The sequence below is a fragment of the Pristis pectinata genome, chromosome 22, assembly GCF_009764475.1.
Source record: "Pristis pectinata isolate sPriPec2 chromosome 22, sPriPec2.1.pri, whole genome shotgun sequence".
NCBI lineage: Eukaryota > Metazoa > Chordata > Chondrichthyes > Rhinopristiformes > Pristidae > Pristis > Pristis pectinata.
Window position 1 is genome coordinate 9,349,636 of NC_067426.1, and position 288,358 is coordinate 9,637,993.

A 288,358-nucleotide genomic window follows, 5' to 3' on the forward strand; every position below is an offset into this window, starting at 1 on the left:
TTATCTTGATGTATCTATTTTTTTCCCTGAGTCTGGTGATGTTACCTCATTGGGCAGCCAGCACATCTGGGACTGTTTATATTTGTCAATACACCATCAGGGAAGAATGCAATAAAAATTTAGCCTTGTGACCCACACCATGTTTCTTCACATGAATCATATAAATACTACCTACAAGATCCCCTAAACAGCTAAGAGCATTGTCAACCCATTAAAATTCTCAACATAGTTTAATGTTAAATTGGACAGAAACTAAAAACAACTACAATATTTTTGCTTGCTTCTGCTAGGCCCTGCATACTATCAGTAGGGCAGCAGAATATTTATATTCGCTATGCAGGTGCGTTAAGTGCTGTGGTCAAATCAATCAATTTGTAGTTTGTTCTTTCTCTTTTCCAAAAATCCCATTGTTGTTGTTTTTGTGTATATATTTGGCAAAACTTGTACCATTTACAAAAAAGGGAGAATTTCAACATAGACACGCCAATTGTGCGATTTGATGACTGTCTAATCTGTTAGTGTCTCTGTATGGATCCGTGTTGCCAAACCTCTCAAGATAAAACCAACATTAAATGGGCCAGGTGGCTGTATTGTTAAGATGGTTCTTCGAACTTCACACAAAAAGAGGAACAATCTTCATATACCAGCATCCCATGAGGAACCAAGGGGGTTTTAAATTGACTTTTAAAATTAGCCAGCAAGTCAAAGGAACCTCCTCCAGCATTTTAAAATTTTATTTTAAAATTCAATTTAAACACCCCTTGGTTTCTCATGGCATGCTGGTATATGAAGATTGTTCCTCTTTTTGTGTGAAGGCCAAAGAACCATCTTAACAATACAGCCACCTGGCCTATTTAATGTTGGTTTTATCTTGAGGTTTAGTGACACGGATCCAAGGGAGTTTAAGGATTTAACCCCCTTTAAACAAGGGGGTTTAAGGATTTGGGTTTAATCCTAGATTTATGGTAGGTTGTTAATCTTAGGGAATTATAATTGACCTTTTGTATGGTCAGATTTGGAGAATTTAAAATTTACCAACCGTACTACTTTCCAAACATTATTCTGTAAGCCATGCTGGAAATTGGAGGAATGGATTTGTTGGTTCAATACAGAATTGATTGCATTGTCTACTACCACTGAACAAATTTTCAAACTTCAAGTTCCCCTCCAAATTACAACATTCTGACGTGGAAATACAATTCCTGTATCCAGGAACACTTTCACCACAGACTCCAGCAATTCAAGGAGTTTTGGATAGGAAATAAATGTTGGCCTTGTTGGCACTGCTCATGTCTACGCGGGGGTGGGGGGGGTGGAATAGATGCCCCAGGTATCACAAAATAAAGATTACTGCTTCTTCAGGTTTGTGGAACCATTTACCATTAGCAACTTAGTGTTTTCATGAAAGAGAAACTAGAATATTTGTTTCTAGAGTCGTACAAAAAAGAAACAGCCCCTTCAGCCCACCAGGCCTGTGCTGGCCTTACGTGGCTATTTGTTCTCATCCAGTTTTCAAACACTTGGCCCTTAGCCTTCCATGCCAAGGTGTTTCAGTTGTTCATCTGAATACTAAAATGTTGTGAGTGTCCTTGCCCCCACCCCACTGAGGCAATGCAGTCCAAAATTCAACCAGGCTCTGGATAGAAAAATTCTTCCCTATATCTTCTCTAAACCTTGTACCAATTTCTTTTAAGCCTATGGCACCTAGATAACTCTGCATCAGGGAAGAGTTTCTCACTATCTACCCCATCTATGCACCTAATAATTTTGTTTACCTCAATTGGGGGTCTCATCATTCTCTGCTCCAAGGAAAACAAACCCAGCCTATCCAGTCTCTTCCTGTAGCTGAAATGCTCTCTACCAGGCAAGGCCTGGTGAATCTTCTCTGTACCCTCCAATGCAATCTTGTCCTTCCTATAGTGCAATGACCAGAAGCATACACAGTACTCCAGATGTGGTCTATCTAATGTTTTACATAAGTGACATAGACTCTCCACCCTCTCCTTGTACCCCATTTATTCATCTTCCTTCCTTGAATGTGAGCAAGTGCTGACCTTGACTTGTCCACACATTCAACTTTAGCAAAGCTTGTTTGATAGACAGGAGAGAAGAGCCCTCAGCACCAATCAAGAGTTGAGCTTGGGACCTTCCTGTTCTGTATGATTCATACACTCGTTGGGGTATCCTATCACATTCCTGCCTTGGAGCCTGTGATGGAGAGTCATTGAGGGGTTTGGAACTGAGCTGATATGTAGTTTTGAATACACTGACTCAGCTTGTAGTTGTAATAGTGATCTGCTCTAATTATTTGTTGTCAGTGATGCCCTCTAAGGTGATATTGGATAATTTGGGATTGGTAGAGTCAGTGAAAATAAAGAGAACCTGGTTGTGTTTTTTTAAAATATATTTTGGAGATGATTGTTACCCAAGTCTTGATCTGAATGCTGTCTGCTCCAGTATCTATTAGACTTTTTAATTCATATCATTGTGTTTCAGATCCATTTTGATGGCTGGAGTCATGAATGTGACTTGTGGATAGACATGGATAGCCCAGGTATTCACCCTGTTTCCTTGTGTGCTAAAACTGGACATTCATTAGCGATGCCTCTTCGTAAGGTGAAATCTTATTTGTTTATTCTGTAGTAATCATTAGGCCTGTTTGTTGGAATTTATCCTCCTTTCACTGCAGTGGGGAAACAGAGTTAATAATTATGTTAATTTTCATGATTTTGTTAATAGCCTGGCCTGTGTTAACAGTGAAAGTCAATTTTTTCTCACTTAATGCCAACACTCTTAGTAGCTATTTGACGGGAAACATGGGCATCTTTTTTTTAGCATATTTCATATCATTAGTATATCCTAATGTTATTTGCAGCCAACTATTTACCATTTTGATAAATATGGTTGGTATTTTAGACCTGTTTATATATAGTAAGATCCAGCTGTTAGTATTAGACCAGGGCTGACTGGGACAAGAAATAGAACATTACAGCACAATACATGCCCTTTGGCCCACAATGTTGTGCCGACCTTTATATCTCACCTAAGACTATCTAACCCCTTCCTCCCACATATCCCTCTATTTTAAATTCCTCCATATGCCTGTTACTAGATAGGCCGATCTAGTAATCGCTTGAATTTGACCAATGTACCTGCCTTCACCACCGCCCCAGGCAGCGCATTCCATGCCCAAACCATTCTCTAGGTAAAAAACCTTCCTCTGATATCTCCCTTGAACTTCCCACCCATTACTTTAAAGCCTCTTGTATTCAGCATTGGTGCCCTGGGAAAGAGGTGCTGGCTGTTCACTCTATCTATTCCTCTTAATATTTTGTACACTTCTATCATGTCTCCTCTCATCCTCCTCCTCTCCAAAGAGTAAAGCCCTAGCTCCCTTAGTCTCTCCTCATTATGCATACTTTCTAAACCAGGCAGCATCCTGGTAAATCTCCTCTGCACCCTTTCCAACACTTCCACATCCTTCCTAAAATGAGGCGACCAGAACTGGACACAGTACTCCAAGTGTGGTCTAACCAGAGTTTTGTAGAGCTGCATCATTACCTCGGTTTATGAAAGCTAACACTCTGTAAGCTTTCTTAACTACCCTGTCCACCTGTGAAACAACTTTCAGGGATCTGTGGATATGGACCCCCAGATCCCTCTGCTCCTCCACACTACCAAGAATCCTGCCATTAACTTTGTACTCTGCCTTGGAGTTTGTCCTTCCAAAGGGTACCACCTCACACTTCTCTGGATTGAACTCTATCTGCCACTTCTCAGCCCAGCTCTGCATCCTATCAATGTCCATCTGCAATCTTTGACAATCCTCTACACTATCCACACCACCACCAACCTTTGTCGTCTGCAAACTTGCTAACCCACCCTTCTACCCCCTCATCCAAGTCATTAATAAAACTCACGAAAAGCAGAGGTCACAGAACCGATCCTTGTGGGACACTGCTAGTCACAGCCCTCCAATCTGAATGCACTCTCTCCACCACAACCCTCTGCTTTCTACAGGCAAGCCAATTCTGAATCCACACGGCCAAGCTTCCCTGGATCCCATGCCCTCTGACCTTCTGAAGAAGCCTACCATGTGGAACCTTGTCAAATACCTTACTAAAATCCATGTAGACCACATCTACTGCACTGCCCTCATCAATCTTCCTGGTCACCTCCTCAAAGAATCCTATCAGGCTTGTGAGACATGATCTACCCTTCACAAAGCCATGCTGGCTGTCCCTGATCAGACCATGATTCTCTAAATGCCCATAGATCCTATCTCTAAGGATCCTTTCCAACAGCTTGCCCACCACAGATAAGGTTCACTGGTCTATAATTCCCTGGACTATCCCTACTACATTTTTTTTGAATAAGGGGACAACATTTGCCACTCTCCAATCCTCCAGTACCATTCCCGTGGACAACGAGGACTCAGAGATCCTAGCCCAAGGCTCAGCAATCTTCTCCCTCACCTTACGGAGCAGCCTGCGGAATATTCCGTCATGCTCTGGGAACTAATCTGTCCTAATATTTTCTAACAGCTCTAACGCATTCTCTCTTGATATTAACATGTTCTAGAACATTAACCTTACCAACACTGTCCTCAGCGTCATTAAGGCCCCTCTCCTTGGTGAATACTGAAGAGAAGTATTCATTGAGGACCTCACCCACTTCCACAGCTTCCAGGCACATCTTCCCACCTTTATCCCGAATTGGTCCTACCTTACTCCCGTCATCCTTCTGCTCTTCACATGTGTGAATGAAGCCTTGGGGTTTTCCTTACCCCTACTCACCAAAGCCTTTTCATGTCCCCTTCTTGCTCTCCTCAGTTCCTTCCTTGCTGCCCTATATTCCTCAAGAGACCTATCTGATCCATGCTGCCTAAACCTTATGTATGCTGCCTTCTTCCTCCTAACTGGATGTTCCACCTCTCGTCAACCATGGTTCCTTCCCCTTGCCATTCTTTCTCTGCCTCACTGGGGCAAATTTATCCCTAACATTCTGCAAGAGATCCCTGAACCATGAGCACATCTCCATAGTACATTTCCCTTCAAAAATGTCATCCCACTTCACACTCAAGTTCTAGCCTCATAATTTGCCCTTCCCCAATTAAATATCTTCCTGTCCTCTTTGCTCCTATCCTTGTCCATGACAATGCTAAATGTTTGGGAGCGGTGGTCACTGTCCCCCAAATGCTCGCCCACTGAGATCTGTCACCTGACCCAGTTCATTACCTAATACTAGATCTAATATGGCATTCCCTCTGGTCGGCCTGTCAACATACTGTGACAGGAATCCGTCCTGGACACACTTAACAAACTCTGCCCCATCTAAACCTTTGGTACTAAGCAGGTGCCAATCAATATTTGGGAAGTTGAAGTCTCCCATGATAACAACCCTGTTATTTTTGCACCTTTCCAAAATCTGTCTCCTGATCTGCTCCTAAGTATCCTTGCTGCTACCAGGGGGCCTATTAGAATACTCCTAGTAGAGTAACTGCTCCTTTCTTGTTCCTAACTTCCACCCATACTGACTCTAGAGAGGACCCTGCTACATTATCCACCCTTTCTGCAGCTGTAATAGTATCCCTGACCAGTAACGCCACTCCTCCTCCTTTTCTTCCCCCCTTCCCTATCCCTTTTAAAACACTGAAATCCAGCAATAGTCAGTCTCCATTCCTGCCCTGGTGACAGCCAAGTCTCTGCAAGAGCCACAATATCATAGTTCCACGTATCTATCCAAGCTCTCAGTTCATCACCGTTATTCCTGATACTTCTTGCATTTAAGTAAATGCACTTTAGCCCATCTATCTTTCTACTTTTATACTCTATACTCTCCTGAGGCACAGCATCCACATAGCTCTCTCCCTCCCTGATGCTTCGCAGTGTTTGGTGAATGGTGTCACCAACCCTGTGACTAATGGTAAGTGAAAGTTAGTGGTTTACTTTAAATATCTTGCTGTTTTTAAAAATGTCTTAACATGATAACATAATTAAATAGATGTAATTGCATTTAATTTTGTGTACTAATTATTTGAAATGCTTTTCAATGTCCTTATCACAGAATTAGTGTGGCTGGTTCTCTCTGCACATAGGTAGATTAATGGTTAGTGCTGTTTGAATGGATGGCTGGGTCCAGGGCAGTCTAAGCCCATTCTACTTTAATGTTAGCTGAGGATGAATATTGGCCAAGAAAGCAGGGGGAAAAGAATCCTGATTCAGACAAACTGCTTTGGTTTAATACCACATGTGAAAGTTGGTCCTTCTATCATTTGGTATTCCATACTGTTCCAGTTTTGGGGATAGTTACTCTGTTTTCTGCAGCCCACTGGTCTGAATACTGATTTTAATAATGATGTGCCTTTTATTTTAACTATGGAGAGTGGTCTGTTGACATACAATTTGTGAGGAAGAAAATTGATGTTTTGGATGAAGTCCCTTCAGAATACAGTTCTGGGAGGGAAATGGTCTGTTTTTAATGTTCCCCTGAAAATTAATTGCAAGCTTCTGGCATTTTCCATTTTCATTGCAGACCTCCTTCCATCCATTAATAGTCTCTGTGATTGGGATGTTTCTTAACCACACAATGCGGTTTTATTTTCTCAGCTGTAATATTTCTCAGTTTCAATTGTTAGCTTTGATTTTTGTTTATAGATGCTTATGATTATATATTTATTTTGTTTTTGGGGAGATTGCCAGATACATGTAATGAGGGCTTGGCTTCAGTTGTCTTGGGATGGTCATCCTTGCTGCCTGGTTTCTGCTAGTGGGTAGGTTTTAAAATCTCAACCAGCTGTGCTTCTTTTGGTTGTTGACGATCAATTGAGTATTTCCTGAAGGGAGAAAAAGAGCTACAATGAGCTACTATGCTGTAAGAATTTGAATTCTAAAAGTGAAATATGTTATAAAATAAATGCAGAGCTGGCTTTTAAAATTACTTTGAGCTTCTGAATTAGAGATTTTTAAACTCTCTTTTGCAGTTAAAGATATTGCTGATTCATCTTTGTTGAGAAGATCTGACCCATGATGTAAAATTATTCATGCTTTAATTTAAATTTAGAATTCTATTACCAACTTTTTTCTGCTCTTGATGAAAGAAGTGCTAATATTCCCGATGAAACTAGAAATAACCAAGTTGACCCAAATTTTTGGTAGTGGTTTACATTGCCGTACAAGTTTCCTGGTACTATGATTTATTTACTCCTCGTACTGAGTGTACAACTACACAAGGCATTGGGGTAATAATATATTTAAATGCTACCTCTTCTATTAGAAATTGATAAAACTTGAAAAGTAGCAGTCAGTTTGCTGGGTGTGATCAGTTGTTAACAATTCCTTGCTAGCAATACAACTACCAGGCTGTTAGATTTTCATAAATCGATGCAATACTAATCTCAGTGAAATATGGGTGGTACTTGTGAATAGTTTGAGAATAAAGTATGATCGAAAATTAGAATAATCATAGAAATTAAAATCAGTAAAATTTGAGCCAAGTTGCCAATAGAAAATGGACAATTCAAATTATGATTGTTAGTAATTAGATTATATTAGTTTATTGTCATATTTAACGGGGTGCAATGAAATTCCTTGTTCGTATGAAGCTCTGAGAGTACACTGTATACATAGAACACTACAGCACAGTACAGGCCCTTTGGCCCACAATGTTGTGCCAACATTTTATCCTGCTCTAAGATCTATCTAACCCTTTCCTCCTACATGGGCCCCTATTTTTCTATCATTCATGTGTCTATCTAAGAGCCTCTTAAAGGTCCCTAATGTATCTGCCCCCACCACCTCTGCAGGCAGTGCATTCCACGCACCCACCACTCTGTGTTTAAAAAAAAAACAACTTACCCCTGACATCCCCTTTATACCTTCCTCCAATCACCTTAAAATTATGTCCCCTCGTGTTAGCCATTGTTGCCCTGGGGAAAAGTCTCTGACTGCCCACTTGATCTATGCCTCTTATCATCTTGTACACCTCTATCAAGTCCCCTCTCATCTTCCTTCTTGCCAAAGAGAAAAGCCCTAGCTCGCTCAACCTATCCTCAAGACATGCTCTCCAATCCAGGCAACATCCTGGTAAATCTCCTCTGCACCCTCTAAAGCCTCCACATCCTTTCTATAATGAGGTGACCAGAACTGTACACAATACTCCAAGTGTGGTCTGACCAGAGTTCTATAGAGCTGCAACATCACCTCACAGCTCTTGAACTCAATACCCCGACTAATGAAGGCCAACATTCCATACGCCTTCTTAACAACCCTATCGACCTGCACGGCAACCTTGAGGGATCTATGGACCTGGACCCCAAGATCCCTCTGTTCCTCCACACTGTTAAGAATCCTGCCATTAACCTTGTATTCTGCCTTCAAATTTGATCTCCTGAAGTGTATCACTTCACATTTTTCTGGGTTGAACTCCATCTGCCACTTCTCAGCCCAGCTCTACATTCTATCAATGTCCTGTTGAATCTACAGCAACCTTCTACACGATCCACAACACCACCAACCTTTGTATCATCAGCAAACTTACCAACCCACCCTTCCACATTCTCATCCAAGTCATTTATAAAAATCACAAAGAGCAGGCATCCCAGAACAGATCCCTGTGGAACACCACTGGTCACTGACCTCCAGGCAGAATATGCTCCATTTACCACCATCCTCTGTCTTCTATGGGTGAGCCAATTCTGAATCCACACAGCCAAGTTTCCCTGGATCCCATGCCTCCCCACTTTCTGAATAAGCCTTCCATGAGGAACTTTATCAAATGCCTTACTAAAATCCATGTACACCACATCCACTGCTCTACCTTCATCAATGTGCTTTATCATATCCTCAGTTCAATCAGGCTCGTGATGCACGACCTGCCCCTCATAAAGCCATGCTGACTATCCCTAATCAGATGATGCTTCTCCAAATGCCCATGAATCCTGTCTCTAAGAATCTTCTCCAGTAATTTGCCCACCACTGAAGTAAGACTCACTGGTCTGTAATTCCCAGTGTTATCCCTACTCCCTTTCTTAAACAAAGGAACAACATTTGCCACCCTCCAATCATCTGGCACTACTCCTGCGTCCAATGAGGACGCAAAGATTGTTGCCAAAGGCGCAGCAATCTCTTTCCTAGCTTCCCATAATAACCTTGGATATATCCCATCTGGCCCCAGTGACATATCTATCCTAATGTTTTTCAATAGTTCCAGCACATCGTCTTTCCTCACATCGACATGCCTTAGCATACGCTATCCTCACAAACGTCAAGGTCTCTCTCTCTGGTGAATACTGAAGCAAAGTATTCATTAAGGACCTCCGCTAGCTCTTCTGATTCCAGGCACATGTTTCCTCTTTTATCCCTGATTGGTCCTACCCTCACTCTAGTCATCCTCTTATTCTTCACATACGTGTAGAACACCTTGGGGATTTCCTTTATCATACTTGCCAAGGCCTTATGCCCCCCTTTCCTCTCTCCCAAGTCCATTCTTAAGCTCCCTCCTGGCTATCTTGCAACTCTCCAGAGCCCTGTTTGATCCATGCTTTCTAAACTTTGGGTAAGCTTCTTTCTTCCTCTTGACATCTCATGTCAACCACTGTTCCTTCACTCTACCATCCTTACCCTGCCTCAATGGGACAGACCTATCCAGGGCCCCATGCAAGTGTTCCTTAGACAACCTCCACACTTCCACTGTGCCGTTCCCCAAGGACATCTGTTCCCAATTTATGCTCCCAAGTTCCTGCCTAATGGCATCATAATTCCCCCTCCCCCAGTTAAATGCTTTCTCATATCGTCTGCTCCTATCCATCTCCAAGGTTATGGTAAGGGTCAAGGAGTTATGGTCACTATCTCCAAAATGCTCTCCTACTGACAAATCTGAAACCTGATCAGGCTCATTGCCTAATACCAGGTCCACAATGGCCTCTCCTCTAGTCGGCCTGTCCACATACTGTGTCAGGAATCCTTCCTGTACACTGAACAAACTCTGTCCCGTCTATCCCCTTTACACTAAGGAGGTGCCAATAAATATTAGGGAAGTTGAAATCACGCATGACAACAAGTCTGTTATTTTTTTGTATCTCTCCAAAAATCTGCCTCCCGATCAGCTCCTCGGTGTGTCTGCTGCTACTGGGGGAGGTCTGTAGAATACTCCCAATAGAGTGATCACTCCCTTCCTGTTTCTGACTTCTACATACACTGACTCAGCGGACAATTCCTCCAGGACATCCTCCCTTTCTACAACTGTGACACTCTCCCTGATCAGCAAAGCCTCTCCCCCACCTCTTTCACCTCCGCCCCTGTCCCTTTTGAAACACCTAAACCCCGGAATATCCAGCAGCCATTCCTGCCCTTGCGACAGCCAAGTCTCTGTAATGGCCACTACATCATAGTTCCACGTACTTACCTGCACTAAGTTCATCAGCCATGTTCCTGACACTTCTCACATTAAAGTAGACACACTTCAGCCCATCCAACTGACTGCAATTTTGCCCTTTCTACTGCCTGTCTTTCTATGCTTGTACACTAAATGAACCAACATCTACTTGTACACTAAATGAACCAACCTCTGACCTATCACTCTGGTTCCCATCCCCCTGCCAAACTAGTTTAAACCCTCTCCAACAGTTCCAGCAAACCTGCCTGCAAGAATATTGGTCCCCCCTCCAGTTCAGGTGTAACCTGTCCCTTTTGTACAGGTCGTACCTTCCCCAGAAGGGATCCCAATTATCAACAAATGTGAAACCGTGCCCCCTGCACCAATTTCTCAGCCACTAATTCATCTGCCAAATCATCCTATTCTTACCCTCACCAGCACGTGGCACAGGCAGCAATCCAGAGATTACTACCCTTGAGGTCCTGCTTTTCAGCTTCCTACCTAACTCCCTATATTCTGTCTTCAGGACCTCATCTCTTTTTCTACTTATGTCATTGGTACCAATATGTACCACAACCTCTGGCTGTTCACCCTCACCCTTCAGAATGCTGTGGACCGGATCCGAGCTGTCCCTGACCCTGGCACCCGGGAGGCAACATACCATCCGGGAGTCTCTTTCACGTCCACAGAATCTCCTGTCTGCCCCCCTTACAATGGAATCCCCTATCACCACCACTCTCCTCTTCTTTCCCCCCCTTCCCTTCTGCACCACACGACCAGGCTCAGTGCCAGAGACCTGTTGTAATAATAAATACAACAATGAATACAACAACATAAAGCAGCAGAATGGTGCAAAGATTGTAGTGCAATCTGAAGCAGTACAACAAAAAAGTTACTAAAGTGACAATAGCGGAATAACTGAGAGAGGTAGAGATAAGAATATGAAAACTCGGCAGCAGGAAGGGGGTGTAAAAAGTGATTTGGTTCAGGAGTCTGATAGCAGTGGGGAAGAAGCTGTTTTTGTCTGGATATCCAGGCTTTCAACCTCCTGTATCTTCTCCCAGAAGGTTGAAGAGAGAAAAGGTAATGAGCAGATGGCAGGCATCCTCGACTATACCCCTAGCCTTCCTGAAGCAACACACAGTGAAGATTGACTAGGTAGAAGGAAGTGACAAGTCTGTGATGGACTAGGCTATGTTTACCACTCTCTGCAGGTTCAGATGGTCAAGAGCAGAGCAGTTGCCATACCAGCCTGACGTGCGACTTGTCAGAATACTTTTTATATTGCATCTGTAGGTGTTTTAGAGAATCCTCGTGGACGTGTCATCCTGGAGTTCTGTTGATTTTCATATACCCGACCCCAACTTGCTTGGGTATGTATTTATTGATATAAATATTTCAGAACTAAATTACCATGAAGGAAATTTTCCAGTTGAGCAACAGCCTTTACTAATTATGTAACGTTTAACTTTTGAATGAGACCAGGTTGGAATGGTAAAGGGCAATTATCGGTGCTTGGAATAATAATTAATGTTAACTCCTTCAGGTTAGTATTGTTTGGTTTCAGAAATTTGCGTTCACATGTTATTACACAAGTATCATGCAGACTGGATTTGGCAGTGAGGCAACTTCTTGTCTGGTAATTCCAGCCTTTTGTGTAAAGCTCTGCTTTTCTTCTTGTGTATTCAATAAAGGTTCTTGATCTTAAAAGCTCTTTTCTCTTAAATTCTCTTCTGTTTGCCCAGATCGCCACCACCTCCATTCTTTACATAACCACCATCCCCTTGCCAGAAGAATGCTCTTCACAGTATGGTGAGGCAATCAAATTGAAACAAGGTGGCTGACAGAACATCCTATCTTGAAAAATGGGCAGTCAGAAGGAGTTAGAAAAGAATGTAGTGAAGAGCTTCCAGCCAAAAAGCACCAAGTCTGAGCTGATGGAAAGTTTAGAAAAAAGAAATTAATGATACACAACTTCTTGATTTTATTTTTAAAATTTAGTTCTCTGTTTCTCCTTTTGGGCTAATTTGTCCATTGTGTGAAGGGTTGGACATCCTCCACAAACTTAAATTTCAAATATTTTGAAGCAAGGAGAGGAAGAAACTCATGACAATTTCCCAGGGCGACATTGGTTAATGTGAGGGGACATAATTTTAAGGGGATTGGAGGAAGATATAAGGGGGATGTCAGGGGTAAGTTTTTTTTTACACAGAGTGGTGGGTATGTGGAATGCACTGCTGGCAGAGGTTGTGGGGGCAGATACATAAGGGACATTTAAGAGACTCTTATACACATGAATGATAGAGAAATGGGGGGCCATGTGGGAGGAAAGGGTTGGATAGATCTTAGAGCAGGATAAAATGTCAGTACAACATTGTGGGTCAAAGGGCCTGTACTGTGCTGTAGTGTTCTATAATCTAAAAGAAATGCCAGATCAATGTTCATCAGATGTTAGTCTTCAGATTAAGTGATATTATTGCAAACAATGAGCTTATAGACTGCAAGTGTAAATTTCACAAAAAGAAAATGCTGGAAACACCAAGTCAGAGTAAGAGTTAACATTTCAGGTTGTTTTTGAAAGAATTTCAGTCTAAGATGTCATTTTCTATAGTTGCTGCCTCACCTGTTAAGTACTTCCAACATTTTCTGTTTATTTTTCAGATTTCCATTATCTACAGTTTAAAAATTTCACTTAGTGTAAATCCCATGCTGGTTCTGTGAAGGGAATGGGGATATGGCAGGAGAGTGGAGGTAGATCTGCAACTATGGGCTCCAATCCTTAGTGGAGCATGGCTGTACAATCTTCCAAGTCAGGAGGCACGAACGTGTCATCAGCTGAGCTGAACTGATTCTGTTTATCAAAAGTAATGTGGACATGTTAAAAAGCAACAACTAATAGTTTGAGACACGAGACTGCAGATGCTGGAATCTGGAGCAACAAACAATCTGCTGGAGGAACTCAGCAGGTCGAGCAGCATCTGTGGGAGGAAAGGAATCGTTAACATTTCAGAGCAAAACCCTGCATCAGGACTGAGAGGGGAGAAGGGAAGTGTTGAGAAAGGACTGAGTGATTGGTGGAATGAGCAGGGATGTAAGAAGACTGGCAGGTTGTGCCAGGTAAGAGAGAGAAGCAGGAGTGGATTTGGGAGACGGTGGCAGGTGATTGATAGATGGAGGCAGAGAGAGAGAGAGAAAAAAGAAAACTGAGAGGCAAATGGAGCAAGGTGGGGGGAGGGGAGTGTGAAGGTTGGAGACAGCTGCTGGAGGGGGGGGGAACACAAAGGGCTACCAGAGCTGGACTCTGATAAGTAAAAGAGGTGGTAATAGAAACCATTGGGGGAGAGGTGAATGGCAGATGGAACCAGATAGTGGAGAGGAGGAAGTGGGGGAATCCTGTGGGTGAACTTTGTGTGTAGTGGGTGGATGGAACCAGGAAGGGGGGGGGGGGGCGGTGGAGAAATCAAAGATGTGTGATGTGGTGGGGGGGAGCTCGGGGTTGAAGGAGAGGGTCCAAAAATGGGAGGACTGGAGGAAGAGCAGAAGACCAGAGGGGAAAAGGGAGAAATAATCCACCAGAGGGGAGGGTTACCTAAAATTGGAAAACAATGTTCATGCCATTGAGTTGTAGACTATGCAGGCGCAGTATGAAGTGTTGTTCCTCTCGTTCATGTTGGGCCTCACCCTGGAGTGGAGAAGGCAGAGGATGGACAGGTCATTGTGGGAAGGGGAATTGAAGTGATGTGCAACTGGGAGCTCAGGGTGGCCATTGCAGACCAAGCGTAGGCGCTCTGTGAAATGGTCGCTTAGTCTGTACTTGGAGGAGGTGCACGTGAATCTTTGCCTTTCCTGGAAGGGCTGTTTAGGTCTCTGGATGGCAGTGAGGGAGGAGGCATAAGGACAAGTGTTGCACCTTCTGCAACTGCAGGGGAAAGTGCCATGGGTCAAGGATGGGGGGTGGGGAGGAATGAGCAGACCAGGGATCTGTTATAACTAACAATTTGAACTCCTGCAGAAAAACACAGTCACAGGAGGTACAAACTTGTTTTGAACATGACGGTCCTTTATTGAAATGAATTGCATCATCCTCGAGAATTTTACATGTGTGATAATCACCTATTGTATGTCTGCAGAGTTCTAATAGGAGATTCAGTGTTTAATGTGAGCACTTAGACTTCATTTTTATTTAGATTCAACCACATTATCATAAGAGATTTAATGTGTTTTGATGGAGTAAATAGGGGAAACTTTTTTTCTTTAGACAGAGGCATCAATATCCAGGTGATGCAGATTTGAGACAACGGGAATGGAGTGTGGTGGCACTGGGGGAAAAGAGGTGAGTTTACTGTGAGGAAACAAAAGATTATGAGCTGCAATGCATTGCTTGAAAGGGTGATAGATGCAAATAATACCATCTAAGTAACTTGTAGCACAGAAGGACACTATTTTCCAGGTAGTGAGAGCCATGACTTGGAGTGAGAAGCGGGACTCTTGGTGTGAGAAGTGGGAGCCATGTAAAGAGGTGAGTGTCAGGACCCAGTTCTTTTCCAGGTGGTGAGGGGTGTGACTTGGAGCGAGAAGTGGGACTCTTGGTCTCTAGTGCCTAGCTAAAGTAGTGACAATGGATCCAGGGTCTGTAGTGTGTTCTTCTTGCCAGATGTGGGAGATCTCAAGTCTTCCTGATAGCTACATCTGCAGGAGGTGCATCCAGCTGCAGCTCTTTACAGTCCATTTTAGGGAACTGGAGCTGCAGCCGGATGACCTTTGGCTCATACAGGAGAATGAGGAGGTGATGGATAAAATCTACAAGAAGGTAGCCACACCTAAGTTGCTGGAGGCAGGTAGCTGGGTGACTGTCAGGAGAGGGGAAGGGAATAGGCAGGTAGTGTGGAGTACCCCTATACCCTCAATAACAGGTATATTGTTTTGGATATTGTTGGGGGTGGGTACCTACCGGGGAAAGCTGCAGTGATCAGGTCGCTGGCACTGAGTCTGGCTCTGTGGCTCAGAAGGGAAGGGGGGAGAAGAGGAGAGCAATAGTGACAGGGGACTTTATATTTAGGGGAGCAGGTAGGAGATTCTGTGGACGTGAAAGAGACTCCCGGATGGTATGTTGCCTCCCAGGTGCCAGGATCAAGGATGTCTCAGATCGGGTCCACAGCATTCTGAAGAGGGAGGGTGAGCAGCCAGAAGTCATGGTACAACAACATAGGTAGGAAAAAGGATGAGGTCCTGAAGAGTGAATGTGGTGAACTAGGTAGGAAGCTGAAAAGCCGGACCTCAAGGGTAGTAATCTCTGGATTGCTGCCTGTGCCATGAGCCAGTGAGGGTAAGAATAGGTTGATTTGGCAGATGAATGTGTGGCTGAGAAATTGGTGCCGGGAGCAGGGATTCAGACTTGTGGATCATTGGGATCTCTTCTAGGGAAGGTATGGCCTGTACAAAAGGGATGGGTTACACCTGAACTGGAGGGAGACCAATATCCTAGCAGGCAGGTTTGCTAGAGCTGTTGCAGAGGGTTTAAACTAGTTTGGCAGGGGGATGGGAACCTGAGTGATAGGTCAGAGGATGGGGCAGTTGGTGTACAGATTGATGCAGTGTGTAGAGAGACTGTGAGGAAAGATAGGCATTTGATTGGGCAAAATTGCAGTCAGTTGGATGGATTGAAGTGTGTCTATTTTAATGCAAGAAGTATCAGGAACAAGGCTGAAGAACTTAGAGCATGGGTCAGTACATGGAACTATGATGTTGTGGCCATTATAGAGACTTCGCCATCACAAGGGCAGGAATGGCTGCTGCATGTTCTAGGGTTGAGGTGTTTCAAAAGGTACAGGGAGAGAGGTAAAAGAGATGAGGGAGTGGCATTGCTAATCAGGGATAGTATCACAGCTGCAGAAAGGGAGTGTGGGTGCAGGTCAGAAACAAGAAGGGAGCAATCACTGTTGGGAGTATTCTACAGATCCCCCAGTAGCAACAGAGACACTGAGGAAAAGATCGAGAGGCAGGTTTTGGAAAAGTGCAAAAATAACAGGGTTGTTGGACTGACTTCTGTTTCTCTGCCATATTTCAAATCTAAGCACTTTGCCAAAATTGAGAGTTTTTTTTTGATCCTTTGGAGAGTTCTTAATGGTAGTTCCTACATTTAAATGAAAATTATTTATAAAATAACCATAAGAAGCAGGGGTGCAAAATATTCCTTTTAGAATTTTGCATCTGCTTCCTGCCTCCACATGGAGGTTACTGTTGACCTTTCCTTTTATTGTTCTCTCCTCTTCAGTTATAAACCAGACTATAATTTTCTATAGTTTCACCAGCTGCACATCCACTTTGCCTTTATAATTCTCCTGCACCTTTAGTGCTCCCTGAATTGGAAATGTTCTCAGCAGGAAAATGTCATAAGACTGTGGTAAAAGCAAGTTAATGGGACCAATTGAATGGCTCTTTCAGTGAGCTCATTGGAGACTATGTACCCCTAATGAGCTCTTGCACTTCTGAAAGAATTTTTATTTGTATCATTTTATTTCCCTCAGCATGGAATTTTGTAAGAGTCTTGTAAGTGCTAAATACTGAAAGAAATATTTGAGAATTGAGAGGGAATAAATGAAAGAAATAGAACTTAGTATTGCTGTGTATAACATGTATTGTTAAGGTGATAAAAGGTTCTGCCTTTACAATTGTCAGTATAAAGTAAAAAATCTTGACCTTGATGTATTCCCCACACTCTCATTCAAACCTTTTTATTCTCAGGTCTTGCTTAACTAACACAATGAAGTAAATTCTTGTTTAAGAAAGTAGCTGTGAGCCAATAAATGAGGAGGCCTTTCCTTGTAAATAGAACATCAAACAGTATAGCACAGGAACAGGCCCTTTGGCCTATGATGTCTGTGCTGAACATGATGCCAAATTAAACTAAATCACTTCTGCCTGTACATGATCCATATCCCTCCATTCCCTGCATATTTGTGTGTCTGTCTAATAGCCACTTGAATTGTACCTGCTTCCACCACTACCCCTGGCATCCCATTCCTGCCACCCACCACACTGTGTATAATAAGAAAAAACTTACTCCACTGTATTGTGGAGGGTCATAGCTGTCATGTGACAGCACTGCCCCTACCTGGTTGGAAGATACCACTGCCAATCAAGGTTTGGCCCCGCCCCACCCATGAGTGCACACCTGACTATTGGCCTTTGTAAATTACCTGGGCTGGACCCCCCCAGCCCTCCAGCAGTATAAAGAGTACCACATGTGCTCGGCTCGGTCTCTTTTGTCTCCGAGGGACCACCCTGCTTCGCTCCAGGCTGAGAACTGTGAAACTGCGCTGGAGAAATCATTGGTGAGATGTGCGCTGTTTAAAAGGGGTGGGAGCATCTTAGTTAGTGTCCCTAGTAGCATAGAGCCATGCCTGCACTGAGTCAAGGGGTGGTGGGTATTGTATTGTCCTTTCCTTGATTGTATGTACCTAGTTTGTTGTGTGTGTATTTTACCCCTGTTGTAATCTTCCCACGCTCGCTATAAACTGTACGCATGTGTGTTATCCCCATTACCATTTTCCCTTGTTTGTCTTTTGTAAATAAAATCCTTTCCTGACCTGACTGTGTTCAGGGTCCTTTACTTTTGAGACCCTGAACCTGTTACCTCACTCACAACATTTGGCACTGCGAGCAGGGTCTCAAAGGTCTTGACTGAACACGGATGTGGGGAGGGATGTTCTGGAACAGGGGTAAGAAAGCCAATGCAAGCACAGAGGATAGGATTACTGGGTGGACCGACGAGAGGGAGGGATTTGGGAGCTTGGCCAGCATGCTGGCAGACCACAGTAAACCAGTGGACTGGGCCAAGCAGTTAGACCCATGCGGTGAGAAACTGGGGCACCACGTGGTTGCCCTTCTCCAGAGGTCGGGGTTCCCCAAGGCTAAGGGGAGTCAAAGGGGTGCCTTCTGGCTGTTTGTATCCCTCCTGAGATGCCAGGTCAGGATTATGGGCCAGATACAAGATATGTGTCACCAAAAAGATAAAGGTGCTCCAGCACCGCTGCTGTGTGCTGCAGGAGGCAGTCCAGGCTGCCCAGACCCGAGTCAGTGACCTCGAGGCCGGAGGTACTGAGGTCGCCTGCAGGCTGATCCACATGGCCATCGGGAACCAACCTCCTTGACCTGTAACAGTTTTGATAGCAGACTCGCCTGAGTGCATCCTAGGGATCAATGTCTTAAAGGGACAGTCCCTTCATACTAACTGGGGCAAGTTTATGTTTGGGGTTGCATGGGCTACAGTCATAGTTGGGGCAGCCAAATGGGAACCAGTTGTTGTTCCTCCTCCCTCCAAGGTTGTCTGTATCCGATAGTACAGAGTGCTGGGGGACACAGAAATATCACTGAGGCTGTCTGAGTCCTACTGCGGGAGGGTGTCGTTAGACCTGCAGCCTCCCCCTTCAACAGTCCCGTCTGCAAAAAGAATGGGATGTGGCGCATGATGGTGGACTACAGACATCTCAACAAGTCCCATTCGAGGAGGGTAGGGTACCGGACCCTCACTGCAGTCACTACCCGATCCCACAAGGTAGTGTTGTTCCCAGCACCTCTGAGTGGTGCCCACAGGGCATTGTTACCGCTCTGTTGGTCAGACAAGCTCCCCAGGGCGCTTGCTTCCTGGTGAGAGAGACTCACATTGGGGGGCCCCCTCATCTCACAGAGCAGCCATGCGGCCAGGTGTTCGCCCAGCCGCCGGCGGTACTGGTCCACCAGCTGGGTCAGCTCCTTGGCTGAGAAATCCTGGGTCTCCGTAGTCTCAGAGGGACCATGGGCACTTCCCCTGTGGGAGCCTCATCCTGACTCTCCTCCCCTCTGTGGCAGACCTGGGACTGCATGGTGACGGGTCGAGCATGCAGGGGTTCGGGTGCATAAGGGGAGGGTAGGTGTGATGGGGCCCCGGCTCCTCAGGCACCCCCTCCTCATCAGTATCCATCCATATATCCCCATCCCTCAGACATGCGTCCAGCTTGTCGCTGTGCCAGACCAGGGCTTGAATTTTTAATGGGTCTGGCTACCAGTGCCTGCTGTAGTTGAATCAGCCTGCAGGCGACCTCGGTACCTCTGGCCTCGAGGTTGTTGGTTCGGGTCTGGGCAGTCTGAATTGTCTCCTGCAGTGTGCAGCACTGCTGCTGGAGCATCTCTATCTCCCTATCTTTCTGGAGACATGTATTCTGCATCTGGCTAGTAATCCCAGCCTGGTGTCTCAGGAGGGACGCAAGCAGCCTGAAGGCACCCCTTTGACCCTGGGGAACCCTGACTTCTGGAGGAGGGCGACCATGTGGTGCCCCAGTTTCTCACCACAGGGGTCTAACTGCTCAGCCCAGTCCACTGGCTTACCGTGGTCTGCCAGCATGCTGGCCAAGCCCCCAAATCCCTCACTCTCATCGGTCCACCCAGGAATCCTATCCTCAGTGCCTGCACTGGCCTTCTTCCCCCTGTTCTAAAACATCCTTTGCTGTGTCTGCATCCAGCCAAGACCTTCGAGACCCTGCTCGCAGCGCTAAATGTTGTAAGACAAGTTCGTAAGGTCTCAAAGGGTAAGGACTCTGGACACAGTCTTTGGAGTTAAAATGATTTTATTTACAAAGACAAACACGGAAAAAGATAATGGGGGCAATACACACACACACACGCACATGGGTGATCACGAATGTGGTGGGGGGGAAATTGCAACAAGGGTGAGATGCGCGCACACACACACAAAACAAACTGGGTACCAACGAATCAAGGAAGAAACGATACGCTGCCTGCTACCCCTTGACTCAGTGCAAGCATCGGCTCTGTGGTCCCAGGGATCCCTAACTAATTTCTATTTAGCAGTGCACAGCTTACCTCAGCGTCCCCTGGGGACAAAAGAGGAAGAACCAAGCACATACAGCACTCTTTATAGTGCTGGAGGGCTGGGGGTGGTCCAGTCCAGGTAGTTCAGAAGGGCCAATGGTCAAGTGTGCCAGGAACAAAGGTGCTCAAAGATCCAATAATTGGGTGTGCACTAATGGGTGGGGGTGGAGCCAAACCTTGATTGACAGTGGTGTGTCTTCCGACCAGGTAGGTGCAGTCCTGTCATCCGACCAGATGGGGTCAGTGTTGTCACTGTCATGTGACAGCCACGACCCTCCACAATACACCACCGTGCCTACCCGTGGCTCCCCGTGAGCTGGTACGGTTGCTGCTTTCCAGCACTTGTGGTGCCCTATATCCATGCCCTAGATGACCTTGGGGAGCACCCGGCATACAGCGGCCACTGGGACAAGAGGGCCATTACGGAGTTGGAGAGGTTTTGGATGATAGCCTTTCCCACGTATGGCACGCCCCGATTGTCCCGTGAGGTCATCCAGGTGACCAGCGTGCTTGAGATGCTGGCCAACGAAACGGCAGTGGCACTGCAACACACCGAAGATGCCCTGACGTGGACAGCAGTAGAGCTGACAGCTGTCAGGATGGTCGCCCTGCAGAATCGAATGACCCTGGATTACCTACTCGCTGCAGATGATGGTACCTGTGCAGTGATTGGTAAGGAGTGCTGCACATTTATCCCTGATGAGTCAAGGAACATCACCTACTTGCCTGCTCACATTCAGGACTCTGTGGCTAAAATTCAAAAAGTGAGGGACCAGCTCCTGCATCATGACACCTCATGGGAAAACTGGTGGCCATTTGGGTCTCTGGGGGGATGGTGGGCAACTATTATCCACTGGGCGACTGCTCTCGTTCTTGTTATTATTGCTGTCTGTATATTACGTTGTGCTTTCCAGGTTATCAAGAGCATGTCTGCCTTTCACTAGTACTGTATACTGACATATAGTTTTAGGCTTAGAAATAGTTATTACCATGATTGGCGAGTGGTGGGACTTCTGAGCGGTGGATTGTAATTTGGAGGGTCGTGGCTGTCACGTGACAGCACTGCCCCTACCTGGTTGGAAGACACACCGCTGCCAATCAAGGTTTGGCCCCGCCCCACCCATGAGTGCACACCTGACTATTGGCCTTTGTAAATTACCTGGGCTGGATCCCCCAGCCCTCCAGCAGTATAAAGAGTACCACATGTGCTCGGCTCTGTCTCTTTCGCCTCCAAGGGACCACCCTGCTTCACTCCAGGCCGAGCACTGTGAACCGGCACTGGAGAAATCATTGGTGAGGTGTGCATTGTTTAAAAGGGGTGGGAGCATCTTAATTAGTGTCCCTAGTAGCATAGAGCCATGCCTGCACTGAGTCAAGGGATGGCGGGTATTGTGTTGTCTATTCCTTGATTGTATGTACCCAGTTTGTTGTGTGTGTGTATTTTACCCACTGCGATTTTCCCACGCTTGCTATAAACTGTACACGTGTGTGTTATCCCCGTTACCATTTTCCCTTGTTTGTCTTTTGTAAATAAAATCCTTTCCTGCCCAACTGTGTTCAGGGTTCTTTACTTTTGAGACCCCAAACCTGTTTCCTCACTCACAACACCCACATATCTCCTTTTTAAAATGTACCCCTCTCCCTTTAAATGCATGTCCTCTAGTATTTGATATTTCTACCCTGGGAGAAAGATCCTATCTACCTATCCATGCCTCTCATAATTTTATAAACTTCTATCAGGTATCCCTGCAGCCTCTGACACTCCAGGGAAAATAACCCAAGTTTATCCAACCTCTCCTTTTAGCTCATACTCTCTATCCAAGCTGCACGCTTTCCCAAAGCCTTCGCATCCTTCCTGTAATAGAGCGACCAGAAATGCACACAATACTCCAAGTATGGCCTAACCAAATTTTTATAGCTACAACATAACTTCCTTACTCTTATATTCAGTGCCCTGGCCAATGAAGGCAAGCATGCCAATGCTTTCTTTACTACCCTATCTACTTTGGTCGCCACTTTCAGGGTCCTATGGACCTGGACCACAAAATCTCTCTGTACATCAATGCTGTTAAGGGTCCTGCCATTAACTGTATACTCTTTCCTTGCATCTGACCTCCCAAAGTGCAACATTTCACACTTGCCTGGATTAAACTCCATCTGCCATTTCTCTGCCCCATATCTGTAACTGATGGGACTAGCTTGCTGGGCAACACCGTTGGCATGGATGAGTTGGGCCAAAGGGCCTGTTTCCATGCTGTATGACTCTGACTCTGTGATCGATATCCTGTTGTCTACTCTGACAATCTTCTTCACTGTCCACAATTCTACCAATCTTTGTGTCGTCTGAAAAATTACTACCACACCCATCTACATTTTCATCCAAGTCATATCACAAACAGCAGAGGTCCCAGCACTGATTCCTGCGGAACACCTCCAGTCATGGATCTCCAGCCAGAATAAAAGCTTCCACCGCTACCCTCTCTTCTATTGGCAAGCCAATTCTGAATACAAACTACCCAGTCACTGTGGATTGCATGCATCTTAATCATCTGGAACAGCCTACCATGAGGGACCTTGTCAAGTGCTTTACTAACGTCTATGCAGACAACATTCTCTGCCCTACCCTCATCAATCACCTTAGTCAACATTAGCTATGGGAGCAGTTTAGTTGCTTTAATTGGCACTGCCCTTGAATCCTAGAGGAGAAATATTCCTCCCAATCATTATCTGCTTGATTTTGCTGGCAAATGTTTAGGTTTGTGCAAAAACACCAGGTGAAGAGAGATCAGTTTCGGCTGCATCACCTCTAATATTTATGCAAGCTTTCCTACAATCAGAGTGTGAAGTGGGGCACTGGGATGAAAGACACCCTGCACTTCTGAAAGATCAGACAACAGCTTGAGTTGGTTCTTGAATAAGAGAAACAAATCTACTTTTAAAAAAAGCTCTGATTAATCATTTTTGCTTTTTTATTTCTTGCTTGGATCACAAATAAACGGAGAGACCTTTCTGTTACTGACCAGCAGATGTCAGAAATATGAGCATCAAAGTGAGACCTGTTCTGAAGATGTACATCTTCAATCCAAATATTCAAAAATACAGAAGAAAATAAATCTCAGATTGTTCTTTTACTCACTTGTGAAAGGAATTATAGAGTCATAGAGCAATATAGCACGGACACAGGCCATTCGGCCCAACCAGTCCATGCCAACCACAGTGCCCACCCAACTAGTCCCAATTTCCTGCCTTCGGCCCATATCCCTCCAAGCCCTGCCCCTCCATGTACCTATCCAAGTGCTTCCTAAATGATACTATTTTACCTGCCTCAACCACTTCCTCTGACAACTCATTCCATATACTCACCACCCTCTGCATGAAAAAGTTGCCCCTCAGGTCCCTTTTAAATCTTTCCTCTCTCATCCCAAACCTATGATCCCGAGTTTTGGACCCCCCTACCCTGGGGAAAAGACTGTTACCATCCACCTTATCTATGCCCCTCATAATTTTTAAACGCTTCTATAAGATCGCCCCTCATTCTCCTGCATTCCAAGGAATAAAGACCTAGCCTGGCTAACCTCTCCCTAGAACTCAGGCCCTCTAATCCTGGCAACATCCTCGTAAATGTTTTCTGCACTCCTTCCAGTTTAACCACATCTTTGCTATAACAGGGTGACCAAAACTGTACACAGTACTCCAAGTGCGGCCTCACCAATGACTTATACAACTACAATATAATGTCCCAAATCCAATTTTGAGGAATGTTGGAGTGCAATAGTTGACCGGTTATTGAGATGTACAGACAATTATTTAACCAGTCATATGCTGCCTAATATTTAATTTTGAGTAGATTTTAAAATATGAGATTTCAATAAGAGTTCTGGTTGATTTTTTTAAAAAATCTATTTTGTTTTTCATCTCTACACATTTCATTTGAAACGTAATTATTGCATTGAACCATGAAGGGTAAAAGCATATTTTAAATTACTGTAAGTTACCAGTGGCGTAATATGGCCACCAATTTGAGAAGAGTTAGCTGAAATACGCTGAAAGTGATGGCGTGAAGTTGTTTCCAAACCTGTCAGAGTTCTCATTTAACCAAGGTCAGCCGGACTGGGTATCAGCAATGCCTTCAATATCTGAAGAGCAGTATTGATAGATTTTAATTTTATCCAGGCATGGATTTCCTGAGCTTCCTGAAACTTGCTCGTGAGGTTAAGGGAACAGTGACATTGGATGATGTTGCAAAATAGATAAGCAAATTGGTCACTGAGTTCTGTAGCTTCAAGTTCTAAGGTGGCTAATGAGGTCTACGTGGGGACTGCAGACTTTTCCCACAGATGAGGCAGGTGGGGACTGATGGGACAGGTAGGTGTGTAGTTTTAACTGATTATGCACCAACACGTAGTATAATGTATACTTAAAAAAAATCAGCATTTAAGTGGTTACATACCACATTAATGATGGAAGTCGAAACAATATACTGCATTTGAATGAAATGGATCTAGTGGTTTACTGTTTGGCTATCATTTGCGACCATACATTTATCTTCCTTTCTGCTGCTAACTTGGAGGCTTTCTTCACTGAACCCAAATGATTCCTGGAAATCTTTGGGCAACGTTTATGGTAATTGCTCTTCATTTTCCAGTCTCCAGCACTAACTCCATGTCATCTCTAATTACTAGCTTTCAGCTTTCGATGTACATAAGGAGGACCTCTGATGTTTTTCACAAACCATTTCTGTCAAAGTTTGAGGTTCCCTTATTAGCCACCTCAGAACCCATTAAAACCAGAGAGGAAGCAAGTTGTTCTTAATTCTGGAGGAATGCCTAAGAGAAAAAAGTAGGTAAGTGGGTGACAAAATATTTTAACCTTTTCAGAGTACAATGTTGTGTCATAGATCAGCAGCACCATTGCTATAAGTTTTCATATGAAACGTTACTCCTCAAAAAGATGATTTCCCAAGTCCAGTACAGCTATGTAGTTCTGAATAACCTATCTATCTGAAGAACATGTCCTTTAATCAATCCATTTTCTTCTGGCTTGAGCAAGATTGAAGGTGATAGTGGAAAGGAAATTGAGAATTTAAAAAAAAACAGCTTTGCAAAGTTTTTATGTATAGAAGAAAAATCAGAAATACTATTGAAACCTCTGCACATGTTATTTGTTTGCCCAAAACAACTAGATTTTCTGTGATGCTGTGTGATCCACTGAGTTCCTCCAGCTTTTTGTGTATTGCTCCAGATTTTCAGCATCTGCAGTCTCTTGTGTCTATATTTTCTGTGAGCAATGTTTACTTTGCAAGGATTTATGAAGACCACTTCTTCATGCAGGAATAAATGTAGTATGCTTGAAGAACCAGCTTTACTAAATGAAGGTAAATAAGATGAGCAGCAAAGTGAATACCCACCAGATCCCCCGAGATTGTGTGGTGGGAGAGTGGGTTTTGCTGGGTGATGGGGATAATGAGGAGATGGGAAGAATGTTAATTCCAATTAAAAACTTGAGAGGCAACAACTCACTTATGAGAATGCAGAGCTGGGCTGAGAAGTGGCAGATGGAGTTCAACCTGGATAAGTGTGAAGTGATACACTTCGGGAGATCGAATTCGAAGGCAGAGTACAAGGTTAATGGCAGGACTCTTAGCAGTGTGGAGGAACAGGGGGATCTTGGGGTCCACGCTCATAGATCCCTCAAGGTTGCCACGCAGGTCGATAGGGTTGTTAAGAAGGTGTATGGAGTATTGGCCTTCGTTAGTCGGGATATTGAGTTCAAGAGCTGTGAGGTGATGTTGCAGCTCTATAGAACTCTGGACCACACTTGGAGTATTGTGTTCAGTTCTGGTCGCCTCAGTATAGAAAGGATGTGGAAGCTTTAGAGAGGGTGCAGAGGAGATTTACCAGGATGTTGCCTGGATTGGAGAGCATGTCTTATGAGCTTTGAGCGAGCTATGGCTTTTCTCTTTGGAGAGGAGGAGGATGAGAGGGGACTTGATAGAGGTGTACAAGATGATAAGAGGCAAAGATCGAGTGGACAGTGAGAGACTTTTTCCCAGGGTGACAATGGCTAACACGAGGGGATATAATTTTAAGGTGATTGGAGGAAGGTATAAGGGGGATGTCAGGGGTACTGTGCTGTAGTGTTCTATGTTCTGTTATTTTGTATATTGGAAGAAAACTAAGGCAAATACTTTCAATAGTGACAGACAAATTATCATCGAAGTATCACTAAACTATACTGTTTCAACAAATAAATATTCAAAGCAATTGTCAAGTCGAGTATATTGTCATTTGCACAAGTACGGAGAGGTACATGAAAAAACTTGCTTGCAGCAGCATCATAAGCATGTAGGTACAGACAGCATACAGAATATCTATTGTAAATAATTGAGCTTCAGCTTAAATTAATGCAGAAAGTGTACGGTGCCATTGTTTAAGGTTTCCTTGCTCCTGTCTAATCTTTTAAAACCCTGCTGAGTTGTGACATTGTTTATACAAGACCAAAGTATGGCTCAGCTGGAGTCGTACATATATCACACGAAAGGTGACATTTTGCAGTTCTCAGTTCATTGTTGATACGCTTTTAATACTATTTGCAGATTCATAATTATCATACAATATCAATCATTTATCTTTTTTGATTGACTTGTTCAGGAATGGGCTGATTATAGTTCCATATACAATGTTGGTGTTAACAAATAAGTGATCCTGTCCAAACTTCTGGCCAAGTGCTCAAATATCATATGACTTGAGATTGATTTTATTGAATAATGCCCTGGTGAACCACCTTGATGCTTTTTTTTTCTCTGTTACAGTTGTTAGATTAATCAAAGTTGTTATTACTTTGAGAAGATTAGACATTACATTCTGGATCTTTAATTCAGAAAAATAGTTGTCCTATAGAACCAGTAACTGGAGTAAAACTTGTAATTTAAATGTTCGTTTATTGAGCCACTGGGTTTGGGTTTTAAATACACAAAATTAAGGATTTGGCCACTATTCTGCTCCTGAAAGTCTGGTTATATCTTTATTCAGCAGTAGAGTTAACCTGGTTAATTTTGTTGCTACTTGATAGTCTTTAGATGGTAAATTGATAAACTTTTAAAATATTTTTGGATAGTGCATTTGAGGTTTTGTTTGAAGTGGCCTTGGAGCTTTTTTCCATTGCCTTCAGTAAGAACCAGATAAAATGGGGTTGGGGGATAAAAAGCAATGTTGGTACACAACTCCTATTCATTACCCCTCCATGGTGGGGGTAAAACTTTTTGCAGTTATATTTCATTTGAATTACTCACACTGGTGCTTGGCTCTGGAGTTCTGCACATTTGAGTCGCATGGAGTCTTTCAGATGGTCTTGGGGCCAACAGAGGACTTTGGAATATTGAGAATTTCTCTTAAGCAGAAGTATCTTTATGGTGCATCTGTGCTGGACTCTTACAAAATATCCTTTCTGCAGGTTGTGCCCAGAAATGAATGTAAGATGCCGGACTCTATGCAAAAAAGCATCAATTCATAGAACATACAACTGTACAGTGCAGGCACAAGCCCTTTGGCACATGATGTTGTGCCGAACTAATTAAGCTAATGACGCCTAGTTACACTAATCCCTTCTGCCTGCATGTGTCCATATCCCTCCATTCTCTGTATATTCAGGTGCCTATCTAAGAGCCCCTGAAACGCCTCGATCGTACCTGCCTCCACCACCGCCCCTGCCAGCACATTCCAGGCACCCACCACTCCATGGGGGGGTGGGGTGGGGGAAGAAAAGCTTGCCCATGCATCTCCTTTGAACTTTGCCCCCCTCATCTTGAATGCATGTCCTCTAGTATTTGACATTTTGATCCTGGGAGAAATATTCCAGCTGTCTATGCCCCTCATAATTTTATAAACTTCTATCCGGTCTCCCATCAGCCTCAGCAGCTCCAGAGAAAACAACCCTAGTTTGTCCAGCCTCTTCTTACAGCACATGCCCTCTAGTCCAGGCAGCATCCTGGTAAACCTCTTCTGCACCCTCTCCAAAGCCTCGACGTCCTTCCTTTAATGGGGTGATAAGAAATGAATGCAGTACTCCAGATGTGGCCTAACCAGAGTTTTATAAAGCTGCAACATCTGAACTCAATGCCTTGACTAATAAAGGCAAGCATACGATACATCCTCTTTACCACCCTATCAACTTGTGCAACAACTTTCGGATTGAATCCAATCAGCTTGGGCCCCAAGATCCTTCTGTACATCAACACTATTAAGGGTCCTGCCATTAACTGCGTACTTTCCCTTTACATTTGATCTCCCAAGGCGCAACGCCTCACACTTAGTCAGATTAAACTCCATCTGTCGTTTCTCTGCCCATATTTGGAACTGATTTACATCCCACTGTATCCTTTGGCAGTCTTCAACTCCACAACGCCACCAACCTTTGTGTCATCTGCAAACTTATTCACCCACCCATCCATTTTTTCTTCTGAGTCATTTATATATATCACAAACAGCAGAGGTCCAGTATGGGTCCCTATGGAACACCACTAGTCATGGACCTTCAGCCAGAATAAGACACATTGACCACTACCCTCTGTCTTCTATGGGTGAGCCAATTCTGAATCCAAACAGACAAGTCACCATGGATGCCATGCATCTTAATATCCTGGATGAGCCTACCATGAGGGACCTTGTCAAATGCCTTACTAAAACCCATGTAGACAACAAGCACTGCTCTACCTTCATTGATCAGCTTCGTCACCTCCTTGGAAAATCTCAATCAAATTAGTAAGATGTGACCTGCCTCATACAAATCCATGCTGATTGTCCCTAATTCAGGCATGCTTTTCCAAATGCTCATAAATCCTATCCCCAAGAATCCTCTCCAGTGGCTTCCCCACCACTGACGTGAGACTCACCGGTCTATAGTTTTCAGGATTATCCCTATTTCCCTTGAACATAGGAACGCCATTAGTTATTCGCCAGTCCTCCAAGACCTCACTTGTGGCTAGAGAGAACGCAAAGATCTTGGTCAAGGCTCTCTCAATAACCTGGGGTCTATCCCATCAGGCCCTGGGGACTTATCCACCTTAATGTTCTTCAAGAGACCCAACACTACCTCTTTCTTTATCTCAAAATGCCTGAGTATATTATCGTGCTCCACACTGATCTCACTAACCTTCATGTCCTTCTCCTTGGCGAATACCAATGCAAAGTATTCATTTAGGACCTCGTCCACATCCTCCGCTTCTAAGCACATGCCCTCTCCTTTATCATTGAGTGGTCCTACCCTCTCCTTAGTTATCCTCTTGCTCTAGATGTACGTATGGAATGCCTTGGGATTCTTTTTAATCCTTCTTGCCGAGGACTTTTCATGGCCCCTCCTGGCTCTCCTCATTCCCTTGAGTTCTTTTCTGGCTTCTTCATAATCCTCAAGGGCCCTGTTCGATTTGGCGTCCTCAGCCTGACATATTCTTCCTTTTCCGTCTTGACTAGATTCACAACCTCTTTCACCATCCAAGGTCCCCTTACCTTGCCATCCTTGTCCTTCCTTCTTGCAGGAATATACTGGTCCTGTACTCTATGCAGTTGTTCTTTAAACAGCCTCCACATGTCAGATGTGGACTTGCTCAAATACAGCATTCCCAGTTAACTCTCCCTAGCTCCTGCCTAATATTCTCGTAATTTGCCCTCCCCTAATTTAATATTTTCCCTCGAGGTCCATTCTTATCCTTATTCATAGCTATCTTAAAACTTGAGTTGTGATCACTGTACTTTGTACTAATTCACTTTGTATTCCAGTCCATAAGAGAGACTGGCTAACATTGCATTAGCCTTTCTGCTTGCCTTATGGATTTGTCTAACAACAAAAAGTTCTCCAGCTGAATAGTACCTTCCCTCAGCTGGTTCCACTCTGAATTGCACAATGGTAACCTAGGACCTACCTGCTCCCTTGCCTTTACTTCTGGAGCTCCTCCAGTGAATTACCTCGCTTTGATCACATTTATGTGGCTGCTCTCTGGCAACATCAGCCAAAGATATGCTCGATTCCATGGGAATGTTGATATAACGATCCATAAGAACACTGAAGAGGTAATTTAATCATGTGATTATGCAAACCAGAGATGTAACAATAGTCTGCCTCAGCAACCTCAGCTTCCTTTTTTCACACTAATGCAATTTCAATTTCTCTTTAGTTGACTTAAGCAAGCACTCTGTAGGATAATGTCAGAGATGTGTTTTTGTCACAGCATTTGATAGCAACAGTTACATTCACATATTTCAATCAGTACAATTTTCTATCATTACATAATCATGCCATGCCTTCCAACATCACCAGTGACAAGTGTAAAATAACAGCTAACAATTTTGTCAGCTTCCTACCCAGTAATATTTGCTCATCTTTGCAGTGTCAATCTGTTTTCCTTTGTTTATAGTCAGAAAGGGATATAATTTACTGTATGGTAACATTGGGTGAGAGTTGTCTATACTCAATGTTCCTGTTCTGTACAAATGTCTCCACGTCAATCTTTTGACATCTTTCTTTTCCTCACTTACTTGTACACTTCCCTAGCCTCCAATTACATGGAACCAAAAACATAATAGGCATGAAAAGATTTGTGATTACTGACAACCCAACTAGTTATTATGGGGACACCAATAGTGGTATTTCAGTATTTGATCAACCTATTTTCTCAGATCATTTGTTTAAAGATTGACTACAGATTTGGGACTTCAACAAAAAAACAAATCATTTTTAAAAATCTGGCTATTTCTGTACTCCAGGTAATTAAGTTTAGTGCTAGATGTGCTTTTGGAATTTAGTTTATTACACTTAATTAGAGAAATAAAAGTGCATCACTATCAAAATTAATCCACTAAGTGATTCTTTGTAGGAGTTTGTCAAACTAATGAAAGTCTGGCTGACACATTAATGATGCTTAAAACATTTCAAAATTCATAAAATATATAGTTGCAATATAAACAGACAAGTTACTCAGATAAGCAATTAACATCTTGCAAGGTTGTGTGTGACAGTGCCACAACCAAGTTCTGTGCCAGCCAGTGCTAGGTTGTGGGTGTGTATCCATAATGGTCTAGATGCTATTTTCTTCAACCATGCTTTTCATGGGGACCATGCATATGGAATGAAAATTTAAAAAAATTGCAGATGCTGAAAATCTGAAATAAAAAAAAACAAAAATGCTGGAAATACTTGGTAGTCTGCAACTTAAACTACCTTTTTATTATTTTCTTTCCCAGTTCTTTGAAGGTCTTTGACCTGAAATGTTAACTGTTTCTCTTCCCACAGATGCTGCCTGACCTGAGTGTTTCCAGCATTTTCTATTTTTATTTATGGTAGATTAAAGAGAAGTTAGAGAGAACACAACCAAAAGAACATGTAAAAATTGTGAAATGTGTGTCAGACAGTGCTAGTGCAGAGAGTAATACTGAGTCGATATTGCAGATTGATGACCTAAAGTCAAACTGCTCAGTTCTGATACAAACAAGGGGTTAATACATAAAAGGGGTTAAGTTCAAAGGAGGTGTGTGGGGCAATTTTTTACAGAGTTGTGGGTGCCTGGAATGTGCTGCCAGGGGTGGTGGTCGAGGCAGATACGATAGAGACATTTAAGAGGCTCTTAGATAGGCACCTGACTGTGCAGAGAATGAACATTGTGTAGGCAGAAGGGATTAGTTTAGTTAAGCATTTACTAGTTTAATTAGTTTGGCATAACATTTTGGGCCAAAGGGCCTGTTCCGGTGCTGTACTGTTCTATGTGCTAAACAGAAAACAAGTTACCTGCAGTTGATGGATTTGATATTGAATCCAGAAGGCTTCAACATGGTCAATCAGGAGATGCAGTGCTATTTCTCAAACATATATTGGGCCTTGTTCTAACAATGTAGGAGATCATATACAGAGGTCGGAGTGGGGTGGAGAATTAAACTGGCAGGCAATAGGAAGCCCAGGGTCACTCCTGCTGACTGACTATAGGTCAATGCAGTCATCTAATCTGCTTTTGGTCTCTTCAGGCAGAGGAGACCACGTTGTGAGCATCGTAAGAGAGACATTAGATTGGAAGAAGTAGAATCTCTGTTGGTCACTAATGTTTTAGTTACTTGATAGTAGGAAAGAGGTAATCTCTTCCATCTCCTGTAGTTACATGGGAAAGTGCTATAAGGAGGTGTGATTGGTGGAGATAACTTGTGTTAATTTAAGTTTATGTTAATTTGTGTTTATCGTCATCTTGTAATGCACTGTGCTGCTGCTGCAAAAAGCTAATTTTCAGGGCATTTATACCCTGTATATGTATGCCTATGACAATAATAAACTTGAACTTGAAAATGGATCAGGATGTTGCAAAGGAACAGTGGCTTCAGAATGCTGAAAAGTGAGGGAGAGATGTATCCGGTGGTGGAAACCTGTTAAAAGATGATCCATTGAATGCAAGGACTGGTAGGATAGGAAGTGAAGACAAGAGGGACTCTATCCTTGCTCAACTGGAGAGGAGAGGGGGTGAGAGCAGAATTGCGGGGAATGAATGTAGTACATTAGAGGGGTCTCTCAGCTATGGTAGAGAGAAAGCCATGGTTCAGGAAGAAGATGTGTGTGGAAAGTCATCTTCGAAGCAGTTGTGATAGTAGAGGAGCTGGGGGAATGGAGTCCTTGCAGGAGGATGTTTGGGAGAAAGTTTTATCAAGTCATACAGCCCAGAAACAAGCCATTTGGCCCATGTCCATGCTGGTCATTTGCACCTATTGAACTGTAGCCCTCTGTGCCATGGCATTTTGTCGAGATGGCTATAGGAGTTTGCAGGCTTGTAATGGAGCTATACCCTGAGATGGAGACAAAGACTTGGAGAAGTTGTGTAACTCCATGAAGGGAGGAAATAAACTTGGATTTTAAGGCTCTTGGTTTATATACATCAGCGAGGTCATTGTTCCTAGAATCAATCCTCCAGCAGAACAGTACTTGAGGTTTTGACAATAACTCAGGGAAGGAGGAAACCAGGTAAAGTTCCTACTCCACAACCCGTCAAGCACTCCCAACACTTTTTTAGGTTTTTACTTCAGATTTCTAGCATCTGCAGCATTTTGATCTTCAAATTTCTTTGGAAATGCCAAAAGCGATGGCTGGGTGGAGCTGGGTTCAGATTCCTTGTTCAAGCTCTTGCTCTGAGTCTACCTAGCAGTCATCAATGCCACCTTACAATGAATTTGGAATATGTGCACTGATGGCAGGACCAGTGACTTTGCCCATTTCTAATAGGTCTGCACGAGGTCGTGGTGAATCACAACATATTCACAATGGTAATGAAATGAAATGTTTCTGAAATGTGATGGTGAAACTGAAAACAAACTAGGGAAGCAGAGAAAATAAAATCCAACAATGCAAACGAATAACCATGAAAAATGGGCAATAGTGTATGTGTTAGTTTTCCATCAAACTGCAGACAGCTTTATCATATGGCGAATGTACTCTTGCAGTGCTTTTGGATGAGAAGTTCCAAGATTTAATCCTGAAGTGTTGACCCATAAATATCAAAGTCTGGATGGTATTTGTGGCAGAAAGTGCTGGTGTTCCCATCTGCCTGCTCCCCTTGACTTTCTAATTGCAGTGACGTTACTATTAGGGAGCAGCCAGTTAGTGCCAGATTCAAATACTTCCAGGTCCACTCCAACAATAGCAGCTGCAAAACAAAGTTTTTGTTCTTCCCTCCATACACCCTAGACATACTTTCTTTAGAGTTGTATCTGGGAAACATACAATGGGGAAGTATGTATCAATCACTGATGACTGGTGGCAACTTAGAATGGTTTTCTGCTTTAAGGTTATGTTTGGTTGGGGATTAGTATTTCATAAAGGATCCATAGCTGGCAGAGAAAGAAACCTTTCAAATTGTTTGTCTGCAGCTATTCTCATACCTAGAAACTCAATAAATTTCCACTGTTAATAGAATCATTGGATGACAACACAAGAGGAGCCATTTAACTGATGGAGTAAGTTGGTTCAAATAAAAACAGAACATGCTGGGAAAAACTCAGCAAGTCAGGCAGCGACAGCTTTTCTCTCCTCAGTGTTATGTTTCAAGTTAATGAGCTTTCATCTGAATTCATTATCACTGGAGATCTTAGTTCTGATAAAGAATCATCAGCTTGAACTCTCTCTTGAGAGATGCTGCTCAAGTTGCTGAATGTTTACAGCAGCTTTTTTTGCTTTTATCTACGATTTCTAGCATCTTTTCTTGCTTTTCCAGTATGCTGGGTTGATTGGGGAGTGATTGAGTCAGGTTGACTTCCTGTACCCTATGCTTAGACTATAATCCTACGTTTTGTTTTTGAAAAACTGTTTCAACCATCTATCTAGTGCCCTTTTGCAAGTCAATCTATTCAGAACCTTGGTGTCATTTTTGATCCTCAGATGAAATATTCTGATCTTTTTTATAAACTTTACAATGTTTTAATGGGATTAATTCAAATTTTATAGCTAATTCTTAAATTATCCAAATGTTTATCATCAATATATTCAGTGGTCCTAAAATTAACTGCAAATTGAATGGGTAAAATGAACCCTTTTCTCCAATTAATTGTAATATATCAATCTTTTAAAGAGTTCTTTTATTGTCACTACTTTCTATACCGTAAACTTTTGTATTAATAACAGCACTATTTTCTAATAAGTGATTACGTAGTTCATTGTGGACAGTGTCTTGGGAAATTAGCTAATCTATAACATTATATTTTTGCATTTATCACGTGTCTCTCACAGGCCACAACAAAGTTTTATGAATAGACTCTTGCATTTCTGTAGCATTTTCCAGATCCACAGGCAACCCCAAAGTGATTGACAGCTAGCAGTCCTAGCGATCTTACCAATATATCAGAGGGTTCTGGGTTTAAATCACAGAGACCTGCAGGCTAGTACAGTATTGAGAGAGTCTCTACAGTTGGAGGTTCTCTCGTTTGGTTGAGACATTAAACTGTGGCCCAGGCTGCTCTCAGTCGTTTAAAAGAACTCGTGGTTCTATTTTGAAGAAGAGGAGGCGAGTTGACTCCAGTGCCCTGGCCAAACTTTATTCCTCAACTGACACTTCTAAAGGGAGAAAGTTAGCAATTTGCAGCTTGTGGGCGCATAAATTGGCCATTGGATTTCCTACATTACAACGGCGAGGGCGCATCAAAATTAAAGTACTTTGGGACACCTTAAAATCCACATGAAAATGCACTCAGAATCATTTTTGCAGATTCGCTTTACAAGATGGTCTATTTTTTTGTGATCTGTGGATATGAATTATGCAAATACTGGATACTTTATACATCCTGCGAGTTTTTTAAACAACTTTTTTTTTAAACACAAGAACTCCACGATTTATGTTCTCATTGAATCTTCCGATGATGGGCACTTGTGTCGATGCTTCGTGGAACACACCCTAAACTTCCTATTAAAGCAGAAAATGGTAGATACACTCCACGGGTCAGGAAGCATTCGTGGAAAGAGAAACAGATAATGTTTCGGGTCGAAGCCACTTCACCAGACATATGACTCGAAACGTTAACTGTTTCTCCTAGCAGATCAGACAGCATCTTTGGTGAGTGTTTCCAGCTTTTTCTGACTTTATTTCGGATTTCCAGCATCCGCAGATTTTGATTTTCAGATACCGAATTTCCAATTGTCTGCCGCTCTCTTTCCTCTCCGATCTCGCTGTTTTCGGCTCTTTCGTTGTTCCAATGAAACTTAAAGCGCGGATCCTGGAGCTTTCATTATCTTCTGATTAGGCACACCACGCCTTCAGGGCCTAACACTGAGTTCAACAGTTTCCGATATTCAGTATTTTCGGATTTCCAGAATTCCTTACCAATTTAATTCAATTATTTTGCATTTACCTCCTCTGTTCGCCCCACCTGTCATTAATCACTTCTACTTCCCACTCTTCCATAAATCTTTTCTTCTGTTCTCCCATTTCTTGCATTATGAAACGGTTTTATCTCTGACTATTGCAGTTCTAATGAACGATTACCGACCCAAGATGTTAACCCCCGTTTCTTTGCATTGATGCTGCCCGCTCTGAATATCTCCCATTATTTACTCTTTTTATTTCACATTTTCAGCATTCAGGGTGATGTGGTTTTTCGAAATGCCAAGTCGTTGTTTCAGTGAATTACGTTTTTGCCGGCAACACAGCAATTTATTTTCACAAAGTTCGCTGAGACAAGATGCAAATCAAACCTTTTTTTAATTAAAGATAATTATGTGAATCATTTCAATCTGTAGCCTGAAATGCACTAGTAATTTACTGAACTGTAATTGACCCGAGGAATTTATAAGAAGCTGCAACAACTCCCAGGGTTCCTGCAGGATGCACGCGAGTCAGAAATCTTAAAGAGACAGAGCCGGTTAAACGTGCAACTTTTCTCCAGAACGAGAAGCACCATCGCAAATTCATCGGCCCTAAAAAGAAACGCTGCAAAGATCAATTTATAACGTTCCTTTCCAAATGCAAGGAGGCAAAAAGTTGGAGGCGGTGTACAATAGCAGGAGACGTGCTCGACAATCTCAAAAGAGGGTGGTCACCAGCGACTTCAATTGTGAAAGGCTCCGATACTGCAAGAACAAAAAGAACAGCGAAGAGAAAAGGATGAAACACTCACGCATAATTAGCGGTGTATTATTTACAAGCGCTGAGAACTTGGTTTGGGTTGACGCCCAGCTGTGAGATTTAACAGCGTGCATGTGGAAGGCAGGAAGCGAATACGGACTCCGCGGCCCCCACGACCCTTCATTGTCCTTGCCTCGTTGTTGCGTCCACTTTGTGTTCGACTCTTAACCGTCTGGTCAGTCTGCCTCTCACTTTTGATTAGGAACGTTCAGACAATATTACTTGAAGCCTTTGAAACAGGCAGATAAACGCGAGAAGTAATTTATAAATGTCACCCACCGCGACGCGGCGAGGATATCCTAAGTAAGGAGTTAGAAGTCTTGGGAAAAACGAAAGGATAAATTCTTCAAGAGAAGGTGAGAGTTCCTGATCCTATTCCGCTGTCTGGATAAAATGATATCTTGACTCTAAGGAAGGTTTCCAGCCCTGGACCTCTGGGAAATACAACGAGTAGGCTTTTTGTCGCTCTTCAGTGTTGCGAAAGAAACTTTAAGATTGGTTATTCCTTAGTATCACAATTTAGATTCGAGTATGGAAGCCATTATCTTAAACTGTAACAGTAGAGTAATTTCGACTTGTATTTAATTGCAGCTTTCACTTCGTGCACATTCATCTCGAAAATGAATGAAAAATGTTAATTGTTCTCCGTTGAAGCTAAACCTTTCTTTTACCTCCTTAAAGTGCTACTTAATGCAAGCATTTTATTGCTTTGCCTCCTGGAGGATTTATGTGTGGCCTGTGCTCCCATCTCAAGCCACCATACTCATTTTATTCCTAATCTTGTTCTAATTTTATAAGTTTGATTGTGAAAAGCAAGGTTTGAATTCCCACCTTTTTTAAAAAAAATGTTCCATATGTACTCTCACCTCTCAAATCCTCTGCAGAAATAACTCCGTGGAATTCTATCAGTCTTCCTTTGGGTCTCTGGCGTATAACTTGTAACATTGGAATCATCTCTTCTCTGTTTGCAATTTGCCCCATCTACTTTATGCTCTGATCCGCTTTGAGACTGTCCTTTTTAAACAGATAAATACTATATGTAAGTACAGAGAGGGCCCAAAATGTGAGCCCAATAAACTAACCATGGTGCAAAGGAACTTGAAAATAAGTCACAGGGAGGAACTTTGTGGATTTAATAGAACTTTTGAAAAGGTACTGGTGGAAATATTGAGACTTGATGATAGACAAATCCACTGGTCATGATGGTTTCCACCACAGGACTTTGAAAGAAATGAGAACATTGCAAGTGCATCAAAGTCAGCAATTTGGCCTTCTTGGATTTTTAAAAAAAAGTGTCACGAACCAGCAACAAAAGAAACACACTGAGCATGATTCAGTGTTAAAAACTATTTTATTAATCACTACTTATGATCATACGTAAAATAAAAGTAAAAATGTTAGTATGTTAGAATTCAAAAATGTTAAACCTTGAACGTTAACCCCAAAACTAAACTCTTCGTGTGTGTGTGTGTGTGTGTGTGTGTGACAAAGTCCCAAACTCCAAGTTCAGGAATGGTTCTTAAAGTTCAGTTCCGCAAGCCATAAGGTGAAACGTGAGCAAGGGCTTCTTCAACAACCACCGTTGTCTGAAGATAAGACGTAGATGTAGAGAACATAGGGAGAGTAAATACGAAATCCAAATGTTCCACGATGGAACCCCAGCGACACTTCAGTGTTTACTCGGTAGTGACTTCCTCACCCCGAAAAGCATCCGAATCGTGGTCGTCCACACAAATACCTGTTTCCTTCTACAGGTCAGCAACAAAGTGAACTCCACCGGATTACTTCCAACTTCCATACATGGATTTCAGTGGCAGACACAGTTATTGTTTCTCATCCATCGATAGAGAAAACTAGCAGGCTGGTCTCTCTCTCTGTCTCTCTGTCTCTCCTCCTTCTTCTAACTTCTTCAACAACGTCATTACATCCTTTATCTTCTATTGACGTAAGCACTCCACACACACAAATACACACACACTCTATCTAAAAGGGACATTCACTGAGTCCGTAACAAAAGTGCCATTCTGTTATTGGGAAGGGATGGAAGGAGAAACCCGGTAACCACAGACCTTGGGGATAGTTGGGAGTAAACAGCTGATTGAAAATTTCAAGGCTAAGATAGATTTTTAAAATAAAAACAGAAAATGCTGGAGATACTCGGCAAGTCATGCAGTGTCACTGAAGAAAGAAACAGAGCTAACATTTCTGATCAATAATCTTTCATCAAAATTAAATTTTATTTAAAAGAATTTTTTGCCCCTCATATTTATTGATGCTCTTGGTGTCCAAAGGTCTATTCATCTCCTCCTCCAATGTTCTCCAAGCGACCAGCCACAACACACTGGGGTAGAACATTTTAAACCATCCAGATGAACAACTTTTTCTTCATTTAAGTCGCAGAAAGCTGTCTCCATAACTGAGACCTGGCTGACTCCTGGTTTCAGACTCTCCAAACAAGGGAAATTGACTTTCAGCAAATTTCTTCTTGTGTGCCAAACAATTTTGTTTCAACGAGATTAAGAATCCTCTTTTAAAATCTATGCCCAATCTACTTTCTCTCCTTCCTTTAAGACAACATTCTCATTCTAGGACCTCTTGCTGTGTATAATTTTGCTCAGCTTGGTCTTCTGCACAATTCATGATCTGAATATAATCCATAATGAAAAGTGAAACGGCACAACCTTCAAGTGAAGCTGGCATACATTGTTACCAGCACAAAATGGGTAATAATCTGTGTGGAATGAGATCATGCTTTGTATGGACTACAGTGTAATTGAAACCAAAGACAATCTCTATTAATGTAAAATATAAGTATCTCCTTGCCTGTAAGGCTTTACTTCAGAGCTTTAGATTTAACATTCCATTTGGGGCTTTGTTAACATGGTATTATTGTTATGGTGGTTCTCAGCTAATCCTACTTTTAAGATTGGCATAGAGCAAAAACATAGGACATAGAACACTACAGCCCTTCGGCCCATAATGTTGTGCCGACATTTTATCCTGCTCTAAGATCTATCTAACCCTTCCCTCCCACATAGCTCCCCATTTCTCTATCATTCATTACAAAAATGTAATTTTTAGTCAGCCCCTTGGGGTCAAAAATAACTTGCTTTTACTGCAGTTCTGTGGGTTCTGATGTTACTAATGAGGCATCTGTACAGTTTCCCACAGGTAAGGTTGATGAAACTTGACAAGATGGCATCTGTGGAATGTGAAACAGTTAATGTTTCAGACTTGGAAGACTCTGATAAAGGGTCCGTGAGCTGAAACATTAACTTTGCTTGCTATTTCTACTGATGATGTCTGACTAGCATTTTTAGCGTTTCCAGCTGTTTCCAACATTTTCTATATTTTATTTTAAATTCCCTGATACTGCAGTTTTTTTTGAGTTTCTTCAACAGGGTGAGTTCTTTGGATTGTTGTAGGCTCCTCCTCTGTTGTGTTTGGCCTCCATGCACTCCTCTTGGGGAAAACATGGTGCCTTTCACATGCTTCTTGGCCAGATTGAATGGTTTTGGGTCAGGGATTCCCATGATTTGGTGAGGGGATTACAAATTCTCAAGGGGGCTTTAGGGAAGCTCTTGTAGCATTTCTTCTGTCCTCCTGAAATCTCTTGCTGCAACAGAACATGGAGTAAAGTTTCAGGTGAGAAGCACGTGGACCATGTGGCCTGCACAGTTTAGAATTGGTTTAATGTAACCAAACTATTGAAGATGAAGAGGTTAGCCTGGGAGACAATACTGATGTTGGTTTGCTTATTATACCAGTTGTTTTGGATGGTTTTGCGGAGGTAGGATTGGTGGTACTGCATGTTTTGAGGTGCCTCCTGTTCATCTCTGTGATGCATACAGGAGAGAGGGAATCACTGTTTTTGATAAACCATGAGCATGGAGCTGGACTTGAGGTCTTGGTCTTCAAACGTTCTACCTTGGGTGGCTGAAAGTACACTGGAGGCACTGGTGAATTTTATCATTGATGTCTGCTGCGCAGAAGGTTTGAACTTGCCCTCAAGTTGTGTTAATCTAGAATTTCTTTCAATAATCCTATATTCTCTTCCCACCACTGGCAAACTAAATAGAATCAAATTAATTTTTATCATAAATTTGGACAATGTTGAGTTGAGTGATCTTGTGTTTAATGTAAGACGGCTTCGTTCAGAATGAATCCCACTTTGTGATAGTGATCATTCCACCTTTAAGAATTGTCTCGAATGGCTTTAACTTGGGTCACAAGGTTATGCGTTTTTGTTTCTTTTCTCTCAGCCTCTTCGCTCTATTGCAAGTGGAACTTGGGTCAAGAAAGAGTGGTGAGATTTTTAATGTGAGTGGAGGAGATGGGGTTATTTTTGGTTAGTTACTTGAAATGCACCCCTTGTAGATGAGAACAATTCAAGTGATAACACCTTGCAGAATGTGCAGGAGGATTTGCAGCATATGCCCAGCTCTGTGGGGAACAGAACACAAACAGTTCAGTTTCCTGTTTCTTGCACAAAAACAAATCAGTGGCACAACATGCTTTATATAAACAATATTTGACATGCCACCAGCATACTGAGGTGATTATACCCACTTGCACTAATTCTAAGGTATTTCCATAATCTCTAGTCATGAGCAAGCACAGGAATTGACTGCTTTTAGAGGGGCACATTAAATGTGTTTAAAGATTGGGGCCCAATGCCCCTGCTCATCACCTGTGTATAGCTCTACCTCTTCTAACCCTCTGAGTAACTTGTACTCTGATTTTGAGACTGTGCCCTGGTTGTCCCTGAGAGGAAACAATTTCTCACCATCTACCTTGTCAAGCCCCCCTCAGAATCTTGTTCCAATAAGGTCACCTCTTGTTCTTCCAAATTCCCAATGAGTATAAGTCCACCCTGCACAACCTTTCCATCCCAGCAATCAACCTTGGGAATCTCCTCTGAATTGTTATCATTGAAGAATATCCCTCCTTAAATAAGACAAAGCTGTAGTTTGTCCTCCTGGTAAGGTCTCACCAACAGTTTTTAAATTATAATACCTGCATGCTAACTTTCTGTGGTTTATGTTTGAAGACATCCAGATCTTGTTTGAGCAGGATTCTGTGGATTCTCTCCATTTAAACAATCTTTTTATTTTCTATTCTTCCTACCAAAGTAGATAACCTCACATTTCCTTACAGTATACTCCATTTTCCAGATTTTTTTCCCTCCACTCCCTTAACCAATCTGTATCCCTTTTGCAGACTTTGTGTCATCTTCACAAATTGCTTTCTCACCTAATTTTGTGGCATCAGCGAATTTAACCACAACACACTCGGTCCCGTTCATGTCAGCCAATAAGCCTCTAGTTACAAGTTGCCATCCTGAAAATGATCCATTTATTCTGCAGAGTCAGAGTCGTACATCATGGAATTCCAAATACATAAGTACCCACTTACACTAAACCTACACTAATCCCATTTTATTCCCACATTCCCATCAACTCTCCACAGATTCTACCACTCACCTGCACACTAGGGGTGATTTACAATGTGTGAGGAAATTGGAACACCTGGGGGAAACCACAGGGAGAACATGTAAACTCCACACAGTGACAGATCAGAAATGAACTTGGATCACTGAAACTGTCAGGCAGGTTCTCTACTAGCTGCACCGCTGTCTTTTCTGTCGGTTAGTTAATCTACTCGTGTCAATGTATTACCCCAAATGCCGCGCAGTTTTGTCTTGTATAGCAACCTTTAATGTGGCATTTTATCAAATGTCTTACGGAAATATAAATGTACTACACCTACTGGTTACCCATTATCCATCCTGCTTTTTATATCCTCAAAGATCTATGGTAAATTTGTCAGATGATTTCTTTCATTAAACCACATTGATTTTACTTGTATTATCTTTCTGTAAATGCCCTGCTTCCACTTTGGGGAAAATGCTGGAATCCATTATTGACAATGTCATGCTAACTGGCCTATGGTTTTGTTTTTTTTTCTTCTTCCTCACTTCTTGAATAAAAGTTATGTTTGTAATTTTCTAATCCATTGGAACCTGTACAGAATGTAAGATATTTTGGAAGATCACAACCACTGCATTCATCATCTCTGTAACCATTTCCTTTCCAAGGATATAGACCATCAGATCCAGTTAGCCTTTCGTTCTGATAGTATGCCTTGTACTTTTTCTCAGTAGTAATAAGCACAAAAGAAATAGACACAGGAGAAGGCCATTCCAGCCCTTCATGTCTGCTCCATCATCTGATTAAGATCATGGCTGATGTTTTACCTCAGTAGCACTTGGCTGCAGTAATCCATATCTTTTGATTCTCTTAATGCCTAAAAACAAAATCAATCCCAGTCTTGAATATACTGAGTGACTGAGCCTCTACAGGCCTCTTCAGTGGGGAATTACAAAGATTCACCATTCTCTGGGTGAAGAAATTATTCCCATCCCTGTCCTGAATGGCTAACCCCCTTGTTATGAGACTGTGACACCTGTTTCTAAACAGCTCAGCCAGGGGAAACATCAATTTTGAATCAACCTTGTCAACCCTCAAAAGAATTCTGTACAAATCAAGAAAATCATCTCTCATTCATTAAACTCTAGAGAGTATAGGACCAATCTTGTTAATCTCTTCTCTTATGGCAGCCTTGCTTTTCCAAGAATCAATCTGGTCGATCTTTGCTGCATTGCCTCTATTTCAAGTATACCTTTCCTTGCGTAGGGAGACCAGACCTATACAAAATATACCAACTGTGGTCTCACCTGGGCTTCATATAATTGCACCAAGACTGTTGTACTCTGATCCTCTTGTGATAAAAGAATCAGGTAATCTTGGATCTTAAGTTCCACCATTTTCCCCCCTTAATTGTCTGGTGTTATTGGGATGCTTCTCGAGTCTCCTACCATGAAGACTGATACAAGATATTTGCTCCAGAAATAAAATACTTTATTTCTCATTATTAACTCTCCAGTCTTATCCTCTGAGAAGTCAATGTTTACTTTGCTATTCTCTTCCATTTTGTATACCTTTAGAACTTGACTGTCTATTTTTATACTTCCTGTTGGTTTACTCTTAATATATTTTCTCCCTATTAATTGGCAATCAGCAAAGGCTAATAAGCTATATTTTTCTCAATTTTCTGGCCTACCACTTCCCTTCACATTATTTAATACATTTTCTTTCAATTTGATATCATTCTTAAATTCCTGAGTTAGCCACAAATGGATCTTCCTTGTCGAATTTGTTTCTCATTGGAATAGATCTTTGAGAATTTCATGTCAGCCATGGTTATCTGTCCTCTTACCTTTTAATCTATTTTTCCATTTCAATCCAGTTAGCTCTATTTCTGCAAGTCTAAGACACAAGTTTCAAACCTATTTCTCATTCTCAAACGGAAATGTAAAGTTCAATTTTAAAGTCGCTTCACCACATCAGTCTTTGAGCTGTATATTGGATGCTCTAATCTTCATCAAATGCCAATATGGATGTGACTCCAGTAGTAATCCAGAGATCATTACCTCTAGTTCTGCTTTTACATTTCCAATTCCCCTGTCATAATGTCCCCTTTCTACACACCACTCTAAGGTGCTTCCAGCTGTACCAAAACCCTCAAATCAAAACCCTTCAAGATTGTGGCTTCTTACTTTCACCTACTGTCCCAGGATTGACTAACTCTTAGACAAGACCACAACTTCCCTCTGGTGTTCCTTTTGGCATTCTACAAAGGGTCCATTGAGACTTAGTTACAATTGCTGCTGTGACAGCTTACTTCTCCCTAAGTTTCCTGTCCAGAAAGCTTGCTTGGGAGCTATTCTTGCCCATCTCCTTCTATCCTGCTCACCCCACCTTGGTGCTAAACCTGTTGATCAGCATTAACACCACTCGGTGTCCCTTGCTCGTCCACCCTTGCCCTCTCTCCCTATCTCTCTTTACCTTGAACTGAGGGAGTGAAAGGGCCTTGCACCTAAAGATTATTGTGAATGATTACAATGACATTGTAACCTTGATAGTGACCTGCACTGTAGGTAATAGCACCCTTCTTCCTCAATGTGGTTTCCATACCTGCCTGCATCATTTACCACTTTCTTTACCAAGGATGCCATTGTGCTGGTGTGGCTCTCATCACACATTAGTCTGTCCTGCTGCTACTCTGGAATGTTTTGGTTTTTCAGGGATTCTACCCTGTTCAATCCCTCTTGTTGCATTTAACATATTTGTTATCCGCCAAGCATAATAGAAATTGTATCTCAGAGGTGCCTTCTCCTTTCTTCTCTCAGCCTCATTGCCCATCCAGGTTTAACTTGGACTATGTCCTCGCTCTCCTTTCCTCCCTTGATCTCTCACCACCTCAAGTTTTCGGCCCCCTGATCTTGCCTTCTCGTAGCCTCACTACCCCATAGTTTCAATCACAGTCAGGGCCTCCCAACTGTCCTCCTTTCTGTGACAAACACTGAGAAAATTTCTCTTCCAATTTGCTAATAGCAGCATTTTAATTAAAAGAAAAACATCAATAGTTTAATCTTTGGTTCTCATCTCCCACAAATTCCTACACTGACAATCTGCTTAAGCATGTCTGCCCTCTCCCCTCAATGTGCAAATAAAACATAGAACACAGCGCAGGAACAGGCCCTTTGACCCGTGATGTCTGTGCCAACCATGATACCAATTTAAACTAATCCCATCTGCCTGCAAATGATTTATATGCCTCCATTCCCTGCCTGTTCATGTGCTTGTCTAAATGCCTCTTAAATGTTGCTATCTTATCTGCTTCCACCACCTCCTAAAACTATTACTTTCTATTACGCTGCCTGCCTTCCCTGTTACGGCCCTCATATCTGCTCCTGCTAATGGCAGACCCAAATGGATATGGCAGTGAACGGTGACTACATATCAAGCCTGCCCTCACTTGCCAAACACTGCTTTCCTTCTCAGGATCATCATGGGCTATAAGAATAACCTTGGTTTACTTACTGTAATCCATCTTCTTGAACTGTTGTTGCTCATCTCCTCCAGCCTCGTCTCCAATAATGAGAAACTTAGGAACTACTTTGGAACTAACTTTGAAATCATCCAATCAGCTGCCTTTGTCATTTCCTTCTTTGTTCCAGTAACTGGGCCAAGTCTTTAATGCTGCCTCTGCTTCCACCTCGGCACTGGCTGCAAATGTGTTTCATTCTTTACCTCCCTTCATGTCCTTTGCAAAATCATGATGTCCATGTGATCCATCTCCTGATCCTTTGGCCTTATTTCTGTTGACGTACTGACCACCTGATTTCCTGTCCTGCCACCACCCCCAGCGTTGCTGATATTGTCAACAATGCTCTCAGGTCTTATCCACTTTGCCTTTAGTTCTGTCACCATTACTCCTCTTTCTTTTCCTTTTCAAAAAAAAAGAAGGCTTGACCCTCCCTTCTTTGCAAACTATTGGCCCATGACTCAATTTTCCTTTCCCATCTTTAGTATTTGAATATGTTGCATTCCACATTACTCAGCAACTTGTTTGAATCCTCAGACCAAATGTCTGTCCTATTTCAATACTGGGAGATCTATGATCAAATGAGATCCTAAGTAATTTGTTTCTGAGGTAATTTTTCCCTCCTTCTTGACACCATTTGACCACATCATCTTCTTCCAACACCCCCACTATCTAGTTAGATGGGGCACACTCCACTAGTTGTGTTCTTGCCTGTCCAGTTGTAGAAAACGAGTTGCCAATAAAGGCTGTTCTTTCCACAGCTGCACTTCTGCTGCTGGTTTCCCAAGGATATCCCCTTGGCACCCTCTTTCTCCCAGTTTCAGTTTTCATATGCACGCTGACAACAACCATCTACTATTTTTATACTACTATCAACTATTTTGCCATTACTTGAACCCTCCCTAAATTGTCCAATTGTTTGTCTGATGTGCAGCACTGGTCAAGGAGACATTTCCTCTCTGTCAGAAAGACCAAATCCATCCCCTTTAGTTCTTATCTCAAACTTCCTCCTTTAATCACCAAGTCCATACCTCACCCTGGTCACAATCCGAAAGTGACCCAGTTTACAACAAGGTGTTGTGTTTGACCTCGAATTCAGTTTCAGACCTTGTATATCTATGCCATCACTACTACCACATATTTCTACCACTTTAACATTGCTCAACTCTGCTCCTGCCTCAGCTCATCTGCTGAAAGCCAATTCCACATCTGCAGATGATTATTTCAAACCAACGCTAGCTACCTGCCCACATTCGTAAAACTGAGACCCGCAAAAACACTGCTGCCTGTACCTTGATACTACACATTCCACGTGCTTGCTCACCTATGTAGGGTCTAGATTATGCCATGCTTCAGTCTTAAAAATCTTATCTTTGTTTTGAAAACATTGCATGGTCTCACTGTATTCTCTTTCACCTACTATAATCTCTTGAGATGGCTGTGCTCCTCCAGTTTTGGCTTCTTGGCTTGATCATCCCCAAATATAAGTGCTCATTGGTGGTTGTGCCTTCCTTTACAAACCCCCTAAGAAATGAAACCTGCTTCCTAGTTGGGCACTGCAGGGATCTGTGTTTGGGCCTCAAGTTGAGTGAGAGAGCAAAGACTTGGCAAGTGTGGTGCAACATGGATAAATGTGAAGTTAACCACTCTGGGATGAAATAACAGGAAGGCAGCATTTTATTTTAAATAGTAATAGGTTGAGAAATACTGAAGTACAAAGGAATCTGGATGTCCTGATACACCAGTCACTGAAAGCAAACATGCAGGTGTAGCAAGCAATTAAGAAAGCAAATGGTATGTTTGCCTTCACTGAAGCAATTTTGAGTACAGGAGCAAGGATGTCTTGCTGGAATTACACAGGATTTTGAGACCATACCTGGAATATTGTATGTAGTTTTGATCTCCTTGCTTAAAATAAGATATACTTGGCACAGAGGGAGTGCCACACAGGTTCACCAGACTGATTCCTGGGATGGCAGGACTGCGGTGTGGGAGGAAGATTTGGATTAACTGGGTCTATATTCACCATAGTTTAGAAGAATGAGAGGAGACCTCATTGAAATTCTGACCCAGCCAGACAGACTGAATGCAGAGAGGACTGGTTAGGACTTCTTGACTGAAGCTTCACAGTCTCAGCTTATGGGTTAAAACATGTAGGATTGAGCAGTGGAAAATGAACGTGTGAAATTCTCAGCTACAGAAGGTAGTGGAAACCAGCTTGCTGAATATATTTAAGAAGGAGGTAGATAAATTTCTCGGCACAAAAGATAAGAAAGGGTTTTGGGGAAGGTCAGGAATATGATACGAGGTAGACGAACAGCCATGATCGTATTAAATCTAGTGCTTATTTCCAATGCTTCTATGTAAACGTCTCCATCTCTGTCATCCTTTAAAATGTTGTTTGAACCATTACCTCTGACCAATCCTTTTGTTATTTGCCCTAATAGATCATTGTCTATTTTCTTTGTATGATACGGTGAAATGTTGTGGGAGAAGTTTGCTTTGCTTAAGCTACCATATAAATGGAGTAACTGGCATTGTTCTTGATCATCCTCAAAGTTAATGCTTCTCTGTTCATCATGGTGTTTTACCTCCCAAGCTAAATCTCTCCAACTCCAGTTCTTGAATCCTACCCATTTGGTAATTGGCCCGAACATCTGATTTAGGTGTGTCAATTTCAAAATTTATTAGGTAACTGTCCTGTGAACCATCTGGAGATACTAAGCTGCATTAAAGGACAACAGAAATGCAGGTAATAGCTGCAATGGTAGTTTCAGTGGTGGGTATTCAGATGAGTTGATAGGCAGCAAATGCACAACTACTTTCCCTATAGTTATTTTAGTAGTTACACAGCAAATATTAACTTGTGTAACAGTTTTTTTTACATGTAAACTAGACTCTGGTTCCAAGTGCTAATATGACTATTAAAATTGGAAAATCTGCCTTACTGCATGTTTGACTTATGAATTGATCTGCTATGTTGTTGAATGTGTGGTTTGGAATGTGTAGTCTTTAGCTGAATTTGCTGAACTGCAGGTAATTGAACTCCACATGTATTAATGACAATGAAAATAAAGCATTACATTATAAAGTCCTATATCAACACTTTAGTTGGAAACTGACTATACAATTTGTCTTGCTATAATGTTACCCTTTTGCCACTAATAGCAGTGCAGTCTCCAAAAAGGGAGCTTAATTACACAGTGCTAATTTCATATATAACTTGCATTATTAATGTGGACATGGGAGCTTATTAGGGAAGAAGATGAAGTGCAGACAATGATTTTAAATCAAGTTGATAGGCACTGCTAGATAGTTTTACCTAAATTCTTGAGTGTGTTCCCAGGAATAAAGTAAACCAAAATGGTTTGGTATGTAAAAACAAAAGTTAATACAACAGTATGGCAATAGACTTATTTTCCCAATTTAGATTGTATCTTCAGAATTATTTTCAACCATCCAACATCTGTACTATTGAATACAGATATGCTACTGATAATGGGAATGAGTGTTTGACAACTTTTAAAGTGAAAATATTTTCCACTTATCACACTGGCAATGCTACAGTTTGAGCACCTCCTGGAATACTTTCACTTCATGATTTCTGAGAAGTTTTCATAGGATTCTTGCCAACAGCAGCAATTACACTTTTTTTTTCATAATCAATTCATCCCAGCCATTGCACGGAGATTTATAGGAAGCGGCAAGGGAAAGAAAGACCAAAAGTGTAGGGGGGAATAATAGGTTTTCAAAGTAGTATGGAGCTATATCAGGAGAGAGAGAACTATAGAGGGAATCCCAGGCAGTCAAAGTTAGCAATGCTGGGCTGGGGTGAAGGGAGTGAACATGAGGCTAGGATCCGATGCTTGAATGGGGAGTGGTGGATGTGCCAGATGAAGATAGGCGATGGGAGGATAATGTGGGAGAGAATTAAAAATCTGCTATTCCACTGGGTAGGTCATAAGGAAAAAAATAGGAAGTAGCCTTAAGCCTGCTCAATAAGATCTGATCTTAGCCTCAGTTTAATTTTCTTACCTGTTCTCCATAACTCTTGACTTCTGTACAGTCCACAAATTTATCTTGGACTTGAATAATTTTCTCCTTCATTTTTCAGGATCAGCATTTATTGTCCATCCCCAATTGCCCATGCAAAGGAGGGGATGTGCTGCAGTCTGGTGAAGGTGTTCCCATGGTGCTATTGGGTAAGGAGTTCAAGGATTTAGACCCAGTGACCATGAAGGAACAATGGTGTATTTCTGAGTCACAATAATGTGCGGCTTGAAGGGGAACCTGTGGGTGGTGATGTTCCCATGCCCCTGAAGCCCTTGTGTTTGGTGGTAGAATTCATAGGCTACTGTTGGAAAAGTCAAGGCTGGCAACAGCATTGCATTTTGTAGATGGGAGGATTGGTGAAAGGGGGACAGGGAGGTGGTGGCAGGGGGTGAGATTAGGGAGGTGGTGGGCAGGGGTGTGATTAGGGTGAGATTGGGGGGAGAGGGCAAGAGTGGTGGAGGGGGTGGATGTTGAACCCTGATATCTAGATAATGATACAGGATTCAGATTCTTGGATTGAAAGCCAGGACTTGGTTTGATTTACTGCCTGCTCTCCTGCCACTGACTTGGGACTAATATATCCATCCCACTCTTTCTCCTTGCTATGCCCCTTTTCTGTCCACCATCCCCCTCCTTCCCTCCCTGGTCCCATCCTTTGCTTCCCTCTCTTGCCTTCATAAATATAGGCATAGTCCTAGAGACCAAGGAATGCAGCACAGAAAAGGCCCACCACACCTATGCCAACCACTGAGTACCTGTCTATACTCATCCCATTTACCAGCACGATACATAGCCTACTCTGCCTTGATAATTTATGTGCTTGTCCAAATCCTCCAGCAACTCGGACAGTGTTCAGATTGTAACCAACCTTCTGGTGGGGAAAAAAAAGTCTTCCTCCAGATCCCCTCTAAACCTCTTGCTCCTCTGGTCTTGGTCACCTCTGCCATGATGAAAAGATTTACACCATCTACCCCATCTATGCCTCTCAGTAATTTTGTATTCCTCTTTCGGGTCCAATCTCTCAATTTTTTTGGCTGTCCAGCAATTAAAACATAATAATATTAAGGATGTGTCATCATGCATAATGTTGTAATGTTAAATGTTAATAATGAATGCAGAAATTGATTAAAATTTATATTTTGCTGGTTTCAGTTAATAAATGTCAAAATTCTGTCATTTTTAAAGTATAATTTTGGAACATGATTTATGTTATATTTTGAAGTGCTTATTCATAGCTGAATTTGTAAGGACTTGAGAGTTTCTTCATGCAAGTAGGGCTTAAAAAGCGCTGACAGATTACAAGTGCATCCATGGCTGGTGGGTGGTGAGGAAGAGATCACATTGGTCTTTGTTCAGGTTCATTCTCTCCTGCAGTCAGGAGGGTTTTCTGAAGTATTTAAAGAGTCCAACAAAGGAGGGGTCTGTACTTGACCTTACAGTATGAGGATGAGCAAGTGACTGAAGTGTCTGGAGGAACCCTTTGGGAATGGTGACTGTTTGGTAAACTTCAAGGTAGTCGTGGAAAAAGATAAAAGTTGGCCCTTGAGTTAGGGCCCTAAACTGGAGGGAGGTGGACTTCGTTGTGCTTGAGAGAGGTAGACTAGGAGCAGTTGCTATGGGGAATACATCCTCTTGTAAGTGGGAGGCGTTTAAAAGTGAGATAGTACATGTTCTTGTAAGGGTAAGAGGCAAAGGTGGTAAGTTTAGGTAACCCTGGTTAATGAAGGATATTGAAGGTTTGAATAGGGAACAAAATGAAGCATATGTCAGATATAAGAAATTGGTATTGAATGAGTCATTTGTGGTTTATAAGGGATTAATGAGAAAACAGTTGAAAGAAATTAGCAGGGCAAAAAAGGGCCACGAAATGACCTTGGCAAGTAGGATGAAGGAGAATCCTAAAACGTTTTTATAAGTACATTAGGAGCAAGAGGGTAGCTAAGGAAGGAATGGGGACCAGAGGGGTAATCTATGTGTGGAGCCAGGGGATATGAACAAAGGTGAAGAATGTGGAAGCTGGAGAATTAAGGGAGGAGTACGCTGATATTCTGGAGCACATCTGTATCAGAAGGAGGAAGTGCTTGAAATATTGGAGCACATTAAGGTTGTCTGACGGGATCTATCCCAAGATGCTAATCAAAGCAAGGGAGGAGATCGCTGGGGCTCTGATGGAGATTTTTGCATCTTCATTAGCTATGAGTGAGGTACCAGAAGACTGGAGAACTAATGTTCAGAAAGGGCAGTAGGGGCAAGCCTAGACACTAGAGGCTGGTGAGCCTTGCGTCTGTGGCAGGGAAGTTATTGGAGAAGATCCTGAGGGACAGGATTTAGTTTCACTTGGTAAGGCAGGTACTGATTAGGAGGAGTCAGCATGGTTTTGTGCAAAGCAGATCATGTCTCCAATCTGAATTGTTGATGAGATGACTAGGAAAATTGAGGGTAGAATTTAAGTGGACATAGTTTAAGTGGACTTTGTCTTTTCAAAAGGTCCCACATGGTAGACTGGTCCAGAAGATTGAGGCACAACAGACATAAAGTGATTTGGCACACTAGATTGGAAATTGACTGGGTGGTATAGGCAGAGGGTAGTGTGGATGGGTGTTTTTTCTGATTGGAAATGTATAATAATTGGTGTATCATAGAGTGGTCCTGGGATCTTTGACCTTTGTCATTTAACTTGGATGAGACTCTAGGGGTATGATTAGTAAGTTTGCAGACAGCATGAAAATTGGTGGAGTCATAGACAGCAAAGACGGTTGTCCAAGGTTACATTGGGATGTAGATCACCTGGAAAGTTCAGCGGAACAATGGCAAATCAGATTTAATTGAGACAAGTGGGAGGTAATGCACTTTGATAGGTCAAATTCTGGTAGCACATACACGCGAAATGGCAGGGACCTTAGGATAGTTGGCACACAGAGCTTGGGGTGCAAGTCCATAGCTCCCTGGAAGTGTCAACGTGGGTACATAGGGTAGTGGAAAAATGCATTTGATATGCTTGCCTTCATAGGCTGAGGCATTGAGTATAAGAGTTGGAGCATCATGTTGCAGTTGTACAGGACATTGGTTAGACTGCACTTAGAGTATTATGTGCAGTTCTGGTCACAACACTACAGGAAGGAAGTGGTAGCAATAGAGAGAGCACAGAAGAGATGTACCTGGATGTTGCCTGGAATGGAGGGTTGTACTTGTAAGAGAAGAGATTGGATAGGCTGGTCTTATTCTCAGGCTGAGGGGAGACCTTGCAGAGGCTGATTAAAATTATGAGTGGCATAGCTAGGATAGATGGTCAGAATCTTTTTCCCAGGTCCAAGGAGTGCAGAGCTAGAGGGTACAGGTTTAAGGTGAGAGGGGAAAAAGTTAAAGGAGATCAGAGGGGTATGTTTCACACAGAGCGTGTGGTGAATATCTGGAACAAGCTGCTAGATGAAGTAGTGGAGGCAGATAAAAGTAGAACTTTAAAAGGCATTTGGACAGATACATGGTTAGGAGAGGAGTAGAGGGAAATGGGAATGTGGGCAAATTGGATTAGCTTGGATTGGCATCACAGTTGGTGTGGATGAGGTGGGGTGAGAGGGCCTGTTTCCGTGCTATATGATTCTGATTCCTCGTGTTGGTTCCCTTACCATCTGCTGCAGGACTCGTTCACTGGTAATTTACTGAGCTGTTCTTCATGATAGATATTGAAGTCCTTACCCAGAGTGCATCTTGTGCCCTGGTGTCCTCTGAACTTCTTCCTAGTGGTGCTTAATGCAGAGGAGTAGTGATCGATTAGGTGGTAATCAGCAAGGATTCCCTTGCCTAGACTAGAAGAGCAGAATATTTACCCAACAACCTCCTAACCATTGTTGTTCCAAATTTAGATTTAGGGACAGGATTTTATTCCAGAAACTTTTCCTTGGGCACAAAGTTGTGCCATTGGGTTCTCAAATACATCTGCAATCACTTTTCCCTTCACAGTGACTAATTCTAGTCATTATTAATGATTATTTTTGGCTGTGCTTTTGTTATGAAATCTGTTCTTGGATTGTTTGATCTCTGTACAGCTATTCCCTTCCAACTAGGTAACACAAACAGTGATTGAGTGGAACCATACATACCCTGACTTTTTGGTTTTAAAACACAACAGATAAAGGGATAAGATATTGGGGAAACTCGGGGTGGGAGCTAAAGCTAGACAAGTCACCAGAACTCGATGGACCGCATGCTAGGATTTTAAAGGAAGTGGCTACAGGGATAGTGGACCCATTGGCTGAAATTTTCAATAACTTACTAAACTCCAGGAGGGTACCAGAAGGTTGATTAAACTACTAATGTGACTCCTATGTTTTTTTAAAAAAAAGAAAAGCAGATGCCAAGGAAATACAGGCCAGTTAGTTTAACAGCTTTAATTGGCAAGATGCTAGAGTCAATAATCAAAGAGGAAAACAGTAATTATTCAGGAAAGCTGAATATAATTAAACCTAGTCAATATGGTTTTATGAAAGATAAATTGTGTTTGACAAATATGCACAAATTCTTTAAGGATGTAACAGGGAGAGTTGATAGAGGGGAATCTGTAGATGCAGTTTATTTAGATTTCTAAAAGGTATTTAACGTGGTACCACATAAAAGGCTGGCGTATAAATGAAATACTCATGGTATCAGAGGAAGGGTGTTAGAATGGATTGGAATCTGGCTGTTGCAATGGGGGGGGAGGGGTGGAGAAAAAGAGTTGGAATAAATGTGGAGGTAACTAGTGGAGTACTGCTGGGATCAGTTCTTGGCCTGCAGCTGTTCACTATTTACATGAATGACCTGGAGGAAAGAACAGTGTGTAAGATTTCAGAATTTGTTGATGATACGAAAACAGGTGGAAGGGTATGTTGAGAGAAAGGTGCTGTGCTTCTGCAATGGGATATAGATGGATTGATTGAGTGGGCAAAAGACTAGCAAATGGAGTTTAATGTGGGGAAGTATGAGGTCATGATTAAGAGAAATCAAAAGGCAGATTATTATTTAAATGGAGAGAAACTGCAAGTGAGTGTTCAGAGGGATCCAGGTATTTCTGGTGCACAAATCACAAAAAGCTAGCAAGATGGTCCAGCAAGATGGTCCAACAAGATGGCATTTTGGCATTCATTACAAAGGGGTTGGAGTTTAAAAATGGAGAGGTTTTGTTGCAATTGTACAGGGCTTCACCTGGAATACTGCGTACAGTTTTGGATCCCTTACCTACAAAAAAAAATAGAGTAACCTTGGGGGCAGTACAAAGGAGATTCCCCAGGCTAGTTCCTGGGTTGAGAGGGTTGTCCTACCAAGAGAAGCTGAATGTGTTCCTTGGAGTTTAGAGAAAAAGGAGAAACCTCATTCAAACGTATATGATCCCAAGCGGGCTTGGCAGGGTAGATGTTGAGATGTTTTAAAAGTAAGGTACATAGAAGTTTCTTCCCGCAGTGGGTGGTTAACCTCTGGAATTCTCTGCCTTGGGGTGGTGGAAGCTAGGTTGTTAGAAGTACTTAAAGTAGAGGTGGATAAATATTTGATATATTGAGGAATAGAGGGGATGAAGAAATGGCACAGAAGAGGAACATGGAACATAACAGCACAGTACAGGCCCTTTGGCCCACGATGTTGTGCCGACATTTGATCCTGCTCTGAGATCTATCTAACCCTTTCCTCCCACATACTCCTGCATTTTTCTATCATTCATGTGCCTATCTAAGAGTCTCTTTGAATGTTCCTAATATATCTACCTCCACCACCTCTGCCGGCAGTGAGTTCCACGTACACACGAAACTCAGTGTAAAGTAAACTACCTCTGACATCCACCACCACCCCCCCCCCCACCCCCCCCCCCCCCCCCCCCCCCCCCCCCCAATATCTTCCTGCAATCAACTTAAAATTATACCCCCTTGTGTTAGCCATTTTCACTCTGGGGGAAAAAGTCTCTGACAGTCCACTCGATCTATGCCTCTTATCATCTTGTATACCTCTATCAAGTCACCTCTCATCCATCTCCTCTCCAAAGAAAAGCCCTAGCTCACTCAACCTATCCTCAATATATGCTCTCCAATCCAGGCAACATCCTGGTAAATCTCCTCTGCACCCTCTCTAAAGCTTCCACATCCTTTCTATACCGAGGCGACCAGAACTGAACACAATACTCCAAGTGTGGTCTAACCAGTGTTTTATTGAGCTACAAAATTACCTCATGGGTCTTGAACTCAGTATCCCGACTAATGAAGGCCAGCACACTGTACCCTTCTTAACACTATCAATGTGCGCGGCAACCTTGAGAGATCTATGGACGTGGACCCCAAGATCCCTCTGTTCCTCCACACTGCTAAGAGTCCTGCCAGTAACCTTGTATTCTGTCTTCAAATTCGATCTCCCAAAGTGTATCACTTCACACTTATCTGGATTGAACTCCATCTGCCACTTCTCAGCCCAGGTCTGCATTCTATCACTATCCTGTTGTAATCTATAGCAACCTTCTACACTAGTCACAACACCACCAACCTTCATGTCATCTGCAAACTTACCAACCCACCCTTCCACATCCTCGTCCAAGTCATTTATAAAAATCACAAAGAGCAGGGGTCCCACAACAGATCCCTGTGGAACACCACTGGTCACCGACCTCCAGGCAGAATACGCTTCATCTACAACCACCCTCTGTCCTCTATTGGTGAGCCAATTCTGAATCCACACAGCCAAGTTTCGCTGGATCCCATGCCTCCTGACTTTCTGAATGAGCTTTCTATGAGGAGCCTTATCAAATGCCTTACTAAAATCCATGTACACCACATCCACTACTCTGCTTCATCAATGTGCTTTGTCACATCCTCAAAGAATTCAATCCAGCTTGTGATGCACGACCTGCCCCTCATAAAGCCATGCTGACTGTCCCAAATCAGCCTGTGCTTCTCCAAATGCCCATAAATCCTGTCACTAAGAATCTCCAGTAATTTGCCCACCACTGAAGTAAGACTCACTGGCCTGTAATTCCCAGGGTTATCCCTATTCCCTTTCTTGAACAAAGGAACAACATTTGCCACTGTTCAATCATCCAGCACTACTCCTGTGGCCAGTGAGGACGCGCAGATAGTCACCAAATGCACAACAATCTCTTCCCTCGCTTCCTGTAAAGCCTTGGATATATCCTGTCTGGCCCCAGTGACTTATCTATCCTAATGTTTTTCAAAAGTTCCAGCATATCCTCTTTCCTCACGTCGACATGACATGCCCTAGTGTATCAGCCTGTTGTACGCCATCCTCACAAACGTCAAGGTCTCTCTCACTGGTGAATTCTGAAGCTAAGTATTCATTAAGGACCTCCCCTACCACTTCTGACTCCAGGCACATGTCTCCTCTTTTATCCCTGATCCATCCTACCCTCACTCTCTAGTCATTCCACTATTTTTCACATAAGTGTAGAATGCCTTGGGGTTTTCCTTAATCCTTCTCATGCCCTTTCTAGCTCTCCTAAGTCCATTCTTAAGCTCCCTCCTGGATACCTTGTAACTCTCTTGAGCCATGTCTGATCCTTGCTTTCCAAACCTGAGGTAAACTTCTTTCTTCCTGTCGTCTCTACCATCCTTACCCTGCCTCAGTGGGACAAACCTATGCAGAATACCATACAAGTACTCCCTAAACAACCTCCACATTTCTGCTGTGCGCTTCCCCAAGAACATCTGTTCCCAATTTATGCTCCCAAGTTCCTGCCTAATAGTATCATGATTCCCCCTCCTCCAGTTAAATACTTTCCCATATCATCTGCTCCTATCCCTCTCCAAGGCTATGGTAAAGGTCAAGGAGTTATGGTCTTCAAGATGCTCTCCCACCGAGAGATCTGAAACCTGATCAGGCTCATTGCCTAGTACCAGGTCCAGATTGGCCTCTCCTCTAGTCGGCCTGTCCACATACTGTGTCAGGAATCCTTCCTGGACAATCCTAACAAACTCTGCCCCATTTATCCTCTTTTACACTAAGGAGGTAAATGGAGTTGAGGCCATTATAGATCAGCTATGATCATATTGAATGGCGGAGTAGGTTTGAGGGGCCTGATGCACCTTCCTGTTTCTATTTTCTTGTGTTCTAGTACTTTCCCAATTGACTGCAGGATGTCAGCCATTATCAGCCAGAATGTATTTTTTTTGCGTTGTTTGTTGTTGATTCATTGTACCTCTATATCTGAACAGGTCAATTCAAACCACTTGTGTAATCACAATTTTCATTGCCCAACCACAGGGACTGAGGCCTTCACTGTCTTGTCCCCAAACTCTGGCTTTCCCATCTGCCTCTTGCATTTTAAAATGTTTGTTAAAACTTAGTCATGGAGTCATCCAGCAAGGAAACAGGCCATTCAGCCCACCAGGTCTGTGCCAACCATCAAGCACCTATATTAATCCCATTTTATTCTCCCCATGTTCCCATCAACCTCTATCCTCAGATTCTACCACTCATGGGGGACATATTTACAGGTGGCCCATTAACCTACCAACCTGCATGTCTCTGTGATGTGGGAGAACTCACATGGTCATGGGGAGAACGTGCAAACTCCATACAGGCAGCATCTGAGGTCAGGACTGAACCCAGATCACTGGAGCTGTGCAGCAGCAGTTCTACTCTCTGTGCTACCTAGGTTTGATGTGCTGTATGCTTTTGTGGCTCAATGGCAAATTTGTTTGATAAAGTTTCAGTGAAATATCTTGGAATGCTTACTGCACTAAAGCTGCCAAATAAATGGAACTTGTTTGAATGAAAAGCTTTTTGATAGTTTTCAATATTTACTAAAATATTACAGGTTAATTTCTGAGCCTGGTCCTTCAACTCATTTGGTTCTGTATTTACATCCATTTTCGTAATTCTTCCACTAGCATTTATATTGTGGTTACTTTCCTATCTTTTCTCTGCATGGATGATGCTTCTCGTGTTACTCATCTGTTCCAAATCACGTGGCTACATGTGAGCATTTGTGGACTGCTGTGGATTTTAAAAAAAGATTTGATTTTTTTTTCCCCCTTCCATCTGAAAAGCAGAAGTGGGCAAGAGAACAAATGAGAGAGAATATTTGTAAATGTGTGCAAATGTCTCTTTGTATTAAGCAGTTTCTCTTTTTAAAATAACTTTCTCATTCTGTTTTAAGTGAAACCAAAACTCTTGCAATGATGAGCACAGAAAACAACCCAGCTATAAAGAGCCACAAGAACTTCAGCCAGTCCAGTACAGACTCGCGTGGTAAAGCATCAAGAGCAAATTGTATTTCCAGAGATGATAAAAATGTTAAAGGAAAACTTAATATGCGATCTCCTGCTGGGCTTTTCATTATATTAGGCCTGTTGATTGTCATGGTGGGTATTGCTATAGCAGTTGTTGGCTATTGGCCACATAAACACAATTCTCGGGTGTCAGTGAATCAACAACAAACAAATAATAGTGAATCGGCTGTTGAGACTCAACGTGCGAGGGTGAGGCTTCAGTCCCAACCTGTGCAGAAGAATGAAAAGCTGAAATTAATTGGCCCACTGATTATGGGCATTGGATTATTCATATTCATCTGTGCAAACACGGTGTTACATGAAAATCGCGATAGGGAAACTAAACTTTTAGCGCAGGGAAATATTTATTCCACAGCTGATCAGATTTTCAATGAAGAGAATAATGAACCAGAAAGGATTCAGCACCATCCCACTTCATCCTCCATCGAAACCAGTTTTAGATGCTTAGAACAGTGCTGTGCTATTGAAGAAGGTTGCAGTGCAACTCATGGTCGTAAATGCTCTCTGACTGCAGAAAAATGGGTAGATTGTCACAAGTCTGTTAAATGTAATGTGACTGCTCAACTACTGCATCACAAAAGACCTTCTCCATCCGTTTCCCTTTGTAGTGTGGAATCAGACTCGTGTAACTCCAGTGAAGGAAACCTTAATGTGCCTTTGAATTGTGGCAATGATTCTTCAGTTTCCACCTCAGTGATATTACCAGTTATTAAACTCAACAACTGCGTCATTGACACTCCGGTTATTACTGCTGTGGTAGAAGACATTGAGCTTGGGCAGCCAGTGGTCATGATGTCCACTGAAGACCTAAGCAAGCTGCAGAACCATGGATACATTCGGTCTGGTAGCATTCGTAGTGCTGATGATGCTCCTAGCATTATGGACGTGGACCATCCCTTGCAGTGCGAATCCTTTTCCACCAGACTTATTGGAAAGTTATTGTCTTCAGGAGTCACCAGGAAAGCATATGCTTCAGACATGCAACTTCACACATTATGCAGTTATTCCAAGTCATTTGACCTTGGGAAGAATGCAGACAAGCTCAGTGAACAAAAAAAAGAAAGGCAGCATAGGAGTTGGCCACGTTTGGATTGCAGTTACATAAAAAAGTATCTGAAGCTGGAAAACCGAGAAGACAGTGTGGACAGATTACTTGAACAGATTGAACGTGAGTATGCAAGTGAAGAGCAGAACCTTTAGGAACAGAGGAATTAAAAGAATATGGTGGCTGTAAATGAAATACAGGAGTTAGAAATGTGAAATGGTTTAAAATATTTATCCAGCTGCAATTTCTGAAATAAACCTGATGCAATCAACTGAAAATGTGGTTAACAGATAGTAAACAATTTGCAAAAATATTGCTCCTACTTTGGTTGTTGTAATAATTACTTCCTTTCATTTTGAATTGTAGAGAGCAGTGTTAGTCTTTTGCACAAGTCTAATTCTTAACCGGTCCTGACTTGGTGGACTTCCTAGCTAAATAACTTGCCTCTGTGTCATCCCCATTTCTCTTGTAGTGGATTCTTTACCTATCCCACATGGTCATCATCTTTTGTCTCCAAGCTACCCATTGATAACATGGTCTCAGCACCATGTACAGTATATTCTGAGTGGACTATCTCTGCAAGTGCTTCCTTAAAATCAAATCATGAGTAAGAGAATGTTTGCACTATTAATGCTGAAGTTACAGTGTTGGGCTCTGCCCGCATAATCCATTCCTTGGTCATAACATTTGTTGTCCCTTCCCAGATTGTACGTGAACTCAATTCTAATTAACATTCAATCCAGTGCGAAAATCAATTACTTGTATCTTTGCCATATGTCAGAATCCTCTCTTGATGCTATAAGTCAAATTTTGCTTTTGACCCTTCCTAGACTGCTGAACACTCTGCTCAGTTGTTTCCAGTACTTTTCTGCTGGAGTAATTTAACACACTTTCACCTCCTTTCTCACACTGACTTCTCCATTTTCTTGCCAGTACTCATCGCCTCCTTATTTCCAATACATTGACTCATCATCTTCATTTGCACTAATCATGAGTCTTCCCCCTTCCAGCTTCAGTAATCTCCTGTAGTGCTGTTTCCACACATATCCTCTGCTTCGAACACACGCTTCATGGGGAAAAAATCTTCCTTTGCCCCATTTCTCCAGTGAGATCTTTCCACTGTCTTCACACCATACCCTGGAGCTGACAATAGACATCTCTTCCTTGCCAATTTCACCTCTGAAGTCTCCTCCAAACCTACCTACAACTATAATTGCTGTACTATTTTGAAAGCACTAGAAAGAACGCCATGTTATTTCTACAAGGTTAATGAAAACATTGCATTTGTTTTGTTTTTTTGGTACGTACTTCAGTTTGGACAGGTGAATCAAAAAGAGATGATGGGCTCTCACTGGTCCCAGGCATCAACGTTAATTGATGCTTCTCAGGGTTTTGAAATAAGACAATGGGTTTCTTTTAACGTTTGATGTAAGTGGTGGGGGTAGAACGATATGATGGGTACTTCTCTTACACAGGAACGTTTTACATAAAGGCTGTGTTCAAAATTGTGACAGTATTTTCCAAGGTACACAAACCAAAGCCCATTACTTGGCCATGGAACAATAACATGCAGAGTACAGATCCCAGCACCTAATCCCAACATATTTTAAGAAAAATACTTCAACCAAAATCTTGGATGTGTATAATTGGTTACATTTAAAACTATTTATATAGCACGGTAATGGGCCCTTCCGGCCCAATGAGCCCACGCTGCCCAATTACACCCATGCTAGCCTACTAACCTGTACATATTGGGAATGTGGGAGGAAACTGGAGCACCTGGAGGAAACCCACACAGTCACAGGGAGAACGTGCAAACTCCTTACAGGCAGCAGTGGGAATTGAACCCTGATCACTGGTGCTGTAATAGCATTGCACTAACCGCTACATTACTGTGCTGCACCAAATTTATTGACTCATTGGCTGAACCGTCAACCAGCTAAATGTCAAGTCTATTAGTTAGTGTTATTTGAGAACAAATTAAGGACTTGTATATTTTCAGTGAACCTTCATTAAAATGTATCTTTTTATATGGCCAAAACACTTTATTTTTCAGTTTCATGACACATTTGCTTTAGAATGGCATTTACCAAATGGTAATTTTTTTTTCAACCCATCAAATTCAAATATTTGGTGTAATACCCATAACACACTGGAAAATTACCTTGAGCATGCATCCAATCATGTGAATCACCTCCACTCAGTCTCTTTGTTAATTATTGCAGTTTGAACAAAGTTTTCAAAAAAAAATCCAGCTGTAAAGCAAATTCTCACCGTTTTACTCAACATTTGTTACAAATGAGCCAATCATCTGCTTCAAATCATTGTCAGACAATTGTTTCGGCTCCGAATGCTGTGTACTGAGTGAAATGGAAGGGGAAATGAAAATTTCTTTTCAGCTACTGTATCTGAAAGAGAACTTTGACATTAAGTGTGAGGGTTTTTTTAAAATCTTGTTTCAGTTGTGTATTACTCCAACCTTCTATGAACTTTTCATCTCTTGTTTTGTGGTCCTCAGTAGCAAAGCTGGTACCAGGCCCAAGTAAATGCTAATGGTGTTGAGTAACTACATTTAGTTTTAATACATACTCAGAATAAAAGTGAGGCAAGACTATTATTATTAAGTGATTTATTATCATGTTACTGCCTTTGGGACTTCTGATGCAAAAATTTATACTGCATGCTTTAGGTATGAGAATGTGTTTGAAGAATGGTACCAATACATATCACTTGCTTTAAATATAAAAGCCTCGATAACCTTCGTGGTTGGAATCTGAGGTAAACCCACAGAGGACCAGAGAGGCCACATTAAAGTTTTATGGCTCTGATATCACTTTGGGGCATTTAACAAGAGTCACATTTACCCAAGATACACCTATATTTATGCAGATATCCATTACCACTACATGGCCCCCTGCATCTCCCCACAATCCTGGATACTTTGAGGTTCTTGAGTGTTCTCCTGCTGTTAGAAGAATGGTCCCCTGGAGCTTCAGGCATATGGGTTCATTTCCATTTAATGCAGGCGCAAGCAGTCATCTCAGTTTGCCCAGCTGATTGTGGTAGGTTTAATGGAATTGGACTTATTGTCAAAGTGGCAATGCAAATGCTGAGTTAAACAACAGGAATCATGGCATGTTCTATCCTGCTGGATTTTCATGCCAGCCAACCATCTCAGAGAGTGGCCCCCTCAAGGAGGAAAATAAATCCGGTGCTGTATTAACGCATAAAGCTGCAAATAGATGCACTGGGAGTGCTGGATACCCAGAAGTAAGATGCTTATCCATTTCTCTGGCTTGGAAAATAGTGGGTTAGTTCCTTTTTATTTATTAAAAAAAAACACACAGGTAATAAAATAAGAATTATCACTAAAATGTGAGGAAAAGGTCATTTTCTCATAATTGAATCAAAGAATTGCTCTAACTCTAGCCCATCAATTCTGTCCTGCCTCTGAAAAGAGCCTACCTAATGGAGTCCTGCCTCCATTCCCCTGTTCTTTCTCCTCCTGATTATTGTCCCTCAAGAGCCTACCTAATTTCCGTTTGAAAGTCCTTGTTAATGCTGTTTCCATCATCTCTTCAGTTAATAAATTCAAGATCATAAGTTTCTGAGTTTAAAAAAATTCCATGTCTTTTTTTGCCTAGAAATTTAAATCTGTATTCCTTGGTCCTCAAACTATCTTTGAATTGGAACAACTTCCCTCTTGAGGCTGACCTCTCTTGTATCTCAATGTTCTTAGCATTTTGTATGAGTGTTGGGAAAAATAACTTTGCATCAGTAAAGTTGTAGAAACAATGAATAAAAAATTTTGATATTAGAACTGTTTTAAATTAGTTTACTTTTCATATTGTTGTACTAATTTCTTAACTATCTTTCAGGTAATTATAAATTGTTAAATGATACTGTAAAATTTACATTTCTCTAAGTCATCCACCAGGAGCTGACAGATTATGAATCGATTTGGGAAGAATGTGCCAATATTAATTGTGCAATTGATGAACTTGTCAGTTTGTGAATTCTATATCTTTGGTGTGGTTGTGTAATAAATGAGCTACAAGTTTTCCAATAAATGTATTTGTTGGATCAGATATGATCTGCAGTTTATAGAACAATGAAAAATGTAACATGCTTAATTGTTCTGCAGTCTGTTTGGTGATGGGTTATTGCAAACCAGTATCACCAGAAGTAATTCAAAACTGGATATTACACCAGGGCTGGTTTTTGACTGCTGCCATCCCATTTCTAATTGTGCATTGGGAGGAGGCAAAGAAATACTTTAACACAATTGTCGACTTGCAACTAATTTCTCATTAGATGCTCACTAAGCACAAATGGACATCGCGTTAGCATATTTAAATAAGAGTTAAATAATGCAGGCAATGTGGACTGGCTTAGTAGTTTTTCACCCCATGGCAGCTTTAGTTCAGAGGCTCCTCTTGAGTATCATAAGCTGCAGTTAGGTAAAGCTGAAGCTGGCCTACATTATTAGTAGATCAGAGACTACTCACACCACTCTCTTGCTATTTCTCATCTCCACCCAAGTTGATACCACCTTGATCTTCTGAGCCCAGTTCATTTCCAACTATTGTACTGATTTCATCCTTTACTAACAGAGCCATCCAACCTTTTTGGACACCTTTGTGAAATGTCAAGTACAATGACATATTCAGTTCCCAGACTCCTTTGCTTTGAAACATTGCAATGTTTTCCTTTCTTTCCTTGGGAATACAATGGACTCTTAACATCAAATGATGTTGCCTTCTCCCTAACTCCACAGCTCTTCAAATTTTTGTTCTGTGCGTTGTGGTGGAGATTAAACTTTCGTTAAAGCTTGAGCAAAATAACTTTTAAATTTACATCTCACTGGCTTTTAATAGGGGCTTGGCTTTTGGCATTTTTGAAAAAAATCAGTTGGAGGTCTTTCAAGTTGATTATGTTGCAAAGTAATATAACTTTCATATGGTGTTTTAAATTGGACTTCAAAAGATTTTTGCGAGGCAAGCTGACAGCAATTAAAAATGACCGGATCCAACTCAGATCCTTGAATAATACAATGCCGGAGGAAGCCCATTTATTTTTGTTTGCCTTTGTGGGTCTTAGAAGCTGCTATTCAGTTAGACCCAATCCCCTTCATTCTCCATGGGCCTGTATTTTTTTTTACCCTTTTTTTAAAATAAATATCCAATTCTAAAAGAATGTTTTATGAAACACACCACTTCTGCTCTTACATTTTTTTACAACAATAAAACTGAATTAATTAGAACTGTCACATGGACATTGCATTTGAGCTTTGCCTGGGTGTTTGTTTGATGCTCAGTTGGAAATACTGGTGAACCAAAGTTCTCAAGTTGCTTTTAGTCATGGCAGTACCTGGGGTGTTACAAATGGGTTTGGAGTACCTAAAGAATGGTTTAGCCTACTTAAAGAAAGAAAACCTGTCAGCCAGAGTTTCCACTACTAAGTGCACACCATTCACAGTGTAAGTGGGTGGGGTGAACAAAGGGTAAGGATGACATGAGGTCCAGCTGTAATGCCAGTCAAATAGTTTGAGAACAACTTCTGTAAAAACACAGTTGGGAAAATATCCACTGGGGCAAAGCTGGCAGTGGGCAGAAAGCTGCATCTAGGAATTAGCTTACTGCCTTAGAGAGGAGCGGAGAAAGTAGATTTTTCTTTTTAATGTTCAAATTTGGGAAATGAGCTTAACCACTAAAATCATAGGTCTGAAATCAGCACTTAGTTCACCACCAGCAAAACATCTGTTTGTCTGCCCCCATATACAAGATAAAGAAGCATCAGATAACAGACAGCAGACAATTGTCTTGTAAAAGTTCGCTCTTGGAGCTTATCAGGTCGACAGCATCTGCTGGTTATGATATGGCCATGAAGTACAGTTATGGTATAGACAATGGATGTAAGTATACAATGAAGCCTGAAATTTCACGGGATATATTAAAGATAATGCTATAAGTACTGAAAACCACCACTACCATTTTTACATATTTATGAACATTCCCCTTGCACATAAAAATGAACTGCTTAAACACTCAGTAGGTTTGTCACCAACTAACAAGTAGAAAAGACAAGTTCACCTTTTGAATTTACAGTCGAAGCCTTTACCCATCTTCTGTCTACTTCAGGTGTTGTAGAACCTGCCCTGCATTTCAAGAAATTTCTGGTTTTATTTCAGGTTTGCAGCATTGCAATGTCTTTCCTTTTTTTCATGGGAATATAATGAAAATTTTGACACTGAATGTTATGTTGCATTTTCTTGTCTTATGAGCGTGTTCTTCTATTCTTAAGTCTCCTTATCTAATTTCTCTTTTCCATGATATCCAAGGCATGGATTGAGAATTGCAGAACAGACTGAAAGCAAAAGGATAAGAATAAACATGTCCTTCTCAGGTTGGGTACTGCCTGAATCGGTTCTCAGGCATCAAATATTCACAATTTGGCTGAGCAGACTGAATGTCACTGTTCTACATTTGTAGATGGCATGAACTGAAGTAGAATGTGAGTATTGAGGAGGATGCAAAGAGGCTTCAAAGGAAGGGTTATAGATAAACTGAATGATTGGCAATAACATTGCAGATAGAATATAATGTGGAAAAATGTGAGGTCATTCACTTTGGTGCATGAAAGAGAAAATGAGTTTTTTAAAATGTTGACTGATTGGGAAATGTGGATGATCAAAGGGTGCTCTTGTATAGATGTCACTGAAAGATAATATGTAGGTGCAGCAGGCATTTGGGAGGCAAACTGTATTGGTTAACTATTGTCACTTGTACTGAGGTACGGTGAAAAACTTGTCTTGCATACCGATCCTACAGGTCAATTCATTACACAGTGCAGTTACATTGAGTTAGTACAGAGTGCATTGAGGTAGTACAGGTAAAAACAATAACAGTACAGAGTAAAATGTCACAGCTACAGAGAAAGTGCAGTGCAATAAGGTGCAAGGTCACAACAAGGTAGATTGTGAGGTCAGAGTCCATCTCGTTGTATAAGGGAACTGTTCAATAGTCTTATCACAGTGGGGTAGAAGCTGTCCTTGAGCCTGGTGGTATGTGCCCTCAGGCTCCTGTATCCTCTACCTGATGGCAGAAGAGAGAATGTACTGGGTGGGTGGGGTCTTTGATTACGCTGGCTGCTTCGCCAAAGCAGCGAGAGGTAAAGACAGAGTCCAAGGAGGGGAGGCTGGTTTCCGTGATGCACTGGGCTGTGTCCACAACTCTGCAGTTTCTTGCGGTCCTGGGCAGAGCAGTTGCCGTACCAAGCTGTGATGCATCCAGATAGGATGCTTTCTATGGTGCATTGATAAAAGGTGGTGAGTGTCAAAGGGGAGAAACCAAATTTCTTTAGACTCCTGAGTAAGTAGAGGCACTAGTGAGCTTTCTTTGCTGTGGCATCTACATGATTTGACCAAAACAGGCTATTGGTGATGTTCACTCCCAGATACTTGAAGTTCTGAACCCTCTTGACCTCCACGCTGTTGAAGTAGACAGGTGCATGTACACTGCCCCCTTTCCTGAAGTCAATGACCAGCTCTTTTGTATGTTACTGCAACAAGATTTGAGTAGAGATGTCCTGCTACAAATTCATAGAGCCTTGGTGAAACCCCACCTGGATTATAGCACACAATATTGGTGGTCTTACCTAAATATACTTGATGTAGAGGAAGTGCAGCAAAGACTTGCTACTGGGTCTGGGATGGCAGGTCCATCATATGAGAGGAGATCAAGTAGATTAAGTCTCTTTTGTATAAGATTTAGAAGAATGAGAGTTGACATTCGTGGGGGACTCGACAATTTGCTTCTCCTGGCTGAGAAGATGAGAACTAGGGATAGTTTCAAAATAAGAGGTGGGCCATTTAGGATTGAAATAGAGAAATTTCTTCACTGAGGGGGTGGCGAATCTTTGGAATTCACCACCCTAGTGGCTCATCGATTTCATTCAAAATTGGGATTGACAGATTTCAGGATACAACAGGAATCAGGTCATGAAATTTGTTTTGTGGCAGTATTATAGTGCAAGACAAAGATGTAAAAGTTACTGTAAGCTACAGAAATAAATAAATAGTGCAGAAGAGGAATAAAGAGGTAGTTCATGGACTGTTCAGAAATCTGATGGTGGAGGGGAAGAAGCTGTTCCTGAAATGTTGAGTGTGGGTCTTCAGGCTCCTGTACCACCTCCTTGATGGTAGTAACATGAAGGGGGTATGGCCTGGGTGGTGAGGGTCCTTAATGATGGATGCTGCCTTATTGGGGCACTGCCTCTTGAAGATGTCCTCTGTGGTGGGGAGGATTGTGTCTGTGATCTGGGTTTGGAGATATGACATGGAAAACATTGAGGTAGAAGATCAATTGTAATTTCGTTGACTAGCACAGCAGACTTGAAGGGCTGAATGGCCTGCTTTCTTATGAGCATACAAACACAAGTAATGACAACAATTCTTGGTATTGGTTTATTATTGCCACTTGCACTGGCGTATAGTGAAACACTTGTCTTGCATACCATTTCTACAGATCAATTCATTACACAGTGCATTGACGTAGTACAGGGTAAAGACAATAACAGAACACAGAGTAAAGTGTCACAGCTACAGGGAAGTGCATTGCAGGTAGACAATAAGGTGCAAAGTCAAACGAGGTAGATTATGAGGTCAAGAGTCCATCTCATCATATCAGGGAACTGTTCAGTACTCTGATCACAGTGGGATAGAAGCTGTCCTTTAACCTGGTGGTATGTGCCCTCGGGTCCTGTATCTTCTGCCTGATGGGAGAAGAGAGAGTGACTGGGGATGGTGGCGTCTTTGCTTATGCTGGCAGTGAGATATAGACAGAGTCCATGGAGGTGAGGCTGGTTTCTGTGATGTGCTGGGCTCTGTCCACAACTCTCTGCAGTTTCTTGCAGTCCCAGGCAGAGCAGTTTCCATACCAAGCCATGATGCATCCAGATAGGATGCTTGCTATAGTACATTGATAAAAGTTGGCAAGTGTCAAAGGGGACATGCCAAATTTCTTTAGCCTCCAAAGGAAGTAGAGGCGCTGGTGAGCTTTCTTGGCCGTGGTGTCTACGTGGTTGGATCAGGACAAGTTACTGGTGATGTTCTCTCCAAGGAACTTGAAGCACTCAACCCTCTCGACCTCAGCACCATTGATGTAGACAGGTGCATGTACACTGCCCCCTTTCCTGAAATCAATGACCAGCTCTTTTGCTGACATTGAGGGAAAGATTGTTGTTATGACACCATGTCACTATGCTCTCCATCTCCTATCTGTACTCTGACTCATTGTTATTTGAGATACAACCCACTATGGTGGTATCATCTGCAAACTTGTAGATGGAATTCGAGCAGAATCTGGCCACGCATTCATGAGTGTATAGGGAGTAGAGGACTGAGGACGCAGCCTTGTGGGGCACCAGTGTTGAGAATAATCATGCTGGAGGTATTGCTGCTTATCCTCACTGATTGCGGTCTGTTGGTCAAAGTCAAGGATCCAGTTGGAGAGGGAGGTGCTGAGTCCCAGGTCTCAGAGTTTGGTGATAAGTTTGCTTGGAATTATAGTGTTGAAGGTGGAGCTGTAGTTGATAAATAACAATGTAATGTAGGTGTCTTTACTGTCCCGATGCTCCAGAGATGAGTGTAGGGCCAAGGAGGTGGTGTCTTCCATAGACCTGTTTCAGCAGTAGGCGAATTGCAGTGGGTTGAGGTTGTCATGGAGTTGATGTGTGCCATGACCAGCCTCTCGAAGCACTTCATGATGGTGGATGTCAGAGCCACTGGTCAGTAGTCATTGGGGCATGTTACCTTGGTTTTTCTTCGTTACCAGGATGATAGTGGTCTTCTTAAAACAGGTGGGAAGCTCAGATTGAAGCAGGGAGAAGTTAAATATGTGTGCAAATACCCCCACCAGCTGATCAGCACAAGCTGAGCACACTGCTAGGAACACCATCTGGTCAGATGCTTTCCTAGTGTTCACTCTCTGGAAGACTGATCTTGCATCCTCAGCGGTGACCACTGGTTCAGTTGCATTGGAGGCTGTTAGGGTGGGTGGTGATGATAAACCACTCCCCTTCTATTCAAAACATGCATAGAATTTGTTAAGCTCATCAGGAAGGGAGGCGCTGTTGTCAACGATGCAGCCCGACTTCGTTTTGTTAGCCTGTTATAGCACGCAAGCCCTGCCACAACTGAAAGCTGGTTTGGGACTCTGTTTTGAATCAGCATTGTCTCTCGGCATTCTTGATAGCTTTAGAGAGGTCCTATCTCGATTAAATATTTTTTTGTTTCTTTTGATTATGAATAGTTTGGTGTTGCAGCAAAATTACTGGTGATTTATTAATTACTTTGTAGGACATACAAGTCCATGTTAACACTGAATTTCTATTTTTGCCATAAATTTTGCCAGTAAGAATATGCACAACCATGCTCCCAATAGCTCAGCTGATATAGTATGGGTTAGAATTGCTACTCTTAATTGAAGAGTCTATTATAAACCTAATGATATTCTCACTGCTGCTGATTCACTGAACACTTCTAATTGTACTTTATTCTTAAGTAGTAATCTCTCACGATTTTAGTCCTTTTTGTGCTGGAAACAAATTGACCTGGATTTTGCCATGTGTTACTGGCTGCCTACACTTGCATTCATCCACAGCACTACTTTTCAGGAGGCTTTTGTCCAGGCTGAAGTGGTGAGTCCTGCATGGCACCATGACCTTGTGCAACATCACATGGTCCAAACCTTCCTGTGTAAATGCTGAGAAATCCTCTTCCAACATGCTACCCACGATCCTGCCTCACTGTTTCGGACCCCAATTGTGGCTCCAGTCACACCTAGCCCACTCTGCAAGCAATACTAGTTTGACCCAATGACTGTACTAATGAGTGAGCCAGATGCTAAACCATTGAGATTTCTGAATAATCAAATACCAGCTTTACTGTAAATGCACATATGTTAATGTGCTAGTGGACTTGATTGCTGCTGAATAACCATCTAGCACTGGAGAACATGTTGGGTCGTCACTGCATTGTCCATCTGTTTGCTATCAAATGTGCATTTTATTCTTGCAATGCACAGATGAAATCTAGTTGAGTTTCTGTGCAATAAATGCACAGGTGCAGACAAAAGGGATTTATGGAATCTATTTACTGCTATAAATAAATCCACTAAAGGAATTGCAGTTTTCAGTTTCTTGGCAGATGTGCAGGAAAATGACCCAGCTGCAAGCTGTCTTAGCCACTTGGCATATGCAGTGCAGAGTAAGCAAAGAAAACCTCAAAACTGATACTAGGCAAAGAATTATGTAGAGGCCAGTGGTCTCAGTGTAGGCAGGTAACTAATATATCTTGTCCCATTCCCACATATCTGTCAATTCTTTTAAGTGACTATTGTCCAAATGAAATTGCTGATTAGTATTTCAGTTATATACTAATGAACATTTGTAAACAGCTTGTACACAAAACATTTTGTATATTTACTTTATAATTTTTCCCATTTTCCAAAGATAGGAATTTAGTGCAGGGCAATATTAATGCAGCTTCTAGGATTTTGTTAGGAGTTAGCAATGAGTGCTCTCTGTGCATACCTGCTTATACAAAGTGGCAGCCTTGTCATATAATCCATCGAGCCACAATATGGTTGAATATTACTTGACTTGTATTATATCAGTGCTTATAGAGATGATTATTGCCTGGAAATTTGCTTTTGCCCTAGTATTATGCAACTGAAGATTGTTTGTCCTGGAGCGAAATGTGTTGACAACTACTTTCAGGTCCTTTAACTTCTCTTCAGAAATTTGCCTTCACTTTCCATTGTACTAAGTGCACAAGATTAGGATGAAACACTTTCTCCACAGATGCTGCCTGACCTGCAGGGTGTTCAATTTTTTTTTACTTTAATTTCAGATTTCTAGCATTTGCAATTTTTTTATATATTCAATCTGTGTCAGAACTGATCAGTTTTGATTAAAGCTTTGTAGTCTCTAATGTTAATTTTGCTCTCTTCACTTGTTGCCTGTCTGACTGGCTATTTCCAGCAACAGCAGTGCATTGTATCTCATAGTTCAAGCATTACTTTTCCTCTGTCCTTTTTTCTCCCCCCTCATTTATTCTCTGTCCATACATAAGAGTTTACAGGATGATCTGATTAAGCAATCCATGAATTCAGAGGGAAAAACATAGTCCAGGGTACATTTGTCCCAACTATCTCATGCAAACTTAAAAATTTTAACTGCTGGTAAAGTGCATACAGCCCTGGATCACATTAAGTGAGTGTGATGGCTGGCTAACTTAGATGCACAACTTGCCACATCTTACACAGTTCTTCTTTACTGCTCTGATTGTTTTGTTATGATGACTTAATACTTAACAGATGAGTTTTTGCATAATTCTGAAATGGTATTGTATCTTTGCAGATGTCTGTTCCTATTACATTCATTGCAGTAAATCAATCAATACCAGGTACATATGATACACATGTGAATTTGAGATAATTAGTTTAGAGGTTCTTCTGCTTTAATGTCACTCACCCAAATAACACTTTCTCCATTCTTTAATGTTCATTTGATATAGAAAATGGAAGATTCCAAATTTTTAATTAATTTATTTATCAAAAAGGTGGAGTGAAGACCTCTGATACCTAATTTATTTTGTTTGTTTGCAGGAAAACCCAGATTCAATTTCTGGTCAACTAGTTCACTAATCTTGGCTCCTTAAGGTCACGAAGGGAAGATTTAGCTGCAGCATAAATTCCTGTGATACCCATTTGAGTTGTATGTAGTCGGGCAAGATATGCAAGGTAACTCTGGTTTAGAAGGACTGAAATCAAATTGAACCCACCATCATATCTGTACAATGAATCCCAGCTTTTGGAGACCTAATATACATCTAAAAATGTCACATGCTAATTTTCAAACAATGATTATTGATTTTAAAAAAAATCAGTCTTTAATTTATCTGCTAATACTAGCACAATAATTTTAACTGAATAGCAAAGAAAATACAGATGCTAGAAATCTGAAATAAAACCAGAAAATAAATACTCAGGTCAGGCAGCATCTGTGGAGAGAGAAACAGTTAATAGTTCACAGCCAAGTTAACCAGCTGTCAAGCCTGCACATTGACCTGTACTGTATATTTCATACACATTTTTTTAATCATCAAGTTTGCATAAAAGGCACAGAAGCCAAAACAAATGGCCCTGACTTCATTAATGCTGATGAGATCAACCTGAAAACTTTTGTCCCAAAAGAATCATTCAACTAAAGATTATGCAATGAAAATCCTGCATTAATCAATGATTAAAACTGCTTCAGCATTCAAATTCATCAACTGCACTGTGCAGCCATAGCAGCAAAGAAATTATAGATGGGGTTAAGACCAAATTCAGACATAAACAACTGCTCTTCAAAGGATTCAGTTGGCACAGATTGTCAACTTATTCAATAGGTTTGCCAATCTCATGTAATAGTGGGTGAATGAGAGAGCAAAGTGCAAAGAAACTATTTTAAAGGAATTTCCATTTTCTCAGGGGATCATTTTAACTTGGACCTAGTTACATTGACAAACAAGCAACCATTGGTGTCATAAGGGCTATTAGTGAGAACGTAATTCTAGGTGGAGATGATTGGGCAAATCTTATGTCATTTAAGCCTTTTGACCTCCTTATTGCAAATAACCAAAATTGATTTTAAGAACACCATGTGTGTAACCACTGCATTACTTTCCTGGAGAAATTGCTGTAAATTCTGTCATGTTGTTTCCTTTCATCTTCAAACAAACAACTTGAGTAAATTGACAATTGATTTTTTTTGTCATGAGCCCAGACAAAACCACTGCTCTTACCAACACATCAATTTACAGTGTAATCTTTATTTACCCGTATTTAAAAGTTGTCCATTAACCCATGGACAGGTCATTTCTCCATGGAGTATTGCAAGTCAACCCAAATCTGTACTCAGCAAATTGACAGATAGGCACATCTATTGCAGGGTTATTATTATAGAAACCATCTGCACACGTACCAGCTGATTTCTTCTTTGTAAGCCAGAGATCCAGAGCCAAGTGCAGTTTCTCCTTCTATGTGGCTGAGATCAATTCTTTCCAGTTACAGTAAGATTAATAAACACAACCTCAATTCTCTATTGTTTAACATTTTGGCATCTATCTTTGCCATTGTGGTAGTCAGTAACAACCAACTCAAATTAACATTCCAAAGCAAATTTATAAACAAAAACATGCCACACAGTGTTACCTTGAGTGGTGGAAAAATGCCAACTTTAGTGGAAGAGATTGCAAGTGGCCTTGAACTTAAACTTCTTAGAATGCATGGCAGTAGCCTGGACTGGAATGGATGGCTGGCAGGCAGATAATAGCAATAGAACTGGTACAAGGACAGTAGTGGAATTAAGTGTCTTTGTTGGAGGACAGCTGATCCATGCTCTCCAAAGCCACTGCCACACCTTCAGAGCTGTCACAGCATTCCTAGTACCATGCTGAAGGACACATTTGCTGGACAGCTGTGACAACGTGCAAGCTACTTTGAACACTGGTACCCACAGGATTGATGGCTGCTGAACGGCAGCAAGCTTAGTTTGCACAAGTCAGAGCTTCCGGTAAAGCACCCAGATTTTGCTGGCTTCTGGAATGAGAGCCAAAATATCAGCCATTAGATTATGGTTTGGATCTGTAATGGAAACTGAACAGAATAGACTCCCAAGCTCTGCACAAAGCCCTTTGAATGTTGATGTTGGGTAACTTCATGTCACTTGACACTCCATGCAGGATTTCTGGCAGACCTGCATTTCATTGTGCCTTTTTCATTTCACTGTATCCGCCAGTTGTCTTCTACAGTCTGCATCATTAGGGTACTCCTCAGAATCCTCTGCAGAACTCATGCATGACCTCTCAGGCATCTAGCACGTTGACAGTCCTTTTGCATCTCAAAGCTGCAGGCCACTTGGAACTGGTGAGTGACCGGATACTGATCGTCTCTATTTCATGCAGTGTCAGCATCCAAGCTGATGGCTGGGGGGTGTTTAATGCCAGTGTGTCTTTATCTTCACTCTCTTCTCACTCCAACCATTGCATTACCAGGCATGTTATTTATTAGTGTAAAGGAGAAATGCATAAGTGCTAGCTTGTAAAAACTGGAGAGGTGACAGAACAAGAGGCACATGTCTGCACCATCTGCAATGCACAAGAGAAATTAGGCGAGAAGACACCATGTTTATCCAGACCTTTCGCCCTGCTGCTGCCATGGACTCAGTAATGGTAAGCACTGTTGCCTCTTGTGGGGTTATGCAAAGCAACTGCATTTACTGTTGGTGTGCCACCTTGTCCTGCAAGGAAGTGCGCTTAGATGACACATCTTTAATAACTGAATAGATGGCAGGGTATACAAGCTGCAAGATGTCTGTGATGGTGCAGTGCAGCACAGTGCACAAATTCTGGTACGAGCTCTAATTTTCAGAGAGGTTCAGAGGAAGAATTTTTTTTTCCACCCAGAGGGTAGTTGCGGTGGAAACATTGCTTGAGGTGGTGGTGGAGGCAGGTACTCACAACATTCAGACAGCATCTGGACAAGCACCTGAATTGCCAAGACATAGTAGGCTACGGCCCAAATTCTGGTAAATGGGATAGTTGAGATAGGATTTGATGGTTGGCATGGACATGGTGGGCTGAAGGGCCTGTAGCTGTGCTGTATGTCTCCATCAGTGATATTAACTTTTCATTACAAATTTAATTACTTGAATTTAAATTCCCCGGTTACCATGAGTTTTGAACCCCTTGTCCACAGGAATAATCCAAGCCTCTGGATACTGGTCCATGAACTTATCTGGTGCTGCTGTACCTTCAATTAACATGTATAAAAAGATTCTTGCTTCCCCATGGAAATAATTTCTCTTTTCCTCCAAAACAGCTCTGGAGAACCTTGGCACCCAAACTCTACTGTGCTGTGGTATTAAGCTTCATTTGTTGAACATCTGCCTGCATCTGCTGCAGCCACAGTGTACCTCCCCTTTTAAAGGCTAGAAGCTGGTTCAAACAGATCCCAGAATTGGACACCTTTTAAAAACAAAGGCAATAAGCCGATGAACATCAAGATCAACACTCTATGCATTCCATAGTCATGTAAGCAAGCACAGAGCAAGAAAATCAAAACATCAAATCACCACACCTGTTTTAGGAAGCAATGCAATTTGGTCTACATGGATTTTAAAAAGCATGATTCAGTTTTATCAACTGTTGTACTTCATCTGCAAATACTAGAACAGGAAATACACTTCACAGGGTGTTTTCATTTTGTAAATACATTTTACCTTGCATTGATATTTTAAATCATCAACATCTGGCTTCCAGCACTCAACTTGAACTTATTAAATGCTTCAGGGCAAAGAAAACAAAAATTTAATACACAGTCATCTCTGTGCAGTCAGCATATTTATGAGTTAGTCACAATTTCCATGATAAAAGCCAAACTACAATGCACAAAGGCTAGCCAACCAAACACAATTATGAAATGGAATAGCACAAATGGCGCATCGAGATATTGATTTTCAACTCATTGTTAATATATCGTAAAGCCAACTACAACAAACATCACTATTTTCTCAAGAAATCTCTGCAAATAAAACTGGCTGATTGCCACTTCCTTAACATTCTACAACAAACTGGTCAACAGCAGTCTCTGATTTCTGTGCAAACTTAAATCATGGAAAATACAAACTGAGAATTTGCAAAATATCTTGAAGCCTTTGGAAGACTCAGTTTCTAACACTGTACACTGAAACTAGTATATCTAACCTTTAGTTTCACAAGATTGGGCTCTCAGCATTTCTACATTCAAAATGACAGTTTGAAATCAGTAATGTCACTTCCTGTTACAAAAATACACAACCACATGGAATGAATTATTAATTGCATAAAGGTTTCTACAAATTAACATTGATTACATGTTGAAGGTACAGCAACTTCCTGTGCATCGCTTTGGGACATCATGAGGACATGAAAAGGTGCTACCATTAACAATTACCAACATCTTTCTAAAGAAAGGATTAAGGCCACACAATCACAATTAATCCAAAAAGTTCTGCAATTCGGTTTATGATCAAAAAGTTTTATTTCATTAAAATTTGTATTCAAAAAGCCATAAAGGATGATTTCATTTCAATACTTCCATCTACTAAATGCTACGACTGATATTTTCTATCATCGATATGATCATGGTGACTGAATCCCCACAACAGTGAGATTGTTCCCACTAATTAATATCTACAAAGACTCCATGATTCATTTTTATTTTTCCATGATTACATGTCCTAAAAGTAAAACCTAATGGAGTAAAAGTTTTTGAGTTGTTAATTCTATATAATATAAAGAACTGTACAAAAATCCTTCAAATTAGTTGGGCTTACATCTAAAAAATGGAATTCAAAGTACTGAGCCATTTTTCACAGTAGGATTGGGATCATAAATTTAAAGCACATTTTCCCCCCCAATACTTCATATGTGGGTTACAGATCAACATTTGACAATACATGTCTATGTGCATGATAAATTAAGTTCTTCTTCCCCTTCAAATTATATAACTACTAAAAGTTATTTCAGTGTCTCAAAATTGTTTAGCTATCTAAATCTACAAGCACAATAGTTGTTTTGGTGAGGCATGTGAATTTTACCAGCAACAGCCCAGGCTGGATATTCTCCTTTGACTGGAAACAACTTTATAGTGGAATATGACACATCAGAACAGATGATCAACAGTGCTAGAACATATTAAAGATTATATTGTCCAGCCAGGACCATGCAAATGCACATTGAGAATTTTTCTTGTAGTAAAAATCAGAAATATAAATAAGATAGCAATTCTAAATAATTTACTTCATATTACCTAATTTAGAACTTGATGATCACAATCCTACAAAGGCCATGCACTTTTCTGGCTGTGTATTTAAGCTCTGTCCAACTTCCAAAAAATATCAAAGCTGTTATATCCTTTTTCCAAAGTTGTTTTCTTTAAAAATAGAATAAAAAATTAGAAGATTTCATGAATATTAGCCTTAAACACTAAATTTTATGTTAAGCTCCTGTGATTCAATTGTTGCTTTTAATCAAAATCCCACCAGAAAAGACCAAATTTATAAGAAATGCCAGCTGGTTGAGAGAATTCATACTGTTTGAAAAAGGATACTACAGCTTTCAGAAGCAAAATGTGGAAGGCTCCTGATAAGTAACAATAAAGATTCCTCTTGCCAAAATGTTTGAGAAATTTAAGTGTCAAGTTCACAACTATTCACAGTTCCTTTAATTCACAGTATAAAATGGTCATGATTAAACTGTGCTGGAATTTAACTTCTCCACTCTTCACAATGTACTTCATTTCTCAGCCTAAGTACTGAAACTTTATTCTGACATCATCTGCAGTAAAACAGCCCTTGGGGAACATCTCCCCCACCCATGGATACAAAGCAGTTTTTTTCTGTTTTTAGGTACTGAAATATGTAAAAATCTATGGATCTAAAACTGTATCAAATAGATGCTTCCAAGTGATTAAAAAAAACACAAAGTCCAGGATTACACCTTGGCTTCGATATCTTCTCATCTTGTCTTATGTCCTTTGTCTACTTGGTTCCAAATACAAGACTTGGTGATTATTGAAGGGTTGCAAAGCAAGCACAAATGGCAGTGACCAGATCCTAAAAAAAGGTACAAAATTCTTCTAATGAACAGTCAAGCAGTAGGACTTGGAAAGCTTCTGCTCACAGTATTTCCTTTACTTCTGTAAAACAAAAAAGGGAAACTATTATCATCCTGTGGGCCAGAGGGAATACTAAATGTAGGAATTTTATTATTGTCTGTTAAATTTAAGATTTAAGTGTTCCATGGCTACTTATCCAGTCTCGTCTCTTAATCATCCTGATTTAATTTTTTTTCCACAGAATGTGGCTGGCGGTTAAATACCTTCCAAAACACAGCCAATACTTCTGTTTAGATCACACTGGTGACGTGCAGGACCTGCTGTTTTTACACTGCCATTAGAAAAGATGGCGTCAGTTCAGCATCTCCAGATGCTAAACTTGTGTAGGAAGTTGTACATTCAAAATGTCATCATTCCATTGAGTTAATTATCTGCAGGTATTCGGTAGAAGTGTACCAGTGGTAAGCACAAATTAGCTTAAAGATGCTTATCATTTGAAAGTTTTAGACCAATTGCAACCAAAAGAGCATCATGTAATCCAGCGGATATTGATTGCCACTGATTTTCTGCCTGTTGTTCAACAGTGTTGGTCTGTAAACTTAACCTTTCTGTAGCTGACAATCTTTGCTCAAAACTGTACTGACATTAAATTACGAGATATTGAATTCAATTCATCATAAACACAACTTGTAATTTTGCCAGCAAATCTATTCATTTACAATGTTGACAAATGTAGTTGTCATCCTTTGATATTACAAATAACAAAAGCAAAGCAATCTCTGATTGAAAGCTTTACCTGGGCTTTATTCCTTCTCAGCTATCTCTGTCTCTTGATGCACCACTACCTTGGTCACTGACATATCTGGATGCTGCTCTTTGGCTTCTTTGATGGCTTGTGCCAAAGCCTACCAAAGTACAAGAATGTGAAAAAATAAACATATCTAAATATGCATGCGGCTGCTGAACTATACACATTCTCTAGAATATTTCTTCAGTGAGCTGATTACTTATACACATGGTTTTCATTTTCCATTCCTTCGAAGTATAAACATCACATTTCCTTAAAAAGCAGAATTCTACCTACCACTAGTTGAATAAGGTAAAGCACTAAGAAATAATCTTAGTACAATCTGGGAATATATTGCATCGTAAAACATTCAGTGGAAGAATGCATTGTCACAGGTGTAGTATACTGTGCTACAGCCTACTGCACCACAGGGTACAAAGATCATGATTCTATATTAAGAAATCTTATGACTGACTAATTCTGGGCCAAAAGGACAGTGAGTGAGTGCTTGGGTGACCTCCTTAAAGCAGGGGTAAAAAAAGTCAATTTCATATACCTGGCTGAAAGATGAATCTTTATATTGGGAAACTAGAGATTAGGCCAAAGCATATGCTATTCAGAAATGTGATAGTCACTTAAAATGTCAGCAAGGTGAAATTCTCTAGAATTAATTAATAATACAATCTAAGTACATTGTTATTTATCAGGTATGTCTCAGGAGATACCAGCACTGCTACTGGATACAGATATACAATGTGTTGATGAAGATTGATATCTTCACCCAAAACAATGTTTTATAACAACTCATTGCACAGGGGAAAAAAAATGGCTCTCACCTGATCGTGGTCAACATTGGCATCTCCTGTGATTACAATTCGTTTCTCAATTCTCGTTTCTGAAACTCCCCCTTTAATAGTCTGGAACAAAAAAGAGAAAGTGCATCATAAATCTTATTGCACTAAGGTGATTACAATGAAGTAAAATTAAATGGGATGCTGACACTCACTCCCATTCCTGGACACTTATGACTGACTGGGGAACAACACAAATTCCATCTCTTTACAAATTCTAAATTCATTCATGTTATAAATGCACCATATTAGAAAACTTACATGCACCATTTTCCACTCATCAGTAACAGCAAATATTCAATGGAAATCCTTTTAGAATTTTAATAATTTGTCCTTACCTTTGTGATCTGTGTGGTTGTAGTGGTGGACACAGTCTCTGATGTGATAGTTTGAGCACTCATCAATACCCCAGGCTCACCATCACTATTACAATCACCTGTCTGCACCAAATTACAACAAACCAGAATGGAGGTTTATTAAAATGGGTGTACAGTAGTTTGATGGCCATTTATTACCAGCAATGTCCATGTCCCAGTAATGATTTATGTTTTAAAGTGTGGGGGAGCCTACAATATCTGTGAAAGACAAAATCAGCAAGTTGCATTTCTGTGTAGAGTAAAACATGAGGATGTTCTGTAGGAGCAGAGATCAGTTAAAAACTGACAACTTGACAGAAGTGAAACTATTAAAAAAGACTAAAAGTTAGACACAGAGGTGGATTTTGAACAATGGCCTTGAAGAGGACAGGCAGTGGGATTAAAGAATTGAATTTCAGAGCTTTGGGCCTAGATGGCTAAATGCATAGCTGCCACTGTTTGGATAAAGAGAGAGGGCAAAAGGAGCCAGAGCTGGAAGAACACCAAGTTCTCAAAGTTTTAGGACTGGAAGAGATTGCAAACTGTGAAGGGCCATGCCTGTAAAGGGGATTTGAATGCTAGGATGAGGACTTTAAAATTGAGAGACTGGTGGACACGAAGACCAATGAGCATTGCAGCGAGGAATAAATAGGATTTGGCATTTGTTAGGATATTGGCAGCAGAGTTAAGAACTCAAGTTTATGGATTGTGAAAGATGGGAGGCTGGCCAATGCTGCTTTAGATTAACACACACAGCTGACTTTGCAGAAAACTCTCATTCTAGAGCCAACAGACACCAACTAAAATGCTCCAAAAATCAATTTAAGATTAAGGACAATGAACAGGTAACAACTAATATTCAAACTGTGACAAATCTCTGATATTTTGTTAATTAGTGTTATGGGAAAGCTTTTACTTCTCAAAATGTTGGGCAGTAGAACTGAAACATTGGTATACACATGATAACATACAGGCACCATTCTGAATTCTTTTGTTACATGAGACTTCATGGAGTTACATCCTTAAGAGGGGTAAATTCAGAGGCAGATTAATAGCAATTTGCCTTGGTTCTCTTGCAATCCATGGAGATTGCTTGTGACCTAAAAGCTTATTACATGCCAAAATGATCAGAGTAATGCAAGCCCCAAGTAAATGGTAGCAGGTATTTGAGGTCATCATAGGCAAACCAGAAATACCTCTCAATTTAAGACCACAGGAATAGTGAACAATCCAATAGTGAACAAACAGGAATTCTGACTAAATTTTACCCTTCAACCCGGAGGTATCAATACCAGCTGCTTAACATTAACAGCAGAGATGGCAAGATTGAACAAGATGTTTAAATCAGATCTTCAAGCTACAATTGAGACAAGTTCATAATTTCAAACCTGTGCTGCTTCATAGGTGATGGTCTTTGTTTCTGTATGAACAACAGGAACTTCATTGGTTGCAATTTCATTTTCAGAATGTGGCATGTCAGCGATGGTCACAGTTTGAGTCTTTACAAGTGGTGGCTATTCAAAAAGGGAAAATAAAACAGTAATCATATTTACCAAGTTTTCCAAAGAAGATTTTATAAATGGCAACAGCAATTGATGTCAGCTGCTTTTACTAATGGCAAAACATAAATCAGTGCGGCTAGTTTTGTAGACCACAGCAAGTCCTTCCAAATCTTTCACTGGACACCCCAAATAACTTTCGGATTGCCAATTGCTCAGTGGTTACACAAAACAACAGCAATTAATGCTGCAATTAAATCCAAATTGCCCCACTAAAGCAGCCAGCACTTTGTTTTGCTATTGAAACCAATTCAGGCTTTATACAGAAAATCCTCCAATACAAACTGCAATGTTCATGCCAAAGGAGCATTTCTGACACAGACCATTTATTTTATCATGAGTATCAATGACAACTCGTGCTTATCTTTCCAAATATGTTTTTTTAAAATTAAGATAGTGGTGAGATAGTGATATGTGTATTAGCATAGGAACACTTCATGAATAAGTACATTTAACAAACCCAATTGACAAGATTCCAAAAAGAGTGCAGCAATTAGATTACTGAATATTAAGAAAATAAACACAGAGAATGCTGGAAGCACTCAGAAAGTCAGGCAGCATTGTGTGGAGAGAGCGCCAGATCTAGCATTTCAGGCCAATGACCCTCATTCCATAGAATGTTGTCTGACCTACTGAGTGTTTAACACTTTGTTTTCATTTCAGACTTCCAGCATCTGCACTTTTTTGATAGTCAATATTAATACTGATATTAGGAATGCAATTTAATAGTAGCATTGTTGTATTAAAATGCCCAATGTTAGTGAGGTAATAAAACTACAGATAAATGTGGAATTTGTTATTCATCAATTAATTGCCAGAAATGGAAGTAAATGCAGAGAAAACTCTATATTGTGCACCCTGTGGGAACAACTTGCCAATATCTCAACAACTCTGTCCAAACGTCAACAAAACTGTATAGTTAACAAATGGAACACAATTAAAATTCATGATCTACAAAAAAGGTTGTGTCAGATACTGCCACTGATAATCAAGAGGAAAGGAGTACTCTTTACCATCTTTTACTTGGATAAATGAAGTGTTAAGCATTTTAACTGCCACCATTTATATCCACTGTTAATCAATCACCGTGCAAAACAAACATTAGTATCAGAACTGGTCAGAGTTTAGATAGGAGAGAGATTAGCAAAGGCAATATTTGTTGCAGTTTCCAAATTTGATTGGAAGTCATTTGAAAAGTACTTTACCAAGATCTCCCAGTGTCCAGAAACCATCAACACTGAAGCAAGCAAAGACCAAGAAACCCTTTGCTTTCCATAAAACAGATGGAGTACGTAAATTATATTTTGAAGGTATCTAAATATATGGTCAGATTTGCTTGGAAGTTATTGTTAAACCAACATGCTGCAGTGTCTTGGTTTTTATGGTGGAAAGCAAATCAGTATTATGGAAGTTGAAGAGACTGTGGTCTCCTGATTTCAGTTTTACCTGAAAACAGCGGATTAGCCGAGGTTCATGATAATGAATGGCATTTAGCTTTAAAGGTCGTTCTCTCTGTTCACTTTCCTTCAAATGGTGATTTAGTTGAGGAGCAGCAGAGCTCAAGAGGGCCTTTGCTACAAACTCCTCTGAAGCTTCAGACTGCATATCCAGGCCTTTATCAGACCTGCTCTGCCACTTCAGCTCCTTGTTCTGAGGGAGGTACAAGTCTTCCTCCTCCTTGCTGCTACTCACAGAGGAAGGGACAGAGTCACACCTCTGTCGAGACTCCGACGGGCCAGGCACCTGGCTCATGCTGAAGCCATTTTCAAGCTTCAGTCCCTCTATTTCTGCCTTGTCATCAATCCTTACACACACTGACTGCTCTTCCAGTTCTGATTTCAGACCGTCATCCACATTCTATAAGAAAATGGGCAAATGTAAGGGCTAATGAAAAATACCATTAAGCAGAGCTGTAGATGAATCAAAATATCAAGACAGCAGCTTTGTATTTTTAAAGAAGTTTTGTACTACATTGAGAAGATTTATGCAGTCTAAATGAAGGACTGACTACAATTTGGACTCTAAAATGGGCTCAAGCCTTTGTTATATTGAGGCAACACAAAAACCTTAAGGAATTCCAGAGGAAAAAAAAATCAGCAACTTCATCTAGAATTTATAAATGGAATATATTCCATACAGCTTAACATTAGCATCTTTATGAATAGTCAGTTGGCCCTGATAAAACAGTGCTATCTAATGGGAAGTTTCAATCTTGGCATCACTTGGTCCAATATCAATAATGCTCTTTACAGATAAAGTGCTAATTGGAAAAATACTTCCTATAATACTAGCATATTTTCTTCATCAACTTACAAAACCCAATATCTATTAGTATCAAAATCAAACAAACTTTTCATGGATGTATTGGAAAAGGCTCTTCCTCCTCCCCATTTTCATAAGTTGTGCTCAGAATCCATTGCTATCATAAGTGAGGACTTAATCTACACCAAACCATAATGAAGGTGGCAATTTGAAAGTAGCATCAAGTGCAAGACTTCACGGTAAATACCAAAAGAATTAACACAGATTAAAATGTCTCCTTTTTAAAAATGCCCACAGGAGAAAAAGGTTGCACATATTGCAATGTAAAAGTTGTTGCAAAACTTGTACTCAATCAGCAACTTAATGCTACAAGCTGATGAACAACGTGTAAAACAAAATCTCATGGTTAGTGGTACTTGAAGTGATTTGCAAGACTTCCTACTTAAAGACCCGAATTATCAAATCCACGTTCTTTTGGTGAACAAAGTGGCGACTGTGGTGTGTGGGTGTAGGGGCAGAAGAGTTCTGACATTTCTCATTTATAGGATGTTTGCTTTTTTTTGTTTAAAAAGATACTGAATGGCACTATTGAAAGTGAGGAAGTCTTGTTTAAGTTGTTCTACATGACCAGCTTTTAAATTAAAAGTGTGTGAAAGCATGAACCCTTAAACGAAAAAATTGTGTTCTTGAATAAAAGTAGAACAAGTCGCAAGGAGAGAATAAAACATATATAGCACCTGAGCATGTGAAACAGAGTTATGCAAAGCAGTTTTATTTGGAGTCTGTGCCTGTCCTTCACGGAGGGTCTTCTCAGGTGCTGCATAAAAGTAGTAGGTTGCCTGGAACATTGTTGGCTTTTCATTGGCACGCAAATGTCCATACAGGCCTTCTATTAATTTCTAGGCAGTTAGTAGGAAAGAGTAGAGAAGGAAGAGAAAGAAGAAAACGTAATAAGGTCAGTTAGACACCAGAAAAAAGATTGAATTTAAAGGTTAAAATGATAGCAAAAGTTAAACAAGGCGTGCGTTTGAATTGCTTTCCTTTATTTGCAAGACATAGTTGCTTCATGCAATAAGGGAATGTTACAAGACAGGTAATAGAATCTGAATGCTATTTTGTTAATATAACTGAGCATTTTCTTTAGCTTAAGCTGTGACTCAAATTATAGTTGTAAATTTGAATTGTGAAACATTAAACAAATTAATAGACATTTAAGAACATGCTACCTGGAAATCCTTTAATCTAACCCTTCTCCAAAACAACTTTTTTAAAAAAAATTAAATACAGATGGATGAACCTGTCAAATTTTTTTAAAGCTTCAGTATCCTTTTTCTGAATCTGTCCAGACAAAGGCAAGTTAGCTTCATTTATCTAAATTGCTGAACTAACCCATTTCCTGAAGATCATATTTCTAAATTAGCTTGTCTGAAGTAGTTACTATTTTGTTATCTTAAACATTTGAGGCACAGCCCTAACGTTTACTGACAAAGGGATATTGCAGCTTTAAGGTGCATCCATGTGACAAGCAGCATGCACCGAAATATTAACCAATTACAAACCTGCTGCAGAAAGGAATGTAAACTGCATAATTAGGTTAAACTGGGCAAATATATACATTAATAGGGTTTAAAATACTAGGGTGCCCATCAGATTTATTTTAGGAAAGACAGGAAGGTGAACATATCATGACTCCACTGAACACACTGTAGGCAATAAAATACTTTAACACTGATATTTACTAAATTATTTTTCAGACTGATACAAATAAGCCTACAAGCCTTTGAACTAATAAAAAAAAATTGCAAGGGAACAAGCAGCAACCTAGCATAGCTATTGAATTTACAGCTACAAATGTTCTGAGGAAGATTATGCCGAGCATATTTAAATGAGATCCTGAGGCACCAGAACAAACACTGGACCAAAAAAAATCTAGAGATAACAGATGATCTTAACCTATAAAATAAGATGGACTGAGTATGATGATATTTAATTAACAGGATATCTCCCCACGATTGTAATTAAATGTTAGGTAAAGTTTTCATAAGGAAGATACAGTGGGTTTTGACTTCAAATTAGTTTCAAACGTGATTTAGAAAAGATATGAACCAAGGATGATCTGCCATGAATAAATAATTGGAATATTCTATACTCAAAAGACAAAAGTGCAACAATAGCCTTAATTGTTTATCAAAAATATTATCTTACAATGACATAAGATTAATTACAGGCTCTGATACTGTCACAGTAGATTCAACAAGCCATATCTAACTCTACATTAATATGGAAAATACCCAATTAACGAACTATGTGACAGATGGGCATTTATATTCAGTTCAAATTCACTGTTCCAGAGTAAAAGCTTCTCACGTCTTACAGAAACCTTTGACTTGTTCAGGTTAGTTTTTATTTTATATCAACTATAATGGTGAGATTTCAATAATAAAAAAGCCTTGAGTTTTATATTTCACAATATTGCACCATTTATAGAGGACAAAACATATTAAGAATTACAAATTATTTATGTTTCCTATTTAAAAACAAAATATGCAACACTTATAACAATTAAGTTTTGCCCAAATGAATTTCACATTTCCTCAGGTAGTGCTGTAGATCAGATATATTTAAAATAGATTGTGATTGTTTAGACCAGTTATACAAAATCTCACATCAAATCTCACGAAAGATGATAGTCAGTGATACTTCTTTTGGCCTGGAAAAGAAACTTTTGTTTTATACCATGCTTAGAATTTTGACAATCACTTTTGCTGTAAATGGGCGAAGTTTAGTGTAATTTCTTCCAAGAGTATTACTGAAGAGCAATATGGCTATTATTAATATTTCATAAACTAATCATTCAGATGGACACCCAGCATTTTTCATAAGTATTTTAACCCTTCTTGGAATAAGTGCCAATTTGAGATTCAATCTTGCTAGATTAAATAACTAAAAAGACTTCAACTAAAGTAAAGGCCTCAAAATAAGGTTAACATGTGCATCAGCTATTTGGCCAGCAGAAAATAAATAAAAGATAGTGCCACATGACATAACTTTGCAATTTTGTTCAGATTCAGTGGGAAAGGAAAACAAATTGTCCCAATGCAAATTAGAGGCTCTTCCTTGACCTACGTAGACTGCAATTTTTCCAAAGCAAACTACAATTGCAAATCCTAGGCCCATTTAATTCTGATGGTGGAAAGAAAATTACAGGGCCTTCTGCTCAGGTTATCTGATCCATAGCTTGATTCCCTAGAGTAACTGTTCCAGGCCGCGATTACTTTAGATTGTACTAGTAATATAATATTGCCAAATGCCCAACCTAAATTTAAAAATGATAGTGAGCTACAATCTAAACTACTTTTAAAAATTCAGTATTTTAAAAACACTTGCATATAAATTCACTGTGCCAAAGAAAAGTCTGCCATAATAGTTCTCCACAAGTTTATGCACAGGTACAAAAGTTGAAAAGCTGCCTAAGTAGGTCAAGACAAGGATATTGTTCATCATCTCCATTCCAAGCAAACACAAATAATTGTCTGTACCAGATATAAATAAGCAATGTGTCAGCTAAAGCCATAAAACTAAACCAGAAAACTGCATTGCGTATAGTACTAAGGAACACTCACCAGTAACAAGTGTAGTTTCAACTGTTGATTATTCAACATTGTGAATGTACATAGCAGAAATGACTGAAGTGCTTAGTTAGAAAGCATATGGGCAACAGCAATTTATTCCCCCTTTTGCCTCTACTGGGATGGAAACCCACCACAATAAAAAGATCAATCAAGACCCCATTCATATTAGCACAACCTGGGCATTCCTTTGGTAACACAAACTACCCTTCAATTTCAAGTTATTAAAAATTATGGCACAAAAACTGCAGTTCTTCAGTCTAAATTACCATTAATGCTACAAAATATGAGCACCATAAGCAGAAGCTACAAACCCCCATGTAGCACAGGTTATCATACACCATGGTTCTGAAATGCCACTGATTACCAATTTCTAAAGTGGAGAACAATACACACATTACTATATCATGAGTGAGGATGAATTTCTACGCCATCAATTCCATAATTACAAGAATTAAAAGATATAGCAATAAATGTGTTACATGCTGAACAACAAATACTCAAGATGAATTACAGACCTGGTCCATAGTCTGGAAGAAAACAATCTACACCCCATACATAAATCTCCAAGTTATGTCCAGTATTTTATATAACATACAAAAGGCATGTTTCATAACAGTGGGTACAATTCCATAAGAGGAGAGATCATCTGAACTGGTGGACAACGATCATGAGAGATCAGGGGCCCAGGGAACTAAATTCAATTTGACTTCCAAATAGTTATATTGCAAAATACTTTCAGACACAAGGGAAGTTTCAAAATGAACAGAGCTAAACTCTTAAATTTATGCATGAAATCTTAATGTTTAAAAAAGGTTTTAAATAAGGAGCAGGGCTAAATCTTACCTCCTGAACAATTTTTTTTAGAACTTAAGAAACTATTATACATTAACAAATTTCACACATGGTTTAAATTACAATTTTGAAGTACAAATAAATATGCATGGTATATTGGATAGCAGATCATAAATTTTACATTTTATGCACCACAATAATACTTAACAGAAGAGCCTTTTAAACACAATCTAGATCATGTGCATATTCTTCCAAATATCAGCAAGACTTTGTTGAAGGAAAATGGTATATTAGTTTTAAAAAACTTTACAGCTTACTGTTAAAAAAAGTATTCAATGTATCCAAATGAAAAGTAAATAAGGATTGTATGGGAAAAGTTTTTAAACCATGCAGACGCACACATTATGTATACTTATGTATGTGTTACAATACTTTATTGGTGGACTTAACCCAAATTAAAAGTTATAAAATCATCAAAACAATGAGCTAACAGCAGAATTTTGCAGATCTAATGTTCATGTCTGTGACAATCAATTTCTATAGAATTAAACTGGCTACCAAAATGTTGGCTTGATGTTATTAGTAACACAAGCGAGTATTCAAAACGACAGGCCATCCCTGGGTTACAAAAGCCCAACTTATGGACACCCCTACATATGAACGAGCTCCCATTATATTATTAAATTCAAATATCTGACGCACGCACATACATTTGTTCCAATGAATGGCAGAACTAGTTTACTCTCTCTCCAATTTTAGTAATTGTTCTTTCTTATCAGTCTTGTGCTTTTGATGCCATCCGTGGAGGTATAGTTACCATATCAAGTAATTTTTGTGCATTTTCCAGCTTATGGACAAAATCAACTTAACTTCTATAAAAACAGAACTGGTTTGTTACCCAGGGATGGCCTGTAATTTGGCTCTGATATTAACAAATTCTTCTTTAGAGAATGTAATCACATTACCCATATAGCTTTGAAGATTCAAGTTAAGTTAATGCTCCAAGCCAGGGGAGCAAGCGCAGTTAAACTTAAATAAAATTGTAATCAGGAATAAGAAAGCAAGCTTAATTATTGTTTAGTGTGCCATTTTTAATAAAGTGTCCAATTTCATTTAATAGAAATCAAGGTATTTCAATATACTAATCCTTACTTTCCAAAACCTAGCTTTCGTTTTCCAAAAGTCACTTCACGTTGATGCTTAGAATCTTAAATATTCAAGTTACAATAAGAATAGACAAGTAAAATAATAGTCTGTTGGCCAATAATACAAAGAAAACTCCTTTTCCGCATTCAAAATGTGGACTGCTGCCTTCTTTTGTGTTCTGTTGACTGCACTGCAACTATTACCAGTTTTATGTTGCTTTGTTAATCTAGCTTTTATGAAGCCAACTCAAAGCCATTGAATTTACCAGGTTTTCTATGCACCTACAATTTCCTCAATACACTTGGACAATCTCTGCATACCTAAACCTTAAAAAACTCTTTTCTCCCACCTCCCCCCACGCCCCCCCCCCCCAAAAAGGAAAGTATCAATACATATATGCAATGGCATCCCTTCTCATTAATTCATCCAACACAATTCACCTTCAATCTAAAGAACACATTAATTTAAAGGTTTGAATGAGGCAAATGCCATTAGTTTAGTGAATGGGCAGGATGCTTGGCCACTGTACAACATGTAACATGGCAAATGCAGACAATGAAATAGCAAACAAAATTACAAAAAATATTTAATTTTATATTCAAACTTCACCATCCACTGCTGATTTATATCCAGTCCCGATCCCATGTTGAGTTTTTGTAAATCAAGGACCAATACCATTAACATACCTTATATTACATTACACTTTATATTTAATTTTCCTGCGACTAATGTTGAATTTGTACTATACTTAAAATAAAAGCACATCATCGACTTCCACTAGACAATAAAATACCAACTCTAATTTTATCACATCCTTCTAAATAAAAAATAAAGTTTAATGTACAGTAGTTACATAGCATCTAATCCTAGGTAGGTTTTTGTAAATAGATTTTCTGAAGGGTTAGATCATTTGAATCACACAATTAGTTAATACCTTTACATTTACTCTCTTAATATATTGGATCTATTTATTTCTCATAAACTTCTATAATGCTGAATGGCTGCAGGATGGTTAACATGCAACAAAGGAAATTAGAAAACAAAGCTCAAACAACATGCTGATCTATCAGCACAATTCAAAATAAAACAATAAGTCTGCAGATCAAGTTTTCACCATGTATTTATTTTCCTTACACATGTACAAGTGATTCAGGAATATACAAAGTTCTACTGCAAGGGTTAATTATATTTAGTTCTTGTTCTGAGATGTGAAATGTACTGTCAACTTGTTTTAAATCAATTTGATCTGGAAAGTTGTTCAATCAAAATACTTGAGGCTAGAATTTAACTGTACTAACCTCATTCATTCACATCTAGATCATCGCCAACAAGGTACAATTTCCAGTTACTTTTTATTTATCAATTGGTTTCAAAAGGTAAGCAAAAACAAAACTAAAGAAATACAAGATGGAATTTAAAAACCAAACTAAGTTGCAATGAAGATAATTTTTTTCAAAATTGCGAGACTTTGATGTCCTATCAGCACCGATCATCTTACAATGCTGTCAGCTGGACCTGGACTTCTCTCAAACTTTGAGAAAGTACTATGACTCCATAAAGGAACACAAACAATCCACACTGTATATTTAATCTAATGCTAATCAGATAAAATTCAAGGTAAATGTATAAAAATAAATGATTAAACTTCAATATCTTTTAGATTGAAATTAAAAGATGATTTTCTTCTATCTTGATAATTATAGTTTATATTTTAATGCTACTATTTTTTCCAAAATAGCTTTTAAAGGTTCACACTTATTATCTCCAAATACATTTCACCCCAAAAATCAACTGCTCTCCCCTGCTCTACTGCACTAATAGTTTCCTGGCCTTTACAACATCTAAAATTTATACTCAGCCTCTCATGAATATTCTAATTGCAGTCTATATTTCACAGCCAACAAGTGTCAATTAACTGTGAGAGGGGTAGATGGAGTAAGGAGGAAGGGAAAGAAACTGTGTGATCAGGTGTGGGGTTGGGAAAGAAGGGGTGTGTGGGTGGGAAGGGCAGAGATGGTGACAGTCTACTCCTCCTCACTTGTATCCACCTGTGGCTTGCCAGCTCTTGCCCCGCCCCCAGCCCTCACCTCTTTATACTGGCCATCACCCCTCTATTCTTTCAGTCCAGGTGAAGGGTCTTGAACCGAAACATAGAACATCCACTTCCCTCCACAGATGCTGCCCGACCTGCTGAGTTCTTCCAGTAGCTCATTTTTTTTTTACTTTTATGACAACTTATTCAGTCTCACGAGTTAATTACATACTATTTGTTTAAGTGCCACACATTTTACCTTTGGCAAGTCAGACCACAGAACTTAGAACAGTACAGTACAGGAACAGGCCCTTTAGCCCACAATGACTATGCCAAACACAATGCCAAGTTAACCTAAATCTCTTCTGTCTGCATACGGTCCATATCCACCCATTCCCTGCATATTCACGTGTCTATCTAAAAGCCTTTTAAATTCCACTATCGTATCTGCTTCCATCACTTCTCCTGGCAGCTCGTTCCAGGCGCCTACCACTCTGTGTAAAAAAAAACTTGCCCTCCATGTCTTCTTTAAACTTTTCCCATCTCACATTAAATGCATGCCCTCTAATGTTAGATATTTCTACCTTCGGAGAAAGATTCCGATGCTATCGATGCCTCTCATAACTTTATAAGTTTCTATTAGGTCTCCTCTCGACCTCTGACACGCCAGAGAAAGATATAAAGACAAAGATACCTCAAAGTTGTGCCCTTTTCATATGTTACTTAAGCAAGCTACATTAACTTCAGCCCTCCAATTTCAAGTAACAAATCCTGATCCACTATTTTACACAAGTATTTCCAAAATCAAGCACCATAACATTTACAATTATAGCTGCTGTGGAGAAAAATTGTACCTTTACATTTGATCTACTTGCAGGAGCTATTTCTGTGACTTCAGTTCAAAGGTTGAAATATATGAACTATTATTGCTTTGCTACAATACTGCTGATGGAATATTGCCACTATTATAGATTAGTTCCTTCCTTAGCTATATTGAATATACATTTAACTTATCATGAGAGGAAATGTTATAGTCAAACTTACTGCATTAGTACAAGTTACATTGATGACTATGGGTTCTGGAAAGAAATTATCCCTGTTTCCGTTTATCTCATCCCATGGATGCAAGAGAAAAATTACCTCATCAGAATGCAATTGAATTGCATCTTGGAAGGGGAGAAGATTTTTCCTCAACATCAAGGCTTCATTTGACCAAGTGTGGCATCAAGGGAGATCCAGTCCAATGGCTGGAGTCATACCTCACATGAATGATGATGGTTGTGGTTCTTGGAGGTCAATCATCCCAGCCTCACGACACTTCTGCATGAGTTCCTCATGGTAGGTCCTAGGACCAACCATCTTCAACTGCTTCATCAATGATCTTCCTTCCATAAGATCAGAAGTGGAGCTGATGTTGGGTGGCTGGGGTGGTTGTGGTCACCACTGACTAAATGTGGCCACAACAGCAGGTCAAAGGCTGGGTATCTACAGTAATGAAATGGCTAACACCCCAAAGACATGTCAGCAATACTCTCCCCTTGTTGGGTGAACAGCTCGTGAAGCCTGACACCATGTCGGACTAAGCAGGCTGCACCCTAAACATTCATTCCCTCCACTACTCATGCACAGTGACTGCACTGTGCATCATCTACAAAATGCACTACTCTACTCAATTAGCACCTTCCAAATATGTGACCTCTACCACCAATGAGGATAAAGACTTCAGCCACATGGGAATACCACCTCCTACAGGTTCCCTTCATTGTCACCGAGTCTAAATCCTGGAACTCCCTACCCAAGCATGGGAGTTCCTTCACCAGAATGATGGCAGCAAGAAGATGGCTCACACATCTTCTCAAGGTCATTCAGAGATGGACAATAACTGGTCTTGCCAGTTATGCACAGATCCTGAAAAATGAATAAACAAAAAAGATGGTAGACTTGACATTCTGTAAGAGCTAAACAAACTTCATATGAACTGAGGTGAATCATTAGGCATTTATATTAATGACCAACTACTTCTGGAATAAACCTATTGCATATTACAGCCGTTCTGGAATTTCACTCGTAATACTCACAGGAGGAAATGTCAGGTTTTAACTAAATGTTAGAATTTACAGCATAGGAAACTCAGCAGATACAGTAATTTTCTTGATCTGTACAGCTCCAAGGCCCTCAAACACACAACTTAAATTAGTTTCCCTGCCCAAAATCCTTCTACATTTTACCTCTGAATCTATTTTATAGATAAAATCTTTTTCCAAAATATGATTCCAGGAAAGCATTCAGTGTTTTAAATAACCTTCCAGCATTAATCCTGATTCTCTGTTTGCTTGCTACCAACATAAACCAGAGACGCATTATAGCTTTGTATGACTTTGAAATCTCATTTTAACCTTATTTCTTCAAATGGAAAAAACACAATTTTAAAGCTTTTTCCTTCAAAGCCATAATCTCTCACTTCTGTATTTTTTCTTAGTGAACTGTCATAGAATATGACCCTAATATATTAGACTTGGAGGTTCCCAAAAGTGCACAAATAGAATTGATGCTCAACTAATGTCCTGAACAACTATAATTTTTTCCATTAATAGAAAATCCATTGCCCATGTATTAAACAAAATTCTATCTGCTATTTTTCTGGCCCTTTTGCTTTTAAAATCTATCCAGATTCCTGACAGCTCTACTCCTTCATTTATAATAATTTCACTATTTTATATGTAGACGTTTTCATGAGTCTTTTTTATCCCCAGAAAACTCTGGCAAGTCTGGTAAAGATCAGTCTCCCTACCATCTTCCTCTGAATTTGCTGTGCACTCAAACTTTGATAACAGGAAAGACTGTTATCACCCATCTCATACCAGAGACTAGATCATTTGAATAAATGCAAACAAATAAAGCCCTGAATTCCAGAGGCATGCCATTTCCTACATTGTGCCAATTTGAAGAAAAACATCAAATTAACTTTAACCTACATCTTTTACAGTGCTTGCATCACAGCCTTATACTTGCAGACAGAAATAACATCCTAGTCTAGAAATTCTTTTGCATTTCAAAAGGCAACTTACACAGGCCTTGCACGGGGGGTCTGTCCCACGCACACAATGCCCCTCTCCACAACAGTACTTTATGACAGGAGACTCAAGGGATTGGCTATATTAGATGCGTACATAGGCCTTGCATGCTATTTCTCTATTAGTGGAAAACAAGGTAGGTCATAGATGAATAATGGGGGGGAGGGGGAAAGAATGAAAGGCAGGGTTTTGAACATAATACTTGTTGGAATAAGGCCTGGGAATGCTCACACAGATTCTGAGACATGATAGCTGAGGTGGGGGATGGGTTGAGGGAAAAAACTGCAAGAAGAGTTCTTGGAGGAGCAACCTAACTGAGGATCCATGCATTTGATTAAACAGCCATGGACCAAAACAAGACTGGCCTGCACAAACTCCACAGATAAATGGTTCAACTGCCTTGTTAAGACTGCTTCTGTGCAAATGGCCATGCTGTTTGGATGATGCTTACTGTCACTGCAATGATGACTGGCCTCTATGTGCATGAATATAATATACACAGGAGGACCTGAAAAACTTACTAAACATGATATACACAGAGGTTTAGATTACATTGTTTTGTGCAGTGTATAAATGTGCTGAGGTATGCCAGAAAAAATTCATCAGCCTGAAAGGGCAACTATGGTCTTGTTATATTTTCTTGCATTTGACCATAAAATGTACAACTTCATAAACAAAATTAAACCATTTATCATGAACTCCTCTCCTTCAAAAGTAAAAGAAAATTTACACCTGACTGAACAGTACTATTTGTCTTAATACACCTGTACATCCACCCATAATTAAATGCAAACTCCTGCAAATTTTTGAAATATCCTTTTGACTTGAATACATTTCTTAATACTATCTTTACTTCTACACGAAACTGTAATATCTTGAAATATTAGTGTTGCAAATACTGATGCAGATATCAATAATAATTTCCTTAAATTCAACAAATCTACAAAGGGATTTAGAATACTTTGACAGTTTACCTGCTCTTAATCAACAGAAGCTGAAAGAAACATCTTTCAGCCATCAATGCTAAATATTAGACCCTGCTATTGACAATATTTAATATACAATCATTTGTTCACAGCATAGCACCAGTAAATAAAATTAAAGTGTCAGTTTAAAAATCAGCTTAAAGAAATACATACAATATGTACATACTGAAAGGGATTGTGGCATTAGTATTTCTTAAATACCATAAATTTTACATAAACTTATAGTGCTACCTTTCAAATCCTTTAACTTCAGAGACAGCAGTTTGGTAAATGCCCTTCAAAATTGGATTTAAAGTATGAAATGTAAGGTTTTGGCAGAAGTTACAGTTTTCATTAGTACTGTATTGAAGCTTTCTATAAATGACATGGCATCCCACAGCACAAACACAGATAGATATCTTAACAAAGGAGGAAATAATTCCAAAGATCTAAGTGAACTCAATATAGCAGAAAGAAAAGTCAGCAAACAGTTTTGTAAATAACAAACAGGAAATACGATACGGACAGGTATTTTGTTAAGAAGAAAGGAATTCATCAGTACAGTGTTGAATTTTAAAAAAGTACAGCTCAAGAAAGAACAAGCTTTGAAAGGTTTTGGCTATAGCACCATTTGTGCTCATATAAAGATAAGCCACCAAACTGTCAGAACAAAAACTATTAGGAGTGACATTATGAAAGGAATGCGAGGGTGCTCAAGTGCAATAGAATAGAGGTGGCAAGGTTTTGTTTTGGTTTTGTCATCAGGCATCTGAATGGAAACCCTTTGAGAATTTTCTTCTTTGCTTTCTTGTGCAAGTGAAATCCCTGTGGTTTCCTGCTTTCCTTTTATCTCATCTTCTTCCTGTACTAACAGAGGCATTTTCTTTGTCTGCTTTCATGACAGAAGACCAAGAGAAAAAGAAATGAACAAATGCAAGATGGGAAAGTAAGTATGAAGTTAAAAAAAGATGTGCAAAGAGAAAAGGGAACAAAGTGGCAAAGGAAGGAAAAGGATCAAAAAAATGTGGTGAAGATTTGGGTTTCAGGGATTTTCCTACGTGGATTTTTAAATCTGAACTTCAAAATTGAAAATAAAAATGATAGCAAGAATGATATTTTTAGAAACAAGGAGGAAAGGAAAAAAAAGAATAAAATGTAAAATATTATAAGCAGAACAGGGTTCACTTGCAATTTGGTAGCTTTTGTTTGGAAAATGTATGGTCATTTCTTCATGCAACCTTTAACCAGCCATGCACTGTTTAATAGGCATTCATAAAGCTCAGCATTATAAGTCTTCACAGTTAATTTTTCAAACTGCAAGAATAGAATAACTTATGTCTGTCATCTAGCAACTAAAATACAACTCAGCGCTGATGAGATCTGCTTCAGCAAATAAAATATCAGCATTCACAGCACAATTATAACCACTTTACCTCTGGCCCACCAAGCTTCTTTTCAGAATGTAAACCTGAAATCACCATGGCCTGTACGTGGATAAAGTTATTAGTTTTAGATATTACAGGATACAATTACCATATACACTTTTGCTTTAAGAGCAACAAAGAGATGGGCTACTTATCAAGCACCTGGTTCAAAAAAAAACCCAAATCTAGTGTCTTACATCTAAACAGAGGAAAGTATGAAGCAATGAGCAACAATTTGACTGTGACTGCTTGGGAAGTTATTTTAAAACAGTATGAGGGTAGACAGACAGTGGCTAGTGTTTAAAGAAATAATACATGATTCGTCAAAATTACATATTCCTTCAAGGCACTAAACTTCAAAAGGAAAAGTATGTATCCAAAAGGAGAAATTAAAATACAGTATTAAGTCACAGTAAGGGGCTTGTATAGTTGCCAGAAATAGCAATAGGCCTAAAGAGGTTGGTGGCATTTTAGAACTCAACAAAAGTTGACCAGGAAACTTACAAGGAAATATAGTACATGAGAGAGTAAGCTATTGAGAAACTTACAAACTGACAGCAACAACTTCAATAGGTACATAAAAGGCCAGCGAGGGTATCTTACAGAGAGAATTTTAATGCCAGAGAAGTTAAACAAACACCATGTTTCCAACTTCACAGAATATGCAAAAAAAATGCCAGAAATATTAGAGAATCAAAAAACTGATGAAAACTAGTATTATTTAAAACAAGATACTAGAGGCTGCCTGGCCTGCTGAGTTCCTCCAGCATCAGTGTTTTTTCATCCAGATTCCAGTATCTGCAGTCCTTTGTCTCTCTAACATACCAGAGAAGTTGGTGAACATGAAGAGTGATAAGTTCCAAGAATGATCTACATTTCATTGTTTTGAAAGATATAGCTATGGCGATGTTGGATGCATTGTCTATCATCTTTCAGAATTCTATAGATTCTGCAAGGGCCCCTGCAGATTGGAGGGCAGCAAAGGCAATTGCTAATTAAGGAGAAAGAAAACTGGGAGATATTGAGCTATTAGTCTAAATGTCAGTTGTTAGGAAAGAGTTGGAATCAAAAGTGAATATTGCAATATAACAGAACATTGAGAAAGAATAATAGGATTAAGAAAAGTCAGTATGGATTTATGAAAGGGAAATAGTGTTTAATTAACTTAGGAGATGACTGGTAGAATAATATGGGAATGTAACATATTTAGCTTTTCAGCAGGCTTTTAAGGTGGTCCCACAGAGAAAGTTGGTCCACAAGGTTAGAGCATGTGGAATTGGGAGTAATGCACTAGCATAGATGAGAATTGGTTAACAGACAGGAAGTAAAGAATGGGAATAACTTGTCCCTTACAGGTTGGCAGGACATTACTAATGGGTAGTTGCAAGAACCTAAAAAATGTCTCATTTCCAAACCTGAGATGGTGCAAATTTAAGTGGAATTGCTAGTGGACAGGAGGATGTAAAGAGACTTCAACAGGATTATAGACAAACTGAGTGTGTGGGTGAGAACATGGCAGATTAAATGCAAGGTGGAAAAATGTTACATCATCCACTTTAGTGTACAAAACCAAAAATGGTGACAGAATGAGACAATGTTGATGTTCAAAAGGGACCGGTGTTCCTGTACAGAAGTCACTGAAAGCCAACTTATAGGTCCAGCAATCAATTAGAAAAGCAAATGGTACATCAGCCTTGATTATGAGAGAATTTGGGTACAGGATTAAAGTCCTGCTGCACTTATATAGAAATTTGATGAAACTGCCGCTGAATTATTGTGTAATCTTGTTCTTCTTTCCAAAAAACTTGTCATATAAGAGTACAATGAAGGTGCACTAGACCAGTTCTAGCAATGACAGATTTGCCAAAAGATTAAACTAAAGGCCTAGTTAAAAGGTCTACTGAGAAGTGACTTCATCAAAAGTTAAAATTCTTACAGGGCTCAACAGGGCACATATTTCCCATGGTTGTGGAGTCCAGAACCAAGGATCACTGGTCTTGGAATAAAGGGTAGGCCGTTACAGCACTGAGGTGGAGCTGTGAAACAGCAGCTCTATTTGCTGCACAACTGTTCTGCCTACATCATGTGGTTAATGATCTTAAATCAGGAAGTCCTTAAATTGCACCAAGCTTTACTTTGGTATGAATTTTGAAACAAAATTAGATCATGAAACTACCACCTCATCTTACAATGACTGCAGATATCTTAGACATTGTATTTACTGAATAAATTACCAAAAAAGAAATATACTAATTAACAAGGCCTGGTTATTCCTTGTTTTTATCTCATGCTGATTTTCACTCAAAAACCAATTCCTGAGAAAAGATCTGGTTGATATTTACGGAATTTTATTGGCAGAATGACAGCATTACCTAAACAAGGTGAACACTGCTCCATAACCTCCAATTTTCACAGGAGTCCATCACGTGACAGATTCTAAAGTACTTCTAGCCATCAAAATTACCTCAGCGCACACCTTTGACTCATTCCCATTGAAAAACCCGAATATCTTGGCGACCTAATATTCAGCAACATTCATCAGCTCTTTTCCCTTAAATTTTGATCTCTAGTCCTTCAAAATTACCACAACCTACTCTTCAAAACAAACACCAGAACCTTACTGTCTCATTCTCTTCAAAGTCATTAATTCCATTATCTCCAGCTCTGCAGTCTCCTTCATTATATCCTGCTAGAATTCCTTTTACCCATATTTGACAAATTTTCAAGATGTACAAAAAAGAAAAAATTGAAGTATAACTTAATGTTTCTCTCTAGTGAGTGACTGCACCATATACTAATTGCCTTCCAATGTATTCCCAAAGAATAACAATCTTGAATTCCATAGATAGCATGAGACACTAAAATAACAAAAGGGTTTGTGCAGATTTAGAAGAATCTTTTTTCCTTCAAATCATTAGGTTTTCAATGTGAAACATATAGAAATGAATCATTCAATTTTAATGCTTCAAATGCACTTTTGAAACAGCAAGGGGAGAGTTGTTGATGCACTGAAAGTTCCCAACTCAAACTTCAGATGTAAGGACTAACAATGAAGCAAATATTTTATTGTGAAAAGCTGATTTACAATGACAATGGTAGAATTTGAGAACCACATGGTGAATGTGTATAAATCCTGTATGTATAGGCAACTTACCTCTAGGTTGGTTATATGCAAACAAGTAATGACAGCTGATGGTGCAACTTTAACTCTTGCTAAAATGAAAGAAGCCAGACTTAGGAAGAGTTAAGGCACCATGGAATTTCTTGAATAATAATGGCAGCAACAGTTACATCGGTACCTTTTAGGGCTGGTTTCTAACCAAGCTAATGTTTGAATCATTTTATGATGATGATTAGGGTTTCAAATGGTTAAAAGAAAACAATTCCACAAATGCATTTTTGGTGAAACATTATATGATTGTTAGTGCCAAATCAGCTCCCCCCCAAATATAATGCAAAATTTGTTAAGTATCAACAACATTAGCATGGTTTCCACGTCAGAATACATTCAGTTGTGACCTACGTGGATCCAAAAAGGAATAGCATCATTTTAACGCATTGCTGTGTAACTCTCAAAAAAAAATCAACCTTAAAAGGCACAATTCCCAGGGCAGCCAGGCAAGAGTCACACAGAAGCTACCGAGGAGGAAGAGGGGGCTGCAAGGAAGACAAGTCTTCGCAACTGTGCATTTCCATGCCTTCTTCCCTAGAGTCAGTTACCCTCCCACATCCTACACTGCCTTTCCCATCAAGCTCTTTATGCAAGCACAGACAAGCACCTTGGACTGTGCATGAGCTGTCTCTAGCAAGTTTTGGAGTTGCCTTGCAAAGTGTCCTGATGGTCAGTAGAGTAACCCATTTATATGGCAAATAAATGAAGAATGCAACACACTGTGCTCTTCAATTTTTTCCTCAATGGCAGTTGTTTCCTGGACCTAGGACCTCCAATTTATGTTGTAAGCTGTTGAAATGTGTGTTGCACCATCAGTGCACGTCTAACGCTGGGAAAAATTTTGGACATGCTACTGGAAGTGTCCACTCCAATTTTGTGAGTGACAAAATTTTGCCTGCAAATGATCACTAATGTGATATACTCGGGATCACACAGCTCTAAAACAAAATGCTAACCAATCCAATTTCTAGGCAGATATATTAATGACAAGTATTTATCAAACTTGTAAAGCACAAGAAAGAATATTCCAAACATGCCAAAGAATATTAAGACTTAAATACCAAACAAAAGAATAACTTCAATGATTAAATGTTCAACAAGACAATACCAGGGTCCTCACAACAGAATAATTTCAAATACCATCCATTCTTTCTACAATGGACCCCTCAGTTCTAATCAACCTCCTATGTAATATCTCAATCCCATCAAAATTGACTTAACAGGACTCTTTGCTATGGCACTCTCTCTTATTCAAAAGAGGTTAAAACACAAGATGTGCATTGTAAGCTGACTTACAAGCACTTTTCAAGAGCTGAACATTTCTTGGGATTCAAACTTTGAGTTAAAATAAATTGGAAATACATCAAACAAGAATTCAGTTTATTGCACATGCCGCTAGCCAGGTTACGTTACAGGACGTTACGTTATCTTCGCGTTACGGGAGGGAGTGCATGAGGTTGTGTTCCTAGAAAACAGTCTGTGTTGCGATTTCCCGTTACATGAAGACGTTATCTGTGCATGTGTCAAAAAACGAGAGAGTTAAAGAAGTCTTTTACATTTACTTTCTTTTTCTTTCCCCCACATAAATTCTGAGAGAGCAAACTTCATTCCATTTCGGAAATTTTTAGGTAGTGATTCAGTAAGGGTGAATTTTCGTTACCTGGACAGCCATGATGCGGTGATCGCCTGTATACATTTAAATCATAAATACATCAAATTGGTCAAGTAAAAAAGTGGATGCTCTTTGGCCTGATTAAATGTAATGCAATTATGGTGGCAGGCACTTTAGGCAAGAACTTCTGGATGCAGCTGTAGAATTCTAACAAATGATTTCAAATTTCCAAATCTCTAGTTTTTAAATCGCTTCAAGTTCAGTCTGTCTTGTGTTTGGTTCCACAATTATGGAGATGCAGGCCATTTGCTTTCCAAATCTCTGCCAAAAATCTGCTGTGTAGTCAGATCAGGAACTCCACAGAATAATGAGATGATTTAGTTGAAATGAACTCAGAGGGATTGACAGGGTGGATGCTAGGAGGATGTTTCCTCTAATCAAGGCATCTAGAATCAGGGGACAAAAAGTTTCATTTTTTGAGGTCACCCATTTCCAGTGGGGGTGAGGAGGAATTTCTTCTCTTAGATTTGTGAATCTTTGGAATTCTCTATCCCAATGCGCCACGGAGGTGCAGCTGTTGAATACATTCAAGGTGGAGACTGAAGTTATAAGAGAGTCAAGAAATATGGGGAGTGAGTGGAAGAATGTAGTTAAAGCCAAGACTGGATCTGCCATGATGGTATTAAACAGCAGAAAAGACTTGAGGGTCTGATTAGCCTAGTCTTGTTCTTGTTACTTATTGCTCTACTTCCATTAACCCAAAATATTTATCAGATGAAATAGCTTTTCTACATCTTTTTCTTTATGTACCAATATAAGAAAGCTATTTTTTTTTAATGAAGGCAAAAAAAATATCAAACTTACTTCTTCTGTGCCAGCTTGAACTTGTCCATTGACATTCAAGGTCCTAAAAGGCGAGTGTGCCGAGAGCCGTTTATCCCATTCACTGGGGCGTGGTTCAGGTACAGACTCCATAAAGTTCCGCTTTAGTTCACTGATACTGGCGTGATGTTTCATTATTTCATCCTGGGTTTTGTCTAGATCCTATTACAAACAATTAAGGAGAGAAACATTTTTAATTCCACAGATTTTTTTTTGACAAGTTAAAAGGTGTGGGTCATTCCATTTAAAAGGGACCAAAGATTAATTTGGTATTTTTGAGGGAAAGCAAGCAAAATATTGTATATTTTATTCAAATATATCTTGTTATAAAATATATTTGTATAATTAGCTTTGTTATTTAAATTTAGTACAGAATTCTAATGAAAAGCAAAACAAAAGCATTCAAATTTTTAACTATTTCTTTCCTTCTTCTCAAGGAGTACAGTCCAGGAGTTACGTCTTGTGACAACCCTCTAGAACCTTATCCAGCTGGTCATTCTTCATGGATGGAATTGAGAAGTGGCTGTTGTCAAGCTGTGTGTTTGTGCTGGGGTATTCCAACTGATCTCAAATTTACTCTCAACTAATCCACCCACTTTCCAGTGGGGGTGATGGGCAGAATATTTTCCTAGTTTAGGAAGCCATTTAAGGAATTTAAATTCTTTCCCTCCCCCCTCACCAAAAAGCAAACAAAAATAGATTTGACTGACCATTTTAGTGAATACCTCTGTACAACATCAAAGTCTTCAAGTAAACTGCTCAGTAGTGAATACTCTGAAAATCAATGAATCAATATGGAAACCAGAAAGAAACAAAACTTCCAAACTGTATGGTTTGGTCATTAAGCAGCATCACCACAAATCCTACTTTTCTTCCAGCTGCCTATTAACTTACCACAATGTTTGAACACAGGCACAGATGAAATGGAACACGCACAGGCCAGAAGCAACAAAATCTTTGTTCTCTTTATAAGCTTATGGATAGGAAGATGGTAAAGCAGTACATTGCAACGTAAAGAGACAGTGAGCAGAATTAGCATTAAATTTGTTTGATATGTCCAAAAATTTAAAGCCAAAGTGATCCTTTGAACTTTCCACTCCCATTTTTATATGATTGTAAGTATCACTTTGCTGGACCTTATATGCAAATTTTGCCGCTATTTATGGGTACAAGAACAGAAGAAGCTGAAGTGGGAGCAGGCCAATCAGCTCTCAGGCCTGCTCCACTATTTAAATAAGATCATGTCTGATTCCTTTTTACCTCAGTGCAATTTTCCTGCACTAACCTCACCTTGTCCAATGCCCTTAATGTATACAAAAACCTAAAATGAGCTATTGAATATTTAAAAGGAAGCCTGATCTGAAAGTAACATTTAAAATGCAAAATAAAAGGGGATGGAAACAATGTTAAATACTAAAGATCCAAAAAATCAAATCCAATTCTGTGGTGGTGCTGAAAACTTAATGAAAGTAGGACATTTACCATACATGTACACTAGGTGACTGAAAGTTAGAACAGCTGCTACTTAAAAACTTAAAAGATAGCATAGTTTTCCTGATTAAGTCTGAAATAAAAAAGATTGATGCAGTAATAAAACACTTGAGGATTCCAATTCCCATTCCCAGTTTTCAGTGAATCAGCAGAACTCAGCTAAGATTGCAGTTAAAATCAGCATCAAAAGATCTTCAATTTTTCCATCACTACCCATGATATCTCCTGCAAAGAGCCCATCCGAACACTGAAAAGGTGTTTGGGTTCAGCCGCAGTGATGTTGAATGATGATTAGTTAGCTTCACACATTTAAATAGAACAATTATCTGGTGAACTGCCCAAGGAAATGTTACTGAATGTATTGAACATATTCGGGAGAACTAATTTATAGGGAAGAAATGCCCAGTACATGACTGATGGAAAATTACAACAAATTTGTGTCTCTGGAACTTTGGCTGCTGGTCCAGTAACTAGTGCAGATTAACCAATGGAAACACTGTCTTTTTGAGCCAAAATGCACCACTGTGGTTCAAGAATCACCATAATGTGAGCAGTGTGTCTTATTTTTATCTCCTTTTATATTCATAGAACTATACCAGTGTGCAAACATCAGCATTGCACCTTTGCACTAGTTTCAAAGTAATTTTCTGTTCTAATGTTTCAATCAAGTTAACTGCACATTTGCAAAATGGATCATCTTCATAGACCACCTTCCCATCCATACTTACAAGCAGCTTAAAGAAAAAAAAACACAAACATGCCAATGCTTGCTTATAAAGAAACAGGACTTTTATAAACAAAAAACATAATGTATGTGTCTTGGTCACATGCAGCACATGCAACATTGCATTAAAGCAGCCAAAGAATGAATGCGGAACTGTGGACTAAAGACAACTTGATGATAACAAGCTTTCAGTTCATACAAACCTCCAACATTAAATTGCTATGCCTGACATAAATGTTTTCACCCTCAATTTTCTTTGATCTCTTCTGTGAAATGAAAGAAGGGAAAAAAGAAAAGCACAAAAATTAAAATGTTGTTCTTGTGGCATTGCAAAGTAGCAAATAAAAAGTGTTCAAAAGAAGTTCCATTAGCGCAGCAGAATCTATACAGGATGATCATGGAACCACAAGAACGCTCCCAGATTTGATCACCAAAAGAAAAAGCAGAATGAGGCAATTCATTATTGATGAAGAAACATAATGAGATTAACCAAGGGAAACAACGTTGGATATACAAGGACAAATACGGAGCTATAAAAACATCAACAAATGCTAACCTTACGCATTTTGACGACTTCTTCTCCATCAGGTTTTTGCTGTATGAATGTTATGGAAAGAGATGAAGTTTAGTGAGCCGTGTTCACATGACTTCTAAAGATTTAAAAAAGATTCAAAAAAGATTCAAAAAAGATTCAGTATTTGAACTGGTTTTCATTCCAGTTCAGAAACAAACCTGTAATTTATCATTTGCTGTGGTAGCAACTGGAGTGATTTCAGTTTGCTGTTGAAGGGCCTGTGCATTCAGAAATGAAAAGGAAAGGCTTTAATCATAGGAATCAACTTTTGAGATTTTGAGATTGAGAAATTTATATTTTACATTTCTAAACTTTTATTACAGCTTTCATTCATTAGCAGATTAACACGTGTTCTATTCTCAAGCTATCAAATTGGTCTCTCTGATAACGTTCATGTTACATTTTCATATTTCAATTTAATGAAAAAGATTTACTTCTGCAGTTTATCCTTTGTAAATATCTGTAAATCTCGATATAATTTACTGCATCAACAGATAAAAAAAATCACTTTTTTCTATGTATTCCTGCAGATACACTGCAGTAAAAAGTAGTTCTGCTATAACGTGCATTTCCATAACGTGAATTGGATATAACGCATTGGATGAATTAGTGAACACTATTTGGGCCACATTGGTTACAATGCAAGTTCGAATGGGAACTAGAGAACCACTTAAGAGTTACTTTGGAAATTGGGACGTGATTGGAAATTGACAAGTAATCGTTTCTAGTGATACTCATGCAATGATACTTTATTAAACAATGTAACATATAGCCTTTAGTATTTTTAGCTTGCAGTAACAAAATAAACATAGCGATGAAAAACCACCTTTAGTTTTGAAAAACCTATGGTAAAAATAACTTTGTTAATGCAAGTCTGAAACACTGCAAGTCCTAACCCACTTTTGAGCTTATGACAATTGTTTTTATAATGTGATTTTCCATAATGTGAGGTTTCTTAGAAACATAACCATCATATTATAGCAGAACTACCAGTACTGACTGATGTTTCTAATTTTATCAAAAGGCAAAAAAAAAACAGCAAATGGAGCCCTTCCAGTATATCAATGGCTGTTCCATTTCAAAGGCAGCTCATTTAAAATATTTATCTCATCTTCAGTCCTACATCCAGTGTTTACTTTTAAATTTCAATCTGTAACTGATTTGGTTTTAAAAATCAGCAATGACAATTTGAATTGATGTCAAGAGAGAAAGCCCATCACTTGACCTTCGAGAGACTACTTTGCCATGATTGCACTTCTCTACTGTCAAGCCCAAAAAGGGATAGAATTTACATAAATTTCTTATATTGTCACCTTAAAAAGCTACTTTTGAAAATTTTACACCCACTGACCAGTACTTGAGCTTGAACACCAAAAAAGTTCTTAACTAGAGATCTATGCACTTATAACAAACATCAACACCAGTTTGAAAATTTCACTTAAAATGTTAAGACGAGTATAAATTCAGCTCAAGGTGTACCTTAACTTCTTGGGCTGGTTCCGCCCTTTGGTCAACCAGACGCTCTTCATGTTTTATTTCATCCCTCACTTCCTTTCCAGTCGCATTTGATTCAGTCACTCTTGTCGTCTCAACTGTGGGTGGGCTACTGACTTCTACTGAATGACTTTGAGATGCTATTGGCACAGAAGTGGTCACTGGCCTTGGACTTCTGTCTGGGGTCACAACTACTGCAGCTGTAATAAAATTTATCAAGGTTACTCACTGGTAATATGAAAACATTATTTTTATGAAGTATTTGGTACTTATTTTCATTCCCTAAATGCAGGAAAATGCAAAAATGATTATCAAAAAATTTAGAGATTGAGTAAGCAAGGCAAGTGAACGTAAAAAGAATCCACATGCAAGGTGAGCATAAACACCTTAATCTGTTGTTCATAACAGAATGATTAAAATTTAGCTTGACTGAGGTTCTTCCCTTCAATGCCCTTATCTCCCAACCCACTTAAAAATTCAACATTTAGCAGGATACAAAATATTCTACACTTCACTCAAAATACAATGGAGCAAGAGAAATCAAATTGTAAGCTCCCACTTTCTCTTGTCATTGTGTGACTAAACTAACTGAATGAGGCACAAACAAGGATAAAGTTAATAAGATAGCTCTTATTATGCCCTGTTTCAGTCCTTCTTCATACCTCTGGGTTACCCAAGGGTGCTAACACATTTCTGCTTTCATTTTGTATAATTAAGAAATTTTGGTTGAAAATTGCACTCTACAATCAGGTGACAAATAAACATTATATTTCAAGAGTGACACTAGGGAAGTAGTTCCAATCTTACAATGGAACAAAGGTCACTGATGAAGAGGGTGAAGACAGAGGTATCTAGGAACTGCCCTTAAAAAACAATTCTGGCAAAGTCCAGGAGCTGAGTTATCATCATTAGCCAGTGGCAATTTTTTCTCCCCATGTAACCTGATTCCCATTAATTTTATGAGGGCTCTCGGGTGTCCTGTCGTCAAGGCAGTCATTCTCACATCACCTCTGGAATTCATCTATTTGTCTGTCTTTGGACCAAGGCTAATGAGATCTGGAGCCAAATGTTCCTGGAAGAAAGCAACCCAATTTTAAAGGAAGGCACTGATGCATGACAGGCAGTTTGCACTGAACATGTTAGTGACTTAAACCTAAATGGACTCTCATATACAAATTGACTGAAAACTTGGACGTGAATATTTATTTTGACGTCAAAGGCTTTGTTAATCATTCAAAACAGCTATCCTAGATTCAAGAACACAGTTGCTTTTGAAGAATCAGTCTTGGAAGTACAGCCTTTAATTCGGATGGCTGTTTCGCCAAAACTGAGTGTATTAGATGACAAAAAAATCTTTCACAATACTAGAGAGACAGAGATAAAGACTAGGATTGGTTCAAAAAGTGTAATTTATCTCCAGTTTAAGTTTAAATCATAGTGTTTAGAAAATAATTAACTAGATCAACAAAGGAATTTCAAATGGTTAGTGCAACAGGTTGCTTGCAGAAAAGGATAAGGTGAAAAAAAACAAGAGCACCACAGAGCTTTAAGCCAACAAACTGGTACCTGGCTGCTCTTTGAGTGCTTCAACACGTCTGAGCTCAGGATCCTCATCCACTGGTAATTCAATAGAAGTTTTTGGAAGTTTACGCTTAGCTGGAGAGAATGTGCACATTTTACAAATTTTACATGCACACATGGTTAGCACAAATATAAAATTTGCAGTTTCTTTCATTTGAAGATCATGTTTTTGTTTTAAATCAAGAGAAAGGAATTTTTTTTTAAATATTTAAACTAAATTAGCACATCCCAGGAATTGAAATATTCCAAGGAAAATCATTAGCTGCCGTAAAGGCAAATGCTGCATCAGGATTAGAAGTCCAAATGTCCAATCAAACAGCAAAATAATGCAAACGCTAGAAAATAAATAAAAAACAGAAAATGCTGGTCATACTCAGATCAGTGGGAGAGAGATGTTTAACGTTTCAGGTTAATGCAAAAAATATAACAAACAGGAGGACTAAGCTATCCTGCAGCTTTGAGCTTGCTCTGTCACTCATCGAAATCATGGCTGATATTCAACCTCAGCACTATTTTCCAGCACTATCCCCATATCCCTTTATTCCCATTAATCTATTGATCTCAGTTTTGAACAAATATAATTATTGAGCTTTCACCACTGTCCAGGGCAGAGAACTCCAAAGATTGATCGCTCTGTGTAGAAATTTCTTCTCATCACAGCCCTAAATTGCCTATTAATGCTGAGACTGTACTCCCTGGTCCTAGACGCTTCAAATCAGGGGAAATATTTCTCCTGCATCAAGCTGTGAAGCCCTTTTAATTGTGTTTTTAAAAAGTTTCCATGAGATCTCCTCTCATTATTCTAAACTCTAAAGAATATAGACCCAGTCCACGTGATCTCTCTTCGTACAACAAACTTGCCAATCCTGGAACCAGATTAGTAAATCTGCACTGTACCCCCTCAAAGGCAAGTAGATTCTTTCTCAGGTAACAGGGGAATACTTCAGGAATGGTTTCACTAAGGTCCAATACAAATACAACAAAACTTCCTTACTTCTGTACTCAAACCTTCTCATAGTAGAGGCTAATGCAGCATTTGCCATCCTAGTCGCTTGGTGTACCTACATGTTGATTTTCAGTGATATGCAAGCACATCTAGGTCCCTTTGAATATCAACACCATCCAAGCTCTCACCATTTAATAAGCACTTTGCTTTTCTGTTGTGTGCAAAGTAGGAGACCTCACAACTTTCCACATTATATTCCATTTACCATGTTCTTGCCCAATTGATCAGCTCATCCCTATCCCTTGAAGCTTCCTTACAATCACTTAGTGTCATCTATGTAATTTTACCATATTGGCCGATGATATTTTGACCCTCAGCCAAATTGTTGATATAGATTCTGAGCATTGGTGCTCAGAATCTGATCTCTGTGGTACTCCACTAGTCACAGCCTATTAATCCAAAAAGGATCCATTTATTCCCACTCTTTGCTTTCTGCTGGTCACCAATTCTCAATATTGAATTCATTTTCAGATAACCAGCCTTTCCAGTTTGGGTCAGAACTGCAAGATTATCAGTTTCTAATGTTAACTTGGGTTTTCTCCCTCCATAGATGCTACCTGACCTGCTGATTACTTCAACATTTATCTTTTACTTCAGATTTCTTTTATCTGAGGTGTTCTGCATTTTACAGTTCTCATATTGTTTCTGTTCACCCCCCCATCCTCATTCATCTCCCTTGGTTTACACTTGCCCCACAAAGATCAGCTATAATTAACAAGCCTTTGCTTCGTTGCTATGCATACAACAAGTCCTTGAAGTACTCACAGTAGATATTACAATTTAAAATGCAAACAGTAGATAGAAAATAACTTTAAAAGAAACAAATGAGGAAAAATACTTTCGATGTGCAAGTTGCTTACATGTGTTTAAACTTAAAGTTACTTTGATAGTAAATCCTCTGGATAATCAACAATACTCTGCATACAATAACAACATCAGAAGTAAATGGTCAGTGACCTGTTTTTACTGAAAACCTTTCAAGAAAGCAGTCATCATAGACTAAACTTTCTCTAGAATTCTCAGGATTAGTGTGTAAACTTCAGACATTTCGCCAGTCCTCTATTTCTCCAAGTATAGTCTTTGAAGTGCTTTATTTGGTATTGGTATGTTATTGACACTTGTACTGAGGTACAGTGAAAACCTTGTCTTGCATACCATTCGTACAGATCAATTCATTACACAGTGCATTGAGGGTAAAAACAATAACAGAATACAGAGTTAAGTGTCACAGTTACAGGGAAGTGCATTGCAGGTAGACAATAAGGCGCAAGGTCAAACAAGGTAGATTGCGAGGTCAAGAGTCCATCTCATCATATCAGGGAACCATTCAATAGTTTTATCACAGTGGGATAGAAGTAGTCCTTGAGCCTGGTGGTATGTGCCTTCAGGCTCCTGTATCTTCTGCCTGATGGGAGAGGAAAGAAGAGAGAATGACCTGGGTGGTTGGGTCTTTGATTATGCTGGCTGCTTCACCAAGGTCGCGAGAGGTATAGACAGAGTCCTTGGAGAGGAAGCTGGTTTCCGTGATGCGCTGGGCTGTGTCCACAACTCTACAGTTTCTTGCGGTCCTGGGCAGAGCAGTTGCCGTACCAACCCGTGATGCATCCAGATAGGATGCTTTTTATGGTGCATCGATAAAAGTTGGTGAGTGTCAAAGGGGACATGCCAAATTTGCTTAGCCTCCTGAGGAAGTAGAGGTGTTAGTGAGCTTTCTTGGCCATGGTATCTCTGTGGTTGGACCAGGACAGGCCATTGGAGATGTTCACTCCAAGGAACTTGAAGCTCTCAACCCTCAACTTCAGCACCATTGATGCAGACAGGTGCATGTACACCACCCCCTTTCCTGAAGTCAATGAAGAGCTCTTTTGCTTTGTTGACATTAAGGGAAAGGTTGTAAATGACACCATGCTACTAAGCTCTCTATCTCCTTCCTGTACTCCAACTCATCGTTGTTTGAGATACTGCCTACTACGGTGGTATCATCTGCAAACTTGTAGATGGAGTTCGAACAGAATCTGGCCACGCAGTCATGAGTATATAGGGAGTAGAGGGCTGAGGACCATGCCTTGTGGGGCACCAGTGTTGAGAATAATCCTTTTGGAGGTGTTGCTGCCTATCCTCACTGATTGCGGTCTGTTGGTCAGAAAGTCAAGGATCCAGTTGCAGACGGAGGTGTTGACTCCCAGGTCTCGGAGTTTGGTGATGAGTTTGCTTGGAATTATAGTATTGAAGGCGGAGCTGTAGTCAATAAACGATAGTCTAACGTAGGTGTCTTTACTGTCCAGATGTTCCAGAGATGATTGTAGGGCCAGGGAGATGGCGTCCACTGTAGACCTGTTTTAGCAGTAGGTGAATTGTAGTGGGTTGAGGTTGTCTGGGAGGCTGGAGTTAATGCGTGCCATGACCAGCCTCTCGAAGCACTTCATGATGGTGGATGTCAGAGCCACTGGTCGGTAGTCATTAAGGCATGTTACCTTGTTTTTCTTCATTACTGGGATGATAGTGGTCTTCTTAAAACAGGTGGGAAGCTCAGATTGAAGCAGGGAGAGGTTAAGTGTGTGCAAATACCCCCGCCAGCTGATCAGCACAAGATCTGAGCACACGGCCAGGGACACCATCTGGGCCCGATGCTTTCCTCAGGTTCACTCTCCAAAAGACTGGGCTTTATTTCAACCAGTTCAAATGGTCTCTAATTTTAATAATGAGTAGCAGTTGAAAAAGGACCACGTGCAATTTTCTAATGCTGAGGGGAATTGTCAACTCGACTGTAAACATTTAAATATTCCACAAAGTTGCAAGGTGAAGATCATAAGCAGAAATTTCCAAACCAAAAGAAAATAATAACCTGCCAATGATACCAGCTTTAGGTACCCACTTCTCCCTAGGTTTCAACAAGCTGTAATTTTTTGTTTTAAAAACACATATACTACTTATTACATACTGTATGTGAAAAAGTCAGTTAGCCACCCTTATCTAATATATAGTCTTCTGAAAAACCCAGTAACTGCAGAAATGATTTGAATATGCAACCACTATTGAAAGCAATATAATTTGCTATATTAAAAAAAAAGGCCATGTGCTTGCTTTGGCTGCCCTCAGCAGATTCAGTACACAAAACACTGAACATTACATTGATAGATTATATTATCCCCATGGTGTCAATGATATAGAGCTAGATTTGTGATCCCAGATAAAGTTACCTCCATCAAGACTTCTGGATGCCCGTTTGCTTGCAGTACGCTCAAAGCGGGGTGCTGGTCTGTCAATTAGGGCACTTGCTTCCCTGGTCTGAGCCTGTGTACGACCACTGTAACGAAATTTGGAACCTAGGGACAGGAACTTGCTTTTTGCTGAGGATTCTGGAGTCGTCAGCCTATTAGGAGTAAATGTCAAGTTAAAGAGCATAGACAAAGCGTGCAAGAATATTCTTGTATTCTTCTCTTGAACACACAAGATTGAAATTCATCACTTTTGGGGCAAAAAAAAATTGAAACTTTTTCAAAAATCTTTATAGGTACTTTGGGGACAAGAGAGTCTTTTTTGGGATTTTCCTGGCAATACACAGAAATCACATATACAATTGAAGAATTAAATTAATTACTCAACACAAATCCTTTATGGGATAGTTTTCAGTATTTTTAAAAAAAACCCTAACTATTTACTCAAGGGTATTTGCAAATGGGAAGGACTTGATATTAGACAAATTTGTTAATCTATTAAACACATTTAAATTTTCTGCACAGGATTCTTCCCTTTCCTGGCTTTGTGTTATGCACATTACCTGAAAAAGGTATGATTTTCCACACATACTTTCCACAATTTTTTGGCAGCACGGTAATTGGACAGCTTAAACCCAATAGTACTTTCACACTGATCCTGAAAAATGAATGCAGAACACAGGCAAATCCATGAACAGCTGGTACAGAAAGTTAACTATTCTTTAAAAATGTTACAAGGATCACCATAGCTTGAAAATATTGCAAACCAAAAAGTTATAGTTTTTTTTTTAAAAAGTATTGTGGAAAACTACACTTTTGTATATTGATATATTTGCCATGTTAACAGATGCTTAATTGATACTGCAGAAACTTGATGACAAGCGTTTTCTAGTCAATGTGAGAATGCTTGCCAATAACTTCAAAGATAGTGATCTTTAATATTTTTTTTAATCTTTTTTCCACATTACTTCTGTCTGGTGCCATGAAGTCCTTTGCTGACCAATAACTGGCTAAGCTGTCTATGAGTAGCGCAGACAACAAGGCAGGACACAAAACATTTTTAACCACCATTTTGTACAACACAAAAACTGGAACACACATGCAAAATTGCGACAGAACCCAAAATGTTATTAAAGATCGAAACAAAAAATGTTTCATAAAAACAGAAAATGCTGGAAACACTCAGCAAGTCAGACAGCATCTGTGGAAAGTGAGAGTTAAATGTTTCAGGTCCAGGACCCTTAATTCAAAATAGTTCTGAAAGGAAAGGGATAGGGCATTCAGCACCAGACCCTCTTCCCCTCATCACCCAACCTCCAACTCCTAACTTCCCAAGCTTATTCCACTATTGAATTTCAATTCTGGTTACTCATCTTGATACAACATAAAATTGTGCAAGGTATTAAAAACAACTTCTCAGCAAACAAAAAAATAGCATTCCATGGTTGCAAGACCTAGACAACATTCGGACATGGGTTAATAGATGGCAAGTTACACTCATGCCACAGAAGCCCCAGGCAAGAGTCCAACAACCTATTCTTGATGGTCAATGAAACTACCATAACTACAAACCTACCATTAACATTCTAGGAATCAACTCTAACCAGAAACTTAATTGGACCAACAAATTAAATACAGTGGCTACAAGAGCAGGTCAGAGTGAGGGCATCTTGCAGTGAGTGACTCAACTCTTGACACCCTAAGTTCTCTCCTCTTACATGGTACAAGCCAGAAGTGTGATGGAATGCTGTATATTTGTTTGGATCAGTGCAACTCCAACAAAACTGAAGCAACTCAACACCAGCCAGCCAAAGCAGCACGATTGGCACCCCATCCACCTTCAACTTTCACTTTCTTTACAGTCAGCAACACTGTAGCTGCAGCGTGCATAATCTACAAAATGGACCCCTGCTACTCCGACAGCCTCCCCAATCCTGTGACCTGCAACACTAAGTGAAAAGCATTAGGTACATGGGGATACAACCACCTGAAGGCTACCATCTAAGCTATACACTATTCTGACTTGCAAATACATTACCATAAATCCAAGAGTTTCTTACCCAGTAGCACTGTGGGAATACCTTCACTACAAGCTGGTCAAGAAGGTGGTTTATCACCAAATTCCCAAATGCAATTAGCATTACATGCTGGTCTTGCCAGCAGTTCCCATATTCTGAAAAATAAAAATATTCTATTAAGATCAGTTTTGAAATTTTCCATTGTCCAGGGTTTAACAGTTGTTTTTGGGTCAGGAATTGCAGAATTCCACTATCCTACGTGAAGTACTTCCTGACAGCACTCTTAAAGGAAAGTATAACTAAGTCGTTCAAGGCTATGCCTCTTGATTCTCAGGTGCTCTAACAAAAGACAACAATTTCTCTCTCTCAAATCCTCTAATCACCTTAAACACTTCAATTAGATCATCCTTTAATCTTCATGAGAATACAAGCCGAATACATCCAAATCAGCCCTCATAACTTAACCCACAACTTTCTGATGTTGCATTCTGTCAACAGCCAAATGTTTTTCCTAGAGGTGCAAAGACAGAACTAAATATATTTCTCAATACAACCAATGGCATAAGTTTCACTCTTTTATACTCAAGTTCCCTGGAGATAGAGGCCAACAGTTTAGTAGTAATGGAGATTTTAAAAAAATACACATGTTCAAAAATTTCTGATAAACATTCATGGATGAAATCTACTTCTCCAAAAGTTTCCATTTAGAAAATACTCTGATCTGTTCCTTATATCCCAAAGTGGATGGCCTCAGACTCCTCCACACTGAATTCCATCTGCTACCATTTTGCCCACTACCTTAATCAAACAACAGCCTTCATCAACTTTCTTTTATCCTATACTGGGACCCCAGTACAGAATCCTTAGGAAATGCTAAAACACAAACATCTATTTAGATCACATAAGCATTATCTCTACTTTTTAAACTAGCAACTTCTAAACTGTTAACCACAAGTGCAGACTTCCAATTTTGCCACAAATCTCTTGCATAGAAAAGGCTGAAAGTGTAGGGTTGGGAATAACAAGGCAGTTATTTGAACAGTAGGATTGAGATAAAATCTAACAGAAAAGTGCAAGTTAAAAGTTTTAATTGTAGTATTGAGCCATATGGTTGCAGATTTGACTTATAATAAGCAAGCAGATTTTGTTGAAATTCATCAACCTAAACAACTCTGTTACCTTCTCCAGTGATGTAATTAGATCTACTGATTATTTCCAGTATTTTCTGCTTCATTGAACAAAATACTAAACTTGACTATAATGTCTCACCATCGTGGTCAAATAGTTCACAACCAAATTCACTTCATCTCATCACATGCATGCCCCTGGCCTCTCCGCGACCACACTGATTCACTTTAAGCTACCATGGTTCATAGTTCTGCTTCATTCTTTTCTGTATTTGGTGCTGCAATAAAAAGCTTGCTTACTTCCTTCCTCTTAAAAGCCATACTTCAGCCTTGGCTTCACCCTATCCATGATATTCTATTGTATCAATCTTTCTCCCAACCTTCAAAGTTAAAACTAACTTGTTTTCTTACTTTTCCCATTTCTGAAGCATCTTCAATATGAAAAGTTAACCTTCCACCGATGCTGTTCGAGCTGCTTAGTGCCTCCAGCATTTTCTAGTTTTATTTCACCTAATAATGATCTCCCAAGGAAGGTTTAAGAACAAAAGTAGTCAGCACCAGTTGTACTAAATACCAGAAGATATTACTGCTTTCCTGAGGGCATAGTAATGGGGTGGATCAGAAAGGAATAATGATAAAAAAAACAGAATCTTAATGAGACCTAACAATTTATTCTGCCCACAGATGGCGCCACATCTATTTTCTAAAAACTCAAAAGCTTGTATTCTGGTTCATGTTTTACTGACAGATGGGATTACCCACTTAGTTTCACAAAACACAATGCTGAGCACATATATGGATTCTACCAACACAACAATAATTCCAAACACCATCCACCGTGCAGAGGAATTGGAGAGAGACAAACAAGAAACACAATGGCCACCAAATACAACGTTGAACATGAAGGCAATGTGATAAAACATCTTTTTGGTTGTTTATCACAATTATTCATGCCACCTTACTACATGAAGATTTCCTGTTGAGTTTCTTTGCATCAAAACAACGATGTTTCAAAAACACTCAATTGGTTGTAAGCAACATTAGGAAACCCAGATGTCATGAAAAGCCAGACACGAATCCAAATTTCTTTATTTCAAATGTTGTGTTAAATACAATTAGCTTGCTTGGATAAGGACCTCAACAATAGAGAGTAACAGTTTTGACTTTTCCCAGAAATTTGTTTTCCCACTTCACTGTGCGTTTCAATCTCCTCCCATTAAAAAAAAGTTATCCTGTGCATAGATTTGCATCCAGTACCTTCATGGGTATGTTATTTTTCTGTGTCACAGTCTCGGTCATACAGCATGGAAACTGGCCCGTCACATCCATGCCAACCAGTGGGACCCCATCCATATTAATCCCATCTTCCAGCATTTGGCCTAAACCCTTCTATGCCTAGGCAGTTTAAGAGCTAGACACTTCCTAAGTGCTGTCAGCAATTCTGCTTCTATCACTCGCTCCAGCAGTGCATTCTAGGTACTCACCACACACTGGATGAAAAAGTTCCTTCACATTCCCTCCAAACTTCTTACCCCTTACATTAAATCTATGCCCTCTAGTTTCCTTCATCTCCGATAGGGTCAAGCTTCCTACGGTTTTAACCTATCTACAACCTTCAATTTTATTTACCTCAGTCATGTCCCCTCTTAAACTCCTCCACTCCAGGGAAAACAGACTTAGCCTCTCCAGTCCCTCCTCATAACTGAAACACTCCATTCCAGGTCACACCCTGGTGAATCTCCTCTGCACATGGTAAATTGGGAAGCCAATGTTAAAAGATACTACAGTAAGCAAGCATTACTAACATTTAAAAAAGGTACACAGCTTGCAACTTATATAGCCCTTTAAAAGACACAAACATCCAATGGGAAAAGTGGTTAAAGGCAACATTAGATCAAAAGAAAAGGCTTATAATGTTGCCAAAAAAGTGGTAAGCCAGAGGAACTGGAAGGTTTCAGAATTTAGCAATCTTTAAGCAAGAGGGTTGTGGAGACTTGGTCACTGGGTGAAAAATAACAATACTCCTGCCAGTTCAGAACATCATGCCAGAAAGACTTGCTTAATTCAAAGTATATATGTGAATGAGCTTTATATATTTTTATATAATGAGTAACTTCACTTTCCAAACTTGCATGAAACTGGAGAAATACCTCTCCTGGACGAATTTTGATGAAGAAGCTGCTGCGTTTGTACGAAATCTTCAGAACTTTAGGCCAGGCAAAGCGGTTTATTCGGAGCCTGTCTTTGTACACAAGGAGGCCACCTGAAGATACCCCAAGCATGATGTCCACTCCTTCCAAGTCCTAAAAGTCAAAGCAATTAAAATTATTGAATATTAAGAGCTGGCATGTTTGAACCAAAAGGGAAATACCTAATTTGTTAATCCTGTTAAACCAAAAGCTTATATATCCCTGATGCCCAAAAGGCACAAAAAACAGTTTTACATCTTAGAAACTTCTCACCCCATCATGCACTTAACTAAAATGGTTGGTAAAGTCTGCTCAATAACTGCAAGAATGAAATTTATTTCTTCATTCAAAACTTTGCACGGTAGTGCAGCGGTTAGCATAACACTATTACAGCGCCAGCGACCTGGGTTCAATTCCGCTGCCATCTGTAAGGAGGTTGTACGTTCTCCCAGTGTCTGCGTGGGTTTCCTCCAGGTGCTCTGGTTTCCTCCCACATTCCAAAGACATACTGGTTAGGAGCTGAGGGCATGCTATGTTGGTGCCGGAAGAGTGGTGACACTTGCAGGCTGCCCCCCCAACATATTCTCAGTAGTGCAAAAAGATGCATTTCACTGTGTTTCAATGTACATGTGACTAATAAATATCTAAATCTAATATCTAAAATATGCCTTTAAAATTATACACCCCCCCCCATTTAAGAACAGTACTCACCATTGAACTGTCCAGCTAACTGAAAAGATTTCACTGCAACTTTTAAGTCCCAAAACTTTAATTATGGAAGTAGAGATTTAAAAGACTGATTCCTTCAGTATGGGGTGGTAAAGCTGGTTATTGCTCAGATCACCAAAAAAAAAGTGGGCAATGGAACGATTCAAACAAGTTTCTATTTCAGGACCGTAGATTATCCCACTATTGAAATAGACAAATTAGTATAATGGTAGCAACGTGCTATGGAGGAAAACAAAATTCACATTAATTATACTTCATTACTGTCCCAGGCAAAGTCAAAATCATCTTGTTCTATCCCTGCCACAAATGCATTCCTAACCCAGTCACAAGTTCACTCTCCAGTATTTGGAGCCATTTTTAATTAGGAAATAAGAGTGGTGATAATTATAGTGAATGATGCTTTGGGATCACACCATACTAAATAAAGTAAGTCTTTAATCAGTTTTCAAGAACACAATTTTAGTTTAAAGTTTAATTAGTTTATGGATTTCAAATAATAATGTGAGGAAAAAAAAACAAAATGCTGAAAACACTCAACAGGTCAAGCAACACTTGTGATTACAGAAAGATAACATTTTGGGTCAAAGACCTTTCATTATAACTGGTAAAGGTGAGAAAACAAGTTAGCTTTAAGTTGCAAAGAGGATAAGATATCTTTATTAGTCACATGTACATTGAAACACAGTGAAGTGCATCTTTTGTGTAGAGTGTTCTGGGGGCCATGGATAGGGAGGGATGCTTCTGTCAAAGGAAATACCTCCAACGCAGTCACAGAATCAGAGCTATACAGCATGGAAATAGGCTCTTCAGCCCAACTAGTCCATGCTAGTCCCATTTGCTCATCTAGGCCAATCCCATTTGCCTGCATTTGGTCCAGATCCCTCTAAGCCTTTCTCATCTATTCACCTTAACAGTTGTAATTGTACCCACTTTTACCACTTCCTCTGGCACCTCGTTCCATATACCCATCACCCTCAGTAGCCCTGTAAACCTTTCTCACCTTAAACCTATGCCCTCCAGTTTGACTCTCCTACCCTGGGAAAAAGACCAACTGTCTACCCTATCTATGCCCCTTTTGACCTTATAAACTTCTAATAAGGTCACCCCTCAGCCTCCTTCGCTCCAGAGAAAAGAGTGCCAGCTTATCTAATTTCTCCTTATAACTCAAGCCCTCCAGTCCAGGCAACATCCCTGTGAATCTTTTCTGCACCCTCTCTGGCTTAATCACATCTTCCTATAGCATGGCAACCAGAACTGTACCCAATACGCCAAGTATGACCAAAACAACATTTTGTACAACTGTAACATGATGGCCCAACTCTTGTACTCAATGCCACAGAGTAAGATGGCAAGCATGGCATATGCCTGCTTCTCCACCCTGTCTACCTGGGTCACCACATTCAGGGAACTGTGTACTTTTACCCCCAAGTCTCTGTTCAAAAGCACTCATTAAGGTCCTTCCATTCACTGTCTATGTCCTGTGCTGGTTTAACTTCCCAAAATGCATCACTTTGCATGTGAGAGAGTTAAATTCCATCTGCCATTCCTCCACCCATTTTCCCAGCTGATTGATATCCCATGATAACCTTAGACAACCTTCTTCACTGTCCATCAGTTTTGGTGGCATCTGCAAACTTATTAATCACACCACCTACATTCTTATCCAAATCATGAATATACAAGGAGAAACAACAAGGGACAGAGCACTGATCTTTGCGGTACACCACTGATCACAGGCCTCCAATCCAAAAAAAGCCTCCACTATCATCCTCTGCCTCCGACCACCAAGAACCTTTGTATCCAATTGGCTAGCTCACCTTGGATCCCATGCGTTCTAATCTTCTGAACCAGCCTACCACGCAGGACCTTGTCAAAGGCCCTACTAACATCGATGTAGACAATGTCTACTGCTCTGGCCTCAATTTTTTGGTCACCTCTTCAAAAAAAACCTCAAATTGTAAAACATAATTTCCCACTCAAAGACATGCTGACTATCCCTAAGTAGTCCTTGCCTTTCCAAATGCAAATAAATCCTGTCCCTCAGAATCCCTTCCAGCAACTTTCCCACCACTGAGGCAAGGCTTATTGGCCTGTAGTTCCCTGGCTCATCCTTGCAGCCCCAGCAATTTCTTCCCTTGTTTCAACAATATCCTACGATACACCTGGTCAGGTCCAATGGACTCATCCACCTTTATGCAGTTTAAGACTGCCAATACTTACTCTTGTGTAATGTCAATATGTTTCAGGATAACACTGTTCTCTTCCCTGAACTCACTGGCTTCCATGTCAACATTACCATAGAGAAGGAAAAATACTATTCATTTAAGACCTCGCCCATCTCCCATGGCTCCAGACAGATGAACAACTGATCCTTAATAGGGCCTACTCTCTCTCTCTAGTTACCTTTTTGCTCTTGATATACCTTTTAGGGTTCTCTTTTATTTTATCTGCTAGGGATACCACCTGTCCTCTTTTTGCCCTTCTAGCTTCCTTAAGTGTTCTACTACATCCCTCATACTTCTCAAGAGACTTGCTTGATTGCAGCTGCCCATACTCAATGTATGCCTCCTTTTTCCTGATCAGAGCCTCAATATCCCTCATCAGCAAGGGTTCTCTAATCCTGCCAGCACTGCCCTGCATTCTAGCAAGAACATATTAGCCCTGAATTCTCCCCATCTTATTTTTAAGAGGGTGAGACCAGGGCTGTTGAAGTGATGCTGCCATTTATAGATGTATCTGGCTGATACTTTAATAAGGAGATAGAAGGGGGTTGCGGGAGGAAGGCACAGGGGAAAGAAAAAGACATTAACCTCTAAAATTCAGGTCAGAGCTGTTGCTAACACCAAAAACCAAATGGAGCATGCTGGAAAGGCCCAGCAGAGCAGACACTTTTCATGAGTTAAAGATCAAGTTAATAATACAAATGGATAACCCTACAGCAAACCTGGTACAAACCATGAAGTGTCTTTGACAGTATTAACAGTATTTCACTTTCCATAGATGCTGCCTGATGACCTGAGGGACAGGGGGCACCTAATATCAATTAGTACTCATGAACTATTGCTTTTTGGATTGGACAGATGTGTACTGTGGTGTTCCCCAGGGGTAAGACTTGGGTATGTAGGGCACAATTTCCAAATGTGCAGGCAACACAAAACTTAACGTGCAGTAAATAGTGAGGATGACAATTGATTTAAAAGAAGATTAAGATGGGCAGGTGAAATGTGCAGATGTGGGAGTTTAATTTAGTAAAAAAAGTTATATTTTTGGAAGAAGTAGGAGAGCCAAATAAAAATTGAGGGCACATTTCTAAAGGATGCAAGGAAAAGAAAGCTTGTATATCATGCTTGAAGTTGAAGCAGGTTGAGAAAGCAGGTTTTTTTTAAGAAAAGCATATCCTGTGTTTTATAAATATAAACATAGATAAGAAAAGACTGCAATGAATTTTTATGATTTACAGGGATATGGACCACATGTGGGTAGATGGGATTAGTTAGATTGGCATCTTGGTCAGCACAGACATGGTGGGCTGAAGGACCTGTCCCTGTGCTTAATTAATAACACAAATAACAAAAAAAAGTAAACTGAACGAATTTATAAAAAGGAACTTTCAGTCTCAGAATATGCAGGCCTACATTGCCATTCCACATTGTAATTATGGTGTCTTGAATATTTGAATATTCTTCTATCCTAGCATTCCCAATCTGTCAACAGGTCTGAAACTTCTGTGATTAACAGCATGTGTGCAACCCCCAGATTTACTGCCTTTATACAGCCAAATAGAGACAATTCCCACTGCAATCACAAGCAGTAATCAATAGGAACTGATTCATTGAAATCAGATTGCTCAATCTTCAACAGGGAATGGAACAGGAGCAGATTTCAATGAGTTAAAATGAACCAATTTGAATGGCTGGGATACAAGAGAGAGGGGTAGTTACAAAGGATTCCAAACAACTAGGAATTATGTAGGAATTTCAATTGTAAAATTAATATCTGGTCCATTAGATGAACAATGAACAAATTTCTTTCACGTTATTAATGATTCTCCACCTGACCTTCACTGTGTTTATCTTGTTCCAATTAATTTAAGTGGTTTCATGTTCTATTAATGATACTATCCAATAAATAAAATTATACGTTACTATTCTCAGCACATTTATATTTTAATGCCATAGGGGTTAATGGATAAAAGCTTTCCATGTGTAAAAAGGATTAGTAAGTCACTTGAAATAGCATGCTGCAATGCAGGTAAAAATTGTGTTTTTATTAATTTTGGTAATATCTGAAACTACAGAAACAATGTAAAAAGTACTGGAATTACCAGAACTGTATGACTGATTCCTTGCTAAATAAGAATTAAACTGTGGCAAAGTGACAAAAATAAAAAAGGTAATGTTATAGTAATTGTCACAATTATAGCATTAAATCTTATCTTTGGAATTCAACTTGTTGGATTGGGAAGTTAATTTACCAAATTATTAGATCTGCTCTAAAGCTGTTAAACTACTAAGTATTCATTCAACTACACCAATTTTGAAATTGAGATTCTATATTACTGCAATTTGCAAATGTTTTCCTTTAACAAAATGGTTAAAAGACTTGCATGTTTAAACTAATTGCATACACCTACCAGTTCTAATTGAAAATCCAAATGACACATTCATGCATGTTGGACATCAAACAATTCAAAAGGTGCCTAAGATTTACAATCCTATTTGAATATGCATTCCACATAAGTTCAAACACAAGGAAGTGTCATAATCTGCATATAAAAATTACATTTCAATGAATGGACCATCATTTGCAGCCTTAGAACATTGCAATACTGGTTTCTGGATCTCAGTACGCTTACAGACTAGTGAAATCCACTGATGTTTAATTGTGCATTCACGTTATCAGCTAACCTTCTGCTTTGCTATCTATGATTTAAAAACTGGAACATTCAAATTGCAATCCTCAAGACTAAATTATACTGCTAGCTCCAAATGTTTATGTTTAGCAGCCATAAAGGCACAGATAAACATTATCAAATTAGCCATTCTACACTAGTTCATGCACCAGTTCATACAGATGGAGTTAAGCATATGTTCTCAATCTGACTGGCAAATGTTTCCGATTTTAAAAAAAGTGACTATTTAGTGTTTTGTGGAAGAATCAAGGAACAGACAGCGTACCTTTGCAGGATGAAAATCTACACCATACATTGAAAGCTTCTTAGCATTCTCCAAGAATTGCAGATCTGCTTGTGCAGGGGTCATAGCCCTAGGAAGAAATATTAAAGCCAATACATAAGCACTTTAATAATCAAATTTCTCATTATCTAAAAAAGATGCACTTGTGTCTGAAATATATCACACCATTAACAGAGATTGTCATTTAAAGGCAAAGGGAAAAATCAATGTTCTGCTATCTTAAAATTAAACAATGTGATGAGTAACCCAAACCGGTGTAATGGCAGACAGTCCATAAGAATAACCACCAAAAGATATCCAGTAGCTATCATAATGGTATCTTAACCCTATGATCAGTTTCCCTGACAAGGAAGATATGATTCCATCTATGGCCCAAGTCAAATTAGCTCATTTCAGATGCTTCAGCTGATGCTTGGATTAGATGTGAGCAACCTAATCACAGTTTTCAATGTCCTGCAACTCTGGATACAAATTAATGCCATCTGCCCAGATGCACATCAAAAACAACCACAGATGTTAAACATCTGCAGAACCTATCCAGCAACAGTGGGAATGACTGAGGATAAGTGAGAATACTTCTGGAAATTGAAGGAAAAGTAGCTGCATAATATTGCCATTTAAGCGGTTTCACTTTTCAATAGCAATACAGCACTACATAGCCCTCAACCTTTTCTACCATTCAATAAGATCATAGGTGATCCTACAATCCAAAGTCACCTTCCTTCCTGACCTTTTTATTCCCCAACACCATTAAGTATTCAAAATCTGTCAAATCTCTTTTATACACAAGTATTGGGCCTCTGCAGCTTTCAGGGTAAAGACTTCCAGTGCTCTGAGCAGAGATATTTATTCTTGGCTCCCTCTTAAATAATCACCCCTTTAAACTGAAGGTACATCCCCTTGAGCTAGGCCAACTAAATGAACATACAGAAGCCGGGCAGAAACCATCTGTCCCAGAGTAGAACGGAGTTAATGTTTCAGGTCAATGAACCTTCATCAAAACTGGAAAAGTGAGCTCACTTTTCCAATTCTGTTGAAGGATGATTGACCTGAAATGTTAACAGTTTCTCTCTCCACAAATGTGGGGTCAGTTGACCAGTGGATTCAAGTTCCAACTCTAGATACTTGAACCCGTAATATAGACAGAGACTGCAGTGTAGTACAAAAGCTGGAAATTTGTTTTTCAGTTCAGACATTAAACTGTCTTCTATACCTATACAGGCATATAGTCAACATCTATTATAATGTCCTCAGAAAAAGCAAGGTCCTCCTCCAGAACCCAAGAGGACTTTTAATCCTTTAACAGATTGAAAATCAACTACAGCTGTCAATGGCACCTTAGTGTCTTGGAGTCATACAGCACAGAAATAGGCCTTACAGTTTATCTTGACCATGTTGACTACCAATTACCCATCAACACTAATCCCATTTACCAGCACTTGATCAGTAGTCTTCTGTGCCTTGGCAATTAAAGTGCTTGACTGGATATTTAACTGAAGTAAAATACTCGCTTCCACTGCCCTTCTCAGGCAGTTCTTTCCAGATTCCAACTACCCTCGGTGACAGATGATGATGGAACGTATTCTGCCTGGAGGTCAGTGACCAGTGGTATTCCACAGGGATCTGTTCTGGGACCCTTGCTCTTTGTAATTTTTATAAATGACTTGGATGAGGATGTGGAAGGGTGGCTTAGTAAGCTCGTGGATGATACAAAGGTTGGTGGTGGTGTGGATAGTGTAGAAGGTTGCTGTAGATCACAACAGGACATTGACAGAATGCAGAGCTGGGCTGAGAAGTGGCAGATGGAGTTCAACCCGGATAAGTGTGAAGTGATACACTTCAGGAGATCAAACTTGAAAGCAGAATACAAGGTTAATGGCAGGACTCTTAGCAATGTGGAGGAACAGAGGGATCTTGGGGTCCACGCCCATAGATCCCTCAAAGTTGCCACGCAGGTCGATAGGGTTGTTAAGAAGGCGTATGGAGTGTTGGCCTTCCTTAGTCGGGGTACTGAGTTCAAGAGCCACGAGGTGATGTTGCAGCTCTACAGAACTCTGGTCAGACCACTCTTGGAGTATTGTGTTCTGTTCTGGTCACCTCATTATAGAAGGGATGTGGAAGCTTTAGAGAGGGTGCAGAGGAGATTTACCAGGATTGGAAAGCATGTCTTATGAGGATAGGTTGAGTGAGCTAGGGCTTTTCTCTTTGGAGAGGAGGAGGATGAGAGGTGACTTGATAGAGGTGTACAAGATAAGAAGCATAGATCGAGTGGACAGTCAGAGACTTTTTCCCCAGTGCGACAATAGCTAACACAAGGGGACATAATTTTAAGGTGGTGATTGGAGGAAGGTACAAGCGGGATGTCAGGTGCAAGTTTTTTTTTTCATAAACAGAGTGGTGGGTGCATGGAACACACTGCCTGCAGAGGTTGTGGGGGCAGATACATTAGGGACATTTAAGAGACCATTAGAAAGGCACATGAATGATAGAAAAATAGGGGGCTATGTGGGAGGGAAGGGTTAGATAGATCTTAGAGCAGGATAAAATATTGGCTCGACATTGTGGGCCGAAGGGCCTGTACTGTGCTGTAGTGTTCTAAATTGGTCAGATGGTATCTCCCCCTAACAAATCCATACTAACAATCTTTGATTAATCCCTACCTCTTCTAGCATTAGATTATTTAATCTGTTATTCAATACAGATTTAAAAGAGCAGTTGTCCTAGCAAAGCCCCATACAGAAAACTACTCCCTTTCAGCCTTGAGTCTGAAAAAGAAATACTTAGAGACTTAACAGCAGAAAGTAGTGCTATCTAATGCAACTAGTGATCCTCTAACTCCATGGGTGCTAATTGTGGGAAACCAACATTTGGTGTCAGTCTTTATCAAATGCCTTCTGAAAATCCACATGGATACACTCATTACATCAACCTTGTCTATTATTTCAGCAAAAATGTTCAGATCAGTTTAATCAAATACAATTTACGTTTAAAAACAAGTTTTAAAAATCTGTATTCACCCTTTTATCAACTCAAGCTTTTCCAGGTGCCTGTTTTTTTTCTTCCCGATAACCACTTTGAAAAGCTTCCTATTAACCATTAGTACAGATATTACTAATCACTAAAGTGCAACATGAATAGGTATAACCACACATTTCAAAAATGATTAACCAATTTCCAAGATGGAACCAGAAGATATATTTTTCCAGAAAACTAAAATTGTGATGCAAGCAGTTTAACTACAAAGTTAACAGGTTTCTAATTAAGAATGAATACCTGTGGGTCTTATGAAGCTCCATAATTTTCTCTTCCAGTTCTTTTGTTTGATTGGGAGCCAACCTGAACTCACTCAGATAATCTGTTCCGTGTATCTCTGGATCATATTCACCCAGCTCTGACTGAACTGTGTATGATCCCAAAAGGGCAAGAGTAACAAATGAACAAGGCAAACATCCAGTAATTATGTCCTGACGCAGCTGAAGGCACAAGTAATATCTGAAAGAACACATTGTAAAACATTGTATTTCAATAATCTATTGGAAAGAGTAAATTTAAAGCACAAATACGTTCTGTAGAGCCAATCCTTAATAGCGTTGACTACAGGTTTAATAAATTTTCATAATAGGTAACTTAGATAGTGACTTATGGTGCAGTGTAACCATGTAAACAGTACAATTGGCAATGGTTTAATACTGTTGCATTATTAATACAATAAAGCATATTGGACCACCACTATTTGCAGGTTCCACTCTAAGGCACACAATATCCTAATTTAGAAATATCACCACCCCATCATCACCGGGTCCAAATACTGAAGCTCTCTACTCAACAATGTGGGAGCACGATGACCAGAAGTACAGCAGCAGGTCGAGTAGCTCACCACTATTTTCTCATTGAAAATAAGTGTTGGCCTTCTCTACATCTCAAATGAATGAGAAAGAACAATGAAAAAAATAGGAAAAGTAATTCGTGTTTGGAAATGGATAATTAAGATGCAGAGCTTGGTAGTGGAATGTTTAAGGAAAACTACAAACTAGTGACACTCTATCAAAAGAGGTTTACAAGCATGTTGCCAGTACAGTACATGCACAGGGTAACCGGTAGCATATAAAGAAAAAGCAGATCTCCAATGAGGGCAAAATAATGTTTGTGATAATTGTAAGGAAAACAAAAGAAAATGACATCTAAATGCAAAACATACTCCAGAACCATCAATAAACAAATGTAGAAAGATGTTTGACAAAATATTGTAAATTATAATAACTTTACATCTGTGTCCCTGGAAGAATTCTTAACCATGTATTAAAAAGCTAGAAATAGATTTAAAAGTACTCTAACTTGAAATGTTAAAGAGAAAGCCAGGGGCCAACCAAATTGAAACTTAGATACTTGGGAAAATTCCTCTATGGGTGACATCGGGCAAGAATAATTGGATCCTTTAACGTGACCTTGGCAGCAGATCTCTCAGGTCCTTTCAGCTTTAATAATTTAGTTATATCCTTTGTGGGTTGCTTTGCTCAGATGCAGAGAAATTGGAAAAGGAACTTAAGTTGGGCTAATATTTTTACAGGATCTAAACACCTGCCTCAGGCATGGATAAAGGACTCCATATCCTTTGTGGGTTGCTTTGCCCAGATGCAGAGAAATTGGAAAAGGAACTTAAGTTGGGCTAATATTTTTACAGGATCTAAACACCTGCCTCAGGCATGGATAAAGGGCTCCCCTTATTTGTCTTTATTCAACAAGGGATATTTCCACCCACCAATTTTTAGATTTAGTTGATGGCACAGTGCCTGAAAGAAAAAAAAATGAGTGACCAGTCATTCAGTTTCTGTTTATAGCAGTGCCCAAATCTGCTATTGCATATCTCAGGCAAAGCACCGGAGGAGACAGGAACTGATCAAAATAAAGATTCTGGAAACATACAACTAATTCAGGATATTAAAAGGGTTAACTTGAATAACATGATCATGAATTTAAACACACAAAAAAAGCAAAGTAAATCCTCAAAACCAAAAGAAAGGCTCACTTTAAGAACCAAAGATGCCAAATGATCATAAACATGATAAAAACAAAAAGTGTTCTGTAGATTATATAAAAACCATGGAGGGTGGCAAACGAGTATGATCAAATACTGTGGTGAGAAACAAGAAAGGTTTTTCTAGCCACGTCAGAAAGCCAAGTATTCTATGAAGTCTTTGAGCAATGCTCAAGGATAAGCCATAAGGGAATTCTAAATATCCCAAGGATTCTCCATTGGTCTTTACTCTTGAAGATGATAACAAATCAGAAGTGATGGCAAGACCGTTAACGTTAAAATAGATGAGGTAAAAATAAAGTTTTAGAAGAAACTAAAATAGCTCAAGCTGCTTACTTGGATAATAGCCAAGTGCCCTGAAAGAATGGGTAACATGCTAAAGGAATGTAGTAACATTATAGGCAAGCATTTGAAATATTTTTAGAGTCAACTACCCATGGGGTTAAATAAAAAGCAAAATTTAACTAAATTTTAAATGTTTTTACAAATTAAATATGGCAAAAATACACAAAATTTGACATTTCAGCTTCTTTCATCTTAAAGTCCATTCTGTTTTACAATATTCATCTGAGGGAATTACAATACACAGGATAAGATTAGTTTTTCGGCGATAAAGAACTTTCAAAGCCACAATTTAGAACATACCAGCCACAGAGGCGGCAGTGGTACAGTTAGTAGAGGTGCTGTCTCATAGCTCCAGCCACCGGGGTTCAATGTGGGGTTGGTAGGTTAATTGGCCATTGTAAATAGCCCCTAGTGTGTAGATGAGTAGTAGAATTCAGACGAGGAGAGGGGAGAGAGGGAGCAAGCAAGGAGGAAATATGGGGAGAATAAAATGAGTTTGGGGTAGGAGTAGTGCAGAAATGTAGGGTTGATCATCAACAGTGACTCAATGTGCTGAAGATACGTCTCTATGTTCTGCATCTCTAGGATTCCATATACTTAAAAGCTAAACCTCATGTAACAAAGTCATATGTCAAGTACTTTGGAGCACAAGTACTTGAAAAATACACAATGTTTGTGTCAATTCACTGTTTACTGGAGTATATCATAGGGAAAGCTGCAAAATAGCATACTCTAGAGAATAATGCATCACCAACAGATAGTTCTGGGATTTCATAACCATGCAAATGTGCATCCTGGTAACTGCTGTCAATTTCACTATGTAATAACTGTGAATTCCAGCAGTTTTGCTGACATTACTATCATAAAATCCAAGTCATTAATGAAACAGTTCTGGAAAAACTCAAATTAACCACAAAAGCATATTTCATTAGTTTCCAAAATCATAGTTTTGCATTAGCTTTCAGTAAATGATGGAATATTGTAAACTGTAATTGAAAATTACTATCGTAAAAAGTAAAAGGGAAGGGGAGTGCAGGAGAGGTTACTGAAGTCTCCAGAATAAAGAATAAGGCAGAAGGTTTAGAGAGGGATAAGAATTTAACTTCAGGCAACATGGAGACAAATTTGAGAAGAAGGGTGGTGAATACAGGACTGAAAGTGTTATATTTGAATGTACACAATATATGAAATAAGGTAGATGAGCTCATAGCACAGTTAGATATTGGCAGATATGACATTGTGGACATCACAGAGTCGTGGCTGAAAGAAGATCACACCTGGGAACTAAACATCCAAGGATACACATCCTATCAAAAAGATAGGCAGGTGGGCAGAGGGGGTGGGGTGGCTGTGTTGGTAAAAATTGAAATCAAATCCTTAGCAATAAGTGACATAGTATCAGAAGATGTAGAATCCTTGTGGGTAGAGTAAAGAAACAGTAAGGGTTAAAAAGACCCTGATGGGAATTATATACAGGCCTCTGAATAGTAAACAGGATGTGGGTACAAGTTACAACAAGAGATGGAAAAGGCATGTAAAAAGGGCAATGTTACGGTGGTCATGGAGAATTTCAACATACAGGTGGATTGGGAAAAATCAGGTTGGTACTGGATTCCAAGAGAAGGAATTTGTAGAATGCTGACGAGATGGCTTTTTAGAGCAGCTTATAGTCGAGCCGACTAGGGAAAAGGCAATTCTGAATTTGTGCAATGAACCAGATTTCATTAGGGAGCTTAAGGTAAAGGAACCCTTAGGAGGCAGTGATCATAATGTGACAGAATTCACCCTGCAGTTTGAGAGGGAGAAGCTAAAATTGGATGTATTGGTATTACAGTTGAGTAAAGGTAACTAGAGGCATGAGAGAGGAGTTGGCCAAAGTTGATTAGAAAGGGACCCTAGCAGAGATGACAGTACAGCAGCAATGGCAGGAGTTTTGGGGAGTAATTCGGAAGATGCAGGATCAGTTCATCTCAAAGAAGAAGCAGTACTCTAAAGGAAGGATGAGGCAACTGTGGTTGACAAGGGAAGTCAAAGACAGCATAAAAACAAAAGAGAGGGCATACAATATTGTAAAAATTAGTAGGAATCTAGAGGATTGGGAAGCTTTTAAAAACCAACAGAAGGCAACTAAAAAAGCAGTAAGGGGAAAAAAAGATGAAATACGAAGGTAAGCTAGCCAATAATATAAAAGAGATTTTTCAAAAGTTTTTTCAGATATATAAAAAGTAAAAAAGAGGCAAAAGTGGACATCGGACCACTGGAAAATGACACTGGAGAGATAGTACCATAGAACCATACTGCACAAAACAGGCCCTTCGGCCCACCATGTTGTGCCGTCCATCAAACCACCCTCACACTATCTAACCCTTTCCTCCCGCATATCCCTCTATCTCACATTCCTCCATATGCCTATCCAACAAACTCTTGAACCTGTCCAATGTATCTGCCTCCTCCACCACCCCAGGCAGTGCATTCTATGCACTAACCACTCTCTGGGTGAAAAACCTCCCCCTGACATCTCCCCTGAACCTCCCTCCCATAACCTTAAAGCCATGCCCTCTTGTCTTGAGCATTGGTGCCCTGGGAAGGAGGCACTGACTGTCTACTCTATCTATTCCTCTCAATATTTTATATACCCCTATCATGTCTCCTCTCATCCTCCTCCTTTCCAGTGAATAAAGCCCTAGCACCTTAAGCCTCTCCTCATATTCCATACGCTCTACTCCAGGCAGCATCCTGGTAAATCTCCTCTGCACCCTCTTCAACACTTCCACATCCTTCCTATAATGCGGCGACCAGAACTGAACACAGTACTCTAAATGTGGTCTAACCAGAGTTTTATAAAGCTGCATCATCACCTCGCGGCTCTTAAACTCAAACCCACGACTTATGAAAGCTAACATCCCATAGGCCTTCTTAACTGCTCTATCCACCTGTGAGGCAACTTTCAGTGAACTGTGAATATGAACCCCCAGATCCCTCTGCTCCTCCACACTGCCAAGTACCTTGCCATTTACCTTGTACTCTGCCCTGGAGCTTGGCCTTCCAAAGTGTAACACCTCACACTTCTCCAGATTGAACTCCATCTGCCATTTGTCAGCCCAGCTCTGCATCCTATCAATATCCCTCTGTAAGCTCCGACAGCCCTCCACACTATCCACAACACCGCCGATCTTAGTGTCGTCCGCAAACTTACTAACCCAGCCTTCCACCCCCTCATCTAAGTCATCTATAAATATCACAAAAAGTAGAGGTCCCAGAACCGATTCCTGCGGGACACCACGAGTCACTGCCCTCCAATCTGAGGGCACTCCCTCCACCACAACCCTCTGCTTTCTACAGGCAACCCAATTCCTAATCCACACAGCCAAGCTTCCCTGGATCCCTTGGCCTCTGACCTTCTGAAGAAGCCTACCATGAGGAACCTTATCAAACGCCTTACTAAAATCCATATAGACCACATCCACCGCACTACCCTCATCAATCTTCCTCGTCATCTCCTCAAAGAACTCTATCAGGCTTGTGAGGCAAAATCTTCCCTTCACAAAGCCATGCTGGCTGTCCCTAATCAGTCCATGATTCTCTAGGTGCTCATAGATCCTATCCCTTAGAATCCTTTCTAACAGCTTACCCACCACAGACGTGAGACTCACCAGTCTATAATTCCCTGGACTATCCCTACTACCTTTTTTGAACAAGGGGACAACATTCACCACCCTCCAATCCTCCGGTGCCATCCCAGTGGACAACGAGGACTCAAAGATCCTTACCAGCGGTTCAACAATCTCCTCCCTTGCCTCTCGAAGCAGCCTGGGGAATATCCCATCAGGGCCCGGAGATTTATCTGTCTTGATATTATTTAACAACTTCAACACATCCTCTCTCTTGATATCTACAACCTCGAGAACATTACCCTTACCAGCACTCCCTTCCGCGTCATCAAGACCCCTCTCCTTGGTGAATACCAAAGAGAAGTATCCATTGAGAACTTCTCCCACTTCCGCCGCCTCCAGGCACATTCTCCCACCTTTGTCTTTAATCAGACCTACCTTTACCCTAGCCATCCTCCTACCCTTCACGTACGTGAAAAAGGCCTTGGGATTTTCCTTAACCCTACTAGCCAGCGCCTTTTCATGTCCCCTTCTAGCTCTCCTCAGCCCTTTCTTAAGTTCCTTCCTCGCTACTCTATATTCCTCACTGGCCCTGTCTGAACCTTGCTGCTTATACCTTATGTATGCTGCCTTCTTCTCCCTAACTAGTCGTTCCACCTCTCTCATCACCCACGGTTCCTTCACCCTGTCATTCCTTCTCTGCCTCACCGGGACATATCCCTGAACATCGACCACATCTCCATAGTACATTTCCCTTCAAAAAGGACATCCCAATTTACACTCCCGAGTTCTCTCCTTATAGCCTCATATTTCACCCTTCCCCAATTAAATATCTTCTTGTCCTCTCTGCACCTGTCCCCGTCCATGACAATTTTAAAGGTTATGGAGCAATGGTCACTGTCCCCCAAATGCTCACCCACCAATAGATCCTTCATCTGTCCCGGTTCATTTCCTAAAACTAGATCTAGCATGGCATTCCCTCTAGTCAGCCTGTCGACATACTGCGTCAGGAATCCCTCCTGGACACATTTAACAAATTCCGTCCCATCTAAACCTTTGGCACTAAGCAGGTTCCAGTCTATATTTGGGAAGTTGAAGTCTCCCATTTATAACAACCCTGTTATTTTTGCTTGTCTCTAAACACTGCCTGCCAATCTCCTCTTCTATCTCTCTACTGCTACCGGGGGGCCTATAGAATACTCCTAGTAGAGTAACTGCTCCTTTCTTGTTCCTTACTTCCACCCATACAGACTCTGGAGATGATCCTTCTACAACATCCATCCTTTCCGCAGCCGTAACAGTGTCCCTGACCAGTATCGCCGCCCCTCCTCCTCTTCTCCCCCTTCCCTATCCCTCTTAAAACACCAAAAACCAGGAATATTCAATATCCACTCCTGCCCTGACGTCAGCCACGTCTCAGTAACAGCCACAATATCATAGTCCCCCATACTTATCCAAGCCCTCAGTTCATCTCCCTTATTCCTGACACTTCTTGCATTTAAGTAAACACACATCAGTCCATCTACCTTACTACTTTTATAGCCTGTATTCTGCTTCTCCTTCCCCAAAGCCTCTCTACCTGTTTGATCTAACTTTTCCCCATCCCCTTCTTCCTCTGACCTACTCCTCCGGTTCCCTTCCCCCTCACAAACTAGTTTAAACCCTCCCGAACCACCCTAGCAAACCCAGCCGCAAGGATATTGGGGAATGGGGAACAAAGAAATGGCAGATGAACTGAATAAGTATTTTGCATCAGTCTTCACTGTGGAAGACACTAGCAACATGCCAGAAATTCAAGAGAGTCAGGGGGCAGAAGTGAGTGTAGTTGCTATTACTAAGGAGAAGGTGCTTGAGAAGCTGAAAGATCTGAAGGCAGACAAGTCAGCTGGACCAGATGGACTCCACCCCAGGGTTCTGAAAGAGGTAGCTGAAGAGATGGTGGAGGCATTAGTAGTGACCTTTCAAGAATCACTAGAGTCAGGAATGGTTCCAGAGGACTGGAAAATTGCAATTGACACTCCACTCTTTAAGGGAGGGAGGGAGAAAAAAGACAGGAAATTATAGACCAGTTAGCCTGACTTCAATGGTTGGTAAAATGTTAGAGTCCATTATTAAGGATGAGGTTTCAGTGTACTTGGAAGCTCATGATAAAGTAAGCCGAAGTCAGCATAGTTTCCTTAAAGGGAGCTCTTGCCTGAGAAATCTGTTGGAAGTCTTTGAGGAAGTAATAACCAGGATAGACAAAGGAGAGTCAGTGGATGTTGTTTACTTGGATTTTCAGAAGGCCTTTGACAAGGTGCTGCACATGAGGCTGCCAAACAAGATAGGAGCCCATGGTATTATAGGAAAAGTACTAGCATGGATAGAAGATTGGCTGACTGGCCGAAGTTAAAAAGTGGTAATCAAGGGGGCTTTTTCTGGTTGGTTGCCAGTGACTAGTGGTGTTCTGCAGGGGTCAGTGTTGGATCTGCTACTTTTCACATTATATGTTAATGATCAGGATGACGGAATTGAGGACTTTGTAGCCAAGCTTGTGGATGATACAAAGATAGGTGGAGGACAAGGTAGTGTTGAGGAAGCAGGGAGTCTGCAGAAGGACTTGCATAGGTTGGGAGAATGGGCAAAGTGGCGGCAGATGGAATACAGCGTAGGGATGTGTACGATCATGCACTTTAGTAGAAGGAATTAAGGTGTACACTATTTTCTAAATGGGGAGTGAATTCAGAAATTGGAGGTGCAAAGTGACTTGGGAGTCCTAGTGCAGGATTCCTTAAAGGCTAACTTGCAGGTCGAGTCGGTAGTAAGGAAGGCAAATACAATGTCAGCATTCATTTCAAGAGGACTAAAATATAAAAGCACCAATGTAATGCTGAAGCTTTATAACACATTGGTCAGACCACATTTGGAGTACTGTGAGCACTTTTGGGCTAATATCTAAGGAAGGATGAGCTGGCACTGGAGAGGGTCCAGAGGAGGTTTACAAGAATGATCCCAGGAATGAAAGGGTTTGATGGTTTTGGGCCTGTACTCGCTGGAGTTTAGAAGGGCGAGGGGGGGGGGGGGATCTCATGAAACCTACTAAATATTGAAAGGCCTGGATAGAGTGGACGTAGAAAGGATGCTTCCAGTTGTGGGAGAGTCTAGGACCAGAGGGCACAGCCTCAGAATAGAAGGACGTCCCTTTAGAACAGAGATGAGGAGGGATTTCTTTAGCCAGAGGGTGGTGTATCTGTGGAATTCATTGCCACAGATGGCTGTGGAGGCCAAGTCATTGGGTACATTTAAAGCGGAAGTTGATAGGTTCTTGATTAGTAAGGGCGTCAAAAGTTACAGGGAGAAGGTAGGAGAATGGGGTTGAGAGGGAAAAATAAAATCAGCCATGACTGAATGGCAGAGCAGACTTGAAGGGCCGAATAGCCTAATTCTGCTACCCATGTCTTATGGTAATCTTCTAATTTTTTTTTCCAGTCTCTAGATTTAAACAGTTGTAAAAATCCAATCAAATTATAATCCAGCCCTGCAGCCAAATTAGTTAACTCAGACACTTCATTATAGCATGGTTTTGTAAGTAAATATTCTTATTCCCATTGCCATAAATGTCCACAACATCTCAAAAATATTTATATGCTATAACTCATTTTGACACGTTAGTGATTACACAATTATATTTAGTAATCATATCCAACCATGCAAAGTATCTTCAACATTATCAAAAAAATTACAACCAAATTTAACCTTGATGAAAAAAAAGAGAGAAACAGCTTTACACCTTGTTATATCTTCAGTCAGCTGTGCAGGGTCAGGAGGATAAAACTTCACATTGAAAGTAAAATCCCACGGGCCACCTGGAAGAAAAAAAACATAGTCACTAAACCTTGACCACTGATTGATCTACCTAATCTTGAATTGCCTTCTGACTCAAGTCCACAACCCCTGGATTATCCCCCAGTCTTAACCATGACACATGGATCACATCACCACTCTTCCCAAGTCTGGCCCTGACCTTTAAATTGTCATTTGACTCTGAACTTCCTGTCCCTGATTTTAGCTCTAGCCCCCTCCTACACAAGTCCCTAATTGATTCCCCCAGCTCTGGCCGTGCACTGCCCACATTCCACCCTCTAAGTCTTTGCTTGCATCCAACCCTGGCCATAATCCCCATCATCCCCCATCAACTGCAATTGCCAATTCAACATTCAATCTCCAGAACCTAGACCTGGCCTTCAATGACAACTTCTTTGCACCACTGTAAGGACACCTTGGGCCATGGATGTCGCCAAATTTTGTCCTGATTGACCCTCGAGCAAAATGTCATTGAAAAACTCCACAACCATCTCTTAGTGCGTCTTCTCAAAATAAACTGAATCACTCAAATTAACATTGAGCCTTTAGTAAAATTATTAGCTGCGCAAATGGTTTGAGTCAACTTTTCAACATTTGCGTGATTACCCCTTTAAGGTGGTTTAGGATGTTCTCAGGCACTGTACAAATGAAAATTTCTGTTTGAAAAAAAAGGATATTACAATTTTAGCATACTACTTCAGAAATTTTGTCCTTGTTTAATACATTAAAAGCTCTGAATTAGTTACTTAATCCTTTATTGTCAAAAGAAGACAAAATTTAATGAAGCAAATCATTTGCCAAGATTTTCTACAGACCCATTGGCAGTTATGCCTGAAACAGGGCTAGCCCAGGAGTGGCTGTAGTGTAGGCTTCCACACAACAGAGCACTAACATTGGACACCTGCACTGTCCTTGGATTTTCTCATGAAATCCAGCATTGCAACATGAATCCCTGCAGACTAACCAGCTGTCAGGCTGGAAAGTCTGCTATCTGAACCCTGGCCTGCATGTGACCTGAAACGAATGGGGGAATGCAGATGCTGTCAATTTTGTTTACCTTTTGATACAAACACATTTAATTTTTTTTCTTGAGTGATAATGAATGCTTGCAATACCAAAGGTAAACATTTAATTTAAAATTCAATTTTGACAGCAGTGAGGAGGGGAATGATGATTAGTAGCCACAGTAGAGTATCAATGGCTATCAAAATTGTTCTGACAGTGCAGCTGACCATTTGTGCCAGTAGGCAGAGTGTTGCCCCATGACCCTTGCTGGTGAGCTGGAGGTCAGTGTTCCAGCAGAAGACTTTGCTCAGGATGATCTCTGGCCAACGGACGATTCTGGCCAATATCTGTTGTAAATGGCACAGTATACAGGTGCTATAATGCGATAGTTACATTCTTAAGAAACCTTGCATCATAGAAAGTCATGTTATAGCAGAACAGGCTATAGTTGCCTTCAAAGCACAGATTTAAGCAGGTTTTCATGATCACACTATAACCAAAGTGGCACATGTAATACAAATAAATGTTCCCTAATCCATCAATCACGTTATAACCAATTTGCATTATGGAACCACACGTTACTTCTTATGTCAATGTTACCTTACCAACAAGTTTAGCTTTGTTTGGCAAGAATGTTGTAAACAAGCAACTGTAGGCAGTACTTCAATACCGAACCACAACATTTAGGATCTATTTTGCATAGACAAACTCTCAGAAGCTTTGGAATACATCAGACAATATAATCCTGCTATTAGGTAAACTAGCTAAATGATTTAAGATGAATTAGATGAGAAAATATCTTACCCTGCATTTGCTTCTTAATCTCTTTGGTGAGATCCAGCCAACTCTGAAATCATAAAAAAAGTTACATGAACTGCTTGCTGAACAATTGCAGAAATAAAATCATTATGGACCAAACCCCAGAATAATGGGTTCACATATTAGTCATAACAATAATTATGAAAAAAAGCCCTTTAAAATGCCTAAAAAAAAGGGAAAAACTTGTATTCCCTCCTACAAAGTACTGAGGTACTGGTGTCTATCAAAGAAGTTGTCTTAATTAAAAGTATACTCTTTAATTATCTCCAATTATCTAGCCTCCAAAGCTTCTCGATAGAGAATTCCAGAGATTCACTGTGCTCTGCAAGAAGTTTTACATGAACAATCCCTCATCTTCTAACTGCATCCCCTCACTTGAGACTCTCCCACTAGTGGAAGCATTTTAACATCTACCCTGTTAGGATTTTATATGTTTCAATATGAACACCTCATTCTTCTAAACTCCAAAGAATACAGACTGAATTTTTCTTGAGGCAATCCTGATAAGACAACCCCTTCATTGCAGGAATTAACCTGGTGAATCTCTTTTGCACTGTCTGCAATGCTGGAATATCCTTTCTTAAACAAGGGGACCAAAGCTGTACACTGTACTCCAAATGAGTCCTCACCAAGTGAGTTCCCATTCTCTGTTTTACATGATCCATAATTGGCTCTTCCCTTCCCTTCATCTAACTTCATCTCAACCAATAGGTTAAGAACCAATATCCATTATTAGCGCAATGGACTCCCACAACTATCTCAATTACAGCCCCCCATGCACTTTCTGAAAGGACTGCATTTCATTTTCCCCATTTCTGTGTCTCTGTTCTGACGATGAGATGTTCCACACCAATGTATTTAAGTGCATCCTGGACAAGGATGGTCATGTTTGAAATTGAATTTTGTATTTATTCTGATGGAAATAATGTATATATTGTAAATATGTTAAAAAAAACTTAATAAAAAATAGTGCATTTAGGAGGTCCTTTTTTCCTTTAACATGGCTTCCCCTCTACCGTAACTGAGGGAACTCTCAACTACATCTCTTATTTGTGTGATTCTTCTCTCACTCACTCTTCTCTGCTTGCACAAGTACAAGGTTCCCTTCATCTTTACCTTCCACTCCACTAGTATCCATGTTCAACAGATCCCACTGCATATCTTCAATGCTTTCCATCATTAAACTCATAACCCTCTCTTCTCAGAATATTGAAAGGGCAGTTCCCCGTGAATGCCTGGTTCCTTCTTCCATCTCCACCAACCACTCCCCTTCTTGGACCACTTTCCCATGCAACATCTACTGTTTTACCTTTTCCATTCCCACCATTCAGATCTCTGAACAGTCCTTCCAGGTAAAGCAGCAATTCCCTTGCACCCTTCCAATACAGTGAATCGAATTAGTTATTTACAATGTCGTCACCCACTACATTGAAGGATCAAAATACAGATTGCTTGACCACTTTCCAGTTGCCTGTCACTTTAGTTCTTCATTGCACTCCCATTCTGCCCTACCTTTAGCATCCTATATTGCTCGAACAATGACCAATACAAGCTTGAAGAAAAATACCTCATCTTCTGTCTGGACAAGCTGCAGTCCTGCGAACTGAAAAGTGAATTTTACAATTTTAGGTAACCACTCCTTTTCCCCTCCCCACAGGTGTGGCTGTACCTTTCTGCTTTAAATTGTTTCTTTCTGTCTTTAACTGCCAGTTTTTAAAATGCTACCTCAGAAACTTGGTCTTCTTCTCTCTGCCCCTAGGCCTTTCTGTAACTTTGATACGTTTATTTTCTCACTTTACCAATTCTGAAGAGTCCTTGACCTTAAACATCAACTCTGTTCCTTTCCCCACAGATGCTCCGACTTGCTGAGTGCTTTTGCAATTTTGTGTTTTTTTGCAGATTTCCAGTATCTGCAGATTGTTGTTCCGACTGCCTTTTGATTCATTTAACTGTACAGTAATTAGCTGTTCAGATTCTATCTGCTGGTTGCAATTTTTCATAAAATATTCTTGTAACATCCTGATAATTTTAAATATCAATAAGGCTTTAAAACAATACCTCATTTGGATAACTCTAATGCGAAACTTGCCATCATGAAATATCAAGTGCTGAAATCAGCCATGCAGAACTCCAAGTGCTGCCTTTTGCTAAGAATGCCAGATTTCCAAATGGATTATAAAAATGGATCCAAACCCTCAAAATATTCAGTTTTGGTACCCAAAAACTGAAATATTTCCCATAAACATGGAAAATATGTAACTAACAGATATTGAACACGCAGACCTATCATGTAACACTTGCTGTTCTGATGCTATGAGATTCTACTTATGACAAAATAGAATGACAAAATAGAATGACAAAATGTGCAGTTACAACTTAGCTCACAACTGAGTACATGTTTAGTTATTCAGAACACATTCTGCTCTTAAAACCCAGGGACAATGTTAAGTGCTTGATGATTGATAGTGTTTTTATCCTTACTCATCCAGTGAACTAAAGACACAATTCAGCCATTCAATTTGTTTTAAATAAAAGTCAAACTAAACTATCTCTGAAGGGATCACTCATCTACTACCATTTTAAAATCATGGGAGAAAATGATAACTGATGTCTAAATATAATCAGTAAAATCCCCCTAAACTATGAGGAAAATTAAGAAAATTGATTTTGCTTCCTATTGAGCTGGAATTGCTCTGCAATTCAAAAGATTTCAATGTGATGTTTCAAATGATTTTCAAATCAAAACACCATGCATAATGTGCTCAGTGTTTATATCATATGTATAATCCAAAGGCAGAGCTATCATGATTTTTTTTGAAATACACAGCAGGCTTAGAAAGCTGTATCATCTACACCTGCAGTAGCAAATAGAGGAAAAAAAATGTCAGTTCACCAGCATACTGCCCTCCACAATTCTCTGTTCTGCTCTTACAAGTCCAATAGCATCTCACAGGTCCCTGCCAACCTGATATCTTATGGTCCATTCTCTTCAATGCAATTTACTTCCTCATTTGAATTGCATGGGACTATACTGAACCCCATTTCATGAAACCTTGCATAGTACTTTAAACTGTAAAATATTCTGCATTTAGTTGAAAAACTAGTACAAATCCTTAATATAAAAACATGAAATAAGGTAATAAAATACCTGGACTATTAGAAGTGATGAATAACCTAATCTACCAATTTATCCATTTATTCACATTGGGGAACATCTTCCAGATACACTTTTCCTTCCAAAGCTTATTAAATACTTGCTCTCATCTCAATACCTACATTATTTAGCAGTAACACAAATTTTCAGAGCAGATTTGTTTGATACCAGAACTTCATTTACACAGAGTATCCAGAAAAATGTGTTGTTCTTGGAACACAGCAGATTATGGGAAGAGTTTATGGAGATGGGATATTAAAACAAAATGGAGGGTTTTGATGAACTAAACAGATGCAAGTGACACATGGGTCTGAGGATACAATTTTGCAAAGTGACTGGCAAAAGAACCAGAGATGAGATGAGTTGAATTGAGTTTTTTTAAAAAAATGTAGTGAGCTACTTTATCTGTAATGAACTAATTGAAACTGTAATGGGAACAGATTTAATAATTATTTTCAAAAGGGAACTGGATAAATCCTTGAAGCTAAAAATGTTGGACTATAGGGAGAAGAGTTGGTGAACACTAATTGCTTGGCTCTTTAAAAGGCTTGGATTCTTTATGTGTAGTATGATTCTATGAAATAGTATCATCGTCATAGAGAAATGCAGGAAAGTAGCAGCTTACAAGAATGCATAATTTCTAGCACTTTCAACATCCCTCACCATTTATATCCAGAACAACAGTGATACAAACGATCTACTGTTATTATAATCTACATATTATCATGAAATACTGGATTATTAGGCATTCATTACATATTTACAAATCAAAGCTGAACAGCACTCACATGAGACACGTTACTAGATGAACTATTAATCCAATTCTGAACACCTCAGTGGGAAAGTAGTGGAAAAGGAAAGTTAAATTTTGAATGCAACATCATTTAGTATCACAGTACAGTACTATCACCTCATATTTGCAAAGAAAATAAAATTGCTTACTCTCTGATTTGTTGAATCCCAAAAGGCCAGTCCAAAATAGTCCTTCTCCAGAAGATTAAGATGTTGACACACTTTAGTGAAGAGTTCATGTCCCTTGGAATGTCTCTGTAACATAGATATATTACAACAATATTTTATGGTTTATAAATGTATCAGTTTTGGGTACTATGATTTAAGATGCTGAATAATTTTAATGTTCAAAATTAAAGCTGATTTGAACAACGTCACCAAATACTGCACATGCATTATTGCTGTATAATTACGTACGTTGTCACTAGGATTTGGAGAAGCATAACTTAGGTGTTTTATTCAGTGCCTACTTGAACTGTGAATAACAAATTGACGATACAAGTAAAGATTTTGTTGTACCAAATATCTAACAACAGTACTTTGGGTTGTACAATACTGAAATAAAGTCCCGTTGATCATAGCATTTGAAGAAATGGTACTTAAGTTATTAGCAGCAGGCCAATATATAAATAAACCTGGTGACAACAATGATAGAGGGTGACTTCCTCAATGATACCATCTCCCTTTCGTTAAGTCTGTTTTTTTTGGAATGACATTCAGCTTTTGTATTTAAACACTGGCTCCCATCAACTGATAGAATGAATGCATCTCCCTAGATATTAAAGTTAGATAGGACCCACTGTTAGGCCATGCTAGGAGCACTTCAAGCAGTTATTTTGCACTGTGTGGGCAGTTCAGCTCTGGGGTTTTGCATCCACTGGGAATCAAAGGAAGTATGGCTTCAGTAGTCTAGTTCAAGAAAAATTCTAACATGCTCTAATAAACCAAACTACCCATCTTGTATACAAATTAATTCCTGCTATTTTTGGAAAATGCTTACCTGCATTGATGCAAAATACTCAACTCGTGTGTAACAACACTGCAAAATTATTTTTAGAGACAAGTGACTTTACCACTTAAGCCTACTCTGATTCTTTCCCAGGAACATTAAGCTTACACAATCTTACCAAGAATTTGTAGTTCCTTCCTCCTTTGGTTTTAAAACCCAACCTTATACTTAGTTCATCAATGTTAGATTTTAGCTATTCTGCTCTTCCGTTCTTTTCTATACTAGCTGTTTTCTACAGAGTAGGCCTTGGGAGTTCATTTGTGCTTCTCCATAAAAATATGTTGGTCGGCTAATGATACAGTGAGCTGGTGTCCCAGTGCACTGCACAACCTTTCATATCCCATTTGTCAGCAATGGTTAATCAGTTATGATTACAACTGAGAAACTGCAAACTAATGGTGCAGAAGTTTTTGCGAAGGGAGGATTAGAAAAAGAGGGGAACACCCCAGAGCATTCTTGCACACGTAGTGGCTAGTTAAATGGTGCAAATACCTGGAGGCAGGTTCCCGTCCCATCCTCTCAGTAGGAGAATAGTGCAGTACGACCAAGGAGTAGGCGGGAAAACAAATAAAAATTTGTTTCACACATATTGCTTTGAAGTTTAATCTTCATACAGACTACATTAATGGACACCTTTTGGTTACAAGGCTTTAGTAGTATGTAATGAATCTCCCTGGCCAAGATGACTCCTGAAATCTTAGTCATCAATTGAAAGCTACACAAAAAAAATATCCAATGCGAGAAAGAGTACATCATTCTTACCTCAACGTCACATTGAAATTCAGTTTCATCCAAAAGAGTCACCTTACAGTGCATGGTTTTGGATTTTTTGGCAACCTTGGGTGGTGGTTTCAAATCCTTACTGGTTTTTTGTTCTGTACTTCCACCTTTTTCCTCGGGAACATCTAGCTTTACTTCATCCTTAACTTCAGGAGCCTTTTCTGGACCAAGATCTTCTTTTTCTTCTTGGGCTGGCTGTAACTCAAAATCATTGAGCAATTGTTAAAAAATTATTATGAATTTCAGGATTCTTCAGCCCTGAAGACCACATTTCAGTTTTCTTTCAAATTGACACACTTCAAGCAGCAATCACAGACAAATGACATTCCGATTCAAGTTAGACAACATCACTAAGATCAATTATTTCAAAACTCTGCTGAGTAATATCAATGATCCAAAACAAAAAGGACCAATTTTCTTGGGCTTCATGGGTTGATTTGTTGAGTTTTTACAGGTTACCCATTGTCCATCAGCTGTAATTTGCATACCTTTGCTTTAATCAAGTCCACACAAGCTCAATAATGACAATGTAAAAAGGTTCCCTATTTATCAGCATTTCTTTTCTACATTTATCAATGGAACACAAAACTCAAAAGTAAAAACTTACAAGCTGGGCACAAAAACAAACAGCAAGATGTATTCTGGGAAATGGGTGGGGAAAAGAATTTTCCATTCAAAATTGTTCTTAAAATTAAAAAAGAACCACCAAGGATTTAAACCTTTGAATTGCATGGATGAATTTAATCAAATCATTAATTGTTGGGACCTAATGCCCACCAGTATACTCATTTGAAATGCTTAGCAATTTTTTTTTAAAAGATGTATGAAAAGGTTCATTAAGACTCCCCTCTCCTCAAATTCTGCTGAGTTTCCAACATTTTACGGGGTTTCTTTACAGTCAGGCTTCTGATTAAATGGAGGGTAAAGATTAGTCTTGGAAACCAATATTTTGCAAGTTGCTTATACTTCCAAAATAAGTAACTGTCTGAAAGAAATTTTAATGTATTTATATACAGTACACAGATTAATTAGGCAAGAGGATAAAACAGTAGAAAACAAAGAATGGCAGGAAGTGATAAAATTGGAGAATCCTTTTAAATTACAAGTAACAATGTTAATGAGTTGGATTTTTTCTTGTGTAATATAAGCTACTTTCCCTGTAGCTTGGCTACAATAACACTGGTCTTTATTTCAACATTATAGTGCTGAGCTAAAGTTTCAGTAGACCCAAAGAGAGAGCAATTGCTCTGCACTCAGGAACTTTCTTCAAATTAATGAACATTTCTTTCCCACTATATTGCTGTTGCAGAGTAGTTAGAGCAACTTTGGATGTAGTATTGATTTCTGGTAACAAAAATTGTCATTACGTACAACAGCACACTTAAAACAATCAAATACAATTTTCCATTGTCTGGCTATTACTCAAATCATTCTAAAAAGAAACAATAATTACCTGAGTTTCAGCACTGCTAATGGAATGCAAATCTAAAGTTGCTTCTTCGTCAATATTATCATCTAGCTCCTGATCTGCGATAGGTGCCCCTTGCTCAACTAATTCCGTTCCTTCAGCTTGCTTTACTGAATCCAGTTGTTGTCCTGGTAGTGTGTTGCCAGCTTCAGAAGCTACAGCAACCTCCTTTCCACTTTCCTCTTCTGAAATCTGAGACTTGGGTCTTTTAAACCAGCCAGGCAAGAAGCGTGACAACCCTTTGCTGCTAGAAGACTGCTCCTTCTCTGTCTCCTCTTTGTTGGCTGGAACACCGTTGACTGGTGTTGTCGGTGTGTTCTGGTCTCCACCAGTTTGCTTGTCCACCACTTCTACTGACAGCCGATTTTCCTCTGGCTGACTTTCTGGTTTGTCAAATTTGGGAGGATCTTGTTCAGAACTTGGCTGCTGTGGATGGGGATTTCCTGTGGCAGCACTCAAGTTAATTTCTGTTGTCATGATGAGCCTTAAAAAAAATTTAAACATTTAGATACTTTTTTTTACAATCCACAGGAAAGATTTGTATGATATAGCACATTGTTTTCAGACTCAAAACAGCAGTTCCATTAGAACCATGCTAAAATACATTTCTGAACTTCATGAGCTGGCGAATTGAAGAAGAAATGGTGTTCAGCAATAAACTAATAATGCCACAAGGCATTCAAAACACAGACAGTAGTGGTGCAGCTAGGACAAGTGCTGCCTTATAGCTCCAGTGACCCAGGTTTAAAATCCTAACCTCCACTTCTCCCTGTGATCAGTGGGTTAATGGGATTACCCTGTGAGCCAACAGACACTCAATGGGCCAAATGTCATAAGGAAATATGAAAATAACAGTCCCAGAACCAACTTTTAAGCACTTTTTTAAAAAAATGAACTACACATACCACAGGGTTTCAGGATCATCTGATCTTCCAATGCCAGACTAAGTAATTGGGAAGCAAGTAGTACAAACAGAACAGTTTAAAAAAAAAACAGATGGGATCCTAAAGCATCTAAAAGTAGGAGGCATACAACACAAAAACAAGAAAATTGTGAAAAATCTTTATAAAACAATGGTTTGGTCACAGTTCTGGGCACCACCCTAAAATTGCAAAGGCTTTAAGGTTGCAGAAGAGATTTATTAACATTAATCCAGAGATCAGGGACTCTGGTTACAGGGAGAGACAAGAAAAGCTCGAGCTGCTCTCTTTGAATGGGATAGGATGAAATGAAACCTGATAGAAGTATTTAAAATGTAGAGTAGATGGTGAGAAACTGTTCTGACTGGCAGAAGAATCAAGTGCTAGAAGTAACAGGATAAAGGTGATTTTCAAAAGAACCAAAATTGATGCAAGGATAAACAGTTTTTCTTAAAAAGAGATTTGGATCTGGTACACTGCTGTTGAGTAAGGGATATAGGGTTCTCAACATGGCATTCAAAAGGGAACTGCAAATCTATTTCAGAGGAGGACATTCACAGCGCCACGGAGACAAGGCAGGAGGGGGACTAGTTAGATTGCTCTTGCATTGAGCTAGCAGGTACTTGATGAGCCAAATGGCCTGCTTTTCTCTTGCATCTGTGCCATTCTATGAAATTGTCTTCACTGCGCACAAACGTATACCTAAAGGAATGATCTAATGGTAATTTAACATTGCTTTTGCAGCAAATAGGGTGGTATTATCAAGGGAAAACAAATTTCAAATTACGCACATTTAAAGCAATGCAGTTACACCCCAATTCTATGGAAACTAGCAACAAAACAAGTCCACATTATGTCCAAGGAGACCCATCATTTGGTCAGTCATTACCTCCTAGCACAACAATTTAACACCCTTAATGGAATTCCCCAAACTATCAGACACGGCTGCAAGTGACACAGACTTGTACATTGCACTCCAAAGAAACAAAATATTTTATATAATACTTACACATATGAATAAATCATCTGGAACAGTGCCCGTGTGCACTGCTGAAACTAATTTTGAGTGCCTTGTGAAAACCACAATATGCCACTTGGGGCACCATATTTCACATAATTGACTGACATACTTGGCCAATTCTTGCTGAAGCATCACACAGTACACCCTAACAAGTTCCCTGCATTCTCCAATTTGAAAAATTATGTATCATAACAAAGTCCAAGTTGATAAGCACATGGCAAGCACAACAGTGCATCTGAGAGAACAATAGGACTATGTCCAAGCCAATGCAGTTTGAGAATTAAGAAACAAGGTGGGGGGGGGGGGGGGGGGGGGGTGGTGGTGCGGAGGGTGAATCAAATCAGGTACAAAAAGAGAAATAAAACAAATGAAATGGATTAAGAAAATGAAAACCAAGACGGATGATAAATGTAGTATTTATTTTAAAAAAATTTAAGGATTTACATAATACAAAAATGAGACTGAACTGCTTAAATTTTTCTTTCTAGGCTGGACAGTACTTAACTATTGTCTTGCTGTTAAAAGAACAGGCATTTAATTATTAACTATAATTTCCATACATAACCTATAAACAGTTACGAGTAAAACAAAAGAGGAATTGCTTGTTGAAAATTACTTCCAAAATAAAAAAGAAAATGCTTCGCAAAAAGAAATGGCAATTAAGTGGAAAGGCTTTCTTCTTTAAAAAAAATTGTTTCAACCATTTTCAAAATTAAGAACTGGCATTTACTCCCTAGTGATAATGCATGCTAAATAAGAATTACTGATCAATAGCATCCTTCTGTAGTTCTGGAACCCAAGACAGCTTACAAGACTGCTCCCTTGTCAAAGAGACAAATCAGTTTTAATGCATGGACTAAGGAAAAAAAACAAATGAGTGTAATTCTTCAATGGAGAAAAGAAAATTTTGCTACAATCAGTAACATTAATGTTATGCCATCCAAAACTTAATGTATACAATTTTTATTTAAAATGTTTCCTGAAAATGCAACTGATATAGACAATACAAGTTTATTGATAACAAAAACCTATTAAAAAAAAGTCAGCAGGTCAGGAAGATTTCAGGTTAAAGACCATTCATATAATGGCATCTCCATAACCAAAGACCTGTGGTCAAGTACAGGCACTCCCTGGGTTACATAGGGGTTCCGTTGCTAAGAACTGCCTGTAAACTAATTTTTCTGCAAGTCAGGAATAAGCAATTTCATTGAGGGCTGATTTATCATCTACCCTTGTGTAGTTACAAAGGAACAGAATTAGAATGTCCCACATCGAATGGCTCGTTTCAATGGCTTTAAAGTATAAATGGATGCTACATTGATTGATATATTCCATTGGTACAAATGTCAATAGAAGAGAATGTGTTGTCAATTTCCAAGGCAAATCTCTTAAGTGGCCTCTGCTATGAACCGGCAGCTGTGTTCTTAATTACAATGCATCAGTTTGATCACTGATGGGAGGTTACATGCAAGACTGTTCATCTTTTGAATTAACTTGCTGTTAACCCCATTTGATAATTAAAGAAATACAGATATCTTCTGGAGTTAATTTTCCCTGTCTTGAAAAGTGCTTTAAAATCTTAATGGGAAATATGCACAAAGTCAGATTTCTGTAAGTTGTGTGTTCCTGGGGCGTCCCTGTATCGATGGAATTCTTGTCTGCAGTCAGTGGGATATGGTGCATCTGTGGAGAGGATCGGTTGGGGGTGGGGAAAGAAGAAATGGAGGGATGCAGTAGAAATATGATGAGCCATTTACTAAGTAATTGGACATTTACCCATTTAATAATTTAGTAATAAAGAAGGTCAATTGGCATTGAAAGGCAGGGTACAGTTCTGCAATTCTAGTCATTACTAGTGCTCACAGAAAAGGATTACTTTGGGGGAAAAATATGATTTGGAGAAATTGCCAAAATTTGATTGGTTAGAACCTATCCATTTAAGGCAGGATGCTGAGTAATGCATGGGTTCAATGTGTATAGAAAAACAAGTACAAACTTCACTTCCCAATTCACCACAAACTGTTTTGAATTAACTGCAGAATATTTTTATAACCAGTACAACCAAGGTAAAAACAAAGCACAATTAAAGATGATGCCCAAGGAACAATTAAAGCCATATTATTTTCATCAACAGCAAGTGCTGTGATATTGTAGAGGAAGCCTTTTCGACAGTAATAGCCTTGACAGCTCACAATACAAAATAAATTAATTGGTACAGAATGTATTGTGAATGTTAACACACATTTATAAATCATTTAATTGGAAGAATTATTTCTGCCAATGCCACAGAAATGATAATGTTTTAAAAAAATTGCTACTTTCAAAATCTCAAAAGCTTGCCAAGTTGACAAGTTAAACCTTGTTCTTGGGATTCCAACTTATTGTTTTCTGTAATAGAAAGGAAAGTCTCTACACAAACATCCACAGACAATTATCATATTATTTCAACTGTAATTTTAGACAGTACCAAATCAGTGAAAGGCAATTTGGTCTATTATTTCAATGATTGCAAAATCCCAAATTGGATTAAGTTCAGGGCACAAAAAGTAAATTTCTTCCCCAGAATTCCTAAGCATGCAATAAAATACGTAGACAGGGTTTTGACATGTATTCATGGTTTAAAACAAAGGGGGGGGGGGGGGGGGGAGGTGGAATTCACTGCAAGCGGTGAGTGGACTTTTACAAAGACCCATTATTGAGTCTATTTGGCTGAAAGTACTACTAGGTCCACTCATGCTTTGAGAGGTGGATGCAATCAGGCTCGGTTCGTGCAGAGCTCCCGAAATCTGTTGACTGAACAGCATGTGTTCACAACCCCTGGCATCAGTTATTTAATGACTGACCAGTGACCATCTTCATGGGTAACTTTTGCAGTAAAGTAAATGGCATATCATTGAGAGGAAATCATTGAAAAATGAAATGTATGGGAGCAAACAGTCTGAACTAAGTCAATCTATCGACAGCTCAAAATCTAAGCCTGAGAGGAGAAAACTTGTCTTTTGTGCCATGAACAAATTTGGGATTTTGCAAACAGCACAGCAAGTACAATTAAAATAATATTTTGTGGTAATTGTCTCGGGGTATTTCTATTACAAATAACATTTTCTTAATAATTCTCATAATTGATTGATTTATAAATGTGTTGTTGTTGACTGGTCAGCAAAGCTGTTTCATTGATGGAATCTGGAAGTTTGGAATGTTATTGCAGGCTGTATCCTTTTACACTAGCTCCAGGTAATTCTACATCAACACTTTATAGTGTAGTCCTGCTAGAAATACAATGGGACACCTCTTGTGGTGATCTGACAATAAACATGATTTTAGTTGATTCAAATTTTAAGCATCCTTATGCACACTGAGTATTCAGAATTTTTACAACTGTTAACCGCCACCTAAGTTCGTACAACACAAGTATGTCTAGTCCATAGGAAGATTATGAGCAATCGATAGCTTGGTTTCAAACAAGATGGGTATCATACATCTAGCAAACCAAAAAATGGTTAGCTTTCAAAGCCCATTGGTTTAACTTGTACAATAATGTCAAACTGCTCTACCTGAACTATTACTATAGAACATAGAACAGTACAGCACAAGAACAGACCCTTCAGCCCACGATGTCTGTGATTACCATGATGTCAATTTAAACTGCACATCTGCCTGCATGTGGTCTACATGCCTCAATCCACTGCCTGTACAAGTGCCTGTCTAAATCCCTCTTAAATGTTGCTATCGTATCTGCTTCCACTACTTCCCTTGGCAGAGTGTTCCATGCACCTACCACTCCCTGTGTAATAAAGCTTGCTTTGTAAATCTCCTTTAAACTTTCCGTCACCTTAAAGCTATGCCCTCTAGTATTTGATGTTTCCATCCTGGGATAAAGACTCTGACAATATACGCTGTCTATGCTCAATCTTATACACTTCTATCAGGAAGCCCCTCAGCCTCCATTGGTTCAGAAAAAACAATCTAAGTTTGTCCAACCTCTCCTTACAGCTAATACTCTCTAATCCAAGCAACATCCTGATGTACCTCTTCTGCACCCTCCACAAAGCCTCCACACCCTTCCTGTAATGCAGTAACTAGAACTGCACACAATACTCCAAATGTGGCCTGACCACACAACTGCAACACAACTTCCCAACTTTTATACCTGACTAATGAAGGCAAGTATATTGCATGCCTCCTTTGTCACCCTACCTACTTGTGTTGCCATTTTCAGGGAGCTCTGAAATTACACTCCAAGAAGCCTTTGTACACCAATGCACCCAAAAGGTACTACCGTTTATTGTAATACCTTCCACTTGCATTTGACCTCTCAAAATGCAACACCTCACACTTCTCTGGATTAAACTCCAACCGCCATTTCTCTGCCTACATTTCTAACTGCTTAATTTTTGACAACTTTCCTCACTATCCACAACTCTGCCCGTTTTGAATCTAATCTACCAAATCTTCATGGATCCCATGTGCATTAATCTTCTGTATCAGCTTACCATGAGGGACCTTGTTGAAAGCTTTACTGAAGTCCATGTATACAACATCCACTGCCCTACCCGCAATCATTTTTGTCCCCTCCTCTTAAAAAAAACTCAATCAAATTTGTAAGGTACAACCTCCCCCACACAAAGCCACACTGAATATCCCTAATACGTCTATGCTTTTCCAGGTACGAGTAGATCCTATCCTTAAGAATCTTCTCCAATAATTTCCCTACCACTTACGTAAAGCTCAGAGACCTATAATTTCTTGGTTTATGTCTATTGCCCTTCTTAAACAGAGGATCAACACTGGCTATTCTCCAGTCCTCTGGAACCATGCCTTTGACTAAAGGGGATACAAAGATCTCTGTCAAGGCCCCAGCAATCTCCTCTCTCAATAACCTGGAATAGAACCCATCAGGCCCTAGGATCATATCCACCTTAATGCTCTTCAAGAGCCCCAACACCACCTCTTTCTTGATACCACCATGCCCTAGAATATCAGCATACTCCTCCCTGATCTCACAATCCTTTACGTACTTCTCCTTGGTGAATACTGATATGAAGCACTCATTTAATACCTCGCCCATTTCCTCTGGCTCCATGCATAAATTCCCTCCTTTATCCTTGAGTGGTCCTACCCTCTCCCTTGTTACCCTCTTGTTTTCAAAATGTATGAAATGCCTTGTAATTGTCTTTAATCTTACTCCCTAAAGCCATTTCATGGCCCCTTATCCGTGCTGATTCTCTGCTTAAGTTCCTTGCCTCTTCCCTCAAATACCTGTCTGATTTCGGCTTCCTAAACCTTACATATGTTGGGATGCACAATAAATCACTATATTTAACTTCAACCTTTATAAATGCTCCTGCAGACAAAGGGTACCAGAAGATGGAAACTCTTCTGCAAAGGGAAATCTATGCTGGAACTATTGTTAATTTTAAATCTGTGACTGAAATTTCCCTAACCAAAAAGACAGAGCATTGGCAGTCTTATGGAGTTGGGTCACATGTCAATTATGATCTTACCAAATGCCCAAACCAATTTTTAAACTGCCATATCACAAAGCTGGTGGCACACAGAAAAAACTCTTGCTTAATTACGTTTCAAATACAAAAAAAAAGTGAACAGAATAAGATTCTGATTTTTGCACATCACTACAATTTAGTAAACTGGGATCAGGAAAGTACAGAGGCAAGTTTTTCATTGGCAGCATGTTCTGATCATACTGTATATAAACTATGTAGAGTCAGAGTTATACAGTATAGAACCAGGCTCTTCAGCCCAACTCATCCATGCCGACCAAGATGCCTAACTAAGCTAGTCACATTTGGCTGTATTTAGCCCATGCCCCTCTAAATCTTTCCTATCAATGTACCTGTCCAAATGTCTTAAACACTGATTGTACCTGCCTCTACCACTTCCTCTGGCAGCTCTTTTCATATACCCACCATTCTGTGTAGAAAAATTTGTGCCTCCATTTCCCTTTAAAAATTTCCCCTCTCACTTTAAACCTATGCCCTCTAGTTTTAAACTCCCCTACCCTGGGAAAAAGCCTGTGGCCATCTATGCTCCTCAATTTTATAAACCTCTATAATGTCAACCCTCAGCCACCTATGCTGCAAAGAGAAGTCCCAGACTATCCAGTCTTCTTTTATAATTCAAGGCCTCCATTCCAAGAAACAGCCAAGTCTTTTCTGCACTCTCTCTAGTAGACTACCAATACCTCAAAGGAATAATTTCTAAATTCTTAACTGATATATATATATAAAAAAAATCAGATTAATATTCAGCAACAGGTGCATTTTATTCATTGTACAAATCTTAATAAACTGCTCATTGTGGTGTGGTTACATTAAAACTACAAGGAAGAAAAATATTGCAAAAGACTTTACATGGAAAATGTGTGTTATTCCCAGCAGACTAGTGTCCAAACTCCACAGCCTGGGCCTGAATACAACAATCTGTAACTGGATTATGGACTTTCTGACCAATCGTCCACAGACTGTCCGGTTAGGAGGGCACATATCTTCCACCCTCACCCTGAATACTGGTGTTCCCCAGGGGTGTGTGCTGAGTCCCTTCCTGTATGCCCTTTTTACTCATGACTGTTCATCCGTCCATGAAACAAACACCATCATAAAGTTTGCAGACGACATGATAGTCATTGGTCTGATCATGAACAATAATGAATGGGCATACAGGGATGAGGTACAAAACCTGACAGCCTGGTGTTCTGCCAACAATCTCATTCTCAACACCCAAAAGACTAAAGAGATTGTGGTGGATTTCAGGAAGTCAAGGAAGATAGATCTTGGTCCAGTGTTCATTGGTGGTGAGGCTGTGGAGAGAGTCTCCAGTTTTAAATTCCTGGGGGCATACATCACCGAGAACTTTTCCTGGGCAATACACACCTCAGCTGTCATTAGGAAGGCACAGCAATGCCTCTATTTTTTTTTGAGGAAATTGAGGAGAGCCAGACTGTCTCAGAACATTCTGGTGAACTTCTACCGGTGTGCAGTGGAGAGCATCCTGACATACAGCATTACTGCTTGGTATGCCAGCTGCACTAGGAAGGAGCAGGAGGCTCTGTAGAGGGTCATCAAGACAGCCCAAAACATCATTGGGACTCAGTTACCAGCGATAGAGGACATCTATCAGGCTCGATGTCAGAGCAGGGCTTTAAACATCATTCGAGAACCAGCTCACCCTACTCACTACCTTTTTAAACTACTCCCCTCTGGTAGGCGATACAGGACAATACATGCACACACCACAAGACTGAAACACAGCTTTTTTCCCCCCCCAAAGCTGTTAAATTGTTGAACATGGACTGACACCTCCTATACATACATACACATACTAGGTCTTCCCCCTTTTACTGGCTGGACTCATCATTGTGTTATTTAATATATTGATATGCTGCTGATCATCATTATCATCATCATGGTTCATTTGCACACTGCCTTTTTATATACTTTATATTTGTGTAGGTATGTTTGTTTTATTTTATAGTTATAATTGCTCTTATCAATTTACTGTTTTGGTTTTTATTAGGCAAGGGAGTGCCATCGTAATCTCGTTGTGTTGTTGTTGCAACAGTACAATGACAAATACAGAAATAAAGAAATACGACAACTTCCGTACTTTGCGAGACTGGTAAGCGTGTAGTGTGTGAATACACCAAATAACATAAATTAACTTTGTTCTGTAACTAAAGCAAGGCCAGAAACAAAACTGCAAAGTTTAACCTCATTTCTGTCAATGACTTGGGAAGTCAGGTGTGGCCCATGGGAAGGAAGGGGAGGGACACAAGAAAAAGAGGAGTTGATACAAGTAAATTGTCAGTGACTAAAGCTGAAGGGACAATTGATTGCAAGAACTTTAATCTCCATCCAAACTGTTCCAGTTCAGTTACCCTGCTGACATTGCCTCTGCAAAGTGGAAGTGCTCAGGTTATCTCTGGTCCACATAAAAAAAGCCAATTCCAGAGTAACCACCCAGTCTACTCTCAAATTGATAATAGGTGCCTTTGAGTGCTTATCAAAAGGTGCTTGCTCATCACAGCAAGCTCACTTAAAATCAGATATAAATGTTGAAGATACTCAGCTGGCCAAGCAGCATCTGGCGAATGAAAAACAGAATTAATATTTCAAGACCAAGATCTTTTGTCAATTCTGTTTCCATCATTTTCTGTTTTTATTTCAGATTTCCAGAATCTGCAGATTTTTTCCCATTTTCATTCACTCAAGCTCAGAACCACTCAGATCCTGTTGTCATCAAAACCCACAGAAACAGCTCCCTCTTTGCTTCATGATGGCACGCAAGCAGAGATCCTAACCAATGGGTACAAAACACATCCAATTTCACTGCACACTGGTGTCAAGATAAGTTGCATCATTGCAGTGAGAAAGATTAATAACTGCTGGTAATGCTGCCCCTCACCTCCAACAAATTTCCCACTGGAGGCTAATCTAAAGGACCAAGGAGAAACTGTTTAACTTGCATCACCTCCATAACAAACATCATTCTGATCTCTATGGAGAAGGTGCAGTACACAGACAATGTTTGTGTACACCCTTGTACAGGACCTGAGCTCAAAATCTGCAAAACAGAAGCCTGTACCAACTTGTCCCCACTGTACAATGTGTCCTCATGACAATAAAATGTACACATGATCCTGGTGAATTTGGACCACTTCCCTTATCTCGGGAACCACCTCTCAACGAAAGGAAACATTGATAACTAAATTACCCATTCAGGTGGCACACCGAGGAAGAATATTGAAGATCAAAACCTCCAACTGGGGACAAAGCTCAGTTTACCAGGCAGTAATGATTCCTGCCTTCCAATATGCTTCTGAGAGTGACTATTTAGGTAGTCATCTCAAAGCACCAGAGGGATACAATATTGTCTACAAAAAACAAAAGTCCTCCAGATCCATGAATAAGAGTCCACTCCCAGGCCAACACTGCCAGCACCGAGATCCTAATTGGACTTAGTCAGCTTCTTTAGGCACACCACCTCATTCACATACCTGACATCAGGCTCTACACCAAGCCACGATGCAGCACAAGAGTACCAGACAAAAGAAGTGATTCAAGCATGTTTTCAAAGTCTCCTTGGAAAATTACAGTATGCCCACTGACTTCAGGGAACCCTACCACAGCACTGCTCAGTTGGAGAAAGAGCATTTGGTATGGCACTGAGAACTCAGAATCTGTCAGATATGTACAGATGACCCATGTAAAAAAAAAAGCAAAAGGAATGGACTACTTCAAATCAGCCCATGCCACCAAGTATATCCTACCTCACCTGTTGTAGAGTCTGCATGTCCAACATTGGCCTCATCAGTCACATCACCCACAGAAATGGAGTTTTGCTCAAAAAAAAAAGCAACATTTTTCTTAAAAAGACTTATGAAATGACAAGAAGTCATACACACCAACTGGCTGAGAAAATACCATAGGTTGCATTAATACAACACAACCTCAAGTCCAAATGTTTTCATTATATACACTTTTAGCCATGTGTTAAACAATGGAGTATAGGAGGGCTGGTCACAGTCTTTTTTCCCCAGGCTTTGGGAGTCTAAAACAAGAGGGCATAGGTTTAAGGTGAGTGGAAAGATTTTCCCCAGAGGATAGTGGGTATATGGAATGGGCTACCAGAGCAAGTGGAAGAGGCAGGTACGATTAATACATTTGAAAGACTTTTAAACAGGTATGTGCATAGGAAAGGTTTAGAGGGATATAGCCAAATGTCAGCAAATGGAACTAGCTCAGGTTGGCAACTTGGTCAGTATGAACAAATTGGGCTGAAGGGCCTGTTTCCATGATACATAGCTCGATGACTAACAGTGATCAGAACTGTACTCAAAGCTGCAGTTATCATTCCATTAAAAGTACAAAATGCCTTGTATCTGGCAAAAGCTACACTTGTTTTCAGCTGCTGAAATAAATTGGTAATGCAAACAACATTATCTGTGTGATGCCCAATTCTTTACAAATTGTTGCTGCCTACTTGCACACAGCAAAAATTTACTCTGTCAATATCCAAACCCAGACAAATGAACTGAAAAGGTGCCAAATTCTTTTATCTGCCAACTCTATAGCTGCCATTGTATACTTTGAAAGTGAACTGCCGCCACTAATCTGTTCAGTCAAACACAGGCCAAAATACAAGTATTAGATAGATAGTCTATGCTCTCTTTCTAGGCTTTCATTTGAGCTCTTAGCTAATATAAATTCAACAATGTCTCCATGCATCTTATTACTGCAAAGAACAGCAAGCAGATGTAAACTACCTACTTGATATTTGGGTATCGTGTGATGCTAAAATATGTTAGATCATTGAGTTTAAAGCAATTTAACAAAGCTGGTATGTAGGAGTCACAACTCTGGCATAACAGAAGCCCAAAAGTCTGAAATTTTAAAGAACAGTCCAACTCACATTTATCAACAATCTCTACCCATCTCTGCCAGCAGTTTAAAAAGCCCTCCCTTAATCTTTCTCCAGAATCATATGCCCATTTTCTGTTACTTATATGAACACCACCATTTAATAAACAGGAAAAAAATTAAGAAATCAGACTTGTTCAGCAGTATAGTATTTAGAATGCAATTTTATGCTCAGCTTTAAAAACATCAAAGGACATAATTTCAACCTCTGTGCAAAACAAAGGTCTCTCCTCTTTGTCCCTCAACCCACTCCTCACTCTTTGTCCCTCAACCCACTCCTCACTCTTTGTCCCCCATTCCAGCTCAAAGGATGCAAGATCCGCAGACCGTGCCACAAGTGGCGACAAACAGGGTGAGCAGGTGGGGTCGCTCCTTTTTACCATTTACGATGGGCTTGGACTGCTCCCAATGGATTGGCTGTATCTTCTCAATACCCATCCAAATATTCCTCTACATTTTGTGACGGCAGAGATTTTCACAAATGGGGTGGGGGTTGTTAATAGTTTTTTTTGAAAGCAAGCTTTAAAAACATAATTTAAGCATTTCCTCTATCCAACTTGAAATCTCTTAACGTAACAGAGCTTGGGATACTGCCCATTTAGGAAGCCTTCTGTCAGGCATGTGAATATGGAGTAAAACTGAATGTTACTAAGGCCTGGATAATGGGGATGTTAACTACAGAAAGAACATTGATTCACTTAACATTCCAGTGAATTCTATTCCAAGTTCCCTAACGCTATTACTGCGCCAGCATTCGGGGTTCGATTCCTGTCGCTGTCTGTAAGGAGTTTGTACGTTCTCCTGTGTCTGCGTGGGTTTCCTCTGGGTGCTCCGGTTTCCTCCCACATTCCAAAGACGTACGGGTAGGTTAATTTGGGTTTAAAAAATGGGCGGTGCGGACTCGTTGGGCCGTAAGGGCCTGTTACCACGCTGTAAATAATAAAAAAAATAAAAAATCAATTACGTGGGGGACAGAGATAAAGATTCAAGGATATGCTCAAAGCCTTTTTGAAGAAATGTAACACTCCCACAGGCTCTTGAGAATTCCTGGCCCACAACCAGACTGAAGGGGCAGTGCTTTGCAGACCTCAGGCCCATATATCCAGAGTACACACAGGCCCTACATAAATGGCAGAAGGAACACACCACCTCAAACTACCTGGCCTGTCAGGCATCTACTGGGCCATTGATAAAACAGTCTGTGGTTTCCACATTGGGTTTTATGAATTCTGAAGTGATTGAAGCCAAAGTCATCGTTGATGCCCAAGATAACTAGTATAATAATCTACATTCACTCGCAGTGCTACTTGCTGATCTGTGTGACTCAAGAATTTTAACTGGCCTAAAGCCTTCAATATATCACCTGAATAGGACTTCAAATTCAAATTCTCCTCATCTGTACCTACAGCGGGACTTACTCAAATGTGTATCCCTACCAATGATTGAGCAACCTACTGCCATATCAGCACTCATGTTGATGCACCAGATCAAGTGTGGCACTGATGAGCCTACCAAACAACACAAAACAGGATCAGAGAAAAAAAAATCAATCATATTGGTGGAGGGGTCATCTGAAGCAAGGAAAGTGTATTGGTTGGAAACCTCAGGTCAGCCTCAGGAGATAACAAGACCACCCAGGTTTATCTTCAGTTAATTCAACATTAGCCTCGAAAACAAGGTCAGAATTGGGACTGCTCACTGATAGGTCAAGGTGCAAGTTCATTCACTACTCCCCATATAGCCTTGACCTGGAGTTGTCAAGATCATTCATGACATATGATCAATAGAGGGAGGGAAAAAAATTCTGTTGCAGAAGAATAATGAGTAGGCTAAGATACACAAGCCTGAAGGAATGGTAGATCAGGTTTGAAGAGCTCCATTTTACTTCCTACATGCTACACAAGTACCAGACAATGACCATCTTAAATTAGGGAGCCTAAACCACCAAAGCTTATAACTATTGTTGAATGAAAGAACAAGAGAAAACAGAAGAAAAAGCTAAAAATTGCAGACACTGGAAATCAGAAATAAAAATAAAAACAGAAAATGCTGGTAAGCAGCAAAAAAAAGCATTTGTGGAAGAGAAAGAAAAATTAACTTTTAAGATAGAGGTTCTTTCATCATAACTAAATTTCGTCCTTCCTAGGAACACCCATTTTCCAAGAATTAATTTGAAAAGGTATCTCTTAAACCATGAGGACCCAAGTTACAAGTTATCTCTTACCAGCATATTACTCACTTTCAGAAGCAATGGAGATGAAAAGAAATGAACACTAAAAAGGGCATTGAATTATTTTCCTTAATTCACTATTCTATAAATTATTACAGGTCCTCCCCAGGTTACAGACAGGGTTCTATTCCTGAGAACTGTTCATAACCCAAACAGTTCACAAATCAGAAATTTGGCACCCGGCAATATATTTAAATAAAAACATAGGCCAAACAAGGGCAGTGAGTAGTTAAATAAGGGTGTTTAACTCAAGCAAATTTCTCTGCAAGATACAATGATATTGCCACAAACTGAGTTCCCATTCAGCAGAAGATATCTGCAGTCCGGCGGCAGCAGGCAAATCCATCCCACCAGTCTTGGATATACTCGCTCATAGGTATGGGCTGTAAATAAGATGGGCGTTCGTAACCTGGGGAGGACCTGTAGTTATTTTATTGCTTATTGAAAGTGAAAATTCTGTCAAAAAATACACTATGCAAAGATATTAATTCATATTCCAGAAATATTTTAAAACACTCCTAGCATTTTGATTACTACTGGTAATATTTCACTGATGTGGAAAATGAATTATGGGTTTTGCATATTTGAAATGCACAAATACTCAAGAACTTTCAATGAATGATGCATAAGAGACAAGCAGCAAGCCTTCTGCAGACTCTAGTGCAGTGATTGTAAATGAATGCAAGCTCAGATGCAACAGATTTACATCATCTTCTGCCAAATGAATCTCGTACACAACCTTGCACTCAATTTTTTCTTAAAAAAAGCAAGTGCATATTATAGAGCACAACTTGCTTTATACAATTTTCAATTCAAGGTTTTTCTTTTTAGAATGTTTTTATTTTATAATATTTCAATAAATGCTTTCTTACAAAAGGTACTGACTCCTTGCTGGAGCATAATCATTCACCTACAAGCCAGAATAGTGAGCATCAGCAGCCCATTGGACTCCAAAAGGCACCTCAGTGGAGGTAAATTCTGTTCTTAATGCACACTCACATATTTGTACAAGGTTCCATCCACCCCCACCCCGTATGGAAGCTCACTGCAGTTACTTTTGATCCAAATAACAACAACCAACTCAGCATGTACTAAATCTCAAAAAAAGACAAGCCATAGCTAATGTTTTCTTTTCAGCATCTTAACTGTTGTGGCTTAAGGGGTACATGGTGCAACCACGTTTATCCCACAGTACCATACTCTATTCCAAACCATGAATTGCTTTCCACTATAAAACATATTTCCTGTTCAAATGTTAGGAAGTTGATGGAATTCTGAACTGTTCAACCATTCTTGGTTTACATCATGACAGCTGTTACATAAATATTTCTAGAAACCAATTGGCAAGTTGAAAAATCATGTAAATTTTTCCATAAAATAACACCAAATGAAAGACAAATTGTTCCTTTAACTGGCCACCTGTTTTAAAACATACACATTTTTTCTCTTAGCCATTCCCGAGGCTGGAGTTCACAGCTACAATTTGAACATGGGATTCAAATCAATGAGGAATTCTTGATTGTCAGAGACTTCCAGAGTTCAGCAATGATGCAAGGTAGTAACATGGTGTAGTAAAGTGTAGTAAGATAGGCAAAATGACTACACTGTTACTTTAGAAGCCAAAAAAATGCAGTATTTATGCCAAATATCTCTAGCCTGATAGCTGTTTTACCTGTAACTATAAAACTAGAGAAATCAAGTAGTGGAATAACTAGGAAGATGTATCCAAAGTTGCATCCTGCCATGTATTCAATTTGTGAATGTTTACTTACATACAAATTTTGCACCATTCCTGCAAGTTTACATTGGGTATTTGTTTTATTTCTTAATCCAGTGTCTCTGGATACTAATACCAAGGATATCCCACCAGAGGAATACTTATTTTGATGCAGGTGGAGAAAGGAAAAGTTCAAACAGCAGGACTATCTCAGAAGGCTTCCAGCAAAGCAAACAAACCAAGAATGGTGGAACAGTTGGTGAAATGCAAAATACGACAGATACTGGGAATCTGAAAAGGGTCAGGTCAAGCAGCCCCTGTGGAAAGAGAAACACAGTTAAATGTTTCAAGTTAATGATTTTTAGTACTAATGGAAGATCATCAATCTGATGCGTTAACTCTAGTTTCTTTCTTCATAGATGCTGTACGACCCACTGAGTATTTCCAATATTATCTACAACAGCTCAGTTAAGATCAAGGTAACACAGATCAAGTAAAATGCACATCTGAAGAGAAAAGTGGTCTATATTCCCCAAGGAAGGTACTTGGTTGTTTCTCAAAGAAACCTTAGAGCTTAATACTATGTAGGCAAGGTCATAAATAAGATCAGACCATGGTTACAAGAGCAGGCTGCATGTAATGGGGCGTGTGTAGGAACTGGAATGAGAAAACCAAGGAGGGAAGTGGCAAATCTCTGAAGATGTGTTCATCTGGGTACCATTAAATGAGCCATTCTACAAAGATGAAGCCAAGATTATTAAATCAGTCTCTGATGAGGTGCCTAAAAGGAGCCTCTATGCATTACAGTGATTGAATGAATAAGCAACAACCAGTCACAGGAAGATTTCTTCATGGACAGATAAGCAGTAAAACCACAGAGGAGGATGTATTCCCACCACCCCCACCTAAAATTTCTTAGCAGATGGGATCAGTGATGAACTAAGTGATCACAAAGTATAATATGCATTGTTTCAGTCAGCAAGGCAAAAGGAACTGCAGCCCAGAGGACCACAAGATTAGTTATCTTGATCAGACAACTACCTACTAGAAGTTGCAAGTTTCAAGTAAAACCATTAATAAATCAATAAAATGTATTTTGAAAAATTGGAAACTTTAAAAAAGGTGTAGTGTTGAATTAGAAGTTTAAACACTGGTCTATCATTAGTTCAATCCCAAGGATTCCTGACTGGGTGGATGTGGAGAGGAATTTCCTCCAGAGAATCTGGATCTAGGGGGTCATTGTTTAAAAATAAGACAGATGAGGCAAATTTTTCTTCTGTCTGGAAGATTGAGTCTTTGAAACACTCTTCCTTCAAGGGCAATGGGAGCACAGCCTTTGAATATTCAAGGCAAAGATGGGTACAGAGAAGAGAGTAAAAGATTACCTGCGGTTGAAGAGAATGCAGAACTGAGATTACAGTCAGATTAACCACCATTTTATTAAATGGCAGAGCAGACTAGAGGGCCAAGTGACCAACTCCTGCTCCTAAATTTATATATTTGGTCATCCATGTTGAGCCCCAGGGAACATGATCTGTATGGATGGCATGCAAAACAAAGTTTTTCCACTGTACCTCGGTATTCGTGACAATAATAAACCAATTTAATTTGGAATACCCAGGGAAAGTCCTACATTTGTGATGATTCCCCATGTCTGAACAGTTTACCTACAACACCCAGTGTCTTAGTTTACACGAGAAAAATGCAAGTTAATTCCTGGGAATGAGGGTGGTCCTATTAAGAGTAGCTAAATAAATTAGAACAGTATTCTTTGGAGTGTAGAAGAATGACAGTTGATGTTACTAAAACACAAGACAGGGTACATGTCAAAATGTTACCACTAGTGGTTGAATCCTGAATGTGGGGACATAGTCACAAAATAAGGAGGCAGTGATTTAAAACCAACAATTAAATTTTCCATCCTAGATCATGGAGGGTATTCAAAGAGGTAGATAAATTTTTGAAAGAAAGATCAGAGAATTGAGGACAATGGAGTACTAATGTAAAAGACAGATGATACCTGGGTAGATCAGCCATGATCTTATTGAATGCCAGGGCAGGTTTGAGGGGTCTAATGGCTGATTCCTATTTTCTTATGTTCTTACATTTTTATTAAGAGATACAAAAGGAAGAGTCATTTTCTATTGTAAATCATCCTGACAGAGACAGTTCAAGACAGGAGGAAAAAAAAATTTAAAAACCCAAAAATCCCTGTAGTTCTGAGGATTAAACAAATCTGATAATCTCTCTAGATTGGTCTACAATCTGATCTAGTCTATTCATTTGAGGCAAATCCCCCAAAGCAATTCCATAACTGTTACGTAACTAGTTTTGCTACAATCATGTGCAGAAATGCAAGCAACTGCACAGAATTTTTTGACAAAATTTTACAGCAAAAGATAAATTGTACGACTATAAAGGGATACAGGAACAGACAGACCTGAATGTTCATGTGCAGAGATCTTTTAATAAAGCATTTGGGACCCTGAGCTTCACAAATAGACATAGAATGCACAAGCAAACCTGTTATGTTGAGCTTTGATAAAAGTAGTTTGGCCACAATTAGAGTACTGCATCCAACTGTGATCACCACACTGCAGGAATTACAGATTTTAGGAAGGCAACTAGAAAGATTAATTAGCATAGTTCCAGGGATGAGGTGTCACATTTACAGAAATCGAAGTCAGGCTCAGAGTCAGAATTTATTGTACATGTATATGACGTGTGCACAGGTGCAATGAAAAACTTACTTGTAGCAGCATCACAGGCACACATCATATAATTAGCGATCACAAGAAATAGCCTATAAAGAATCACAGTTTAGTATCCTTGCAGCAGAGACAGTCAAGAGATTTGATAGAAATATTCAAAATCTTGGCAGTTTTAGATAAAGTACAGAAAATTCCCATCACAGGCCACAATTAAATTATGGAATGCACTGCATAAAAGTTTGGATAAATATTTGAAGATTAAGAAATGCAGGGTTATGAGTTAAGTGCAGAGGAATAGCACCAACTGTGTTACACATTCAAGAGCTAACACAGAAATGACGAGCTGAAGAACCTCCTTTCAAGCTGGAACAATTCTATGGTTCTATCCTGATATTCATTTGTCCCTTATGGCACTTCTGTTTTTCAGATTTTTTTTTCCCAGCATCTTCTTGAATGGCAGGTACAAGCACACCAGGACCAATATTGACAAAACAAAATTTGAAATTGTTAGGTCCAAAGTGTTGGAAGCCAGAGAAAAAGCATGATTTGTGAAATTCACATGACAGATTTCCTTCAAGGAGACCACGCATACTTGCAATTCATACAATAAATTTGTAAGGCAAGAGCTGCAGAAACTTTAAATAAACTGATGTGTGTTTTGGGGTCCATGCAAAATACTTCTTTCTGCTTAAAATGAAAGCAGCCAGAGATTTATTTACAAGAAAATGTCATATGTAAGGCCTGAGGGTGGCCAATAGAGCACTTTATTTTCACAATGTTGAGTGAGAATTTTAGATTTGTGCAAACAGATCCAGTTTGAACTGAAGGTCATTTTCAGTGTTCAATGGGGATGAAGGGGAGGGTTTAGAATAGCATCATTATTAGCAATAGCAAAGAACAGTAATAGATGCCTTGGAGATACCAGACTCTAATTTTTGTGTGCATAATGAATGGTCATCCATTCCATTTTGATGGACAATTCCAGTGGGGATGCAATTCTTAATGAGAGCAAAATGATTACAAGGAAGTGGGTGAACAAAGTTGGTACAAGAAAACAACTGTGCCAATAATGAGTCCGCTACAGAGAAATACGGCATGAATCAGATTGTGGAGAGATCTTAGGTCCTTGATAAATTTTGGTGGGTAGCCCAATCAGAACCTTCCACAGGCTTTCATGAACCAATGATGTAAACAAAACCTCTATCAAATACATGAAATCCACTTACAGGTCCAGATTTTGTTCTTGAGACTTTTCCTGGATCAGACAGGCCATGAAGAATAGGTCAGTTGTCTCACAACTGCACTTTGATTTCATTAGATTTCCTCAGTGAGGATGTAATCAATCTAAGGGGATATGGGTAATATTTTTTCTGCTGTAGAGAGAAAAAAAAATATTTTGGACCTATCCACCACATGATGATACCTCACTGTGATGAGCTTATAATGGCACCAACAACAATTCTTTCTGCTTACCTTCTGCACTGTGTTTAAATCGAGGGATATCAGCATATCCACCCATTATGGCTTTGAATAAACTATCTACAAAATGCAAGAGTTGTTTGTTGTCATACAATAAGACAACTGGCATATGCAAAAGAAAGAAAATGAGAAATATTGAAAGAATACAAAGTAGGCTCCATCATTTATTATATCAAGGCACAGAAAAACATGAATTCAGTTCAATGAATGTTCAGAGATGGGTAAATCAGTAGACATAAAGCATATTGAGTGTAAAGAAATAGGAGATACAGAATGAATAGGTTGCATTAAAATGTGCTGGGGTACCCCAATCTCACAGCCAATGCTCATTGAAAAGGCCAAAAGATTTTTATTAGCAAATAGATCTAAATGAACCATGTGCATTCCGAGTGATGGGATTCCACTTAAAACTTCATCATGGAATGAAATGACTGGAGGTATAGGGCAAGAAGGAATCAACAGATCATGAAGCAGAGGAGAAATATTAAGGATTCTTCAATAAATTAGTGACGGAACACAATTCATTTCCATAACAAGTATCCAATGTGGGTGAAATAAACCTACACTGGTGAAGGTTGCCTCCCCCTACTCTTGCTGGTGCTGAAGAACCGAGTGACATTTCTAACAGGAGTTAGCCATAGGAAGTCAGGTGAAACTTGCAGAGATTGCCGATAATAAACAACTTAAAGTTTCCAAAGGAGTGAAACATTTTCCAGTGGAATACAAACTTACTTCAGTTTATATTTGTAAATGTCATTAAAAAAATTGAAAAAAATCTGAAAAACAGAAACAGCAAACATATTCTCTTGCACACATCCACATCACCTGGAATTTGATTCTGGATGTACAATTATCACCATCTGACCTCCAAATCAACATCTTTGATACATCCTGTGGACCAAGGTATAATTCAAAACATGGTGTTTTTAAAGGATGAAAGCACTATGAGATTTCTAGTCACTTTACAGCAGTAAAAGACAATTTATAATGTTGTTGGCGCCTGGGATTCAGAAGCAAGACTTCAAAAAGTTCTTGGAGAAAATTGTAACCCACAGGGTCATTTTTTCTTGAAGGAAGGAGCTTTTGATGATGAAAAATTTGAAGACTTTAATGTTCAACTCCAATAATCAACCATAGCGGAAATTGTTAACATGCTAAAAAGAAAGTTCTCCTCACAAACCCACTTATAATATGCATAAACATTTCAAGGAATGAACTGAAATGATTAAAGTTGAGGTTATACGTATAGTTAGTGTACTAAATCCCAAGAAGATGAAAGAAAATGACAAAGACACTGAATATGATCTTCAAGAGAATAAAGTGACTTTGGCTGGAGCGGCTTCAGCCTTCAGTATGATCCTCAAATTTGTAGAAAAACAATCTTGTTATGCAGAACAGGAAGTTATGCAGCTGCACATTTGTTTTGCATAAAAATGAAAAAAAGCAGGAGTCCACTAAGCAGACTGTTATTTGCAGTTTATTCAAGGGAGCTCCTGTTGCTTACCATACGTCTTAAGGCAAAGATCACAAGGAAGGATAGGAAGAACTTAACGAAACATGATAAGATCCTGAGTAAAGGCAACAAGACTTGAAAGAATGGAAGCCAAATTTCCAACATATGCATTAGTCATTTGATTAACCATTATTTTGCTTGACCAGTTAATATTTGTTTCTAAAAAAAAAGACCCAAGAAACTACAAATGCTGGAATCTGAAGCAACACAGTGCTGGAGGAACTCAGCAGGTCAGGCAGCATCTATGGAAGGAAATGGACAGTCAACGTTCCGGGTCGAGACCTTCATCTGGACTGTCAATATTTTTTTCAAAATGGAATTTAAATTAGCATACTGGAAAGATTTTTTTATTGAAGTAGCAAAAACACTTGAATGTCAGTTTACCGAGCTAAAATCTATGTGCTCTTTAATTGCAAAGATTGGTGCTAGATATCAGGGCTTTGCTAAAGGAAATTACTGTTCATTACAAACACCAGTACAGGGATTCCCCAGGTTACAAATGACCTTATGGAAATCTGACTTTACGCAATTCTCCCATACATTTTTAAAACATTTTTCAAGCTAGTAGCATGAATGTTTCATGGTATTCATTAATGACTGGCTACAGTATATATTCCACTTGTTTAATTATGGACAATGTTAGCTTGCTTATTGAATGAAATAAAATTTGGCAAGTATATATAAAGCAATTTGATGTAGGTTACTATAGAAGATGGATATTTGACTTGAGAGAGAAAAAAAAAATCACCTTACAGACAGTTCTCAGGAACAGAATCCTCATATAATCTGGGAACTGCCTGTACAGGAGCACAATTTTACGTTCTACTACAAACAAAAAAAAATAATTTCCTGTGCAAAATATAAATCTTTAGCGAGTTTTTGAAAGTCAGTTTTACATACATAACATTCCAGATGAAATGCCGAATTGCTAATAAATTTTAAGCCCACATTAACTGATGTTTCTCTTTCTATCCATGGTAGCAGTTTAATTTTTTTTAATAAATGGTTTTCAAATTGGCACATTAGAAAGATTCCTTTAATGAAGCAAAAAAAACAAGGAGGTCAGTTTTACTGAGCTAAAATCTTTCTACTCTTCAATTGCAAAGATTGGTAATCTCATTATGCCTTTCCTAACATAGCACAATAATGCTACGTTAGTCACAGGTTAATTTGTTAGGAAATCTTAACTGTACCTCCTTTTCAACATACTTCCTATTGCTCAATTTTCAATAGCAATTCTACTATTGCAGAAATTAACCCACTCATTACTAAAACACATCTCTGTTAGTTTGCCAAATTCCTCCATTCTTGTCAATATATTACCAGAGCCCTGTGTGCTCTTAACTTGTGCAGTAACCTTTTCCATTGCACCTTTCCACATGCCTTCTGGAAATCCAAATTCACAACATATACTGGTTCCCCTTCATCCACACTTTATTACATTCTCAAAAGATCAAGGAAATTTAACACAATTTTACTTTCATAAAATCACATAGACACTGCTCCTATGTTTTCCACAAGCCCTATTACCTCCTTAATACTGGATTCTCACATTTTCAAAATGTTAGCCTAACTGACCTATCGATTCCTGGATTCCGCCTCCTACCTTTCCTCGATTGCTAGTGTCACATTTGTAGTTTTCCAATCCTTAGGATTTCTCCAAAATCCAGGCTATTTTACAAGAATACAACCAATAGATTCATCATCTCTGCAGCTACTCTCTTTAAGATCCTTGGATGCAGCCCAACAGGTCCAAGGGACTTGTTGGCATTTTGATGCAATAGTTTGTCTTGGACTTTTCTCTAATAGAGAAAGTTTTAAGTTGCCCCTTCCCCCATATTATTGTTAGAATTTTTTTTCGTTAAATGCCTTCTGAGAGGATCAATCCAAAGTAATTATTTATAATTACTTGCCACTTCTCAGTGTCAACCTCTGAGAGACAGATGTTTGGCTACTCGCTTCCTTGTTATATACCTGTGGAAATTTTTACTGTACATTTTTTACATTTACTAGTTTATTCTCATACTCTATGATTCCTCATCCCCCCCTTGCATTCTTCTAAAAACATTCCCTATTTTCTAGCCTAGAAATAACCTGCGCAACATGGTATGCACTTTCACTGTGATGCTATCCTTAACTTCTGGAGTTAGCCACTGATGGGACACCCTTCTCATAGATCCTTTATTTCGCACTGAAATGTATCCTTACTGAAATTTTAGAAGCATTTCCTTGAATACTTGCCACTGATTAGCTACCATCTTACTCTTTAATCCAGTTTCCCAGTCCACTTTAGCCAACTCTTGCCCTTATACCATTGCAATTGCCTATAGATTTGACGGCATTCATTACAGACCCAAGTTTCTCACACTTTGATCAGTTGAGAAAGGGGAATATTTGAAGAAAAAGACACCAGAACTGGCACAATACTCATCATCTATCAAGCAGCAGTGATTCCTACCCTCCTATATGTTTCTGAGATGTGTGCTACCTACGGCAATTATATGAAGTCACTGGAAAAATACCACTTATGCTGTCTCCACAAAATACTCCAAATTCACTGGAGAAACAAGTGAACAACAGTATCCCCTCCCAGACCAACAGCCACAGTATCAATATGCAAGCTATACTCACTTGGCTACACTGGCAGGCCACGTAGTTCCCATGCCCAATACCAGACTCCCAAAATGGACACACTATTTCATGCCTGCCAGGGCAAGAGATTACCAGGTAGATAAAGGAAAATATTCAACATGTACTCAAAGCCTCCTTGAAGTAACATAGCCACCAGCCCCAGGAAATCTCTGGACCATGGCCACTCAATGTGGGCAAGGTCCATTGCAGATAGCATTAAGAACCCTGATGCTAAGCACCAGAAGCACACAGAGGTCTTGCAAGAACTAGGTATGGAGTGAACCACTAGACAAATCATACACCCACTTATCCAGTCAGCTACTACTTGTCCTACATGTATAAGTCTCTGCGGTTCCAACATGGGCCACATTAGCCACCTTAGAACCTCTTGTTCGTCATTATAGAAACAATTTGGGTGAGAATATACAAGCTTGCAGATGACACCAAAATAGTTGGAATTGTAGACAGTGGAGGTTATCAAAAATTACAAAAGCGTTGCATTTTGGAAAGTCAAACCAGGGTAGGACTTTCACAATGAATGGTAGGACTCTAGGGAGTGTGGTAGAACTGTGGTACTTAGGAGTACACGAACATAGTTCCCTGAAAATGGAGTCACTGATAGACAGGGTGGTGAAGAAAGCATTTGACATGCCGGTCTTCATCAATCAAGGTGTTGAGAATAGGAGTTGGGATGTCACATTGCAGCTGTACAAGACGTTGGCGAGGACGCACCTGGGGTATCGTGTACAGTTTTGGTTACACTGTTATAGGGAAGATATCATTAAGCTGGAAAGAGTGCAAAGAAGATTTATGAGAATGTTGCCAGGACTCGAGGGCCTGAGTTATAGGGAGAAATTAGGCATACTCTGATTTCATTCCTTGGAGCTTAGGAGACTGGGGGGTGACCTACAGGAGGTTTTATACACCTCTATGAGGGGCACAGATAGGGCGAATGCACAGTCTTTTTCCCCAGGGAAAGGAAATCAAAAGGTTTAAGGTGAGGGGGTAAGATTTAAAAAGGAACCAGAGGGGTAATTTCTTTACACAGAGGGAGGTGCACATATGGAATGAGCTACCAGAGGTGGTTGAGGCAGGTACAATAAAAGACCCTTGGATAGGTACATGGATAGGAAAGGTTTAGAGGGATATGGGCATCTTGGTTGAAGGGCCTGCATCTGTCCTATATTACACCATGACTTAGAAGCCACAAAACTCAGACTGAAATTAAGTCCTCCTCAATTCTAAAGGGACGGCCCGAGAAGAACAAGGCTATATACAAATGTGGACTGCTACATTTGCTAGAATTGCAAATAAAATAGACCATTATGCAACTGTCAACAAACATCCTCATTTCTAACTTTACAATGGAAAGGGGTCATTATTAATACAGCCGAAGGTTATGGTTGCGCTGAGGACACAACCTGAAGACCTTGTGCAGTGATGCTCTAGGGTTGGGATGACTGGCCTTCAGCAACCATCTTTAATTCTGTGAGGTACATCTGCAATGTGGCCATGGGGAGTGTGAGAGTGAGAGCGAGAGCGACAGTGCATTTTTTTTTAAAAAGGGGAAGGTATGAGCAGGCCAGATCTGGCCCAATCTGATAAGCTATTACAAAATTGCTTTGCTACATGCAGTTATCAGCCAACTGAATCAATTGCTTCACACGATATGTGATACAAGATTACGGACATCACGCAATTTGAGTTTTCGCCATGTTGGAAGGAGGGGTGGAAGAAGCATGGAGAATTGATCATGACATTACCACTAAACAGTCCTGGTCAGTTAGACAAAATTAGATAGCAATTAAACTATATTAACAGCACTTCCCAACTATAATGTCCCAATATTACTTTTCTCATTTCTCCCATCCACCTGCATACATTAGTTATTATTTTTATGAATATCGTAACAAGCAACATAAATCCATTTGCATACTTGGCAAAAGAGTACATTACAAAGGGGATATGCCAAATTTCCTTTGACCCCACCCCACCCCCGAGGTGGTAAAGGCACTGGTGCGTTTTCTTGGCCGTGGTGTCTATGTGGTTGGACCAGGACAGGCTATTGGTGATGTTCATTCCTAGGAACTTGAAGCTCTCAACCCTCTCAATGTAAACATGTGCACTACCCTCCTTCCTGAAGCCAATGACCAGCTCTTTTGTTTTGCTGACATTGAGGGAAAGGTTGTTGTCATGACACCATGGCACTGGGCTCTCCATCTCCTTCCTGTACTCTGACGCACCATTATTTGAGATACTGCCCACTACGGTGGTGTCATCTGCAAAATTGTAGATGGCGTTAGAGCAGAATCAGGGAAAATTCAATAACCTCTTGATACAAGTATTATATTTTCTTTGCATAAATTCACCCATTTCCCCAGCAGCCATTCCCTGTGAATATGTTCATTCCTGATAACTCAGCAATATCTTCATTCTGTGTCTGCTTACATGTATGTCTGTGGTTGTGTGCAGTATCCATCTGAGGACAGAACTGATATGAATATTTCAAGCTGCATGTCTGCCCATCTCTGTATTTTTCATGTGGAAATGCACTGAGTTCAACATTTCAAGCAGAATTAATAGTATGTAGAATTCACTATCTGAATAAATCCAAGATGTTGAAGCCCATTTTAATATTACTACAATAGCAATACTACTAAAGGACAAGTTTTAGGTTTTTGCTGAGTTACCCGACACAAGCTGGGGCAACAAAAAAGAAGTTATGCTTCAGCAACTCAATGACATACAGCAAAAACAGAGTTAATTCTACTTGAATCTTTCAGATCAATTTTCCTGCATACTTTGCGGCGCATCCAATACTCATGGTACTGCTCCAGTAGTTGGAATAGGAAGGATAAATAAATTTAATTTTAAATAAAGACCTTAATTCCTAGTGCTTCATTGAATTACATTGTCACAGTTGTTCAGTATCAAAAGTCATTAATTTGAATATATAAAGCTTTACGTCTCTAAATCCTAAAAGAAATATGTCATAGAAAGTGACATGGGAAGAGCTCAACACTAATTAATCACAACCCATATTGGGATTACAAGTACCAGATACCATAAATTAATGAGAATGGACAACCAAACAGTCTCTCAATAAGTGGGCACACTAATGTGGAGGCAATAAGAGCTGGCATGACTGACTAATGATGTTCATACTGCATCCATTCAATGTGCACTGTTAACTACAGCAAAGAATAAACAGTATGGTTCACGAGTGAAATTTTGATCCATTTCAAAATTAAAAATTTCCCTCCTCATGCTTCATATCTCCAAGTGGCATCCCTTCTTTTACACAAATCTGACACAAGACAACAGATAAACAGGGTATCCTAATTCTATTCAGATAAGGACTTTTGAGGACTGTTACAGTCATCATCTCAATTCCTTTTCTGAATCAACAGAAATAACTACTTTTACACTTTGTCTATTGCCATTTAATTTCCTCTAGGTTTTCCTGGTCTCTCTCTGCTTAGAATAGAAAAGTACAACAGAGAGCAAAAAGCTGAAATACCCACACCAACAAAAGCTTCAGCAGCTCTCCAGAGGTTCAGTTACCACTCTTGCTGTTCTAACTCCATCTTACTCTAGGCTGCCCCTGCTATTTTCTTAAATACTACAAAAATCTGTGTGTTCTCCAATTGGTGCTCTTTCCTCGAATAAATCTTTACCAATTGCCAATCTCAGACAGCTTCCTCTGCAGCCAGGTATCTTCAGTAATTATTTAGGGCACTGCACCAACCACCATCAAGCACTGAGAAAGGCAATGACTATCCAACCAAGAAACTGAAGGTCAAAAAAGAAAGTATTTATATGCACATCAGGCTCCCTTAGAAATCAATGAACCCTAAAATAACAGGAAATCAGCTATGTCTTAACCTGGTCCAATTTACAGACATTAACCACCCTACTAATCTGATTCCTAGAATGTTCCTAACACATTTGGGGAATGTATTTTTTTTGTTAAATAAACAAAATGAAAATAAACCAATTAGAGATACTATTTTAGGATGATAGTATTGCACACCTTCCTCTCCCACCACATTCATCAGAGCTTTAAGCTTTCTGAAGTGTGACTATAACCCCACTCTTCTAGAAACAAAATTATTAAGGTCAACTTGTAACTTGTGTGTAAAAAAAAGTGAAGGAAAGAACATTTACCAAGATCAGGGTTGTTACAGACAAGAGGCAATTGATTTGGTCATTATGCATCATCTCAAGACATGCCACCACTACTGTCCTCTCCACCATACTCAGACAACCTTCAGTGTGGCATCAAAGTAATTCCTGAATTTGTATCATCACCAAGTTTACTCTGGGAGCTTTTGTCACGTGATCTCCCTTTGGGTGAAGAACAAATTGCTGATACCTGCCTTAAATTTGCCTTCTACTGCTTTCAACCTGTTCTTTCACTCACCTCCTTCCTATCTCATTACATCTTGCAATTCACTTTTAAAGATCATTTGGTATCAACAGTCTGTATATACATATCTTGTGCACGAAGATCAACACTTAAACATCTCTTTTCCAAGTTAGTAAGCTCAAGTTGTTCAGTCTTTTTACCTCCGAAGGTGGAGATCAGCCTCGTAGCTCTGCTGAGAACTCTACCAGCATTTCAACCAGAATTATTCACAGTATTTCTGCATTTTGCTAAGGTTTTCAGATTTCTGCCTGCACGTCTTCTTTGTATTTACTGACATACTAACATCCTATGCTTATTGTTGTGTACCAATATTTTTTTTTAAGAAAACTGCAAACTGCAAAGACTACAGATTTTGCAATAAGTTTTGGAATTTAAGATAAAGGTTCCCCAAGCTGTGCTGATACCCTTGGAGAGTTCCCAACATGAAAATCTGAGAACTCCCACTAGAGTAAAACCAAAGAACCAAAAAAAAACTCAATACAAAGTGTCAAATACAGGTTATAAAATGGAAGATAGTGTCCTATTCAAGATGTGAAAACTCTGACAGAAGGGAAATGAACATCTCCTTAATAGCATGCACCTATATCAGATCATTAAAAAAAACTCTACAAATAAATTACCCAACTTTAGAAAATATTACACCATTATTCATTCTCATTCTTTTCACAGACTGAGACATGGGCATTTACCCAAAGCTGGATAGACCCAAAATAGCAATGACATTTATGACCAATTTCCCTTCACTCATTTTCAGTAAAATCAACAGACACTCCAATGGCACTAACAGAATGGCAAATGCACAAGTGTCTCTCAATCTGAGAAGGCACCATTTTATAGCAAAAGCAACTAAATTACAGTACTGAAAAAAAATCAGAAACTACATATACACTGGAATTCTGAAATAAAAGCAGGAACCATTCAGCAAGTCAGGTAGCATCCATGGTATAGAAGCATTCAGGTCAATGACATCATAACGAAAAGAGAGAAAACAAGCATATTTTAATTCAGAGGAAGAAGAGGGTTAGAGAGAACCAAGTGGTAATCATAATCAACAATTACCAACAACCTTTAATTAGCACTAACTGCATGTGTCATCTGGATTCTCTTGGTCTCCAAACATTTATAGACATTCCAATTGTTCCCTATACCAATCCCCCTGATGATCATTGACCCAAAAGGTTAACTCCTTTTCACACTGCAGATGTTGCCTGAGCCACTCTAAGTATCTACAGCATTTTCCATTTTTTAGTGGCGTCACATTCTTATTATTTTGCTTACAAATGTGATATGGTGACCAAATTTTTAATATTTTGAGCTGTGTATACTTATGATTGTAAATAACCATGTTATAATACACCACATTACTCTTTGGAATGTGTTCATTGCCATGAGGAGGGATGAGTATGAGGGGCTCTTCAGGTCATTCATTACGATCGGGGAAGAACAAAAAACATGTAGCCTGATCACCAACTATTGATCAAGTTGAAAAGATCTGCTGCATCAAAAACAAGTTTGATTATTGTTTAGAAACTTGTGAAATTATTTATCATATTATACTTTCATTTAGGTGGAAAACATGCCATTTTCTCAAATGCGTGTATAAATGCAGGCCAGTAGTTACTGGAATAAATGACCAACAGTTCTGGTAAATGTTTTCCTCTCCACAAACTAAATAACAGCTGGCAAAGAGGAACACAGGCTGGGCCATGGGGAGAGATCTTACTGAGTTGTTGTGGATCAATCAAAACAAAAGCTGCAGAAATAATCTGCTGATGGCAGATAAAGTGGACTTCAGCACATCTGCTTAATCTTAATGACATTGGAGATTAATTGCAAAAGATAAAATAAACTGGTAGTTAAGAATATAAACAAGCACAGCATCAACATCACCCCAACATGGATTGTATGCATCTTTACAAAAGTCATACAAATTTTCAAAGAACAAGCTATTTTGTTGCCAGACTTGCTGTGCCATGCAATGCAAAATGGATATAACCTTTTCTTGTGATGAATTAATGGCACTTTTTTTGTTTAAAAAAAAGTAGTATTTCCTGATGCTGCAAGTTTACAGGAATGCTTAATAGGACTCAAATATTTGTCTTAAACATAGACATTTTTTCTCTTAGCCACTCCTGAGGCTGGAGTGCACGGATACGATTTTAACATGGGATTCAAATCGATGAGGGTTTCTTGATTGTCAGAGACTTCCAGAGTTCAGCTATGATGCAAGGGAGTAACATGGTGTAGAAGATAGGGAGGAAAAATTCAAACAATGAGCAATAGTTGGGGGCACACAGTACTGTACAAAGCTTCTCAAGACAGAGAGTGTATTGAGAAGGCTGCCGAGGAGCAGAGCATGTCAAGTGGTGCCAATGTTAGAAGCGGGTCCTGGATTTAGGTAGCATGTTGCATCAGCCGGGCTGGTTTGGAGATACTGCCGTGTGAATAGTTCAGGAAGAATGGAGAGTACAGGATCAATTTGACAATACTGACAGCCCATATGTACGTTCTATTTCTTAGTCAGTCCTTTGGATTGGAGGCAGACTTCCTACCACTCCATTTCTGTGAATTCCAAATTCAGGAGAAATTCCAATTCAAATGGTGTCTGAAATTCAGTAAGTACAGAAAGCACATTGGTAGAATTTTGGAGCAATGGAGGAATGTAGAGGTGTCTCACCTGGAGGAGTTTATTCCACGTTGAGGAACAAAAAAGGTTTTCCCTTCTTAACCCACTCATTCCTCAGGTGTGTCATCTAAAGCACAGATATTTTCTAAATCTTTACCAAATATTACTGAAGGATGGGAGTACGACCAATAAGGGAAAATGGACATGATGGATTAGTGGGTTTGGGAGTGCAAAGGAGTACTTCTGAAGCACATTCTTGAAGCAAGTGCCCTCCTCCCATTGAATTACGTAACCAAAAAGAAATTGTATCCAGTCCCTTATTATTGTATTCCACATGCGCAGTAATTGTACCCAGCAGTATGTGATAAAACATTTTCAAAAGTACCAGGACCTGCATCTTAGAAAATCTGTAAATGCAAGAATAAAACTCTCTCTCATGTATTATAATGCATTCAAACTCCAGGAGTGTAGTATAGTAGTGGTGAGAAGTGGCTTTGACTTTACACTTATGTTAAACTTTGGAGTATAAATTGGTTAAGAGGTCCAGACTGAGAAATTGAAATGGACCATTTTGCATGAGCACCAGTGCAGACCTCAAATCTAAAACGATTCTAATTACACTAAAACTGCAGTAAAAATATTACAATTCTTTACTGATCATATACTCCTGAGATATTTTCTTTTAAACAGTAGAACTGAAAACATGAGCAAAGGTGCTTGTTAATTATAGAATTTATATGGCACAGAAACAAGCCCACTTTGTCCAGGCCAACCATGATGTTTATCTACACTAATCCCGTTTGCTCCTTTCCTATCCAAGCACCTGTCCAAACGCCTTTTAAGCATTGTAATTTTATCTGCCTCTTATGTCCTCTGGCAGCTCGTTCTAGATATTCACTATGCAAAATTTACCCATCAGATCTCCTTTAATTTCTCTCCTCACCCTTGTGCCTTCTAGTTCTAGACTCCCCTGCCCTGGGAAAAGGATTCTGACCATCTATCCTATCTATACCCCTTAATTTTACAAACACCTGTTAGGTCACCCATCAAATTGTCCTATAAAAATGAATTAATTGGCACTAAAAGGCTGTGGTCCTCCAGTACATTTCAATTGATCAATAGCAGGATAAGATAACATTTGTATTAGATGCTGTGTCTTGATACAATGTTGAATGACAAAATTTATAGAATATATTACGTACTTATACTTAATGTGAACTGACAGGTATCCATTAGTGCATTAGCATCTGAAAAATTTACAATACTTTCATACAACAGATTTCCTAATGAAGGTACTTAAACAATTACTTGAAATTAGCAACCTAAAGTTTATAATGGTTTTGGAAATTTACAATTAATCACTGTCACCAGCCATTATCTTTTTAAAACAAGAATTCATGCAGTGGAAGAGAAACTACTGCAATGTCAAGTTACTATGTAGACTGCCCTTATTACTTGAAGGCACAGACACCCAAAAAATTCCACTAACGCAAGCTGATGTCTACATTAAACATGCGATTCTCATATTATTATAAATATATCACTCATTGTCTGCTATGAATGGAGGTTAGCCAACTTCAAAGTGGAACCTTTTCATATTCAATCCAATGACAAAATTAGCTATTGTCTTTTAAAAATAAATATTGTCCAAAAATATGCACTATACAGCACTGATATTCATAAGGTTGTTGCTAACCTTGCTAGGATATCAGAGGAATACAAATGTCCAAGGATAAGAGATAAGACAATGACAGGAGGAGGAAATTCCAAACAGAGAAATTAATCCATGGTACTCTACCATACTTCTCAACAGGAACCATAAACATTGGCATTATCTGGAGGTTTTGGAAGTTTATAACTAAGAATGGTAACATAATGGCAGTTTAAGTGACAAAATTGTTTAACCTAGAAAACCTTTTTGTAATTCTTACTATATTAATTGAACACTTTGTTCCCAATTGAAGCCTTACAAGACAAAGCTAGTCAACTATTCTACTTAAAAATGCAAACTTAATTGGAAAAACATCCAACAAAATCACCTGTTACATTTACACTGCAATTCCTCAGTACCATCTGAGTACGAACCACTGCACGATGTTAGAAAACCCTGAGATTTTAATAACTAAATCTTGGCAATATATCCATAAATGTATTTTTTAAAATGCTAAAATTGAACAAAAATTCAAGAATTGAAAGATTCCTGTTTAAGGGGAAAATAGTTCCACGGGGTTATTTTTGTGAACAAGTTAGTCTGAATTTTTTTTCCTGCAATATCGCCCATGTATGTCCTCAATACTTTTTAACTATCCACATCTACTATTGTAAATATTAACAGTGTTGATGACTTCTGTCGAGGCACTCTCACACAGAAGTTGACACCAGAAACTATGTTGCAATATCCCTTAGTTTGGTTGCATCACTTTCAATGTTATTCTAAATAAATACAAGTTAAACTTTAATGTAACGATGCAAGGTAAGCAAATTACAATATAGACTCACCATGCATCACACAACAGTGCAGCACAGCAAGGGTGACACAGTGGCCCAGCTAGTAGAGCTGCTGCCTCACAGTGCCAGAGATACAGGTTCAATCTCAGGTGCTGTCTGTGTGGAAGTTGCATGGTCACCTTGTGACTGTGTGGATTTCTTCTCGGGGCTCTGGTTTCCTCCTATGTCCCAAAAACACTTAGATGAGCAAGTTAAATTGGTCACTGTAAATTTCCCCAGTGTGTGTGAGTGGTAGAATTTGGACACTGATTAGAGTGTGGGGAGAACGAAACATGGAATTAATGTAGGGTTAGTGTAAATGGGCATTTGATGGTCAGCTTGGACGGTGGACCAAAGGGCCACTTCTGTGCTCTCCCTCTCTCTCCATAACCAAGACACAGTCCATTTGACCCATCAGCTCAAAAGGAGATTTTTTTTTCGCTAGGTCACAGACTAACCCAATTCTCAGACTTACTTCTCAAATATTTTAATATTCCTTCCATTGCCGAAGCAAATGAAATCCCTGTTAAAAGAACTTAATTTCTGCTTCAGTAAGAACTATTACAGAAAGGTCATGTTCTAATCAGCATCTTTGAAGACTTTTTTTTCCTTGACCCCTCCAGTTACCTTTTTTAATGAAAAAGTTAAAATTTATGACCTCAATGCTTTCTCAACAAGTTAGAAAAGACCTCCATCAAAACACCCTTCAATTCTTATGATAAGCTCAACTTCTCACAGCAACTGAACCTTCTCACCCCATCAATATGTTGGAATACCTTCACTGTACTACTTCCACTGCTGTTATAACTTTCTTGCACAGATGGTTCACGGGTAATGAATGGGTTCTGTTTTTATAGATATCCATAAGTTAAATTTGTCTTTAAGTGGGAAAATACACACAAAATAAAATCAATATGGTAACCATACCTCCACAGTATTGTAATGAATGGCATCAAAAGCACACAATTCTGATAAGAACAATTACTAAAAGTGGAGGGAGGAAACCAGTTCTGCTGTTTGTCAAAATAAACATATGTACATTACACTTTTGAATTTGATATTATGGGAACTTGTTTGTCTATAGGGTTTGTCCACAAGTCAGGTGTTCAAAAACCAGGGACAGCCTGTAATGGGATGTCCAGAGTGTAAATACACTGCCCCCCCCCCCCACTTTGTCCCAATCTCTGCATCTCCTTAAATATTTTTTTACATCTATAGATTCAAAATAAAGGTTTCCATTCATCTTACAGACTTATGTGAGGGTTCAATCATTATTATTTGTGTATCTGCACATCAAATGTCACTCTGCTCCCCTATTCCAATTACTCCTCCAGGTTTTTCACAATTCACCATAATCTTCATGTTTCAGTTGGCATCCCTCAATGCCAAGCACCAGATATTACACTGATTATAGTAATTAATAACAGCTTCAATACAGAAGCTTCTAAAACACCAATCAAATCTTTCTAGTCCAAAATAAAAAAATGTTTTATTATACAACCCTTCTGATAGTCTGTTCACTTTGATTTTTACCTCTAGTACTTGGCATGATACTTTTAACAGTATAGCCTATGGACATTTTCTTGTTACTTTAATAATTCACTATAACTGGTAAACTGTTTAAGGAATCGTTTTTACTAGTTAACTCATGTTCACATGTAATAATGTTGATTTAAATACAAATGGAACAGCATCATTCCAGAAATGTTCAAGGTGATATTTGAAATAAAAATTTTGTCCATATTACATTAGACCACAGATCACATCTTAGAAAACTTAGGAGGAGATTATTCATTCCAGCCTTTGAGCTAACCAACCTAATCTAACTTCCAAGCAGTAGATCCATAACCCTGCAGGTCACAGTTCTTTAGATACATATTCAAGCATCTAAAACAAAATGAAGATTTCTCCCTCCACTACCCTTTCTGGAAAGGAGTTCCAGACTTCTACACTGCATGAATATAAATAATATTTCCTCATCTCCTGCCAAATCCTTCTACTAGTTACTTTTAAAAGCTCTCCCCAGTTTTTGATCCTTCAGCTGAAGGGAAATACATTCTTCCTGTTCACTCATCTAGATCCCTCAGTTTTATAATATTGGCTGAGAAATAAACCAAATAGGGTTCCTCTGTGCATTCACGTTGCTCTGTACAATGATGAATATATTAATCAATGCTGTCACAAGAACTTCTCTACATAAAAGAATGAAACACGTGTTTAGAAACCGACTAAATTTATAGTGAGAGCAACTTAAAGTGATGAATTGGGTGAATGACAAGCTGTGCAAAAGCACAAATATTGAAACATTTGCTATTGTAAACTAACTCTAACAAAAGTACATTTTATCATTCACATACAAATGGTGTCGGAAGCAACCCAAGTACAGTAGAGTGCATCTTATGTTTACATATATTGCCCACTATGAATCACACATTGAAATGTGGCACTTTACAGGCTGATGAGATATAAAGATGCCAAATGCTAAAATGTTAGAGAAGCTGGAATTCTCAGCAAGCACAAATCAAGAAATTGAATGTTTAAGAAGACAGTTTAAGTTTCATCTTGTCACAAACCAGCAACAAAAGAAACACACTGAGCATGATTCAGTGTTAAAAACTATTTTATTAATCACTACTTATGATAATACGTAAAATAAAAGTAAAAAAAAATGTTAGTATGTTAGAATTCAAGAATGTTAAACCTCGAACGTTAACCCCAAAACTAAACTCGTCGTGTGTGTGTGTGACAAAGTCCAAAACTCCCAGTTCCTGAATGGTTCTTAAAGTTCAGTTCCGCAAGCCATAAGGTGAAACGTGAGCAAGGGCTTCTTCAACAACCACCGTTGTCTGAAGATAAGACGTAGATGTAGAAAAACATAGAGAGAGTACATACGAAATCCAAATGTTCCATGATGGAACCCAAACGACACTCCAGTGTTTACTCGGTAGTGACTTCCTCACCCCGAAAAGCATCCGAACCGTGGTCGTCCACACACAAATACCTGTTTCCTTCTACAGGTCAGCAACAAAGTGAACTCCACCGGATTACTTCCAACTTCCATACATGGATTTCAGTGGCAAACACAGTTATTGTTTCTCATCCATCGATAGAGAAAACAAGCAGGCTGGTGTCTCTCTCCCTTCTCTCTCTCTCCTTCTTCTTCTTCTTCTTCTTCTTCTTCTTCTGATTTGTAGTTTCTTGAAAAAGTGATATCGGAGTGAGAGCTAAAATCCTCCAGCAAGGTGAACGTGCGCCAGGAAACGGCTTGGAGGTCGCGCTGGGCTGTCCTGGGCTGTTCGACTCTGGTCCCGGGACCTCCTGCTCCTGGTCCTGATCTCCCCTGTAAGTAGCTCAGCAGCCGGGAGCAGACTCGAACAGCCCAGGACAGCCCAGCGCGACCTCCAAGCCGTTTCCTGGCGCACGTTCACCTTGCTGGAGGATTTTAGCTCTCACTACGATATCACTTTTTCAAGAAACTACAAATCAGAAGAAGAAGAAGAAGAAGAAGAAGAAGGAGAGAGAGAGAAGGGAGAGAGACACCAGCCTGCTTGTTTTCTCTATCGATGGATGAGAAACAATAACTGTGTTTGCCACTGAAATCCATGTATGGAAGTTGGAAGTAATCCGGTGGAGTTCACTTTGTTGCTGACCTGTAGAAGGAAACAGGTATTTGTGTGTGGACGACCACGGTTCGGATGCTTTTCGGGGTGAGGAAGTCACTACCGAGTAAACACTGGAGTGTCGTTTGGGTTCCATCATGGAACATTTGGATTTCGTATGTACTCTCTCTATGTTTTTCTACATCTACGTCTTATCTTCAGACAACGGTGGTTGTTGAAGAAGCCCTTGCTCACGTTTCACCTTATGGCTTGCGGAACTGAACTTTAAGAACCATTCAGGAACTGGGAGTTTTGGACTTTGTCACACACACACACGACGAGTTTAGTTTTGGGGTTAACGTTCGAGGTTTAACATTCTTGAATTCTAACATACTAACATTTTTTTTTACTTTTATTTTACGTATTATCATAAGTAGTGATTAATAAAATAGTTTTTAACACTGAATCATGCTCAGTGTGTTTCTTTTGTTGCTGGTTCGTGACAATCTTAATTATCACAAAACCTGCTGTGAGTGAGAAAGTGGTTATTTTAAACAATTAGAAAACACTCCTTTAAGAGCAACAATCAACTAAATTTTTATTACTGCTGCTTGAAGTGGGTTCAAATCTGCAAAAGCAAGAATTTTTAAATGCTTTCAATACATCACCTGAAACAAACCTGCTTTAATACAAATGAAATATAAACAAAACAGGCTGGAAAGACTTGACAAGTCATGCAGTATCTGTGAAGAATTACCGTTTCAGGTCAATGATCTTTCATCAGGAGTTTTAATTTATGATTTTTTTTTAATTTCAGATTACCAGCATCTTCAATTTTAACTTTGTTTTTAAACTAATATAACAAAAACTAGTTAAACAAATCTTTAATCAGAGGTAAAGATAGCAAATTAATGTTACATTTAATTAAGGTACTATTTTATTAAAGATAGTTTTCTTAATAAATTAATGATTGACAAAAAAATCTTGAGTACAAATTGATTGACTGGCATGTTTTCTGAAAGTTAATGCATTCAGAGCCATCCCGAGCCCAAGTATTGATCGACTCGCGCAATTTCAACATGGGGGCGTGGACAGTTTTGTGGGCTAGGTCTAACGAGGTAGATTGAATCATGAATCGGTATAGAATTTTGTAGAAAACGTGGTTTTAGTGCAACTCACGTTCACAGTTCCTCAGTCATTTATGCTGATGAATCTCACCGAGGCTCCACTGATACTACAAAAAAGAAAACTAAACCCCACGATTTAAAAGGACTAAATGGGAGTTATTTTGAAATAGTAGCTTTCTGTTGCATCGAGGGACCACAATTTGGATCTTACAATAAATGCAAATCCCAAAAGTCAGAAGACTTCATTTGGGACTGGGAAACCTATTCAAAACCTAACCTTATTCATGAAATCACCAAGGTTTTTGAAACTAAACCTTTTAATACAATTATGCATTAGAGGGTTTCGCTAAAGTGCTTTTCTGAAATTGACTTTTATAACACCTACAGATTTTTTTCTTCCAAATCCAGACTAGTGCATTTTGGAAACAAGAGTTCAAATCCCACAAGGAAGATGTAGTTAAATCAGCAGTTCGATGACAACACGTAAGAATTAAGCCTCCCCACCCCCAATCCTGCTTTCCAGACAGCAGGAGGCTGGCAACACAAAAGAAAACGAAACAAAGGAGACCCCCCTACTGACCAGCCTATTTACAACTAGCTCCGAAACATCACATTCGCAAACAATGCACAAACATTTTTTTTAAAAAATAAATTCACATACAAAGGAAGAGTGCCTTGCCCTGATCGGTAACAACAGCTAAAGTTCATTGTTTGTATAAGGATACTGCAATTGTTCAAAACAAATAAGCAGCTTCGCAGCCAGAGCAAAGGGTAACAGATGTAATGAAACAGCAAGAGCTACACTATGCTGTCTTTCTGCATGCACAAATCAAGTATGAATGCTTACAATGTTAAATTTACACAAACTATGTGGAAGTTTATAGAAAAAGGTTGACCATCACAACAAGGCAAGAATATTGCTATAATGGGAAAAAAGTCGCTGAAACAGAAACAAAATGTTAAACGAAAATTAAAATTATTTCATCTAGTTGCTCGCGTACACTCGAGAACTTGTTCAAAAGATGCTTCATTGAAGGATAATGCTGCACAATTAATACCTCGGTGCAAAATGGCGTCTGTTTAAAAACATGACAACAAAGTAACAAAATTAAAAGGAAATATGCTTACAATACAAAGCTAAGCTCAGAGCAGCTCACCTTGATTTGCAGAAAGCAATAATATCAAAAGGAAGAAAAACATCCAAAGATCTTTTTTTAAAAAAACCTCACTTATACAATACTATATATTGTACGAAAGCTCCAAACTCATGGCAAGTATCAGTTTCTGTTATGGGTGGATCAGTGCATGTAAAATAAGCAGCTATCGACTCAAACGCACCAATCACAATAACCTAACTCACCTTGTATCCAATCGCTGAGTAAAAAGACAGAACACCATGGAGCGTGCCAGAGCAATAGCAAACAGCACAACCCCGAGTACCCTGGTTCAGGGCATGTCAACAACTCGTAAACGTAGCACAGAAATATTCCAGCGCCTCCCACGCCAGGTGTCACTGTTCGGGCTCCACTCAGCTTGCAGGATCGTACTAGAAACAGTTACCTTAAACGTTTCAGTCACTCACGTATGCAGAGTACGTGTCTTAATAAAATCCGGCATGTTTATCGAGATGTTTGAAGATGACTGAAATACTATTTTTTTCCTCCAGTACCATTCTGTATTCTTCCCTCACTCTTCCGATCCTAAAGGCAACAACCGCTGTTCTGATCAATTAAAGCTTTTGATACCTCAAAGGTACTGACTCTTCAAGCCTGGGCATGGAAATTAAATGAACTACACGAATGTTCATTAATATGTTCAAATAGATTTTAAAAATCAAATACAATTAGGTAGCCATAAACGATTCATAATCGTGCGCCGTGGTTCACAGTGGAGCAGTGGTCCTCATGGTGAATGCAAAATTGGAGATTATTGGGATTAGGATGTGTCTGTTTTTAAAGGAGACGTTGGATTTGGATACACGCAAACTGTTTTCACATTATACTACTGCACTGGAGCTAATGAAAATTTGTGACATTAAAATAGCACATTCAGGTACGACGGTTCTTAGCCAAAGAAAGTGTATTTAAACAGTAAATTGAGTGTGTGCTGTTGACCAATGAAGCTTACAGATGGGGAGGGGCAAGAGACGGCAGAACAATAAAGCAAAAAAATGAACAGCTGTATTGTAATGCAGCAAGGCCTAGGGAGAGAACACGCAAACATAGCATCTGCTTTTAGAAAACCAAGTAGTTACCATAGCAATAAGGATCGGAACAGTACAAAGATGGCGATTTCTTCAATCTTCACAAATGTAAAGATTGTATTCATAGTAACAGATTTATAATAAGAACCGGAGTAATGTTAACACATTTTAATTATTATACTGCAAAAATTATACGGTTATAATCTGCTCGTTTTATGCAGTTAGTCGATTTAAGACCGGGAAGTAATGGGAAAGCTACAATTGCTTTGAAGCCTTGAACTTGGGGCGGGCAAGTTAAGCCAAAACGTATTTTTAGAACTGCGGCGTCCTCGAGAGTCCAATATTTAATCTATATACAGGGCATAACCTGTCGGAGAGTTACCTATACCTTTGGAGATGTTGAACGCGACTTATTGTATTCAGGAGTGGAAGCAAAGAAAAGGAAAGATTAGAGCAGAGGAAAAAAAACTTAACATTTTATATGACGATTTGAAATTTGTTCAGACTTCTGCAATATCAGGCTTTTAATATTTATAAAAATCCATATGCTAAAACAAATTTGTGAACTCTTGTGAAGATGAAAATTTCCATGGGCTTCATAATACTACCCTGCAAGGCTCATTACATAGGATTTAAACTTCAAAATCAATCTGTCATAATCACCACATTGTAGGATGCACCTGGGGAGGGTGCGAGGAGATTCACCAGGATGTTGTCTGGATTGGAAGAGTTGAGTTATGGGGAAAGATTAGATAGGCTGGGCTTGTTCTCCCTGGAGTGAAGAAGACTGACGGGTGATGTGATAGAGGCATATAAAATGTATAGGTAGGGTAGATAGTCAGAATCTTTTGCCCATGGCAAGAGTATCAAAAGCAAGCAAGCAAGCAAAGGTTTAAGGTAAGAGGAAGGAGTTTTGAAGGGGATCCAAGGGGAAAGTTTAAAAAAAATGACAATGGTTGATATCTGGAACTCATTGCCAGATGAGGTGGTAGAAAAATGGGATTAGCGTAGATAGACGACAAGGCCAGCATGGGCGCAGTGTGAAGGGCCCATTTCTGTGCTTTGTAACTATGATAATTATAAACACTGTAAAATTAACACTTTGGCTCCAAAAGAAATTTTTGAATTTTGCATTCAAGTGAAATTATGACCATGCAAATATTTCATTTCTGAAATAAGTTTCTAGAGCAGAGTGTTTTTATATATTCTAAGTTGTCACTTCTACACTGCGAACAAAATTTCTTATTCATAGATTTAGACCAATGGTGTAAATATTTAAAATATTTATTACCAAAAATGGTAAAGATAATAGTAGATTAATAACCCCCCCCCCAAAAAAAAATAAACACAATACACTTCAAAAGCAAGTTACCACAGATGTTGGAAATACTCAGTAGGTCAGGTAACATTTATGGAAAGAAGAGGACAAGGAGTTAACCTTTCAGGTCATTGGTCTTTTATCAGTACAGTACAGAACTGGCAAGGATGAGTATCAAGGCAAAAGAGACAAACATGAACATGAAAATGATGCAGGGAATACAGGCAAAGGAAATTGGGAAACAATGTATAAAACTACCAGTGTCCCCAAGATAGGCCTGCTATACAACTTCGTACATTTAATACTCTACTCAAATAACAGAGCTGTTTAGGCAATACACATTGTGGGTCATGGTCAGTGAAGCCTCTATTCAAGCACGATCACTACCAGAGAATTACATTTGGAATCTAAGAAGACAGAGAAGTCCAATGCTAGAACATAGAAACTGTCTACAGAAGGCAGAGGCATTTCCTTACCTGTCAGCACCTTCTGGCAGAGGATTCCCTCTTTCTCAACTTTGAGGGATGAGCATTTCACCCTGAAGCAGATCACTCCCTGATGGACAATGTGTCACTATTAAGGGTGATTGATTCCTTTCAGCTTATGACCACATCTGTTTTCTTGAGAAATGCTTCGAGTCCTTGTAGCTTTACTTCTAACCAGCATGGGATCTCCAAGTATAGCCAGGAGCGGAAGACCCATTTAGAGGCACAAAAAGATCTGGCATCTATGCACAAATGTACATTTTCCAGTGTCTTGGTGCACAAGGATCATTGTGTCAGTGCTGGTGGCATTGACTTCAGTGAAGTTGGTGGTATTAGTGAGGTGATTTTCTATAACCTCTGACTAAAATCAAGGGATTATCTACAAAATTTTTTGTGACAACATAAACCAATACTCCCATATCTTCCAAGTTACTCATTTTGCTGATGCTACCTCGGCCTGACTGGAACTCATTGTCTCTTTTCATGTTAAACAACCACAGCTGGTAACTGACACAAACAATGTCATAGAAGAAATCCTGGACAACCCTCAAGTCTTGAAAATGGGTCAGGGAAGACATGGTCATCTACTCCACAAGTGGACTGGAAGGAATAGCCTAACTTGCTACCCAAATCAGACTATCCTTGTACTGAACTCCTGTCCTGACAGATATATTTCTGGTGGCATCACAACCACTCACATTGCCTCAGAAGAAGCCTTTGATTGAACTGCTAACCTTAACATCAAGCTACGACTACTTCCCCGGACATACAGATTTATTCTAAACAATTACACTCCCCATCAAACAAACAGTTTCTAACTCTACTTATGCCCTCTAACACTCCTAGCCCAAATTCAATATAAAGATGTCCATCTCTCCTTCACAATTGCATCCCGTCTTTTGACTTCAAAAGCACACTTAGTCTTGTCAATGTTTATGTTCCTTCCAAGTTGCACATCAATGTGGTCTTCCTCCTGTTGCACCCTGTCTGTTCTGAAAACATGGCTTATCACCATGGCTCCCACTCTTCAAATTGTGGGCAAAAGTCATGTATTCATCTGACACATAGCAACTCTCCAGGAATCCAATAAACAAGATACAGCAACTCAAATTTATGCTGAATCTTGATATTTAAAATAAACATCCCATTTCTTTCAACATATGTGTAGCGACTCACTGTCCGAGCAAGCGAACCAGCTCGGTGGTCAGGTCGCGCGTCGTCGGAGCAGCGAGGCCAAAGATGGCGGTGGGCCTTCGGCTTCCCCGAGCAACAGGGAGAACCCGTGCGCGGGAGAGGTTTGATGACGTAGCGTATACGTCATTGCCGTTTTGAGTGGGCGGGAATAGTCTCTCTTAAAAGGCCCACGCAAGGTGGGAAAATAAACCAGTTCTTGTTCTGAAACCCATCGACTAATGTCTTGTTTTCACATCGCGGTAGCACCCGCTACATTGGTGACCCCAACGGTCCAAACGGATTTTTGACCTGTTACGGACTCAGTGAAAGTCCCTTTAAGATAGAGAGTGTGTGTGTTTGTGTGTGTGGGGCGTGCTTACGTCAATAGAAGATAAAGGACATAATGATGTTGTTGAATAAGTCAGCAGAAGCAGAAGGAGAGAGAGAGAGAGAAGGGAGAGAGACACCAGCCTGCTTGTTTTCTCTGTCGATGGATGAGAAACAATAACTGTGTTTGCCATAGAAATCCATGTACGGAAGTTGGAAGTAATCCAGTGGAGTTCACTTTGTTGCTGACCTGTAGAAGGAAACAGGTATATTTGTGTGTGGACGACCACGATTCGGATGCTTTTCGGGGTGAGGAAGTCACTACCGAGCAAACACTGAAGTGTCGTTTGGGTTCCATCGTGGAACATTTGGATTTCGTATGTACTCTCTCTATGTTTTTCTACATCTACGCCTTATCTTCAGACAACGGTGGTTGTTGAAGAAGCCCTTGCTCATGTTTCACCTTATGGCTTGCGGAACTGAACTTTAAGAACCATTCCGGAACTGGGAGTTTTGGACTTTGCCACACCCACACACACACGAAGAGTTTAGTTTTGGGGTTAACGTTCGAGGTTTAACATTTTTGAATTCTAACATACTAACATTTTTACTTTTATTTTACGTATTATCATAAGTAGTAATTAATAAAATAGTTTTTAACACTGAATCATGCTCAGTGTGTTTCTTTTGTTGCTGGTTCGTGACAAAATTGGGGGTTCGTCCGGGATAGTTCCCAAGGTTAACGAGATTCGTCCGGGATCCAATCCAAAGCTTAACGAGTGTCATCTGGGATCGTTCCCCAGATTGACAAGATTTGTTCGGGATTCAATCCAAAGATTGTTGAGGGAGGACTGATAAATTCTTTTTAATTGGCTTGTGTGTGTGGAAACCAGCAGCAATGGATATTAAGGCATTTTTGGAGTCACCAACCCAAAAGGGATTGGAGGTGGCGAAAAAGGATGATCTGATAAAGATTGCTACAAGGCTAAACCTTACAGAAGTAAAGCAGTCTATGAGAAAGGCAGATATTCAGAGACTGATAGCTGGCCATTATGTGGAAAAGAAGGTGTTTGAGAAGGAAGTGTTAAAACAGTTTCCTGGCAGTGAAATAGCAATTTCTGAGGCACAGGTGCAGCTGGCAAAGATAGAGGCTGAACGAGAGCAAACCCAGTTAAAGATAGAGGCTGAACGAGAACAAAATAAATTAGAGGCCGAACAAAAGCTAACTCAGATGAAGTTAGAGGCTGAACGGGAACTAATTCGGTTAAAGTTTGAGGCAGAGGAGAGGGAAAAACAGAGGCAGCATGAGTTACAAATGAAGCGTAGGAGTTCGGAATCTGATTCTGATGATGGTTTTTCAGCCAGCAGGGAGGTTCGATTAGTCCCTCCTTTTGAAGAAGATCAGGTTGATCAGTATTTCCAACATTTTGAAAAGGTTGCTGTGAGTTCAAACTGGCCAAGGAAAGGATGGGCTCTTATGGTACAGAGTGTGATTAAAGGTAAAGCTCAAAAAGCTTATTCTGCTTTGTCTGCTGAGGATGCAGCTGATTATACCAAGGTAAAACAAGCTATATTGAAGGCCTATGAATTGGTCCCTGAGGCTTATAGACAAAAATTCAGAGACTTGAGGAAATCTGCAGATCAGACTTATATGGAATTTGCCAATGGAAAGAGAATATGTTTTGAACGATGGTACATGGCTAAAAATGTAGATGGCGATTTTGATAAATTGAAAGAATTCATACTGGTGGAGGACTTTAAAAGATGTGTTCCAGCTGAGTTAACAACATATTTAAATGAAAAGGCAGTGGAAACTTTACAAGAAACTGCTAGGTTGGCAGATGATTATGCTTTAACCCATAAATCCAAATGGGGACAACCTAAAACCTTTCAAAAGAGTTACAAAGACAATCCAGGTAAACCGGAGATTAAATTGGGAGGTTATCAAAAAGGGAAGGATGAAAAGAAGCCAGGGCTGGAGAAACCTGTTGAGCGTACTTGTTATTACTGTAGGAAACCTGGCCATGTGATATCTAATTGTGCCCTTTTGAAGAAAAGGAAGGAAGCTGTGCCCAATGCTTGCTTTCAGGCAATTAAAAATCAAAAAGGTTTAGGAGATGCTGTTAAAGATCAGTCCTTGCAAGAGGTAAAAGCGGAAAAGTTGGAAGAGGTGAGAAAGGAATTCCGTTCTTATGTATCAGAGGGTTTTGTTTCACTGAATGATGAGTCACCCCAGGTGCCAGTGAAAATTCTTAGAGATACTGGGGCTAGTCAATCTCTCTTGCTGGACAGTGTTTTAAATTTTGGTGAAGAAAGTGACACTGGTGAGGTAAATCTAGTGCGAGGCGTTACAGATGACACCATGTCTGTCCCTTTACACAGGGTGATTTTAAAGTCAAAGTTCGTAGAAGGACCAGTCGAGATAGGGATAAGACCTAGTTTGCCAGTGGAAGGAGTTTCTTTGTTATTGGGAAATGACCTTGCAGATGGAAAAATTGTTCCTGTGGTACGGTTAACGACCAAACCAAGGATTGATGAGTCTGAGAATGATCCAGATGTTTACCCATCATGTGCGGTGACTCGAGCTAGAGCTAGAGAATTAGCCAAGACAGACAGTCCGATGCAGTCTGATGTGGTTCCTTGTGACAGTCCTAAACAGGAAGAAAATTATGATGCCTTATCTGAGACTTTTCTGTCTTCACTGGAGGATCAACATCCTTACAGTGAGCCTGAATTTAAAGATTTGTCTTTGTTGAGGAAGGATTTTATGGTGGAACAGACAAAGGACCCTGAATTGACAGAATTGAAAGAAAAAGCACTCTCATGTGAGGAGATTGAAAAAGTGCCAATTGGATACTATGTCAAAAATGGAGTGTTAATGAGGAAATGGAGACCTCCTCATGTTCCTGTTAATGAGGAATGGGAAGTTATTCATCAGGTTGTTGTTCCAAAAGTTTATAGGGATGAGATTTTAAACCTGGCCCATAGTATGCCTTTGGGTGGTCATTTTGGTGTGAATAAAACTGTAGGGAAGATCTTGAAACAATTCTATTGGCCTGGTTTGAGAAAAGATGTGGTGATGTTTTGTCGAACCTGTCACACATGTCAGATGGTAGGTAAACCAAATCAAAAACCCCCTGTGGCTCCGTTGAAACTAATTCCTGCTTTTGGTGAACCCTTTTCGAAGGTGATTGTGGACTGTGTTGGCCCATTACCAAAGTCTAAGACTGTAAATCAGTATTTGTTAACCATCATGTGTGCCACTTCTAGATTTCCAGAGGCAATACCCCTTACAAATATTAAGGCCAAGATGGTGTCAAAGGCTCTTTTAAAATTTTTTACCTTGTTTGGTTTGCCAAAAGAAATCCAATCTGATCAAGGTAGTAATTTTATGTCAAAAATTTTTCAACAAATAGTCTATGAGCTGGGAGCAAAGCAGATTGTATCATCTGCATATCACCCAGAATCTCAAGGAGCTCTGGAGAGATTTCATTCTACTCTCAAAAATATGCTGAAGACTTATTGCTTTGAAAACACAAAGGATTGGGACGAAGGTATTCATTTACTTTTGTTTGCCGTTAGAGAATCAATCCAGGAGTCAATAGGATTTAGTCCGTTTGAGCTTGTATTTGGACATAGGGTGAGAGGACCTTTGGAATTGTTAAAAGAGCAATGGGTTAATGAGGAAGTGCACTTGAGTCTGTTGGACTATGTCCAAAAATTTAAAACTCGGTTGGAGAGAGTCTCCCAGCTAGCGAGAGAGAATTTGAAAACCAGCCAGATAAGAATGAAGACATATTTTGATAGACGTACTCGGCCTAGGACATTTGCAGTGGGGCAAAAGGTGTTGGTATTTTTCCCTAGCCAAAATAATCCCTTGCAATCTCGTTTTTCTGGACCCTATGTTATTGAATCTCGAGTGACTGATTTAACATTATAATCAAAACACCAGATAGACGCAAGAAAACACAACTCTGTCATGTAAACATGCTAAAACCTTATGATGAGAGGGATTCAGTTGTGGCCTTGGTGGATGATGTAAAGGTTGTTTCTAGAATGCCTGATGTTGATGTTGAGGAAGGCCAATTTAGACCAAATATTGTTCCATCGAAACTAAAAAACCAAAATATCATGGAGAACCTTGAAATGAAGTTGGACCATTTACAAGTTTCACAAAAACAACAGATGAGAGAATTAATTTCAAAATTTAAAAATCTGTTCCCAGATGTTCCAAACAGAACATCGATAATTACCCATGATGTTGATGTTGGGGATGCAAAACCAATCAAACAACACCCATATCGAATGAATGTGGAAAAAAGTAAACTTGTTGATCAGGAAATAAAATACATGTTGGAAAATGATATTATTAGACATTCTACTTCAAATTGGAGTTCGCCCTGTCTTATTGTACCTAAACCTGATGGAACTGTTAGATTTTGCACAGATTACAGGAAAGTGAATGCTGTAACAAAGTCAGATGCTTACCCTATTCCTAGGGTGGATGATTGCATAGACAGAGTGGGAAAGGCAAAATTTCTCAAAGATTGACTTATTAAAAGGGTACTGGTGTGTTCCATTAACAGATAGAGGAAGGGAGATTTCAGCCTTTGTAACCCCTTCTGGATTGTATGAATACAATGTTTTGCCATTTGGAATGAAAAATGCTCCGGCAACATTTCAAAGAATGATTAATTCAGTGATTCATGGGTTAAAACATACAGATGCCTACATTGACGACTTAGTGACTGGGAATGATACATGGGAAGATCACATCTCTGCGTTAGAAAGGTTGTTTGATAGACTTTCCAAGGCTAACCTTACAGTTAACTTGGCTAAAAGTGAATTTGGCCATGCCACTGTGACGTATCTTGGTTATGTTGTAGGTCAAGGCAAGCAAGCTCCTGTTCAGGCAAAAGTTCAAGCAATATCTGAGTTCCCTATTCCCACAGGTATGAGGACTGTTAGAAGATTTTTGGGAATGGTTGGATATTACCGAAAATTTTGTAAAAATTTTGCTGATATTGCTCTTCCCCTAACTAATCTTCTGAAGAAGGGAGTAAAGTTTGTTTGGACAGATTCTTGTCAAGAAGCATTTGAGAAGCTGAAAGCCATTTTATGCTACCATCCTGTACTCAAATCACCTGACTTTGAAAAGCCATTTTCATTAGCAGTAGATGCCAGTGATGAAGCTGCAGGAGCTGTGTTGTTGCAGAAGGGTGACCTTGATGATATTGACCATCCTGTAGCTTACTTTTCAAAGAAATTTAATGAGCATCAAAAGAATTATTCCACCATAGAGAAAGAATTACTGTCGCTTGTTTTAGCCTTGCAACATTTCAGTGTATATGTTTGCACCGCTCAGAAACCATTGACTGTATATACAGATCATAACCCATTGGTGTTTCTGAGCCGAGTCAAAAACAAGAACAGAAGGCTGTTAAACTGGAGTTTAATTTTGCAAGAGTTTGATCTCATGATAACTCACATTAAAGGCAAAGATAATGTGATTGCTGATTGTCTTTCCCGATGTTAAGTGGGAAACATGTATCTGTATTAATCTGATCATCTGTAGTTGTGTAGCATGATAATTATTAAAATTACTAACTGTATGCGCGGTTAAAATTTTCTTGGGAAAATTTTTTTTTAGGTGGGAGGTGTTACGGACTCAGTGAAAGTCCCTTTAAGATAGAGAGTGTGTGTGTTTGTGTGTGTGGGGCGTGCTTACGTCAATAGAAGATAAAGGACGTAATGATGTTGTTGAAGAAGTCAGCAGAAGAAGGAGGAGAGAGAGCGAGAAGGGAGAGAGACACCAGCCTGCTTGTTTTCTCTATCGATGGATGAGAAACAATAACTGTGTTTGCCATAGAAATCCATGTATGGAAGTTGGAAGTAATCCGGTGGAGTTCACTTTGTTGCTGACTTGTAGAAGGAAACAGGTATATTTGTGTGTGGACGACCACGATTCGGATGCTTTGCGGGGTGAGGAAGTCACTACCGAGTAAACACTGAAGTGTCGTTTGGGTTCCATCGTGGAACATTTGGATTTCGTATGTACTCTCTCTATGTTTTTCTACATCTACGTCTTATCTTCAGACAACGGTGGTTTTTGAAGAAGCCCTTGCTCATGTTTCACCTTATGGCTTGCGGAACTGAACTTTAAGAACCATTCCGGAACTGGGAGGTTTGGACTTTGCCACACCCACACACACACGAAGAGTTTAGTTTTGGGGTTAACGTTCGAGGTTTAACATTTTTGAATTCTAACATACTAACATTTTTACTTTTATTTTACGTATTATCATAAGTAGTAATTAATAAAATAGTTTTTAACACTGAATCATGCTCAGTGTGTTTCTTTTGTTGCTGGTTCGTGACAGACCCGCACGATGGACAACAATGTAGCAGCCAATGCAGTGGCACTCAAGCTGCCCACCTTTTGGACGCTTCGTCCCAGCATCTGGTTTGACCAGGCTGAAGCACAATTCCAACTTCGGCAGATCACCTCTGACTCCACAAAGTACTACCATGTGGTCAGCTCTCTGGACCAGGAGACAGCCGCCCAGGTCGGAGACTTCATCCAGTCTCCTCCAGAGGAGGATAAGTACCCAACTTTCAAAGACCTTCTGATTTGGACCTTCGACCTCTCCCGTCGTGAGCGCGCCACCCGCCTGCTTCACCTCGACGGCCTGGGGGACAGATCCCCATCCGCCCTAATGAAAAAGATGCTGGCATTGGCCGAGGGACACAAACCCTACCTAATGTTCGAACAGGCCTTCCTCGAACAACTACCCAATGACATTCACCTGCTGTTGGCCGACGCCAATTTCAGCAACCCACGAGGTAGCTGCCCAGGCAGATGTCCTGTGGAAGGCCAAACGCAAGAGTGGTTCGTCCATCAGCCAAATCGCCAGGCCGCGAGCCCAATGCCTGCCTAAACCAGTCCCAGCAACCAAGCGACCACACCCCAGAAACACAGATGACAATACTGCCGACCAGCTGTGTTTCTACCATCAGAGGTGGGACGCAGAGGCCCAATGCCGCCCACCCTGCAAGTTTCAGGGAAACGCCAGGGCCAGCCGCCGCTGACGGCTACGGCAGCTGGCCGCCGACGGCTACGGCAGCTGGCCGCCGACAAAGCCTCCTATTCGTTCAGGACAAGCAGTCTGGGCAGCGTTTCCTCATCGATACTGGAGCAGAGGTCAGTATTTTGCCCCCGACCGGCCGCGAAACTCGTAACAGGCAACAAGGTCCTGTACTCAATGCCACAAACGGCACAACGATACGGACTTTCGGTACCCGTACACTTCAATTACAATTCAGCAGCAGCTGTTTTACCTGGACCTTTACCCTTGCCACCATCACCCGACCACTCCTAGGAGCTGATTTCCTTCGGGCCCACAACCTGTTAGTCGACCTGCGAGGGAAGCGGCTAGTCCACTCCAGAACTTTCCAGACCTACCCCAGGGAGAAACCAGCCTACCAGCCCCGTGCCTGGACTCCATTTCCCTGTCTGGCAACGAGTTCACTAAGCTCCTAGCCGAATTCCCATCAGTTTTGACACCTCAGTTTACAAATTCTAGGCCCAAACACGGGGTGTGACACCACATCATGACCACAGGGCCACCCCTTCATGCCCGAGCACGGTGACTACCTCCAGACAAGCTCCACCTGGCAAAGGAAGAGTTCCGTTGCATGAAGGAGCTGGGGATCGTTTGCAGGTCAGACAGCCCCTGGGCCTCCCCCCTGCACATGGTCCCCAAAGCCACCGGCAGGTGGAGGCCCTGCGGCAACTATCACAGGCTGAATGACGCCACCACCCCAGACTGCTACCCCATCCCTCACATCCAGGATTTCGCAGCGAACCTACATGGGGCCTGCATCTTCTCCAAAGTGGACCTTGTTCGGGGATACCACCAAATCCCGGTCCATCCAGATGACGTCCCCAAAACTGCGATTATCACCCCATTCGGCCTCTTCGAATGCCGTTCGGCCTTAAGAACGCCACGCAGACTTTCCAGCGGCTGATGGACGCGGTAGGCCGAGACCTGGACTTCGTGTTCATTTACTTAGATGACATACTAATTGCCAGCCGTGACCGCCAAGAACACCTTTCCCACCTCCGCCAACTGTATTCCCGTCTCAGTGATTTCGGCCTCACGATCAACCCGGCCAAGTGCCAATTCAGACTTTACTCTATCGATTTCCTCGGCCACAAGATCACTAGCGACGGGGCAACACCCCTGCCTGCCAAGGTAGACACTATCTGCCATTTTGCCCGCCCCAACACGGTCAAAGGCCTACAGGAATTCCTGGGGATGGTCAACTTTTACCATCGGTTCATCCCTGCAGCAGCCCGTATCATGTGCCCTTTGTTCTTGCTGATGGCTGGTAAGGGCAAGGACATTGCCTGGAATGACGAGGCTGCGGCTGCCTTCATTAAGGCCAAGGACGCCCTGGCAGATGCCACGATGCTTGTACACCCTAGGACAGACGTCCCAACCGCCCTCACAGTGGACGCATCCAACACCGCGGTTGGTGGGGTACTGGAACAACTAATCAAAGGCCATTGGCAACCCTTGGCATTTTTCAGCAAGCACCTTAGACCACCCGAACTGAAATACAGCGCTTTTCATCGGGAATTTCTAGCGCCGTACCTCACGGTCCGGCATTTCCGGTACTTTCTAGAAGGCAGGCCTTTCACCACTTTCACTGACCATAAGCCTTTGTCCTTCGCCTTCTCCAAAGTCTCCGATCCCTGGTCAACCATCAACAGAGACATTTGTCCTACATTTCCGAATTCACAATGGATATCCAACATGTCTCCGGAAAGGACAATGTCGTTGCTGACGCACTTTCCAGACCAACCATCCACAACCTGTCCCTGGGTGTTGACTACACGGCCCTAGCTGACGCACAGCAAGCCGACAACGAACTGCCCAGTTACAGAACTGCAGTCTCGGGCCTGCAGCTCCGAAATTTCTTGGTCGGTCCAGGTCAGCAGACCCTCCTTTACGACATCGCAACAGGTCAACCCCACCCTATAGTTCCTGCAGCCATGCGGAAACGCATTTTCAACTCGGTACATGGGTTGGTGCACCCGTCCATCAGATCAACTGTCCGACTGGTTGCCAGCAAGTTCGTCTGGCATGGCCTGCGCAAACAGGTCAGTGAGTGGGCCAGGACTTGTCCACACTGCCAGACATCGAAAATCCAACGACACACCAAGGTCCCACCACAGCAGTTCGAGCCCACCCATAGAAGGTTCAACCACATCCATGTCGACCTCGTTGGTCTTCTGCCAGTTTCAAGGGGAGCCCGGTACCTCCTTACCATCGTGGACCAGTTCACGAGGTGGCCAGAGGCAACCCCTCTATCTGACATCACGACTGATTCCTGCACCCGGGCGCTGCTCACAACTTGGATCTCACGTGTTGGTGTTCCGGCCCACATCACTTCAGATGGAGGCACCCAATTTACCTCCAGCCTCTGGTCTGCATTAGTGAACATGCTGGGGATGCAGCTGCACACCACCACGGCCTACCACCCTCAATCAAACAGGTTAGTGGAACGTTTCCACCACCATCTAAAATCAGCCTTGATGGCCCACCTGAAAGGTCCTAACTGGGTCGACGAACTGCCTTGGGTCCTGCTTGGCATACGCACTGCCCCCAAGGAAGACCTCCACGCTTCATCAGCCGAACTTGTGTACGGGGGCGCCCCTGGTCGTCCCAGGGGATTTCATACCCACCCTTCGGGACCAAGGTGAACAACCCACGGCAGTCCTGCAAAGACTGCGCAAGAGGCTCGGCAACTTGGCACCGATTCCCACTTCGCGGCACGGTCAAGCCCCATCCTGTGAGCCCAAGGAACTATGAGACTAAGTTTGTTTTCGTTCGCAGGGGAACACCTCAGGCACCGTTGCAACGACCATACGAGGGGCTGTTCCGAGTCATCAGGAATAATGGGTCCACCTTTATTTTGGACATTGAGGGCAAGGAACAGGTCTTCACGACGGACCGCCTCAAACCGGCCCATTTAGATCTACAACAACCGGTCGAGGTTCCAGCACCGCAACGCAGAGGCCGACCTCCTAAGCAACGGCTAACACAGCCCGCGGACCTTGGGGACCATATCGCCGGTTCGGGGGGGGGGGGGGGGGGGGGGGGGGGGGGGTTTGTGCAGCGACTCACCGTCCAAGCAAGCGAACCGGCTCGGCGGTCGGCTCGCGTGTCGTCGGAGCAGCGAGGCTCAAGATGGCGGTGGGCCTTCGTCTTCCCTGAGCGACAGGGAGAACCCACGCGCGGGAAAGGTTTGATGATGTAGCATATACGTCATTGCCGTTTTGAGTGGGCGGGAACAGTCTTTCTTAAAAGGCCCGCGCAAGGTGGGAAAATAAACCAGTTCTTGTCCTGAAACCCTTCGACTAGTTTCTTGTTTTCACATCGCGGTAGCGGCTGCCACACATGCAAATTCTAGGAATTAGAAGCTGGTACAGGCCACTCAGCTCCAATCCTGCTCTGCCAGTCAGTAAGATCACAGGTGATTCAATCATAACTCAACTCCTTGTTCCCATCTGTCTCCAGTGACCTTTCACCCCACCGTGCTTCTCAAGAATCTATCTACCCCCGACTTAAAAATATTCAAAGGTTCTATTTCTACTGCCTATTGTGGAAGAGTTTGAAAAGCATGCAGAGGAATTTTTACCTCACTGTCTTAAATGTGTGGTCCTTATTTTTAAACAGTGACTCTCAGTCCTATATTCTCCCATTCAGAAACATCCTCTCTACATCCATCCAATTAAGAGTCCTCAGGATTTACATACTTCAATCGTCCCCCTCAATAATCTCATTTGTCTCATTTCCTTTTAACATAGGTAGAAGCCATTTAGCCCACTGAGCCCATCCCAGCCCTCAGAACAATCCAATTCTCACTTAATTTCCCTGTAACATATTCTCTCACAGATGTCCATTCATTCCACCAATTCTCCTGTCACCCACCTACCCTTGTGCTAATTCACAGTACCACCAACCAGCAAGCCTGAGATATGGGAAATGTGTAAATGAAAGTTTTTTTTTAAAAAAAAAAGTTTGAACTTCAGGAACAATTTGCAAAGCAACATATATTTGCAAGCAACTGTGGACTATTTCCAAATGCATCAGTGGAAGACCTTTCTCCAGAATTGTAAGCCATCATCAGTACAAAAGAACTAAACTCATGGTTGTCAAGGGTCGACTTTGTAAAATAATGTTTCCTGCAATTCAGACTTATTTTTGACTGACAGGAGGTGGGCAGTTGTGATAAGAGGTAATATCCAGTCATTGTAATCTTAGAGCCCTGTGTTTTTGTGATTCTGAATTCACTCGCAAGAACAAAAATGAGAACCTATTAATATAACACTGCTACACATAATAATTTTGCAGCAGTAACAACTGGCAGCAGTAAAAGCTAAAGTATATTTTAAGAGCTCAAACTTCCAGCATGTATTGGATAGATACATTTTTTTTTGGCAAATTAAAGAGTGAAAAACTCTCAAACCCCAAAATATTAAAAGTTAAAGTGTGGGGCAGCACAGCCTCACAGCTTTAGTGACCTGGGTTTAATCTTAACCTCTCGTGCTACATTTGTGTAGTTTTCCCATTCTCTGTGACCATATGGTTTACCCACCAGGTACTCCAGGTTCCTCACACATCGCAAAGACATGCCAGTTGATAAGTTAATTGACAACTGTAAATTAGCCATAGTGCGTCAGTGAGTGGCAGAATCTGGGTGGTGGGGGGTAGGATGAGGCACCCATGGCGATGTGGGTAGAATAAAATGAGGTTAGTGCAAATGCGTGCATTATGGTTGGTGTCAACTCAGTGGGCCGAGCCCTGTTATAGAGCAATACAGCACAAATACAGGCTCTTCTGTCCACACTAACCACGGTGCCCACCCAACTAGTCCCAATTTTCTGCATTGGGCCCTATCCCTCTGAGCCCCACCATGTACCTATCCAAGTGTTTCTTAAATGATACCATTGTACCTGCCTCAACCACTTCCTCTGGCAGCTCATTCCATATACTCTCCACCCTGTGTGGAAAAAGTGGACCCTCAGGTCCCTTTTAAATCTTTCCCCCTCTCACCCTAAACCTATACCCCCTAGTTTTGGACTCCCCTACCCTGGGGATAGGACTGTTATCATCCACCTTATTTATGCCCCTCATAATTTTAAAGACTTCTATAAAGGTCACCCTCATTATGTTTCAAGGAATAAAGAACTAGGCTGGTCAACCTCTCGCTACAACTCAGGCCTTCTAGTCCTGGCAACATACTTGTAAATCTTCTCTGCACTCTTTCCAGTTTAATCATGTCTTTTCTATAATAGGGTGACCAAAACTGTACACAGTACTCCAAGTGCAGCTTCACCAACAACTTATACAAACTTATTGTACTTGATTAACTCAAGGACTTTTATTTTGTTATTTCTCCAAGTTTGCAATCACATTAAAAAAATTATTTGCTTTAGAGGCTCGGTTTTAAAAGGTAGAAGCTCATGCAAGATGGAATGAGAGTTCTAATTATATTTAATATGCAGAAGTTGTCCTTCCAAGTAGGAAGTCTAGTCCTTTGCAAATTACATTAAAATTTGGATGTATAACACACTCTATCCAAGACTAGATTTACTGTTCCACTCCGAGAGGAAATTCCACAGAACAAAAGGAACATGGAGAGGTCTATGGTTCCAGACACACTTGGAGGAGGAGGAGGAGGAGGGGTAGGGGTGGTACACAGTGAGTGTGCAGCATAAAGGAGGAGGAAGTATGAGGAAGAAACTGAAAGGATGATACAGGAAATAATTGTACCTCTCCAGTCCCTCAAAATCTGATGGAGGAAATAGTCCATTCTTCCCCCTCACTCCAACAATTACTACCAAAACCCCCCATCCCCCTCTATTTCTACATAGATTGTTTCAAAGTCTGAAGGTTTAAAGCAGGAAACTTAATGCAAAAAGTCAAAACATTTCCTTTGTACAACTTCCCAGGCAGGAAAGCATCTGGCTCTGCTCTCATATTGGCTACAGATGGTTCATAAGATTAACACGTTACTTCATTTGCACCTATCCCTCCCTGTTAGAAAGAAATTGGGTATAGTCAAAGAAATGTTACAATCAATAAATTACACCAATATATTGCCAGTCCATTATGGTTACTATCTCTGTAGTGTGCAAATATAGTAATTACATCTTAATGCTCAACTGACAGGATCATAAAAAGGTAACTCCACCCCATTTAAATCATACAATTTCCATGCAAGTAATTTAACCACAGTTCCTTAACTCAGGAACTGTGGTTAAATTATAGCAAAATAATCAAATCTGGTGGGGAAGTGGTAATAATAAATGACAAAATATGTCATTGTGCAAATTTCACTGTCAGATTCATAAACAGTACTTCAACAATAAAACACTTAATTTGCAGGAAGCAGAATTTCACATGGCTGATAACAACTACTCAGATTGCAGCAGTGGGAGCAGAAGATCACTGAAGGCAAGGGCATAAGGTCTTCAGTAAATAGAAGTATACCACCAGCAACCAAATAATTGCAAGTCTCAAGTGAATAGATTATTCTAAATGCATTGAGATATTTGAATATTGTAATCTTATGTACCTAAAATCTCACAATAAATAAGATGATGAATGCTGGACTTGAAAATAAGCTGATGCATTAGAATTGTAGGTAATAGATAATTCTGAAGCGTAACCACTTGCATAGTGTGCAAATGTTGTCACACAAATTCCAAATCTCTACTCCCTTCTGCCGAATTCAGTTATGTCATGGAAAAAAGTCGTTGGGAAAATGGGGTATATTTATCCATGTAGTTTATTCAAAACATCTTTATTGGGGCAGGCATGGTAGTGTAGTGGTTAGAGTAACGCTATTACAGCACCAGCGACCCAGGTTCAATTCCGGCCACTGTCTGCAAGGAGTTTGTAAGTTCTCCCTGTGACTGCATGGGTTTCCTCCAGGTGCTCCAGTTTCTACCCACATTCCAAAGACATACGGGTTAGGAAGTTGTGGGCATGCTATGTTGGCGCCAGAAGTGTGGCGACACTTATGGGCTGCCCCCAGAACACTCTACGCAAAGATGCATTTCACTGTGTGTTTCTATGTACATATGACTAATAAAGATATATCTTATTGGAAATCCTAAATCCCATCCAAAAAGTTAAACCAGGACCGAATATGATACTGAAACAGGGTTACATTAATGGTATCTCAATGTGGAAAGTGACTACACTTCATAATTCAGATATCTAAAAATAATAAAGTTGCTTGGTAGCATTGGCATACAAACAGTTTCTGTACAACAGAACATTCACCATAAAGTCAACTGTATGCAGCACTAGTCAGTTTTTTGTCGCCTGCTTTTAATCAAGTCCACAAATCAGATGGTATGGGATGATGGTATTCTAGCAAACTGGGTAGAGCAAACCTCCACACAAGTAGCAACAAATGCCCACAATCATTAAATTAAAAAAAAACTGTAAACTCAGTGTATTTCATATATTTGTTATATTTATCAATTGCATGCCCGGAGGAAAGTGTTGGACTCAAAGGTCAATGCATGATTCACAGATGGCAGGGAAACGAACTTTAGCCCTGGAGAATGTAACAGAACTAGAAAACTAATAGGAATATTAGCTATCTGTACTACTAGCTCTTGAATTCCTTCCTTCTCTGCCTCCCCTTAAGATATCCCTTAAAATCTACCCCTTTGACCATTCTAATCTCTCTATACGACTTGGTGTCAAATTTTATTTGACAATATTCTTGTGAAGTCTGATTAAACCTTCTGCTATGTTAAACATGCTATTTAAAATGCAACTAATAACAACCCACGTTTAAGAAAAATGCTCAATTATGCCAGAAAAGAATGATAAACCATAGTTTGAAATGAAAGTAGAAAATGCCAATCTTGCACACCAGGGTCTCTGAGTAATTGAAAATAAGACAGGGTAATACATTTACTTGAGATTTCACCACCACCCACCCCACCACCCCAGAAAGCAGAAGTAGCAAGTTAGTATCTCAACTGAATATATTAACTGGTCCTTTTCCACCTTTTGCAAAGCCGAGAGACCCATTATTATTAACAGCATTGTTTTGTTATGATGTTACATCATAATCTATGATGTCACATCAGTCTCAAGAATTCTTTGAAACATAATTAAACATTATGCTTTGAAAAACTTTAATTTCATGTTCGATACTTAAAATATAGCAGTCTCAAACTGCACAGAATATTTGCTTTAACAAAAGAGTTGCAGTAACTCTGGCACGTCACATGAAATGAAATTTCTTGTGCATAACTATTCTACACTACTTGTGAAATGCTTTTCGTCTTCCAGGAGAAAAATAAGGGGCCATTTGACTCTGTTATGTTTGAATAAACGCTTGTTACAGACTCAGTGAAAGTCCCTTTAAGATAGAGAGTGTGTGTGTATGTGTGTGTGGGGCGTACTTACGTCAATAGAAGATAAAGGACGTAATGGCGTTGTTGAAGAAGTCAGCAGAAGAAGGAGAGAGAGAGAGAGAAGGGAGAGAGACACCAGCCTGCTTGTTTTCTCTATCGATGGATGAGAAACAATAACTGTGTTTGCCATAGAAATCCATGTATGGAAGTTGGAAGTAATCCGGTGGAGTTCACTTTGTTGCTGACCTGTAGAAGGAAACAGGTATTTGTGTGTGGACGACCACGATTCGGATGCTTTTCGGGGTGAGGCAGTCACTACCGAGTAAACACTGGAGTGTCGTTTGGGTTCCATCATGGAACATTTGGATTTCGTATTTACTCTCTCTATGTTTCCCTACATCTACGTCTTATCTTCAGACAATGGTGGTTGTTGAAGAAGCCCTTGCTCATGTTTCACCTTATGGCTTGCGGAACTGAACTTTAAGAACCATTCTGGAACTGGGAGTTTTGGACTTTGCCACACCCACACACACACGAAGAGTTTAGTTTTGGGGTTAACGTTCGAGGTTTAACATTTTTGAATTCTAACATACTAACATTTTTACTTTTATTTTATGTATTATCATAAGTAGTAATTAATAAAATAGTTTTTAACACTGAATCATGCTCAGTGTGTTTCTTTTGTTGCTGGTTCGTGACAAAATTGGGGGCTCGTCCGGGATAGTTCCCAAGGTTAACGAGATTCGTCCGGGATCCAATCCAAAGATTAACGAGTGTCGTCTGGGATCGTTCCCCAGATTGACAAGATTTGTTCGGGATTCAATCCAAAGATTGTTGAGGGAGGACTGATAAATTCTTTTTAAATTGGCTTGTGTGTGTGGAAACCAGCAGCAATGGATATTAAGGCATTTTTGGAGTCACCAACCCAAAAGGGATTGGAGGTGGCAAAAAAGGATGATCTGATAAAGATTGCTACAAGGTTAAACCTTACAGAAGTAAAGCAGTCTATGAGAAAGGCAGATATTCAGAGACTGATAGCTGGCCATTATGTGGAAAAGAAGGTGTTTGAGAAGGAAGTGTTAAAACAGTTTCCTGGCAGTGAAATAGCAATTTCTGAGGCACAGGTGCAGCTGGCAAAGATAGAAGCTGAACGAGAGCAAACCCAATTAAAGATAGAGGCTGAACGAGAACAAAGGAAATTAGAAGCTGAACGAGAGCAAACCCAGTTAAAGATAGAGGCTGAACGAGATAAATTAGAGGCCGAACAAAAGATAACTCAGATGAAGATAGAGGCTGATCTAGCAATGAAGCAGATGGAATTGAAGAGGATGGAGCTGGATAGTGAGGAGAAGGAGAAACAGAGGCAGCATGAGTTACAAATGAAGCGAAAGAGTTTGGAATCTGATTCTGATGATGGTTTTTCAGCCAGCAGGGAGGTTCGATTAGTCCCTCCTTTTGAGGAAGATCAGGTTGATCAGTATTTCCAACATTTTGAAAAGGTTGCTGTGAGTTCAAACTGGCCAAGGAAAGGATGGGCTCTTATGGTACAGAGTGTGATTAAAGGTAAAGCTCAAAAAGCTTATTCTGCTTTGTCTGCTGAGGATGCAGCTGATTATACCAAGGTAAAACAAGCTATATTGAAGGCCTATGAATTGGTACCTGAAGCTTATAGACAAAAATTTAGAGACTTGAGGAAATCTGCAGATCAGACTTATATGGAATTTGCCAATGGAAAGAGAATATGTTTTGAACGATGGTACATGGCTAAAAATGTAGATGGGGATTTTGATAAATTGAAAGAATTGATACTAGTGGAAGACTTTAAAAGATGTGTTCCAGCTGAATTAACAACATATTTAAATGAAAAGGCTGTGGAAACTTTACAAGAAACTGCTAGGTTGGCAGATGATTATGCTTTAACCCATAAATCCAAATGGGGACAACCTAAAACCTTTCAAAAGAGTTACAAAGACAATCCAGGTAAACCGGAGATTAAATTGGGAGGTTATCAAAAAGGGAAGGATGAAAAGAAGCCAGGGCTGGAGAAACCTGTTGAGCGTACTTGTTATTACTGTAGGAAACCTGGCCATGTGATATCTAATTGTGCCCTTTTGAAGAAAAGGAAGGAAGCTGTGCCCAATGCTTGCTTTCAGGCAATTAAAAATCAAAAAGGTTTAGGAGATGCTGTTAAAGATCAGTCCTTGCAAGAGGTAAAAGCGGAAAAGTTGGAAGAGGTGAGAAAGGAATTCCGTTCTTATGTATCAGAGGGTTTTGTTTCACTGAATGATGAGTCACCCCAGGTGCCAGTGAAAATTCTTAGAGATACTGGGGCTAGTCAATCTCTCTTGCTGGACAGTGTTTTAAATTTTGGTGAAGAAAGTGACACTGGTGAGGTAAATCTAGTGCGAGGCGTTACAGATGACACCATGTCTGTCCCTTTACACAGGGTGATTTTAAAGTCAAAGTTCGTAGAAGGACCAGTCGAGATAGGGATAAGACCTAGTTTGCCAGTGGAAGGAGTTTCTTTGTTATTGGGAAATGACCTTGCAGATGGAGAAATTGTTCCTGTGGTACGGTTAACGACCAAACCAAGGATTGATGAGTCTGAGAATGATCCAGATGTTTACCCATCATGTGCGGTGACTCGAGCTAGAGCTAAAGAATTAGCCAAGACAGACAGTATGGTGCAGTCTGACGTGGTTCCTTGTGACAGTCCTAAACAGGAAGAAAATTATGATGCCTTATCTGAGACTTTTCTGTCTTCATTGGAGGATCAACATCCTTATAGTGAGCCTGAATTTAAAGATTTGTCTTTGTCGAGGAAGGATTTTATGGTGGAACAGACAAAGGACCCTGAGTTGACAGAATTGAAAGAAAAAGCTCTCTCATGTGAGGAGATTGAAAAAGTGCCAATGGGATATTATGTCAAAAATGGAGTGTTAATGAGGAAATGGAGACCTCCTCATGTTCCTGTTAATGAGGAATGGGAAGTTATTCATCAGGTTGTTGTTCCAAAAGTTTATAGGGATGAGATTTTAAACCTGGCCCACAGTATGCCTTTGGGTGGTCATTTTGGTGTGAATAAAACTGTAGGGAAGATCTTGAAACAATTCTATTGGCCTGGTTTGAGAAAAGATGTGGTGATGTTTTGTCGAACCTGTCACACATGTCAGATGGTGGGTAAACCAAATCAAAAACCCCCTGTGGCTCCGTTGAAACCAATTCCTGCTTTTGGTGAACCCTTTTCGAAGGTGATTGTGGACTGTGTTGGCCCATTACCAAAGTCTAAGACTGTAAATCAGTATTTGTTAACCATCATGTGTGCCACTTCTAGATTTCCAGAGGCAATACCCCTTACAAATATTAAGGCCAAGACAGTGTCAAAGGCTCTTTTAAAATTTTTTTACCTTGTTTGGTTTGCCAAAAGAAATCCAATCTGATCAAGGTAGTAATTTATGTCAAATTTTTTTCAACAAATAGTCTATGAGCTGGGAGCAAAGCAAATTGTATCATCTGCATATCACCCAGAATCTCAAGGAGCTCTGGAGAGATTTCATTCTACTCTCAAAAATATGCTGAAGACTTATTGCTTTGAAAACGCAAAGGATTGGGACGAAGGTATTCATTTACTTTTGTTTGCCGTTAGAGAATCAATCCAGGAGTCAATAGGATTTAGTCTGTTTGAGCTTGTATTTGGACATAAGGTGAGAGGACCTTTGGAGTTGTTGAGAGAGCAATGGGTTAATGAGGAAGTGCACTTGAGTCTGTTGGACTATGTCCAAAAATTTAAAACTCGGTTGGAGAGAGTCTGCCAGCTAGCGAGAGAGAATTTGAAAACTAGCCAGATAAGAATGAAGACATATTTTGATAGATGTGCTCGGCCTAGGACATTCGCAGTGGGGCAAAAGGTGTTGGTATTTTTCCCTAGCCAAAATAATCCCTTGCAATCTCGTTTTTCTGGACCCTATGTTATTGAATCTCGAGTGACTGATTTAACATATATAATCAAAACACCAGATAGACGCAAGAAAACACAACTCTGTCATGTAAACATGCTAAAACCTTATGATGAGAGGGATTCAGTTGTGGCCTTGGTGGATGATGTAAAGGTTGTTTCTAAAGGTTGTTTCTAGAATGCCTGATGTTGATGTTGAGGAAGGCCAATTTAGACCAAATATTGTTCCATCGAAACTAAAAAAACAAAATATCCTGGAGAACCTTGAAATGAAGTTGGACCATTTACAAGTTTCACAAAAACAACAGATGAGAGAATTAATTTTAAAATTTAAAAATCTGTTCCCAGATGTTCCAAACAGAACATCGATAATTACCCATGATGTTGATGTTGGGGATGCAAAACCAATCAAGCAACACCCATATCGAATGAATGTGGAAAAAAGTAAACTTGTTGATCAGGAAATAAAATACATGTTGGAAAATGATATTATTAGACATTCTACTTCAAATTGGAGTTCGCCCTGTATTATTGTACCTAAACCTGATGGAACTGTTAGATTTTGCACAGATTACAGGAAAGTGAATGCTGTAACAAAGTCAGATGCTTACCCTATTCCTAGGGTGGATGATTGCATAGACAGAGTGGGAAAGGCAAAATTTCTTACAACGATTGACCTATTAAAAGGGTACTGGTGTGTTCCATTAACAGATAGAGGAAGGGAGATTTCAGCCTTTGAAACCCCTTCTGGATTGTATGAATACAATGTTTTGCCATTTGGAATGAAAAATGCTCCGGCAACATTTCAAAGAATGATTAATTCAGTGATTCATGGGTTAAAACATACAGATGCCTACATTGACGACTTAGTGACTGGGAATGATACTTGGGAAGATCACATCTCTGCGTTAGAAAGGTTGTTTGAAAGACTTTCCAAGGCTAACCTTACAGTTAACTTGGCTAAAAGTGAATTTGGCCATGCCACTGTGACGTATCTTGGTTATGTTGTAGGTCAAGGCAAGCAAGCTCCTGTTCAGGCAAAAGTTCAAGCAATATCTGAGTTCCCTATTCCCACAAGTGCGAGGACTGTTAGAAGATTTTTGGGAATGGTTGGATATTATCGAAAATTTTGTAAAAATTTTGCTGATATTGCTCTTCCCCTAACTAATCTTCTGAAGAAGGGAGTAAAGTTTGTTTGGACAGATTCTTGTCAAGGAGCATTTGAGAAGCTGAAAGCCATTTTATGCTACCATCCTGTGCTCAAAACACCTGACTTTGAAAAGCCATTTTTATTAGCAGTAGATGCCAGTGATGAAGCTGCAGGAGCTGTGTTGTTGCAGAAGGGTGACCTTGATGATATTGACCATCCTATAGCTTACTTTTCAAAGAAATTTAATGAGCATCAAAAGAATTATTCCACCATAGAGAAAGAATTACTGTCGCTTGTTTTTCAGTGTATATGTTTGCACCGCTCAGAAACCATTGACTGTATATACAGATCATAACCCATTGGTGTTTCTGAGCCGAGTCAAAAACAAGAACAGAAGGCTGTTAAACTGGAGTTTAATTTTGCAAGAGTTTGATCTCATGATAACTCACATTAAAGGCAAAGATAATGTGATTGCTGATTGTCTTTCCCGATGTTAAATGGGAAACATGTATCTGTATTAATCTGATAATCTGTAGTTGTGTAGCATGATAATTATTAAAATTACTAACTGTATGCACGGTTAAAATTTTCTTGGGAAAATTTCTTTTTTAGGTGGGAGGTGTTACGGACTCAGTGAAAGTCCCTTTAAGATAGAGAGTGTGTGTGTGTATGTGTGTGTGGGGCGTGCTTACGTCAATAGAAGATAAAGGATGTAATGACGTTGTTGAAGAAGTCAGAAGAAGGAGAGAGAGAGAGAGAGAGAAGGGAGAGAGACACCAGCCTGCTTGTTTTCTCTATCGATGGATGAGAAATAATAACTGTGTTTGCCATAGAAATCCATGTATGGAAGTTGGAAGTAATCCGGTGGAGTTCACTTTATTGCTGACCTGTAGAAGGAAACAGGTATTTGTGTGTGGACGACCACGATTCGGATGCTTTTCGGGGTGAGGCAGTCACTACCGAGTAAACACTGGAGTGTCGTTTGGGTTCCATCATGGAACATTTGGATTTCGTATTTACTCTCTCTATGTTTCCCTACATCTACGTCTTATCTTCAGACAACGGTGGTTGTTGAAGAAGCCCTTGCTTATGTTTCACCTTATGGCTTGCGGAACTGAACTTTAAGAACCATTCTGGAACTGGGAGTTTTGGACTTTGCCACACCCACACACACACGAAGAGTTTAGTTTTGGGGTTAACGTTCGAGGTTTAACATTTTTGAATTCTAACATACTAACATTTTTACTTTTATTTTACGTATTATCATAAGTAGTAATTAATAAAATAGTTTTTAACACTAAATCATGCTCAGTGTGTTTCTTTTGTTGCTGGTTCGTGACAACGCTGTTTTTATTTCCAAACTTCCCTATTCATTCCAGCCAAATGACAAAGGAGTACAAGTGAAATACATACATAGTGTTAAACCTGTTGTGGAGGCTGGTTCTGATAACATTAAATAAATACAAATCAAATTCTAATTCCAATCTGTAGTTAACTTTTCTTGCCAAAATCTTTTGAAACTACTATGTTCAAAGGATTGGTAATTGTATAACTTGTGCATCATAATTTAAACATTGGTATTTACATCTGATTGTTGCTTAGAAATACACTTTGCATTATAAAAGCAAGAAAGAATAAAAGATTGGGTGTGGGGGGGGGGGGGGGGGGAAGGAGTAGGAGAAGTAGGAGGAGGAAAGAAAGCTTTAAACGAAAAGAAAGTCCCCACTTCAGCATGTAGACAAAAAGCTGCTTGACTACTTAGGTTGCCAATGAACACAAGACAAGCTAGAGTGAAAAAATGCCTTTCAGCCAATGAACCCACTCGCTTTCAAGAGGCCAGGTGAGATGAGAGTGAGAATGACATTTTAGGCAGCATTTAACAGAATGGCGTGAAGTAACCCCAGAAGAACTCAAGTTGATGGAAGTCAGTGGGAATTCTCACCGCTCGCTAGTCATAACAAGCATAAAGAAACTTTGTATGGCTGTTGGCGGCAAATCATCTCAGACCCAAAGCTTCACTGCAGGAGCTCCACAAGGTAGTACCCTGGACCCAGCTTCCACAAGGTTAGGTGTGAGAATAATTGCTGATAATTGAACATTGTTCAATTCCTTTTGCTACTCATCAGATAACGAATCAGTCCACATCTGCAAGACGTGAAAAACATGCAAGCATAAGCTGACAAGCAGCAAGTAGCATCTGTGCCACACAAGTACAACAAATATTCATCTGTAACAGGTGTCTAATTACCTCCCCTTAACCAACTATGCCAAGTCTCCAATCATCAATATTCAAGGGATCAGCATTACCCAGAACTTTAACTAGATCAGTTGTATAAATACCACAGCTCCAAAAGCAAATGCTGTAATAAGCATCTTGCTACGGAATTCCCAAAATCTTTCCATCTCTACAGAGTCCAAAGCAACAATACTCATGAGGCTCAACACCTTCCAGAACAGACATTTTCCTAAAAGTGTATTCCCTCCAACACAATGGTTGCAGTGTATTCCATTGATAAATGCACTTTAGCAAGGCTTTTTCCAACAGGACATCACAAGCACACATCCTCTACAATTATGGATGGGTAATATTGGCCTTGCATCCCATGAATGAAAGGATATAAATTTATTCTGCCCACCTCAACATGTGAATTCTGCACTTCATATAAATTGCAAGTTATAGCAACCCAGTAAAGAAAACAATCGCTAATTAGTAACCAAATTAAACCTTATGTAGACTATACATTATGGTTCAATTTAACTATGACAGTAACATGTTGTTTACCAATAATCTCAATTATCAAACTTGATCAGCTTAGGTTAATACAATAATTACAAGAACTAATATCCTTCAAGATGAAAACAATCCAGAATGTTAAGTAAATTTGTGCTCTTTATCAAAAGGCATGACAAATCAAAAATAAGCAACCAGTATAAAAATCATAGTAATTAGCAGCCCATAATATTCTACAGAATGCTCAATAATCTGTCTGCTACTCTTAAATTGCAAATTAGTCTACATAAAGTTCTGGAAATGTATAGCCCATAGAACAAAATTGTTACTAAATTAACACTGAAAAATATTAGTAGGCCTTAAAGTGAGATTTTTGGGCAATAATTCGTGTATAATATTGAAATTGTATGTGTATAAAAATATTTCCTAGATCGCCAAAGAAGCCTTTTCAATTCCACTTTTCAAAAAACAAATCTACATCTACACTGGATTTTTTTTTTGGGGGGGGGGGGCAGGTGTGGTGGTGGTGCTGGAATCTGCTCCAATTCCATATTTGGTATACAGTTCTGATTGCCTAACATTTTGAAGTTTGCTTTGCTTCCCCAAAAATAGAGTGTTAATAATAAATATTTAAATAAATTCTATTTGGTATTAATAGAAAGCATGAACACTGCATGAAATAGATTGTGGATGTGGAATCCCGAACTGAAAATAATTTTTATTGGAATACACATTAACTAGAAATCATAAAATTAATTGGCATCATGTTTAACTTCATTTAAGCACAATGAAAAAAAGTGGAGTAACAAATAAACAACCCTCCATTTATTTTAATACACAAAATGGTGTTTATTAACAAAAGAACCTTTATACTAAAATCCTCACAGTAAAGGTAGAACATTATCCTTTTGTAACAATAGTACAAATTTGGATGACTTCATTGCAACTGGTTACTGTTTCCAAGACAAATTTAGAAGGAACAGATTATTTGAAATTCAAAACAAAAAACCATAAAGAGCATGTAACCGAGATTAATGTAGACAGCACAACCATTACCTGGTGCTGTACTAAAGTCATAACTTAAAACATCTTTAAGAATCCCACTCAACCTCCTCTTCTTCAGTGAAAAGACCACTGTTTCTACCATAAATGTAGTAACCTTCTTCTTTATAACTTTAAAAAGTCAAAATCATAAGAAAATCCAAAAAAAAAATCAAATAAACCAAGCTTCAATCTTCTTATCCTATTCATAAACTCCTATTGGAAAGCAAATTTGTCTTGCAACTTCCAGTGAAACTGTTTTCTACAACATTCACTATTGAGCTAGCAAGTACAGGAAAAGGATAGGTTAGATGAATGTGTGGCTGAAGGGACAGTGCAGGGAGATTCACTTTAGATTCCTGGATCATTCCAGATGTATCCTTTGATGTCAGACAATAGCGATTTAATCCTCTATTACAAGACTCAGATTTCGTGCAATTTATCAAAGAACAGATTTCATTTTTCTTTTTAACTAATTTTACTGAAAAAGTTTCCAGTGGGATAATATGGGATACTTTTAAAGCATAATATCCGTGGTCAAATTATTTCATATTCCACTGGTTTGAAAAAACAAACTAATAATGAAATATGTATATTGGTTGACAAGATTAAAGAAATCGATAAAAAATATTCTGATACTCCGAATCTGGAGCTTTTTAAAAAGAGAACAGAACTCCAATTACAACATAGTTTATTATTAACATCTTCAATTGAAAATCTACTACTTAAAAACAAAAGTCAATTTTATATACATGGTGACAAATCCGGTAAATTATTGGCCAACCAATTGAAAGCTACTTTATCTGAACGTCAGATTAATAAAATTTGTAAACCAGATGGTACCTACACGATAGATCCTGTTTAAATCAACAAATCCTTTCAAGAATTTTATTCTTCTTTATACCAGTCAGAATCCCCTGAGGATCCTACATTAATGTTTGAATTTTTAAGAGATCTGAAGATTCCCCAACTATCTTTAAATGAACGTTCTACATTAGAAGCTCCCATTTCGGAGGAAGAAATAAAGAAAGTAATATTTCCAATGAACTTGGGTAAAGCACCCAGCCCTGATGGATATACAGCTGAAATTTTTAATATCCTTTTCTGATATTCTTGCTCCCTGGTTAACCAAAATTTTTTAAAGCTGCCCTATCAGTGGGTAAACTACCACAATCTTTCTATGAAGCAACTATTTCTTTAATTCTTAAAAAGGATAAAGATCCCACTGATTGTGCATCTTATAGACCTATTTCTTTATTAAATGTAGATTCAAAAATACTTCCCAAAATATTGGCCTTTAGACTGGAAAAGGTTCTCCCACAAATTATCTCTGAAGACCAGACAGGATTTATTCAGAATCATTATTTACATTTTAATATCAGGAGATTAATGAATATTATATATACCCTTTCATCCCAAATTCCAGAATGTGTTGTTTCAATAGATGCTGAAAAGGCATTTGACAGAGTCAAATGGGAATATCTATTCACTACACTTCAAAAATTTAATTTTAGCCCTAAATTTATATGTGATTTAAATGATTTATTATACACCTATGGCTTCAATACTCACTAATAATCAAAGATCTCCTTTGTTTAGGCTTTTTCGAGGTACTAGACAAGGTTGCCCATTAAGCCCTTTATTATTTGATATAGCTTTAGAACCCTTGGCTATTGCACTTCGGGACACTTCAAATGTATGTGGCATTACTTGCGGACAGATGATTCATAAGAAATCTCTCTACGCAGATGACCTGTTACTTTATATTTCTAATCCAGATGAATCTATCCCCGCAGTACTATCATTACTAGATCAGTTTAGTGTTTTTTCTGGCTATAGATTAAATCTTAATAAGAGTGAACTTTTTCCATTGAATATGCAAACCCCAATTTATAGGCAATTACCTTTCAGATTGGTAACTGACTATTTTATGTATTTAGGTTTTAAAATTACCAAGAAACATAAGGACTTATTTAAAGCTAATCTATTGCCTTTAATTGACCATGTTAAACAATTATTTACTAAGTGGTCTCCACTGTCTTTATCATTGGTAGGCCGAATTAATGCTATTAAGATGAATATTTTACCAAAATTTTTATATTTATTTCAAGCGATTCCAACTTTTGTCCCAAAATCTTTTTTTGACACTATTGATTCTAAAATTCTTTCATATATTTGGCAGAATAAAAACCCAAGGTTAAGTAAGAAATATTTACAAAAACTAAAAAAGGATGGTGGTTTGGCCTTGCCTAACTTTAGATTATATTATTGGGCAATTAATATCAGATATTTAATTTTTTGGATACAAGACTCTGATGTAATTCAATGCCCCAAATGGGTATGCCTTGAGCACCAATCAGTTCTTGAATTTTCATTAGTTTGCATTTTAGGTGCTTCACTCCCTTTTGCACTTACCAAGTTAAGTAAACATGCAACTAACCCAATTGTTAAACATACAATACGAATATGGTTTCAATTTCATCAATTTTTTGCATTGAATGAATTTAATTTGTCAAGTCCCATTCAATCTAATTTTTTCTTTCATCCATCCAGAGCTGACTCAGGTTTTTCCATATGGAAAAGGAAGGGAATAGTATGTTTTCGTGATCTATTCATTGATAACTGTTTTTCATCTTTTGAACAATTGTCTAATAAATATAATTTGCCTAGATCACACTTTTTTGATATTTGCAGATTAGAAATTTTTTAAAAACTACTATACCCTCTTTTCCGACACCATACAAAATTGAAACTATGGAAAAAATTTTAGGTCTTAATCCTTATCAGAAGGGCTTGATAGCAATAATTTATGATTTAATTATGAAAATACGTCTAGAATCATTAGACAAAATTAAGAATGAATGGGAAAGTGAACTCCAGACATCTATACCTATAGTGACTTGGAAGAAAATTCTTCATTTAGTTAATACATCTTCAATGTGTGCCAGACACTCGTTGATACAGTTTAAGGCAGTCCACAGGACCCATATGTCCAAAGATAAGTTAGCTCGTTTTTATAACCATATAAATCCTATATGTGTTAGATGTAAATGGAATGTGGTTTCTTTGACACATATGTTTTGGTCCTGTCCTCTTCTGGAAAAATATTGGAAAGACATTTTTAACATTATTTCAAACGTATTGAAGATTGATTTACAACCTCACCCTATTACTGCAATTTTTGGATTACCAAGGATACAGTCTGGCCATTTATCTGCTTCTGCTAACCGTATGATTGCTTTTGCTACATTAATGGCCAAACGATCCATTTTGCTTAAATGGAAGGATCCAATACCCCCTACTACTTTTCAATGGTTTTCTCAAACTATATCATGTTTAAACTTGGAAAAAATTAGGAGTGGTACTGTCGATCCTTTGCTTAAATTTGAAGATATTTAGAGTCCATTTATTCAATATTTTCATATGATGCAGATCCCCTTTCAATAACTTTCTAACCTGGAGGAACGAACTTGACGACATAATATTGCTCTGTTTCTACTGAGAAATTTTAGCCCAGTTTTTTTTTTCTTTTTTTTTCTTTTTTTTGTTTTTATTTTTAAAAAAAATTTTCTTGTTTAGTTTATATTGTTTACAATTTTTCTTATTGATTTGATTTTTAATTTATATAATAAATCTTTTTCTTTCCTTTCTTTTATAATATATTCATTTACTAAGAGATTGTTGGATCTACAGATTTTTTAAATATTTTATTGTTCTTTATGATTATCTATGCTATGATTGTTATCCTGATCTCTTTGTATTACATGTATAAATATTGATGCTATATATCAATCTGTATTAATTTGAAAACTAATAAAAAGATTGAAAAAGAAAGAAAGATTCTTGGATCATTGAGACCAATTCTGGGGAAGGTGGTCGGGCTGTACCTCAATATCTTTGTGGGGAGGTTTGTCAGTGCAGTCAGGGAAAATTTAAACCAAGTTAGCAGGGGAATGGGGCTCATAGTAGAAATTCAGATGAGAGGTACAGTCACCTAGAGGAGAAAAAGTTTGTAAGTCCAAGAGGCAGAGCAGTTGGGTAAATGAATGAGGGGAATACAAAGCCAAATTGCATCTATTTTAAATAGACACTACTAAGGTAGATGAACTCAAAGTGTTAATTAACAATATGGGAGTATAATATGGTTGCCATTACCAAGACATGGTTAAAAGATGAACAGGACTGGCAACTCAGTATCTCAGGGTACGGAATTTTCTGCCAAGCCAGAGGGGGGGCTGTAAAGGAGGAGGTGGAATTATGCTGTTAATCAAGCAATGCTTTACTTCATTATTAAGGAAGGATATTCTAAAAGACTCCTCGGACAAGGCCGTATGTGTAAAAGTTAGGAACAGAAAGGGTGCTGTCACTTTGCTAGGAGCATCACAGACCTCCTGACAGTCAACAGGAGATAGAGGTACAGATATGTAGGCAAATAGCAGAAAAATGTGATAAATATAGGCTTGTAGTATTAAAGAATTTCAATTTCCCCAATATCAACTAGGATTGCCAATAACACAAAAGGCTCAGAAGGGGGCAAGTTTTTGAGGTGTCCCCCGGAGAGTTTTTTGACACAGTATGTAGATAGATCAATGAGGGAAGAAGGATTACTAGACTTTATCTTGGGGAATATAGCTAGTCATGTGGAGGGACTGTCAGTGGGGGAGCATTTTGGAGATAGTGACCATAACTTCATATATTTCAAACATTATGGAGAAAGATAGGGATAGACCAGGAATAAAAAGGTCTTAAACTGGGAGAAGCCAATATCATTAAAATAATTCTCGACTTGGCAAAAGTAGACGAGGGCCATTTACTTGCAGGCAAGTCTACATCTGCATTCAAAGGAGAAATAGCAAGAATTCAAGGCCAACGTGTTCCTGTAAAAGGTGAAAGCCAAGGGTAACGAATAAAGGGAACTGTGGAGGCTGGATAAAGCCTATGGCAGATATAGAGAACTAAAGATGGGGGAAGACCCATCAAGAGTATAAAAAGGTTTAGGGAGATACTTAAAAAGGAAATTAGGAAGGCAAAGAGGTCATGAAATATCACTGGCAGACAGGATCAAGGTAAATCTGAAGGCGTTTTATAAAGTATATAAAGGGCAACAGAATAACCAGGGAAAGAGTAGTGCCTATTAGGGACAACAGGGTCAACCTGTGCATGGAGCAAAAAGGTATAGGCAAGGTCCCAAATGAATACTTCAAAAGAAGCAAAAAAAAAGTTGGTATTCACAAAGAAAACAGACTTTGTAGTTGGAAGATTCAGTGAAGGGAAATGGTGAAATTCTAATGCAAGTCTCCATAAATAAAGTGGTTCTCTCAGCAGCAAGGAAACCTACAACTGAAAATGTGCAAATAATACCAGCAAAAGACAAGCATTTAGCCAATAGTGCTACCTGTCATGCAGAAAGATGGTCAGTGTTCCCTGAGAGCTGATGTAATAAGATCCAGACTCAACCATTGTATCTGATTCACCAAAGACCCAATGATTGCAAAGTTTTTGGATTAGTTCATAGCTCCACTGAGACAAAAGCAGGCCATGCTAACCTATGTCAACACTTTAATAACATCCAGGATTGGGCTAATAAGCTGTAAATAATATCTAAAGCAAATAAATGTGGAAACGGGTTAAAAGAGTCCCCATAAAAGACAGGCAACTGCCTCCTGCCAAACCAATCATCACTACCATTAACTAAACCCACCTTAAGGGTTTTTGTTGACAAGAAGCTTTGCTATGTCAAAGCTTGGCTATAAAAGCATGGCAGAAGCTGCAATGTATTACAGACAACACTAGAGTCATTGTTCCAGAATATCTGATCACTATTTACAAGGTTCTGATCAAGGCATCATCATTTGCCTGTCTGGGTGCAGCTGCACCAATTTAAAAAGCTCAACACAATCAAGGTGCTGCAGTCAACCAAACAAAAGATCTACCCTAAATGGTCAATTTAATGTATTTTTAACCTATACAATGGTTGTCCATACCATATACAAGATGTTAGCAGCAAGTCACCAACATTAGTTTGACAGCACCAAGCCTCGACACATAGAAGGACAAGAGCAATGAGATTATCAAAATACCATCATTTTCCATTAAGGACATTATTGACTGACATGCAGGGATAATTTTTTTTCCATCATCACTTGCAAGATTCTTAATCGGCAAACAAAATCCTGGCACAATAGAAGCTGGAAACCAATGTTATTTATCTCCATTTCAACTATTACAGCACACAGAGTAGATCTATCTTGGAAACATGTTTGTTAGTATTGGGGAAAAGAAAAAAAGTGCAAGAACCATTACATAATAAGGGACCCAGCCTAATACCATCCCATCTAAAAGTGATTCTAGCCCAGGGAAAGCTGATATGTGGCCGGTTAACCTACAAATTATTTATATTCAACTACTTAACAAGTGTGTTTTTTTCCTGTTGAACTGAGTAACTTTTCAACTCCAAGTCTGTAAACAAATGAAAACAGAACATCTGAAATGTTATGTTATCATTCACCATTGCATGAAAATGCCACTAATCAGATGCTGGAAGGTTTTTAAAAATTAGTTTCAGGATCCAGGCATCACTACCAAGGCCAGTATATATTTCTCTTTCCCAAATGCCTTTGAGAAGGGAATGGTGAGCAGACTCTTGAACCACTGCAAATTTTCTTGCTTAGGTTTCCCACAGTGCTCTTGGCGATGGAGTTTCCAGGATTTAGACCTAGGGATGATGAACATGATACATTTCCAAATCAAGATGGTGTGAAATTTGGAGGGGAACCTGCAGGTGGACTGATGTATTTCTCTTCACTTGGTGCTCTTGTCTTTCTTGAAAATAGAGGTTTAGAGTTTTGGGAGGTGCTTTTAAAGTAGTCTGGGCAAGCAGATGGTAGATGGTGCACACCACAGGCAGTGTGGCAGAGGGAATGAATGCTTAGGGTGGTAGATGGGAGGGCCAATCAAGTAGTGGAGATGGTCTGCTCTGTCTTAGGTCTATCGGATGGAGATCTCTGGAAAACCAAGGCAAAATGATGAACTGAATGGATGAACATGAATTGCTACAGAAGTCAGTCAAGATAGTAGACTTAATAGCTTCAGCCACTTTGTGCTTTGGAAGGCGAAAAATATTGAATTTCAATGAAGTTAAAAACTTCACACCATTGAAAAAGAATTCCTGCTGTAATGTCCTGCAGCTGAAATCATGCCTGATAATGTTCTTTCGTACTAGGTATTGCACAAGCCAGTGGATTTACATAAACTTAATTTTACTGAAGCTCCCTAGTGCCACATGCTTGTCAGTTGTTGCCTTGATACCACAGACTGTCACTTTCATTTCTGGAACTGAACTCCTTTGTCAGTGTTTGGGCCGAGGCCATAACTTAATCTGGAGTTGAGTGCTGCTAGCAGAGATGAGAGTCAATGAGCAGGGATTGTGACTGGTTCCCTATACACCACATTAAACATTAATAGTTTCTTCCATCACCAGTACACCATACTGTAGTGTGCACCATCTACGAGTTGTACTGCCAAATAACCTGCTGAGGATTCTTCAAAACCACTGACCAAATTCACCTACTGAAACCTAGAAGGGCAAGGATTGCAGGTATAGGCATGCTTCCACCTGCAAGTTTCCTTCCAAGATACACCCCATTTTCCTTATTTGCCAAATCAAAAATCTGACAGCACTTCCAGAATACCTTTACCACATAAGCTGCAATGGTTCAAGAAGGTAGTTCATCACCATCATACTGAAGGCAGTAAATGCTAGCCTTGGTTGGTAACACTCACATAGCATGAATAAATATATAAACATAAAAGGGTGTACTCTTTCATTGTATGAATACACTAACATGTCATTATTCAATAGACTGCAAACACAAACATTGCAGTACTTCACAATCAGTCTAGCCATCAAAATGAAAACAACATTAAGATGTTTTCCCCCCAAAGAGTCATAATAAATAACATCCAATTTGAAATACATAACTTTAAAAAAAAATTAAAAATTGCTATCTAAATCATTAGACTGTAGGAGACAAATTACAAACTTACAACTGCTTATCTGTAGTTTGACTACAAGGCCAGCCTTGAATAGAAATAATTAAATCAGTGTACACAGAATTATGCTGGTCACTTTTAATTTCTAGCAAGATTTCAATCAGGTTTCAGGACAGTTGTCAAACTTATTCTGAACTTTTACTCAATGAACTGTTGCAAAGAAAATCCCAAAATAACATTTCTGTAAGTGTTTTGGCAACAATTACAGACACCAATTTTAGTACTTCCCTATTAGAATTGAGAGTTAGGGCAAAAAAATTAAAAAGTTAGCACAAGGTGACAATTGTGTAAGTAGCAGGTATTATAAATACAAAGAAACATATTATCACTATGGTAAACAGTAACATCAACTGAAATACACTTGTTTGACTGAACCCTAGAACCAAATATTTAAGGTTGTTGTTGAACTGAGATCACAATATTGCATTAAAGTCATATAGAAGGCAAAAGAAGTGGGGTTTGGGGTTACCAAAAGCAAGAGACAATTGAGAAATCAGGGGAGAGTAGACAAATTATGACGTTAGAAATGAAGGCCTGGTTAAGCACTGGATAAAGATTACTGGAATTCAATAGAACACAACCATCAAGACCAACATTCTATAGACTATCCAGTAACATTAAAACTATCATGGTTAAAATATTCAAGCCTTACAATCAATCTCAAGTACATCAGTGTAACTCAGGGACATAATCATTAATTTAAAGAAAATCTAGCTATAACATTAGCATTTTTTTAAAACTAAATTTTATAGAACTTTAAGAGGCTCAGTACTCACCAAAATGATGAGCATTGTATCATACCATTTGTACAACAGCCATTTTCATCCAAAGTGTTGCATGGAAAATGAAGGGAAAAAATAATTCAGATGTGCAATTCAATGACTAACCAGTATCAAAATTTACACTGAACAATCATGTAGCCTGGCTTCAGATAACTATAACCGAACAATAACATATTGGACTGGAAGTGTGCAATCTCATCAATGTCCAAAATATAATAATATTTGAATTTGTATAAATTTTGAAATAATAGACATATTTGGAATGGATATCAAATAAACTATCAATTCTGTTCAGAAAGGTTAAGCATACAAATTTCCTGGTCGAGTTGATATTCTTTTAATTGCAGAGTTACAGTGGAAACTGCAGGATAAGTCATTACCTATTGAAATGTTTTGAAGTGACAAGTAACCTACTACATTTATGGCACTGCACCACTCCCAGAGAGGAAAAGTAAGTAAGTAATGGATAGGAGAAAGAAAATGATCTGTTATCAGTGGTTTATTGCAAAGGGGATATGTACCAAAGTTGACCACAACATTGTTCTGCACTTCATGATGCTGACATAATATCCCGACTTGGATATTAAAATAAATCAAGTAGTTGAACCAAAACATACAAAGAAAAAAAAATCTCAGTTATAAAACAAAACAGGAGAAAATGGTTTTATATTATAACAAAACATTTCCAGCATCAGTGTAAATGAATACATTACTTACAGAATCACAATCCTGCACCATATTTAAGGTCTGCCAGAGTAATTCATTGGCTGCCTAATCGTCTGCAAATTTCACCTTTAAAATAAAAATGGTTTAAAATAGTGATTATCAATTGCAGATTGTATGCAGATACAAAGAGCCAACTTCTTCATATACATAACATTAGTTTTATTAACAAATATACTGGCCCAAGAATGAATCTCATAACCATCCAGTGACAAAGTGATATTGTAGTAAATCAGCTACACAAAAAACATTTTGGTTTTACTACCATCATTGTTCAGATCAATAACCAAACAGCATGTTCCTGGTCATTTAAACTGTACATGTTAGTTGCTCAAGTAAAGCCAAGAAAGCTTAGTAATACAAGTACATTAATGATTTATAAATGACACTGCCAGCTTGCTTTGTGGAGGAGTTCCAGATCTTGTACCTACAATTAGCAGTCTTCATTGGTAAACCTCAATCTGATGCTGGATTAAATTTGTAGACAGGAATCTCTCCTCAAAAAAAAGTTCCAAAAATTAAAATAAAATTACTGTTCAACAATCTGATTAATTGTATCTAATTAATACAACTTTGGCAATAATGCCATCAGTAACAATTGTGTCAACAATGACCCTCACAATAGTTCATACATTATTGGTTTTACCACATCAGTTTAATATACCAATAAATTACACAGAGTATGAATACTACCAACTCTCCATCCTATACCTATGCAAGGATTCAGTGTTGCAAGACTACAGAATAATTTAATCTGTCCTACTGTTTGCATAACATTAGTTGTAAAGAGCTCTGTGACATCCCAAGAACATGAAAAGAGCTATACCTGCAAGCAGTTTATACATATATATTTAAAAAATCATCTTTTAACTGCAGCTTAAAAAGATACCTGAAGCGCACAGTGCTGAAGCAGTTAGCATTGCTGCCTTATAGCTCCAGGGACAAAATTTCAGTCCTGACTGACCTTAAGTGCTGCCCACATGGAGTTTACAAGTTCTCTGCTTGGGTTTCCACTGATTGCTCTGGCTCCTACTTAGTTAACTTACTAACCTATTAGTAGCAAAAAGGGGAGTTAATGGGACTGACAGTGTTGATTCACTGAGAGGCAACCTGAAACCGATAGGCTGAACAGCCATTTTCTGTCATAATATGCAAGTAAAATAATCTACACTTCCATTAAAAACACATACCCAGATCCATTATCTATAATCAACACATCACTTATGCCTAGAAATAGGCTACACTAGCACAGATAATACCAGCTCTAGTATGTAATGAACAAAGCAGATCACCTTAATCATTTACTGGTGCTGCCTTGTATTTTATTGATAGTCACTTGATGTTCAATTATACGAACTGCACTTGAAATTAAAGCCTTAAAAACCAGTAATAGAATAACTGCAAAAAATTACTAAACCAAAAGCAGTCAGTATTGCAAAAGTTAAAAGGCTAGTTCCCATAATTATACCATCTTGGAATTTAGGATTCACAGTAATGGAAAAATGTCATTGCAATCCAGCTGGTTGATCCCAGTGAAGAAGTTGGTTCAGTACTCAGATCTATGGAAACAATGAAAATAACATTGCTCTGTGCTCAACAGTACTACAATGAAAATGGATTGTCAGGGTATTCTTGCCAATAGACTGAAGTCGTACAAGTATCATTGTAGGAAATCAGTTTTAAACCTTACCACAAGTTTCCCCACATCAGGTGATAGCTACACGTGACAAGCTATAACCAGCTAGATCAAATCGATCATCTTCAATACTCTGCTCAGCTGTACAGTTATCAATTCATAATGTTCTGGAAAGCATACTATTCATGAGCTAAAAAATGCAGCCACGAGATTGTCCATGATCCACATATTTGCATACTAACAATTGAGGTAACTGTTCCAATACTTCCCCATTGCTGATGCACAGTGATAATCAAGAACAATCTTAATTAGTGCCTTAGCACCTAATGGTCTGTTGCTTTTCCACACAGGTTTTGAATAGCTGAAAACATCTAAACCCCACAATATTGTATTGTTGTTAAAACTGTTCAAGCTCTTATAGTCTAAAGTATCATGTATATTTTGAAGGTTGATTCATCTAACCTCATCCATTACATATAGAACTGAAAATTACAAAAGAACAAGCTACATCAGCTCACTTTTTGCAGCTGAAAAAAATTCAATTTATTTGGTATTGATTATCCAGCCACATTATACAAGTTATTGAATTAATATAATATCTTTATTAGTCATGTTTTCAAAGTTCAATGTTAAACTTCACTTAGTTAGTTATGGAAACAAATAGTTCAGGTTGATATAAACCAGTGACATTATTCATAGATTGTTAACCAGATTAAAAAATACGAAACCAAAGTAATATGGATGTCAGAAAGCTGAAATGAAACACTAGAATGAAATATTAGAAATACTTAATATTTGTTCAAGAACGAGTTAACAATTCAGGTCATTAACTTTTTACCAGAATTTTTTTTTTAAATAACGCTTTCTACCACACTAATTTATTCTGAAGTGTTCTTTCTGGATGCATCATGGCTTGGTATGGCAACTGCCCAGCCTGTGACTGCAAGAAATTGCAGAGTTGTGGACACAGCTCAGCACATTATGGAAACCAGCCTGCCCTCCAAGACTGTCTACACTCCTTGCTGCCTCTGTAAAGCAGACAACATAACCAAAGACCCCACCCACCCTGGGAATTCTCTTTCTCCCCCCTTCCATTGAGCAGAAGATACAAAATCCTGAAAGTACATACCACCAGGCGCAAGGACAGTTTCTATTCCTCTGTTATAAGACAATAGAACAGTTCCCAAGTACAATAAGGTGGACTCTTAACCTCACAAAATACCTCGTTATGGCCTTGCATCTTATTGTCTGCCTGCACTCTCTCTGTAACTGTAACACTTTATTCTGCATTCTGTTATTGTTTTCCCTTGTACTACCTCAATTCACTGTTGTAATGAAGTGATCTGTATGGATGGCATGCAAAACAAAATTTTTCACTGTACCTCAATGTGACAATAACAAAACAATTTCGTCAACTCTCTACACACTCACAAATGTATGGCCAGATTCTGCTCTAACTCCATCTGCAAGTTTGCAGATGATACCACCACAGAGGGCCAAATCTCAAACAACGATAAGTTGGAGTACAGGAAAGAGACAGATGAGTGGCATGGTGCCATGACAACAACATTTCCCTCAATATCAGCAAAACAAAAGACTGGTCATTGACTTCAGGAAGGGTCGTGCATATGCTCCTGTCTACATCAATGGTGCCAAGATCAAGAGGGTTGAGAGCTTCAGGTTCCTAGGAGTGAACATCACCAACAGCCTGTCCAGGTCCAACCACATGGATGGCATGGCCAAAAAAGTGCACCAGCACCTCCACTTCCTCTGGAGGTTAAAGAAATTTGGTATGCCCCTTTGACTCTCACCAATATCTAATTGATGCACCACAGAAAGCATCCTATCTGGATGCATCATGGTTTCTTATGGCAACTACCCTGCCCGAGTCTGCCAGAAACTGCAGAGAGTTGTGAACACAGCTTAGCACGTTACAGAAACCAGCCACCCCTCTGTGGACTCTGTCTACACTTCTTGCTGTCTTGATAAAGCAGATGTCATAATCAAAGACTCCACCTATCCCAGACATCCTCTCTTCTTCCATTGGGCAGAAGATACAAAAGCCTAAAAGCATGTACTACCAGGCTCAAGGACAGCTTTTCTGCTGTTATAAAACTCTTGAATGGTCCCCCTAGTATGATAAGATGGATTCTTGACCTCACAATCTACCTTGTTATGGCCTTGCAGCATATTGTCCACCTATGCTGCACTTTCTCTGTAACTATAACACTTTATTCTGTATTCTCTCATTGTTTTACCTTGTACTACCTCGAACTGATGTAATGAAATGATCTGTATGGATGGCATGCAAAACAAAGTTTTTCCACTGTACCTCAGTACACGTGACAATAACAATAATTTAAAAAAGCAATGTTTGATATTGTAAATAACCATTGCAATCTAAAATACTTTTTCATCAAAACTGTCACAAGGTAAATAAGTCAATCAATTTGAAACACAACCAAAAGAACTGTACAGGAATCTTACTTTTTTTTAAAAAAGAGGTGATAATACTAAGTGATAATACTATGTGGATAATACTAAGTGGACACTATGTGTAAGAAGTGATAAATACTATGTGAATACTATGTGTAAGAAGTGATAAATCTATGTCTGCCAACAACTACAATGAAAGAGTTTAGTTCTGGTTACTGCTTTAAATGAAAATATAGCAGATGAGAGAAATGTATTGGCAATGCAGCATTGTCAATTTTATAGATATTTCAATATTATTGAAATTTTCAGGGCAATTTACAGGACTGTCTCTAGCAATTGAGACTTCAGATATATTAAACTGCACATTAATGTGGACCATAGCTATAGCTGTTTTGAATGAACTTTGATTTTTTAAATAAACACCATATGCAACTTAGTTTGTTTCTATGGGTTATACTGCAATTGCTGGCTATATGTTCTCTGTTAAACGGAGGCAACAAAACCTGTTCAAAAGGGAATAATCATGTATTTTTAATCATTTCTAAATTAAACTTGGAAGCTTTTAGAACTTAGTTTGCCTTTTCTGCATTTTCTAAAACAATGAAAATATTTAAGAATGTTTTTACATTATATTATATCAACTTCAATGCAATCACCAGATACTTTTCCAAATTAGTTTTAAAACAATGCCAAGAATACCAACAGCGTGAATTTTGAAAGGCAGTTTTCCTCAAAGTTTGAATTTATAAAAAAGTCACTAGATGAATATTCATCTCAAACAGATCCTGTAAAGGATACATTTTTAGAAAATGTGACCAGTAAATCATGCTTCTACAGTACTTGGGGAGGGAGAATAAATAAACTTTATGCCTCTTGTAGTGTCACTTATGAATGTTGTGATCGTAGCTAGGTTATTGTGTCATCGGGTTGAGAAAAATACATAAAAATTTCTCAAAACTTTATTTATACAAGTACCGAAACAATTTTATTCCAGCAATTAATCCTCAAATAGGCATCATTGCTGGTATTAACTTTTATGAAGCAGAATATGCTTTAAAGCTGAACACAAAACTCTCACCACTCAAATAAATACCGAACTTATTTAGCAGAGTCATGCAACAACAATCAGTATTGCCAGTTATCTATGAACGACAGACATTAGTGTATCAGGATTCTGTTAATGCCATTCAGACACCGGATAAATCCCTTTACAGAGCTGTACTGACAGCAACAAAAAACTTCTGCACTTTTAATGTGAATAAAAAGTTTGAATAGTGATTTAATGGATGTTCCCCGGAAAATACCCAAAACATTCCTAAACATTTGAGCAAATAGTCAGTTTAAGTTACAAGAGAAAATAAACGAAGCAGGCGATTTTGAAAATGATTCTGTTTACGGATTTATTCTCGGAACTCAAGCACCTCTTTAAAACAAAACATAGTAATTATGTCAACACTGCAGTAAATTTTGTAAGCCAAGCAATATTTCATTTATATTCCAGAACAAAGGACTTGTTCAATGAAGATCATTCTCTCCAATCCTGTCAGTCCATCCCTTCCAGTTTATCATTCTTCCAATTACAGTTAATAGACTCTGCAGCGGTTTCCCGGTTTAAAAGTTTCCCTTATTTTTTAAAAAAACATGCAAACGTAGAATTTGTGGTGGTGAGCAGGAAGCTGGCGTGGCCTTGGAACCGTGCCTACCATTGCCCGCACCCACTGCCTGTGCCTTTGCCTAGGGGAGTGACCGAGGTGCAAATTCCGCAGTGCTGCTGCCGGTGGCTCCCTCAACCCCTCTCCATCACACACAACATCTAAAGGATCTATTAAAAGTCGGAGGCTGAAAATTCATTGCAACAGGGAAAACCTCATAGCACTGCCTTCGCAGCCCCCCGCTCCTTTACCTGGGCCGCTGCAGGTAAGCGTTGAAAACAAGCCTTGGCAACCAGCACCGGCCCTGGTTACGCGCTTCAAAGCCTGGGATATTGCTGTAGAACAGCCGTGACAACACTGCCAAGTGCCCCTCGGGGACTGTGGGGTGTGAAGGAAAGCCTTACCTCAAGTCGCTTGATGCTCGGCTAATTTATTTTCCCCCTCTTTTTCCTCTGCCGCTCGTACTCTCCCGGCCTGAAAAGCCTCCTCACAACCTACCCTGCTGACGGAATGTTTCCCGCCTCCCTCCGCTGCTGATTGGTAGCCGTCCCCAACCGCAGTTTATTGACATGTAACTTCCCGATTGGCATTGGTTAACTCGAACAACACTCAAAACAAAGGTTACGCCCTTCCATGGAAACCCCGCCCCTATGGTCTGTCACAGATTCTGAAGTTACGTTGAGTGACTGCAGGAGCCTTGCCTTGCGTGCAATAATCTCATTTGGAGAGAGTAAAAAAAAACTCATGTGCATTTCGAAAACATACGGTGCAATGCAGCTTCAGGCCATAACCCTGAGCAGTGGATAGTTCTCAGTGTTTTGGAACATGCCGCTGCATCTGCCAACAATAACAAATATCCCCTCAAAACATTGCCACGCAGCTCTTAACTGTATATGGTAGCACAGGTTGTACTGTTCTCCAAAGCAATAAAACGCCTGAGGGTTGAGATGACATTGACAAACTGAACAGACTCAGTCTTGTGGTTTATGACATCATCCCAGAGTCTTCGAGCTTTACTATGTTTAGATGTTTTAAATCTAATACCTCCTGAATATTAGCGTAATATATAACCACTGTTCTGTGATTCTTTAACGAACCACTGTTTTGCGATTTTCCGTTCAGGAAGTTAAAATAACAAAGTACTAATGTTAATAATTACAATCACAAACTAGATAGCAGGAATAACAAAAAAATATAAAAAGTGAAGATGTCAGCAACAAAACGTGTTATATTTTAAATGTTTTTATTGTATGATTTACAACTTTTTAGCACTATATATGAAGTGCACTACTTAGATGTGTTTATCATATTAATAAAAGCAGAAAATGCTGGAAACACTCAACATCTGTAGAAAGAGAAAAAGAGGTCCTATTGAGTATTTCCAGCATTTTCTGTTTCTATTCCAGCATCTGCATTTTACGATTTGGTATTGGTATTGGTATTGGTTTATTATTGTCACCTGTACAGTGAAAAACTTGTCTTGCATACTGTTCCTACAAATCAATTCATTTTCAATTGGTGTTTACGTTACTATCTGATCCAATAATGCCTTTTTCTTTAATTTAGCAAAAGCAGTACTAGTGCATTGAAAGTGCTGGTGACTTTCATTATCAATGCCTGCCTTTTCCAGGAGGTGCCTTCCAAAATATGGGAAATGGTCCACATTTTCCAGGCTCTTGCCATAAACCTTTATTGTTGGAGGACAATTTGGGGCAACAGGGCAGAATGCTAGAGGACTACTATCTTGCTAATGTTGAATATAATACCTATCTTCTCACAAGCTTTGGTGAAACTTTGACGGTGGCTTGGAGGTTAGCTTCTGAGCATGTGCAAACACAACTGTTGTGTGCAAAGTGCAGCTTGACCATTGACGTTTCTGTGGCTCTGGAGTGTAGTTGCTGTGGGTTGAATACCTTCCCATTGGTTCTAAAGATTAGCTCCAATCCTGCAGGAGGTTTGTTGGAGCAGAGATGCAACATTGTGGCAAAAAAGATTGAAAAAGATGTTGGGGCAATGATTTGGCATTGTTTGACACCAGTCTTCACCAAGAATTGGTTAATATCATAGCTTGCATGTCGTCATGGAGCCAACGAAAGATGGAGGCAAATTTCTGTGGGCAGCTGAATTTGAGGAGGCTATTCCATGATCCCTTGTGGTTTTCTGTGGCGGGGCGATCTCTGGACTCCAAATGCTTCTGAGATCTGGACCTGAGATCTGAGATCTACAGAATGCATCTCAAAGTACCATCAATGCTGTCTCTACAAAATCCTCCAAATTCACTGGAGGGACATGCAAACAAACTTCCGTGTCCTCTCGCACGTCAATGTCTCCAGCACAGAGGCCTGAGTTACACTCAATTGGCCATGTTAAGAAAGCCACGTTCCTTGCATGATACCACCTTCCCAAAACAGTTTTCTTATGGGAAGAAATTACCAGGTGGACAGAGAAAAGATTCACAGAAAGACTCAAAGCCTCCCTCAAGAAATGCAATATCCCCACTGGCCCCTGAGAATCTCTAGCTCATAAGAACTCAAAGTGGGAAAAGAGCATTTGAAATGATATTGGGAACCTCAAGGCAATGCATTGGGAGCGCACAGAGGCCGCATGTAATTAGTAGGAAGAACAAATCAACTCACAAACTGGCCACCCACCTGTCCAGTTGGTCACCATCTGCCCCATTTGTGAAAGGGTCTGCAGTTTCTGTCTTGGCCTCATGAGCCACCTCAGAACTCTCACATCAGAATGGACTGCCTAAGGAGAAGGTGGTCCAATAATAAATACATTTGTTCTGTTATTATACGAATGACTTGAACATCAGTGCAGAGAGGATCTGAGCACGTCTTCAATCAACACAATTATATATTTAGTCATATGTTCTTGTTTGCAACTCTAAAATTCATGTTAAAACACAAAACAGACAACATTGGATATGAGAAATAATAAGAAAACTACTTCCATTTTAACTTTCCACTTACATTTTGGGAGATCAAATGCAAGAGGAAAGTATACAGTAAATGCCAGGACCCTTAGGAGCATTAATGTACAGAAGGATCTTGGGGTGCAAGTCCCTAGAAGTGACAACACCAGTGGATAGGGTGGTAAAGAAAGCATATGGCATGCTTGTGTTGATCAGTTAGGACACTGAGTATAAAAGTTGAGAAGTCACGTTGTAACTATATAAAACTTTGGTTAGGCTGTAGTATTGGGTAGTATTGTGTGCAGTTCTGGTCACCACCCTATAGCAAGGATGTAGAGGCTTTGGAGAGGGTGCAGAGGAGGTTCACCAGAATGTTGCCTGGATTGAAGTATATTAGTTGGAAGGAGAAGTTGGACAAACTTGGATTGTTTTCTCTGGAGTGTCAGAGGCTGGGGGCTGTGTGGGGGCAATCTGATACAGGGATATAAAATTATGAGAGGCATAGATAAGATGGATAGTCAGATTCATTTTCCAAGGGAGGAAATGTCAAATACAAGAGGGTATAGGTTTAAGGTGAGAGGGGGAAAGTTTAAAAGATATTTTTAAGGCAAGTCTTTTCACACAGTGAGTGGTAAGTGCCTGGAACATGCTGCCAAGTGTAGTGGTAGAAGCAGATATAATAGCAATGTTTAAGAGGCATTTGGACAGACACATGAACAGGCAGGGAATAGAGGGATACTAACCATGTGCAGGCAGGTGGGATTAGTTTAGGTTGGCGTCATGGTCAGCACAGTCATGGTGAGCCATAGGATCTGTTCCTGTGCTGTACTGTTTTATGTTCTTAACCATGAATACATTTTAGGACAATATCAAATATGGTAAGGTTACAGAGAAGTAATGACCATTCACAACTGAAATTATGAAGTTTTTGTTATTCTATACATTTTTGATTAAAAGACTCTGACTTACATCCTTATTTATATAAAATACTCATCTGCATATTGTCACTGCATCTTTATTTTGAACCAGAGCCATCACCATGTTAATCAATGTGTAAACAGCAGAAGGAATGCACAATATTCTAAACAACCCACCATGAAGTATCATTTGCTGCACACGTGGTAGAGTCAACAGCTCAGAGAAGACTTTTCAGATATTCAGGGAAGGGAAGCAAATTATCTCTAAGCTCAAGAGGATGCTTAAGAAGGGAAGACTCTATGAATAATTGTTATCAGAAGTCAACAATAATAGGCTGCACTTGCACAAGTTAATATAGTTTTGTCTGAAACAACTCCGCAGATAAAGAAGATGTGATATCCACCCTGTGATTTAATGGTGTTTGCAGTATGCTTTGAACACCCTGGCATCTTTTTATGGCATTTTTCATGGTTTGGACTTACTGAAATGCATTCAGTGGTGGAGGATGAAGGCTATTTGGAAATATTTTGTAATTTTAAGACCTTAACATTGAAATAATGTCATTTTAATCTTTGAGTTGAAGGACTGATATGGTAATACATCTACCCAGCTTAGAATAACTCTTGCAGGAAGTACTAACTAAGGAAATTAATATGTAGAAAATGTAGTCTTGCAGCTTTGCAAATACCTCACCAGAATTCACTGGCAGTGGAGCTTCACGACAAGACACACAGACATCATGTATGTCTTCATTTCTGCATTAAAGGAAGACTCACACTATCAGTGCTTCATTGGGTAAATAGTTGAAAGGAATTATTGGCAGCTTTGATTTCCTTTGTTCTATTTTAGTTCATGTTTTGGCATAAAAGTGGTGACAATCAATAGAGGAAATGGCTTGGGGTTTGTACAGAGATTTGAACTGAGTTCAAGATAGTGGCCTATGTACAGCATGTTGGGTTTGTTAAAACTGTTGGGTTTAGTTGAATTTTGTTTTCTAAATGGAAAAAAGTTTATTATATAATCAAGAAAAAAAGGTGAGAAATTGGGGAATTGGATGGTGCTGGAAAACTTGAGCTTAAACTGTAATGCGTGAGTAAACTGTGACAGCTTGTCCAAGGAAAATTGCACCTAAAATTTATGTTCCCTCCATATTATCTTTGCTACTAACACAGACGCACAATTTTTAATTTTGGGAGTTAACGGTACAATCTATAGTTGCTGACTTCTTTGTTCGTTGTCTCCAACACCCACTGAAAGTTATTCCAGAGCTTCAGAAACCTTGGTAGAACAGGTCAGAGGGTCAGTTTTTTTTACAACTATTAGACTTGCCTCCTGATACTTTTGTCAAAGTAGTGTAGAGGAGCAGGTAAAAAATCCATGCCCAGGAGACATTGTGTAAGGAGGAGGCTAACAAGGTCAAGGCCAGGAGTGAAGCAATCATGACATGGATAGAGTAGTAGAAAAGTGTAGTTAAGGTTACACATCAGCAAGTCCTTCAACAATCTCTATCTATCTCTTCTATCTAATGTTCACTATACCCTCAGGCAATGATCACCATTCAACCATGAAATATGCAAATAACAGATTATGTCTGCTCTCTTGCAGAACAAGATAGTACACAACTGCCATCAAAGATATTATCAGCGGCCTCAAGGAGAGAGATGCTTATATCTTGTCTGCCTTCTAGCATCCCAGTTCCTTACTTCACAATCTCTTGCACCTCTTTTTTGACCCCACCCATTACCATATCTCTACGCCTGTACTTTTTCAGATAGCCAAGAACTTCCACTTAGCTAGACTCTGACAAGTTATGCTCATGATCGCCAAGAAGCACACAGTCACCACTCTATCCAATCCTCGCAGACACCAGCTCAAATTCTGAACCTTACATATGATCGAAGAGTAGTTAGAATGCAGGATATCAGTGAATGGATCCCCAGGCATGAGTGAGCTGCAGTCAGAGCAGGGGCAATGATAGCACAGTTCCAGGACCATGATGGATGCCACTTGAGTTTTGCTCATGAAGGTTCATACAAGGAATTCAATGGAGCAATAGAGATAAAGGCTGATGGTCATGTGCAATGCTTGGCACATAATGAGGCCTGATTGAATTTATGCATGAAATATCATAGAAAAGGGGGAGTGCATTTTCCACCTTGCACAGGGTTTTGAATGGAGCTGGGAGCCAGGAGTTACCATGGAAGCAGTGGTCAACTCCATTTAAGTACTTTCATACCCAACCATCATGCAGCATCTGCCCATGGTCTCAACTTCCACTTCAGCACAGAAGGAAGCCACAGAATGTACATGTGCTGTGGTGGAGGCTCAGACTATTACTATCTTGATTCTGGATATCAGTGTTCAAAAGGGATTTGAGGTGGCATGGCTCTCCTGAAACCCATTCCAAAAAGCAGACTACCAGAATGGCTGGGGCACTCCCAATCCCATGACAAGGGAAACAGGTGAATGGGTACACCACCATCTCCAAGTTCTTGTACATGCTCATATGCTCCTACAACATAGAAGGCCATTCAATCCATTGGGGCTATATCATCTCCCAATGCAACCCCATCAATCCCATGCCCCCACTTATTTCCCTGTGAGCTATTCTCTCTCACGTGCCCTTCAACTCATACTTGATTCTCCTGCACCCACCTACACTGGTGATAATTTGTAGTAGTCAATTCACCTAGCATGTCTTTGGGATATGGGAGGAATCCATAAAACTTGGGAAAAACCCATGTGGTCTCAGGGAGAATACCCAAGCTCCATGTGACACTGGAGGTCAGGATTGTACCTCGTCGCTGAACACAATGTGCCGCCCTAAAGTTCCATCCAAGTCACACACCATCCTGATTTGGAAAAATAATGCCGTTCCTTCATTGTCCCTGTGTCTAAATCCTAGATCTCCCTTTCTAACAATGCTATGGTTCAAAAAGGTAACCACCGTCTTTTCAATGGCACTCAGGGACAGGAAGTAAATGTTTCCCTTGCCAGCAACATCTACATTCTTAAAAATTAATTTAAAAAAAGATTGCCCTGGGAGTGCCACACAGCTCCATTCAATGTGGCAGTATTTGTGAACCCACCAAGTTTACTCAACCGAAGTTATTGCTGCTAGCCAGCTAGCCCAGCTCAGTTGCAAGAAGGTGCACGCTAAAGCCAGGAAATATACATTCAGAATTGCTCAGCTGCCCTTTATTGCCATCTGCAGTCTTTTACACTGCAAATCAGTCACTTTCTACTGGTTGTGCTGCCACTTGGGGTCTACATAGGAAACTACGACATGTAAAGGGAAGAGAGGACAGGCACTAATGGGTATGCACAAAGAATATTAGTTTTAATTTCTTGACTGGATTGGAATATTGATTTGGTTTGGGCTTCATCAATTGTAATCAAATGGACACTGAGCAAGTCAGCAACAGAGGGAAGGAAAGATGGGTCTGATGGTGGAATGGGGAATTTTGTTCGTCTTTATTTTTATTCAAGGTAGTTAGTGTTACTGTTACATTAGCAGTTCACGATTATCTCTAGTTGCAGAATTTTGTTGCAGAGACAAAGGAGACCCATGGATGTATCTCCAAGTCAGGAGGTTGTATGACTTTGCGATAAATATCAGCTGGTGGAGTTCCCATGCAATTGCTTTTCCAGGTGATTGAGATCCCAAGGTTTCCAGATGCTGTGGAAAAAGGCTAGGCAAATTACTGCCATGCAGTTTGTAGAAGAAACAGACTGAGATCAGCCACTCGGATGACGGAGGTGGTGTACGTTTAGGACAATGAATGGGATACTTGTCAAGTGGCAACTTTGTCTTTGAGCATGAGCTTGCCTAGACTTTTAAGTGTTATTAGAGCTAAACTCATTCAGGGGTGTGAAGCATATTGTTCACAGTTTTATGCTTGGTTCACGCAGTGTATTAGTTAGAAGAGCATGTCTCAGTTTGACATGACAGGTGCTAAATCAATGTCATATGAACACTAACCACACACTGCCATACTAAACATGAGAACTGCACTATTTGACTTCCTCAGTATTGAAACGTATTACAAATGCATGCATGGGAATCAATAATGAAATTCTGAAGAAATAGGCACCGTGTCATCAAAATAAAGCATGGGACAATGTAATTTTGTAGCCAAACTATTTTATTTTAATCAAAAATACTTAAAATGCTTAAACTGATTCTCAGCCATGAACCAGTGGTTGCCTTGCTTTATAAAATAAATGGAATAATGTGTATTGCACACAGAATATTCAAATCAGCTGAGTCATTGGGCAGGGACTCTATCTGTTACTGGTGATTCAGTGCCCAGAAAGGCATTAAATACAGCAAACGGCACACAGAAAAGAACATAAAATATATTGCAATACATAAATGCATATACTTATAAAAGATCAATGATTTACAATACATTAAAAAGGAAAAAAATTGTTTTATCAATCATGTATTCAAAATTCATACAAGTAAAGCCAAAGTATTGTGTATCCTGAAATAATAACTATCATCTTAAGGATATGATTTAAATATTCTTAAAGAAATATTAAATAAAACCATTACTATTATACTGTTGCCAAAGCCATGCAGGAACACAACTTCAGGGCTTGAACCAATGCCAAAATTTTGAAAAAAATGGGAGGAAATGTTTTTTAGCATCTTACCTTATCTACACACTGCAGAAGTAAATACTTAATGAGTTCAAGGGACTTTCTGACTCCTTCTTTAAAGGAAACCCTCATAATGTTTAAATAAAAACACATGAAACTGCTTAAAGAGGAACCATCTGTTATTCTCTTAAAATATGAATGACTAAAACATAGCTGGTCCTCAAGATCTTTCTAACTTATTTATTCAGTACAGCCAATGATCTTACTCAAACATAAGCAATAAAACCATAAAGAGCAAACAACAATGAGTATAAAATATCCCACATTAAAACGCTGGGAACTAAGTGTTCCTGTCGCTGCTAATTTTATTGCTGATATTTCACTTAGAGTAGGATTTGTTTTTACTAAGAATTGCCATTTTTCAGTGATGCTCTCATTATTGGTTTTGAGCTATGGCAGCGGGTGTAGGACTTTCCCCTCAATGTTCTTTGGGTCGACATACACTGACTGTACCTTCACTGTGTTGAAATCAAGATTGGCTGTCATTCCTTCTACTCTGATAGTTTCTGAGAGGCTCAAAACTGAGAATCTCCTGGGTTCCCTCTGTCCTACTTCCTAACTCACACACTTTGAAAGGTCTAAAATCCAAGTTAATCTCCAGATGAGCTACAGATCTATGTCATTTTCTACCCTATTTCAAATTATATTCTGCAGATCAAATGAAGAAGGCCATTCAGCCCATCTCAGTTCATCACATCTAAATTTCTTCCTTGCAGTACTGATTTTTTTCCCTTAAATTAGTCAGAGTTATTTTCTCCAATATTCCATCCAATAGTCATTTCCAGTGTATAAGTGGACTGTCCAGAGTTGGAAGCTATCAGAGTAGAGGCTATCTTAATTATATCTTCCCCATCTCTCCTTCCTTCATTCTCCCCGTTTCTCCATCTCCATCATATCTGTTCGGATGACAAGACTTTCCACACCTTATCTCCAACGTTCATCCTCAAATCAAATCAAATCAAATCTAACACTGCCCATTTCAATCTGACTGACCAGATCGAGACTTTGATAAGAGCACTTGTGAGGAAATATTTTCCCTAGTCATTGGTAACAAAGAGGGAAGGGAATTTTACTTGAGTAAGACTAATTGCAGCTCAGGTAAATTAATTAAATAATTTAAACAAGCTTTAAGGGTATGAAAATTTTCAGTTATGAAGGATTGTAGGAGGAAGAAAGGCAAGAAAGACATGGAAAAAAACAGTTTCAGGGTAAACATGAACTGCAATAGAAGGCAAGGCAATAGGTGAGTGGAATATGTGTGTCCAATTGTGTGGAATTAATCATCCAAAATACAAAATAAATCCTGAGTTTGGGATTGAAATACATTTTCCATTTTGACATACATCCAAACATTGCCACCCATCTTATAGACTTGCAGGAAACAACCAGGGCTAAAAATTCTGCCTATAGCAGAAGATTTTTATGTTCCTGGCAATAGTAGTTTGTCCAAAAACACATTGTGCAATTCTGTGTGCACATTTTGAAAACTTTAGAGCAGACCTTGGCATGTAAAATGCATTAGCACTTCTTAAAGGCTGCAGAATTGACATTAATCAGCATGCAACACAAAATTGATGTTACCCTTGTAATATTCTAGCAGAAGTGGCATGGGCCTTAAATATAAGAACAGTCCTTAATTGGAGAGTGAAGGCCTACTCTAGCTTTATTTGAAGGGATAGTATCAAGAAGCATGGCAGTGAAGTGAAGATCCAGAATCTTCATGGATGGACCTGATGTTTTCCAGTTCCAAGGCAGCTCCTTCTTTCTTGTTAGGCTCCCCCATGACAATGATGAAAATTCCTTTCCTCGATGGCATGATTCCCCATTAGCCATCAGCAATGGAAAGTGCCCAGATTGACCCACCTGCCATTGACAGAAAATATGTCACAAGAAGCAGGAATCATTGACTAAAGAGCCCCACATTTAGAAGGAGATCATGCTGCAAGGTTTGTGCTTCTACTTCGCCATGTTGTTTTGGCGTATATTTCTGGAGAAGGCCCAAGATTCATGATTCATATTTACACGCTATATTGTATATCATTCTTGTTAGAAAACAACTCCTCCGCAGACCTGGTCAAATTAGAACTGGGTTCCTCATGCAATATTGTTTTGGTTTGTTTTCCAGAGCTAAATGGCATCAGGACCTAATACAGAAGATCGAGCATAGAACAGTATGGCCAAGGAACAGGCCCTTTGGCCCATGATGTTGAGCCAGACTAATTAAACTGGTAATTAAATGCCTAACTAAACTAATCCCTTCTGCCTACACAATGTCCATATCCCTCCATTCTCTGCACATTCATGTGCCTATCCAAGAGCCTCTTAAATGCCGCTATTGTATTTGCCTCCACTACCACCCCTGGCAGCGCATTCTAGGCACCCCCCACTCTCTGTGTAAAAAAACTTGCCCTGCACATTGCCTTTGAACTTACCCCCTCTCACCTTAAATGCATGCCTCTGGTATTAGACATTTCAACCCCGGGAAAACATCAAAACCATTCTCAGAGATCATTGCCTGAATTATACCCTATGTTTTGCTCAAATTGAAATAGCTGCTTTTTCTCTGAGTAACAAATGACCACTGGCAGTAAAATGGAAGATCACGAACAATGAAACTCAGGTTGAACCTTTCTAGAGTTCATTAAAAATGCATGCTGAGTGCAGCATTGATTATGTTAAGAATTATATCTGAACAGAATTAGACTTTGGATGAAAAATCACCAATCTGAAATGTTAATTCTGTTTTTCTTTCCTGACCTGCTGAATAGTTACAGCATTTTCTGTTTTTATTTCAGATTTCTGATACCTGCAGTAATTTACCTTTAAACTTAAGTGTTATTGCCATCATGGTTGCACTTAAGTGATATTATTAGATGATTCATTGTGGGTTAATAAGCATATATTGTGGAATTGGTTTTCCTCTGCTGGATGAGAGAGAAAAAAGGCATAAGCTCTTCTGGGTTTTCCACTCACAACAGTCAGAAATGATAATTATCCGCTTGACATGCAAACATGTCTTGTTCATTCTTCATGGATCTTTGCATGCTTGATGTCCAAGTAGCAAAAGGACTGAAAAGAGGGCTTAAAGGCTGGAAACTGCTACTTCAATCTGCTAGATATTTTGGCTCTACCATACATTCTTTAATTATTTATGTCTTGTATTTGGCAAGGCAGATGCTGCTCACCAGTAAGCATTCTTATTTCCCTTCAGGTCCTTTCTAAGAAGTATTACTGCTATTGGGGATTGCTGAGGCCAAGATAGTTGGCCCTTTGAAGAGATGATAGCCAAGCGGACATTCAGAGGTACAAGGAGGTGCAAACCAGCACGAACTCTTTTAATACTTAGTAAAGCTCATCATGCTTCTTGAAAATAAACAAAGATATAGCTAGAGTAAAGTTGCCATTATATCATGCTGCCCACCCATACATAGACAGCTGGAGAACAATCCAACACTGAACCTAAGGTTAGAGTGTAAGATACAAATGATGTTAATAAAAATGCTTCATACTGCTAGTCACCACATGGTAATTATGCATCATACAGCCAGTTCACACACACGCTGAATGAGGCTAGGATTATGCACAACACATTGTGTGTGGGCTAGTGTATTCACAATATTTTGCCTTATTATGCTTGATTTATGCTGATAATTATATCCTTTGATCAGAAGAAGATAGTTTTGATATACTCAAAAGGAAATTACACATAATTGCCACTACACACATACTTAGCATTAAGTTGTTTTTACCTCACTGGAGATAAATTCATGTTTAACAATTTAAGGACTGCCACTGCTCAGCCACTGCCAGATGCCACAAGAATGTTCCCAAATATTTCCGGACGCTGTTATAAAGCCATCTGTCCCTCTAATGCTCTGCCTCATTTTTCTAATTGCTTAAACAATACTTCTCAGTTTACCTGGCCTCTTTACACTTACCAGCCTTTGGTGATGAAGTGCCATTAACATTTCACTTCGCCTTCTCAGTAGAAACAAAACATTTCTGCTTTACAACCATTTGAAACTTTAGTTGACTGACAACTTTCATTAATATAACATGTTTACTGAGCTCCAAAAGAGGATATTGCTCTAAAACATATTGACCTCTGGCCGGCATTTCCACTGGGAGCTGATATTCACAACCCCTTCACAGGTCAGCTCGTCGCTGATTTCTGTGGCTATGCATTGAAATGTGGGAGTCAGAGGCAAGCTGGCAGATCTGACCCACTCTGCTGCTGGACTTACCACTGAGGAACCGGGTGCATTGCAAGTACATGGGGATCACTGACCTTGACTTAAAAGGTAAGCGGATTGTTTATTTCTCTTTATTTTACTTCATATTTATGTTTTTAATTAATTTCTAGAGTTCAATGTATTTTTAGTAAACTAATTTTTCCTTTTCCAATTGAATATTAAAAAAAAGCTACTTGGACTGCTTTTAAATCTCTCTGATTATCAGATATTTTATATAGTTAAATACATTGGCTGCAAATGCCTGTCGAAAATCAGCAGGGTATTGTGGGGGGTGGGGCTTCAAGATCCACTGCCTAAAGCCTAGTCACTGCTCTTAACCCACTCTGCCTCCTAGGATGCCCATGGCATTCAAGTCTCCAGTTTGATTAAGCCCGTAAAGCTGTAAAAGTGCGGAGGCAGGGAAAAATATGACAGTGGGAGTGATAAGATGTAAGTGAAGATGCAGGCCAGATTCAGTAAGATTTATCCAAACAAGATGAATTACAAAAGCTCACCGAGGAAGACCTTTGTCACTTCCACCTATCATCTCCCAGCTTCTTACATCATTCCCACTTCCCCCTTCCCTCACCTGCCTATCACCCTACCTCTCAACTGGATCCACCAATCACCCATCAGCTCTTGCTCCACCCCTTCCCCCCACCTTTTTTTACTGGCTATCCCCACTCTTTCCTTCCAGTCCTGATGAAGAGTTTTGACCCGAAACGTTGACTGTCCATTTCCCTCCATAGATGCTTCCTGACCCATTGAGTTCCTTCTGCATTTTGTGTGTTGCTACTGAGGAAGAAGAGTTGGGTGCTGTCAACATACATGTGTAGGTCAATCCCTTATTTGCAGATGATGTTTCCAAAAGGCAATATAAGGACCAGGAAAGGGCCAAAGGTAGATCATCGTAGGACACCAGAGGTAACTGTGCAGCAACAGAAATAGAGCTGAAGGTGCTCTGGCTAAATTTGGATAGCTAAGTGTGGAACCAATTGATAGCAGTTCCGCCAAGCTGGCCAAATGGGGAAGAAGTGTTGGACGAGGGTGATGAGGTTGTTGTTGTCAAAGGGAGCAATGGCTATGATGATAAGTGGAGAGGTTAATATTTCATTGCCACAAGTAGAGCAAATTCTGGGATAGAAATTTGTTCAAAAATTCCAGTCAAAATGTGCTACATTGTTGAAAATCAGACTAACCCCAAGTAGTGCAATTTTGCACATATTTCTGTGTGCTTTAGCACCCTTTGGGAAATTCATCTCAAGTGAGAGTTTTGTTCTCTCTACATCTCTTTTTCTGGCCAAGACTTTCTCCAAACCATTTTAATGAATAAACAGTTAATCTGTTTTGTTTAATGTTGTTTGTGGGAAGAATGTTGGCCAGGATATTGGAAGAATTTGATGCTCTTCAAATGTTGCGAATGGATCTTTCTTCCTCAAAATATACTTTATGCATATACCTTACAAATATCTATTACTTGGAGTGAAGGAGGCTGAAGGGTGACCTTTTAGAGGTATATAAAATCATAAGGGGCTTGGATAAGATGAATGGTTACAGTCTTTTTGCCAGGGTAGGGGAGTCTAAAATGAGAAGGCACGGGTTTAAGGTGAGAGGGGAAAGATTTAAAGGAGACCTGAGGGGCAAGATTTCCACACGGGCTGGTGGGTATGTGGAATGAGCTGCCAGATGATGTGATAAAGATGAATGCCATTACAATGTTTGTATGATATTTGGGCAGCTGCATGGATAGGAAAGGATGTTGGCACAACACTGTGGGCTGAAGGGCCTGTACTGTGCTGTAATGTTCTACGTTCTATGTAATACATGATAATGTTGCATTCTCAGTGCAAGCTATATTATTCCAATATCAACATGATATCAGGTTTTCCTTTATATACATTCCTAGAGGAAACAGTCCTAGGGATCCAGTCCCTAAATATGCAATAATGAGAGGAGCCTTAAATTGTGATCTATCCCCATGGAGCCTCTGCAGCTCTGGGCATGCATGAAGGGTCTGATGGTGAGGGCCCCATCTCATCTCCAGCCATGCAAGGTCCTTGGCTGTGAAAGTTCTGCTGATGCAATATTCTGCCTAAAGGTTGGCTTGGGGAACCATCTGACATGATCCACCATCTCTTCTCCTCCAGGGTTTTGAAGACATTCTGTGCAGAACACTGCTTGATTGACATAATGGTCAAAGATGTTCTTCTGTCTGCATAACTTTCCTAACAGGGACATGCAGTATTGCATTGCCAAACTGAATGTAATGTTCTTGCCACACCCATTTATCACGATTCCAGGACAGACAGAACCTCAGCATATTGGTATTTGCACGCCTAGGATCTTTGTATAGCTTTGTAGCCATTAGCATTAAGCTTATTTTTGGTACAGCCCCCAGCCCCCACCCCCCAGCTCTCCCTGAAGACTTGTCCCTTGTGTCTCTGTGGACACAGTCCATTTTCAATGTCCAGATAAACTGGAAAAGAGCTTGGATGATTGTTAAGGAGAATGCACTGGGGTAAAGGCTGCACACACATAGAGGCAATCCTGAGAACACTCCCATTTGATGATTAAGTTCTTTCCCACAGTCAAGAGGGAGTGCCCCTGCCATAATCCTAGTTCCTGCTTCACCTTTGCTAAACACTCCATCCAATTCTCGTTGAAGGTCCCCCTCTCTCCCAAACTGTATTCCCAATGCCTTTGGGTGATCAGGCCTGTTGGTGAAAAGGACAACAAATTGGAGAACCATTTGCTAAGTAACATGGCCTATGGTTGACCCTGGCTCTGCAGGATAGTTTGAAAAGGTTGCAGCTGCTCATCAGTGAGAGGGCCAACAGTGGGTCTGAGCAGAAGACAGTGATGTTGTCCTTGCACTGGGAGTTTCTGACCCAAGCACTTCTGCTGTCTGGGATCATCACCACTCTTCAGCTTGTTCCTTACTAATGGATTTGATAAAAGGCTCAATACCACACACAAACAAGAAAGAAAGGAGGAGGCAGATTTGAATTGGAAGCCTTCCATTTTCTACCCATTGGTGAGGACTTGCACTACAGATATCTGTGCAGAACAATTAGATCCAATTTCAGACTCCTCCTCCAAACACCATTTTGGAGAGCACATCCTTTACAGTTGTGTACAATATGCTTTCAAAGGTCTGCTCCTCGTCCAAGTTGACTAAACAAGGGTCCACCCTCCTAAGGTGTACATGGATAATGGTTTCCCTGAATCAAAGGTTGAGAGACATCATTCTTCTGGATACAGTGCAGGTCTGATCTGGATGAATTACTGGCTCCTGAGCAGACTTGTCTTATTTAGTAATACTCTTGGACAGAATGATTTAATCCACTTTATTCACTGAGACATGTTGTCAAATTCTGATCCTTTCTTTCTTCCCTTTTTACTTGTAGCTGAGGATGATGATGCCCTTCCAATAATCTCTGACACGTTATCAGCTGGAGATATAGCATTGTACACTTAATAGTCACCTCAGTAAACTGAAGGGCCTCAGTTTAACATCTCAGCTAACTACTGATCAAATAATTGAACCTTAAGGAGATGTGGAGTCACTTTGTATGATCTATTCAAAAGTAAATTGGTTTGACTTTTGGGAAGTTTGGAATACAATATCCAAATAATGTGAGCCACATGACTTTCTGTTATCCAATTATTCCTGTATTTCTAGAAAGACACAACTGATAATTCACTATACTACATATTGAAATGTAATTTTATTATACTACTTTTTTTAAACTAATAAAAATACATGAGAAATTTCTGTTTACCAGGGAACTAATCATGGTAATTGTTTCTTCAGTTTAAATATGACCTTCTCAGTTTTATTTAAAACAAATACCTTTCCAGATGTTGGAAGAGCTTCAGCAAAGCTATTTTAAAATCATTTCCTTAATGAGTAAGAGGTTAGGTTCATTAGATCAAATTACAACAAAAGCCATTCATACAACAAGCTTTTTATTTACAGAAAATCATTGGAAGAGATCTTGCTTACTCATTTGTTTACATAAGGAACTCTTTGGGTTTGCTTGCCCAGGAAGTACTTTGGAGTGCACTAGAAAGAATAACCAAACATACTATACTGCTGATGATACCAATGCACCACAGTGCAAATGGGTTGGTGTCAGTCACTGGGAAAATTTGATCAGGCTTGTTGTTAAACCTGAAGATTGCCTGGCTATTTTTATGAATTAAGAGACTTGTAGTGAGGGTCTTCTGTGATCACCAGTAGGATATTACAGTCCAGAAAAGCATATAGTGGCATTAATTTGAAAGGCAGCAGGCTGGACAAAAGAAATCACATTCGGAAAATGACTGGATTGCACTCTAATTCTCTACAACTTCATCACTTGCTTTCAGCAATTTCCCAATGTAGTCAGATATCTGTCTGTCTGCTAACAGAAGCTGCTCTTTAGGAACACTGGCATAAATTTTGTTATTGAATTCAAGGAAATAATTTATAACAGATTACTTTGTAAAGAATGGCTGACGTTTCTAAATAAAGAAGTAAAAGTAGGATATAGGCTGTCTGTAATAAAAAAAAACCATGTAGAAATGTTTGAAACTACTGATTTAGGTATTAACCCTCAGCAAGTAAAAGATCCCTAAAATTCCTTTTTCCATTCTTAATTTTAGTCACTTTTGCCTGGTTTTGTTCCTGGCTATTAATAAAGGAAGATCTCATTCCCTAGTAACAGTTTCTACACATTGTTATCAGTGCAGAGAAGTGCACAGGACAATTAAGTAATAATATTTCTGTAGATGTCTGCATCTGGCTTAACACCATAACTGCCTTCAAAAGATAACAAAGAAAGTTTAGCAACAGATCTCTTTTTGGTTATCAAATTCCACGTAAATTTTCTCAAATGCTGAATATAAACATCTCAACAGGGCACTACCCTAGTTTGACATTCTCCTTTCTCTGCTCAGAAACTAGCATACCTGCTTGTGTTTTCAGTTTTGTTTTTATTTTGAGCAGTCAGCACTGATGCTTCACTGTCTTTAAGTTATTTGTTTTGCTTGTATCTGTTTTTCCCTTTTTCCTTTTTCGCCTGGATAAATATTTTCATGAAACAATATCCTTTTGTTTTGTCAGTGTCTTGTAATTGCCTCACGGGAACAATCTTTGTACCTCACCCACTAGTTCTCCCTTTCTTCCCACTTTTAAAAAAAAGTAGACAACAACTGTCAAATCCATTAGTTCTGTTTTTGAGTGGAAACAGCAATCTTGATTCTTGGCTTCACAGAGACACAAGAGAGACTGCGGATGCTGGAAATCTGGAGCAACACACAAAATGCTGGAGGAACTCAGTGGGTCAGGCAGCAGCTATGGAGGGAAATGGACAGTTAATGTTTCGGGTCGAGAACCTTTGAAGGGGCTCAGCCATTTCCCTCCATAGATTCTGCCTGACCCACTGAGTTGATTCTTGGCTTTATCTCTTGTTACCTTCATTCTCCTTCCATTTTCTTTGTCACTATTAATGGCTCATGTAATTTCCATTTTCAAGCTCTTATTGAGTAACCAATGGAGCAGCTATACATTTCCATCTAACACTTTTATATTGGTTTTCCAAGAGTTGAAACTTTTTTAAACTGGTGCACCTTCAAAATGATTGTAGATTCTGACCCCTCGGGATTAATTGACCTGTAGAATGGGTAGAGAGAAACCATTCCAATACCACTATATTTACCAATGTCAATAAGGGATATTGTTGATTAATCAATATTTCCTCCTCTAATAAAAAAATTTTAGTCACCTCTAATCTGTTCCTCTGAGCATTATTATACAGTATATTAAATGGTATTTGGTATCCATATCCTTTGAAGTGAACTTTGTATGGTCCTGAAACATTGAAGGGAATTGGTCCATGCCCACAACAATAAAAATGAACAAGAGCCATTAATATATGCAATTATCAATTTTGGGAACATGAAAAAAATGACAACCTAGAAAATGCAATTAAAGAGATGTAATTTTAAACATCTTTGGTTTGGGGAACAATAGCGGAGAAGCAGGGAATACAACAAAGCCTTTTCACTCTGTCGCAATGAATCATCTAGAGTTTCACCAACAACTTCCTCCTGTCCATAGCTGACGTTCTTGTATTACCCTACAGGAGCCAATCTTGTAGTCACACTGAGCACCAGAACAAACAGGGTAATGCCAGCTATTCCAGGGGGGAATTGCAGCCATTTTCCTAAACAAGTGCCACTAAATTTGGGATTCTGCACAAACATGAGATTCCTGAACTTGCTGGCTGCTCATTGCTGGCAATTTTCTGACTGCATTCTGATATTAGACTCCAGCAATTGAGCAACAACTCAGCAATCACCAGCATTTACCCACCCACTGGGAAGGAGAAAGGTCTAAACTGACTAAGGAAGAGCAAGGTTATTAACTTCAGTGGAAAGGAATGCCAAAGAAGAAAGATTAGTTTGAATGAGTCAAATGTATTTAAATCTTATCAATTAATTCAACCATTCTTGAGTTTTTAAATATTTTAATTTATGTTGAGATTAAATTCTGTTAACTTTAATTTCATTGTCATCATCAGTTTTCTTTGTATCACATCTCTACACGTAAAGTTGTCACCATCTACAATACAACAGTGAATACACTTCAAAAAAATGACTGCAAAATGCCTTTGGACAATTTGACTTTAATATAAATGCTTTAAAAAAAAGGTCTCTCGATCTCTCTGTCTAGGGTCCTGTTAGTGGCTAAGTAGTATAGCAAAAAGTAATTAATGCAAAAGCATTGGATACATAAATCACGGACCAAAAGCTGTGCATTCCAATTAAGTGATGTTTCGAAGTAAAAGACCACCATTACACTGCTACTATTAAAACAGCAGTAACCCAAAGCTGTGCATCTCCACAAGTGGGTTGGCAGGTTGTAATGTGAGTGATGTCTGATAAAATGTCATGTCCTTAACTGTAATAAAAGGGCCCATCTAAGCAGCACAAATATTCATCAATTGGATAAAGAATGAAATTAAAATGCTGGAAGCACAGAGGAGTGCAGTTAACAACCAAAAAAGAGGTTGATATTTTGGGTGGGACTCTTCTCAACAACGGTTGCCTGTTCTTGGCATTGCATCTACAATAATAACTAAGTAAAGAGAATTTGCAGTTCTTAGCATTTGTTTGTGCTGAGGTGACTATATGTTAAAATATTCCCCACTTTTGTTCCTGCCCTAGTTACCCTGAAAAGGTGGGACTGGGGCTTCTTGAGTGATGTGATTGTTTGGCAACTCAGTAGCCTCAAGGTAATTTAAGGCTAATTACAAAGTGCAGGACTGCCCAGACCAGGAAAGGATAAGATACTTTTCAGCGAAGCACTGAGATGCCAAAAAAGAGAACTTGCAATGCATCTAAGACTTCAAAATTGCTTAATGTGCTGCGTTGTAGGCAATGCAGCTGCCAATTTTTGCACAGTAATATCCTGCAAACATTAATGTGATAATGGTCAGATAATTTTTGAGTGACTCCATCCCTCTTCGCTGCCACAGTCTGTGGTTGAACTGGAACACCACGTGGCTTGCAAACTGTCGGATCTGGGAAATGAGCTTCCAAGCTTTTCCTCCTTCATCCGATAAATGCCAATCAAACATTACCACATCCACTCCAAACCCAGCTGCTGCTACAACCCTGATCTCCTGTTTAGATGTGATAATTCTCATACCCTCCAGACCAGCCCACCATACAGCACTCTCAATAAACTAGCATAAAACCTGAACACCACAATTTAGATCATAAGTGACGTTAAGCCCAGACCACCTATCTCCCCGTGTTCAACTATCACCATGTTCACCCATTTCCGTGTTCACCATTTCCCCATTTTCACCCATCACCTTTGCGTTCACCCATCTCCCCATTTCCACCCATCCTTGTGTTCACCCACCTCCCCTGGGCCCATGCATCTCCCTTGCACTCCCCCATTACCTCTGTGCTCTCTGATCTCCATTACTTCCTGAATAGGTGGCAGCTTAAGTTTAAAATTCCCATACTTGTCTTTGTCCTGCCCTGCCTCTGTACCTTCTTCCAGCCCTTAAGAGGTTACTACACTTCTCCAGTTCTGTCTTTTGCAACCTTGGTTGGCAGCCGTGCCTTCTGTTGCTTCAACACTAAGCTCAGGAGTTGCATTCCTAACCCCCTCTGCTTTTCTATCTTACTCCTTGCTTTTAAGATGTTCCTTGAAGCTTACCTCCTGATGTCCTAAGCTCACTATGTGACATGGAGTCAAAGTTTGGTTTGATAATGCTCTGAATGATTTCTCTGAGGAATGCCACTGCAATATATTCCGGTATTAAACAAAAGCAAGTTATTGCTGATAAATATTCTCCAGGACACTAGGGAAACCATTCTGTTCTCCATCAATATGCCATGGGTATTTAATGTCCATCTGAAAAGGTAGACAGTGCCTCAGCACACCGGGCAGTGTAACATTCTCTTGGTAAAGCACAAGTACAGCTTTGAGTCTACGTTCAAATCTCTGGGTGGGATATAAATCTACAACCTTTTAACTAAAAGGTAAAAGTACTACCACTGAGCCAAGACTGAATCCGAGCAAGCTGGACGCAGCATCATTATCCCCTCATGTTCACCTCTGATGTCGGCCTACTAACTTATTAATATATGTTATAGTTTTATAACATCTGGTGTTTATGATCCAGCACTACAGTACTATATCTAGATCATTCTAATTTAGGTTGTAAATAACTGCTTGTGCCTTCAGTCATAAACATCCTGTCAGTTAGCCATGTATCAACATTATCAGCAACCATCAGTTTTGTCGTGACAGGATGCTTTGTTTAGGGATTATGAGATTATCTTTGTTTTTTGAGATGGATTTTGCTGGCTGGATGTTTTGCTTTTGAGTCACTACAATTGAAGAGAGAGAGCGAGAGCGGGGGAAGCGTGTGAACTATTTATTATAATATGCTGAATAGTAAGTAGAACAGCTGCTCGTGTTAATGCAACAACATTGTTTTCGAGCCTGTCAACACAATGTGGTTCAGCACTTTCCATTTAACTGCAGCATATCTATCTGCAATTTTCAAGCATCCCAGCCTACACCACTTTCAATAAGTGGAAACAGAGAGGCAGAAGTCAGTGCCACACATCACTCAGATTGTAAACAGAGTCACAGATGCAGGTTCACTCACAGTCTTGCTGTTTTTCAGGGGAAGTGTCAAAAACAATCATTTCCAACCATGTTTCACTCTGTTGTCTCACAGCACAGTTTATCCAGTACATTGCACAAACTGACAGAGCTAAACAAGTGCAAAAACACAAATGAAAATTTTGACTCCTTTTGAAAAGGAACAGGTTTGAAAAGGTTATGCCATGTCTTTAAAGAACCTTGCACTAAAGCCATGCCTGGCATATTTCTTCAGGGTTTCTTAACTCCTTAAGTAGATTCCAAATTTTGAAATAGGATGGGTCAGCTTCCTGACCTCCAGCTTCCTATCTCACTCACTATTTTTCCTCATGCTACTGTGATGTACTTCGGGAAGTTCAACATTGCTAATTACAATATGATTTCCAATGGTACCAATTTTGCAACGGCCAACCTTGCTTTGAAATCCTCTCAGCTATTTTTTCCATAGTAAAAACCTCACTTGGTTCCATAGCCTTTTAATGCCACCTGCTTGACAGGTATCATTGGAGGTCCTTCACAACTGCCTCATTGAAGTGCTGATCTCCTGAATGTGGGCTCCATCCAATTAGAGTCACAGTGGACATGATCTTCATTGTATGACAGTTCCAAGAAAAATGTGGGGAGCAGCATCAACCGCTAAACATTATTTCGCTTAACTCAATTAGGAATGACTGAGGACCATCCTTCTCAAACCTGAAGGTGCTCAGAAATTCATCACCATCCTACATCTGCTACATGACAGCAGGCAAGCTGTGATTTTAACCAATGGGTCTACAACAAAGTCCCAAAGTCAAAGTCAAGTTTATTGTCACATGCACAACTACATGTCTGCACAGGTGCAATGAAAAGCTTACTTGCAGCAGCATCACAGGCACATAGAATCATATAAGCAGCATTCACAAGAAAAACATAAATTAAACAATTTTTTACAAGAAAGAATGCAATAGGAACAACAAAAACAGTCTATTTTAGTGTAAAGTGATCAAAATGGTCATATTGTTGTTATTAAGAGGTAGCGATTAGGGTTGCGCCGGTTGGTTCAAGAACCTGGTGGTGTGGGACTTCAGGCTTCTGTACCTCCTGGCCGACGGTAGCTGCGAGAAGATGGCATATCCTGAATGGTGGGGATCTTTGTTGATGGATTTTGTCTTCTTGAGGCAGCCTCTCCTGCACATACTGCCGATGGTGGTACAGAAACAACCTCAGTGCAGACTGATGTCAACCAAGGCTGTGCCATTGCCCCAACAGTTTTCTGAATCTTTTTCACAGTATTACTGTGCCTCACCCTCCACATATGTCTTATTGGGGAATAGATAATTGGGAAAATTATCTACAGTACCAAAATAACTCCAACCTACAGTAAGTAATAAAGCCGCAGTGCACAGCGATGCACGTTCAGAGGCTGACTCCAAGTGATCACAGACTTATCCACTGAACGGTATGAGAGTATAGGTCTTGTACTAAACATCTGCAAAACAAAGGTCCTCTATCAACTTGCCCATGCTGCACAACGTGGCCCTCAAGAATAAAGGTCCACAACAAGATTCTTGCAAACACGGACCACTTTCTATATCTCAAGAACCAACCCTCAGTGAGGGTGGACATTGATGATGAAATTCACAATTGACTTCAGTGTGTCAGTGCTGGGAAATAATGTGCAGTGCAAGTGGCAAGGACACAAAATGTGGTCCTTAAAACAAACAAAAACTCTAATTGTTGCATGCATGGCAGAGTATATCAAGGATATACAAAGCAGAGGCAACATGACATGGAACAAAAAGTACTAAATAACAAAGGCATGACTTGAAGGTATAAGTAAAGGGAAACATATCAACCAGCAAATATAGCATGGTGCTGTAGTGTGGTGGTCATGCTTCCTATAGGCAGTAACTCAATAGTCTGGAGGTATGGAGGCTTTATTCAAACCCCATCAGTTTATTGCCTCTCTTAAGGTAACACACATAATATTACACTGTTAAGTAGTTATATTCTGAAAATTAATTGTTTCCAATTTCCCTCAGCTCAGACACCCCATCATAGCCCAGTCTGAGAAGACCTTGTATCTCTTTGATTAGAATCATAGAATCACAATGACACAGGAGGCACCATTCAGGCCAAGGAGCTCATGTTGGCACCCTATTCAGTCCCACTTACCTGTTCTTTCCCTATGGCCCAGTAAATTATTACGCCCCAATTGCCTATCCAATTCCCATGTGAAAAATCTAGTTAACTCTGTTTCTACCACTCTTACAGGCAGCTGAAAAGTTTTTCCTCACACCTCCTCCTTTTTCTCTCATCTTTTCCCCCTCACTTCAAATCTGTTACTTGGTCCTTGAAATATCTACTACTGGGAACGTTTTCTCTCAATTTATCCCATTTAAATCAAGCATGGTTTTGCATCAAGTTTGCTTTCAAGCTTCTTTGCATCAACCTTACACTAAACTCCCTCAGCCCTGGAGTGATTTCAGTAAAACCTGCCTGCACTCTTTCTCCAACTGTTACATCCTTCCAAAGGTGTTGTGACCTGAATTGAACGCAACACTCCGATCACCCACCTTCCCTCATGCTTCTAATCAATCATGAGCAAAGGGTCTATGGGGCAGAAAGATCTGAAGCAGGGGAGAAAAAATAGGGCATAGCTTACATCAAAAAGTCATAAATATTTCTAATTTATTCAATGGCTGTGCTGCTGTTATTTTATTTCTATTATGGCAACCAAATGGCCAGGAGTCTGGTTGAAATAAGCTTTGAATCAATTCTTTCTGGACCTTATAACATACATTTAGCCAGCTGCAAACTGTTTTATGTGCAAATATGAAACTACATTTTGTGAAGATTTAAACTGGCAGATCTTCATCCAGAGGGCAGCAGTTTGATCCATACGTATGTAATCCAAGAACATTTTTCAGCATACACAAGCCAAATGGTGTCCCAGATTGTGAAAAACTTTGCAGATGTACTTTTATTATTATTTGGCCCATAAAAGTATAATGCTGCTGCCAGAATACAATCTGACAAGCTCGAGTCACCGGCATCCAGAGTCACTATAGCCAATTGCAAGATCACATTTGCCAGCCCAGATGAGATTAGTTAACCTCAGCACAAACCAAGATCACACCTGGGGCCTTCTAGTCTTCACACCTAACCAGGAAAGTGAGAAGAATCAGCAGGACAATGACAATGACAGGACAAAGGACATAAGCTTTCTGTTGATGATCCTTATATTGCTTTGGGTCAGCAATTAAATCTAATACATTGGACTGCAGCCACACAAGGTAAACCCATCAGAAGGTTAATTCACATGGTACAGTATTGGTTGGTCTACGCTCAATTCTACTATGCATAAGCAATGTAGATTATCTATAAAAGGTAATAGAATAGAAGTAGATGAAGCCAAATGATATCCAAGAGTCTAAGCAGATGTAATTCATTAATTCTATATAACCAAAAGCACAGGAAACCAACCAAATTATGATCCTTTAATCCTGTATTCCAGTTCCATAACAGAGAAAGGAGGAAAGCTTCCAAGTGCAAAGTAGAGAAGAAGGAAATGGCTTGTGACAAGGATCAAAGGTCAGGGTTCGAAGGATTGACTGTTTAGACTTGGAATCAGAGGAGACATCCAAGGAGTGATCTTAATGATGCGCAAGTTTGTAAGGGAAAGAGAAAACTTAAATCCAGACCTTTATTCCAGATTAAGTCTGAAGAGACTGTGAGATCGCTTACCTCAAGTAGCAGCCCTCAGACAAACCTGAAACAGGGGCCAGTAGAAGGAGGGGATGTGCGATGGGGAGGTCAGGATGTCAGCTTCTATATTACAAAAATTAGATAAATTTCAGCAAGAGATCCTTAATTTGTAAATATGTAAGGGGCCAAATGCCTTTTTCAGACAGTCATTAGAATATGCATTTAATGTAAGAGGGGGAAAGTTTAAAGGAGATGTGCAGGGCAAGTTTTTTTACACAGAGAGTGGTGGGTGCCTGGAATGGGCTGCCAGAGGTAGTGGTGGAGGCAGATACGATAGTGGCATTTAAGAGGCTTTTAGATGTACACATGAATATGCAGGGAATAGAGGGGTGTGGATCACGTGCAGACAGAAGAGATTTAGTTTAATTTGGCATCAAGGTTGGCACAGACACCGTGGGCTTAAGGGCCTGTTCCTGTGCTGTACTGTTCTATGTCTAAAAATGGGCCCCATGAACTTAGAATTCATTTAGAAACTTGGCTTCTGTGCAGTTTGGGTATAGGTTCTTTGTACTCATTTTACAACCAGAAAATGGCCATAGCCACCAGTTTCTGCCCCCAAGTAAGTTTAGTGACTGTAAGTCAGGAAAAATGCAGCAAAGATCTTATTGTTTTGGGTGGCTTAAACAATCAGTTGAGATTCCAGAAGACATGTCCATTACAGACAACATGTTGAGCTAATTTGCCAGCATATTAAAGTTATAATTAAAGTTAAAACTCTTCTCACATGAAATTAGGGAAGTTTATTTTAAAGTATAAAATCAAGGTTGGTATAAATGGCATTAACTTGAATGGCAGCCACAGTTGTGAATTAGACCCAGTCTTTCACTGGATGACAAATTGGCTGCATATTTAAACAATTGATTACTCTGAAGGTTCTTCTGAGTTAAATCCACACAATACACGTTTCCTATCTGCTTTTAAGCGAACCATAAAAACTGTGCAAACATTTTGTATTTGCAGACACATTTTTTTGTAATTTACTTTGCCTTGTTAATAGAGTGAGGAATGGAAGGTCATTTAGTGGGTGGGATACAATCATTGGCTTAACTGTCTTACATTTAGTGCTTTGGTACAATTTCAGGAGAAACATATTTTATCCTTCCACTGAATGCACTTGGAAGGGCCACAGGGAAATGCAGTCTGAGATCATCTCTCATCCCTCTTACAGGCTGTTCGCCAGAATATGAAGAACCTTAACCAAGATGGATGACTTCCTTTAATTGCAGTTTTTATAGGTTTGTCTGGCAGGCTTTATGTACGTACTTGCAGAAGGTTTTGAAAGCACTCAGTCGCAATTTGGAAGCTGAAAACTATTATAAAGCTGCTGCTTCTCCTTGGCAGCACTGTGAAAAGCACATTGAATATATGCATTCAAATGGTATGATCATAAAGGCCTTCATTCATTGGCCAAATATAAGTCCTTGTTGCAAGGTCTCACCATAAGCCCTTTGGTTAACAGTAATAGGAAGGTGGTTGAAACTCATTTCATTGTCCACATGGAGTGTAAATTTACAAAACTTATTTTTCTCTTTGCCTATCAGAAATATTCTACCAGTTTCTTGCACTTCATTTACCAGCAACAGAAACACATTGGGCTGCAGGTCTTTGTAGGTTGACATCTCTCTTCTCTCGACCAGCCATCTGATTCTTTAAGCGGATAACGAGTCTTGTCAAAATACTTAAAACAGGAGGTCATCACAGTGAAGGATGCTCCTAGCTCAGTTTCCAGCAGAAACCTCCTGATAACAATCACAATTAGAATGTTTTCCTTGTCAAAGAGAGAAGAGCCTGAACCAGCGCTACCCAAGTGGAAGCCAATCAACTCAGTGGCAGGTGAGCATTTAAACCAGTGGTCTTCTGGTCTGCATGATTTAAGGTTTCTATCCACTAATACATTATTATATAAAATTATCTATTACAATATTTTGATTCTAATATTATTTAAATCAATGGTATTAAAGTCAAAGTTGAGTTTATTGTCATATGCACAAGTACGTGTATGCACAGGTGCAATGAAAAACTTACTTGCAGCAGCATCACAGTTACATAGCATCAGATTCACAAGAAAAACATAAACTAAACATAAATTATACACAAGTTTTACAAGAAAGGGCAAAATTAGAACAAAAAACCCAAAAAAAGCAAAGTCCATTGTAGTGCAAAGTGATCAAAGTGGTCTCAGTGTTGCTGTACTGAGGTAGTGATTAGGGTTGTGCAGGTTGGTTCAAGAACCAAATGGTGGAAGGGAAGTAGCTGTTCCTGAACCTGATGGTGTGGGACTTCTGGCTTCTGTCCCTCCTGCCCGATGGTAGCTACGAGAAGGTGGCATGGCCTGGATGGTGGTACGAAGATCTCTCCATCAGTGAGACAACATTGTTTCACATAATGCTCAATAATAATAATTAACTTGGATCCAATTTACATGAAAGACAGTCCTGGACATTTAAAGGGTGATTCAAACGGTTCCTGCTCTTGTAATGTCCCCTCTTCCTGTGTCTGGGAACTCACCAGGGTTTTTTTCCTGAAGTCGGTGGTAATTTGAGGAAGTTACTGGATCTCCAAAGATTTTGCTGCAAACTCCATGTTATACAGACACATACAGACCCACCTCAGACCTTTTCATCCACAGCCTCTAACGGATGCATGAGTCCAAGAGTTGGGGATGACTGCTGAAGCCACTCACAGTTTGCAACCTGATAAATCTCAGTCTCTAGAAAAGGACCCAGGTGTGTGCTTGTCTGGGTTTGTTTACCACAGATCTGTCAGGCCGAAAATGTTCACATTGGAAACTGAGAACAAGGAGATTATTAAGGCATGTTCTGTCACTAAATAAAGGACGTTTTTGGTGCTTCCTCAGAGTGAGGATGCCATCAGACTGAAAGTAATTAAGGAGAGGCTTTAGAAGGAAGCATCAGTCGGGTGTACTTTTAAAAACAAAAGGATAACAAGTGGGAGAGTTGAGTTGGTATTTGTGCCAGCAGAGTGAATAAATAATTTAGTTCAATAAAACAAAGAGTACGTGGTAAACTGGAAGAACCAGTTTAAGTGGTAACAGGGGATAAAAACATTCCATTCCTCCAATGACCTCAGACTGCGCCAGTGTACTGAAGGTGCTGGTGAATTTTAATGTCTACCTTCATTGAGAGGTGGTTCCCAAGTTATGGGAAGTTGTCTATTTTTTCCAGAGTCTCAACATGGACCTTCTGGTGTCAGAGGGTGGTATTGTGCAACTCATGGTCTACCAGGCAGCCTCTTGAATGCCTTTGAAACTTGGACTACCTACAGCAGGCACTGATGCTGCAAAATCCTTCAAACTCAGTAGCAGGATAAGCAGACTTGTCAGCTTCCACTCCTAGGCTAACATCCCTAATGACACTCAGTTTGTTCCATTGGCCAGGCCGTGCTGATCCCATGCCTGATAACAAACTCCTGAAACAGACACTATACTTCAAGCTCTGTCATGAAAAGAAATTACCAGGTGGAAAAAGAAAAGTTCAAAGTTGTTCTTAGAACCTCCCTGAAAAGGTGCCAGACATCTACTGACCCCTGGGAATCCTGGGCCCACAACCATTCAATATGGAAACGGAGCATTCCGGTTGGCATTGAGAACCTTGAGTCCACAAGTCAGCAGCATAAGCAGCTGAAGGAGGGGACCAACACACAAAATACCACCACACATCCTGCCAGGCATCGCTTGCCCCATCTGTGGATGTCTGTGATTCCCAAATTGGCTTCAACATTCACCCCAGGGGCACAGAACTGGAGTCATCCTTGATCCCGATGGACTGCCTAAGAGGACAAGGATGGAATAAATTGCACAGACTAAAACTACTTAAAAATTGTAACAAAGCCAAATAACACAGGAGTTAGAATGTCAGCTAGCTTCAGGTACATTGCTTCGTCAGAATTAAGAAATCAAGCAAAATAGCCAGAAATGCAAAAACCTGAATTTTCTGTTTGTAAAATTATGAAGTTGAGGTTTTCTGATTAACTAAGAACTGAACAATGAGAATATTCAACACCAAGGGGACCTCAGAAACTGGAGCAGATGGCTGATGTGCAGTGTGCACGGGCAAATTAGCACACCCTGGAAACGGAGAAACAAACAGCAGCTGTCGGAAGAATTGACAGTGAAGTAGTGTGGGTGTGCCCGAGACTGATATGGTGACAAGAACTGAACAAGAACTGAATTTAAATATTGTGGGCTTCTTTGATGATGCATGTCGTTCCCTGAGCTTTCAAGGGAATACTGATCTAGCATCTATTGGCACTTTGTCATGTGCAGTATGGTAGTGTAGATAAACACATGGTTGTTTTAATCAGGACTATGCATTGGGTACAGGATGCTCAAAAGCTGATAAAAGGCTCTAACACAAGCAATGATCAAGAGGGTGTGACAAACACATTTCTGTTCTTCGTTAATATAAAACTTCTACGTCACATCTTGCTGCAAATTTTAATTTAATAGTGTAAATGAAGTGCCTATCAGTGTAACACATTAAGAATAATTAAGCATAAAACTACTTCCTAAAAGAAAGTGTGTCCGTTTCAACTTGCAATAAAAAATAGGTTTGTTGACTGGAAAAATATTGTTTATTCTTATGTTTTTCGACACTGGAACTTGCTGTAACTTTCTCAGACCCCTCCTCACTCTTCCTTGTATTTTTTCTCTTTATCTCTGATGGTTTTTTTTCTCCTTGCTCCCAATGCATCGCACCTCCAACAAAGCAATGACGGTGAAGAGGGTGATATCCCATGAATTCCCATCTCATCATTCATCTTTGAGTCCTGATCACTCTCAGTATTGTTACTTCAATCACCATTCCTCACATGCAAGACCCAGAGCAGCGATATTTTATGTATTTGCCCGTTTATAGGATGCAGACATCGCTGATAGGGGCATTTATTATTTCGAAATCACTTGCCCTTGGTAGTGAGCTACATCCAGAACTATTTGTAGCCCTGCTGGTGAAACTACTCTTACAGTGTTGTGGGGGGATAGGAAGGGACAGAATTCCAGTGATCAGGAAGGAATCCCGATACATTTCCAAAACAGGATGAGATGGGACTTTGATGGGAGCCTAACTGGAATGTTGATTGCCTGTTCCAACCACATCAAATGCCTACTTCCCATAACAGGTCAAATAAATTCATTAAATCGCCACGCTGGGACTTGCAGGTGAAGGGTGTCCATTGGAGCAAGGTAGCTGAGCATCATCAGGACTCAGAACCAAAGGGTGTTGAGTCCTCACTTTCTAGAGAAAGGAGCCGGAAAGAGATGGAAGACCCCTTGTCCTGGAAATTCAATGGTGTAAATTTCTGGTCAGTAGTGTGTGCGCCGGAAAATCAATGCTTTCTATAGTGGGTATGATTAAAGTAGAAAGCAATCAGCAGAAGAAGTCCTGGGAGATTTACTCCCCTGATGCCGTGGGTCTACGGTGCAATCACCAGACCCCTGGCCAAGCTGGTTGTTGTGCCTCTGTGCTACAGATGAATTATCGACAAGGAGCTCACTTAAAATTATTGCCAAGGGCGCCCCCACATGGTGGAATTAAATGCACTGTTACCAGAAGGAAAAAGCTGCTATTAATTTAATCTCTTTACGATATCAACACGTGGGTTAACAAGGCTGTATTATTCTCTCTAGGGCACTGTAATGCAATTGCTAAAACAAACAGGTTAACAAAGTGCAGACAGGAATTAAATCTGATTAAGTCAAACTAAACACTTAAACAGAAGTAATTTGAAATTTGTTCACAGCATAGAATGAGTAATAGTAACTTGATGCATGGATTGTCATCTCTCCTGTCAGGACATATAACTGTTTTGTAATCGTCTTCAGTAGTTTGATCGTGTAGTGGTTCTGTTAAGATACTTATAGCCAACAGAGTGTGTGTTAACATTTCTCTATGAATGTTGAGAATTTGAAAATATGTAGGGTTACAGAGAAGATATTGGGTAAGTACATGTAACTAGATAGATATTTCAAGGAGCCAACATTGGGCTGAAAGACCACCTTTTGTGCAGTAACATACCATGATTCAAAAAAGTATGAAAAATAGGGAGCTGGCATCAGTGGAAGTGATCTTGAAGCTGTTGGATTGTCACTAAAAACACATCGGTTCATTGATGTGCTTTAGAAAATCATCCATCATTACCTGGTCTCTGCCTGTTTGTGAATCCAGTTCCACATCAATGTGGTTGACTAGTAACAACACTCTAATGTAGCTTAGAAGAAATACCAGTTAAGTGCAATAATAATCAGGATTATAATCGAGGATAATCAGTGCATTGTGGCCACAACAGCCTGTGGACACAGTAACAATATGGTTTGCCTGTAACTTTCCATTGATGTGTATCAGTCTGCTGATATTCTGTTGTAGTTGTTGAAACACTAAAGCTCCCCCCTCCCCCCACCCTTTTATTCTGGCTTCTGCCCTCTTCCTGTCCAGTCCTGATGAAGGGTCTCAGCCTGAAATGTCGGCTGTTTTTTTTTCCTCCATGGATGCTGCCTGACCTGCTGAATTCCTCCAGCATTATTTGTGTATTGCTCCAGATGGTCCTATGTCTGAGTCTTAAATCATGGGAAGATATGAACATATGAGTTGGGAGCAATAGTAAGACACTAGGCCTCTGGAGCCTGCTTTGACATCCAATAAGATCATAGCTGATCTGACTGTAGCCTCAGTTCCACATTCTCATCTAGCCCCAGTTAACATATCACTCTCTTGCTGACCAAGAATCTACCTCTGCCTTAAAAACATTCAAAGACTCTGCTTACACCACATTGGAATATAGTTCTAAATACTTGACCTCCATTAAAGAATTTCACCTCATCTCTGACAAATGGGTGACACATTATTCTTAAACAATAATCTCCAAATCCAGGTTCTCCCACACAAGGAAACATCCTCTCCACATCCATCCTCTCATGATTCCCCAGGATCTTATATGTTTCAATCAAGTCTCCTCTCACTCTTCTAAGCTCCAGCAAACCTAGCCTGTCCAGCCTTTCCTCATGAGACATTTCAAGCATTAGTCTGATAAACCTCCTCTGAACTGCTTCCAGTTCATTACCATCTTTCCTTAGGTAAGGAGACCAAAGCTGTGCACATTTGTGGTACCCCATGTAAATGAAGCAAAGCCTCTGTTTCTTTGCATTCAGTTCCTCTGGAAATTAACAATAAAATAATTAGCTTCTATGTCTAGAAGTCTATCTGTCTCTCTCCTAAAAATGTTTAGTGACTCAGCCTCCACTGCCTTCTGTGGTAGAGGATTCTACAGGCTTACCCCAGTCTGAGTGACAAAATTTCTCCTGATCTGAGTCCCTAAAGACCTGCCCTGTATCCTGAGACTGTGACCCTTGGTTCCAGACCTCCAGCCAAGGGAAACATCCTCCTTACATCCAGTCTGTCGAGCTCCATAAGAATTTTGTATACTTAGAAAAATAAGATTTCCTCTCACTTTTCTAAACACAGACCTGATCAACTCAATTTTGCTTCATTACAACAGACCTACCATTCCAGGGACAATTTGGTGAATCTTCATTGCACCCCGAGGCCAAGGATATCCTTTCTTAAGTAAGAAAATCAAAACAGTGTACAATATCCAAGGTGTGGTCTCATCAAGGCCTTATGATTGTAGTAACACATCCTTACTTCTCTGTTCAAAACTTCTTGCGATGAAGACCAAGATAACATTCGCCTTCTTAACTGGCTGCTGTACCTACATATTTGCTTTCAGTAACTGATGTACAAGAACACCCAGATCCCTTTTCCTATCAACATTTCCCAATCTATCATCATTTAAGTACTCTGTCTTCTGTTTTTACTACCAAAGTGGATAAGTTATAATGTGATTGCCATATATTTGTCCTCTTCCTCAAATTGCCTAAATTGCCTTAAAGCCTCTTTACATCCTCCTCACACCTCACAATCCCGCTTCACAATCCCAGCCAGTTGTTGGCAGACATAGAAATACTGCAGCAACAAACTGGAGGAACTCAGTGGGTCAGGCAGCATCTGTGGAGGGGAATCAACAGTCAAAATTTCAGGTCAAGACCCTTCATCCGAACTGTACTCCTTCACCCACACACAGCTCCCTCTCCTGCCTTCAGGTTAATGCAACAAACTGACCTCTGCCAGTCTTTTCTTCCCCAGACACCATGTGGAAAGAACAAAATATCCTTTAAAAATAGTTACAGCCTTGTTTGAGCCTTGTAAAACGTTTCCCTAGCTGCAGCCTCATTATTTCATTTTTCATGCGGCTCTTTATGCTTGTGATCTCTCTCTGCCAAGCTCCTTGGGCAGGTTCCTTCTTGCTGTGTTCACCATGAACTAATAATTGATACTACTGCACTCTGGAGCAACACACAAAAAGCTGGAGGAACTCAAGCAACATCTATGGAGGGAAATGGATGGTGGAAGTTTCCGATCAAGACCTTTCATCTGGACTGCAGCACTCTGGTTTTGCTGCCATCTCCTGGGTAAATTTAATTTGACATTCTATTTTGTTGATATTGCCCTTTTCAAAGTTACAGATGCTCACATGTGATTTGCCTCAATTTGGACCTATCAAACGTGAAGACAGCTCTGAGATTATTGAAAAGGTTCATGTTTTAAATCAAAGGTCCAGTGGAAAGTGGGCACAGTTCCCAGATTCTCATCAGTTCAGACGTATATTTCATGACAATGAAGCCTAGTACGATAAGATGGGCTCTTGACCTCACAATCTACCTATCTCCCTGCACTGCACTTTCTCTGTAGCTGTAACATTTTATTCTGCATTCTGTATTGTTTTACCTCGTACTACCTCAATGCACTGTGTAATGAATTGATCTGTATGAATGGTATGCAAGACAAGTTTTTCACTGTATCTTGGTACATGTGACAATAATAAACCAATTCCAACAATGGGTTCACTTTGGCAGCAATTCAGCAATAAGCCAATGACCTGTTAAAAACAGTTTGTGACCCAGACTGTTAGAAACAGTCAGGCTAATACCCATTTCATTTCTGAACCCATACTGTGACATTCCTGATGCTTATGAAAAAGAGTTCAAGTTTAAAAAAATATTGTCTTGGGATAAGGGCAATATTGTTTATTCTACTTTTCTCCTGAAGAATATATCTTCACACCCTGTTCAACTGGCTATTCTTCCTCTGGGAATTTAGACAGGCAAAGGCTTTATGAACTTGACCAAGTTCTCCTCCAATATCCACCAACACATTGTCCTACAATGGGAGATAAATGCATTTACCTTGGGAAGATTTAGAAAGAAAACTTGCATTTAATCAACATCTTCCACAGCCTCAAGAGTATTTCACAGTGCTTAATAGCCAGTTAAGTCGTTCTGAATTGTGGTTATTATTGTGACAAGCAATTTGCACATGATACACAGTAACCAGATAATCTGTTTAGGGGTATTGGTTAAGAAATAAATTATGGCCAGGACATTTAAGGCAATTGCCCTATAATTCTCTAATGGAAACTAAGGTGTTGTTTGAGGACAGCACAGTGGCACAGCTGGTAGAGCTGCTGCCTCATGGTGCCGGAGTCCCAAGTTCAATCCTGTCTTTGGGTGCTGTTTGTGTAGAGTTTGCACATTCTCCCTGTGACCGCACGGGTTTCCTCCCACATCCCAAAGATGTGCAGATTGGTAGATTCATTCGGGAGACTACACATTGCCTGTGAAGCACCGATTAATCCAGAGATCATCAAAAGTCCTATGTAAATGACAGATTGTTCTGCTGCATTTTGAACATCGCAATTGTGATGCTGCTCCTTTAAGGATCCAGATGGATTCTGAATGGTGATGCTGCTCTTATAAAGATAAGGAAGAATTTGTCAGCAGCTTGGGTTATACTAATGACAACTTCATCTTTGTAGCTCTCAACCTCATAACTGAGAGTATCTTGAGATTGTTTCTAGATATTGTGACAGCATCAGAACCCATGGGATTCTGCAGATCACAGTCACACTGAGCATACAATAAATAGTAGTAGGGCTCCCTTTGATCCTGCTCTGATAGTTAACAAGGTCACATTAACTCTGTTTTCCTGCCCAATTCTGATCTTACAAATGTGCATTAAGAAGGAAATGAGAGGTGAATGCATAAACTTTATTAACAGACCAGGCACATCCTACAATCATAAAGGGAACATCTTTCCCTTAATTCCATTGATAATTAATCTTCCTGTTTGCACCGCCATATACAAATCTATGGCATTCAGGTTTATAATCAGTGTTTGGCAGAATGACAATGTGTACAGGTACACATGACAATGTACACATGAAAATGTATGCAATGTTAACCCAACACCTTTATCTATTCATAAAAAATCATTGCTTTATGTTAAGAAAAAGAATAAAGCATTTGTAGAAAAATAGAATTTTATTCTAAAAATGCAGCAAATATTTACTTCTTTTCCAAACTTACTGAAAGTTGCTATAACCAGCCTACAATTCAAAACACACAGTTTGTGATAATATAAATTATAGTATAAAACTGTACACATATTTACTTATTTACACTAATCACATAGCAATCTTAAAATAATGCTTCCTTGCAAGTGAGTTTGGATTTCATACATGACAGAACCAATTGCATGGAATACAACCTGGTCACAAGTCAAAAGGATCAAAACTGAAACAGAATCAGTTATGAGTTCTCAGCGATGTCTCCAGTAGGCTCAAGAATGCTGTTCTAAAACTCATCCACGATCATCACTTCAGGGACCCTTTATCAATGATCCTTGATATTACCAGCGTTCACTGATAGTAAAGGGTAGGGAGGGTGGGTTTCTAAGCTTCATTCACAAGACGCACAAACCCTACAATCATGAGGAGCACGTCTACAGTTTCCCATTATGTTCCACAGTAGCTCACCATCAATAGCACAGCTCTGCAAAACTGTCCTCTGATCTTTCAACACTGGTTGAAGTCAGAACTATTCATTCACTGTTAGGACAGGTCTGGATTGTGTTGTGAGAAACTAAAGTACAGATACTTATAATTTGGACCAATTGAAACATGCTGAACTTTCAAATTTCTCATCTCCATTATTGATGTAGAAATTTGCCCTTTAGCAAGACTGCATTTTAAAACACTTCACACAAGGATAATGATCTCAACGTATTATGAAAACAAGAACTTGTACATAATCATCTATCCCTGTAATCAGAAAAAAAAGCAATCTAATAAATGCAAGCATCATTTGCCTCCAGGTGATGTTTATAAGCCAGTCAATAATTAGAGGCCAATGTTTTTATGCAGCATAGTCACCAATCATTCTCCTGTAATAGGTCGACAAAAAGATGTCATTGTCAGAGGGGCAGTCATGGTGACAAGAACAGGTCTTGATAAACATCATCCTCTTCTTGATGAGGTCTCCTTCAGGACATTTGAACTCTACATGCAGGGTGGTGGTGGAATGAGGGGTGCAGCACCTGCCGTCAGTGCAGACTCCACAGAACTTGGGCCGATAGGATCTTGTGCTGGTACAACCGGAAAATTCAAACTTCATCGACTTGAACGGCCTCGGAGTTCGCACACACTTTTTGCCTTTCTGTGATAAGGGGAGGAGAAATGCAGTTAATGATTTATTGGGATATTATACCTTAACTACTTAGAGCAATTCAACAGAAGGAACAAAAGTTGAAGGGTTCTTTGATTTGTAAGAATATAAAGAATACAATGCCCAGTTAACAACATACATATCATCTTTTGTCCATCTTTCTTGGAAGTACTAAATACTGTTGGGATACTATTCATTAGCAGAATCTTAGCACCTCATACAATGATTTGTCAGGCTGAACACAGTTGCTAGAGCTTTTGCCTCAAGTCAAAAGGCTGGTGAGTTTAAATTCTATTCAAGTTCCACTCCAGGGCCTCAGACAAAAATCTAGGCCAACATTCCACTGCAGTACTTGGGGAGTGCTGCATTGCCCGAGATGCCGTCTTTCAAAGAAGAGGTTTCATCATCTGGTACTAAGGTTCCTTAATTCCATTTTGAATAGAAGATTCACCTCTGGGATTGGTGTCAATTTACCTTTAATGAATGCAACATTTGATTATCTGGTCCAATGAACATTGCTATTTTGTGGAAGTTTGTGTGCATAACTTTGCTCTCGTGTTTCCCATTTTTCATGAACTGCAATATGTTAGGGATGTTCCAAAAGGTGCTACAAAGATGTATATAGGCACATGATATTCTACAGGTCTTTCTTTTGTGTAGGAGCAGAAACCCTGCAGCATTTAAAAAAAATTTAAATGCATCACTTTTGGTGAAATCTGAATAACAGTGGCAAGAGAAGAGGACACGAGAGGCTGTTTCACTGGAATTAACTTTTTGCACCATTGAATACCTTGATACTTTTCTCGAGGTGGGTGTTGCAGGGTCGGACCATGCACAATCTGCTCTGCTTCTCCAGTCGACATTTCCTGTTGTCATTGGTCACTCTGGTGGAAATCCCCATTCCGCACGTCTTTGAGCAGGCACTCCAGTCAGTGGTTTGGACAATGCAGTTGTCACGAACTTGACTTGAATCAGGTCCAAAAATAGCTTCTTGCCTGTATACTGAAAGTTTAGGAAACATAAATAGGCAAGAATGCTCCTTCTGCTGAATCATCATATTGAACACTGGAAATACACTGGTTTAAAGAGCAGAGATTTTTTTGCACTTGCAGGAGAAATCTAAATGACTCAAGTCTTGGTCAGTTCAGTGCTAAATTTCCTTCTATCACATCAAATTAGCTAGTTGCCTGGTTACTGATATTGCACTAGTACAAAGAAACTTCTAATGAATGGCGTGCTCTCCAATGCTGCTTCATTATTCTGCCGACAATACTCGATACACATCTGAATATTCACTGCACACGAACATCGTTTAGGAGCTACATTTCTATGACACAGAAAGCCAAGAGACCCAGTTCATGAACGATGATCAAAGGGTTAATCCTTACCTGCCATGGCAGCATTGAAGACAGAGTGGTCACGTGGCTTGTCGCAAACCCACTCCTCACAGCATTTACCAGGGATCTTAATCCGTCTGGGAGCTGGACAATCCGGGCTGGGCAGGCGCACATCGTCTGTACAGAAAGGAACGCAGCCAATCGCTCCATCCATGCAGTGACACTGGTACTTACAGCTAGGTTGGAAGGTCTCCCCGCTCCTGTAGATCACTCCTCCCAGGTCACAGGTTGCACCTTCCCTGGCTGAGAGATAATCACAGGCAGGAATCAGAAACAGCAGCTCAAGTATACCACTGATGAAAGCTTGTTCGCGTGAAGCATCAGCTCTCTCTCTCTCCCCAATTGCTTTTGATACAAAATAAATTGCAGCGCATTCAAAATTCAACGCATTTTCAATTCATTACGTTTCCTGCAATGTTTGACAGAATATCTTAAGAACTGACAGAGGTGAAGTGTTCACCTAACTCTTATTGTCTCTCCTCAGAGAATCTGTCGAAAGCTGCTATTGAGCGAGTATTAGTAATAATGGCAACGAAAAATGGCTTGATCTCATTCAGAGGATTGTATATTCAAATTCCAGCCCATTGACAGAAGGCTATAATTTAATACCTGACGCTCCAGTATTGAGGGCGACATTATCAGGAGTCCCTGGCCTTAGAGAGAGAGACACACACACAGGAGGCTGCTGATGCTGGAATCAGGAGTAATAACCATCTGTAGGAGGAGCTCAGCGGGTCGACCGGGTCCTGATGCAGGGTTTCGACCCGAAACGTCAACAGTTCCTTTCCTCCCACAGATGCTGCTCGATTCACGGAGTTCCTCCAGCAGGTTGTTCATTGCGGAGACTGATTCTGTCCTCCTCCTCCACCTCTCCCCACACCTGCACCTCCCCCCCATTCCCCTCATCCATCTCCTCCCCCCACCACCTCCCCATTCACTTCCACCTCCCCCACATTCCCCTCCACCTCCCCAACACATCCACCTCCCCCCTCCTCATCCTCATCCCTCCCCCCCCCCCCCCCAAGGATTAGAAGAGTACCTCGTCATTCAGGCACTGCTGTGTGTGGGGGCCCGGTGTGCTCGGATTGGCGGCCCGTTACAACGCTACAACAGCGATGACTAATGCTACAAAGGGTTTGGGAGCCCCAGTGTTTAAAGACCAGGGATGCCTTACCCAAGCAGATGCCGCTTTGCTGCTTGGGGTGCGTGGACAGGTCGCAGTACAGTCCCTTGTGTTGGTCGCAGGGCTGCCGGGAGCTGCACTGGTCTCCGAGCTGCCGAGCGCAGACTTTGCAACAGCCGCAGCCGTCGGTTAGTAGACTGACTCCGGCCGGGCAGCGCGCTGGCCCCGGGGGACATCGGCAGGGGAACACGCACTCCTCGGTCCCAGCCGCCGCCTGAATGGGAACACAAACCAAAGGTTAGACGATTACACCGCGTCCCCTTACACACGGCGCAACGACACGACCCTCTCGCTGTCTACATGAAGGCAGAGAAGGATCCCATTCCGTGAAAACAGGGGCAAGGCTGTGCACAGACGCACAGATCAAACGTTCCCGCTTTTGCATATTTCATGCATCATCCATTCCCCCACCGCTTCCAAAATATTTTTCTTTTGCAAACTGCTCAATTTCGGATCTGTTGCGGGTTAGCGAGAGGTAACCGCGGGTACAATTCACCAGCAGGGAGAGTGCGAACGTGTACCCACACCTGCTAACGGTGCGATCAGCTTCATACAGCACACACAAGATGCTGGAGGAACTCAGCAGGTCAGGCAGCATCTATGGAGGAAAATAAACAGCCGATGGTTCGGGTCTCGACCCGTAATGTCGACTGTCCATTTGCCTCCATAGATGCTGCCCGACCTGCTGAGTTCCTCCAGCGTTTTGTGTGTGTTGTTCCAGATTCCAGCATCCGCGGAATCTCTTGTGTCTGAGCTTCATCCATCTCCCCGAAAGGCCGGCGTCCACTGGTCAAAGCGCAAGGTGATATTCTGCAGGGGTGATTGCACCCACCCCAGAGGCGACCTCAAACGTACCCAAGACAGGGCGATCACCAGAGTCAAGCAGCGGACGAGCCGCGCACCGACTTCACCAGGCATTTTATTTCACCCACAGCTCCGCGTTTTAAAGCCGAGCTCTGCTGAAAGCGCTGGCGTTCGGCGGCTGTTTAAATAAGTACAGGGAGGGCGGGTCGGCCGGAGAATGACATTCCTGAGCGGTCAGATGTGTACGGATTCCTCCGGCGTGCTTTCAATTCCTGATTCCCAAAGCGGTTTCAAAGCCGAACCAAGAATAAATAAAAATAATCCCAGTTCAAAAAATTTGGAACTTTAAAATAAATATCAAATTAGCTTTCAAAGCTAATGGGATGTTGGATCAAGGGATCTGTGATGCAGTGGAGGCAGAAAGAGCAACAGGTTCCGGTGGGGAAATGGGAACCTTTTGATGAAAAGGTATGGGGAGACGGCAAATTTGACACGAATATGATGGGCCGATTGATTTCCTCCTTTGCTGTATGGATCGGGGAATCTATGATTCAAATAATATGTTGTAGCCCATTTATATTTAAAATAAAAGCAATGCAGTTCTGACGAAGGGTCTTCAGCCTGAAACGCTTCTCGTTCCACAGAAGCTGCCCGACCTGCTGAGTGTTTCCAGCATTTTCTGTTTTAATTGCTGATTTCCAATATCTGCAGTTTTTCTAATTTAGATTTTAAAATGAGATGCTCCTACCTTTAAGTTCTAACAGTTCAGATTCAGATACCCAGTAAACGAAAGCCAACTCACATAAAAGATGCTCAGTTATTAACCTAACAGGTAACATTCAAATGCAGATATACGCTGCTTCACACAAACAGTTCTTAAAATCTCTGAGGTATATTAATAAGGTTTAATTATTGCTAGATTTAAATCACTGTTTAAAACAGTGTGGTTGGTTCACAAGCAGAACATTTTCTGTATTTTCTCCTTTTAGGTCTGGTGAAATTGCAAGAGCCAATCAGGAGCCCTCACCCTTCCCGGGCTGATCAAGAGCCGTAAGCCAATCAGTAGCTCCCTGAGCTCGTCAAGACCCGGAGCCAACCAGGAGCCTTGGAGCCGTTCAGGGGCCCTGAACCAATTACGTTCCGAAGCCAAGCCAATCATGTTCCTAACCCGTGTCAATCAGGAACATCAGAGAGATATTTTCAATGGCTTCAGTGTAACTGATCTCAGGAGTGTTAAGTCAAACATTTACACCGGGACCCCGGAAGCTGTTTGCCTGAGTGTAGGATTCAACTGTACACACCCTATATTTGCAATTACCGTTAGAACTGACATCAACTAAGAAAGCAAGAAAAGACTTCCAAATATCCACCATCCCTCATGACTTCAGGATATCTCCAACCCCAAACTGCAGTTGATATGTAACCACTCTAATAACGTGGGAAACAAACTGATACAGAAAGTGAAGTTTGCAAGATCCCTTCATACATCTTTTGATGCATTTGGGGGGTCTTGTCTTGTATACCACGTTCTTCTCAGGCAGACTCTCAGGATGGAGCATGACTTGATGCAGGATAGAGATCAGTTGGAAATTTGGGTGGAGAAATGGCAGAATGGAGTTTAATCTGGACAAGTGTGAAGTGTTGAACTCTGAGAGGTCAAATGTAAGAGGAAGGTCTGTGGTAAATGGCAAGACCCTTAGGAGCATTGATGTACAGCAGCATCTTGGAGTGCAAGTCCACAGTTCCCTGAAGGTCACAACACAAGTGGATAGGGTGTTAAAGGTGTACGGCAAGCTCGCCTTCCATCAGTCGGGACATTGAGTATAACAGTTGGGAAGTCATGTTGCAGTTATTTAAAATTTTGGTTAGGGCACATTTGGAGTTTTGTGTCAAGATCTGGTCGCTGCATTACAGGAAGGATGTGGAAGCTTTGGAGAGGGTGCATTAGAGGTTCACCAGGATGTTTTCTGGATTAGAGAGTATTAACTATAAGAAGAAGTTAGACAAACTTGGATTGTGTTCTCTGGAGCGTCAGAGACTGGGGCAACCTGATACAGGCATATAAAGTTATGAGAGATATAGATATGGTAGATAGAGTCTTTTTCCTAGGGTGGGAATGTCAAATACTAGAGGGCAGAGCTTTAAGGTGAGAGGAAGAAAGTTTAAAGGAGACTTACGAGGAAAGTTTTTTCACAAAGACAATGATAGGTACCTGAAACTTGCTGCCGGGTGAGGTGGTGGAAGCAGATATGGTAACAAAATTTAAGAGCCATTTAGACAGACACAGAGGAATATAGACCATGTGCAGGCAGGTGGAATTCGCTTGGACTGACATCAAGGTCGGCACAGACATCATGGGCTGAAGGACCTGTTCCTCTGTTGAACTGATCTATGTTCCATGTTGACTTGCTTCCATGGGTTTATGGTCGATGAGCCCAAAACTGAGCTCCACGGATGAGCAAGAAGTTTCAGGTGTGATTCCACGTAAATATTTACAGTCCAACTTACCATGTAAATAACCAGTATTTTGGTGAGCTGTAGATAAATGACCAACGAGCTGGCCTGAAAGGCATTCATTTAGGAGAGGAGGACTTTGGTGGAAAAATGAACTAATCAAAAGTTGGGAGCCTTGAACTAATCAAATTCACTGCCTAAGTAAGAACCAAAGGGAGTGGTTTAAGTTGCTTGAGTTTACATAGAAGTTATAGCCTGAAAACAACCCAATCAACACAGTTGGCCAACACAGGTACTATACACAGAGGCTAAGCCAACACCTCAGTACAGAGGCCCTGGTTGCACTAGTTAACTACACTGGTAAGGCCACATCATTCACATACCTGACACCAGTCTTCCGAAACAGACGTTCTATTCTGAGCTCTGCAATGGGGAGGGATTACTAGGCAGACAGAGGAAAAGGTTCAAGGATGTTCTCAAATCTTCCTTGGAGATATGTAACATCCCCACTGGGCATCTCTGGCTTATGGTCACTCAACGTTGAGAAGGAGCATTCAGGATTGTTTTGAGAACCTCAAATCCATGCATTGAGAGCACACAGAAGCCCCGCGTAAGTGATGGAAGGAACACACCATCAACTGTTTAAAAGGGTAAGGTACCAGGCCTGGTTTACCCATTAACTACTTTCACAGCTTGACTGTCAGGGATCTATTCATTAAATTCACTTATCTGCCTTTCAGTTTTTTTCCTCCTGAAAAGCAGGAGAGAAGATAATTTTGGGCTCTAATTTGAGTTTGTTCTTTGATATACAGTACACGAGACCACAAATAAGAGGAAGTCACATTTAATGATAGGAAAGGAAATGGCAATATTTGTTCTACTGCAGAACATTGGCTTCAAAAACAATAGAATAATTGACAGAAAACAAGAGCTGTTGTATACCAGCGCCAGTTAGTCTTCAGGCCTCTTATTGTTTTGAGAAACAGATAGAGAGAGAGAGAATATTCTGAAGGAATTTACACTTGTTAGTGTTTAGTGGGATTCTGTTGTATTTCATGATTAGCATGTTCTAATTGATGAAGTTATGTTTCTACGGATTTGTTTTCTTCAAATATTACAATATTTGGAATGAGTTAGGGGCAGTGCTGATGGAGGAGGAGTGCTGTGGTTCAGCTTTCTTGCCACATTCTGAACATTCCACACAGTTCTGTGGTTTTGTATATTTGCCAGTAGTTGCTTCCTAACAAACATAAGCCAGATCACGATTCCCTGGGCACAGTAACATACACATTACATGGGAAATCTTAATATTTACAAGTCGGGCATGTTTGCAAAGACTCAATAATATTTACTTGGGAGTGTATCTTTCACATTGTAAGAAACTTTAGACCATATTTTCCTTTTCATGTATTGGCCTAAGGAGCTTCATTAGAGGGCTCAGGGCAATTCTGTAGTGAGAGCAACAACTTATCTTGAACAGATGGTTCAATTGCTTCTTGAGAAACAAGATTTTTTTTACTTATTTAGAACATAGAACAGTACAGCACAGGAACAGGCCCTTTGGCCCACGATGTTGTGCTGAACTAATTAAACTAGTAATTAAAAGCCTAACTAAACTAATCCCTTCTGCCTGCACACTGTCCATATTCCTCCATTCTCTGCACATTCATGTGCTTAAGAGCCTTTTGAATGCCTCTAATGTACTTGCTTTCCACCACCACCCTGGCAGTGCATTCCAGGCATCCACTACTCTCTGTGTTAAAAAACTTGCCCTACACAGCTCCTTCGAACTCTCACCTTAAATGCATGCCCTCTTGTATTAGACATTTCGACCCTGGGAAAAAGATACCAGCTGTCTATCTATGCCCCTCATAATCTTATTGACTCCTATCAGGTCTCCCCTCAGCCTCCACCACTCGAGAGAAAACAACCCAAGTTTGTCCAACCTCTCCTTATAGTACATGCCCTCTAATCCAGGCCGCTTCCTGGGTAACCTCCTCTGCACCCTCTCCAAAGCCTCCAAATCCTTCCTATAATGAGGCAACCAGAATTGAATGCAATACTCTAGATGCAGCACAGCCAATGTTTTATAAAGCTGCAACGTATTTGTTCACTCAAAAATCAAATCCGGTTCCAAGCAGATGGCCTCAGAACCATCAGTAAAGGTTCTCACACCTTATCCCCAACCAGTACTTGATGCTAGAATTTAGGACAAATCTGAATGTTGGATGGGAAAGGTTCTGATGATAGACCCATGGCTAAATACCGTGGTGATACCAACTAAAAGTAAATCTAAAATGCTCCTGCCTGTGTCCCAGCCCTCACCTGTGGCCCACTAGAACAGCTGCAGAATCCAGGCTGACTATCTTCTCCTGACCAATTTAACTCAAATCCAAACAACTCACAGCTTGGCCCCTTATACCTGCCCAATCATGATGGAAATAAAAAAAACTAAGTGTTAGCGTAACACTTTGCAGCACCAGTGACCCGGGTTCAATTCCGGCCACTGTCTGTAAGGATTTTGTACGTTCTACCCGTGTCTGTGTGGGTTTCCTCTGGGTGCTCTGGTTTCCTCTCATGTTCCAAAGACGTATGGGTTAGGAAGTTGTGGGCATGCTATGTTGGCACCGGAAGTGTGGCGACACCTGTGGGCTGCCCCCAGAACACTCTACACAAAAAAGATGCATTTCACTGTGTGTTTCAATGTACATGTGACTAATAAAATCTTATCTTACCACACAAACCTGGCATTACCTTGTAGTACACCTGGACTAATGGTCTCTACTAAAACCATGTTGAGTAGATGAGAAGCAAAGACTGAAGCAATATCATCTGATAGCCATCAAATTCAAAATAGGGAGCAGGTCCACCCACAATTAGAGCCTCCCATCTCACCTTATGTTACCCCAGAGCTGAGGATGCTCGCTTTGTGTGTGAACTCTTTATCCATGCAAAAAAATAAACCCAGAGCTGAATCACCACTGGCTGCCTTAAGCTAATGATTATCAACAGCCTGTATATACTGACTGGAACAGCACCATCAGACGTACAATATATAATTAGGACCAGGAGCAGGCCACTTTGCCATTCAATAATAGCAGAGATGATCTAATTTTAACCTCATTTCTCTATTCCTGCCTCCTGTGGTAACTTTCACCCTCATGTTTATGCAGAATCTATCTACCTCAACATTAAAAATATGCAGTGACTATTTCCACTAGCCTTTGACTCACACCCTATGACAGAAAAAAAATACAGTTCATCTCTGTTTTAAGTGGTGACCCCTTATTTTTAAACAGTGACCCACATCCACAGAGTCAAAACCCCTCAGGATTTTGTATGTTTCAGTTAAATCCCCTCACACTCCTGCAGATCCAGGTATACATGCATTCTATGTATTAAAATCCTTCTGCCCTCTGCGTGACTTACTTTCCTTTCTAACTTTGTGAGCAACTTGCTTATGAGCAAATTTAGCAACAGTATCTTCAGTGCCTTAATCAAGTCATTGATATAAATTGTAAAAGGTTGAGGATCTACCGCTGATCCCTGTGGCACGCATTACATAAGGAAAAGACTCATTTATGCCTACTCTCTAGCTCCTGCTGATCAGCCAATCTTTTATTCACATCAATATGTTACCTCAAACACCATAGGCTTTTATTTTCCACAATAACCTTTGATATGGCACCTTATCATATCTAAGTATGGTATATTCATTAGTTCCACATTATCCACAGCACAGGTTGCTTCTTCAAAGAACCCCAATAAATTGGTCAACTGTGATTTTCCCTTTCACAAAACCAAGTTGACTTTGCCTGATTACCTTGTGTTTTTCTGAATGTCCTGCTATTACAACATTAATCATAGATTCTAACCTTTATCCCATGACAGATACTAAGTTAATCTGCCTGCGGTTTCTTGCTTTCTGTTTCCTTTCGCTTTTGAATAAAGGTGTTACATCCGCTACTTTCTAATCTAATGGCATCTTCCCGAATCTAAGGAATTTTGGAAAATTAAAGCCAATATGTTGATACCTCACCAGTCATTTCTTTTAAGGCTCCACAATGAAGTCCACCAGGACCAGGAGACTTGTTAGACTGCTATTCCAACAACTTGTTTAGTATTTTCCCTGGTAATTTTAATTGTCCTGAGTTGCTTCCTTCGAATTCTTGATTTCCAACTGTCCTTGGGACATTAGTTATATCTCCGTGGTGAAGACTGATGCAAAATACCTTTCTAATTCCTGCAAAAATAGATACTGCTCTCCACTCTGGCCCTCAATGTAAGGTTGACTCTTGAGCTACAGTTCCTTTCTCTTTTGCCCTACTGTGGAGTGCTGTTATAGGTCCCTTGTCCTTAGAATGATACATGTCAGTTGAGAGCACCAGGCCACAATTTCCCTTGAAAATACTCCAGGGAAAAGGATGTTATAACCCAAGTGATCACACGTGCCCAGAATTCACAATGTGTTTGTCCATGCAAATACTGCTGCCAACAGATACTGTATGTCTAACAAACTTTTCCTGCTTATTTGGTAGCTGTACTTGTATAGACAGCATTTATCCACAGGATTCATGGCAGCAACTCACCAAAGCTTCTTCGACACTACCTCCCAAACCTATGACCTCTGCCACCTGGAACGACATGGAAGGACACCACCTCATGCAAGTAAAAACCAACAAGCGAACCACCATCCTGATTTGGAAATATATCCCTGGTACCTTCATTGCTAATAAACAAAAATCCTGGAACTCTTTGACTAACAGCACCATGAATTATAGTTGTTAAAAGACATCACAGAAGTAACCTTTGTAGAGGAAATTAGGGATGAGCAAATATTGCCTTGCAAGCAACACCAATATCCCATGAATGTATTTGTGTAAGATGTTGGTTAAGTTATATTTGCAGCATTCTGTGCTGTTTGTGTATATGGAGTATATTGCTAACATCAAGAAAGCACAAGGCACAGATAATACTGAGAGAAAAAAGGAATTTATAAATGTGAAAAATACATATAAAACGAGCTGAAGTTACTGGAGTAGAGAAAGCTCAGAGGAGATTTAATAAATGCACTCAAAATTATTAAAGGATTTGAGAGGATAATCAGTTAAAGATTTGTTCCACTATTTGATGAATTGGTTACAAGGAGGATAAACGCCTGCCTTCAGTGATGCCTGCAGCTTGTGAATGAATAAAATGAAAAAAATATTGAATGGAATGGCTTGACCCATCGATCTCTTTGAGTGATTTGTGAGTTGAATCTCTATTCAAGGATAATGACAACAATTGATTGATACATAGTGAGCCCATCAGTGTACCACAGTATTTTCTCGTGGAAAGGGGCAGTGCTAACTGGTTGCAACCCTGCACTGTGACCCTCTAGAAGAATTCGATCCATAAAGCAACATTGACAAAAAAATGGTCATCACATCCAGTTTCTTCTAGTAGCGTAAGGTCATAGTGATCACTAAGGCAGCGACACATCACTTCAGAAAGTGAAGCTACTTTCTCAGTAACTGAATATCCTTTCAATTGACTTGTTGACAAGGCAACCACAAATACTCTTTAGAAAATGTCACAGTTTGGCATCATGCACTGTTAGGTAGCTAGGTGGAACAAATCCTTTACTGAATGGACTGATGTTTATTTAAATGAAACATAAGTTTTTTTTGAACAAGACAAAAAGCTACAGTGAAATTCCAAACTCGACTTCAAGAACAGGTCTGGCTAAAGTTATGCATTTCAGCACAGTGAAAAGCCCATGTGTACTCCAGAAATGATGCTATAACAATAGCTTTAAATTAAACAGGATTCATTAGAAGAAAAAAACTATATTTTAATTACTTCTGAGACACCTAGCATATTTCTGAGAGAGTCATAAAACCTAGAAGGTTACATTCTGCCTGAGTATAATTCACATACAGGCCAGCCCCAGGTAATGAATGAATTCTGCTTTTACGGATGTTTACGTTGATTTTGTCCATAAGTCAGAAGATACACAAAAATCACTTGATCTGATAACCACAGCTTCACAGTATTGTAATGAATGGCATCAAAAGCATATAAGACTGATAGGAAAGAGCAAATACTAAAAGTAGAGAGAGGAAACTAGTACTGCCGTTCACATGAATGAACATAAGTTTGTATGTCAGACTTTTGAATTTAATAATGTTATGTGAGCTCCCTTGTATGTACAGGTATCATTACATCGGTCGTTCATAACCCGGGGACAGTCTATATATGCTTAAACCATGAGGTATTTGATTTTTGATGTGTTCATATAGAGCCTTGTATGACCCCAGGATGGGCCAAAGTATTTCACAGTCAACAAAATATTTTCCCAAATTTACCTGCAGCATGTAATGTGGGGGTAATTTGCACTCTGCAAGCTCCCTCAAACAGTGATTAAGTAGATTGCCAGATAATTACTTTTTAGTGCAGCTGAACAAGGGACACTGGGAGAACTCCCTAAATCATATTGGTAATGGCACTGTTGAGTCATTTATATCCATCGAGGATGGAAGACGGGGATCAGATTTAGTCAAAAGAGGGTAATTGGTAGTTGTTAATTGGTTTACTATTGCCACATGTACTGATACAGTGAAAAGTTTTTGTTTGCATGCCATCCACACGGATCATTCCATACATAATTACATCGAGGTAGTACAAAAGAACAAAAATAGAATGCAAAATATAGTGTTACAGTTACAGAGGAAGTGCAGTGCAGGTAGACAAATAAAGTGCAAAGGCCATGATGAGGTGGATTGAGAGATCAAGAGCTGATCTTTATTGTATAAGAGGTCCATTCAAGAGTCTTATAGCAGCAGGATAGAAGCTGTCCTTGAGGTGGTATGTGTCCTCAAGCCTTTGTATCTTCTGCCTGATGGAAGCGGGGAGAAGAGAGAATGACTGGGGTGAAAGGGGTCCTTGGCTGTTTTCCCAAAGCAGAGGGAAGTGCAGATGAAATCAATGGAGGGGAGCAATACATGAGACGCTGGAGGAACTCAGCGGGTCAGGCAGCCTCTGTGAAGGGAAATAGACAGTTGACATTTCGGATCGAGACCATTCAGCTGGACCTGGGGTCTCTACCTGAAACATCGACTGTCCATTTTCCTCCGCAGATGCTGCCTGACCTGCTGAGTTCCTCCTCCATCTTGTGTGTTGCTTCAGATTTCAGCATCTGTAGTCTCATGTATCTCAATGGAGGGGAGGCTGGTGTATGTGATGGACTGAGCTGTGTTCACAACTCTCTGCAATTTCTTGTGCTCTTGGGCAGAACAGTTGCCATACTAAGCTGTGCAATACCCAGAAATAATTTTTCACTATTTTCTGTACAAACCAGCAGTACCTTCCCCTTCTCTCTCGCATTGCCAACTCTCTCTGAGCTGTGGAGGTGGATAGGACTTGAGAATGAGTTCTCTAAAAAAAATCCTCTCTCTGTATCTCTTGCTAAGAGCCCTCTTAATAGTGGGCAGTCCCATTCGATTTGTACTGAAATGAAAAGCAAACAATTGTAACCGCCGGCATTAAGTAACTGCTGAGGATGGAGAATGTCAGCCTTCCCACCCTTACCCTCTTACACCGATGATTCCAGTAGCTACTTAAAAAAGAAGCTACACTGCCAGATTTTTTTTAACATGTTAATTGTTTCCTTTCTAAGCACTGGGAACAAAGCTATTGATTTATCTTTGTTTCCCACATTCTGCCAACCTCACAAAAGCCTCCTTGATCCATGTGAGAGATGTCAAATGAGCCGATTTCTGCCACGGAATGTTTGCAACTCAACCGTATGAAAGAGGTTAGTACCCACTTTCACACTCAGGAAGATTTAACCAGCTGCAACTATTGTGTTACACAAATTCCTCTTTACAGACTTTGTTCATTGTGGATGCGCCACTACTGATGGGAATCATGAAATGCTTTACAAGAATAACCTTAGCCTACTGAAAATAACACTGTTCTCCTTTTCACTGAAAAGAAATTAGATTTGTTTGGGACCTTTTGTTCCATATCTTTGTTGTGACTCTATTTGTTATTTTGACCCAGTTCCTGAATGGGGATATTGTTCCATTTGCAATCTGTTAGAATCATATGAAGAGACTGATCGACCCAGATCTACTTATAGCTACTGGTGTAAACTGACTTGAAGAAATGGAAGCTGGTGGGGGTTGGGACACAGGGAGCTGGGGGCCGTGGTGGAAAAGAATTAGCCTATTTTGTTGAGGGCGTTTTAAAGAATATTTTGTTAAGGATCCAGTGATCTATTTGTTTGTTTCGGGTCAATAACATCTCTTTAAACCAAGCCTTCAGAGAAAAAACAATTTAACCAAGTCCACATGACAAAATTAAGCTGTGAAACTGGGCACTGGCTGTATAAGTGAATTCAGAGAAGAGGTACCACCGCTTGGGGACCTCTTTTGCCCAGTAAGTACTCATGAAACTGTTTGGAACCATAAATAAGTGCCATATTGGGTCCCATACTTAAGGAAGGATCTGCTGACCCTGGAGAGGGTCTAGAAGAGGTTCACAAGAATGAAATTCTCTCACAAGAAGATATCCCAGGAATGAAAAGCTTAACATATGAGGAGCGTCTGATGGCTCTGGGCCTGCACTCAATGGAATTCAGAAGGATGAGGGGGGAGCTCATATGTTTCCGTTAGTAGAAGAGTTGAGGATCTGAGGGCACAGCCTCAGAATAAAAGGACGTCCCTTTAAAACCGAGATGAGGAGGAGTTTTTTCAACCAGAGGGTGGTGAATCCATGGACTTTGTTGCCACAGAGGGCTGTGGAGGCCAAGTCATTGGATGTATTTAAGACAAAGTTGCTAGGTTCTTGATTGGTAAGGGAGTTAAGGGTTACGGTGGGGAGGTAGGAGAATGGGGTTAAAAAAACAGCCATGATTGAATGGCAGAGCAGACTCAGTTGGCTGAATGGCCTAATTCTGCTCCTTTATCTTATGGTCTTATATATTTATTGGCACCAATGTAGCAGCAGGTGCTTCTATTTGCACATTCCTCTTTGTTTCACAGATGAACCCTCATTCAACAACAATAGCAATTTGTATTTATATAGTGGCTTTAATATAGTGGGAATGACCCAGACCTCTCCCTGCTTCAATCTCAGGTTCCCTCCTGTTTTGAGAAGACCACTATCATCCCGGTACCAAAGAAAAGCAAGGTAACATACCCCAATGACTACTGACCAGTGGCTCTGACATCCACCATCATGAAGTGCTTTGAGAGGTTGGTCATGGCATGCATCAGCTCCAGCCTACCAGACAAACTGGATCCATTGCAATTCGCCTATCACTGAAACAGGTCTACAGCGGATGCCATCTCCCTGGCCCTACACTCAGCTCTGGAGCATCTGGACAGTAAAGACACCTACGTGAGACTATTGTTTATTGACTACAGCTCTGCCTTCAATACAATAATCCCAAGCAAGCTTGTCACCAAACTCCGAGACCTAGGACTCAACACCTCCCTCTGTAAATGGATTCTTGACTTTCTAACAAGCAGACCGCAATCAGTGAGGATAGGCAGCAATACCTCCGGCACGATTATTCTCAACACTGGTGCCCCACAAGGCTGCGTCCTCAGCCCCCTACTCTACTCCCTATACACTCATGACTGTGTGGCCAGATTCTGCTCTAACTCCATCTACAAGTTTGCAGATGATACCACCGTCGTAGGCCATATCTCAAACAGCGATGAGTCGGAGTACAGGAAGGAGATAGAGAGTTTAGTGGAATGGTGTCATGACAACAGGAAAGGGCGTGGTGTACACGCACCTGTCTACATCAATGGTGCTGAGGTCGAGAGGGTTGAGGACTTCAAGTTCCTGGGCGTGAACATCACCAACAGCCTCTCCTGGTCAAATCATGTAGATGCCACAGCCAAGAAAGCTCACCAGCACCTCTTCTTCCTCAAGAGGCAAAAGAAATTTGGTTTCTCCCCTTTGACTTTCACCAACTTTTATCGATGCACCATAGAAAGCATCCTATCTGGATGTATCACGGCTTGGTACGGCAACTGCTCTGCCCAGGACCGCAAGAAACTTCAGAGAGTTGTGGACACAACCCAGCGCATCATGGACACCAGCCTCCCCTCCTTGGACTCTGTCTTTACTTCTCGTTGTCTTGGTGAAGCAGCCAGCATAATCAAAGACCCCACCCACCAGGGACATTCTCTCTTCTCTCCTCTTCCATCAGGTAGAAGATACAGGTGCCCGAGGGCACGTACCACCAGACTTAAGGACAGCTTCTACCCCACTGTGATAAGACTATTGAATGGTTCCTTTATACAATGAGATGGACTATGACCTCATGATCTACCTTGTTGTGACCTTGCACCTTATTGCACTGCACTTTCTCTGTAGCTGTGACACTTTACTCTGTACTGTTACTATTTTTACCTGTACTACATCAATGCACTTTGTACTAACTCAATGTATCTGCACTGTGTAATGAATTGACCTGTATGATCAGTTTGTAAGACAAGCTTTTCACTGTACCTTGGTACAAGTGACAATAATAAACCAATACCAAATACCTCTTCACAGAGTGTTGCCAAAGTCAGAAACATGGAAGCAAGATGGTGGATAGATAGTATTAGAGTTTGGAGACAGAGCAGGGAGAGATGGTATGGATTAGGGAAGGAATTCTAGAGTTTGGGGTTGTGGCAACTGATGATTGAACCATGAAAATCAGGGATGCACAAGAGATCAGAATTAGAGGAAAGCACCCAGCTCCGAGGGTTGAAGAGTTGGAAGATGATTCAGAGATTGGAAGAATAGTGTCTCAGGAATTGGAATAGTACAATTGCAGAATCAACTGACTGCCTTTCTTTTAAATTCTGGCCAAAGTTTTGCACTTTACTTTACTTGTGATTTGTATTTTTACCTCAACTTCCTCCCTTAGCCATCAGCCTCCATCCCCACCCCTGACCCAATCTTGCCCAACACAAGTACTCACACTAAACTCAAAATCTGGGAGTAGTCTAGCTCGCAGCTTAGTAACTATTTCTATAATTGTTACCAGTTCATTGCATTAGTGATTGTTTTTATTTTATCCACGGTCAGCTCTAATGCTTATAGACATTACACCATCTATTCTTTTTCCATATCTGATCTCAAATCCCAGAAATGAAGAAAGAGGAACGTGTTTGGAATCTTAAGCCAAGGTTTGACTAAAAGGAGGGTTGAAGATGGGCTTTTCCTTAAATTTCAGTTGGTAACTGCGAAATAGATGTTTAATCCAAATTCATGCTTCTCACTAGAGTGACTCGTCTAGAATTCAGGTCTTTCGGAATTCAAATCCTTTTTCCCAAATATTCTAGGCTTGGGCTGGCAATGGTTGAGGAGCATTAATCTTGATGGGATACCTTACCTAGAGTGCTGTGTTTGTTGTCTTCAGCTATTCTGAGAAATAATGGTCACCCCATTATAGGAAGGACGTGGAGGCTTTGGAGAGGGTGCAGAAGAAGTTTACTTGGTTGCTGCCTGGATTAGAGGGTATGTGCTGAAAGGAGAGGTTAGACAAACTTGGGTTGTTTTCTCTTAAGTGGTGGAGGCTTGGGGGAGACCTGATAGAAGTTTATAAGATTATGTGTGCCATAGATAGAGAGCCAGTATCTTTTTCCTAGGGTTGAAATGTCTAATACTAGGGGGCATACATTTAAGGTGAGGGAGGGTATGTTCAGAGATGATGTGTGAGGCAAGTTTTTTACACAGAGAGTGGTGGGTGCCTGGAATGCGCTGTCAGGAGTGGTAGTGGAGGCAAATACAATAGAGGCATTTAAGATGCTCTTAAATAGACGTGAATGTGCAGAGAATGGGGGGATATGGACTTTGTGTAGGCAGAAGGGGTTAGTTTAGTTAGGCATTTAATTACTAGTTTAATTAGTTTGGTATAACATTGTGTGCCGAAGGGCCTGTTCCTGTGCTGTACTGTTCTATGTGCTAAATTGAAAGGTCTCCTATTTGCACTGAGTCAACTTTCCCGAATCATAAGTGTGAAAGTATGCTCTGCAAATGAATGATCATTACATCTCTCACAGATGCTCATGCTTCACTGAAAAAGTAACTGTTATTTATCAAAAATTCACTGCTTTACAGGAGACAATGTACAGAGAAACAAATTGGGATCAATAACACCAAATGCTTGGGTATTACAGATGCCACTTAGGGACCAGTGTCAACAATGTGTGTGGATACATCTCTGCCTTTAATTGTGCTGGCTTCCACATTAGAAGGGTCTTTTAACCTGAGGAAGGTTTCAGGGAACGTCCATGTCTGAAAGATGTGTAATGTCTGTCTCTGGCCTCTGCTGTAATTCTGGTTTGTTCTGCTTTTTGAAACCTTTCTCTCTGAAAGATTGCTGATCCTTTTTAATAGAAATTGTTTAGCAGGACTGGCCACAATATTTTTTTAAGGGACACTTGTACAGTATATTGTCACACCTCAATGAATAAATGGTGCAAAATGGTGCTACGGGGTTACAGAGAAATAAACTAAGATACAGGTTGTAAATCAGATTGGATTTGAGTTGGGAGTAACCAGATAGAATAATCTTGTCTGAAATCATTTAAAATCAAAACAAGGGAGGTTAATCTTGAGTTACTGTCATTCCCTTTTCAATATATTAATAGTACTGATGTAATCAAAAACACATTTCTGATATTTTCATAAATGCAGTAAATTGATTTACAAGATAAGCATTTGTCTTGATCCTTCACGCCACCACTTCTCACCAACCAAACACCCTCTCCCCCACAATATCCTGTTACGAACCAAGTTTTCAGTGTACTTTATAGTGATGAAAGGAAACCAAAGCCCAGGCTGCAATAAAGACTTGTTTTGAATTTAAAAACTAAATAAAACCACAATAAATTTAAATAAAGTTGTCCAAAGAATAAGATAACATTGCCCATAGGTTAATCAACAAGCCTATTGACAATTTTGCTGTAAGTCAGTATTTCCTCCTTGGAAGTATGCCTCATTCCACTGCCTTAAATGAAATCATTTATCATGCAGCTGAGAATTTTTGCACCCACAGTGCCGATAACTAGTTTGTGAAAGATTTCTTGCAATCATGTAGCTGACCTTTTGCATGCACACCTGTGGAAGTTCAGGAACACACTCTCACACACATGTACATTTGTGCCTTTCATCAGTCACCTTCGCAGCTGTTACACTGCTTAAATTTTCTTTGAACAGTCAAATCTTGTGCTTCATGTTTGACATTCACAAGCAACAGGCAGAGTGAATCTATTGCACCCCCAGCCTGAAAAGGAAATGAACCACAAATGAAATATTTCATCAACTCTTAGAACATATAAACCATTTTTATGGTCTTCCAGAGTGTCAGAAAACATTCCAGAGATAAAAGAAGCATTCTTTGAATGGGCTTGACTTTTCCTCTTTTTAAAACATATAATGTTCACAGAGCTTGTGTTTAGATGTCACAGATTTATAGGGATCCTTCTTTTTCAAGAGTTCCAAAAGTCATTCTATGTACATTTACAGTGATTCATGGCTAAGTTTTTTGAGGAGGTGACTAAGATGATTGATGAGGGTCGGGTAGTGGATGTTTAGTAAAGCCTTCAACTAGCTCCTTAATGGTAGGCTGATCCAGAAGATTAAAGGACATGGGATCCATGGAGACTTAGCCATTGGAGACAGGAGGTAATGGTAGACCAATGATGTTCCGCAAGGATTAGTGCTGGGACCTCTGTTGTTTGTGGTCTATATAAATGACTTGGACAAAAACATAGGTGGGCTGAGTAGTAAGTTTGCAGATGACACAAAAATTGGAGGGATTGGGGTTAGTGAGGAAGGTTGTCAAAGGATTCAGCAGGATATAGCTCAGTTGGAAATGTGGGCAGAGAAATGGCAAATGGAGTTTAATCCAGACAAGTATGATGTGTTACACTTTGGGAGGTCAAATCTAAGAGGAAAGTGTATAGTAAATTGCAGGACAATTGAAGGAACATTGATGTACAAAGGGATCTTGAGGGATCTGTTAAGCTAGACGATCTGTAAAAGTTCTTCATAATTATTTGACCTATATCACTGATTAACAAGAGTTAATATTCTATGATTAAGATGTTAAAAGATACAATATATACTGAGACACAGCTTCATCTGGCAGTGGCAAGAACAATGTGTTCAATCCCAGAATTAGAAAATTAAAAAACACCCTTTCACACAAATCAAATAACACTTTTTAAAATTGTATTCATTTTTCAGGATTTGGGCATTACTGGCAAGACCAGTAACAGTGGCCCTGTAGTAGTTAAATTACCAGATCACCAATCCAGCTTTGGACTAGAGATGGCAGTTTTGGTTTTCAGTTCAATTAATAATCTGGAATTCAAAAAAGCATTGACAACTCATCTTACTGATGATGATCACAAAGATTACTGGATTGTCATAAAAATGTATTTGGTTCAATAATGTCTTTCAGGGAGGACATTTGCCACCATTACCTGGTCTGGCCTGCGTATGATTCCTGACTGACTTCATGCAGTTGACTCTTAAATGCCCTTTGAAATAGCCTAGCACACCACTTAACTTTACCATTACTTCCATGTTCAAATACA

At 39.9% G+C, this 288,358-nt stretch overlaps 3 protein-coding genes across 14 annotated transcripts; 1 reads left to right on the top strand and 2 right to left on the bottom strand.

The window, feature by feature from the left end:
* The first annotated feature begins 35,693 nt into the window (after positions 1-35,693).
* tmem200b (transmembrane protein 200B) lies at positions 35,694-105,849 on the top strand. 4 transcript variants are annotated; one of them, XM_052036194.1, is made up of 6 exons: positions 35,726-35,809; positions 36,330-37,233; positions 49,941-50,028; positions 59,010-60,310; positions 97,252-97,293; positions 103,875-105,849. In XM_052036194.1, the coding sequence occupies exons 4-5, from the start codon at positions 59,029-59,031 to the stop codon at positions 97,272-97,274; spliced, it is 1,305 nt and encodes a 434-aa protein (XP_051892154.1). In that variant the 5' UTR covers positions 35,726-35,809; positions 36,330-37,233; positions 49,941-50,028; positions 59,010-59,028; the 3' UTR covers positions 97,275-97,293; positions 103,875-105,849. The 4 variants fall into 4 exon arrangements, with proteins under 4 accessions (XP_051892153.1, XP_051892154.1, XP_051892150.1 ...); XM_052036190.1 differs by lacking the exons at positions 97,252-97,293; positions 103,875-105,849 and having other exon boundaries at positions 59,010-64,229; XM_052036193.1 differs by lacking the exons at positions 49,941-50,028; positions 97,252-97,293; positions 103,875-105,849 and having other exon boundaries at positions 35,694-35,809; positions 59,010-64,229.
* Positions 74,044-231,244, bottom strand: epb41a (erythrocyte membrane protein band 4.1a). Of its 9 annotated transcripts, XM_052036180.1 has the most exons (27): positions 231,096-231,244; positions 224,962-225,036; positions 206,586-206,774; positions 146,630-147,128; positions 145,159-145,371; positions 144,889-144,912; positions 143,538-143,642; positions 139,427-139,469; positions 137,544-137,619; positions 128,057-128,275; positions 124,766-124,853; positions 118,821-118,973; positions 114,089-114,183; positions 113,508-113,680; positions 109,287-109,376; positions 107,706-107,920; positions 106,385-106,444; positions 106,209-106,247; positions 105,856-105,918; positions 103,420-103,599; positions 97,781-97,831; positions 85,444-85,605; positions 82,274-82,399; positions 80,868-80,969; positions 80,515-80,595; positions 79,688-79,796; positions 74,044-78,972 (listed from the first exon to the last, which is right to left on the bottom strand). In XM_052036180.1, exons 4-26 carry the CDS (start codon positions 147,119-147,121, stop codon positions 79,695-79,697), a joined length of 2,952 nt encoding a protein of 983 aa, XP_051892140.1. In that variant the 5' UTR covers positions 147,122-147,128; positions 206,586-206,774; positions 224,962-225,036; positions 231,096-231,244; the 3' UTR covers positions 74,044-78,972; positions 79,688-79,694. The 9 variants fall into 9 exon arrangements, with proteins under 9 accessions (XP_051892140.1, XP_051892139.1, XP_051892137.1 ...); XM_052036179.1 differs by lacking the exon at positions 206,586-206,774; XM_052036177.1 differs by lacking the exons at positions 206,586-206,774; positions 224,962-225,036; positions 231,096-231,244 and adding an exon at positions 186,931-187,173.
* A 35,200-nt stretch (positions 231,245-266,444) lies between these two features.
* Positions 266,445-271,461, bottom strand: LOC127581830 (CCN family member 2-like). The gene is made up of 5 exons (XM_052036597.1): positions 271,356-271,461; positions 270,492-270,714; positions 269,309-269,560; positions 268,711-268,922; positions 266,445-267,911 (listed from the first exon to the last, which is right to left on the bottom strand). The coding sequence occupies exons 1-5, from the start codon at positions 271,416-271,418 to the stop codon at positions 267,612-267,614; spliced, it is 1,050 nt and encodes a 349-aa protein (XP_051892557.1). The 5' UTR covers positions 271,419-271,461; the 3' UTR covers positions 266,445-267,611.
* Between the last annotated feature and the right edge of the window lie 16,897 nt (positions 271,462-288,358).

What these genes read in the sequence shown, in the direction of transcription:
- tmem200b (XM_052036193.1), top strand. Translation starts at nt 59,029, where the DNA reads ATGATGAGCACAGAAAACAACCCAGCTATAAAGAGCCACAAGAACTTC.
- epb41a (XM_052036177.1), bottom strand. Translation starts at nt 186,968, where the DNA reads ATGGTGTTCTGTCTTTTTACTCAGCGATTGGATACAAG. An exon ending in ATCCAGAAGTCTTGATGGAG is followed by an intron (nt 109,377 to 113,507) that starts GTAACTTTATCT and finishes CATTCTCTCCAG; the next exon opens with CTAAGCGTAAACTTCCAAAA. An exon ending in AACCAGCCCAAGAAGTTAAG is followed by an intron (nt 106,445 to 107,705) that starts GTACACCTTGAG and finishes CTGAATGCACAG; the next exon opens with GCCCTTCAACAGCAAACTGA.
- LOC127581830 (XM_052036597.1), bottom strand. Translation starts at nt 271,418, where the DNA reads ATGCCTGGTGAAGTCGGTGCGCGGCTCGTCCGCTGCTTGACTCTGGTG. An exon ending in CTTCAATGCTGCCATGGCAG is followed by an intron (nt 268,923 to 269,308) that starts GTAAGGATTAAC and finishes CTAAACTTTCAG; the next exon opens with TATACAGGCAAGAAGCTATT. An exon ending in ACCTCGAGAAAAGTATCAAG is followed by an intron (nt 267,912 to 268,710) that starts GTATTCAATGGT and finishes CCCTTATCACAG; the next exon opens with AAAGGCAAAAAGTGTGTGCG.